This window comes from Ascaphus truei, chromosome 2, assembly GCF_040206685.1.
Source record: "Ascaphus truei isolate aAscTru1 chromosome 2, aAscTru1.hap1, whole genome shotgun sequence".
In the NCBI taxonomy this organism is placed as follows: Eukaryota; Metazoa; Chordata; class Amphibia; order Anura; family Ascaphidae; genus Ascaphus; species Ascaphus truei.
This window is the reverse complement of record NC_134484.1, coordinates 314,291,087-314,579,444: the sequence shown is the minus strand read 5'-3', so window position 1 is coordinate 314,579,444 and position 288,358 is coordinate 314,291,087. Positions and strand designations below refer to the sequence as shown.

Below are 288,358 nucleotides of genomic sequence, written 5' to 3'. Positions count from 1 at the left end.
ATTTACAAAACATTTGTAAAACATGGAGAAACATGAATTATGCACATGTATAAGATGTATACTGTAATGTATATATATATATATATAATATATATATATATATATATATATATATATATATATATACTGTATATATATTTATTTATATATATATATATATATATATATATATATATATATATATATACAGTATACATAGTAATATTATTTTTTCCGTCTTTATCTTGTTCCTCATTCCGTGTACAGTACAGTAGTTCATTGAGAGAGGAGAGGTTTTGTGTACATCAATACTGCTGTTTATATACTGTACATTTTACTGTACAAAACAGATTAGACTGGACACAAAACCCCACCTCCCCCCAGGCCACCCTTTTTTCCTGAAACGACAAGAAAACAAAAAATTAGTGCAGTTACAGTATGTGCGTACTGTATTATGGCATTGTGTGATGTGTAGTACTACTGTAGATGGCTGGTGCTGCTTTCTCTGGAAAGAAAAAAATTGAGCAGTTAGTAGGCAGTTACTGTAGTACTGTCAAACTATTCTATACTGAACTACTGTATACTCTGACTACTGTTAAATACTGTGTACTTTAACCTGATGGCTGGTGCTGCTCTCTCTGTAAAGAAAAAAACTGTAACTACTGTATACTCTGACTATTGGGAAAGAAAACATCTGTGCCATACTTACCTGTATCATACTGTACTTACAATACTACAGTACAGTACTACTTTCCTGATGCTTGCCCATTATGCGCGATGACAATGGGCAACACAGTGGCAATATGGTCTATATATTTATTGCAGCGTTCCACGGTGAGTACATCGTTCCAAAAACTCATTATGCCTTTCAACAACTCGTCCTTTTTGGAAGGTTTCGCCACTTTCCGGATATGGTCCTTCAGCTGATGCCAGACCATTTCGATCGGATTGAAGTCTGGCGATCTGTCATTGGAAAAAAAGGACATTTAGTTTAAGAGATACAGTACACAGTAAAAACAGAGGGGAAAAAATGAGACACGGTCTACTGCACTTACTCCGCTGGCGTCTTCACCCTGTTGATACCGCGATTAAGGATATGCGCTGTTGACGCGTGTGCTTCGGATCGTTGTCCTGGTAGAAGCGGTGACCATTGGGGAACTCGCGTGTGATATATTGCACTATCTCAGCTACAATGTTGTCTTGGAAGAAAGCTTTATTCATTATTCCTATAGCAAGAAAAGAAAAGTCCTCAAAAAACTGCACAATAGTACAGTACAGTGCGTACAGTAAGGTTAGACTAGTAAAGTACAGTGCATAAGGCTACATTATATTTGATATATTTTACCTTCAAAGATGACAATGCATCCTGGTCCACGCCTAGAGATGGCACCCCACACATGCAGCTTCACGGGGTGTTTTGGCCGCGGCTTCAAAGATATGCAGCCTTTTTTGTGGAATGCAAAGCTTGCAAATCTCTCCAGCGACACAGTAGACTCATCAGGGAAGATGCAATCCTGGAAAGTCTCCCCACTGTCGATCCATGCCTGGGCCTGGACCACTCTTTTGATTTTGTTTGTGTCCCGTATCATGGGTACGCTCTGTAATGACAAGGAATAAATAATTTTAGTAGTACAGTACAGTTTCCTAAACAACACTTTTACCTCCTGTACTGTCCAGTACTAACCTCACACGTCCATATTTCCATCCAATGCTGCGTCTCATCTTCTTTATGCTGCTCTCGGATACAGTCAGATTGTGCTTTTCCTGCAGTGTGTTTTTGACCCTTAATGCACTCTTCTCATCATTCCCCTCACTTATTTTGTCCACCAGAAGAGTTGTCTCCCTACAATGTAAAGAAAATATATTGTTTTATTAATATGCAGCAATATAAAATTTATATATAAATATACAAAATATATATACTGTTGTAATATAAATATAAATATAGAATATATATATACTGTTGTAATATAAATATACAAAATATATATACTGTACTGATATAAATATAAATATACAAAATATATACTGTTGTAATATAAATATAAATATAGAAAATATATATACTGTACTGATATAAATATAGAAAATATATATACTGTTGTAATATAAATATAAATATACAAAATATATATACTGTACTAATATAAATATACAAAATATATTTACTGTACTGATATAAATATAAATATACAAAATATATATACCTTACTGATATAAATATAAAAATACAAAATATATATACTGTTGTAATATAAATCAACAGAAATAACAAAAATATTACATTTAAATAAAAATTAATTTTATTTTTAAGTTGTATAAATATACTTACGCGTTAGTTACCCTTGGTGCCCTTTTGCGGTCTCTGTTTTTTCCGTGTGCATGATAGCTCACGGTGGTTGCTGGCACAACGATGCCAGAAGTAGCTAACCAGCGTTGGATAGCAGCAATTCGGTGTCCGCTCGTGTACATCTCCTTAATTCGCATGCTGAGCTCCTTGGAAATCTTTTTAACAGGCATTGCTGCGAGTAGAAAGAAATACAAACACAAGAATGTATATTCGATGTTTAGTCGATGTGTATTCAATGTGCAGTGAATCCACAAAATGGATGATGTATTTATACGGTAATGACTCACATTAGAGTACGCCCACTTTCAACAACTGTACCTGGTCGCCATGCATAAAAGGTTACACACTTTGCATAGCCCACCACTCGATGATCTTTATCTGAACTTGCCCTTGTCCAGATACTGCATTGTGCCACCTGCTTCAATGGAGCAACCCCGATTCTACGGACGCAGGAACCCACTCGCCTCTGCCGTGCCTGTCAAGCAGAAAAAGCGAAAGGCGGTTGCCGTTTCCACGCCAAGGCAAAAGCAACAGGCTAAGGCCAATAAAGAAAACCTTCTGCTGACCCCAAAGGCTAAGGGTTTTCATAGACGTCAGCCTTATTATGTCAAGAAGATATACGGTGATGTACTCTCGACGCAAAACGATTGGCAGCCAACCCATGAAACCCGCAGACCACTTCCTCACATACGCTTCGACGACTCTGCCGCCGCTGTCCCGGAAATCTTCAGCCCGTCTTCTCCACCCCTCGTCCTTGACGCTGCCGCCGCCCTCCCGGAAACCCACAGGCAATCTTCTCCAGTTCTATCCGACGACGCTGCCTCTGAAATCCACGTGTCACTTTCTCCTTTGCTCTGCTTCTCGCCCGGAAATCCAAAGTTCACTTTCTCTATACCTCTTCGACGACGCTGCCGCTTCTCCTCTACTGGATATCCACAGGTCACCTCCTCCACTCTTCTTCGACGTCGCTGCCGCTTCTCTCCATGGAACCCCCATCTCATCCTCCGTTGCACCCATCCACCCAGATGTTCACACGCCATGCACAAGAAGCAGCTCGTTAGATCGGATGCTGAATGGGATAAGTGTGGATCTCCCCGGGAACTCTATTGTGCTAGCAAAGATAGATCTGCTTCTGGAGACAATGCTAAATGTGGAGCAACGGATGCTACAAATGGATAAACGGATGATACATATGGATCAACGGATGCTAGATATGGATCAACGGATGCAACATATGGATCAACGGATGGATCGACGGAGGAGAAGATAGAGGCTGACATAGCGGGCATACATTATTTGCTCGGTGTTAATGCCCCTGTTTCCCCGACGCTGGAGCAGGCGGGTGACATGGATGTGATGAATGGGACCTTCGACCCCTTCCATCACCAAGCGCACCCCCTCCACCAGAAGATGTGGTGTACATGTATGCCGTTGAGGAGGACATGACAACCCCGTCAAGACCACGCCAGGAGACAACACGGCGACCATGACTGGAGGAAAGCTTCCTCCCAGACAACCTACCATCGCCCGTCGCCTCAAGCACACCCGCTCCCAAAAGACCTACAGTCGCTTGCATCGATACGGTGCCCGACATCACCCTGTGCGATCTGCCACCGGCGCTCTGGGAGAAGTATAGGGTGAAGAGTGCTGGTGCACCACACAAGTATGCCTTGTTACTTTTTAAGCACCATGTTCCCTACTCGTTGTACTGCGACTGGGCCTTCAAAGTGAACTACAACGGAAATCGCATAAAAAAGGCGATTCCTGCCAATTTAAGACGGAACATTCGGGATGAAATGCGGCGCTTTTATCCAATTACAGATCGTGTAATGAAAGGCGTTCGAGACTGCTTTAATGGCGTTTTTGCGCCATGCAAGGAATCGGCCATGGACGGACAATGCAGAGGACTTTCTGTAAGACCATACTGTTGTGCTGAACTGTATTGTACTCTACATGATTTGACCTGCTGTACTTAAATAAAGGAGATGTTGTTGTGTGTTTTTTTTACTTGTATTTATACAGAAATATTTTAACTTGCTGTCCACACACACTGGACATGCACAATTCCAGTCCCTGGGGGCCGCAAACAGGCACGGTTTTCAAAGGTTATCCTGAAAACCCGCCCTGTTTGCTGCCCTCAAGTACTGTACTGGTGCAGACTGTTTTGCACACCATCCCACTGTACAGTATACGTTTTGACTTGTCGTTCTTTAATAAAGGAGATGTTGCGTTTTGCTTATTTTATGAATAAAGAATTTGTTTTTAAAACATGTGACTGTAAACCATACTGACTGACATAAATGTTTTCACAAATGTAGCAGTAAACCATATACCTTTTGATGTTTTGAATTGCTGTGCACTTAAAATGTTTCTACATTGTACAGTATTTGTCAATAAATGTTTTTGTACTTACTCCACCAATAAAAGAACATGTCGATTTTTTTACATTGTTCCATTTGCTCCTTTGCTACTGTAACAAAATACAGTGTTTCTAGAATGTCGAGGCATACTGCACTGTATACTGTAGGCATGCTCAGTATAAGAGTATTAAAAAAAAATAGAAGACACAAACTGTACTGTATGTACTGGCACTGTACTGGTATACTGTAGAAGACATTAATGTATGTGATACATGTAGAATAAATGCATAGTTTTTATTTTTTCGGGTTTATTACACAGAATATTGTACTATATATAAAAAAGTATTGTACAGTATACTGTACGGCCGGAAAACATCAGCATACTGTTTCAGGTACAGTATTCTATCCTAATCAATAACAACGGCCACTAAACTGTAGACTCCGGTACGTGGGTTTTTAAATCCGATTCAGCAGGCATTGTTACACAAATCGATATTATCCATCGAAATCCCTCCATTAGCCGTTTTCTTTTCTGAGGAAAAACAAAAAAAAAGTTTTACTGTAATGGTCACCCCCTAAAGAAGTTCCCAGCCAGTCCCACCAATAATTTTCTCGGGGGGCGTCTCCTGTTTACATGCGCATGCGCCTACCGTCGATGTAATGACACGCATACTGTATGCGTTTCAAGAAGGATCCAATGCGCATGCGCCTAGCGATCCACCAATAGTTCAGTATCTGCAGTACAGTACTGTAGAAGCCGCTCAGCCAATAATATTGCTTACAGGAGAATCGCTTGACTTTTGAATCGCACCGATATTGATACTGTATTGTCAAAATAAAAAAAACACAGAAAATAATACGGCAACAATACTCACCATAGAATTTCCCATTCAGCTGGCGCCGGCGCCGGTCCACTGCCAGTCCAGCGTTCTTGATCATCCACGTCGATAATTTGCAGCGGGACTAGTCCACCTGTAGTCAGCTGATGAGGTTGGAAATTGCTTAGGTACATGCAAGCTTGATCGAAACTGCACGCGAAATCCGGCTCAGGCTCAGGGTTGTCACTGACGGCGGGACTGTCATTGGAAGCCGGTGCTGGTGCATTGCTTGGCAGTGACTGTCGTTTCTTAGTTGGTTTTAACACGACCCTTCGCCTTTTGCCGTCATCATGATCATAGATACAGGAAAAAGCCGGTGATACACACCAATACCCTCCAACAAATTGTGGCTCAATACGATAAAAACAGGGATCGCTACATAACCTTTTCCTTATTGCATGCTTCCACGTATGAGGAGTTGGCGGAAATTTGTAAAAGTCCTAGTTTTCGACAAAATACTGATACATTTGAACAACTGTTGCCATCTTATCCTCTGTTGCATTAATCGCGGCCCATATCAAATGCGCGTAACTTCTGTCGGGTTTTTGGAAAACGGGCTGCACTTGAACACTCATGGCGGGCGGGTCTCTGGAGAATACGGTAACCGAAACTGGTCTTTGTCTTTCTTTAATATGAAAAGCCTAAATTGATACATTTTTGCAACCTCTTCCTTCAGTCTCAAGGCCAAGTTACAATAGCACACTGTGGTATCTTTTTTAAACGAAACACCTGCAAGTCGACAAATTACTGAAGCGCATGCGCATTACAATTCATGAATATCTGCCATCTGGCAGACATGCGAAGAATTGCAACCTATTAAATCCGAACCATTCTCAATAAACGCATCAACCGCGCGTCAGCCGTGCATGACCCGTGGCTGGGAACGCAAAATGAACGCGGCATGCGCCAGGTGAAGAGCGTCGCATTCCAGGAAAAAGCCAGGGAAAAACCGGCGATTTGTTAGAATAAAAGCTGCCGCAGCAGTACATTACCTTTGCGGTAGTAACTGCTAAGGTATTGAAGGGGTTAAACCCTCCCGCATTCTTCACGTTAGGCCTAACCGCCTAGGCCTGGGGTAGTTAGGCCTAGGGCAACTACCCCATTCACCCACCCCCTCTACCCCCAACAAACCAGGTACTCTGATTTAACCCCTTCATTACCTTAGCGGCTACCTGCTAAGGCAATGAAGCTGCTTTCATTTTTTTTTTTTTAATAATCTGGGGCCTGTAATTTAGGAAGCAGGGAGTCCCCGAGGCTGAAATTAATGCGATTCATCTCCGGAGACCCCCTGCTTAAATACTTTGTTTAAAAAAAAAATAATTGTGCGAGGGCCTGTAAGAGGAAGATGCAGGAGGATCGCACGGGCAACATTTAGAAAAAGACACTGCTAATTTGATTTGCATGGCATTTTCCTACCAAACGATATCTAACCTGCAATAACTCTTTCTGAATACTGTGATAACACAAACGTCAGGCCATGAGGTAGGTCCTGCCAAACCTTTAGATATGGCAGTGATTTTATTGAAGCTACTTAATAGGCCCCTAAGACTTTTAGATAAAGGACTCTTTTGTCAAAACCTTTGTTATGACATTATCTTAGTCAAGAGATGTTTTTACATTTTTGTAGATCATTGAACATTAAATTGGGGTTTTTTCTCAACAGGCAGAAGGAAATTCGGAAACAGATAATGAGGCCAATACAATAAAATTAGATAAACTGGATAAGAAACTTAGAAAACCATCTATTCTATTACCATGTCTAATTTAAACCCTATAGTAAAAACATTTGAAAAATTGGTGAACAATAATTTAGAGGAATATTTCTATAAAGATAAGGGTTCAATAGAATCACATTATAAGTCGACCAAAAAAGTTTTAGCCTTAAAGAAATTATCATTAGATCAGCAAATTATTATTAACAAGTCAGATAAGGGTGGAGCTACAGTGATTCGCAACACTTGAGATTATAAAAATGAATTGCTTGACACAATTACAAAATAAGGACATTTATGTGGCTTTAAAATAAAATCTCACTGATAAAATGTTAATTTGTGGCAGAGGTTTAGATAACAAATGGTTAAATAAAAGAGAACATGATTTCTTAATTGTACATTGTACTGTTATACCAGTATTTTAATCAGTTCCTAAAATACAGAAAGAAAAGAACCCACCACGGACAGACCAATAGTCTCGGGAGTGGGTTCTTTTTTGGAACTTCTGTTGCAATATTTAGATCAGTTCTTGATCAAAAGAGTAGTGGAACTTACATTAGGGATTCAGGACGAGCTTAAGATAAAATACTAAATGCAGTTTTTTTTGGATTGGCTTGGCTCTGTAATTTAGATGTAGAGTTGCTATATACAAATGTCTCCCATGACAAAGCTTTAGATCATGCAACATACTGTATATGATCAGTCAGAGAAACAAATCCCCCTAACAGGAATTATTTTAGTTTTATTCTACCTTAATCATACAACTTTGCTGGTTTGAAATTTACTTTCAAGATCAGATTCCTTTTTTGGATATTAACAGTTTTCAATCAAACACATAGACATGACTACACATTTAATGCATTTAATGTGCCCCACACGGAGACTTAAAACTCAAATTGTAAGTCCATTCCCATTGGAGAATATAACATACTGTATTGTAATATAAAATGTTAGATTCACATGATACACTATTTTTTTTATGTTAATAGTAATCATTTTCCCCTGCACACATTGTTGAAGTGAATGTATTTAAAGAGAAACCCTAATTATAAATGAATCTTGTTAAATATAACTTACAGATCTGTACACAGCAAATGTTGTCATTTCCATAAGACCAAAGGCTATACAATTTGGTTAACACCATAACATAATCTTATTTATTATTGATTGGCTTCTCCCTTTGCAATCATTGGTAAACAAGTTTAACTTCTTTATTAATGACCTTGAGGTTGGCATAGAGAGAAAAGTCTCCATAAGAGCTTCAATCAGACTTAGAACTATGCAACTAATTTTGACAGATTTATTATAAATCATTCTTCCTGGTAATGTACAGGTTATTAAGAATGTATATTAGTGTTAGGACCCTTGAGACGTGGTCTGCCTTGGAGGGGCTCAAGGGCTTACGACACTTTGGCCAAAGAGTTAAACTAAAAGACCATTTTATTCAAAAGATATATATATATCTTTTTATATATATATATATATATATATATATATATATATATATATATATATATATATATATATATATATATATATATAGGCACTGTACCGTGTATTTGTGTCAATGGATGTAGCACTGAGCTCTGTCTGTGTTTCATGTTCTGTCTCTGGTTTTAAATATATATTGCCATGCTCAGTAGCACTCCTCTTTGACACTTATAAGCATATATATATATATATATATATATATATATATATATATATATATATATATATATTTAACCCCTTCATTACCTTAGCGGCTACCTGCTAAGGTAATGAAGCTGCTTTCATTTTTTTTTTAATAATCTGGGGCTTGTAATTTAGGAAGCAGGGAGTCCCCGAGGCTGAAATTAATGCGATTCATCTCCGGATACCCCCTGCTTAAATACTGTGTTTAAAAAAAAAAAAATTGTGCGAGGATATATATATATATGTTGTGGTTATTTTGGGGGTTCAATATGAGCTTATAGGGGTTCTGTATGTTTTCCATCAAGGTCTCCCTGAAGAGCCTGGAGGGACGTCCGGAGGACCTCCCTGGAGAGGGAGGAGTAATGTCAGGACTAGCCCTGACATAGTTTACTAGATCTCCCTCTCTCCAGTTCCTTTGTCTGCTCACCTGGTGTGCTGCTGTTTCTGTCTGCTCTGGGTTTTCCTCTTTCTGTCTCCTCTTAGGTACTCCTGTCTTCTGTCTCTGTCTGCCTTATAGTTTCCTATTTCCTGTTCCTCTTTGCCTTTGTTTTGTGATCCTGACGCCTTATGTTTCAGCCATGACTTGACCTGATCTGACCTGACCTGTTCCTTGTAGTCCTCATTTCATATTAAAGGCCCTTGCTATTGAACTAGTTTGCCCCTGTCTGTTTCCTGCTAGTGAGTAATTTAAAGGGGGGTTAAGCTGCACTCCACAAAATAAATTAAGTATACAGTTTACCGGTGCTGCTGGTTCAAGGAAGTACCTGCCAGGTATATTCCAAAGTGTACTCAGGAAAGAAGGATCCAGAGCTCCACGGTTTTCTAAATAAAGTAAATTTATTGTGCCACACAACGTTTCGACCAACAGGTCTTTCTCAAGTGACTAGGCATACACCAACTGAGGATAAACCCAGTATATATATCCTCAATCAAAGACAATACAACAGATGAAAACAAGTAAAAAATCCCCCCAGAATTTAGAATAGGAGGACCAATCCTGATGTGATGGCTGATGTCAGACCTGACCGGCACACAGAAGAAGATGGCGCTGGAACGCAAGCGCTGACGGCGCATGCGCTGAAGAGGAGTCCTATCAGGATTGAGGAAGGCGTCACTGAAACGCAACACCGGAAGGAGGCTCTCACGAACTGTTGTGGCACAGCATGATGACTGGACTGATCAGGGGAGATGGATTGGGGTCAGCTGGGATGATTTTTTAATTGTTTTCACCTGTTGTATTGTCTTTGATTGAAGATATATATACTGGTTTATCCTCAGTTGGTGTATGTCTAGTCACTTGAGAAAGACCTATTGGTCGAAACGTTGCGTGGCACAATAAATTTACTTTATTTAGAAAACCGTGGAGCGCTGGATCCTTCTTTCCTGCTAGTGAGTCCCAGTCCTATTCCCTAGTCCCAGTCCTATTCCCTAGTCCCAGTCCTGTTCCTTTGTCCCAGTCCTGTTCCTCAGTTCCAATCCTGTTCTTGCTTCCCTGCCCTGTTCCTGCCTTCCTGATGTCGACCTCTGCCTGTGACCCTGGCCACACAATCTGCTGCCTGCCTCCGACCTCTGCCTGTGACCCCTGACCACAATATCTGCCTTTGACCCTGACGAGTCTTGCCTGCTCCCCACTGTTCTGGCCGCAGAGGTCTTACCTGCTCATGAAGTCTTATTCGTGACACCATGGCTCTGACCCATGTCCTGGCAGATGTCCTATAGCGTGACCCTAGGTAGCACTATATGTGGGGACGTACTGCACGGGTAGGTGTGAGCTTCTTCCTCACTATGTGCTGTGTAGAGCTGCAGGCCTGAGAAACTGGGACAGCTGCTTTGCAGAATGCAGAGCTCTGCTAGTCTATGTAGCTGCAACTGCAGCTGCAGCCTGTGTATATGCAGGGGCTCTGATCTCTGAAGCTGTCTGCAGCTTTGATGCAGTGACTGACCTTTCAAAAGATGTTGTATTTCAGCTGATATCTCCTGTAGAGCAACTCAATTTACTATTTAGGCTTCATCCAAGTGCGGGATACGGCGCGAGCTACGTAGCTTGCGCGGAAAACAAATAGTAGGACGCCAATGCATAGTGCGCATGCGCTAGTCTGCGCGCTACAGGGAGAGCGGCACTTCGCAATACAACCAAGTTTTTTTTCAAGCGTGCCGCCGGGTCCCAGAGGAGCGTAGAAGCTGGCGCTTTCTACTATTGATGCGGCCTATGAAACGGGAGCTCTGCTTGTCTGTGTAGCTGCCCTGAAGCCTGTAGTGCAGTGAGTAAACTCTCAGAAAGCTGTGAAACTGTAGCTTGTGCCTCAGCAGTGGAGCTGTTTAGAGCTGCAATTTTAGCTCTCAATCTCCCAGTGGTAATGCTATTCATTTACTGTTCTGGCCCACCAGCCCCTTGTAGCAAAGTGGTAGGGTCAGGCAGGTTAACTCACTCCCTTAAGATGCACACTTAGTCCTTCTTTCTTTCTGTTCTTTAATTGCAAAACAAACAATAGTAACAGATGAGGGGAACTGTGGGTGAGTGGCATATGTGGGGAGAGGTAAATTAATAATGCCTTTAATGGGAGAGGCAGTGTACTCACAGACTGCTGGATCCAAAAGGAAGTGTGCTAGTCTGTACTACACAGGAACAAGCAAATGGGACATACTGATAAACAGCAAAAGGCAGTGGGAGAGGGCTAAACCAACTCAAGTTTTGGTAAGTGAGAGGTTGCAAAAGCAACTTGGAGAAGCTAATGGAAACTACAGGGAATAGCAACATTGTTGTGACTATAATGAGGAGCTGGCAGTCTCAGAGTAGGGAAACATGCAACTGGTTTCAGGACAATATTCAATATTAATAAGTGCACATACTCTAATAGTGTGCTGAACATGCGTCTCACTGTGGAGCCTTGTTAAAATGCATAAAGTATGCGTTTCACTGTATTTCTGCACATGCGTGTGACTATGGAACCTGGTTGAAACGCATATGCGCGTCATAGCATTTTTGCACATGCGTGTCACTATGGAACCTGACTGAAAATAAAATTCCTGTATGATACCGTAGTTGCATGAATTACAGTACTTTACATTACCCGAATATGGTATGTGTTATGCTTGTCATAGCATTTCTTTTTTTTCATTTACTGCCCATTCACTACCAATGTGGTTATCTGTGCCCCCCGGGTGCCTTACAGCATGTTACCACAGTGACACTGATTGGGTTTATTACCTATGGTGTATTGTAATGCACATTTTATTTTAATGGGTATTTATATTTTTTCAACACAAATGGGCATAAGCGCTATTAGCCATATTTGTACAATATGTCTGATGATGGTGGTAAAGGGGACAGAGGTACAGTAGTTGTCCTGGGGAGGATGCCCTTCATCCTGGCAGGGGTAAGTATAACATTTATTTTCTAGATTTATATATTTAAATGAGATATTTACAGTATATATATTTAAATGACATTAGTACTTTATGTACAGTACTACTGTAAGTGTATTTAATTTAAATGTAAAGAGTAAAAACATGAACGCACCAAAAAGTTTTTGAAAGAATGGAATGTTTTATTTCTACACGATAATCAAGTCAAAATTAATAATACAAAAATACAATGTTATTTCTTCTTCCAAAATTACAATCTTCTTTTATTTTTCTTGTTCGAACTGCCTGGCTCTTGGACGTCTTGGTCTTGGCCTCTAATTTAAGAGACAATATTAAATATATTAATAAGTTGAAAATTTGAACTGGCCAATGGGAACTGTGCCTAGAAGCAATGGCTTTCCCCTTGCCAGCCCCATATCTCCTGCTGGGTAGGCTCCACGGCGTCTCAGAGAATAAAGAGTCTCCCCCGCGGGGAGCCTTCTTTCTGGACCTGGTTCTCCGCCCTTTCCTGCTCAACCAAATGGCCCAACACCTCTCTACTCCCATAATCCCCTTTGATCCACCATCTCTATGCAGACATCCCGGCTAATCAAATTACCAGGGCTGCCTTCATAGAGATGAAAACACAGTTTAAAACACATTTCTTTCTCTAACTTGGGCTCAGGGCTTTTGATGATAAAACTTGGCTTTTGAGCAGCCAAGCTTTAATACCAAGTTTCAATAACTTGGTGGCAATATTACTAGGGAAACATAGCGGGATGCGGGATGCAGTGCATATATGTACCCGCAAATTAGCCATGATTTGCGGATATAATTACGGGACAACGGCCACTTTGTCCCGGAACATTTTATACATATTTTAATCTCTTTTGCTCCCCAATACCTATTAAAGTCTCGCTCATGCAGTCCCAGTTTTGTACCTAAAACACATAGAAGGTCAAAATACACATATTGTCCCCAGCTTATAGTGCTGATAAGCCACTGGGGAACCACGGTTTTAGGGGTAGCTAGCCGGGCTTCACCTTTATTATGAGGGCTGGCTACCCCCACCATCAAATCCATTTTATATTCTAACAGTTTCAAGGCTGCATATTCTTTTTTTTATTCAGATGAGGTCTAGACTTCACATCCTTAGTGGATAGTTACTGAAAATCATCTAACACTAGGCGATGAAAGGTCTGTAGCAAATTACCCCTGTTTTGATACAGGAAAAAAGTGGATTTATTTTGACAATTATTATGTTTAAACCCTTCTGACTCTGTTTGCACTGGGGTTCCAGTGTTATATTGGGGCTCCAAATTCCTTTAAAAAAAATATCTGTTTAAGGCTACATTTCTTAGGAATTTGTTAGCATCAACAAACAACTTGAAGTTATTGGGACTCACAGCAGGAGCAAACGAGTATTTTTTTCAAAATGGATAACTACTCTGGATTTAGTTCTTCATTGGTTAGATTACAAATGCCCTTTGAATCCTTCTCTGCATCTATCTTAATCTTTGGGGGTATTTTCCTCTAAGGGGGAGCACCTATTGGATGTATCCACCTGTTCTCTTTCTCCTGGATCATAGGCCTATTGGCTGAATAGATCCCAATCTCTAGAAAAGTAGATGGAGCATTCCTTTTGTTTCTAGAAGTGGGAGGAGTTTAATCCCTATTATAGAGATCAGTTGTAAAACTGTTAGATCTTTGACGATTACGTTAAATGAATGCATCATCTCTTTGATAATAATTTTTATGGACATTTGAGCGTCCAGTTCCTCTTTGGTGATTTATCCTATTTTGATGTCTATCTCTACTAACTTTTCTTACGGAATAATAACTTTTTTCCATCTGGAGCATTTTAAAAGACATTGTTAGTATTTTTACGATAAGGCCCTTTATTCCATTTTTTACTTTATTGTTTTCAGAATCTTCATGATCCCTTATAAATTTATTTTGTTTTGTTAGAATTACCTCTGTAAGGTCCCGCGCTGCGGGGACTCCTGCTCCCGGCATCCCCTTACCTTGCTCTTCTGCTGCCCCGAATCCCCGTCGGCGTTCCCCTTCCGTCGGCGTCACCCCCGCGGCTGCTCTCTTTCGGGTCACGCGCGTCATCCTTACAGGCGCGTGTGGACCCAAGCCTCTCTTACCTGGCGTCCTGAGCCTGGTCCCGCCTCCTCCTTGCGGGCATGTGCACTGGCACGCTCCCCAGCCCAACCAGGTCCATCCCTAGGCTTCTCTCTCCTATCGGGGTTAACCCCTGGACCGCACCTCTGCTCCTCCCTTTCCCCTGATAGGTCCCAGCCCACTATTTAGTCTAGTCTCCCCATTCTCTCAGTGCTCTGCATAGCTACTGTACCTTGGTGCTGTCTGCTTCTGCTTGGCTCTCTTATTTTTCAGTCCCTGTTCCTGTCCCTGGATTCTCTGCTGACCTCCCTGGATTTCGACCTTGGCTTTGGACTTTGACCACGCTGCTTTCTGGACCCCTCAGACTTGGCTATTGGACACTCTACCACGCTGTCTTCTATACCCCTTGGACTCGGCAAGCGGACCCTCAATGACACAGCTCTCTCCTCTCCTCGACCCAGGCTTACGGACACTCTACCACGCTCCCTTCTCTACTCCAGGACCATTGGCTTACGTACCCAACCCTTCTACGTCGGATTTGGCAAGTACCGAACTACTTCTATTTTTGTTCCCCGGATCAACTACGCTACTTCCACACTCCGGCTTCGCCCCCGTTTACTGTTAGGTGTGTGGTATTTGTCCTTTCCACCTCAGTCCCGGGGTCTTGTCTGGTTTGTGGGCTGAGCGTTACAACATCTTCTTCTATTTTGTCAATTCTTTCTTGAAGTATATTATCTTTAACTGCAAAACCTTAATTTTGTACATATGGCTCTAGACAATCTTTTTGTTCATTTTTTGTTTGTCTAGGGTTTCTAAAGTTCTTTTATAGTGTGAGACTAGTAATCTAATAAATTCAAAGGAACTTATCTGACCATGATCTAGAGAAAACCAGATCCTCCTGTTCAAATGTAGGTTCAATTATCCTAAGGCCTCTTGGAATTCTTTCAATATTTAAAATATTTCTCAAGAGTTACCGTACCTGTATCCCACCATTTCCTGACTTCTAAAATAAGTAGTGTTTCTACTTTAAAGAAATTCTGTTCTAATGAGTCAGGTTCCTGAGTGACTGGTATGCTTGCTTGATCAAAGATTTTATCTAAATCAATGCCGCGTTGCTTCCTCCTGGAAAACACAGTGGGACGGGTATTGTCTATTTTGTGTTAAATTAGTGTAATTAAGTGATTATAAAAATATGAATGAAAAATCTACACAGTGAATAGTGCTGCTAAAACATTGGAAAAGTGCACAGTGAAAGAAAAAGTGTTTCAGCACAAAACTTATTTCAAGCGTAAATGGTAATAGTGGCTTGATTTTAGTGATAAAAAATACAGAGGGGGAAGTAAAATACAACCCGTTTGATAAATGCGAGGTGATGCTCCAAAACCTTTCCAGGGTCAAAAACAGAACAGGAGCGCAGCTCTCGTGAAATATGTGAAAAGAGAGAAAAAGCACAAAATTGTGCAAAATAGTATGACAAAAATATATGGAAGGATCAATTAACCAGCGTCAAATGCCCTCACACTCCAGATTCTTTCAGCATTAGGAACCAATGGTGGGATATAAGGTCTGTGTATAGAAAAGAATCAGAGAGTGACTCCAGGATGTTTCAGGTATGAAAAAGATAAAATGCCATGCCAACTTAGTATAATTCTGCAAAACACTTTATATAAGCAGAGGAAATAAAATCAATGTACTCCCAAATTGCACATTGATAAAGAGCATTTTGAGCTCACAGGCTTCACCAGAAGCATAACCACAAATGGATGTACAGTAGATGGATGCCGGAAAGGGTCCACTTAGGCTCAATGATGCAAAAGACCGCACTACACGATTCACCGGGCAACCAGCTTCCTCGGCTCAATGTCCAAGTATAAAAAATGTATTTTTTTAAATAGCAGCTGGTACGTGCGCCGTCATGCAATATGTGACATCATCACACAATGTGAGAATCATGATGTCAATCGCATTGTGGACTGAATTATGCTAGCAGTGACAAGAAACACATCAGTTCTAAAATTGTTAGATATTTGACGAATTGGTTTAAGGAATGCATTTCTCTTTGATGATAATTATTGCCGACATTTGAGCATTCAGTTCTTCTTTGCGGATTTATCCTATTTTGATGTCTATCTCTATTAACTTTTCTTACTGGATAATTTTTTTTACAATTGGCGCGTTTATAAACATTGTTAGTATTTGTAAGATAAGGCCCTTTATTCCAGTTTCTTACTTTATCTTTTTCTTAATCTTCATGATCCCTTGCAAATTAATTTTGTTTTGTTAGAATTACTTCTTCTATTTTGTCAATTCTTCCTTGAAGTATATTATCTTTAACCTCAAAACCTTCACATATAGCTCTAGACAATCTTTCAGATCATTTATTTGTGTCTAGGGTTTCTAAAGTTCCTTTTCTTTTTTTTAAACTTTTTATTTAACATTTTCAGGAAAGTTTCACAACATATATCACATTTTAGAGAACAAAGAATGAGGCTTAAGTTATTTTTTGTTGTGTGACCAGTAATCTCGTAAATTCAAAGCAACAGTTATCTAAAACTTTGTTCCATGATCTAGAGAAAACCGGATTCTCCTGTTTTATTATCATAAGGCCTCTTGGAATTCTTTCAATATTTTAAATAGGTCTTAAGGGTAACCATTTCCCACCATTTTCTGACTTCTAAACTAAGTAGTTTTTCTAGTTTAAAGAAATTCTATTCTAATGAGTCAGGTTCTACTGGTATACTTGCTTGATCAAAGATTTTATCTAAATCAATACACGTTGCTTCCTCCTGGAAAACACAGTGGGACGGGCGTTGTCCATTTTGTGTTAAATTGGTATAATTAAGTCATTACAAAAATATAATGAGTCAAAAAAACTACACAGGAAAACAATGGAAAAGTGCACAGTAAAAGAAAAAGTGTTTCAGCGCAAAACTTATTTCAAGTGTAATTGGTAATAGTGGCTTGATTTTAATGATAAAATATACAGAGAGGAATAGTAAAATACAACCTGTTTGATAAATGCAAGGTGCTGCTCAGAGAGAAAAACGTTTCCAGGGTCAAAAACACAGAGTAGAGAACAAAAAAGGAGTGTAGATCTCCTGAAATATGTGAAAATAGAGAAAAAAACAAAAATATATGGAAGGATCAATTAACCAGCGTTAAATGAACTCACACACTCCAGATTATTTTCAGCATTAGAAACCAATGGTGGGATATAAGGTGATGGTCTGTGAATAGAAAAGGATCAGATAATGATTCCAGGATGTTTCAGGTATGCAAAAGATAAAATGCCAATCTAGCATAATTCTGTAAAATGCTTTATATAAGCAGAAAAAATTTAATCAATGTACTCGCAAATTGTACATTGATAAAGAGCGTTTTGCGTTCAGAGCCTCAACCAGCAGCATAAACACAAATGGTCACCCCACTCAGCAACTTTCAGCATAGAATAAGTCTGCCAGGTACTGGAGTAGTCCTCAGGGGATGTAGATGCATGCTGGACAGAATACTCTTAGGCCCAATGACGCAAAAGACCGCCCTATGCGATTCACAAGGCAACCAGCTTTCTCAGAGGCTCCAAGTGACACCGAATCCTGTAAGAAATAATCGAGATATAGTGACAGATTTGATGTGAGATCTGATCTCCGAGATTATACAGTCTTCTTAAATACACTAGGTGCTAATTTACTTTTCAATTAATGCTGAAATAAATGTGGTGCCATTTATCCATCCCACAATTCAATAGGGCTTCACATAAAATATAGAATGTTATTAAGAAGCATTAGAGTATTCTCCTTATTAGATAATTTATTGGCACAATTTTAACCAGAAAATCCCGGTGACATTTTTACTAAAGCACAACATTTTAAATGTAAATTGGCACCTAGTCAATTTAAGAAGACTGTTACCAACACAGCTTGCTCTTGGCTAGGTAGTAAACCAAAGGGGTTCTTTCCATGCTTTAAGTGTTAAACCTTTAGACGTGGTGTTTAAATGGCTAATTTTAAATCAGAGAAGACTGGCAAGTTTTTTAATATTAAGGAACTTATCAATTGTAAACCGGATTTTGTCATTTATCACCTATATTGCCTGTGTGGCAATGAATACATTGAGAAGACCACTAGGATGTTGTCACTTAACAGGGCCAGCCATAGCCATTTCGACGCCGGAAAAAATGTTGCGGAAAAAATGTTGCGGAAAAAATGTTGCGGAAAAAATGTTGGCGCCCTCCCCTCACTAGGCTGCTCCCTCTCTTTTTCACGTTGATAATGTTTTCAAGTAAGCAGGTTTTTTTTTTTTTTTCAAAGTTTTTTATTAGGCATTAGAACATGTCAGAGTGTTACAAATATATAAAATATGTTGGCCTAATACAGGATTTTCTCATTTTTGTTGGTGTTGGTGTTTGTTAGGGGAAAGCCTCAACGCTCCCCTAACCCTCCAGGGTCTGCAGGGGTGGCGTGAGTGTAGAAACAGAAAAAGGAAAAGAGGGGTAGGGGGTGGCAAGGGAGAGGGGTGGAGGGGGGGAGGGCCCATTGCCTCCCTTCTCCTCAGCCTCCATAAAAGGGGTACCTGTAGTATCTTGGCTCCTTTTCTATTATTATGAAGTGGTTCAGCGTTGGAGTGCCATATGGGTCAGCCATGAGTCCCATGTGTTATAGAAAGAGACAGTGGACCTTTTCAGGAAGGCTGACAGTCTCTCCATTTCCATCACGTCTTGTATCCTTTTTTTTACTGTTTGTTTAGAGGGGGGAGACACCTTCTTCCAGGCGGCAGCCACCGCACACCTAGCCGCAGTGAGAATGAAGGAGACTAATTTTCCTGTTGGTTGGTCCAATGTTTCTAAGGGCTTGACCAGCAGGTAGGTCAGCGGGTCAATGGGTATTGTGAGGTCTGTGACCTCTTTTATTAAATTGTGTATAGTTTCCCAGTATTTCTGAATTTCCGGACATGTCACCAGATATGGGCCATGTCCCCCTTCTGACCGCAGCCTCTCCAACATAGATCGGAAGCCAGGGGTAGATTTGATTTATTCTAACTGGGGTAAGATACCAGCGAAACAATATTTTGTATATATTTTCTTTGATTGTGGTACATATGGAAGTTCCTGAGGCTGTTTACCAAATACTTTCCCAATCCTCTTGGTCTGTTACTATATTCAGTTCTGCTGCCCAATGGAGCATATAGTCGTGCGTGGGGGCTTCTATGGCCTTCTCCAATTCTGCCCAAATTTGCGTTATGAGACCTTTCTGGTGGCCTGTCTCTCTACAGAGCCGCTCAAAACCAGTGAGAGGGGGAAATTCCAACGTTGGGGATAATGTTTGGATAAAGTGTCGAATTTGTAGGTATTTGAAGACGTTCAACCCTACTATTTCATATTTGGTTTGTATATTTTAGAAACTCAGGAACTGCCCAAAACTCAGGAGGTCGGCAACTACCTTGATGTTTTTTGTTTTGAATTGATCGAATTGTCTGGGATCACATCCAGGTGGGAATTTTGGATTTTTATGAATTGGTGTAAGTTGAGAATGAGGTACTGTGAGCTTAAATTTGAATTTGCATTTCGTCCAGGTCTCCCATGTGAGTCTCATCGGGCCTAATTTGAATTTACTATGCTGCATGTCTTCCCTGCTCAGGGACAAAGGCAAGCTGACAGTGAAGGCGTCCCGGCATAGTACGTTTCTATATCTAGCCAGCAGTATTGGTTTGGGTAAGAGTTCCAGACTACTACCTGTCGCAATTGGGCAGCTTGGTAATATCTTGTGATATCTGGGACTCCAAGTCCTCCTCTCCCCCTTGAGGCCAAAAGAACTGTTCTGGCAACTCTAGGTTTTTTATCCTGCCAAATAAAATGGAAAATTAGTTTTTGGATATTCTTCAATTCTGAGCCAGGGATGTGGACCAGGAGAGTCTGGAAGTAGTATTGTAATCTAGGGAGTATATTCATTTTTACCGAGATCATTCTCCCGATCCATGATATCTGATATCCTCCCCATTTATCTAGGTCTTGTTTGATTTTCCGAAACAGGGCCGGGTAATTATGTTGGTATAGGGATTGGTAGGTCCTCAATTTCTTAACTCCCAGATATTTGATACAAGAGGAGCTCCAATGGTAATTAAAGTTTGTTTGAGGAGTTTCACCTCTGGCTCTGGCAGGCTTAGATTCAGGGCTTCCGACTTGTCACTATTAATTTTGTACCCTGAGATTCTTCCGAAATCCCGGAGTTCTTTTTGGAGGTTAGGTAGGGAGGTTTGGGGTTTGGAGAGAGTTAAAATGACATCATCTGTGAATAGGGATATTTTATGCTGCCTGTGCCCAATTTCTATTCCTTGGATGTCTCTATTGGATCGTATTGCCGATGCCAGGGGTTCTATGGTTAGTGCAAAGAGGAGAGGGGATAGAGGGCATCCCTGCCGAGTTCCATTCGTGATCTCGAATCTCTGGTTACTGCCCCCTGGTAATTTTATTGTTGCTGACGGGTTTTGGTATAGTCTACGGACCCCCTCTAAATATGCGTCCGTGAAGCCAAATTTGCACATAGTGTGGTCCAGGAATAGCCAATCTATTCTATCGAACGCCTTCTCTGCGTCTAGGCTCAAAAGTAGTGCTTTGGTGCCTGTGAGGTGAACATGATCAATAATGTCGATTATCTTCCGAGTGTTGTCTGAGGCTTGCCTGCCCGCGACAAATCCTACTTGGTCAATGTATATTAATCTCGGTAAGATGGGGTTTAACCTGTTTGCAAGTATTTCACTATATAATTTGAGGTCACTGTTGAGAAGGGAGATTGGGCGATAGCTTCCACATTGCATCGGGTCCCTGCCTTCCTTATGTATAATGGCTAGGTTGGCAAGGGACATTGATGGGGGGATTTGGTTCCCTTCCATAAAATGATTGAATGTTTTTAAAAGATGCGTGGATAGTGTGGGCAAGAATAGTAGACATTGGTGAAGCCGTCAGGGCCAGGAGACTTAGTGATTTTTAGTGATTTGACCGCCTCTTCCAGTTCCTCTTTTGAATTCTCAGCATTGAGGACTGTGTTTTCTTCCTCCGTTAATGTAGGGAGTTGGCATTTATCTAAGTATTGCGTTATTAATTCAGTTGCTATCGGTTCAGGTCGGCCGTTTTTTGATCTTAAATTGTAGAGTTCTGTATAGTATTTTGTGAATTCTGCTGCGATTTTGCTATCACTATATTGTATCTCGCCAGACCTACTCTTGATCGCCGTTATTTGGGATCTTTTGTGTACCCCTCTTAGTTTACTGACCAAGAGTCTGTTGGCCTTGTTACCCTTGTCATAGTATTGTTGGTTGGTCCATTTGAGGGCATTGAGGGGGGAGGAGAGGGGGGAGAATGTTTGAGGAGGTATATATAGTTTTCAAGTACACAGTGATGCTTTCGCAATGACACAATATTTACTTGATCCCGGACAGTCATCATTTCAACAGACCAGCCTAACATGATTATGGGGGAGGCCTCGTTTAGGACGGGAGGGAAGGGGAATGTGGGTGTATAGGGGGGTGAGGGGGGGGGGGGAGGGTGAGAGTAGGGGGGGAGGGAGGGTGAGAGGGGGGGTTCCCATGACAGGGGAGCGGGTACAGAGTCTTAGGTCAATTAACCTGGAGGCATTCTTGAAGCTTGTGTTATAACGCATTTCAACATTTGACTATATAGCACTTATGTGCTTGCATTTGGCACCCAGCCACATCAGTATTCAACAGTTTTAACATATTTAAACATTTTGTGAACAAGTTGCTCCCACCCCCGGAACGGTGTTCGTTATCCTCGCGTGCTATAGGGGCTGTAGTGAAACTCAAGGGCCTTTAACTCTTGCTGCATTTGCGCTATCCATGGGTCATTTTGCTCGTATCAATGAGGGCATATCTGGGTGCAGCTTGGGGGGGGGAGAGGTGGGCCAGGGGATAACTATTATATTTGGGGTGAGGAAGATCGCATTGTCTGCTATGGAGCATATTGTAACCGGTACTGTCTATGTCTCTGGGGGGGGCTAGTACTCACGGTTACCGGCGTGTCCAACGTTCTACCGGGGGGGGGGGTCACGGAGTGTGGCCCCGGAAAGCGGACTTGGTTCCCGCAGTCCCCACGTCCGTGGGCCCTCTCTCCCCCCCGTCGATAGAGACAAAACTAGGGAGGGTAAGATGTATTCTCCCTTTTGCCTTGCTCAGATGGGACTTGATTCTTCCACTCCCCTTTTGCACTGGGTCAGGCCTTGGTATTGATTATTCCTGCGCATCAACGTTGGGGCCGCAGGGGTGGCTGATCCTTGTCGCGTAGGGGGCCAGCTGCTTGTGGTGTCACGGTAAGGTGTTGGGTGCCGTGTTAGGGTTGGTCTCTCTCTGCCTCCGATCCAGGTACTCCGTGCTTGAGCTCCAAGTGTGGAGGATGGTCTCTGCCGATGGATCTTGTCTTCGGATCCCTTGTACACAGGTGGGGCCATTGCTGCGCTGCGGGAAAGTCCGTCAGGGATTACAGCAGATGCGTTTAACTGGGTGCGAGGGTTAACTGGGGGTTAACTTGGGTGTCCGGCCTCTAGCCCTATCATTTGGCCCTTCCGTGCCTTTGACCGGCCAGTCTCTCGGATGCCCTAACCGGAGGGTCCATCATGTCCGGTCTTTGGGTTCTGGAGGGGTTCTCACTCCATTCTGCTGGCGGGTTCAGCCCTAGCGCCTTTGCAAATTGTGCCATATCTTCTGGGTGCCTTATAGTGTGGTATTTCCCGTTTCTTTGCACCAGTAGTTTAAATGGAAAGCCCCATTTATATTTTATCTCCTTTTCTCGGAGTAGGGCGGTGAGCGGCTTCATTTCCTTTCTCCTATAGACCGTGCGTTTGGATAGGTCATTATAAATTTGGAGTGGGTCGTCGTGGAATTTGACTGGCTCTTGGGCTCGGCAGGCCTCCATTATCTGCTCCTTAATTGAGTAATGATGAAGGCGTGCTATCACATCCCTCGCCTGGTTAGGGTCATCCGACCTTGGTCCTAGGGCGCGGTGTGCCCTGTCCATTTCCAGGTCTTTGTGGGAGAGGTCTTTGCACACCGACTGGAAGAAGTCTAGGAGGTATGGTCTGATCTGGTCTGGGATTCCGGTATGCTTCGGATTCTGACGTTTTGACGTCTATCTCGGTTCTCCTGGTCTTCCATATTATCCCTTAGGCTGCTCACTTCTACACCCAGCCGGTAGATCTCGTTTGCCGCCTCCTCTTGGGACTGCAGGGCGTCGGCCATCTTGGTTTCTAGTACCGCGGTGCGTTCCGTGAGGCCGGAGATCTCCTTTTTCAGCTCAGAGACCGCGGCTCTTAAGTCTGCCTGCAGCGAGGTGTGGAGCTTGTTTAGCATGGAGGCTATCATCTCCTGCATGTAGTCTCTTGTCAGACCTTCGTCCGGTGGTGGAGGCGTTTCCGTGCGGTCGCGTTCCGTGGCTGCCTGCTTAGTCCCTCGTGCGTGTGTGGAGCCGGCGCCATCTTGGCTCTTTGAGGCCGCCTCTGAGCTCCGTTGCGAGGGAGAAAAGAAACGGGTGACTCCTTGGGCCGGTGGGGCTTTCGGTCTGCCCGTCATTTCTATCGCTGACGGTGCCTGCCAGGTATGCTTTTGTCTCCGTTGTTTTTTTTGGGGGGAAAAGCGCTTATTTAGCTGTTGTTATTCTAGGGTCTGTGGAGCTCCTCTCCTACACGACCGTTCTCATCGGCGTCCTGGACACGCCCCCTTGTTTTATTTTTTTTAACGGACACGACACTCATAATAACTCTAATAAATAGATCCAGGTGATGCATAAACTTTAATAGAAAAAAGGTATAATAAAGAATGGAAAGATTGGTACTCACAAATGTACTCACAAACTTAATAAAAGTTACGTTTTCTCACTCTCTTGTCTGAAAAAGTTTTGACCAATTTGGAGAAATCCAGGATCTGAGCGATGCCATTTTCATGAGAGTAGCTAGAGAACTTAATCTTTCTTGGGACATGCTTAATCTTAGATAAGTCTCAATGAGTATAAAGTTTGGAAAAACTCCTCTCTCCACTGGTGATGGAAACAGGCATGGTTAACAAAAACCTTAAAGAAACCCATACTTTAAGGCAGGGGTGCATAAACTGGGGAGCATGCCCCCCAGGGAGTGTGCAAGATTTTTTTGGGGGGGCATAGCAGTTAAAGAGGTACCGCACTCTTCCCCAAAACATTTGAATTAAATGCGGGAGCCCCTTAACCTCACTTTCCTTGGCCTCTGTACCTCACTTTCCTTGGTATCGGGCGACGCGTCGTAATAGCATGTGATGTGATTACAGTGTGTGTACAAAAATAAGGGGGGGCGCAAGCAGTGGGGGAGAGCAGGAAGGGGGGAGCAGAACCAAATGTTTGCGCACCCCTGCATTAGGGTACATGTCTTCCATGTTGACCTTTTAAATGAAATTTAAAAAATGATGCGGTATGGGATTATCAAGATTTTTCACACATTTTTTTATGCTAATTCATTCATTACATAGAGGAGCTCCTTAGTTACTGCATCCGAATCCACAGTTAAAGCCAGCTGAAGATCTATATGGTGTTTCATAAGCTCTTCTTTCTTCGGTAATTTGTTAATATTATACTGAAACCCCAAGCTTTCATGTGTTGATGCAATTGCTTGAATTGTTCTGTAATTGACATCAAAGCTGTAGCAATTAAGGTGTAGAAAAATTTGATTTCAATTTTTTTTTCTGGTGCCATGATCAGCTCAGCATAGTCAAAATGCAGTTTCACGTATCGTATTCATTGCACACTTTGGAATTCAGGTTCAACTTTCAGCTGAAAAATGTTTAATGACTTTTTTTAGAATTATGGGCCTCATGGAGTAAGCGCCGAAAAGCCGTTTTTCGCCAATATTGCCTCTCCGATTCAGTAAGTATATATATATATATAACACCAACAACCCTTATACCCCCCTAACATACAGTACATATATGCACAGCAATGATACTATAGGCCGGCGGGGGTCCTCAGGTGTTACCCCCGGGCCTGCAGTACCAATTCTGTGCCCCCCCAAACTAATTTAAAAACACATACATACTTATAAAGAAATAAACCCTCCCCCCCTAACACATACAGTATAGTAATGGGCACAATTACTATTATCCACAAATGGATAATAGTGCATTTGCCCATTTAAAATACATAAAGAACAATAAATACATTAAATACATATTGCACTCAATCTTGTCCGGCTGCCACGATGAAGGCCATCCTCATCTTCATCACCGTCCATGCCCCCTCCGATGCTGCAAAACATAAACAAGAATAAAAACAGCCAATGTAATGTCCCCTAACCCCTTAATCACCATAGAGGTTATTAACCGCTACAGTCATTAAGGGGTTAACCCACCCTCACCAACCACTCGGGAGGTCTAAATACCCTCCCCCACTACCCACCCCACCCCATGAGGCCTAACCACCCTCACTCAATACCCAGCCAGGAGGCCTACCCACATACCCTTGGGGCCAATACCCCCTTCCCCCACCCTCAGTACCCACAATAAAAACAATACACAGCCTCACAATAAACATCATTATATTAAATATATAACCCACCCCCTGTGCCCCCCCATAAATACATGATTTATTATTTTACATACAGGGTTAAAATCCCCAGGCCCACGGGAGTCCCCGGTGGGCCTGACGGGTCACCTCACAGACCTCACAGTAGCCTAGCACCAGGTTTCAAACAGGGTCTGGAGGCCTACGGGTGGTCTCCGCCAGGTGCCGTGGTCCACCAGGTGGTCTCCGCGGGTCACCCTGGGCCACAATGGGGTCCCCATGGGTAGGCCCGTGGCTGTCTGGGGGGCCCCGGGTCAGACCCACAGGTGTCTGAAGGGCACAGGTGGTCGCTACGGGTCTGCGGTTCCCCCACAGATGTGGGGCTACCGGTTCTTCCCCGCAGGTTTCCCCCGTGGACCCGGCAGCCGTTTACCCGTGAGAAGTCCGAGGAGACCTCAGGTGGTTTCCATAGGTCCCCCGCAGACCTGAGGAAACAACCCTGTATGTAAAAAAAATAAACATGTCCTATACATTAAATACACCAATCCCCCCCCCCCCCAGATGAAAATGATTTTATTAGGAAATAGGATTTTGTTTTACTGTGGCTGATATGGAGAAGTGGTATTTTTATTTGTGCATGTTTTTGTTAACCCTTAAACATTTCTTTGTATATTGGTTCATCATGTGTGTATATATATATATATATATATATATATATATATATATATATATATATATATATATATATATATATATGTATATATATATATGTATATGTATATATATATATAATAAATATATATATATATATACACAGGTAAACCCCGTTATAACGCGGTCCTCGGGGTCCACCCCGAGACCACCACGTTAGTAACGGGGTCGCACTAATTTAAAAAAAAATGGCCGCCGCGCGCCTGTTCGGGAGGGAGGGAGTGAGGAGGGAAGGAAGGAAGAGGCCTGCACAACATGCGGCCCGTCTGGCCTCTCTGTGGGGCCCGCGATGACTCTGGCCTGGCGCAGTTAATTAAATAATTTTTTAAAAAAAAGTTTAAAAAAAACGGCGGCGATTCATCCATCCTCCCTCCCAGCCCCCTCCCTCTCCCTCCCTCTCCCTCCCAGCCCCCTCCCTCTCCCTCCCAGCTGCCGTGTGTTTTTTTTTTCTTCCGGAGAGGTCAGAGCATGAGGGGGCGGGGCTTAGGCTTAATACCGGGGAGAGAGGATGTGCTGAGCTGATCTAAGGTAGGGGGTGGTGTGTGTGTGTGTGTGTGTGTGTGTGTGTGTGTGTGTGTGTGTGTGTGTGTGTGTGTGTGTGTGTGTGTGTGTGTGTGTGTGTAAAACGGGCTGGTGGGGGGTGGGCTGCTGACATGTGAGGGGGGGGGTGGGCTGCTGACATGTGAGGGTGGGGTGGGCTGCTGACATGTGAGAGGGGGTGGGCTGCTGACATGTGAGGGGGGGGGGTGGGCTGCTGACATGTGAGGGTGGGGTGGGCTGCTGACATGTGAGGGGGGGGGGTGGGCTGCTGACATGTGAGGGTGGGGTGGGCTGCTGACATGTGAGAGGGGGTGAGCTGCTGACATGTGAGGGGGGGTGGGCTGCTGACATGTGAGGGGGTGGGCTGCTGACATGTGAGGGGGGGGTGGGCTGTGTGCAGTGAGAGTGTGTGCAGTGAGAGTGTGTGCAGTGAGAGTGTGTGCAGTGAGAGTGTGTGCAGTGAGTGTGTGTGCAGTGAGTGTGTGTGCAGTGAGTGCTGGGAGTGCCTGGTGTGTGCAGTGTGCAGTGTGTGCAGTGGGGGAGTGTGCAGTGGGGGAGTGTGCAGTGGGGGAGAGTGCAGTGGGGGTGTGCAGTGGGAGTGTGCAGTGGGAGTGTGCAGTGGGAGTGTGACTGTGTGCAGTGGGAGTGGGACTGTGTGCGTGCAGTGTAGAGTGTGCGTGCAGTGTAGAGTGTGTGCGTGCAGTGTAGAGTGTGTGCGTGCAGTGTAGAGTGTGTGTGTAGTGTAGAGTGTGTGTGTAGTGTAGAGTGTGTGCAGTGTGTGCAGTGTAGAGTGAGTGCTGGGAGTGTGTGCAGTGAGTGCTGGGAGTGTGTGCAGTGTGCTGTGAGCAGAGTGTGTGCAGTGAGAGTGTGTGCAGTGAGAGTGTGTGCAGCGAGAGTGTGTGCAGTGTGTGCAGTGAGCAGTGTGTGCAGTGTGTGCAGTGAGAGTGTGCAGTGTGTGCAGTGTGTGCAGTGTGCAAAAAAAAATATTTAATTTTTTTTTTAAATATATATATATTTTTTTTAAAAATGGGAGCCACGTGAAAACCGCGTTATAACCGATTCGCGTTATAACTGGTCGCGTTATAACGGGGTTTACCTGTATATATATAGTTGCATGATGAAGCCACTGTACAAATGAATGGGTGAAGGGTGGGTATCGGGCCAGGGTGGCTTAAGACCTTAATTACCTTTGCAGTTATTATCCGATAAGGTGATTAAGGGTTAATTGATATCAGAATGTAATTGCAATGTATTGGCTATGTATTTTGTTGGCAACGGAGGACACGGAATTTGCTGTCGAGGGGGATTCATATTTATGAGGTCAGTAGAACGTTATTTATTTTATTATGCTAGTTAATGTGTTTAATAATGGCCAAATAATCTATTATCCCTATCTGGATAATAGTTACTTTGCACATTATTGTACTGTATGTGTTGGGGGGGGGGGTTGATGTATTTAATGTATAGGACATGCTTATTTTTTTTTACATACAGGGATGTTTCCTCAGGTCTGCGGGGGACCTATGGAAACCACCTGAGGTCTCCTCGGACTTCTCACGGGTAAACGGCTGCCGGGTCCACGGGGGACACCTGCGGGGAAGAACCAGTGGCCCCACATCTCGGACTTCTCACGGGTAAACGGCTGCCGGGTCCACGGGGGACACCTGCGGGGAAGAACCAGTGGCCCCACATCTGTGGGGGCACCGTGGACCCGTAGCGACCACCAGAGGGCCCCCAGATCCCTGTGGGAACCACCCGAGGCCCTGCAGACACCAGTAGTTCTGACCCGGGGCCCCCAGACAGCAGCAGGCCTACTCGTGGGGACCCCATTGTGGCCCACGGTGACCCACGGAGACCACCTGGTGGACCACGGCACTTGGCGGGGACTACCCGTAGGCCTCCAGACCCTGTTTGAAACCTGGTGCTGGGCTACTGTGAGGTCTGTGAGGTGACCCGTCAGGCCCACCGGGGACTCCCGTGGGCCTGGGGTATTAACCCTGTATGTAAAATAATAAATTATGTATTTATGGGGGGGGAAAGGGGGTGGGTTATGTATTTAATAAATATAATGATGTTTATTGTGGGGCTGTGTATTGTTTTTATTGTGGGTACTGGGGGTGGGGGAAGGGGGTATTGGCCCCAAGGGTATGTGGGTAGGCCTCCCGGCTGGGTGGTGGGTGAGGGTGGTTAGGCCTCACGGGGTGGGGGGCGGGGTAGTGGGGGAGGGTGGGTGAGGGTGGGTTAACCCCTTAATGACTGTAGCGGTTAATAACCTCTATGGTGATTAAAAGGTTAGAGGACATTACATTGGCTGTTTTTATTCTTGTTTATGTTTTGCATGGACGGTGATGAAGATGAGGATGGCCTTCACCGTGGCAGCCGGACATGGGTGAGTGCAATATGTATTTAATGTATTTATTGTTCTTTATTTATTTTAAATGGGCAAATTCACTATTATCCATGTGTGGATAATAGTAATTTTGCACATTAATACACTGTATGTGTTAGGGGGGGTGTATATATTGTAAAGTATGTATGTGTTGTTTAATTTTTTGGGGGGGGCACAGAATTGGTACTGCAGGCTTGCGGGGAACACCCGAGGGCCACCGCCATCCTATAGTATCATTGCTGTGCATCCCAAAATTTTTATATATGTAATGGGGGTATAAGGGTTGTTGGGGACACAGGGGGTGTATGTTGTTTATTGCAATGTTTATTGGGGGCAATTGTCCCCAATAAACATGCTATTATGCCTTAACCCTTCATTGCCTTAGCGGCTATCTGCTATGGTAATGAAGCAGCATTAATGTATTTTAATAATATTGTGCGGGAGCAGGGGGTCCCCTGAGCTGAACCGCATTGATTTCTGGCTCAGGGACCCCCTTCTTCCTGAGTTACAGGCCCCGGTATGGGGCATCAGTGTCAACACCATCTTTATATCGGGCACGTCGCGTATGGGATGCTATAAAGATGGCGGCGACACTGGCACCCGATGACCGATACCGGGGCCTGTAACTCGGGAAGCAGGGAGTCCCTGATCCACAAATCAATGCAGTTCAGCTCAGGGGGCCCCCTGCTCCCGTACACTATTATTAAAAATACATTAATGCTGCTTCATTACCATAGCAGATAGCCGCAAAGGTAAGGAATGATTGTTTATTTATATGTGTGTTTTACTCATAGTGTAGATGTGCAGAGGGTCTCCGGAGCTGAACTGCTTTGGTTTTAGGTCCGGGGACCCCTGCTTCCCGAGATACAGGCCCCTTTATGGGTGCCGGTATCCCTCTGCTTTGTTTACATTCCGCGGTCACGTGATCGGGACTTTTAAATGCAGAGGGATACCAGCACCTCATAAAGGGGCCTGTATCTCGGGAAGCAGGGGGTCCCCGGACCTGAAACCGACCCCCTGCAAATGTACACTATGAATAAAATTTGATTTGAATTTTTTTTTGCGGATGTTGGCGCAGAGAGTGTCGCGGATCTCTCTCTGCTGCAGGCACATCTCGCCTGGTTATAGGCAGACAGATTGTCTCGCCACCGGCTACTCGGCGTGTTGCTTTTGCAGTGATTCGCCAGGGATTCGGCCCTTCCTGAATACTGCGAGGGTAACACGCCAAAATCATGCTGATATTGAACCCCTGCCGAGAGTGCTTTTTCGGTGCTTACTGCATCGAGCCCTATGTTTTTGTTGTTAGGTCTTGGAGTTTGAATTTCGAAAGCTATTGAACAGATCTTACATTTGGAAACAACTTTCAATAGAAAAGGTTTTTTTGTGGCTTGGTGGATTTAAATGTTATTACCTCTAAATGTACGTGGCAGCACTTTACAGGTGTGCTATTTTGGAAGTTAGTACTTCACAATCATGAATGGTGGCAATAAAAAGTGACATTATTTTTACTACTCAAACCAATTGTCATAGTTTAGAAGCCTAAGGCAAACTGACAGGAATCTAAGTGCATTTTTCTCCTGTACTTTTACCTGAGCACAATTTGCTTTTGTCCCAATGCTAAAAATGAAGTGCTGTAGCTGAGCATGGTTCACCAATGATATATGGAGTACTGTAAATTAATTTAATACTGCATTGTTTCTAATGCAGGGGAGCGCAATCTTTTTTCCCTGCGCCCCCCTGAGACAGTTCCCCTCTCTCTCTGTGTGTCCCCCCCTTACCTCGGCTCCGGCGTCATGATGCCATGGCAACGTGACTTCACATGACCTCGTGGCGTCATTTGACGCCGCGTTGCCATAGCGACGCATCTCCAGAAGCCGCTGGGTGCTAGGGTAAGTGCAGTTTACAGAGGCCTTCTCCGCTTCCCCGGCACTTCATTTATGTGTCTTCGGGAAGCGTGCAGGGCCTCTGTAAACCCCGCGCCCCCCCTCAGACAATCTTGCGCCCCCCCCCCAGTTTGCGCACCACTGATCAAATATATGTTACGTCTCTTCAGGTAATACTGTACTCGCTTTTACAGATTTATATTTTGGATATTAGTGTACAATACACTGACAAATAAAAGGAAATGTTCTAATCCAACATCTTTGAATCATTCCTTAGCGTATGAAAGCATGATGTGGGTATTTTATCCAAGGTTTTGCCAAACTAGGGTTATTCGTGGGTGCAAAAAAACAGCATCAGATTTCTAAAGAAACAAGTCCTGTGGGCAAGTGGTTTTTTTCTTTGATAAATCTGTTGGTGGAGGGGGGGGGGGGGGTGCACCAGATTACTGAAGCAGCCCTCCCTATAGAAAGAATAACACTATTATATAACAAGATTGAAGTGCAAACTGCAGGCAAATTGTGGAACGAAAGCCCTTTGGGATTGTGTTCCGGAGCAGCACTGTCCATCACCAGGGATCGGCATGAAGCATCCAATACAGTTACGCAGGGAGGCAACTACAGCTCACACCCCAAACACAGGTTAAGCAGGGGGGACACTTCAACTCACAACCCAAGAAACAGGTTAACCAGGGGGGTAAGTTCAGCTACAGTAACACTCCAAAAAACAGATTAAGCAGAGGGCCAACTTCAGCTCATACCCCAAGAAACAGGTTAAGCAGGGGGGCAACTTCAGCTAACACTACAAAAAACAGGTTAAGCAGAAGGCCAACATCAGGTCAAACCCAAAGTAAAGGTTAAGCAGGGGGGTAAAACCTCCTATGGCGCTGTAGGAAGAATGGACGCTGATTCTCTTGCAACAGATTTTCTTTGAGCTGAAAAACCTCAGAAAATGGAAGACAAAAACAAAAGCAAAAAACACCGCAATAGTGTATTACCCAGGGATAGGCTAGTGTATACAAATCAAGAGCAATTTATTAAAACATGACAATTGAGACATATAACATTTAGACAATTAATAGATTAATCTGATATAAAACTTCCAAGCGCTTGTGCTATGGAAGATGTGCTGCTCCGCCTTGGTAAAATTTAAATCCTACTCACCGAACATGAGTAGGACATGTGCAAGGGTTTAGGGTCTTTTCCTCCAGAAGACACCGCTCGCTGTGGGGTGCGTCCGTCTATTCATGCGGGGGGACCGGCTTCAATACTCGTGGGCTCGTTGATCACTTGCCGCCGCCCGAGTTCGCCCGATCGTCTCCTCCGATGACGTCACCGCCTGGAATCCAAAGCTACGGTGTCCCTGAGTTGCCAAAAACCACTCCTACGCGTTTCGAAACTCCTATTGATGGGTCTCTTCGTCCCATCAATAGGAGTTTCGAAACGCGTACGAGTGGTTTTTGGCAACTCAGGGACACCGTAGCTTTGGATTCCAGGCGGTGACGTCATCGGAGGAGACGATCGGGCAAACTCGGGCGGCGGCAAGTGATCAACGAGCCCACGAGTATTGAAGCCGGTCCCCCCGCATGAATAGACGGACGCACCCCACAGCGAGCGGTGTCTTCTGGAGGAAAAGACCCTAAACCCTTGCACATGTCCTACTCATGTTCGGTGAGTAGGATTTAAATTTTACCAAGGCGGAGCAGCACATCTTCCATAGCACAAGCGCTTGGAAGTTTTATATCAGATTAATCTATTAATTGTCTAAATGTTATATGTCTCAATTGTCATGTTTTAATAAATTGCTCTTGATTTGTATACACTAGCCTATCCCTGGGTAATACACTATTGCGGTGTTTTTTGCTTTTGTTTTTGTCTTCCATTTTCTGAGGTTTTTCAGCTCAAAGAAAATCTGTTGCAAGAGAATCAGCGTCCATTCTTCCTACAGCGCCATAGGAGGTTTCATCCACACAGACTTTATATCTGGTTGGGAGATACCAGGTCAACCTCTCAGGCTGCTCAAGGACTACCTTATCTACTCTGTATCACAGGTTCAAATATTGTATATTGCATATTGTTTACACTAGCGCTATTCACACTTTTTTCCATCACCTAAGCAGGGGGGTAACTACAGGTCACACACCAAGAAACGGGTTAAGTGGGAGTGGGAGGGGGGCAACTACAGCTTACTCACCCGGCAAGAGGGGTTCCCTGTAACTGCCTGAGAAGGCCAGACACACAGACACGCAGACAAAGGTTAGGAAGTGGCTTCTGTGCTGCAGGAAATGGGGACACTGCACTGCAGTCCTAACTGCCCCCACAAAACCCCTGACCAAGATAGGCTTCAGAGGAAAGTACCCAGCGGATGACAGGCAGCACTGTATCATGTGGCAGTCAGTGCTCACCGCGCAGCCCTGCGTTATGTGGCAGCCAGCGCCACTGCTGAGAAGCTGAGGGAATGCACAGGGGGTGCTCACCCCTGGTAATGCTACAGCTGGTGATCAAATGGTGCAGGTAAGCCTGTTCTGCCCCCTTCCCTTTGCTGCAGGATGCAGCAGCCATAGCCGCCTTTTTCTCAAGCTGCTTTCTGCAGGCTCGTCCACTTGCGGCTTTGATTGGCAGTCCTGAGAGCCAATAAGTGAGAGGAAAGTGTGAGTGACTGAGCAGGGGAGGGAGCCTTGTGCTGCTATTATACATTCGCTGGGTCCCTCCATAATGATGATGTAGTGACTTGGGTCTGTGAGGGGGAGTGGGAGGCTGCCCATAGCCATACTGTATATACATGTGATCACAGGTCTTTCCTCACAGTCTTGCTCCTGGGCTGGCTTTAGGGTGGATGGATAGGTGCGGTCCATCAGCACACCCCCAATTGATTGGAGCTCTGATCAATCGCACCTATCGATCTACCCTTAATCCCTGTGTTGCGTGTTAGGATCTTGGAAAATCTACGCAACATCACTATAGGGATAGAAAACGGCCTCCCTAGCCATAGGTGGGGGGCTTCATGACCAGGGGGGTCTGGCCTTCCCCTCGCTGGCCTGCCCCCACACCTCCCTCCCCAGCACAGGAGAGGAGTTCCCAGAAGGCCTACTTAAGGCCAGGTTGGCGGGCAGCACGTCCTCTTTTGCTGCCCGCCAGACGATGACGATCTGGGCCTCTCCCTTAACCGCACCATGTGAGTACAGTACGGCTTCTTCCCCTAGGGGTGGGGGCTACCTGCTCATGAATCGGAGCATTGTGGGGGTAGGGGCCCCCTCCATCTTACCCCCTGATCCCCGCGGCGGATGCCCGGTGGGGAGGGGCGGTCTCGGGGCAGAAGGGTACTGGTTGGTGCGGGGAAGGAGGGTCCGGTTGGCGCATGCGGCTCGCGCGAACGTGAAGAGCTCCGCCGCGTGTGGTCCATGCGAGCGGCAAAAAAGGGGGTCACGCAGAGGCGCGGCCTCCTGCCTTCCCGAGTGGTGTTCACGCGGCTGGCGGGCAGGTTTCCCCACTTCGCGGGCGGCGGCCGCGCGGTAGGCAGGTGCAGACCCCTTCCCCCATCCCTCACACATGCCTCAGTGCTGCCGACGTGGGGGTCTGGTGGCCGCTCGGGGGCTGAGGCGCGGCCTCCTGCGGTACCACGTGGTGTGGGCGCTCGGGGGCTGAGGCACGGCCCGTAGGGCATGGGCGCGGCCTCAGTCAGTTTCCCTCCCGGTCCCCGCGGCGTTTCCCGCAGCAAAGGGGCATGCGGCGCTTGCGCTCCTCCACCTGTTCTCACGGTGGAGTAAAGGCGCTTAGCGGTGGCCGGGGAGGGGGGGTGGAGCAGCTGCTCCCGCGGCCTCCCCTCCCACACCTGTGGATAAACCTAAAATAAATTAAAAAAAAAAAAAGGGGGGGGGGGGGGGGGCATACACGTGTGTGTGTGTGTGTATATATATCTTATACTATATAATTGAAAGCACTGTATGCCTGCCTGTCTGGATGTCCGGTGTCCCTAGGGGAAATCTCATTGGTCCCTTGGGCCGCCCCCGCACACCTCTCATTGGCCTGAGGCGGAGTGACGGGCCAAAGGAAACACAGTGTCACACACACACACACAGTGTCACACACACACAGTGTCACACACACACACACAGAGTGACACACACACACACACACACACACACACACACACACACACACACACACACACACACACACACACACACACACACACACACACACACACACACAATGTCACACACACACACACACAGTGTCACACACACACACACACACACACACACACACACACACACACACACACACACACACACACACACACACACACACACACACACACACACACACACACACACACACACACACAATGTCACACACACACACACACAGTGTCACACACACACACACACACACACACACACACACACACACACACACACGCACGCACACACTCACACACACCTCACCCCCACCCCAAGCTCATCCCCCCCCCCAAGCTCACCCCCCCCAAGCTCACACCCCGGTGCCGCTACAGTCAGGGGGGGAGCAGAGCGAGCGCCCGGGACACAGCGGGGGAGCGGCCACAACACGTAAATTAAAAAAAAAAAAAAAAGGGGGGGGGGGCATACACGTGTGTGTGTGTGTGTGTGTATATATATCTTATACTATATAATTGAAAGCACTGTATGCCTGCCTGTCTGGATGTCCGGTGTCCCTAGGGGAAATCTCATTGGTCCCTTGGGCCGCCCCCGCACACCTCTCATTGGCCTGAGGCGGAGTGACGGGCCAAAGGAAACACAGTGTCACACACACACACACAGTGTCACACACACACAGTGTCACACACACACACACACAGTGACACACACACACACACAGTGACACACACACACACACACACACACACACACACACACACACACACACACACACACACACACACACACACACACACACACACACACACACACACACACAGTGTCACACACACACACGCACGCACACACTCACACACACCTCACCCCCACCCCAAGCTCATCCCCCCCCAAGCTCACCCCCCCCCCAAGCTCACACCCCGGTGCCGCTACAGTCAGCGGGGGAGCAGAGCGAGCGCCCGGGACACAGCGGGGGAGTGGCCACAACACGTAAATTTAAAAAAAAAAAAAAGGGGGGGGGGGGGCATACACGTGTGTGTGTGTGTGTGTGTATATATCTTATACTATATAATTGAAAGCACTGTATGCCTGCCTGTCTGGATGTCCGGTGTCCCTAGGGGAAATCTCATTGGTCCCTTGGGCCGCCCCGGCACACCTCTCATTGGCCTGAGGCGGAGTGACGGGCCAAAGGACACACAGTGTCACACACACACACACACACAGTGTCACACACACACAGTGTCACACACACACACACACAGTGTCACACACACACACACAGTGTCACACACACACACACACACACACACACACACACACACACACACACACACACACACACACACACACACACACACACACACACACACACACACACACACACACACACACACACACACACAGTGTCACACACACACACACACACACACACACACACACACACACACACACACACACACACGCACGCACGCACGCACGCACACACTCACACACACCTCACCCCCACCCCAAGCTCATCCCCCCCCCAAGCTCACCCCCCCCAAGCTCACACCCCGGTGCCGCTACAGTCAGCGGGGGAGCGGAGCGAGCGCCCGGGACACAGCGGGGGAGCGGCCACAACACGCTGCCTCCCGCCTCACATCCACGTGGGAGCGGCCGGATGGGTGAGGCAGCGGCCGGATGGGTGAGGCAGCATACCCACGGGCCTCGCCGCACGCTCCTCGGCACCGCCTCACATCTCCCACCCCCCCTCACAGCAAAGCCCAGCCTACCCGGCGCCGCCTGCAACGCTCCTCTGCACCGCCTCACCTCGAGGCAGAGGCCAGCGGGGGGGCTCCCGCCAGCCTTGCAGGAGGGACCCCACACATGCCCCGTGCTGCTCACCCCCCCTCCACATGCCCCGTGCTGCTCACTCCCCCTCCACATGCCCCGTGCTGCTCTCCCCCCTCCCCCCTCCACATGCCCCGTGCTGCTCTCCCTGCAGCTTCCCCCCCTCCACATGCCCTCTGTCCGGCTCCCATCCGATCCCCGCCCCTCCGTACCAGATGACTGCAGGGTCCGTCTCCCGGCCTGCATGAGGAAGATGCTGCCGACTGCAAGGTAAGCAGCTCCCCCCCCCACACATTCCTTCATCTCCAGCCTGATCCCTCCGTACACACACACACACACACTATATATATCTCTATACATAAGACACACACACAGATGTAGACACACACATGTAGGCACACACACACACATAGACATACACACACACAAGTACACGTACACACACACGTACACAGACACACACACACACACACACACACAAACACGTAGACACACACACACCTATACAGACACCTATACAGACACACGTATACACACAGACACACGTATACACACAGCAGACACACGTATACACACAGACACACGTATACACACAGACAGACGTATACACACACACACACGTATACACACAGACACACGTATACACACAGACACACGTATACACACACACACTCATATACACACAGACACACGTATACACACAGACACACATATACACATGTATACACACACACGTATACACACACACATACACACGTATATACACACACGTATACACACGTACACACACGTATACACACGTACACACACACGTAGACACACGTATACACACGTATACACACACACATAGGCACACATATACACACACACGTAGGCACACGTATACACACACACACACGTAGACACACGTATACACACACACATGTACACACACACACGTAGATACACACACATACACACACGTGTACACACACGTATACACACACACACACGTATACACACACGTGTACACACACGTATACACACACACGTAGACACACGTATACACACAGGCACACGTTGACACACGTATACACGCAGACACACGTATACACGCAGGCACACATATACATGCAGGCACACGTAGACACGCAGGCACACGTAGACACGCAGGCACACGTAGACAAGCAGGCACACGTAGACACGCGTAGACACGCAGACACACGTAGACACGCAGACACACGTAGACACGCAAACACACGTAGACACGTAGACACGCAGACACACGTAGACACGCAGACACACGTAGACACGCAGACACACAGACACACGTAGACACGCAGACACACGTAGACACGCACACACACGTAGACACACACACGTACACACGCACACACGTAGACACGCACACACACGTAGACACGCACACACACACACACGTAGACACGCACACACTAGTAGACACGCACACACACGTGGACACACACACACGTAGACACACACACACGTAGACACACACACACGTAGACACACACACACACTCACGTAGACACACACACGCACGTAGACACACACACGTACACGTAGACACGTACACACACACATGTACACGTATACTCACACACATGTACACGTACACACACACACATGGAGTCATACACACACACATGTAGACATACACACACACACATATACACACACACACACACACGTCACATCATGTATACACACACACACACATGTATACACACACACATGTATACACACACATACATGTATACACACACACATGTATACACACACATGTATACACACACACAAATGTATACACACACACAATGTATCAACACACACACACATGTATACACACACACAAACATGTATACACAAACATGTATACACACAAACATGTATACACACAAACATGTATACACACACATGTATACACACACAAATGTACACACACACACACACACGTAGACATACACACACACGTAGACATACACACACACACGTACACACACATGTATATACACACACACACACATACACACACACACATACAATGTATACACACAAACATGTATACACACACACAAACATGTATACACACACACACGTGTGTATATACACACACGTGTGTATACACACACACACACGTATACACACACACACACACACACACACACTATCCCCAGCACCACCACATCAGCACACCGGTATCCCATGCCCCCCCAGCACACTGGCATTCTCGGCTCCCCACCATTCCCAGCCCCCATCAACACCATCAGCACCCACACATTGGCACCTTCGCACCTCCCCCATCGGCACACCCACATCCGCACCCCCACATCAGCAACAAACCCTCCCAAATCAGCACACCGATACAATCACCATCAGTACAGCCACAGCAGCACTACCACCGCACATGGGCCGCGTGGACCACTCCCCACCCAAATGCCACCCCCACACCACAAACATCCCGGGCAACGCCAGGGCTCTCAGCTAGTATATATATATATATATATATATATATATATATATATATATATATATATATATATATATATATATATATATGTATATGTATGTATGTGTGGGCATATATATATACATGTGGTCATATATATATACGTGTGGTGTGGATATATATGTGTGTGTGTGGGTATATATGTATGGGTGTTATGTGCAGGCATGTGTGTGCGTGTGTATATATATATATGTGTATACGGGTATGTATATATGTGTACATGGGTGTGTGTAAATCTGTACATACGTATGTGTATAGAGGCAGGTATACGTAGGTGGATATATTTATATGTATATATATTGTTGGGACACATAGGTGTTTGTGGGTTTACACACGTATATATGTATGTGTAGGTGTGTGTATATAGGCGTGTATACGTAGGTGGATATATATGCATGTATAGGCTAGTGCAGCCACTCTTAGTGGTTGCGGCCCTAGGCCGGGGGTAAGCGTGAAGGGGTGGGTGGCCAAGGTTGGCGCTTCACGGTCTGCCCCCGCAGTTAAAGTTTCGGCGCGGGGACACACGCTGATGCTCTCGGGACGATTTATGTGTAGGTATGTGTGTGCGGGTATATATATATGTATACGGGTACGTTTATATGTGTACATGGGTGCATGTAAATCTGTGCATACGTATGTGTATGTAGGCATGTATACTATAAGCTATATAAATATACTGTAGTAAATATTAGATGATAATTACTTGTTAATGGGAATCACAATGTTTAGCATTTATGTTTGGTTACTTCTATCTGAATTCCTCAAATAATTCATGTGGGTGCGTGCGGATGCGCGCGTGCGGATGCGCAAGTGTGGGTGAATAGGTGTATGGGCACATGTAGATGGATATATGTGAAGGCACATGGGGATGTATGTACTGCTGCGGCCGAGTTTATTCGAGCATTTGCCCTATCTCGGCCGCAGCAGTAACCTGGCGTGCGCCGGAGGGTGCCGGGCGCGCGCCGAAGCAGCGGAGGAGCGCCCTCCGATCGGGGCTTTCTTCCTCCCGCTGCCGGGTCCGCCGGGTCCCCCGGAACCCCCTGCCGCCGTCCCCCACATCGCGGGACACCAGGGCTCCCTCGGGGAGCCCTGGACGCGCGTGCAGGGGCGCAGGCACCCGATGACGCGTGACCGCGCATCGGTGACGCGCGGCACGCCGAGGGGATGCCACTAGCAAGCCGGGAAATCTCCCGGCTTGCGGAACTGGCCGCAGTGCAATAAAACATGTCGCCAGTGTAGGCACTTGTGGATGTATATGTGTGTATGGGCACACTTAGATGGGTACGTGTGTATATATGGGCACACTTAGATGGGTACGTGTGTATGTATGGGCACACTTAGAGGCACGCGTGTGTATGGGCCCACCTGGAGGCACGCGTGTGTATGGGCACACTTGGAGGCGTGCGTGGGTATGGGGCACACTTGGAGGCGTGCGTGGGTATGGGGCACACTTGGAGGCGCGCCTGGGTATGGGCACACTTGGAGGCGCGTGTGGGTATGGGCATACTTGGAGGCGCGCCTGGGTATAGGCACACTTGGAGGCGCGTGTGGGTATGGGCACACTTGGAGGCGTGCGTGGGTATGGGGCACACTTGGAGGCGCGCGTGGGTATGGGGCACACTTGGAGGCACGCGTGGGTATGGGCACGCATAGATGCACGCGTGTGTATGGGCACACGTAGATGCACGCGTGGGTATGGGCACACTTGGAGGCACGCATGTGTATGGGCACACTTGGAGGCGCGCCTGGGTATGGGCACACTTAGAGGCGCGCCTGGGTATGGGCACACGTAGATGCACGCGTGTGTATGGGCACACGTAGATGCACGCGTGTGTATGGGCACACGTAGATGCACGCGTGTGTATGGGCACACTTGGAGGCGCGCGTGGGTATGGGCACACTTGGAGGCACGCCTGGGTATGGGCACACTTGGAGGCGCGCGTGGGTATGGGCACAAGTAGATGCACGCGTGTGTATGGGCACACGTAGATGCACGCGTGTGTATGGGCACACTTAGATGCGCGCGTGTGTATGGGCACACTTAGATGCGCGCGTGTGTATGGGCACACTTAGATGCGCGCGTGTGTATGGGCACACGTAGATGTCAATAGAGCTCTTTATCTAGTGACATTATAAACTATATAAATATACTGTAGTTATTATTAGATGATAACTACTTGTTAATGGGAATCACAATGTTTAGCATTTATGCTTGGTTACTTTTATCTGAATTCCCCAATTAATTCATGTGGAAGGGGTGCAGGTGCGTATGGGTGCACGTGGATGCGCGCGGGTGTATGGGCGCACGTGGATGCGCGCGTGTATGCGCGCGAGTGTATGGGCGCACGTGGATGTGCTCGTGTGTATGGGCGCACGTGGATGCGCGCGTGTGTATGGGCACGCGTAGATGCGCATGTGCGTATGGGCGCGTGTATGCGCGCGAGTGTATGGGCGCACGTGGATGCGTGCGTGTGTATGGGTGCACGTAGATGCGTGCGTGTGTATAGGGGCACACGTAGATGCGCGCGTGTGGATCGGGGCACACGTAGATGCGCGCGTGTGGATAGGGGCACACGTAGATGCGCGCGTATGGATAGGGGCACACGTAGATGCGCGCATGTGTATAGGGGCACACGTAGATGCGCGCGTGTGGATAGGGGCACACGTAGATGCGCGAGTGTGGATAGGGGCACACGTAGATGCGCGAGTGTGGATAGGGGCACACGTAGATGCGCGAGTGTGGATAGGGGCACACGTAGATGCGCGAGTGTGGATAGGGGCACACGGAGATGCGCGAGCGTGGATAGGGGCACACGGAGATGCGCGCGCGTGTATATGGGCACACGGAGATGCGCGCGCGTTTGTATATGGGCACGCGGAGATGCGCGCGCGTGTGTTTATGGGCACGTGGATATGCGCGCAGGTGTATATGGGCACGCGGAGATGCGCGTGAGTATACGTGCGGGTGCGTGTGTTCGGGCACGTGGGGCTGTAGACATGTGCATGGGCACATGGGGATGCGCTGGGGCGCGTAGACATGTGCATGGGTACGTGGGGATGTAAGCAGGTGTGTAGGCTGGGCACATGTAGATGTATACAGGTGTATGGGCACGGGTAGAGGAATAAACTCTTAAGCCTGTCAGGTTTTAGATAAGTAAATGTTACTGCAGTTATAATAATGAGTAAGGGAATTGCATGGTGCTGCAGGGGCAATGGGGACAGAGGTACGGTTATAGTTGTGCCACATGTTGATGGCGAATCGGTTTGAACGGGGTAGAGGAAAGTTTATTGATTTTGAGCTGATCTTGTCTACCTCTGTCCAGCCAGGTGACATACTCTTTAAAATTGGTTTAGCAGCAATTTGCACTGCATTTCCGTTGAATAGTTCTTCAGGAGTTCTGTTAATGTGACCGTTTCGTTATTTAAGCTGTCTAATAGTGGATGCGGTTTTGATAGTTGATTCAGGTATTGGGTTAATGTTCTGGTTATGCGGCTTCTGTTTGAGGTGTGGTGCTGCCTTGAGAGCAAGGTTAAACAGCACAGATGGTGTGAGGTGCTGATGACTCTCCAGTTGTAATCCAGGGGGAGCATGGAGGGAAAATGAACAAAAAAACAAGAAAATAATCTAAGTGCAGACAATTAAAATTATGTGTTATAAATTCTGCGTTCTTTCTTGGCTCATATGTGATGCCTACTTACAAGATGTAAGTCAAAATCAAGCGGTTTTGACACACAATGGTCTCTGCTACAAAGATTTTTCCACCAGGTGATATGGTCTCCAGCTCTCAGCTCCGCAGCAAAGTGTATGTAAAAGAAATGATAACCATAGTGCAGACCAGTATAATATAAAAAAACTCGACTTTATGGGTTTTAAAAATGAACACTTACAATAAAAACAAGTATTTCAAGCATGTATCACAATCATTGTGATCAAGGAGAGAAGAATTTTTAAGCTTCAGGCTCACCCGCCTCCTCCGGTGTGACTTGGTGTGGACCACCACTCTCTGGGACTCTACACCTCCCGCGGAGGACGCGTTTAATCCAGGCCTCTCTCCCCTCGTGGGTTCCCTCTCATGTGGGCCGATCAGCTTCCAGTATCAGCTGCCCGCAGGCACTGTGAAGTTCTCCACTGGGATGCAGCCTCTCGGGTGGATGTTTCTGCCTCACTTGCACGCAGATGCGTCACTTCCGCTCTGTCCCGATACGTCACTTCCGGTCGCGGTTCTGTGAGTATCTGTCTGTAAATTTCTCCTCTCTCCTCTCAGAGTGGTAGCCGCCCAGAGAGGAGAGAGGAGAAATTTACAGACAGATACTCACAGAACCGCGACCGGAAGTGACGTATCGGGACAGAGCGGAAGTGACGCATCGGCATGCAAGTGAGGCAGAAACATCCACCCGAGAGGCTGCATCCCAGTGGAGAACTTCACAGTGCCTGCGGGCAGCTGATACTGGAAGCTGATCGGCCCACATGAGAGGGAACCCACGAGGGGAGAGAGGCCTGGATTAACACGTCCTCCGTGGGAGGTGTAGAGTCCCAGAGAGTGGTGGTCCACATCAAGTCACACCGGAGGAGGCGGGTGAGCCTGAAGCTTAAAAATTCTTCTCTCCTTGATCACAATGATTGTGATACATGCTTGAAATACTTGTTTTTATTGTAAGTGTTCATTTTTAAACCCCATAAAGTCGAGTTTTTTTATATTATACTGGTCTGCACTATGGTTATCATTTCTTTTACATACACTTTGCTGCGGAGCTGAGAGCTGGAGACCATATCACCTGGTGAAAAAATCTTTGTAGCAGAGACCATTGTGTGTCAAAACCGCTTGATTTTGACTTACATCTTGTAAGTAGGCATCACATATGAGCCAAGAAAGAACGCAGAATTTATAACACATAATTTTAATTGTCTGCACTTAGATTGTTTTCTTGTTTTTTTGTTCATTTTCCCTCCATGCTCCCCCTGGATTACAACTGGAGAGTGACGATTTGTGGGACTAGCGAAACCAGTCCCCACCAGCTGGGTTTGAGCAGGGGGTTTGAACTTTATAATAATACTTTCACGTTATATGAGCACATTATCACTGTTTAACAATCAATAGATTTGGTTAAAATATTCACTGTATATTACAAGTGCACACTAATAGAGCTAGCGCCGTTTTCTTTCACCTTCGCGTAGCACAGATGCTGGTGATTCACAGAACGGTGTACACACCTCAAGACACTTTGAGTCAATCAGAGGCATTACCTCATCCCATGATATGGTGAAAGGTGACCACCACCTATGTTATGGTCCCTTGGCCAGGTATGGTGGCAGGGGAGGCCGGTTTAAGGGTGCGCTTGAAGATTCTTGCTAGCGAAGGCCCGAGCAGAGGTGTGATCTGAAAGCGCGGAACAGGTCAGCGCTCTGTTGATGGCTGCATGGCTTATTTCAGCGGTGTTCTTTGTTTTCCCCTCTTGGAGTTATGACGGCTCTGGTAGTCAGCATAGTTGCGGGCAGGAGCCTAGCTTAGCGTTTAAACCAGTCTCAGAAAGCACACATCGCAGCGTAGTTGGATAGTTGAGGTCCGGGGCACGCGCAGTTCAGTGGGTATCTTCCGCGGCGATGCGATAACCTTAACGAGGCGTGGTTGGACCGGCGGCCGCATACATTGTTTCAAGCAGGCCGGCGCATGGTGGCAGACAAGGCCGTGGTGGCTTCTCCACAGGTTACGCGCTGGGCAGGAGTCAGGCGCCAGGGTCGCTCCCCGTGGGAAGAGGGTGTCACAGTGCAGGGTGCGGCAGCACAATGCGGGAGTTAGGAGCCACGCGCAGGGCGGCAGCCTTCGTCCACAGGCCACAAGGCAGGGCATCACAGTGGGTAGGTCGGGCCCTAGCTGTAAAAGGGAGGCCTACGGCCACTGACGCAGGGCGGCAGCCTTCAGCGGTGTCAAGGCACGTCAACGGCCGTCCGCTGCGGGCGGTGTCACTGTAAGGAGATCGCCTGCAGAATCGGCAGGGTTGAGACGACCAGGAAGGCCACCCGCAACCCCGAAGGACTGGTAAGGAACCTGCGGCGGTAAAGAAGGGGCAGTTGCACATCAGGATGAGCGCGTTTAGGAATTGGGTTGGCGGCAGAAATCCCAGGTGGCGGGGTAAGGCGGGCAACACCAGGGCCTGCACTGGCTCTATACTAGCGGCGTATGGCGCAGCAGGGAAGGCAATTTTGCACGGCAACATTGGTAGGCATGCTGAAAGCTTTGGAGCCTCAGGCGTTAGTATCCTTCGGTGCAGGGACGACGACAGGAGCATGGGAGGCAGACGCAGCGTTAGTTGCGGCAGCATGGGGGGCATATCGGTGGGGGACGACGGTGGCACCAGATCCCATTCTGGCAGCCTCCAGCCTGACCCTGGTGTCTCTTAACCACGGCCGGGGTCACTGGCGCAGTGGATCCCATCCCAGTACCAACAGCCATCAGCCTGACCCCGGTGTCTTTCAATTCTTCAGCCACGGCCGGGGTCATGGGCACGGTAGCTGACCCACCCGACAGCATCACGCACTGCACAGATGGTGGAACAGCCCCGGCGGGCGGTTGATGGGGACATGACGTGGAATGTATGGCATATGGCGTATCTGGTAATGGTAAGGAGTCGCGTTTAGGGCGGCATCGACGAGATAGGGCAAGGCGTCAAGGTTTGCAGGGTTCGACACAGAGCGAGCAAGGGAAGAGGCGTGGCCCAGTCCACTGCCAGGGTCGATTCCCCAGGGGTCGCTGAGGGCGGGTAAGAAGCCTGCAGCAGTAAAAAAGGCGAAATCCCAGATAGCGCTGGGCAGAGGCGGCCTGCGGCTCCAGAGGTGGTGTAGGTCCGGGACCGGGTGAGGGATAGTGCAGCGGAGAAAGTGATTCTCAGGGCATCTTTAAAAAGCATGGCAAGTTGAGTAACTACTGCTCCAGGCGCGATTGGCAGCCCCAGGTGGAATGGTAAGGACAGGCTGGGCTGGTAGAGGAGCATGGGTCCCGCTGCTAGGCATGCCAGGTGGGATAGACTTATTTAAGTTTGCGGGAGGGCTTTGAGAGGGTCTGGCAGGGTTGGCGGTATGGGCCTAGTTTAAGAAGGGTTAAATAGGCCCATTGGTGGCGGCTCTTGGGGGGTAGGTGCTTGTTCTTGCCAGACTGGGAGCTGGGCCGTTTGAGCCCGGGGGGAGTACGAGTGGGCAAGGTCAGTTATCCATGACCTCGAGAGCCCGCTCGCGTAGAGGACACGAGGTCAATGGTTCGAGGGCCGGCTGACCGTCCCCTCCCCCTCCTGACAAAGGAGCACACTCTGGCATGGAGTGCATTTACCCCATTAGGTTTTCTGTATAAATAAAAAGCCGCGGCCATTTTACCTCCAGCTCCCGTTTCCTGTCTTTATTTGTACGTTGCATGTGGGTACAAGGCGGGGGGAGAGGGGAACCGCCTGGAACCTCCCTGGTCATGCCATAGCATCCCACTTCATTATAAACAAGCACATAAATCTGATCCCACAGGGACTACATTTATTGTATTAAAACATGCTCCCCTGAATTGGAAAGTTATTGATAGAGTTAGAACTTTATCTCAAAGGGAAACCTTTTGGATATTTAACCTTGGGACTCTGCAACCTGTAGGTTTAAATGTTGATATTGCCATAAATTCTTTAATATTTTTAACTTAATTTATAGCCTATCCCCAGTCTTCACTGTGCTACTCTTTATGTTTATTATTTTGAGCTTTAGTTGGATATTATTCCCAATTTTTTTATTTTTTAATGATCTATTTTATGCTCTTGGAGTAGTTTCTTGTTTTTTTTTACTAGTTCATAGCTATTATAATATGTCTTACCTAGTGCAAGGGTAATCAACTTATGACTCCCGAGCCGCCTGCGGCTCTTTCCACATCTACTTGGGGCTCTCCTCCGCCTGCAGGTTGCCGCTCTCCAGCTGCTGTCTCTCTCCCTCACTGTCCTGCTGGTGACTGCAGGGGGGGGGGGTCTGACAAGTGCCAGGTCCAGCGCATCTCTCCATTTGTGGGCCGGCCTCTCTCCTGCACTGTCCCACGCCAGAATCTCTCATGCTGGTGCGCACCAGAAGTGCACGCCAGATGTGCGCGCCATAACTTCCAGCACGCACTAACATCACAGAGAGCTCAACGTGAGACTGTGCAGGAGATATAAAGGCCCACAGCTGGGGAGAAACCGGGCCCAGCGGCAACAAGAGGCCTGACACAAGTGCAACCGGCCAGTTCTCCCTGCAGCAACCGGCAGGACAGTGAGGAAGAGAGACAGCAGCATGAGTGAGAAGCAGGCAGACCCAATATAAGTGTATGTGTGTGTGTGTGTGTATATATATATAAAGAAAATGTAAGTCTGAAAGAAGAAAATTCAGATTTGTCTGACCAGGCTAGGGAAAGAAAGGAGAAGCTTCACCAAGCAGAAAATGTGACGGAACAATTGTCCCAGGAAAATTTAGAAGTACAGGCTGCACTGCAGAATGCAGAGAGAATGCTGGAAAAAGAATGCCTCTCCCTGGAGCAGCATACACAAGCAGATCATGCACTGCATTGCCAGCTGCAAGAGCTGTGTGTGCATCTACAGAAGGCCAAGGAGAAGTAGTGGGTCCTGCAGGGAGAAAGTAACCAAGCTGCTAACAAAGTAAAAGTTCTGTAGGAGCGTCTGAGTACCCAGTGTGTCCCCGCAGAACAGCATAAGCAACTGAAGGTCACGTTGAGCATCACAAGAGCATCACTGGAGGCGGAGCTTAGAGGCCAAGTGACTGTATGAGAAGGAGCACGAGAAGGTTCAGAAACTAGAGCAAGAGATGGAGAAGCAGAGAGGCTGCTCCATCCCCAAAATCAGTACACAGGAGAAAGAGGCGTAGCAGACAGAAGCAGCAGCGATCCTAGTGACAAAAACTGCAGAGCTCCAAAATATGAAGGAGGCTCTGATGTAAACCCAGAGCAAGCACCAGGAAGAGGTGAAGGACCTGAGAGGGAACTTGTAGTATCAAATTGAAGATCTGCAGATGCAGATTTGCTGAGTGCAAGATACAGCTCGCCGAGAGGGAGGAGGTGTCCGTCCATCAGGTGGCCTGCCTGACATTGCACTATGAAACCGAGATGGCCGATACCCACAAGATGCTGGATTACATGGCCAATGAAAGGGCCCGGCTGTAGCTGGAACTGAATAAGGTCTGGCAGGAGCACCGGCAGCTGCAGGTCAAGAATAGAGAAAAGAAAATAGAGTTAAACCTTGCTCTGAATCAGCAGATGTGGAATCACGACTCAACTCCAAAGAAGCTAAACTAGCAGCTGCACTGAACAGAAAAAGAAATACAGAAGGACAGCTTCGGGACATGAGGAAGGACCTGGGGTCTGAGCATGCTGGCTGCAAGATGGCAGAGAAACAGAAGCATGACTCGATGAGGAGCTCGAGGCTCTGAAGACTGAGCAGGACACTATGTTGGACTCTACTGCTGCTCAGCAGGAGGTTCCTAAGAGGAAGGTGGAGAAAAAGGTTACAAACCAAAGACAGACACTTGGGTCACAGAAGCATTACATAGAAAATATAGAGGTAGAGTGAAGACAAAAGGAAGCTATGCGGAACAGTAATGCACAAGTGTCTTCACAAAAAGTGAAAGGTATTGGCCCAGCCCAAGCGTCTGTATCCTACAGAAACTAATGCCCGGGAAGACAAGGATACAGTGAAAGCTAGGGACACCGCTCAACTGCAAAATGAGATTACAAAGTTTGAACTGCCTGAGCAAGTGATGCGCCCCGGTAAGCGTGACTGAAGTGCCCATGGGACCCAAAGTGGATTCCTTGCCATGAGGGCGGCCGCTGTGAAGAGACATTTCAGTAAGAGGAGCTTAGAAGATTCAAAGATTGGAAATCAGAGACGACGAAGGGCAACTCTGCGCTTGAATAGTCCCAGATCTCCCCACTCTTGACCACAGTGTGGAGCCAAGAAGAATCCAGTCCGGATGTCTCGTCAGAGGATGAAGAAACAGTCCAATCATGTGCAGGATGCAGCAGGCATTGAAATTAAGTCTGAGGATATAATGGACTGGAAGTCAAGAAAAAAAATGTGTGGGAACTGACCAATTTACGTTACATGTACGGACTATGTCACGGACAGCAATGGTAACAAGAAACCAGACTTCTTTGTGCCAGTGCTCAAGCTCCAAATGTAACATAGATTGATAAATCACTTATGTAAAGAAAGGACCATATGAGTCAAAGTGTATACCAATGTGTTGGTGTATAACTGAGCTCATACATAAGGAGTATATAGATACCAAGGGATGTAAACAAGGAAGTCTGTATATAAACAATCTCTCCTATCAGTTGCCCTGGAAAACTCCTTAGAGCTACACACAATGTATACACATGGCTTTCCAGGTCAAGAAACACTCGTTGACAAAGCGCTGTAGCGCGAAACGCGTCCGAGTATAACATCTTTTCTCCTGATGTTGTCAGAATAATAAAAGGTTTTTTTTAACCCATCCATGGTTCGTGGGCCCCCCTTCTGTTATTCACTTACTCTCACAGTTCTCCGCTATTTTTCCCACTTGGATCCTCTACTAGTACAGTATGTCACGGACAGTTTAGCATTATAACATTATTCGCTAGTGCAATTAAATTGTATATTATGCCTCTAGAGTATGCAGTGCAATAATATTGCAATATTGTATTTTCTCTTCTTTGTAAATATACAGGTAAGACCCCAAATTAGTATACAGGGTTGATGGCCCTTAATAAGATAACAAGATTTGTATCTTCTAAAAGTATTGGCAGCTTACATTATAGTACAAAAAGTTAGGCAGTGGCCTTTTTGTAAAAAAAATATCCATGGCCGCCCACCCCAGAAGGTGTAAGCTGGGGGGGGGGAGGGGAGAAGGATATGTACATAGTCCCAGGATAGTGGGCAGCTTTCTGTCTGATTTATAGAAGAAAGTGCAGACTTAGGGCCCTATGCAGAGAGCAGCGCTATAGTAAATATCGCCATTTTTTTGGAGAAATTTGCGTTGAAAACAGCAGAAAATGGCGGGTTACGAAAAACGCGCCATTTTTTTTTCTATTTGTAAATCTCGCCGCGCGGCTGGCGAGAACCTATATTTCTTCAGTCTTTTAAACCGCCGTATGCAGAAAGGCACGATCGCCATCTAGTGGCTGTTCGCGCCATTAAAATGGAGAGAAATTGTACAATTTGCTCCGCCAAAAAAAGTTGGCAGGAAGCTGGAGCTCACCGGCGAGAGGGAAAAGAAGAAAAAAAAACGCGTTTTTTTTCAAACATGTTTCAACAGCGCGCATCTCGCCGGTTGAAACTCTCCATAATCACACATGATTTTAAATGCAGTTTTCGGGTTCTTTCTGCATATGGAGATAAAATCACGCCATTACAGGTACAATTTATTAACATCTCCAATTTATTTTAGTGCTGCTCTCTGCATAGGGCCCTTAGTATGGAAGTGATCCGCTCCACAGATTCACAGTCACTAAGGCTGGTGAATAGGAAGACCATACCCGACTTTACAATGGTTCTGGTTTCCCTCACCTGCTCTCCTAATTAAGGAATGGGAATATATTGCAGTGAGGTTTGCTGCACCAGTCTCTCTCTTAGAGCCTGGAGGCTGGGAGGAAAATTGCTGCTCCCCAGGATCCAGTTTGGGGAAGATGGCCCCCCCACTTGTTGCAGCATCTGAGGATCTAATGGGACGCTGTCACCACTCACTGTCAAGGACTCGATGTTATTATACCTGTGTATTATTTAAAGTTGGTAACTGGCTTCGCCAGCCAATATTGCAGATAGGGATATGCATGTGAGTTAGACTCCAGACTCCTTTTATGATTTCTTTTATTCTTAAAATAACAGGGTTTAAAATGTTTAGTGTCACTAATGGAGAAAAAAACCTCTGAAGGTTGAGGGCTGAGTGCCCCTTGTGTATATACATGTGTTTGTCACCATTTTCTGCAAATTAAACTCTACAAGACTGTGTCGCGAAGAGCCTGGGCAAACGGCAACGCTACATAAAGGGAGCCGTTTGCCACAGTATGTATATGGTGGGGGGTTATGTGTATGTATGTATTTGCAGGGGTAGTGTGTATGTATATATTTGGGCAATAGTGTATGTGTATTCGGGTGTAGTGTGTATGTGTATTTGGGGGGGTAGTGTGTATGTGTGAATTGGCAGGGTAGTGTATGTATGTATGTATTTGGTGGGTAGTGTATGTGTATTTGGGGGGTAGTGTATGTGAGGGGGTAGTGTATGGGGGGGAGTGTATGTGTATTCGGGGGGTAGTGTGTATTAGTGCATTAGGGGGGTAGGGTGCATGTATGTATTTAGGGGATAGTGTGTATGTATGATTTTGGGGTTCAGTGTATTTATATATATATATATATATATATATATATATATATATATATATATATATATATATATATGTATGTATTTCAGAGGGGGTAGTGTATGTATTTGGGGGTATTGTATGGTTTTTGGAGGGTAGTGTATGTATGTATTTGGGGGGTAGTGTGTGTGTATGCATGCATGTATGTATGTATTTGGGGGGGTGGGGGGTAATGTGTGTATTAGTAGGGGGGAACATGGCCCAAATATTGTGATTATTCCCCAGAAAGTGAAGCCATGGTGCCCTCTCACATGTAAATAGCTCTCAGGGTTTGGACCACCCCCCACACACGCAAATAATTGAGTCTCTGCCGGGTTCGATCCCTATGATAGACTTTTTTTTACTCTATTTATTTATTTACTTATTTATATGTGAGGAGGGCAGAAGGGGTTATTGAGTGTGGGGGGTTAATTGAGTGTGTTGGGGGAGAGTAAGGGATGGGGAGTAAATAAACACACAAGATTAAGCATATTTTGATTTATTTTGCATTTTCTGCCCAAAGGTGGAAATGATAAATAACAAACTGTTTTACACAGAAAAACAATGGGGAAAATAAATAAATAAATATATAAAGGGACTTATTATTGTGAGATGCATTTATTCCCCTACATGTTTTTTCCTTTCCCTAATTCTGATTGAAGTATGTTTGTCGCATGTTAATGCTTACACAGTATATACCGATTAGTGTGTGTACTGTATGTGTTTGTGCAGGTGTAATATTCATATATGTGTTGTGGCTCTCTGAATATTTTGGACAAAGACATTTTTTATAAACTGGCTCTGCCTTGAAAGGTTGCAGACCCCTGGCCTAGTGTTTTCCCTTTCTATCTTTTTCTGTATCTAATTTCCCTTCTCATTAATACAGATTTCCCAAAGTCATTTCATATCTACTGTTCTTCACCTTTATTTTAATAAAGTTGTGTTTGTTATCACTGCTAGCATAATTCAGTCCATGATGCGATTGACATCATGACACTTGCATTGCGTGATGATGTCACGTATTGCATGACGGCGCACAAACTGGTTGCTATTTAAAAAATTCTTTTTTACACTTGGACATTGAACCGAGGAAGCGGATTGCCCGGTGAATCATGTTGTACGGTCTTTTGCATCATTGAGAGTCAGGTGTGCATCTACATCCATTTGTGGTTATGCTGCTGGTGGAGCCTGTGAGCTCAAAATGCTCTTTATCAATGTGCAATTTGGGAGTACATTGATTTTATTTCCTCTGCTTATATAAAGTGTTTTGCAGAATTATTAGGGTGACCAGATTTTTAAAATGATAAACTGGGACACTTAAAAAAATTATTTATAAAACAATGAACGTCACGCCCTCCGTTGCCATGACAACGAGACACCAACATCAGGCGGTGACATGTTGCCATGACAATGTGGCATCACGTGATGCCTCGTCACCATAATGCATCCCGTTGTCATGTCAACTTGTAAGTCGCTGGAAGTCACTTCAGTTTGATTTTTCCAGTGACCACAGCATGACGTCAGCACTATAAGCGCGGCCTTAGGCTGCGCTTATAGTGCTGGCGACGCGATGTCACAGCAAAACAAATGTATTGCCGCCATCACGTGCGCTTATAGTAAGCGCGACGCGACGTTGGTGGCACAAATTTCTGAGGCCAGCCAAATTTAATTTTTCAGAGGCTGTCGCCACATGTAACAGCCTCTAAACTAATCAAAGACATGGTCGCCCGCGACGTCGCCGGAAAGCGAATGACAACTTTCACTAGCGGCGACGGGTGACGTCATCCGTCGCGCGCACTATAAGCGCGGCCTTAGGTTAATTTCACACCTCATGAGCCCCCTCCATTTCCCATCCTGTACCCATGAATTTCTCTCTCCCCTCCGTCTCACTGACTCTCCCCCCCTCCCGCCTCGCATGTATTTAGGAAAGGAACCCTCTAGGGAGGAAAATGGAGCACAGCCCAGAGACAAAAAAAGCAGGAACCAGCAAACTAGAAGTTAAAAACTCCTTTAATGATCCAAAAGGGGGGAGACACCATAAAAATACACCAACCACCCACTCTGACGTGTTTCGGGCAAAGCCCTTTGTCAAAGAGTACCCCAATAGTGAAAAACAAACATTTATATACTTACACATTAATCACCCTGATTGACTGCATCCTCCGGTGCCGGTGACGTCAGCAACTCTCGCCGAGCATATCGCGAGATTCACTCTCTAGCCAGAACTCATAGGGACTAACCAACGAGAGTGTATAGCGCCATCTACCCCGGAGGACATGTCAATGCAGGAGCAAGGATAAAAAGTATCTCACGTGCGTCCGCAACCGGAAATGACGTCACGGAGATCAATCCAGGGTCTCGAGAGGAACCTAGACTCTATGGTGCCTCTAAGAGGCGGGGAGAGCCCCCACAGCGCCACCCCGCCCAGAGTACACAAGAACACACATAAGTGATGTGTGTCCAGTGTATCAATAGCAAGAAGTGACGTCACGGAGAACAGACCCAAGCCTCAAGAGGCACCCAGACTCACTGGTACCTACAAGAGGCACGGAGAGTCCACACAGCACCATCTAGCTGGGGAGGCACATCAACACACCCAAACTATAACATACATCCCCACAGTAAAAACCTCATTACCATAGAATTCATAATGCAATATAACAGTAAATGTCTAGATTGTAAAGATATAACAATCCATCTATGAATGATGATAAGAAAACAGACTAATACTACAATATAATAAAGATGGAAAAATGGAAAAATGAACATATAGATATAAGGCGAAATAATTAATACATGTATGCCATGACATCCTTATCACTTCTAAAAATGATAGCGACATGGGATAAACAAGTGGTTGGCGGAGAGGTATATACAGATTCACAATCTAATTAAAATATTTCATATTGCCAGTAATCTTGCTGGTCAAATAGAAAACCTCTCCATATAACTGACCAGGAGACCGATTATTTATACGTACTGTACAATGTTAAACTTACAATGTATATATGTATTAACCATCAGTAATCGTATACTGCTCACAATAGATACCATCATATTTAATGCATAGAATCTTCATGACCCAGAGCAAAATGGGGGTGACACTGAGCATAAAGTGATCATACCATAGAAAAACCGTGAATGAAAGCAATCAGGACAATGTAATGACTTGCATAATAATAATGATGCACTCGGCGAGGAATGAACACTCTGATCACTGGGATAGAAAATGCTTCAATTCCCAGTCCGTGTTCATTCCTCGTGGAGCCATAGATCCTAAAGAATGTATCCAGAACATCTCTCTGCGATTAAGAATATTTTCCCTATTACCACCTTTAATAGGTATCTTAACAAACTCTAAGGCAGAAAAAGAAAAATTATCAATACTGCCAGAGGGACACGCAGAGAAATGTCTGGATACAGGATACTTATCGTCTTTTTGTTTAATGGATCTCAGATGTTCAGATATCCTCTGTTTGGGAGGATGTATCGTCCTCCCCATGTATTTGCTGCCACAGCCACATTTGAGCATGTATATCACATAGTTGGTATTACATGTAATCAATGATTGGATCCTTAGATTTTCTCTAGTGTAGATATTTCTCAGACTTTTTATTGGTAGTGCATATCTGCACATCTTGCAGTTACCACATTTCACAAAGCCTTTAATCTTTAAACTAACGTTAATCTTAGCATTGGTCTGTAGTAGGCTTGGTGATAAGTGATGTCCTAGGGTCTTAGCCCTTCTAAAGACAAATTTTGGTGGTCTATCGACATACATCTTAAGTTGATCATCAAGCTTTAATACATTCCAATGCCTATTAATGATGTTACGTATTTGGCTGGACTGTTTACTGAATGTAGATATAAAAAGAGGTGCAGACTCCTTGGTATACTCAACTTTAGACTTTACATTCGGTTTTAGTAGAATATTTTGATCCATATTTAAAGCATTAATATAGGCAGAGTCTATGACAGATCTACTGTAGCCCCTTAATAGAAATCTGGTTCGAAGTTACTCAGATCTATCAATGAAGGATTTCTCTGTTGAACAAATCCTTCGTAGGAGTAGAAATTGTGCCTTGGGTATACCTTTAATGAGTGCAGTTGGATGTGCACTCCTAGCCTGGAGAAAGGAATTACGACAGTTAATTTTACGATAGAGGTCAGTTTGAACGTTACCATCCATATCGACATAAAAACAGACATCTAAGAAGTTAATACGCGCAGTTGTGTCAGTCTCCTACCTGGAGCTGTTTTAATGTAGTGTCTTAGTCTCCTGGCTCTATTTATGCAGACGACATTAGCCTGATAAATACAACAACAGACAGTGAGTCTGCCTGCTATATACAACACATGATATATATACAATCTGAGCCTTATGCTGGGTAACTCTATGTCAATGGCACTGTGAGTTCCAGCCTAACTATACTGAGGGTATTGTGGATTGATTGTGTCTGTGTCAGCGTCACTTCTCAAGCATATGCACTTAACACAACCATAGGTGTTCGCTGCTATATATATTATTGCAGGATTGCTGAGTCTTTGACCAGTTATAGGCTCACTGAGTAGGACACGGTTACCTACAGTCTGCATCTATACTCCAGAGGGGTTAACACCCTGACTTTCAGCATCCACTGTCCTGTCAAACCCAGGAATATTGCATTTGGGTTTGTACAATCATACATCTATTTGACAGAGTTGCACGCTATTGCATATTTAATTCATTTTTTAAAGACATATAGTACATTACGTTTGGTAATACATGTTTTAAGTAAATTTATTAAAAGTTAGATTTTATTATATGTAGGTGTGCAGTTAGTGAATTCTTTAGGGGACTCATTCATTTTGTGTTCCCCTTCCCCCTCTTTTTGCCTGATTCAAATCGTCGATGTAGCAACGGTAGAATATTATATTTGTACGATATGGATTGTTGTCCCCAAAAATAAATAAAGTCTCCCAGAAACCCATAAAAATATTTGCATAGGATGGGGCAAAGGATGTCCCCATCGCTGTGCCGCGTGTTTGAAGAAAGGAAGTGGTGTTGAAAAGAAAATAGTTGTGATGTAGTAAAAATTTAATAGCCTCCATAATAAAGACATTTTGTGCTTGTGAAAGTGATGATTTGTCAAGAAAAAATTGGGTAGCCTGAATACCTTGTGCGTGACTAATACTAGTGTATAGTGACGTGACATCTAAAGTAACCCAAATATATTGTGCACACCAAGTGAAAGTTGAAAGAGTGTTGATAAGGTCAATGGAATCCCTCAGATATGAAGGGAGTTTGTGCACAAGTGGCTGTAAGAAAGAATCCATGTACCTAGATAGACCATCTCCCAAAGATCCAATACTAGAGATGATCGGTCTACCTGGAGGATTCAACAGGGATTTATGGATCTTTGGGAGATGGTGAAAAATAGGTACAATGGGATGTGAAACATTAAGGAAGGAGAATTCATTATCGTTTAACACTCGCAATTCCTTTCCCAGGTCAATAAGAGTCAGATATTCTGCAAGAAATTTTTTTGTAGGGTTTGAACCAAGTTTCCGATAAGAAGTCTGATCACCTAATTGGCGCGTGGCTTCCAAAACATAATTATCAACATGCTGAATGACTATGGCACCGCCTTTGTCGGCTTTTTTGATGATTAGTTCCTTATTCCTCTTCAGATTCTCTAATTCAACTAGTTCTTTCTTGGACAGATTATTGAAACCCCTAGGTGAACAGGTGTAACCCCTTGCCAGAAGCTGCAGATCCCTCTCTACTAGCTTCTCAAAGCTTTGAAGATAAGGTCCCTTGTTGTAGGTGGGTTAGAATATATATTTGTTCTTAAACATTGAATGTTGTGTACCCACCAGAAATAGAGAGGGATCTACATCACCTGGGTCATCGGGGGTTTGTGACACCTGCTCCTGTAGTAGGTCTTCAAGATCTTGTATGACAACTTGTTCTGAAAAGGATAAAGGACTCAAAGGAGGATTAATGTCACATATAGGATTATCAATCAAAACAGTGGTATCTGTCAAAGGTAAAGGTGCATCAGATTTGTTACAAAAGAATTTTTTGAGAGATAATTTTCTCATAAACCTTTGTAGGTCTATGATAGTCTCAAACAATTCGAAGTTGTCACTAGGGACAAAATTTAATCCTCTATTTAGGAGAGTTATGGCATCTGTAGACAATGGAATGACTGAAATATTGATGACAATGTTGTTTTCAGGATCTAGCGAGTCTTCTTCCTTTTGGAAGGGGTGCCATTTCTTCTTCGATCGTCTAGTCCTTTTTCCCCGTTTTTTGGCGCATAATCATCTTCATAAGTGGATGAATGCGTGTAATTTTTCTTTTGTCGCTGCTGCTCCTTAAGCCTAAACATCTCATCTCCTGATGACTCTCCTTTATCACTCTCCTCTCTCCTAGAGAATGAGACGGTTTGGTATCTACCATCACTGTCTGATATATCAGAAATGCTGGAGATCTCTTGGTGTCTACTCTTCAAAATGGACTTGGATGGACCATGTTTATTGAACTGTCCACCTTTTTTGTTGTAACCTGACTGACTTTTATTTGAAGATTGGTTCTGTCTAGAGTAATTTTTTGGCATATTTGGCCTCTGCCAGACATAAATCTGTTTTTTCTCGTAGTCACCTCGGTCTCTATTAAATTTTATCTGCTTTTTCAGTATCAGATCCTTCTCTAGGTCATTCACATTCCTTGTCATTTTCTTATCAAGATCAGAGAAACCTTCCTCATCCTGGAGTTTATCAAGATTGGATTCTAAATTCTTAATTGTACTCTGTAGGGACTCTTTTTCTTGAACTTTTAATAGCACAATTAGTTCCATTAGTCTTACAACAATGGGAAAGGGGGAAAGGGGTAGAAACCTTGCATCAGCCTCTAATCAAAAAGAATTAACAACGGTGCAATAAGGGGAAGGAGCAGAATTGTAACAAATAAACAAAAGACACCCTGTGGGCAGCACTCGTTGTAAGCAAATATGAATTGGTGGTAGATTTAAAATAAAAATGCTTTAATCGTATAATTTAAAATAAATGTCAAAATTGTTGAAAGAGTGGACAACTGACTGTGGTGACAAAATACAAAAAACAGACAAAAATACATAAAATACTGTAACTGAGATCTAGGGGGAGAGGTGGAATATCCACCTAACTGCTAATTAGCAGAGATCAACAATCAAGGACTGAATAGTCAACCCCCTAGTTCAGCAATAACAGGGTTAAAAAGCCTGTAAAGTAGATACAGGTGACGGAGAACTACCCATGCAAAGGTGTATATCAATGTGCTATGCACAGTGGATAGCAATAGAGTGAAAGCTCACTGATAGTAATTTGATAGTCCACAATGAAATAAAGTTGCTGATAGTGAGGAGTACCCTCAATATAGGGTTAATGCAAACCTAGCTATAGAAAGGTGGATATGGTAGGCAATGTGTTAAATATTAGTGTGCACAAGAGCTCACAAAGTGTGGTGCTTAGCTCTGGGGCACGGATCTAGTCCGTATCCAGTTATAGCCCCCTAGTATAAATGTGCCACTTAAACTAGCTTAATAATACCTCACAAAATACATTGGTCATTCAGTAACTATCAGTAACTAAGTGCACAAGAGCTTACAAAATGTATTTTACAGCTCTGGGGCACGGATCTAGTCCGTATCCAGTTATGGCCCCCTAATTCAAATGTGCCACTATAGCAAATAGGTAAACAGACTGTGAAAAAATAATGAGCAAACACATGAATGAGCCGAGGGGAGAGGAAATACATGCACTGCAAAAGTAGTCAGCAGCAATTACAATTTACACGTGCTGGGTAAGGTAAGGTAATTAAATATGTACCGCATCTCTTTTGGTTGGATTAAGCCCTCGTCAGGGTTGATGCCGCGGAGTAGCGCTGGCATATGCAGTTTTACCTGCTCAAAATCCTGCTGCCAAAAGATGCCTTATAGCATACCTGGTGTCTCTGGTATATAGACCCAGTCTCCCTTCACACGCGTGTCGGCACTATACAGTGCCTCTCACCCTCTGCTCGGCATGAGGACGTCAATGCGTGATGACGTCAGTTCTGTAGCCGCCTCCCACCTATTTTGACGTACGTTTCGCTGGGGCGCTTTATCAAAGGTGGTGAAGTGAGGAACTACAAGCATAGTATATATAGTGTATTAAGTACCAGCTAATGCAGGGCAGCTGAGTCTAACCAATTCCTTCTATTACAGGAGGACGGTAGCTGTCGCGGTGCTGAGGAATTGATCAAAGAAGAGCCAATTGAAATAATAAAGTGTAGACTAAGTAAACAAACTGAGTGTGGTATTCATTTGTTCAAGAGCTGAGAGTAGTGGTATACCTAGAGACACATGATAGTAATACGCTGTGCTGTTGATGCCAAAACCTATTTAAAATGGATGTTTTAAGTCAATGATGTTCAGGAATGTGATGCTGACAGTCTATATGAAGGGAGAGAATTGGAAACCCTCATTTATCCCTCTGGGTGCCAAAGTACCCAGTACATAAATCCATTTGGATTCTTTTTGTAAGATTAAACGGTTCCAATCACCCCCTCTTGGGCTAGGGGGGACGCTCTCAATCCCTGTGAAGTGAAGGTTGGTAATGTCACCGCCATGTACCTGATGTATATGGTTGGCGAGGGGGGTATCTAAATGATTCCTTATAGCCCCCAGGTGTTCCAAAATACGCTGGCGGAATTCACGGATGGTCTTGCCAACATATTTTTTGGTGCATTGACAAGTGACCTGGTAGATGACTCCCTTTGTCCGGCAGTTAATAAACTGCCTGACTTTGAAACTTTTTGTATTGTTCCAATTGAAGAAGTTTTTAGAGAGGGACAGATGTGTACAGGCCTTGCATCCTTGGCATTTAAAGTTCCCCAATGATCTATTAGTTAGCCATGTTGATGTTGTTAATGGTCTCAGATGGCTATGGACCAACTGGTCTTTGAGATTGGGTGCCCGCCTGCTGACCAGAGTCGGTGTAGTTCGCAGGACATCATTAAGATCTGGGTCATTTAAAAGGACCGGCCAGTGTTTCTTTAATATGGCATTAATCTCTGACCATTGATTGTTGAACGTACCCACAAATCTTATAAGTTTAGAGTCAGCGACTGGGGAGCAGTGAGTACTCAATAAAGAGGTTCTGTCTGTAAACTTCGCTCTCCGATAAGCTTGTCTTATACATCGTTGGCTGTACCCCCTTTCCCTGAATCGTTCACTCATCTTTTTTGCTTCATGTTCAAAAGCTGTGATAGTGGAGCAGTTCCTGCGAATCCGCAGAAACTGCCCAACAGGGATACCCTCCTTGAGTCGCCTTGGATGATGGCTTTCATAACGCAAAAGGCTTTTGGTGGCTGTCTTTTTTCTGTGGATAGTAGTTTCCACTTTGTCACCAGCACCTCTGGAGATTTTAAGGTCAAGGAAAGTAACTTCCTGTGTATCAATTTCATACGTTAAGTGAAGGTTGAACTCGTTGTTGTTTAGTATGTTAATGAATTCAATAAATGACGCCCTGGTCCCCTGCCACAGGACCAGGACATCATAAATGAAGCGGACCCACAGCAGGATTTGGATCATATAGGCTTCATTGGCTTCATGGAAAACCACCTCCGCCTCCCACCAACCGAGATACAGGTTCGCATAGGTGGGGGCGCAGGTGGTCCCCATCGCCGTGCCTCTGAGTTGATGGTAAATGACACCATTGAAGGTGAAATAATTATGTGTCAATATGAATCTCAGTAGGTCGAGTACAAGTTGATTATGCTTCACAAATTCACAACTTCGACTTTTTAGGAAGTAGGATACTGCGTCTATACCCACTTGGTGTACAATAGAGGTATATAGTGATTCGACGTCGGGGCTAATCAGTAGTGTGTCTTTGTCGAGGACTATGTCATTTAGTCGATTGAGGGCGTCCTTGGTGTCTCTAAGGAACGATGGTAGGCTGTCAACAAACGGTCGTAGTATTTGGTCAACGTATTTACTACTTTGTTCCGTGAGATTAGATATACCGGACACAATGGGTCTCCCAGGGGGGGTAGGGTTCCCTTGTGAATCTTCGGTAAGCAATAAAAGGTGGATAGGACTGGTGCGGGGGTTAGGAGTTGTTCATACTCTTTTTTTGATATGACCTTAGATTCTAAAGCTATCGTTAGGATGGTTTTGAGGTCTTTCTTAAAAGTTTCTGTGGGGCTCGTTTTGAGTTTCTTGTAACAAGTGGAGTCTGAAAGGAGGCGTGTGCATTCTGTCACATAGTCGACAGTATTCATAATCACTGTGTTACCCCCTTTGTCCGAGGGTTTCACAGTGATTGTGGTATCATTTTGTAAGTCTTTAAGACCTTGTCGTTCGGATACAGAGAGGTTATCAGATCTATTATGCGGTTGCAAATCCTCCAGATCACTTATTACAAGTCTCATAAATACCTCCACATTTGGGCTGGTCACTAATGGAGGGGTAAATTTTGACCTAGGTTTGAGATCAGAGAACGGGCCTTCTCCTTCAGTTCTATTAGATTCTTCCAGGAGTGCTGTAAGGTCCCGCATATTGTCAATATGTAACTGGTCAAGATAGAGTAGGCCTTCATTCTTAAGTTGAAATGTTTCGCGTCGTTTAAAGAATTTGTGTAGGAGGAGTTTCCTCCCGAACAGGTTGGTATCTTTAACCCACTCAAAGATCTTAAAATTCTCAGACGGAGAGAATGACAGGCCTTTATTTAATGCTAGGATCTGATCTGATGTCAGGATTTTGTCAGACAGATTGATTACTTGGTTGGTATGCGATGTGTTAGTAATAATGGATTTTACCTCTGTCTCCTGTATCGTCTTCTCTGTCTGCCCCTGTAACCCCAAACACTTCTGTCTCTTAGACCATCCTTTTTGCCCTCTCCTTGTTTTCCCTTTTCGTAGAACAGGGGATAACTCGGGCCCTGCTCCAAAAAATGCATCCTATCTGAATCTGGTCTGTTGGCTGGTCTATCACTATTTTCTGCCTCATCATTTGAGGTATCCCAGTCAGTTGATGAATCGTTATGGTTGGGTCTAGATCTTTTTTCTGCAAAATGGTGTCTGTATATTTTACCCCCCTCATAATCTTTTATGTCCCTTTGGAATTTTTTAGCTTTACGTTCTTTCAGCTCTTTTATAAATTTGTCAATGTTAGTCTGTAGTTTGTTTTCTGATTGAATGAAATCAGTCTTATCTCTCCATTGGTCAATATTATCCAAATGTGTCCTTATATCTGCTTTTACGGTGATTAATTTCTCATTCTGATATTCAATTAATAGTTTCATAAGTGAAACTGAGCATTTACCCAAAATGTTGTCCCAGCTCTTAGTGAACCCCTCATCCTGGAACATATGAGAGGGAGCGATGTTAGCTCTCAAACCGCGTGGTATCCGTTCTGTTCTTAGATAATTCTCGAGACTGGTGACCTCCCACCACAGTCTCGCGCGTTGTTTGAATAAAAGTTCTAATTTTGTAAAGAATGAAATGAGGTCATCACCAGGAGCTGGGACATCAATATTATCACCTGAAAACAGATTTGTGGCCTCTTGCTGCCAGACTGCAAAGTCAAGTTGAGTGGATAAAAAACCAGACATGGTATCAGTATAATCTTAAATGGCGAGCTGAGAGTAGAAGTGAACACAAGTTCACACTATGTAGTAATACAACAATGGGAAAGGGGGAAAGGGGTAGAAACCCTCGCATCAGCCTCTAATCAAAAAGAATTAACAACGGTGCAATAAGGGGAAGGAGCAGAATTGTAACAAATAAACAAAAGACACCCTGTGGGCAGCACTCGTTGTAAGCAAATATGAATTGGTGGTAGATTTAAAATAAAAATGCTTTAATCGTATAATTTAAAATAAATGTCAAAATTGTTGAAAGAGTGGACAACTGACTGTGGTGACAAAATACAAAAAACAGACAAAAATACATAAAATACTGTAACTGATATCTAGGGGGAGAGGTGGAATATCCACCTAACTGCTAATTAGCAGAGATCAACAATCAAGGACTGAATAGTCAACCCCCTAGTTCAGCAATAACAAGGTTAAAAAGCCTGTAAAGTAGATACAGGTGACGGAGAACTACCCATGCAAAGGTGTATATCAATGTGCTATGCACAGTGGATAGCAATAGAGTGAAAGCTCACTGATAGTAATTTGATAGTCCACAATGAAATAAAGTTGCTGATAGTGAGGAGTACCCTCAATATAGGGTTAAAGCAAACCTAGCTATAGAAAGGTGGATATGGTAGGCAATGTGTTAAATATTAGTGTGCACAAGAGCTCACAAAGTGTGGTGCTTAGCTCTGGGGCACGGATCTAGTCCGTATCCAGTTATAGCCCCCTAGTATAAATGTGCCACTTAAACTAGCTTAATAATACCTCACAAAATACATTGGTCATTCAGTAACTATCAGTAACTAAGTGTATTTTGTGAGGTATTATTAAGCTAATTTAAGTGGCACATTTATACTAGGAGGCTATAACTGGATACGGACTAGATCCGTGCCCCAGAGCTAAGCACCACACTTTGTGAGCTCTTGTGCACACTAATATTTAACACATTGCCTACCATATCCACCTTTCTATAGCTAGGTTTGCTTTAACCCTATATTGAGGGTACTCCTCACTATCAGCAACTTTATTTCATTGTGGACTATCAAATTACTATCAGTGAGCTTTCACTCTATTGCTATCCACTGTGCATAGCACATTGATATATACCTTTGCATGGGTAGTTCTCCGTCACCTGTATCTACTTTACAGGCTTTTTAACCTTGTTATTGCTGAACTAGGGGGTTGACTATTCAGTCCTTGATTGTTGATCTCTGCTAATTAGCAGTTAGGTGGATATTCCACCTCTCCCCTAGATCTCAGTTACAGTATTTTATGTATTTTTGTCTGTTTTTTGTATTTTGTCACCACAGTCAGTTGTCCACTCTTTCAACAATTTTGACATTTATTTTAAATTATACGATTAAAGCATTTTTATTTTAAATCTACCACCAATTCATATTTGCTTACAACGAGTTCTGCCCACAGGGTGTCTTTTGTTTATTTGTTACAGTTCCATTAGTCTAAAAGAACTACCATAGAGGATTTTAATCCAGTTGTCCTGAAATTCTTTGGTTTGAAAGCCAAAGGATGGCATTTTCTTAATCCTAAGTCCTCGAGGAATTCTTTTAGCTAAAATATAGTTTTCTAGAGATATTATGTCCCATCCCAATCTTGTGTCCAGAGATAAGGTTTTCTCTAAGCGTGTGAAAAATATAGGTAAGTCTGTATAAGTCATCGGTCGGAATAAAATCTGCTCCCTCAAAAACCTGTGCTGCTTTTTTGCGTCTAAATTCATTGTTCGCACATTTGTGTGTATAATGTCTTTTTTTAGGCTGGGTTTCTTCGGGAGTCTCTAGGTCAGATTCCATGGTGGTGTCCCCCCTTAGTTAAAAAATCAATGTATTGAATGAAAAAACTATAACGAATTTTCAAACACTATGGCTGGTTATGCAAAAAATGTCTTTGTAAATCTTCATTAGTTTGTCTGGGGTTTTTCGTGCAACCAATGTATCAATAATCCACAAGAAACAGAACATAGTGAGTGGACTTTGATATTATACTTATTGCATTACCCATATTGTTCTGTGACTTTATCTGAGTGTGGTTGGGGAAAAGGGGATCCATAGCCTTTGGTTTTGTGTCCCCCTATTACCCAATAAATCCCACTTTAAGATTTAAGCCAAATTGGCAGTCACGTGCTTATGAACTCTTATTGGGATGACAACATTGTCAAGTGCTCTTAAGGAGTTATACATAAGTTTCAAACTAGGAATCCGATGTCCTTAATGTTATGAGATCTGCTACTGTATATCTCTGGATTTCTTCTGTTGCACCAATCTTGGACTATATGTTCTGTTTCTCGCATGTATTTATCTCCCCTCCGTCTCACTCACTCTCCCCCCCTCCCGCCTCGCATGTATTTATCTCCCCTGTGTCTTACTCTCCCTCTCACTTGCCCATACCTTCCATCAATTACCCACTCTGCTCACACAATCCCCCCACAAAATACATACCAAAAACCCCACCCCGCAACACATAATAAAAATACCTGCCCCGCCAATACATATTAAAAAGACCCTCGCAGCCCCAATACATTTTTAAAGACCCCCACCCCCCCATACATATTTTAAAAAATTGGCCCGCAAATTGGGCCGCATCATCATCATCATCCCAATATACCCACCCCCCCCGCATTTCCCATCTCTCTCTCTCCCCCCCGCATCTCCCATCTCTCTCTCTCTCCCTCCGCATCTCCCATCTCTCTCTTTCTCTCTCTCCCCCCCCGCATCTCCCATCTCTCTCTCTCTCCCCCCGCATCTTCCATCTCTCTCTCTCCCACCCAGCATCTCCCATCTCTCCCACCCAGCATCTTCCATCTCTCTCTCCCACCCAGCATCTCTCATCTCTCTCTCCCACCCAGCATCTCCCATCTCTCTCTCTCCCACCCAGCATCTCCCATCTCTCTCTCTCCCACCCAGCATCTCCCATCTCTCTCTCCCACCCAGCATCAGCATCTCCCATCTCTCTCTCTCCCACCCAGCATCTCCCATCTCTCTCTCTCTCTCTCTCTCTCTCTCTCTCTCTCTCTCTCTCTCTCTCTCTCTCTCTCTCTCTCTCTCTCTCTCTCTCTCTCTCTCCCACCCAGCATCTCCCATCTCTCTCTCTCTCTCTCTCTCTCTCCCAACTAGCATCTCCCATCTCTCTCTCTCCCACCCAGCATCTCCCATCTCTCTCTCTCCCACCCAGCATCTCCCATCTCTCTCTCTCCCACCCAGCATCTCCCATCTCTCTCTCTCCCACCCAGCATCTCCCATCTCTCTCTCTCTCCCACCCAGCATCTCCCATCTCTCTCTCCCACCCAGCATCTCCCATCTCTCTCTCTCCCACCCAGCATCTCCCATCTCTCTCTCTCCCACCCAGCATCTCCCATCTCTCTCTCCCACCCAGCATCTCCCATCTCTCTCTCCCACCCAGCATCTCCCATCTCTCTCTCTCTCTCTCTCTCTCTCTCCCACCCAGCATCTCCCATCTCTCTCTCTTCCACCCAGCATCTCCCATCTCTCTCTCCCACCCAGCATCTCCCAGCTCTCCCCCCACCCAGCATCTCCCATCTCTCTCTCTCTCCCCCTCCCAGCATCTCCCATCTCTCTCTCCCACCCAGCATCTCTCATCTCTCTCTCCCACCCAGCATCTCCCATCTCTCTCTCTCCCACCCAGCATCTCCCATCTCTCTCTCCCCCCTGCATCTCCCATGTCTCTCCCCCCCCTGCTGCATCTCCCATGTCTCTCCCCCCCTGCTGCATCTCCCATGTCTCCCCCCCCGCTGCATCTCCCATGTCTCTCCCCCCTCCTGCATCTCCCATGTCTCTCCCCCCCTGCTGCATCTCCCATGTCTCTCCTCCCCCTGCTGCATCTCCCATGTCTCTCCCCCCCCCTGCTGCATCTCCCATGTCTCTCCCCCCTCCTGCATCTCCCATGTCTCTCCCCCCCTGCTGCATCTCCCATGTCTCTCCTCCCCCTGCTGCATCTCCCATGTCTCCCCCCCCCCCCTGCTGCATCTCCCATGTCTCTCCCCCCCTGCATCTCCCATGTGTCCCCCCCCTGCATCTCCCATGCATCTCCCATGTCTCTCCCCCCTCCTGCATCTCCCATGTCTCTCCCCCCCTGCTGCATCTCCCATGTCTCTCCTCCCCCTGCTGCATCTCCCATGTCTCTCCCCCCCCCTGCTGCATCTCCCATGTCTCTCCCCCCTCCTGCATCTCCCATGTCTCTCCCCCCCTGCTGCATCTCCCATGTCTCCCCCCCCGCTGCATCTCCCATGTCTCTCCCCCCTCCTGCATCTCCCATGTCTCTCCCCCCCTGCTGCATCTCCCATGTCTCTCCTCCCCCTGCTGCATCTCCCATGTCTCTCCCCCCCCCTGCTGCATCTCCCATGTCTCTCCCCCCTCCTGCATCTCCCATGTCTCTCCCCCCCTGCTGCATCTCCCATGTCTCTCCTCCCCCTGCTGCATCTCCCATGTCTCCCCCCCCCCCTGCTGCATCTCCCATGTCTCTCCCCCCCTGCATCTCCCATGTGTCCCCCCCCTGCATCTCCCATGTGTCTCCCATGTCTCTCCCCCCCTGCATCTCCCCCCATATGCCTACCTCAGGCTGCTGGAGTTCGGCAGAGGTGGCTGCGGAGGCGGGTTCAGGTAGGAGGTGGCAAGCTCTGGCACGCGCTCACTAACAGTAGGCACCGGAGGTGTCGCACTGCTAGCGAGCGGCTGGGGTGCCGGTCCGGAAGGAGGGACAGCCAGGGGAGTGCCTGAGTGCTGGGGGGAGTGCCGGGACCGGAGGGAGAGCCGGGGACCGGGGGGGAGTGCCTGGACCCGAAGGAGGACCGAGGGGGAGGACCAGAGTGCTGGGGGGAGGGCCGAAGAGCCGGGGACCAGGGGGAGTGCCGGGACCGAAGGGAGAACCGAGGGCCGGAGTGCTGGGGGGGGCTGGAGTGCTGGGGGGAGGGAGAGCCGAGGAAGGGCCGAAGGGGCTGGAGCGCCAGGGGGGGGAGGGAGAGCCGGGGAGAGCAGGCAGTTAGGCGGTCGCCCCTGCGACTGCTTTTTTATTGCAAAGTCCCGCCCCCGCATCCTCTTACCTTCAGCCAATCCCCTGCAGCCCGGCATTCAAATCCCCGCCCCCGCATCCTCCATCCAATGCCCTGCGGCCCGGCGGCATTCTAAATCCCGCCCCCGGCATTCTCCTTCATGCAATCCCCCCGGCAGCATTCATTCATTCATACACTTACCGGCCGCCGCATCCTCCTCACCGCCACTGCCCCGCAATACCGGGACCAGGGACAAAAACCGGGACGGACATGAAACCGGGACAGGGCAGAAAAAAACGGGACTGTCCCGGCAAAACCGGGACAAATGGTCACCCTAAGAATTATGCTAAGTTGGTATTTTATCTTTTTAATACCTGAAACATCCCAGAGTCACTATCTGATTATTTTCTATACACAGATCTTATATCCCACTATTGGTTTTTAATGCTGAAAAGAATCTGGAGTGTGTGAGGGCATTTGACGCTGGTTATTGATCCTTCCATATATTTTTGTTATACCATTTTGCACTATTTTGTGCTTTTTCCTCTCTTTTCACATATTTCATGAGAGCTGCGCTCCTGTTTAACCCTGGAAAGGTTTTGGAGCATCACCTCGCATTTAGCAAACGGGTTGTATTTTACTTTCCCCCTCTGTATTTTTTTATCACTAAAATCAAGCAACTTTACGCTTGAAATAAGTTTTGTGCTGAAACACTTTTTCTTTCACTGTGCACTTTTCTATTGTTTAGCAACACTATTTCCTGTGTAGTTTTCCCTCGTTATATTTTTGTAATCCCTTAATTACACTAATTTAACACGAAATGTACAATGCCCGTCCCACTGTGTTTTTCAGGAGGAAGCAGTGTGGTATTCATTTAGATAAAATCTTTGAACAATCAAGTATACCAGTCAAACCTGAACTCAATAGAATACAATTTCTTTAAACTAGAAAAACTACTAAGTCAAGGTGGGAAAGGTTACCCTTAAGACATATTTAAAATATTGAAAGAATTCCAAAAGGCCTTAGGATAATGAATCAACCTACATTTGAACAAGAGGATCCGGTTTTCTGTAGATCCTGGAACAAAATTTTAGATATCCGCTCCTTTGAAGTTATGAGATTACTGTTCTCACACCATAAAAGAACTTTAGACACAAAAATAAATTAACTAAAAGATTGCCTAGAGCCCTATGTAGAAAGTGACGTTTTTGAGGTTAAGATATTAAATATAGTGCAAGGAAGAATTAACAAAATAAAAGAAGAAGTAATTCTAACTAAACAAAATAAATTTGCAAGGGATCATGAAGATTATGAAAAAGATAAAGTAAAAAGCTGGAAAAAGGGCCTTATCTTAAAAATACTAACAATGTCTATTAAAATGCTGCAGTGGAAGCACTGTATGCTAGGAGATAATGGTGAAAAGCAGGGTTGCTGACCTGTCTGAGATATGTGAATGTGCTCACAAGTGATATTTTAATTTGCTGGAGGTAGATTTTTGGCACTTTTTGTATGTATAGAAGATAATGCTGTAAAAAGGAAAACCTTTTTTTGGACTGTCAACAGCAATAACTTCATTTTAAATTCAACCTGTCCCAATAAAAAGTGGATTGAGAACCTAACCTATGGTCAATTAAGGGGGGCCGTTCTATACAGCATGCGGCCGTGCGGCCCTATGCGAAAGCACGTGCCGCATGCTTTTCGTGAGTATACTCTGTGAGTATACAGTGTTTATGTGTGTGTGTGTGTGTGTGTGTGTGTGTGTGTGTGTGTGTGTGTGTGTGTGTGTGTGTGTGTGTGTGTGTGTGTGTGTGTGTGTGTGTGTGTGTGTGTGTGTGTGTGTGTGTGTGTGTGTGTGTGTGTTTATGTTTAATTTATTATTTATTAAAAAAAAAAAACATTGTTAAAAATATTTTTTTTTATTAGATTAGCGCAGACACACAAATACATACACACATAGACACATATACATACATACACACACACACACACACACACACACACACACACACACACACACACACACACACACACATACATGCATAAATTTGAGCGCAGGCAGCGGCGCAAAAAGATGAATTTCTTCATCTTCACCGCTGTCTGTCGGCTCCCCTCTCCCTGCCGTGCGCGCGCGGCCCTTCTATAGAAAGGCTGACTGACATCAGCCAACTAAAAATCTGTGCGCGCGCACGGTGTAACACGCGCCCAGCACTATAGACCGTTGCTTAGACGTATACATAAAAACAGTATGGACATTAATGTATACAATGATCAGGCCACTAGACCGGAAAGGAAGTTTACTGAAATGAATTATTCTAAAGAAAATATCCAAATGGCATATGAAAAGGCAGGCCTTTTAGATGGAACATTATCCTAATGCTGAAATAAATGTTGTGCCATTTATCACACAATTCAATAGGGCTTCCCATAAAATAAAGAATGTTATTAAGAAGCATTGGAGTATTCTACTTAAAGATTATATATTGGCACAATTTTTACCAAAAACCCCTGTGTCATTTTTACCAAAGCACTAAACTTGAAAAGTAAGTTAGCACCTAGTGTATTTAAGAAGACTGTTAACAAAACAGCTAGCAAGTCCGCCAACAGAGGGGGAGAGCAGTGACTTCTGGGGCCCGGCCAGCACTGCAAGTTGGGACTGACATCTGGCCGGGCTCAACTGCTGGTCCTCTGGCCATTAGGCCCCTGGCTCCCCTAGCTATGGGCCTAACTCACTATAGGGTTAGAATGCCATAGCTTCCCACTCCATTATTAACAAGCACATAATTACAGAATTGATCTAAGAAAGATCAGAAAGATATCCCCTGTCTCAAGCACTCAATGCTGCATAGTGGTAAAGAGACATTAGTAGTCTCACAGATTATTGCTGTAAATCGGCCTGTTAACCCTTGGAGAACCAGGAAGATCAAATTATAAAAATAATAAAGTTTTATTTCATATTCTCTATAGAAATTAAATGTAAAGATAAAAACATATATGTACCGATAAAATCCCCATAATAAAGTGGTGTATAGTAGGCTGTTCCAAATAACTACAGGTAGTCCTCATTATCCAACGTTTCACTTTACAACGAATGGTATATCCAACGCTTTACAATGCAACCTTAAGGGCCTTTTTTTGATGCCTGAATGCGTTATCCAACGCTCACCGCCACTGATTAACATGGGACTCACTTTACAACGGTTTCACTTTCCAACGCTACTTCCAGAACGGATTCTGTTGGATAACCGAGGACTGCCTGTACACTTAATAGTGTTAGAATGTTATGCAGCCTAATCTATATTGACATCAAATCACACTATAATAGTTTCTGCTCAGGACTGGCGATCTACTGATAGCATCATGTGTCTGCAAACCAAAGTAGCAGAAGTAATCACACTGGTAAGTAATCACACTGGTAAGTATATTAGTGGTATCTCCCCAAATGTATATCTACGTCATAATGCAGCCCAAATCCAAGTGGCCCATTATAAGTGGCAAGACGACTGAACAACTGAAGTTTAAAAGGAAGGGCCCCTTACCCTAACAAAAATCATCTTCTCTCCTCAGGTAATATCCCATATCTGAATCCTGTCTGCTTCAACTCTTTGCTGTGTGTATTTCAGTATATGCAACTGAAACAATCTTAGGTAATATCCCATATCTGAATCCTGTCTGCTTCAACTCTTTGCTGTGTGTATTTCAGTATATGCAACTGAAACAATCTTAGGTAATATCCCATATCTGAATCCTGTCTGCTTCAACTCTTTGCTGTGTGTATTTCAGTATATGCAACTGAAACAATCTTAGGTAATATCCCATATCTGAATCCTGTCTGCTTCAACTCTTTGCTGTGTGTATTTCAGTATATGCAACTGAAACAATCTTAGGTAATATCCCATATCTGAATCCTGTCTGCTTCAACTCTTTGCTGTGTGTATTTCAGTATATGCAACTGAAACAATCTTAGGTGACTTTTTAGGCCTATATAAATCCAGTCAGAACAGCTAGTCTGCCTGCAGCCCATATCCAAGTGGCCCATTATAAGTGGCAAGACGACTGAACAACTGAAGTTTAAAAGGAAGTTCAAAAGAAGTAAGGAAGAAGTGGACACCCCACCTGGCCCTGATTCCTGCATGTGAACTACGCTGGAAAGGAGGATATCATCAATACCAGACTGCATCATTACTGCTGTGATGCTGCCTTTACCATTTATATTTGCTGTGACTTCACTTCTTCTCAAATTATGCACTTCTTTTTACCAGCCTCAGTATGTCTCTAACTCTATTCATATAACTCCATCTCTCCTTCCTTCCCCACTTCTCAGCTCACATGAACTCCTTTCTTACCTGCGTCCTCTGACACCACACAGCTATATCCCCTGCACTAAAACACACCCCTACAAATCATCCTCACACATCCTCTTCCTATCCATGCTTCTCCTCCTTGCTTCTGGGGATATCTCTCCCAATCCTGGTCCCTTCCTTATTTCTACTTGCTCTCGTCCTCGCCTGCCAAATGCAATCTCTACTCCTTCTGGTGTTAACCCCTCCAACCACATACCCATCCCCTGCCACCCTCCCTCCTCTCTCCCTTTCTCCTGTGCCCTTTGGAATGCTCGCTCCCTTTCTAACAAGTTCCTCTCTGTGCATGACTTCTTTCTCTCTCACTCCCTGCTTCTCTTTGCTATAACTGAGACCTGGCTCACTCAGTCTGACTCTGCTCTGGAAGCTGCCCTCTCCTACGGTGGCCTTTCCTTCTCCCACACTCCGCGCCCTGATGGCAGGGGTGGAGGCGTGGGGCTCCTGCTCTCCTCTCTCTGCCGTTACCGAACCCTTCCTATTCCCCCCTCTCTTGCTTTTCCCTCCTTTGAGGCTCACACTGTCCAGATCTTCTCTCCTCTCCCGGTCCATGTGGCGGTCATCTATCGCCCACCTACCTCTACTCATTCCCCTTCTGCCTTTCTCTCTCACTTTGAATCCTGGCTCTCTTTCTTTTTCTCCTCAGACTCCCCTGTTCTTCTCCTTGGGGACTTCAATTGCCACATTGATGACCCCTCTCTCCCTTGGGCTTCCCACTTTCTTTCTCTAACCTCTTCTTTTGGCCTTCAACAGTGGACTGCAGCCAGCACCCACAAGGATGGCCACTACTTAGACCTGGTTTTCACTAAAAACTTCTCTCTCTCTGATTTCTCCATTTCCCCTTTTCCTCTCTCTGACCATCACCTCATCTCATTCTCTCTATCTCGCTTCTCCCCTTCACCACCTCCATCTACCCCCCGGTTCTGCAGAAACCTGCGCTCTATTCACTTACCTGACTTTGAGTCCACTTTAAGCTCCACCCTCTCCTCTCTCAGCTCTGCTACAGACCCTGACAACCTGGTCAGGAACTACAACTCTGCCTTGTCCTCGTCTCTTGATCTACATGCCCCGCTTTCTCTCTGCCGCACTCGCCCTTCTAACCCTAGACCCTGGCTAAATTCCCACACGCGCATGCTGCGTTCCTCCACTCGTTCCTCTGAACGCCTCTGGAGGAAGTCTCACACTCTCGCAGACTTCCTTCACTACAAATTTATGCTATCCTGTTTCAACTCTGCCCTCTCGCAAGCTAAACAAGCCTATTTTTCTGCACTAATCAACATGCACAAGTCTAACCCACGCCGACTGTTCTCTGTCTTTGATACTCTACTCAAACCACCCTCGGCTGACTCTCCTTCCTCCATCTCCACTCAGGACTTTGCTGACTATTTTAAGGAAAAGGTGGAATCCATACGGCAGAACATCCCCTCTGTTTCTTCCTCCCATCCTACACCTCTTCCTAACTCTCCTCCTGCCTTCCTTGACTCTTTTTCCACTGTTTCAGAGGAGGATGTGTCGCTGTTGATCGCCTCCTCTCCCTCTACCACTTGCCCTCTTGACCCCATTCCCTCCCATCTCCTAAAACCTCTACTATAATCCCTACGCTCACACACATTTTTAACTCCTCCCTCTGCTCTGGAACCTTTCCATCCTCCTTCAAACATGCAACAGTCATACCATTACTCAAGAACAACAAGCTTGACCCTACCTGTCTTTCTAACTATCGACCTGTCTCCCTCCTGCCTTTTGCCTCTAAACTCCTTGAACGTCTTGTATTCTCTCGCTTGCTCCATTTTCTCAACACCTATTCTCTCCTAGACCCTCTACAATCTGGCTTCCGCTCTGCTCACTCCACCGAAACAGCCCTCACTAAAATAACTGACGACCTCCATGCTACCAAAGACAGAGGTCATTACACTCTGCTCATATTACTCGACCTCTCTGCAGCATTTGACACAGTGGACCACCCTCTTCTCCACCACATTCTCCATACTCTAGGTATTCGGAACAAAGCTCTATCCTGGATCTCATCCTACCTCTCCCATCGTACTTTCAGTGTCTCTTCTGCTAACACCTCCTCCTCCTCTATTGGTCTCTCTGTGGGGGTACCCCAGGGCTCTGTCCTGGGACCTCTTCTCTTTTCTCTGTACACACTCTCTCTAGGTGACCTAATAACATCTTTTGGGTTTAAATATCACCTCTATGCCGACGGCACACAAATATACTTTTCAACACCTGTCCTTACACCTGCTGTACAAACCAAAGTTTCTGAATGTCTCTCTGCTATATCATCCTGGATGGCCCTCCGCCGCCTTAAACTCAACATGGCTAAAACAGAGCTCCTTATACTTCCTCCCAAACCTGGCCCTACTACCTCCTTCCACATTACTGTTGGAACTACAATCATTCACCCAGTAGCCCAAGCACGCTGCCTAGGGGTCACACTCGACTCCTCTCTCACATTCGCCCCTCACATTCAAAACCTTTCTAAAACTTGTCGCTTTTTCCTCCGCAATATAACAAAGATACACCCTTTCCTCTGTTGCTCGACTGCTAAAACTCTGACTCAGGCCCTCATTCTCTCCCGTCTTGATTACTGTAACCTCCTGCTGTCCGGCCTTCCTGCCTCTCACCTGTCTCCCCTACAATCTATCCTAAACGCTGCTGCCAGAATCACTCTACTCTTTCCTAGATCTGTCTCAGCATCTCCCCTCATGAAAACCCTCTCCTGGCTTCCGATCAAATCCCGCATCTCACATTCCATTCTTCTCCTCACTTTTAAAGCTTTACACTCTTCTGCCCCTCCTTACATCTCATCCCTAATTTCTCGTTATGCACCATCCAGACTCTTGCGTTCTTCTCAAGAATGTCTTCTTTCTACCCCCTTTGTATCTAAAGCCCTCTCCCGCCTTAAACCTTTCTCACTTTCTGCCCCACACCTCTGGAATGCCCTTCCCCTCAGTACCCGACTAGCACCCTCTCTATCCACCTTTAAGACCCACCTTAAGACACACTTGCTTAAAGAAGCATATGAATAGCACTGTGGATATTCTGAACATGATACATAAAGCTTGGCCCCCTGCAGACGCACTTACCAGAACTCCCTCCTACTGTCTCTGTACGTTCTACCTACCAATTAGACTGTAAGCTCCTCGGGGCAGGGACTCCTCTTCCGAAATTTTACTTTTATGTCTAAAGCACTTATTCCCATGATCTGTTATTTATATTATCTGTTATTTATTTGATTACCCCATGTATTACTACTGTGAAGCGCTATGTACATTAATGGCGCTATATAAATAAAGACATACAATACAATACAATAATATAATATCACACACATAGTGACCCCTGTGTAGTACAGTAATACCTCAAAATAGCCTAATTCAAAAGTTGCATATCCAATGATATACCAATGACCAGATTGTTGTATTTAGGCAATATATATAATTAAGAGGTAAGTTTTAGTAACATACATATTATCAACACATTCTCTGTTCAGGATGGTAAGTAGTGAAGTGAAAAAATGCAGTACAAATAATATCTGATAGTCTATCTATGTGACCATTAGCAATCGCTTGCACAAAATAAATGGTTAGAATGGTGATAAGTGTTTTAGGAGTCCCCTGAAGAAGCATGGTGTACACGCGAAACGTGCATCGGGTTACGTAGGGCATCACGCATGTAACGTCAACTGAAGTGGCGACATCTTCCAGCTCAGGATATCCTACAGGCTTGTATCGGCGGCTGCCATTGCTCCCCACACATGACCCGCTGTGGTTACATTTATAACATACTTATCACCATTCTAACCATTTATTTTGTGCTAGTGATTGTTGTTTGGGTACTTCCTTCTCATTCATGTTGCTTTGGGTCCTTCATTCCGATCCGAGAGGGATTTTTGCATCTGTATGAAATTACGTAGTGACATCCTACAGTAATACTATGACAGGTTAATGGTCACATAGATAGACTATCAGATATTATTTGTATTGCATTTTTTCACTTCACTACTTACCATCCTGAACAGAGAATGTGTTGATAATATGTATGTTACTAAAATTTACCTCTTAAATATATATATATATTGCCTAAATACAACAATCTGGTCATTGGTATATCATTGGATATGCAACTTTTGAATTGGGCTATTTTGGGGTATTACTACACAGCGGTCTCTGTGTGATGTTATATTATGACATAGATATACATTTGGGGAGTGTCACGCTGTGCAGCCCGCAGACCAGACCAGTCCCTTGTACTGAGGTGGGATGTAGAGTATACGCACCAACAGCAGAGGGGGCGTGTCTGGGATGTGGCGTAGTAGCGTAGCCAAGCCTGGTTGTAGATAAAGAATGGTCAAGTACTTGCCGAGTCCGAGGAAACAGAAAGTTCCGTAGTCAAAATCTATAGCTGAATCCGAGGGTCTTAGAGGTAGGGTAGTCTGTATGAAAGCCGAGTTCAGGAGCCAGAGGGGGTATTAAGACGAGCCGGGTCAATAGCTGGAGGAAATAAACACAAAGAGAGCACGACACAGGTTCCAGGCAACACAGGTAGCAAGGAGCTATGCAGAGCAAGGAAGTGAAAGCAAACAGGATATTTAAATCGGCAGTGACCAATCCGGATGAGGGGCATGGCGGGGGCGTGTCGAGGAGCTGCTCGTGAGTGGCTGAGAGACCAGGAAGTAGTAGAGCACAGCTGAGAGTGCTGGAGACATGGTGAAGACTCCAACGCCGAGCGGGGGGCGTAGACAGGCATAATGGGTGCGCTATAAATCCTTGAAGGAAGCGCGCGCTCTGTAACACCAGCACCAGAATCCAAACTGGTGGCCACGGCGGAGTTCAAGGTATGCGCTGGGCGGCAGGGGCAGGGGCAGCAGCTGCTGCAGTACTGGTAGTGGGTAAGGAGGGGTCACGCCGCAAGGGACGTGGCCCCCAATTCCTTACAGTACCCCCCCTTCAGGATCGACCTCAGGACGATCCATCCAAGGCTTCTGTGGAAATTTCTTGTGGAAGCGATTGAGTAGGGCTGGAGCATGAATGTCCTCCCTTGATATCAAGGAACGCTCTTCTGGATCATAGCCCTTCCAATGTACAAGGAACTGTACTTTTCCCCTGGATATATGGGAATCCACGATGACTGTACCTCAAATTCTGAGTGTCCTTGGACCGTAACAGGGTTGGGTTTATGGGTTTTTGCAGGGAAGCGATTGCTCTGAACGAAAGGTTTGAGCAGGAACGCATTGGGAATGTTCATGGATGGAAGCAACTGTAAACGGAACATGACAGGATTGGTTTGTTCCTGAATCAAGAAAGGCCCCAAAAACCTAGGCGCCAATTTCGGGGTAGGAGTCTTCAGTCTGATATTCTTTGCTGAAAGCCAGACTCGGTCCCCTGGCTTGTAATTGGGAGCCTGTTGACGACTACGATCTGCTTGAGACTTGAACCTCTGAGCTGCACTAAGGAGTGCGGATTGGATCTTGATCCATGAGTTCTGTAGCGTGGTTACCCGTTAATCGGCTGCTGGCAGGAGGGAGTGTTGGAGATTTGAAGCCGACTTGGATGAAAGCCATAATTCCCGAAAAACAGAGATTCTTGCGTAGATTCATTATGGAGAGAATTGGAAGCAAATTCCGCAGATCAACCCAGATCAACAGATCAACCCAATTATCTTGGGTCTCAGAAATAAAGCATCGTAGATACTGTTCAAGGCTTTGGTTAAGTCTCTCAGTTTGCCCATTAGTTTGGGGATGATAGCCTGAAGAGAAGGATAAGGCCATACCAAGCCTCGTGGAGAAAGCACGCCACAACCTTGATATGAATTGCGATCCTCGGTCAGAAACTATGAACGTAGGGATCCCGTGGATACGAAACACTTCTTTGGTAAAAATATCTGCCAGGGTGAGAGAGGAGGGAAGACACTTGAGGGGAACAAAATGGGCCAGTTTTGAAAATCGGTCTACTATGAACAAAATGGTAGTCATACCTCTGGAGGGCGGAAGATCTACAATAAAATCCATTGAAATATGTGACCATGGACGATCAGGTACTGGAAGAGGCATGAGTAACCCGGAAGGCTTTTGATGAAGAGTCTTGTTCTGTGCACAAACTGGACAAGCACGTGAAAATTTGTGAATTAGTTTTGCCATATTAGGCCACCAAAAGGTGCGATTTATGAGATCCAAAGTTTTCTTGAAGCCGGGATGGCCGGCTGACCGGACGGAGTGACCCCATTCCAAAATCTTCTGACGAAACTTGGGGGCGGCATAAAGGGTTCCTTCCGGTACCTCTTGACCACTCGGAATCTGTGACTGGGCTTCTACGATCTTTTCAAGAATATCAAGAGAGTTGGCAAAGACTATGCATTTCGAAGGTACAATTGTTTCTGTGATTTCTTCAGATTTTTCCTCAGGGGAAAATTGTCTGGACAAGGCATCAGCTTTTATGTTCTTCGTGCCGGGGATGTACGATAGAGCTTGACGAGATCCTAGACGACGTGCACTTTCGATATAGAGAAGATTCTTATGATCTGTCAAAATAGCAATTGGTTCGCGAGGGAGCCTTCCAGGAGGTGTCGCCACTCCTGTAAAGCCATCTTGACAGCCAGGAGTTCTCTATTGCCGACATCATAGTTCTTTTCAGCAGGGGAGAACTTTTTTGAAAAAATCCACATGGGTGCAATTTATCTTGAGGGGAGAGTCTCTGGGAGAGAATGGCACCCGCACCACAATCAGAGGCGTCCACTTCTAACATAAACAGAAGACTAGTATCAGGATGACGCAGGATGGGTGCCGAAACAAAAGCTTGCTTCAAGGTTTCAAAGGCGGAGACGGCCTCTGTAGGCCACACAGATGGGTCGACTTCCTTCTTAGTAAGCGCAGTGATGGGAGCCACAGTGGTAGAAAAATTTCGGATGTATTTTCTATAGTAATTGGAAAAGCCCAAGAAACGCTGAATGGACTTAAGAGAATTGGACAGGGGCCAACGCAAAACAGCCTTAAGTTTTTCTGGATCCGTCGAAAATCCTTTATTCGAAATTATATATCCAAACGAAGGAGAGATGGAGCACAGCTGGAAACAAAAGGAACTACCATGATGCACCTTGAGAAAGAGCCACCGGCTCGAAACGCGTTGGTGGGGGCCTGAGGGCTCCGTTTTTTGTATTTTTGCAATGATCCAATAAACTAACCTTTTTTTTATCTGGGTCCCACTCTCCTAGTAGTTCATTTTGTTTCCAGCTGTGCTCCATCTCTCCTTCGTTTGGATGTCCGGTCTTGTGGAGTAACGGCAGCACGCACCCACGGAGGAATTCCCACAAAAGACCCTACAAATGTGAGTCACTCCAACCTGTTTATTTGTATACACCTATACTTACCCAACCGATATTTATGTCTGGTCACTAGCCAGTGAAGGTCCCACATCATTGCAGTGGGATCTTTTCCAGCTAATCGGTATCTAGTGGAAGTGGTTTATTGCAAGGGTTGGAGTATTTTGGTCTGGACTGTCTGGGACCTCCAGGGACACAATTTATATGCTTATAGTCTTGGGCTATTTAGCCAGTGGTTCATGTTGGAGCACCATACAGTTTCTTGTGACTGTTCGAAATTATATAGCCTAAGGAGGCGGTAGAAGACTGATGAAAAAGACATTTCTTGAGCTTTGCGTAGAGATTATTGACACGGAGACGAGAGAGGACAAGTCTATTAAGCTGGACATGATCTTGAAGATTCCCAGAAAAAATTAGAATATCATCAAGGTAAATAATTATGAAGGAATTGAGGACATCGAGGAAGACATCATTCATAAAATCATGAAAGACAGTAGGAGCATTGCATAAACCAAATGTCATCACGAGATACTCGTAGTGTCCGCTTCTTGTATTGAAGGCGGTTTTCCATTCATCGCCTTCTCGAATACGTATGAGGTTGTAGGCTCCTCAGAGGTCTAGCTTGGAAATTTTTTTGGCCCCTTGAAGTCTATCAAACAGTTCTGAAATCAGAGGCAGGGGATACCGGTTTTTGGAGAAGGAGAAAAACTGGAAGAGCACTACTGTAGGTATCAAAAAAGTAGAAAGGAGGGTACGTATCCCATAAAAGATTATTTATTGGTCATGGAAAAACAGGGCAATGGAGAGCCCTACCAACGTTTCACGCTTCACAGAGCGCTTTCTCAAGGTATACATATCACAACTTTATTAACATATATATATATATATATATATATATATATATATACACAAACTGACATAACCAGCCAATACTCACAGCTCACATGCGATCCACCCACTTTGATTGCTAATGGTCTTCTGATGTGTATACACCTAATCAGTATATTCAGACACAGAGACGACAGTATCCGTCCCCAACTACCAATCCGGAGACATGCGTGGTCTAGCAACCCCCAGTAGTACGCGCTTGTGCAGTAACCAACTGAGGGAGAGTCCTCAATGTCAATGGAGGCCGTGGGGCGTGGGGAGAGTGCGTCATCAAATGGCCCTGAGTGTATACCTCACTGGGGCTCTAAGTGCGCGCGCAACTGCGCTCTGCAAGACACTAGTCCCTCCCCGCAGTGGAAGCAGACACAGTGAGCTCCGGACCATCGACGGAGTGCGCTAGCGCAATACCAACCATCGCGTCAGAGGCTCACAGAATACCCCAAGTGCGGGGTGGGAGAATGAAAAGCCAGAGCGCAGAATTATGCGCAGCACAGAGGGTGAACACATTGTGTGCTGTGAAATACAAACACATAACATTATTAAAATCAATAAACTTAAAATATATATTAACAAAGAAAACATATTTGTAGAACCCCCCTGTCTTAATCTCTTCTAAATGATGTTAATCGACCAGAAGGGGTAAATAAAAACTATCACTTGACATATGTCCTGATTTGTTTAGGGAGCTGATGATGGTGAGTAAATAGAGTGGATATAGAATGACAAGCAAAGAACATGATATTGAATGGAGAAACCTAATGTAATAATAAGATGTTACTTATCTAGAAAGGTTCCCCCATACATATATGCCCATGGTTGCTTAGCACATATATCCAGTATATAACCTTAGCTAGTACATCCAGCTGTTGAAACATAACAAAGTGTATAACAGATATACATACAATTGACTGGAAAAAAATACTCTATCATAGCTTCCAAGATAATTTTGAAGCTTATTAAACAAACAAGTACAAAAAGATGTAAGAACAACCAGTTAAAGGGAGGAGAGCAACATATTGAGGAAACATTTTGAAAGAATGACATCCTCAAAAAAGCGCCATAATAGAAGGGCATCTTGTTAAAAAATAATAAATAAAAGAAAATAATGAAGACTGAAAAGAGAAGGCATAATCAAGACAATAATATTTACCATGCAATCATAAATCAGATTGTATTAAGTTACATGATTACATAATAGACCAACTCAAAGCAAAAAAAAAAAAGCAAAAAACTACTAAATCAAAAATAATGATCAAGAGCCAATTGAGATGCATGTTCAAATTGCGTTAAACATTCCATTCATCAAGTTATGTTAAGAATTATATTGAAAATTTTAATGTACAGGTGCAGTGCACATGCATAAGTACAATCCATGGGTGGCTCAATATTAAAGGGTGTTCACTATGGGATCATGATCCATATTCCGACAAAACCTACCCAAAAGATAAACGGTGGTCTAGTTATCCAGAAACGGACCCAGATCCCAATCGGTGTTAAGGCCAGAAGGAACCCTTGTTTTGATAGTAAATATCCAAAAGAGTTCTCGTCGATTCAGCACATTCAATTTGTCACCACCTCTGATGGAACAAGAGACTTATTCAATTCCCATAAAGGAAAAACCTGACAAGCCTCCCTGACTACAACATGAGAAGTGGTTAGATACAGGGTAAAGAAGATCACCTCTTTCAATTAGGCGCACATGTTCCATAATTCTAACCTTAAGGGCTCGAATGGTTCGCCCAATGTATTGTTTTACACAGCGGCAGGTCAGGAGGTAAACAACAAATTTTGTGTTGCAATTAATAAATGTCCTAGATTTATAACACTGACCTGTCGCTGTGAATGAGAAATCTGACCCTGTCTCCATGTATCTGCAGACTTTGCATTTGGAGCATCTAAAGGAACCAACCGGGAGAGGGTTTCTAATCAAATCAACAGGGGGTTGGAAAAGACTTGTGGACACCGAATTTGAAATAGTTTTAGCACGTCTAAAGACAAATTTAGGTACCTCATTGAAAATGTCCTTGAGGGTAGGATCTACAGATAGAACACTCCAATGTTTTCTAACTATCTGCTTAATCTGTTCGGATTGCACCCTGTATTGAGTAATAAACAGAGGTGTTTGTGTTTCTGTATTCTTTTTTGTCTTTATTGTCTCCTCCGTTTTATTTCTAAATAGAGAGGATCTCTCCATAAGGGCAACTTCCTCAAGTGTCTTTTCCAAGTCACCCCTATTGTAGCCTCTAGCTGTAAATCTTTCTAAAAGGTCCCTTGACTGTTTGTTGAAATCATCAAGTGTAGAACAATTCCGCTTTATGCGTATAAATTGTCCCTTGGGGATTCCTTTAATTAATGACCTGGGGTGGCAGCTGTCCGCTCTCAAAAATGTGTTGCAAGAATTAGTTTTTCTAAAGATATTGCTTTGTATGGTTTTGCTCTGATCAATAAACAAAAGCAAATCCAAAAAATGAATGTGGTGATATTCAAAATTGTGCGTGAAATATAAATTAAAATTATTATTATTCAAGTGATCAATAAATAATAACAGTGATTGTGCTCCCCCTTGCCAAATAAGAATAAGGTCATCTATATAACGTTTGTAAAATCTAATGTGGTGCCTACAAGGATTTCTATCTCCAAACACGTGGAACGACTCCCACCATCCTAAAAATAAATTGGCATTGGATGGGGCAAAGCTGGTACCCATAGCCGTTCCACGCGTCTGGAGATAGAAAGTGCCATCAAACAGAAAATAATTGTGAGTGAGTAAGTATTCAATTGAATACAAAAGAAAAGTGCATTGTGCCTGTGAGAGATCGGATTTATTCAAAAATAATTTTACAGCTGCCACCCCATATTGGTGTTCAATCACCGTATAAAGGGATGTGATGTCAAGTGTGACCCATAGAAAGTTAGTTTCCCATTTGATCAGTTCTAGATGTTTAAGGAGATCACCACTGTCTCTTATATAAGATGGTAAATGTTGCACAAAATCCTGCAAGTATGTATCCACATATCTGGAAACACCATCTCCCGAAGACCCAATGCTAGAGACCACTGGCCTCCCAGGAGGGGAGACCAGAGTCTTATGGATCTTCGGGAGATGGTGAAAAATAGGGATAACCGGGTGTTCCTTATATAGAAAATTAATTTCCCTTTGACCAAGTACACCCAAAATCTGCCCAAGCTCCAGTAGTAATTTTAATTCTCTCAAAAAAGATACAGTGGGGTCTCCTGTGAGTCTAATATATGAGGTGAGATCTTCCCAGTTGCCTGAGGGCCTTATCCCTATGAGTTGCTGTCTAGGATCACAATGGCCCTCCCTTTGTCCGCCCCCTTGATAACTATATTTTATTACTCTGTAGGGTACTGAGTGCTGTTTTCTCATCTTTAGTGAGATTGCTTGTGGGCAATTTCAATGGAGACATCTGAAAGGTATATCCTCTTGATAAAAGAGTGAGATCTCTTTCCACAAGTTTCTCAAACAAAATCAAGCTGTTACACTTACCCTTACATTGTGTGGGATAAAAATTTGATTTCCTCTTGAGGCCAGAGGGTTTCCGTCCTAGGAAGTTATCTGGATCAAACTCCTCCTCCTGTTCATCAAGGAGCTCATTCAAATCCTGCAAATTACAAAAATCCTCAAAAGTGGTAATAGTATCCTCAATAAGTGGGTTCACTATATGTTCACTGCTTGATTGCACAATATTTTCATTAAGGGACAAATTATCTGTACCGCTGGTGTGACTTGCAAAGAACTTTTTTAGTGTGAGTTTTCTAACATAACAATGCATATCAACAACCGTGTTATACAATCTAAAGTTCATACTTGGTGCATACTTAAGTCCCTTATTTAGAACCGATATTTCAGCATCTGTAAGAATCACATTTGAGAGATTGATAACTCCTGAATCTCCATTTAGGGATTCATATTTCTTTTCTTTGGATTTGTAGCGACGCCTTCCTTTTGCACCACTTCTCGTCCTCTTGGGGCCCGCTGGTTTTTTGAGGAACTCTGATTCCCGGAACTGCGTCCTTCATCATTTGATGCTTCATAAGAGCTCCTTGTCGCAATGTCCTGTGTAAAATTTCTCTGAGAAAAAAGACCATTATCAGAAGCATCTGAGTCTCCGCTTGTGGAATGTGAGAATGAAATGTTTTTCTTCAATATAGATTTATGTTGCTCTTGGGTTTGGCTCTTGTTGCCTTTATATGGAGTAGATGATTTGAGTTTCTTAAATGGAGTTTGCCTTTGCCAGATATATATCTGTTTCTTCTTATAATCTACCTTATCTCTCTTATACTTCGTTTGTTTTTTCAACATTATATCTTTTTCCATTTTAGAAATATTAATGGCCAGCACACTATGTGTTCACCCTCTGTGCTGCGCATAATTCTGCGCTCTGGCTTTTCATTCTCCCACCCCGCACTTGGGGTATTCTGTGAGCCTCTGACGCGACGGTTGGTATTGCGCAAGCGCACTCCGCCGATGGTCCGGAGCTCACTGTGTCTGCTCCCACTGCGGGGAGGGACCAGTGTCTTGCAGAGCGCAGTTGCGCGCGCACTTATAGCCTCAGTGAGGTATACACTCAGGGCCATTTGATGACGCACTTTCCCCACGCCCCACGGCCTCCATTGACATTGAGGACTCTCCCTCAGTTGGTTGCTGCGCAAGCGCGTACTACTGGGGGTTGCTAGACCACGCATGTCTCCGGATTGGTAGTTGGGAGCGGAGTTAGTCAGTGTCGTCTCTGTGTCTGAATATACTGATTAGGTGTATACACATCAGAAGACCATTAGCAATCAAAGTGGGTGGATCGCATGTGAGCTGTGAGTACCACCTCAAAAAAAAAATTCTGCGTCCCCGTTTATAACGCGGTGGTCGCGGGTGGCCCTCGAGGACCGCGCTATAACGGGGTTAAGCTGTAGTACAATAATTTAACTTAATTTTAATTTAAAAAAAAGACTGGGAGAGGGAAAAGGAAAAGACAAAAAAACGGTGTCATTCCTTTAGCAACAGTCGGTGTACCATAACAGTGATACTAACAGATCAGTAGATAGGCACATGTACCTTTGTGGACTATTGAGCACCGAATACCGTCCAGGCCCTCCTCCTCGTTGTAGACCGATACAAAACATATCACACCAAGGTTTCCTCAGGGGATAAGTGGTTCTTTTTTTTTCCTTTTTTTTCCCCTCTCCCCTTCATTCTTAACTCATGTGTTTTTAGGGCACTTCCATTATGTGTTTTTCAGATTTGGAGAGTTCCCCTAGCAATATATCTATGTCCTATATAAGTTCTCCAAGGTTCCCAGACTTCTAAGTATTTCTGTACTGTGTCATTTTGTATCCCTGTCAGTTTTTCCATAAGAGAGAGCCTCTATAATCTCGCTTTTACAGCGTGTATGACTGGCTGTTGTTCCTGTTTCCAGGCTTTAGCTATTTCGCATCTGGCAGCTGTATATATGTGTGTCTGTAGTTTGTCGTCAATTTTTTCCATGTTTTCAATTGGCCTGCATAGCAATACCTTCCAGGGGTTTAGGGGGAAGGTATACCCAAGAATTGTCTGTGCCATATCATGTGTGGCCCTCCATAGCTTTGTAACCTTCGGGCACGTCCACCACATATGTACAAACGATCCCTGCTGGCCACACACCCCTGTACACAGTGGAGACATGTTTCTGAAAAAATTGGACAATCATAGTGGGGTGTAGTACCATTGGTGGAGCATTTTATATGCATTTTCTTTTATTAATACACATGTGGAGCTCTTTGCTATTCCTTCAAATATGTTATCCCACTGCTCCTGATCTAATTGTTCTCCCAACTCCTCCTCCCACTTTGTCATCAATTTGGGTTTTATCTCCGGTTCTGTTTTACCCTCCGCGAGTATGCTGTATACTTTAGAGATCAGACCTTTTTTGTCCTCCCCTATGAGGCGCAAATCCTCAAATGCTGTGAAGTCACTATATGGGCCTGTCCTCTGTATGTGATCTCTCAATTGAAGATACCTAAAAAAAGGCCGAATCATGAAGGCCATTTTCTCTCTCTACTGTCTCGAACTTTTTAATATCTTTGTTTGCCCATAGGTCTTTTACCCTTGTGATTCCTGCCTTGCTCCAGTCCTTAAACGCTGTTGGTTCCGTGCCCGGGATAAAGCTAATATTGTCAAATAGTGGTGTCATCTGAGATTTGAGGTTGGATAGCCCATGTTTGAGTTTCAATGAATCCCACATGGTTAGTGAGTGTGTGATAGATTCCAGGGGCACCATCAGAGCTGGTCTTTCTTTCTTTGTTAACCACAGTATCATTTCTATAGATGACCCTGATATCACATCGGACTCAATTTCCACCCACTTTTTCCTCTGTTTATGTGCATGCTAATGAACCAGTTGGCTTACATGTGCCGCTTGATAATATTGCCACAAGTGTGGCAAGGCTAGCCCTCCTGACTGTTTGGATCTATAGAGTGTGGGCATCATTATTCTCGCTTTTTTGTTATTCCATATGAATTTTGTGATTTTTTTCTGTAACTTGTGTATGTCCCTAGCTCTGACCTGTACTGGAAGTGGGTGGAATAGGTACATGATTCTTGGTAGTAAGTTCTTTTTAATAGCGTTTACTCTGCCCATCCATGATATATGATACCTGGAGTATTCTTCTAAGTCTTTGTTCAGTGTTTTTATTAGTGCTGGGTAGTTTGTCTCATATATAGTGTCTGTTGTGTTAGTCAACCAGATTCCCAGGTATTTTATGGCCTGTGTGTTCCACGCGAAATCAACGTTTATTTTTATTAACTTTAGTTATTCCTGAGAGAGGTTTATATTTAGGGCTTCGTATTTGTCATTATTTATTTTAAACCCTGATAATTTCTGGAACTCTGACAGGATACTAAATAGGTTTGTGAGTGAGGTGAAGGGTTTTGAAATTGTTAACAATATATCATCGGCGAACAATGCAAGCTTATATTCTTTTTGTTTTACCTTAATCCCCCCGATATCTGCGTTCGCCCTAATTTGGGCTGCTAGCGGTTCTATCGCCAATGCGAACAATGAGGGTGACAGAGGGCAGCCTTGTCTTGTACCATTTCTGATGTGGATTTTCTCGGTCTGCATATTAATATAGGATACTATAGCTGTGGGTTCTCCATATAGTGATGTAATCTCCTTTCTACTTTTTTGATACCTACAGTAGTGCTCTTCCAGTTTTTCTCCTTCTTTACTAGCCTACCCCTTGGACGGAAGCACACCTGGGGACCCCTCATCTTTGGATCGCATGGACTGTGCAGCACTCAGAGTGAGTCAATCGCTTGCTACATGTTTTCCTGTTCAGGACTTTATTTAGACAATTGGTACGTTATAGGGTGTTATTATGCTCAATCTTCCTGGTGTTATTGTTAACAACAGCGTCACTTATTAGTGAGCTTACCATCCGGGACTGCAACTCAGTACCTGTCTTCTATCAAGTTTATGTTTAGGGGTCCCCCCTACAAGTATCTGGTTATTCATTCATTTATCCTACTGTGGGGGTCTTTAGCATTACGCAGTCACATGATACCGGTTTTTGACAGTAATGAGATTGAGGCCCCAGTAGTCAATGCATGGTCTCAGGAATCCATCCTTTTTCTTCACAAAAAAGAAACCGGCACTGGCGGGAAACGAAGAGTTGCGAATAAATCCCTTCCCAAGATTCTCTTTGATGTAGGTTGCCATGGCTTCAGACTCTGGGAGAGACAAGGGGTAGGACTTAGACTTTGGCAGGACGGCACCAGGGACCAGATCAATGGGACAATCATAGGATCTATGAGGAGGCAGGACCTCTGACTGAGACTTACTGAAAACATCAATGAAATCAGCATATACTTCGGGAAGAGTGGAGTTGCTATCAGAAGGCGTTTCCATTCCCGCGATAACTGTGGCAGGAGCTTTGACCGGCGAGGATAAGGCGTCTGTCTCTGGCTCCCATTGAATCAGTTTGCAGTCCCTCCAATCTATGTGGGTTGTGATGCTGTAACCAAGGTTACCCTAGGATAACTGAAACATCAGGATTTTAACCCCCAGCAATAACGAAGTCCCGGTGCAGAGTAATGTTCTTGGTTCTGATGGTGATAAGACTCTTTGCGTCCCAGGGTTGTTGCTGCTCCTATCCGCTGTTAGAAGCGTGATGGAAATCCGCTCACATTGTAGAATGGTAAATGAAAGACAACGGGGATAGCTTGGGCAGCATGTATATAGGGTTTGAGAGCCTATCTCCAACATGCCCACCCAATCCCCCTCGTGGGAATTTTATCATTCCCCAATCACTTACTTGCCCACAGTTTGGAGAGTGGGCACTCTAGGGATTTCCTGTTTACCTGGTGTCTCCCAGGCAAGGGTTTGGCCCCCAAGGTGTGAACTAGCCCAGGATTTCCCATGGAGCAACCATCCTGGCTATTTCACATTTTGCGGCTCTGAGGTATTTCAACTGCAAATCTTCCCCAGACCCATAGGCGTCACCTCAATGGGGGGTCTGTGAAGTTTGAGTAGGAAGTGCCCCCATCTCATGTACGTAAAAACATTTGGTCACTAGCTGCATTTCAAAGACAAATAGAAAAAATGCATCCTGCCTGTCCTTATAAATTTGCAACCAAAAATGCACTTTATTAAAAATATGTTTTCCCCTTATCCCACAGTTATAATTTTCATATGTGCATGCTTGGGATGTTACTCTGGGACTGCACACCAAATTTCAGGTTTTTAACCCTTTCCGTTCCCGAGTTATGGCTTCTTCTTGAAATGGCAATGCTGGGCTATGGGATTCTCACATCAATTCACTTGCGGTTACGGCTTTCTTACGTCAATTGACCGAGTTCCCACGCCAATTGCGAATTGCCTTTCAAGATGCGCCATTAACCGGGACGGCGATACATTGTATCCGAGAACCACTTGAGATTGGAAACTGCAAGCCTTTGATTCAATTGACTCTGCGGTTATGGCTTCCAGTCTCAGTAATGGATACCTATACCTTGCAATGGATCAAAGAGGCTGTGCCACGCTTAACCAATTAACTTATAGTTTAGCGCTCGCAGCGGCATCTTGTGTCCAAAGCCAAGAATGTCAGTTTACCATTGCATACACTACTGCAGGCACATATAATCCTGCAAAATGGGGACAACAAAGGACAGAGGGAAAAATAAAACATGTACAGTGCATGAAAATTAACCCCTTCATTACCAATGCAAAATAGGGGTAACCAGCCGAGCACACTGCCTTTATTAATGCGCTAATTACCCACAATTTCGTTACATTCACGCGCTGTCCCGCGCATCACGGAGGCCAGGGGGCATGTCTTGGAGCGCGCGTCACTCCCACACCGATTCTTGGGGCAAGAGGGAGTGGGCCCAATCGCGAGCTGACCCGTGCGTGTCATGGAGGTTGAGGGGCAGAGCCGAGAACGTGCGTCATTCCCACGGTGATCCTGACTTTCACCAGAGCGGAGGCGGGGCTTGACTCGCGCCCAGCAGGGAGGCTGGCCTTACGCACCCAACGTGTGTCAGAGATGGGGGCGGGAACCGAATCCGAGGGCGGGGGATCAGGACACATAAGGTCCGCGCGCACGTACTGGGACCATGAAACCACGCTTCCTGGTGTTCATCACCGAAGACTTGTTAGAGTGAGGAGACAATCTGCGACCGACAGGATGGCAAATCCTCACATCTTGGTATTCATAATAAAGCTCTATCCTGAATCTCCTCTTACCTGTCCCATCGTACTTTCAGTGTCTCTTTTTCTAACACCTCCTCCTCCTCTATCGACCTCTCTGTAGGGGTACCCAAGGGCTCTGTCCTGGAACCTCTTCTCTTTTCTCTTTACACACTCTCTCTAGGTGACCTAATCATATCTCTTGGGCTCAAATATCACTTCTATGCTGACACACAAATTTACTTTCCAACCCCTGACCTTACACCTGCTGTACAGACCAAAGTTTCTGAATGTCTCTCCACTATATCATCCTGGATGGCTCTCCGCCGACTTAAACTTAACATGGCAAAAACGGAGCTCCTCAAATTTCGCCCCAAACCTGGCCCTACTACCTCCTTTCACATTACTGTTGGAAGTACTATAATACACCCAGTAGCACAAGCACGCTGCCAAGGGGTCACACTCGACTCCTCTCTCACATTCAAAAGGTAGCTAAAACCTATCGTTTTTTCCTCCGCAATATTACAAAGATACACCCTTTCCTCTGTTGCTCGACTGCTACTACTCTGACATTCTCTCCCGTCTCAATTACTATAACCTCTTGTTGTCCAGTCTTCCTGCCTCTCACCTGTCTCCCTTACAATCGATCTTAAACACTGCTGCCAGAATCACTCTACTCTTTCCTAAATCTGTCTCAGCAACTCCCCTGCTGAAATCCCTCTCCTGGCTTCCTATCAAATCCTGTATAACACACTCAATTCTCCTCCTCACTTTTAAAGCTTTACACTCTTCTGCTCCTCCTTACATCTATGCCCTAATTTCTCGCTATACACCATCCTGACTCTTGCGTTCTGCTCAAGGATGTCTTCTCTTTACCCCATTTGTATCTAAAGCCCTCTCCTGCTTTAAACCTTTCTCACTGACTGCCCCACGCCTCTGGAATGCCCTTCCCCTCAATATCCGACTAGCACCCTCTCTATATACCTTTAAGACCCACCTTAAAACACACCTGCATGGACCGAAACGTTGGTGTGTCATGTACCACTTTCACTAATACACTTTTTTCTATAGTATTCTGCTGTGTGCAGTCTCTTGATTTCCAGATTACACAGTATCATATTACTATATATATAGCTATATATATATATATATTGGGGCAAATGGCTCCCTTTATGTAGCTGTGCCGATTGCCCAGGCTCTTTACGACACAGTCATCTAGGGCTTAATTTGTAGAAAAGGATGGACAAACATGTGTATACACCCAAGGGGCACTCAGCCCTCAACCTTCAGCGGTTTATTTCTCCATTAGTGACACTAAACATTTTAAACACCGTCACTTTAAGAACAAAATAAATCATAAAAGGAAACATCTACACCTGTCAGGAGTCTAACTTATATGCATATCCCTATCTGCAATATTGGCTGGCTAGGCCAGTTACCAACTTTAAATAACACACATGTATAATAACATTGAGTCTGTAACTGTGAGATGCGGACAGCGTCCCATTAGATCCTCAGATGCTGCAACATTGTGGGGCGGGGGGGCCGTTTACCCCGAACTGGAAGCTGGGGAGCAGCAGTTTTCCTCCCAGCCTCCAGGCTCTAAGAGAAAGAGTGAAGCAACAAACCTCACTGCAATATATTCCTGTTCCTTATTTAGGAAAGCAGGTGAGAGAAACCAGAACCATTGTAAAGTCTGGTATGGATTTCCTTTCCACCAGCCTTAGTGACTGTGAATCTGTGGAGTGGATCACTTCCATACTAAGTCTGCACTTTCTTCTATAAATCAGACATAAATAGTAGTGATGTTGTCTCTACTGTGGCAATCCTGGACATAAAGTGCTCCTTTGCCCTCTCAAGTCGGAAAAAGCCAACTCCCAATGTGTATATATATATATATATATATATATATATATATATATATATAAAAAAGAAGAGAAGAAAGCGCCCGATCCTAGTGTATTATGATAAGATACAATATTTAATGTTCCAATAAAACTCCAACAAATGCACACTCACAAACATAAAAAGTATTCAAGCATGTAATGAGTAATACTCATTCACCAGACGCTAGAAACTGCTGCTCCGCTCACACGTGTTGTATGGCACCTCTGAGCTAACGTCCAGCAGGAGCTCCAGAGAGTATGCAGCTACTCCGGTTTTCAGCCGGAAACAAACTGTAGTGAACAGAGGTTCCGGATAGGAGGAAGGGATATGGTAGGACCATGGGAACCAAATCGCCAGTGTGTCACCATAAGGTGGCGTCCCAAAGTCCCAGAACACAGCGCGTCAGCGCGGGGCAGCGTCACAGAGTCCCAGAGTCTGAATGAGAGTCCCAGATATAGAAAAGGTCTGGTGCAGTGACAGTCATTAGTTAGACTAGTATCCCTACGCGCTTCTTCACACTTAGGTGATTTCATCAGGGGATAAGTGACGGATGTATGTCATAGGTATTTATATTTACATCCACCAATCAGCAGAGATCATGGCTAGTTGAATATTTGCATAGATAAATACAATCAATTAATGGGTGTATATCCCGATAGACCCATACAATAATAACATTGTCAAATAGAATTAAATCATTGGAAATATACATAGTTATGACCACAAAAGGAAACATATATATAAATTCATGTATAAGTGTGTATATTTTTGTTTGCACCTTTAGTATGTACATGTGTATTAATCAGGCTATATGTTAATTGAGCAGTAATTAACAATTCAAAAAATTGTGAAAATGGGCCTGTATTAAATGCATCAATTTACATTGCAACTTCTTACAACATTAATGTATATATATGTGTATTAGTTATATTTTAAAATACACAGTGACAAAGTGAGAATATGACGTAAGGGGGGGGGGGGTCTGACATAACAGCACTGGGATCTATGCAACCATTTTAAGTCAGCATCCATCTTAGGTTTTGTCTGAGTGAACGGGTTATGAGATGGACGTTTTTGAATGAGGTTTTTGCTTTCAACTTTCAAGTGAGAATAAACCAAGCAGCTAACTGAAAAACCTTGAGCAAAGTGCCAATGTTATGAAAAAGGCCAGACTGATAGGGATGGTTTCCCATTCCGAAGGTGGGGGTTTTTGAGGTTCTGTATGTAGAGAAAAGGTCACCAGCTTAATAAAGTATTATTGCTGAATCATCTCATTTAGACATCCCATAATGTCATTAACTCAATGTATTCGTGTGCATAATTTGTTTACCTTTTACGCTCACGTAGTGACGACACGCAACCTTGTAGAGGGGGCGTGGGTTTAGTATTTTGTGTATAAATAAGGCCTGTATGCACCATGTCTTTGGGAGGGTTTTATTTTGAAACTCTCCTCTGCGTGTGCACCGCACAAGCAATAAACTTATTTGTCTATTCTGCAAAACATATCCTCAGACTTGTGTTGTTATTCACAGCTTTATCAGATGGCGCCCGAATAGGGACCCAAAAAACACCGGAAGCTGAGCACCTGAAAAAACCACTCCTCTGTCACTCAAATCTGAGCGCTCGTAAGAATCAAGGTAAAAGGCACCTTTTGAGGAAAGCCTGAGTTTAAAAGTTGTTTTGAGTGATGTGTAGAGAGATGTGTTTTGAAGGGTGTCTCAATCTGTGTTGACGGGTTAACCTAGCAGTGTCAAATAAGTTTATTTGTCTGTTCCTGTATCCATTTTAAAGTGTTAAATTTTAAGTTTTATTGGGATTAAGGGGAGAGTCCCGTTAAAATTTTTGGTGTTTTGGTGATGAAGGTGAGTGTTTGTATGCTTTAGGGATTGTTTTTCAGACTGTCCTGGGTTGTGATAAATATTTTTGTTGTCTGAGCAGGAAGGGTCTTGTCATTAACATACCATGTGAGTTTATTTATGGATATCTGTTTAGAAGGTCTTATCTGTATCCATGTTATAGAAGTATAAGGTTTATCAGGGCTGGGTTGGACCCGCTGAAGTAATTCAAGTGTTTCTTGGGTATAGTTATGGTGAAAAAATCAGAACAATAACATGCCAAAAGAGTTGTACGTAATCAGCTTGCGCTGATTATTGTATCAGGTGTATTGTACAGGTCAATTAAATTTGATTACTGTAACAGGAGAATAATGGGAAACCAAAGTTCTCAAAATTTGCCGTTAGAGGTTGTGTGTCTGCAGACAAAAATAATAAAGAATGGATACAGAGAACAAGAAAAGACAATATAAATATGTTTTGTTGGCCAATGAAAAACACATGCAAGTTCAAATGAAAATACACATGCAAGTCCCAGTGAAAAACATGCCACCCCAATGAAAAAAGTTTGTTTGCAATAAATTACTATGGAAGGAAGCGTGAAGCTATGAGCAGCCGCACCGGTTTTCTTATTCGTAAGAATGCAAACGCAAGGGCTCAAAGTGGAACCTTCTAACTTTCAGTAATCCCTGTGTGTCTGTGGTAGTATAAATCTTTGGATTTTATGAGGTTTTTGTGGCAAAAGTCAAGCATGGCATGCCCGGCTGGCGGACACTGCAGAAATCAGTTGTGAACGTATAAGCTTTTCCTTCCATTTCCCCACATGCAATAAGTGGTTATAAATCATTTCCTGATATAAACTCAAGTTTCGGTGCCGGCAAGTAAAATTGTTGCGCCCTTAATGGAGAGTGGTTTGATGGATTTGATACCCTAATGAATTTTTCCTGAATGATTACCTGTGTGAAAGATAAACCATGCTAAGTATCACGTGTGCACAAATCACCATACAAAAACTTGCAAGTACGTACGAAAACATGAATATTTTTTGCTCACAATGAAATCAAATGTCTGCAAGAAAGAGAATCAAAATCGCAGCAGCACAGAGCGTGCCCCCACTTTTTTCTCCAGCGCGAGGAATGTGCTAAGATACGAAAGTTAACTCAAAAAGCTCCGGAGCATCAGAGTAGTTTTAAAGTCAGGTTATTTATGAGAATAAAGAAAGAGAAGGGAACTTTTATTAATATAGTTGCAGGGTGAAATTGTGGGGTAATAGGGGAGAAATGTCTTTCTTTTATTTGTTTGTTATTTTTGTGATGTTGTGTGGCTGTGTATGAGAGAAGGTTTTTGTATTGTGTGTGTTCTGTATTGTGTTTAACGAGTAAAAACACATTTCAATTTTATTTCTATGGGATAAGGATATGTTTGGGAATATTTTGTGTTCAAAAATGTGGGTAAAAGATCATAAGCATTGTTTGAAGTATATATTGTATTGTATGTTTTCATGTATACTGCTGCGGCCAAGTTTATTCGAGCATTTGCCCGTTCTTGGCCGCAGCAGTAGCCTGGCGCGCGCCCGAGGGTGACGGGCGCGCGCCGAAGCAGCGGAAGAGCGCCCTCCGATCGGGGCGCTGTCCCTACCGCTGCCGGGTCCGCCGGGTCCGCCGGGTCCCCCGGAACCCCCTGCCGCCGTCCCGCGATCGCGGGACACCAGGGCTCCCTCGGGGAGCCCTGGACGCGCGTGCAGGGGGCGCAGGCTCCCGAAGACGCGTGACCGCGCGTCTATGACGCGCGGCACGCCGAGGGGCGGCCACTAGCAAGCCAGGAAATCTCCCGGCTTGCGGATCTGGCCGCAGTGTAATAAACTGTGTCGCCACTGTATAACGCCATTAATATGCACAGCGCTTCACAGGAGTGGTGCACGTCGTAATCATATAGTTAGCAAAGAGTAAAGGTAAGAGGTCATGAAATAAGTGATCCAGACATAAAAGTAACATTAAGGAAGAGAAGTCCCTGCTCTGAGGAGCTTACAATCTAATTGGTAGGTAGGGAGAGCATACAGAAACAGTAGGATTTGATTAGAAGCCAGGAGAGGAATTTCAGGAGGGGAAATGCAGAATCAGAGTTTAAAGAGTAGAGTGATTCTGGCAGCAGCATTTGGGGAGAGATAGTAGGGAAGACAGGTGAAAGTCAGGAAGCTGGGATAGCAGGGAATTACAGTAATCAAGAGGGGAGAGAATGAGGGTCTGTATCAGAGTTTTAACAGTTGAGCAACAGAGGAACAGGTGTATCTTTGTGATATTGTGGAGGAAAAAGCGACAGTTATAGAAATGTTTTGAATGAAAGAGGAGAATATGAGAGAGAAGTTGGGAGTGACCCCTAAGCAGTGTGCTTGAGCTACTGCATGGAAGATTCAAGAGTAATGTGAAACTAGATAATAGGGTCAGGTTTGGGAGGAAGTATGAGGAACTTTGTTTTTGCCATGTTAAATTTAAGGCAAAAGAGGGTCTTCCAGGATGAGATAACAGAAGGACATTCAGAAACTTAGGGTTGTATGGCAGGTGTAAGGTCAAGGGTTGAAAAGTAAATGAGGGTGTAGTCAGCATAGAGGTGATATTTAAACCTAAGAGATGTTATTAGGTCACCTAGAGAGAGTGTGTACAGAGAAAAGAGAAAAGTGTGGTCCACAGAGGCAAATGCTGCAGAGAGTAATAGGAGCAGAGTGTAATGACCTCTGTCGTGGGCAGCATATAGGTCATCAGTTATTGTAGTGAAAATTGTCTCCATGGAGGGAGCAGTGCAGAAGTAAGATTGTAGAGGGTTAAGGAGAGAATGGGTGTTGAGAAAATGGAGCAAGCAAGAGAATACAAGACAAGTTCAGTAGTTAGAAAGACAGGTAGGGTCAAGCTTGCTATTTTTGAGTCATGGTATAACTATTACATGTTTGAAGGAGAATGGAAATGTAGCAGATTAGAGGGAGAAGAGGAGATCAACAGTGATGTTGACACTCTTCTGATACAGTGGAAAAAGAGTCAAGGAAAGCAGGAAGAGAGTAGGAAGCGAAGTAGGATAGGAGGAAAAAGAGGGAATGTTCTGGTGTATGGATTCAACCTCTTGCTTAAAATAGTCAGCAAAGTCCTGAGGTGAGATGAAGGAAGAGTTAGTGTGGGGTTAGACTTGTGAGTGTTGACTAATGGAGAGAAATAGGTTTGTGTAGCTTGAGAAAGGACAGAATTGCAACAGGATAGCATAAATTTGTAGTGAATGAAGTCAGTGAAACTATGAAAGTTCAAACAGAAGGCATTAAAAAGAACTGAGTGGAGGAAGATAGCATGAGCGTGTGGAGTTATTTGTGTGTTAAGAAGTTATATAAACCTTAGCTATATAAAAGCCCGTGGGTTCATTTTTGAGAGGCCATAAAAAATGTAGTTCTTAGGGCTCTGGATAAAGCTCCATGTATTTAAACTTTAAGCAAAAGTTCCAATCCAATAATTATTATTTTTCAGGAAGAAGCCGTGGTGTACCGTTATCTTATCTTTCCAGGGTCAATTGGCGAAACGCCCAGAAACAAAATGGCTCTTTGCCCGGAAACAAGTCTTATAGAATTATTTTTTTCTTTAGTCATATGAATATGCAGAGTGTCTTTAAAATGATAAAGCTGACCGTGTGCTCAGCACTGTGCAAAGAGATTATGTAAAGTAAGACATTAGTGTGAAGTCTTATACAAAATCATTTGTCTATTAACTGAATGTGATGTATGTTATAACGAATTAACCATTTATTTTTTACCAAAGGTGTCCGTAAGCAGTGGTTATTGTAAAAGATTGCTGTGTAATCTAGAATGGGTTTACCAGGAAGGGGTGAATTTGGGAGTCACCTCTCATTTGTGGGTGTGTCGTGTGTATAGGGTTAAATACAGGGGATACATAGTTGCAAAAGCAGTTACATAAGTGAATAAGGTATGCATTATATACAAGGCATTTCAATTTTTTTAGCAGAATAGTTACAGTGGAGTGTTTGGGGTAAAAGCCAGATAGGGATTGGCTAGGAAATTTGTAGGGGTAAAAGCCAGATAGGGATTGGCTAGGAAATTTGTAGGGGTAAAATAATTGCTTAATTGGGAGTGAATATTTTTCCATAACAGGGGATAGTATTGGGAAAAGGGATATTGGCCTGTAGTTTGAGACAGGGTTTTTTGTCCCCACTTTTGAAGATTGGGACAAACTTTGGCAGTTTCCCAGGTCTTAGGGATATGGCCTGCAGACAGGATAGAATTAATTATGGAAGCAAGTGGTATGGCAACGGATGAGGCCCTAAAGTTTCAGGAACTTAGATTGTATCAAAGTCAGGTTTACATTGGCTACTTAGTTTTAATTTGAGGAACATTAATAGGGAATACCTCTGTCTATATGCGGATGCTAAGACAGGAGTAAACACATTGATACAAGAATTTATTCCTAGGTATAAATTATCTCCCTATGAGACACATATGGGATGACTTGTGACTATCAACAGTCCAAAGGAAAGAATTAAGGACCATGTTAGTGGTAATAAAACAGTACGTTGTATGCAACTAATACATTTTTTGAGTCTCTCTAGGCAAAGGTGAAAGTGCACCTACTCGAGATGGGGTTAATAGTCACATATTTCCTGCGCAAGCATGCTCTTCATCCAAGGTGAAAAGGCTTAAAGTAATCACCAATACAGCAATTAAAGCGGCAGAGTCATTTTCCTGGACCCACAGCACGTAAAGCTCGTTCCAGCGCCACCAAAGACCAAAGTCACCTAAAGCACAGCCGCATCAAGTTAACGTCTTGCCGAGTCAAAACTCTAACCGTTAACCAACGAGGAAAATAAGACACCAGGCTAAGGCCAGGTTTTATCAGAACATTTCATTTTTTCAGAGACTCAATATTTTTATTCTTTAGAGTGTGTTAAGTTAGAAATTGAAGGTGTATGTACAAGTGAGCCTTGATGGGAGGATTGGTTACCTGGAAGCGTGGCTTGTGAAAGCTCTTGTATGTGTTTTGGCAGTACTCATCACTCTCTATGTATGTGTCATGTGCAGCAAAACTTTGATCCAGAAGTGTGTTGCACCTCCACCGAAAGGAGGGGGTCACCCAGGAGCGTGTGTCAGCCACAAGGAAAGGATCATAAGTCAGCCATGTTGACCATCGCAGACATCGTCTGTTCTGATATTCTGAGTGAATGATGTATACAATGCGTGCAGGGTGAGGATCATGCATTAGCTTCCACAGATACCAAACCCCCTCAATTCTCAGTAATAGAATGTTGTGATGATTCTGAAAATATATGATGATAGAGATAGTTGCAATTTCTTTTATCTAGCAACTGCATACCCAAAGAAAGGTTGCTTGCATAAAATAAGGTTTTTAGTATTATGTGTATAATTTCTGTATTTTTCCAATTTTTTAAGGGAACCTCTTTAAAGGGTGTATCACACACTAGGAACAAGAATCAATTTATGGGTCAAGTATCTCCACCAACCAATGAAACCTGTGTAAAAATGTATGTTTAGTCAGATAACAATTTACAGGAAGGATGTGGCCTTAATTTTGCAGTTTTTAATTTCATCATTAAACCAAGAACAGGTTCAGATTAGGCTTATGGCCTTACAAAACAGAATTGCTTTAGACTATGTTTTAGCTTCAAAAGGAGGGGTATGTGTCCTAATTGAGGAACAATGTTGTGTTTTTATTCCAGATCAGTGTAGCAATGTGCAGCATGAACTAGATGAAATACAAGAGATTCAAAAGAGGGTTACAAAGGGAAGTGACAGATTATCACCCTTGGGGTTAGGTGAATGGCTTAGATCACTTGGAGCAAAAACTTTTGAATGCTTGGATGTGTGGGAGTGTTACTTGTTGTATGTGTGTGTCACGTGTTGCAAAGGTATGATCCACAGGTGTGCGACCCCCTCCCCCATTCGGATGCCACTCTTTACAGATGCCAGAAAACAGCAGTACCGTGAAGAAAGAAGATGCCGACCACAGTTATTCAATTCATCAAAATACATACTGCACCGACACACTTTATTCGAGCAAATACCCAGTATGTACCTGGCAGATACCTGGAATGCGCCGCTCCTCACCTCTGACAAGCCCCGGTGCGTTTGCCTTCCCAGCCTGGGTTCATGCCTGGCTGACGGGCGGCTGATCTGTTAAATGATAATGATTAGGATTTAATAGGCTGCAATGCTTCGCGTGTCTACCAGATGGCATAAATTCATGAATTGTAATGCAGTATATATATATATACTGTGCAGTATTGCAGCCAGCGGGAATAAAATGCTTCAATCCCTGCCTGGAAAATACCTCAATGCACTCGGGCAGAAAACAGTCACAAACCTCAATACACCCGGGTATACCCGAATTCGTGGGACTAGCCGAGCTCGAATAAAGTTTGTCGCCAGTGTATTGGCCGCAGCGCCTTACGAGACTATGACAGTGAAGGGAACGCACCCTTGTCCTCTGAGTTATCCCTGGACTATCATCATGAACTTAATTCTCAAAAGCTATGTTTTAAGAATAAAAAAGGAGGGAGTGACAAAGTGAGAATATGACGTAAGGGGGGGGGGGTCTGACATAACAGCACTGGGATCTATGCAACCATTTTAAGTCAGCATCCATCTTAGGTTTTGTCTGAGTGAACGGGTTATGAGATGGACGTTTTTGAATGAGGTTTTTGCTTTCAACTTTCAAGTGAGAATAAACCAAGCAGCTAACTGAAAAACCTTGAGCAAAGTGCCAATGTTATGAAAAAGGCCAGACTGATAGGGATGGTTTCCCATTCCGAAGGTGGGGGTTTTTGAGGTTCTGTATGTAGAGAAAAGGTCACCAGCTTAATAAAGTATTATTGCTGAATCATCTCATTTAGACATCCCATAATGTCATTAACTCAATGAATTCGTGTGCATAATTTGTTTACCTTTTACGCTCACGTAGTGACGACACGCAACCTTGTAGAGGGGGCGTGGGTTTAGTATTTTGTGTATAAATAAGGCCTGTATGCACCATGTCTTTGGGAGGATTTTATTTTGAAACTCTCCTCTGCGTGTGCACCGCACAAGCAATAAACTTATTTGTCTATTCTGCAAAACATATCCTCAGACTTGTGTTGTTATTCACAGCTTTATCAACAGGTACCAATGTAAACTTAATAGTAAATCCAAAATTTCAAAAGGAAAATGGAAGAGGAAAAACAATAAATGTATTATATTGATCAATCCAATCATTCAATCCTCCTATAAATTTGAGGTGGATGCTAGCCACTTGACAGTGATCTGCAACCTCCCAAATGGGCTACTAAAGGAGGATAAATGATTGAGATACATTTAAGGTGTACTTGAAAGGATAACATATTCGAAAGAACCCACTCATACATTGCTCCGATCGTTAATATTTTTCGGGGTGTCCGTGACCATGCAACAAAGTGTACGAGTGATAGATAGTATTACATGGATATTAATAATTGTAGTATTGCTATTTATATTAATAATAATAATAAGTACCCCAAGGTATATATTAACCCATAGTGTATTAAACCATATATTGTAATTTAATATGTATCTGAAATACTAATATGGATGTGTCTTTCAGATAAAAAGAAAAGAAACCTCAAGCAAACAGAAACTTTTTATCCGAGATCACAAATGTCGCAAACTGAAAAGAATGCACTGTACAGCAAAAATAAATAATTAATTCGCTGTCAGTTACGGAGGAAATCATGTTGTGTGTTCTAATCTGTGAAAATATATATATCTCTATCTAATAACATGTAAATAAATGTATTCCAATTTGTAGATGCAGAGTACATGAAATTACTGTATATTGTATATTTCTATATAAGGTGATATTAATATGTGTAAAACTAATATGAATATATATAATACATTTTTGATTTCTATAGTGAAGTGATTTATATTATTAAGTATCTTAAATCTCTAATAGCATGTAAATGTACATACTTCAATAAACAAAATACAATAATAAAGAGCATACAAATGTATACTACCAAACAATATTATATTTCTATATAAAGTAATATTAATGTGTGTGAAACTAACAATAAATATATTAAATCTTAATTTATATGGTGAAGTGATTAGTATTATTATATATTTTAATTCGTGAACTATCTAATAAACAGATTTGTGAGGAAGAGACTCATGAGACAGACACAGAGGGAACATGTCAAGCATGTTCAACCCAGACCTCTATATCATATCACCAAGGGAGAATTAACCTATCAAACTACAGTACTAATATCAAAGCAGTCGTTTAAACCAGATGGGCTAAGTGTGTTAAGAACATAAATCCAGTAGGTTTCTCTTAGATTTAATCGTTTATGTCTATCCCCGCTTATTAGAGTAGATTTGATACTTTCTATGCCCATCACTACTAATGTAGCTGGGTCTTTATTATGTTTCAACTGACAGTGACGAAATAAACTGTGTGTTTGTAGTCCATGTATTACGTTCCTACGGTGTTCTAAGAACCGTGTACTTAAAGGAAGTGCTTTCCTTCCAATGTATTGTATACAACCGGGGCACATAATAGCATAGGCTACAAAGCTGGATAAGCAATTTATATGTCCTTTAACCAAATGTGTAGTTCCACTGGAATGAGATGAGATACTATTTGAAGTTCTTAGGTGTTTACATGTTATACATCTTGGGCGCTTACAAAGAAAATTACCATCAACATCATTTGTATCCTTCATGTGCATGACCTCTGAATTTTTTAGTCTACTTGGTGCCAAGACAGATTTAATGTTCTTTGCCTTTTGAAATACAACTGGTGGTCTGGCCGATAGTTTGTTACCAATAATCTGGTCATTCAACAGGATATTCCAATGGGAGTTCAGTATCGATTTAATCTTGAAAAATGCATTATTATATTGTGTAACAAAAAAAGGTGAACTAGAATTATTACTCAACCCTCTATCACATTTCTTGATCTTTTGTTTTGATTTCTCCAAAATTTCACATCTATCCATTGAACCTACCTGTTTGAATGTATCTAGAATGATATCCTTATTATAGCCTTTGGCCACAAATTTCTTAACTAGAATATCCCCATGGGCCAAATAATCAGAGTCAAGAGAACAATTTCTCCTGACCCTTAAAAATTGGCCCCAGGAGATGTTCTCCAACCATTTTTTTATAATGGTTATTGGTACTGTGTATATATCCATTGGCAGCTACTTTTTTGAAAAAAGTTTTCGTAATAATTTTACCATCTTCATTGGCACTCAATTCCAAATCACGGAAAGTGATCCTTGATTTATCCACTTCTGATGTAAATTTTAGCCCCATATTATTGATGTTGAAGGAAGAAAAGATGTCTACCAGTTCCTTTTCGTATCAGTACCGTGTTAGCCGAGCTTCAATAAGCTCCAAGAGACACTGTTTTTAAGTATACCTTTTGCTTGCTTCATTCATTGTAACATCGCCGGAAGAAGAGATCAGTGTATCTCGAAAGCTCGCACAAATAAAAGCATTTCGTTAGCCACAGAACGGTATCATCTATTTATTTTTTGATTATATATATATATCTCCTACAGTATCTGTGACTTTAATACCAGGTCAGAAGTTATTATATTGTCACATTAAGTGCAGATTTTTATTACAATGTTAATGAAACCCTAAGCAGACAATCCCTTTTTGCTATCCTTTTATAATATTGCGGGTCTGGCTTGCTCCTCTGTTGACTGAGTTTTGCTCATAAAGGGTTGGTGGCAAATGATTGATAAGGTGTGAGGATTCGCCATCCTGATGGCCGGAACTCCCCTCCTCAGCTTTCTACATCTGTCACTCAAGAGTTGCGGTCCCACGGCAGTTTCACGACGCGCGATCAGCCTGCCTCTCCAGATCCGCCCCCGCTCTGAAGACGGACATGCGCAGTGTGCAAGTGGCGCACGATCGAGTCGCCACCCCTTGACGTAAGTGACGTGCGTAAGACAGGTTTCCAATGGACCCGCCTCCAGACTCCGTTACCTTTCGGATGACGGGCATGCACGGTGCGCGAACGGCACGCGATCGGACACCTCCTGACGTCAGTGACGTGCACGGGACAAAGCTCCACCCCCAGACCTAATCGGGCTGCATAATAAGGCACACCTGCATGACCCAGAAGCCTATCCGTGCGTACCATCTCGTCCCGCCCCACTTCCCATTGCAGGGAGGCTCCTTAAATACCAGCTCAGCCCAGACACTCATTGCTGAGCATAACCTAGTGTGTGACGCCGTGACTTGCTGCATTCTACCTCAATCCTGCTGTTCCCTGCCTCGTGCCCTGTCTGCCTTGTTCCTGACCTCTCTGCTGCCTGACCCTGCTTCATTCACTGGACTCCGCATCTCTCCAACTCTGATCCGGCTTACGTACGACCATCCTGATCTCTACAACCCTGACCTTGGCTATCCTCACAGCGACTACTCTCCACTCTAAAGACCTTGGCAAAGTACCCCAACGATCCGCTACTCTCCAAACCAGACCTGGCAAGTATAATGACTACTCTACCTTCCATACTCCTGACCCAGCTAGCAAGACTAATCTACATCCTAGGCGCGCCCGCGTAGCTGTGGGTTGGCATTTCTCAATTCCCTACTCAGCACCGCGGTCGCGCTTTGTTTGTGGTGAGCTACGCGTTACATAAGGTTTAGAGCAGGATGCCTTTGGGGTACCTTAAAAGACACCTGCTTAAGGAAGCATATGAGTAGCTCCATGGCTGACAATTAACACCTCATACATTAACCTTGGCCCTTTGCAGACGCACATACCAGAACTCCCTCCTACTGTCTCTGTACGTTCTTCCTACCTACCAATTAGATTATAAGCTCTTCAGAGTAGGGACTCCTTTTCCTAAATGTTACTTTTATGTCTGAAGCACTTCTTCCTTTTATGTGTTATTTCTATTATTTGTTACTTATATGATTGTCACATGTATTACAGTACTTCTGTGAAGTGGTATGTACATCAATGGCGCTATACTGTATAAATAAAGACATACATACATACGTATTGACAGTCAAAATAATTTCCTGTTCTATATAGTGACATACCCTGACTGAAAAAGATTAAGTAAAAGAGTGACAGAAAGACATCATAAGAATGAGGAATTCGTTTTTAATAGAATGAAGGATCTCCATCACTATGTAGATGAGTAGAAGCAACTAAAGGGACAGGAGGAGCATCACCTAGCATAAACCAAACCTCTCTATACTGTGGAGCACTTTAGGATGGTCCGGTGGTCAGATGCTCTGTGAGTATCGGTGTCTACAACCCCCCATGTACCACACCTCTAATAACAATTTGCCCACAGAACGCACAGTGCGCCAATGCCCTAAGCCATGCAATGTTTGTTCTATGGCACTGGACCTATCACACTCTAAAGCTTACTAGGTGTCTTTCTCACTCCCTGGCTATCTTGTCTATGGGGTGGCAATGGATGTGTGGGGAAAAGGAGGAGGTTCCACAAATGAGGAGATGGGTGGAGAAACAATAGATTCATTTCTCACAGCAGTGGATTATGTAACCCACCTGAGTCTTGTGTGCTGTGGAGAAGGAGGGGGTGACCAATGCCTCCTGTGATGTTTTGGGGGAACAACATACCCATTACTTATGTGGTCTGCTGTTTCCGTGAAATGTTGATTAAATAAACTCCTGTTCCAACAAGCTACTATAAAATGTTCAGTTAAACGTTATTATGTGTGTGATGTGTTGGAAAACATGTGACAGTGAGTCTTCTCTATAAATGCATACTAAATAGTGTAAGAAGTATACTAGACAAATATTTGATGTGTATTTTTGTATATTTTATATTATATAGATAGTCACCTGATAATAGTCACCTCATAATAATTTGAAATGTTATAAACAAAACACATACTTATTACTATCATGTAGGAAATACATGCGAGGTGGGGTGGGGGGGATTGAGTGAGAGTTGGGTAATTGATGGAGGGGGGAGAGTGAGAGAAAACTCCTGTGCTTATCTCATGCAATATGTTTTATATTTTTTCCTCCTTAAAGGTGCAAATCATGAAATATCCTACATTTGTGTGTTTTTATTCTTTTATTAATCAGTTCTGTAGTATCAGATAACACTTACAGTAGCGACATTGTTTATTGCAGCAAAAGCCGCCGGCTGCATGCGTCTGGGAAGCGGGTAGCCGCGGCGCGTGGCGGCGCACTGTGACGTCACAGTAACATGCGCGCCCGGCTTCCCCGTCTTCCTCGGCTTCCCCAGGCTTCCCCGACACCCCTGGAGATCAAATGAAGGTAAGCGGTGGTGCGTGGAAGCAGAGGGGCAGAGCAGGAGCCGGGTACGGGGTCGGGAAGGGGGGTAAATTGCGCGCAAAGTGGAGGGGGGGTGCGTGGGGGAAACGCGGCGGCGCGCGGTTGTTACTGGCGGCAGCTGGGGTAGATCTCGGCGTGCCGTCGTGATTTAGTGCAATAAACAATGTCGGTGCTGTACTACATTTTTTTTTATTCAACTCTTAAGGCCATTTAATATAGTGAGCATCCTTTGATTTCTATAGCAGGTTTTAGCACATCTCCCCAGCAGTGCAAGATTTTGCAACTCTTTGCTGTTTGTGATCATTTGTTGCCAATATTCCCAGCAGTTTGAGCTGCAAACTGTAACAATACGTAATGTTACCTTAGTATAAGTATTAGTATAGTTACCTTAATATAAGAGTACATTGTAGCTGCAGAGTTACACTGACTAAAGGATTTATTGAAACTGAAAGGCAGAAATTTAGTAAACTTCAGGAAGCAGGATATTTGCTGATCGATCACAGGAGAATGAAGCGATCGGCAACTTAGGTAATTCGTTTTCAATAAAGGTAATCAAAGGCTGCATATATTAAAAGAAATGTATATATAAAAAATGTAAGTACCGCTTTGATTGCCTCTTTAACGTTTCAGAAATTACAAGTACTGATTACTGTGTTAAACAATATTTTTTAGATGTATTCATATATAATGTCCACACTACAGTATATACAGTTTTATGTACAACGCAAAAGTGCAGTTGTGTTTAATCTCTGTCACTGGAAGTTTACAACCTAAACACTTGTTGCTTGTGGCACAGAGAGATGGAGTGGCTTAGGCACAGCTGCTTTCCTTCTGTCATATAACAAACCTCACACACATCAGACTATGAAACCAATGAATATAATATGAATTCACAGTACACGTGTACATTCCTTGTGATCCTTTTGTTGGATTTGTATTTGCTTGTGCAATATACCAGGGGCAGTAAATGGATCGCTCATCGCTGTGTTGGGAAGATGCTGCTGCTGATTGCTGAATGACAGGCAATGGGCTCTGATTGGCTGTGGGGGAGTGGACACTTTGGGTATATATTGTCAGCTGCTTAACCAGTACATCATATCTCTCAGAGGGGAGCTGTAGATGAGACAGGAGATTCACAAGAACTGTAAGTAACATTCTGCCTTAGCAGCTTTATGACTAGTTAATCCCAAGAAGATAAATAACTGGATTACTGCAACACTAACTCTGAGCTTTGGTGATCATGTATACACGCCTCACACATCATAACAACATATAGTTTAATAGTGGCTTTTTCACTTGTTGCAGTGTTTGTAGGTGACAATGATGTTTAAGTATACAACAACATGCTTGTATGGGCAATTCAATCTATGACCAAAAGCACTAAACACGGTGGTATGTTCAATGTAGGAGATCTAATCAAGTATAATACTTTCAATTATTTGTATGCGTGTAATATTTCCCTTAAACGATTTATTTGTCGTGTATATCTAATCGCTTTTGGTGATAAAACTGTGAATCTACTGGCAAATTCATTTCTTTTGTTTGTAAAATATTTATGTTCCCAATCGTCGGCAAAACTTCTACGTTTAAAGCAAGTATATGGAACACATGAATTTCAGTCAGGGGTCGAGGTGGTTTAAAAAACAAAGTGGTGGTAACTGCTGTGTTGTTAATGTATTTAGCATTCGGTAAAGGCTAATCGGATTGTATTTCAGCAAGATTTATACAATTTATATTTACAAAGTAGAACAGGAAAGAGTCTATCTAAAATAAATTGATTACTCTTTAAATAGAGGGTGGATTTACGCGTTCGTCAGTAAAAAAAAAAAAAAAATATATATATATATATTATTTTTTTTTACTGACGAACGCGTAAATCCACCCTCTATTTAAAGAGTAATCAATTTATTTTAGATAGACTCTTTCCTGTTCTACTTTGTAAATATAAATTGTATAAATCTTGCTGAAATACAATCAGCAGTTACCACCACTTTGTTTTTTAAACCACCTCGACCCCTGACTGAAATTCATGTCTTCCATATACTTGCTGTGCTTTAAACGTAGAAGTTTTGCCGACGATTGGGAACATAAATATTTTTATTTATTTATTTATCTACTAGGGAGTAGAGTACCATATTTTATATACAACTTTGCAGTACCAATATATATATATATATATATATTTTTTTTTTTATATACAACTTTGCAGTACCAATATATATATATATATATATATATATATATATATATATATATATATAGGTACTGCAAAGTTGTATATAAAAAAATATATATATATGCTTGTACTAGGGAGTAGAGTACCATTATATTTTTTATATACAACTTTGCAGTACCAATATATATATATATATATATATATATATATATATATATATATATATATATATATTTATATACAACTTTGCAGTACCAATATATATATATAAAAAAAAAAAAAATATATATATATATATATATATATATATATATATTGGTACTGCAAAGTTGTATATAAAAAATATAATGGTACTCTACTCCCTAGTACAAGCATACTTTGACCACTAGAGTCAATGAACTGAAGAGAAGGAAAACATGTTACTAGCCCTTCTGTTGCACCGTTTGCATTACGAAATGCAAAATGCAGGATGAGTACAGTTTTTTCTACAACTGCTTATTTAACACTGGTATTTCAGCTAATTGCAAGTTAATGGTAAGACGTCAGTCCTCGATGGCTGACTCATAGACCCTTATTCCATATGACGTGAGACTATCTCCCATACCAGAGAATATTTTACCCCCATTCCACACGGGGAAGCAGCTTCACAGCAGATATAGAGGCCGTACTGATTTTAGATGTGGTAACATTTGTTTCACGTGAAAAGCAAACAAAGGTTATTGTGTTTTTGTTTAAAGCTTTTGTGGCCTGAGGTTCCAGCAAGATAATGATTAGCAGTCTGTTGCTGGCCCCTCAGACAGCATAAGTGTTAACTAGTAGAAAAAACATAATGAATCGATTTAGCATATAGCAAACATTTTAAGTGGGCTTAATGAATGCAAATAATACGTGGGTTAGCACATGTTCTGTTTTTTTGTCTAAATAAAAGTAGTTAAAACATTTTAATTTTATTAAAAGTAAATATGTGTGTCATTTGCTATAGTCTAAAGAATTCAAGTAGGCAATATCTTTTAGAAATTATTTCACAATCTTTTCCAACAAAAATGTATCTAGTATTATTTTTACATTGGTGATGCTGCAATCGTAATTTGCATTGCATGTGTAATGAGACTGTATAATAAATGATTATAAACATATAGGGGATGGGATGTTCAGTTCCAGATATGAGACGTCTCTATTAATAATTTTCACCCAGTTATGCAGCCAGAAAACTTTTAAAGCTAGACTCTGCAGTCCGAAAGTCTTAAAACGGGGAAGAAAATGATTTATACTGTTGCAAAACTATCTATCATTTACAGCTATCTATCCATCAACGAATCTATATTTCCAACAATCATAGTTACATAGTAGATGAGCTTGAAAAAAGATTAGTCAATCGAGTTCAACCTACAGTATGTTACATTTAGACAACAAATATGTATCATATTTTTGTATTTACAGTACAGAATTTTGATCCAGAGGAAGGCAAACAAAACCCCCCAGTGATATATTTGTATATTAATTTGGTGGTTCTTCTCTGTTCTTTTCTAGTTCCACAATGTCTTTTCTATGGAGTGGTTGCCAAACTGTACTCCATATTTAAGGTGTGGTCTTACTTGGGCATTATAGATTGGCATAATTATGTTTACTTCCCTCCATATGCTGTTTAATGCAAGATAAGATCTTATTTGCCTTAGTAGCTACTGCCTGGTATTGGGCACTATTGCTAAGCTTGCTGTCTACACAGACTCCTAAATCCTTCTACTTCAAGGATTGACCTAATTTTGTCCCATTTAGTTTGTATATTGCCTGTTTATTCTTCATTCCCAAATGCATAACCTTACATTTATCTATTGAACCTCATCTGCATTTTACTTTCCCAAGTTTTCAGTCTATTCAAGTCCTTCTGGAGAGAAATTACATGCTGTTCTAAGTTTACTACCTTACACAATTTAGTGTCATCAGTGTCATTTAGTGTCATCTCACATCAACTATTACAGTGAGAATAATGCAAAGTATTACACATAAATTTGCGTAAATATCTGGAAGCTGTGCCATTTTCTTGAGGTTGCTTATATAACCTAAAAAAAACCTCTTGATTTAAGTCAGCAACTCTGTAGAATCTAGGGGGCCTATTTCACTAGCTCCGAAGTTTGACAAATCGCTTCTAATGTGCACTTAAGACTAAGGCCCCAGTATTTCCTGCGGCGTGTGCACAGGTGAAAGACGCGTTGTGCAGTCATGGGGGAGCGATGGGATTCATGGGGGGCGCGGACATGATTGTCAGCGCAGCACAAAGCACAGCACATTCCCTATTGGCCCGTTCGATCTGCCCAGCCATTGGCTGCTGCACACCAATTGATCGCGTCGCCGCAAGGGAAGACAAATTTTTTGTCTTCCCTGCTGGCGGACGTGTCATCGAGCTTTGTGCACCCGCACGCACATGCCCACTAGGGCCTGCCCCATAGAGGGCTGTACTGTGGTGTGTGACGTGCACGCCGGATATGCATGCTTTGCTATTCTGTAAGCCCTTATCGCATGTCCAAACCATGTCCTAATGTCTTTTTTTAGAAGCGGTGTCAGTCTTACTCTGACAATCCTATCAGTTAGTCAAAAAAAAGCCTAAAATTCAAATTTTTTGCCTACAATTGCTAGTAGCTCTGTCATGCAAACCGCTTCTAAAAACTCACATTTTCTTAACACCGAGATTGATATTGCGAGTTACATTCAGAACCTGAAATATGGGTTTGGCTGAGAGAGCAAACCCCATAAAGTAGACTGAGGATGAAGTTAGCACCTACTCAGGTCATTCCACTTCTAAAGCAAGTACAAACCGGGCGGATTGGCTGTTAAACCGTGCGGAATGTCACTTTTTTTTAGAAGTGGGTTAGAAGAAGTGTTTTGCACTAGAGAATAGGGTTTTTTCTCACATTTTATCCTGCTTCTTGTGAACATGCCACACTGGTTTGGCAATAACAGTTTCAGAGCTACTAGAATAAGCCCCTATGTCTCCATCAAGGTGTAAAGATACATCTTTGCATCCCTTTTCAATGTTATCATCTGAAATTTTAGCCAAAGATTTAACATCAAATATGAATCCTAACTTGACCGTAAATGGCACCATTTGGCTAAGCATATTGTCTAGTTTAGGATTTGTTTCACCAGATCATGGAGGATGGGTTCCGTAGGAGACAAGATCACATTCTATGGGGACAAATCTAATCATATATTCATATTTTCTCTAGTGCATTGTATCATATTCTATCACCATACGTTAAAAAAATCACTACTTACCTAGGTTATTTTGGAGATATGAATGCACCCAGAAACACAAACCTTTCCAAAAAAATGTTATAAAAGATTTTGTTAGGTGTAGTTAAAACCCATATTAACTTCTTCACCAAATAAAACATTTGCTAAATTCGAGGGCCCCATATAGTTTGCTTGGTTTGCCTTACCTAAGGACACTATTGGCTGTACGGTTATGAGATAAACACCAGCATGTAAAGAGTGGAAATGGTGAAGAGAGAAAAGCACCCAGTGAAAATATGAGTAGAAAAAAAAAAGTGTAAGGATGTGTGTTCAGTTGGTGTTTGACTCTGTTCAGTGAGAGGCCTGTGCAGTGTCTGCAACAGTGTTGCAGTGTGTTAGAGCAGAGTGAGACAGGCAGTGGCTGATGTAATAGCTGTGTGTCTGTGCAGATTAAGGCAGAGAGGCTCCATGGAGAAACTACAACTCCCATGAGCTCCTGGGCAGTCACCTGATGTAAAGAACCAATCAGAAGGACGGGAAATGAAAGGGAAGCATGGGGGAGAGACCACGCTAGTCAGAGGAGATCTGGACGGAGCTGAAGAAGGTAGTGTGAGTGCAGGGGGTCCGTGACCCGCCTGCATAGGCCAGCTATCCCTTCAGGCCCATAGGAGCATCCCCTGAGACACAGTAGGCTGCTGTACTGCAGGGACGCCCTGTAGTGGAAGTGATTGTCACCCTACTATACATTAGTTAGGGACAAAGCACAGAGTTGCGGCCGGTTGCAGTCATCTAGAACCAGACGGCTGGACACCGCGACATTTGGAGGTCAAGGGTCGGAGGCATCGGATCCTTTGTGAAGAGGTACCGGTCACCGCGTGACCGGAAGGTATATTGTAACAACAAGTGCACCAACACCGGTCATCAGGCGCTGATCCCGCCTTAGGCATAACTCTTTAGGGACACTAAGCGAGTGGCTAAAGAACTGAGCCTATACCAATACATTACCGTACACGGACACGGTGTGGAGCATGCGGTAGCGGGACTGAGACAGTACTCCGTAAGAGGGTGGCTAAGCCACTACCGTTATAAGGACGGTACCAGTTATTAGGATATGTGTTATTGCTAATTTGCATGTTAGAGTGATAAGGTTGCCATGCATTATCATATTACATAAAGTTGGTTGCATCACATGTGTGTGTATGTATTTCTTTCCCAGGGGAATCTCACATCACGGGGATCCTGGGTAAGTGGAGGCGCTGCGCTAAGTAAATGTATGAGTGTTACCCCAGGCTCCCAGCTAGCGGTGGCTCAGATCTCCTGGAGCCGCAGGTGTCGTACAGTGACCAGTAGTTCCTTTGGGAGGGTTCAGAAAAAGGGCTACATTTGGAGGCGCTGCTGAGATCTTAGACCTGGGGTGCCCCATATATTTTTCTCAATTGTGCAAAAAAATCATCATGTTTGTGCCCTCGCAGCCCGAGGTGCGCAAGTGGGCCCAGCGGCATGAAATTCCCCTGACACGTGCTTTTGGCCTTGGCCTTGGCCCTGCCCTTAGTACTATTGCTACCCGAGGCTCCCGGCATACACTGTCCAATAGTGCAAGTGGATTCCACCGAGCCACTGGCTGCGTCAACACCACAGAGGGGATATCCCGGCTCGTTAGGCGCCGTCGCTAGCAGCCCTGACCGCACCCCTGAGAACAGTTTGAACCCTCGATGGCCTGCTGCAATGGGCCTAGGCACTTCGTTCACCGAAAAAAAGCGCTACATAAGAAACACAACAACCCAAACCAGCATGGAAAAGATCTAAATACGCTTTGAAAAAGTCACAATGATATACTAAATGAGAGAAACATTTTTGGATAGTACATCTCCTAATAACAAAACATCCACCCAGTGGCGTAGCTATAGCCCGGGCAGCCCGGACAAAGCCCGGGGTCCCGCACTCGAGGGTAGCCCACTCTCTAGGGTGACCATATTTGTGGCCGACTGCGCATGCGCAAATCTGCATATGTGCGATCAGCACTTGCCGACCATGCATGCGCAATCGGAGTCTGCCGGTTGCTCATGCACATGGCCGCCGAACGAACGCCGATCGCGCATGCAGGTGCAGATTGCTCATGCGCACAAGTAGCAGCAAAATTTGTCCTGGGGGCCCGCAAATGTTCAGCTATGCCACCAATATCTTTAATTAGAGAGTTAGTCTGAAAATGTTTCTCTCTTATTTAGCATATAATTGTGATTTGATTATTTCCTTCATCAGTTGTTCAAAGTGTACTTACATTTTTTTGATACTGGTTTGGCTTGCTGCATTTTCTATTCTTTTTTACCCCACATATTTTCACTCTCAAAGATGGGGGCTTTTTTTGGTACTTTTTCTATAAGTGAAAGGGAAACTATAGCAGGGCTGTATAGAGATAGATAGCACAGACTGTATATATTTTACACACACATACACATATATGTATATACGGTATGTATTTGTGTGCATGTGTATACACACACTTTTTCTCCCCCTATGTGCCCTGGTCTGTCTCTCCCGTGCCCATTTGTCTGTCTCTCCTCCTCTGTGCCCACTTATGTTTGTCTCTTTCTCTCTGCTCCCTTATCTGTCTCTCTCCTTGTGCCCCCTATTCTCTTTCTCCCTGTTCCACTTTGTCTGTTTATCTCTCCTCTCTCTGTGCCCACTTGTCTGTCTTTTTTTTCTCTCTCTCTCGTGCCCGTCTCTCTTGCGCCCATCTCTCTCGTGCCCATCTCTCTTGCGCCCATCTCTCTCGTGCCCGTCTTTCTCGCGACCGTCTCCCTCGTGCCCTTCTATCTCTTGCGCCCGTCTCTCTTGCGTCCTTCTCTCTCGCGCCCGTCACTCTCGCACCCATCTCCCTCTGTGGCCATTTGTGCGTTTGTCTCCCTTGTCTGTCTCTCTCGGCCCCCTGGTCGGTTTGTCTCCCCTTAGTAATTGTAATTGTTTTAGACCTTGTTCTTGTCTCCTCTGTCCTGCCTTGCTCCTCTTCTGATTGGTCCTTACCTCCCTCTATGTCTCGCCAACTGTTCCGATTGATGCTCTCTTTTTATATTATTTTCCCTCCTCTGAGGGCGAAGTACTTGGTGTATAGGGAACAATAAATATGAAAATAAAACTTATTAAAATGTAATACATTATCCAAGCAGTGAAGAGCAAAAAAAATAAATAGTATCATCTAACAGACAAAATATCCTAATTGATCCAGATATTTAGATTAAAAGGCTCTGATAACTGTTGAAGTGCTGAGAACGTAACATCAAGCATATAGTCATGTGAAAGAGTCACTGTATGCTTCAATATGTATGTAGCACCCTGCTTTATTCCTTGCCCTTGCCTTGCATATCAGCCCTTGCAAAGCTGTAGGCAGTGCCAGGGTTAACTAGTCACCAGGCTAGGCAGGTGAAATAGTTTCCCTTTTGTTTCAATTATGTTACAGTTTAGGCACATCCAGACTGGGTTATGCTGGAGTCATATACAGGATGAGTGGCCTTGCTACAGGAAGATCTGCCCAATTACTGGGGCAAGGGGGGTTGGCTACTCCCCTGGTATAAATATGTGATTCCAGGATATTACAGTCAGTGTGTGTTCTACCCAGGGGGAAGTCCTACCACAGGGGCAGACCCCAGAGTGTGAGTCTGGGTTCCAGTTTTGACTATCCAGGGGGAGAGGGACCCCATAAGAGCTCCCTGTATAGGAGATCCTTCTATCATAGAGGAACCCCAGGGAATACACCCACAGCAGACAGATATTTCAGGCAGGAAGAAATGAAAACGCTGTCCTTTCTTGCTGTAACGGAAAGGGATGATTTTCGTGAAATGTAGGGTAAATGATTTGGGGACCAAGAGAGGCTTCTCTTGTGAGGGGGTGGTTAATCCAGTTCAATGAAAGGTGTGAGGACCCAATTCTACATTGACTACATGGAACTCCTGTCTGGAGGGGGATATGGCACTGTTCACTATAAAACTGTCCTGATTACTGCTGTATTGCTGTGCTACAGTTTTCCAACCTTAGGCTGAGGCCCCAGTACCTCCGCTGCACGCGCGCCCGCGAGACTGGTGGTGCGTGCTCCCGATTCCCCGGTCTGAAGTGAGCTGCAGTAAGAGAGACCGGGGGGGGGGGGGAGGAGGGCGTGGTGGGGGAGTGACAGGGGTGCGGCCATGACGTCACCTGGCAGGTTCGACCGCATTGGTTGAACCGCCGGGGGGCGTGGCTTAGCGCTCCGTCGCGAGTCCTGCTCTCAATTCTATTGAGAGAGGAGAAACTCTTGCCACAGCGCTGCGGCCCCCCCTCGCAGCGGGCCCGGCGCCATTGAGGGGAGGGCTCTCGTCCCTGCAGCGTCCACCACAGCGGGCGCTGCAGTAGCCAGCGGGGACCAGGCCTAAGCCTGGACCCACGAAGAAGAAGACCCTGAGATCCAAGATTAAACCACTGAGCAGGTCTAAACCCTGTCAGTACCATCAGAGACACTGTTATTCATGTACACCCTATCTCTGGCAGCCCGGTGGGATAGGGGTGTTACAGTACATGTAACAATGCAGACACATGGTATCTACAAAGTTTAACCTATCTCAAATATTCTGTTAATGTGCTTCAAGAAGGACACAATTCAAAAAATGTAAGTGAAGGTTTGCTATCAAGTAACAGAATCAAAAGAGAAGGAGCACCAGTCTGTATCACTCACTCCATTGTAAGCACTACCACTGCTTGTTCATTAACCCTTATATAGATATATTGGTGCCAACTATCTCATATGCTTGAAGCTGTTGTAATCCACAGCAGAGGAATCAGTATTGCTGCTATTCTACTGGTGCCAATATAGACTAGTGATCAGTGACTACAGTCAGGGCTGCCAACAGAAATCATGGGGCCCGGGACAGATGAAAGGAGCAGGCCCCCCCCAAACCCATAGCACACCCCCCCCCCCAAACTCATAGCGCAACTACCATGAAAAAATATCTTTTAGCGCGCAACTTTTACTTAACTGTTTTCTTATTGTGATACAGAAAAAAACATTACAATGCAACCTGTTTATTTTTATATTTTCAACAAAAGACATGTCACTGCCTGCCTGGGTGGGTGAGTAGGTGGTTGAGTGGGTGGGTGAATGACAGTGACTGGGTGGGTGAATGACAGTGACTGGGCAGGCGAATGACAGTAGAATGACAGTTGGGTGAATGACAGTGGATGAATGACAGTGGGTGGGTGAATGAATGACAGTGGGTGTGTGGGTGGTTGAATGAATGACAGTGGGTGGGTGAATGAATGAATGAATGAATGACAGTGGGTGGGTGGGTGAATGAATGAATGAATGACAGTGGGTGGGTGGGTGAATGAATGACGGTGGGTGGGTGAATGAATGACAGTGGGTTGGTGGGTGAATGAATGACGGTGGGTGGGTGAATGAATGACAGTGGGTGGGTGGGTGAATGACAGTGGGTGGGTGAATGAATGACAGTGGGTGGGTGAATGAATGACGGTGGGTGGGTGAATGAATGACGGTGGGTGGGTGAATGAATGACGGTGGGTGGGTGAATGAATGACGGTGGGTGGGTGGGTGAATGAATGACGGTGGGTGAATGAATGACGGTGGGTGGGTGAATGAATGACGGTGGGTGAATGAATGACGGTTGAATGAATGACCGTGGGTGGGCTCAGGGGGCGCGTGGGAGGTGAACTTGGGGGGGCACGTGGGAAGCTGGCCACGGGGGGGGGGGGGAAAGCAGGTCGCAGGAGGATCAGGTACTTCCCCTCCGTCCCACGTTGGGAGCGAAGGGGGAGCGGGCCGCAGAAGAGGAGCTGGTACTTCCCACTCCGTCCCACGGGGCCCGGGAAGCCAGTGCTCTTTGTCCCCTGCTGTTGGCGGCCCTGACTATAGTATATGCATCAAACATCACTGCATGGTCCATACAATCCGACCGTTATTTGTCATACTGTAAATAATAACGATATTCATCTATGACTTTGGGAAGAACATCATTATAAAAAGACGGTGGAGAAGAAGCACAATTATGTTTCATTCAATATGTTGTAGCCAATACCACTGTTTCTTCATAAACCCGAATACAGATATTACCTATGATCTCATAAGCTAGGAAAATAAAATTAATGGTAAAGCATATGGGTATAGAGTTGTTTTTTGTCTTTTATAGTGTCTCACGTCACGGAGGGAGTGGAGTACCAGTAAGCTGATCAGGACAATACCAGTAATAAGTCGTATTAAACATAACATAGCCATCATATTAAAAGTCACATTATAAAGAGTATGGGGGTCATGCAGTAAGCGGCGGAAAATTGCATTCGCCAGGGGTTTGAATTCACCATGTTTTTGGCGTGTTGCCCTCGCTGTATGCAGGAAGGGCCAAATCCCTGGCGAATCACAGCGAGAGCAACATTGCCAAACATGGCGAGTAACCGGTGGCGAGACAGTCTGCCTGGCGAGAAGCTGCCGAGAAGCCGTCCCCTGCCGAGATGTGTCTGCAGCAGAGAGAGATCCGCCACTCTCTCTGCGCATACATCGGCACATTAAAAAATCTTTTAGACATTTGAATCTGGTCTGTAACTGTTACACTCTGTCTGTGTGTATGTCCCCCCGGTGCCGGAACATGTCCCCGGCCCCCCATCCCCTCCCCGCTGGTGGCACATGTCCCCTCGCTGCCAGCACATCTCCCCCCCCCCCCTGTTGGTACCTCTCCCCTTGCTGGAGAAACATTTTCATGACCCCCTTACCCCCGTTGGTACATCTCCCCCCGCTAGCTGGCACATCTCCCCCCGCTAGCTGGCACATCTACCCCCCCCCTCTGGCACATATTCCCCCCTCCCCCCCGCTGGCATATCTCCCCCCCTCCGACACATCTCCCCCCTCTGGCACATCTCCCCCCCCCCGCTGGCACATCTCCCCCCCCCCCTGCTGGCACATCTCTTCCCCCGCTCGCACATCCCCCCCCCCCCCCGCTGGCACATCTCCCCCCCCCTCCCGCTGGCACATCTCCCCCTCCCTCCCGCTGGCACATCTCCCCCCCGCTGGCACATCTCCCCCCCCCCCCCCGCTGGCACATCTCCCCCCCCCCCCCCGCTGGCACATCTCCCCCGCACATCTTACATCACACACAGAGACACAGAGACACACAGCCCCGATCCAGGAAGGACACGCCCCTTCCCTTAGTAGCCACATCCATCTGTCCCAGCCAGATTTTCTGGACAGCCGAGGGAAACTTAGAATCTCCATAATTTGGGAGGTGAGTCACATTGGAAGCTCAAAATAGTTGCGTTACCTACAAATCCGCAGCAGAATGTACAGTGAAAGTTTTGTTGTGCTACGTGAGATTTCGATGCTTCGGGCATACTGCTGCGGCCGAGTTTATTCGAGCATTTGCCCGTTCTCGGCCGCAGCAGTTACCTGGCGCGCGCCGGAGGGTGCCGGGTGCGCGCCGAAGCAGCGGAGGAGAGGCCCGCCGATCGCGGCTTCCCCCTCTCCTCTCCGGGTCCGCCGGGTCCCCCGGAACCCCCTGCCGCCGTCCCCCACATCGCGGGACACCAGGGCTCCCTCGGGGAGCCCTGGACACGCGTGCAGGGGGCGCAGGCACCCGATGACGCGTGACCACGCATCGGTGACGCGCGGCACGCCGAGGGGATGCCACTTGCAAGCCGGGAAATCTCCCGGCTTGCGGAACTGGCCACACTTCAATAAAGTGTGTCGCCAGTGTACAAACAAACAAACAGACGGAATAAAATTTAGAATTATAGTATAGATACCCTGTTCACTTATGTAACTGTATTTGTAACCATGTATTGTATGTCATCTTAACTCTATGCCCAGGACATACTTGAAAATGAAAGGTAACTCTCAATGTATATTACTTCCTGGTAAAACATTTTATAAATAAATACATGAGAATATACTTGGAATCACTAGACCACCATATAACCCTTATGCCATTCACTGTTATTTATTTGCGTCTAAGACTAATCAAAACGAAGGGGCTTATTTTACAGCAGGGATCTTGGGCCATATTAGAAAACATTTAGGAGTAGACGGACCACAAGCTTATTATAATGTAACTGTAGACACATTTAAAACCTTAAAATGATCATATTTAAATATTTGTGAAAAAACAATGCAACAGAGTTTCCCAAGTGAGATACCAAGTAGAACCCTATGTATGTGTTCATATGCACTTTACACTGGTAACAGAATACATGCTGTGAAGTAGGCTGCATTAAACTAGGTGGTGAGACCATTTAACCCCTCCCCCACTTAAAGATACATCCAGTACTCTATATACTGTTGTTGCCGATAGTCCCTGCACACTCACCATGAGTTTGTTTATTGGCACTCTATTCATGCATGTACAATATGCCAGTTAGGCTGTAATCACCCACAGGTAACCTCTACTGTAGATGTACATTTGTATACTTCCCATACTATTTGATTGAATATACCTTATGACCAGCCATTCCCTTTGCTTAAGGGTTCAGCAGGGACTATAGAGATTTGTCTCTTAATTACTCACCTGTTTACATCCAGATCTAACCTCATTAGTATACCAGTGACCCTTACTATTTTTACTATTTTATTGTACCAGTTATTAAACTACCCCTTTTTAAACCACAGTAATTAGTACTTTTCACTGATGACTTGTATATAGCATAGATATCACTGTGGTCAATCACCTGAAGTGATTGTTTCATGTTTTGTATCTATAGGTATACATCTCAGTTTAATGTGCCGTGGGTATGCCCACATAGTAGAGGGTGACATATAGATAGATAGATAGATAGATAGATAGATAGATAGATAGATAGATAGATAGATAGATAGATAGATAGATAGATAGATAGATAGATGCATATATACACCAGAAGAATGACCTAGGTGCAAAAGATAGGGAGAAAAAGAGAAAACATAGGGTAGTATGTTCTGACTGGTTGAAATTATTAGACTGTAAGATATGCACTCAGTTATTTATACAAACTAATGCCTTTATCCACATAGGGATCAGGAACTTTGCACTATATTTCAGCCCACACTGGACCCTTTGGGATGTTAATCACTGCTCCACACACTCCAAACAGGTTAGTCACGGGATCCCCTCAGGTTAGATTGCAAACAAGCTTCCTCCGTCACATGGGTTTACCATAGACATGTAAAGCAAGGTAAGGGACACAATATAGTGTAACACTGTTTAATAAGCAATTAATTAAAGTACCATAGTAAGTAAAAAACTCACACTTTGAGTCATAAAAAAGCAGTTGAGAGTATTAACTGAGTATCTCACACTCGTTGCTAGTGGAATACCGGTGTCCGCATACACTCACAGCCGTTTCCGCGTCACGTGATCGCGTCTCAGTATCGCGAGATTCCAGCTCTGCTCCGCTGTTGACGCTATGGATGCCGGTCACCGCATACGGTCTGCATACCTGTCTCCTCACACATGTACACTCCTGTGCACTGGCCAACACGCCATCCATAATGTCAACAGCGGAGCAGAGCTGGAATCTCGCGAGACTGAGACGCGATCATGCAGAGTTCCTGATCCCTATGTGGATAAAGGCATTAATTTGTCTAAATAACTGTGAGTGCATATCTTACCAGTCTAAGAATTTCAACCAGTCAGAACATACTACCCTATGTTTTCTCTCTTTCTCCCTATCTTTTGCGCCTAGGTCATTCTTCTGGTGTATACTTTTTACAGCTATTGTGGAGCTGTGGACCTAAATTGGCAGCAGGCTGAATGGGGGTTGAAAGATTGTAAGGGTTATTATCTCCCATTATATGTGTATGTGTTACAAGTAAAAGGTATATTTTATTGATAATTGTTCAAGGTTGTGCTGTTTGTTTCTTTTCTTAATATATATACTGATGCAGCGGCCGTTATTCGAACACTTCACGCGTCATGTACATCGGAATCCCGATTTGAAACCGCGGGATCAATTCCAGCCTCCCCGCACTAAGATGCGAGCGCGGCGAGTGCAGAAAAATGAATTTCAGTGTTCTAGCTATTAAAAACATGAAATTGACACAGTAGCACAGTAGCACAGTACCGTACACATTACAATGATCTATTTTATTGCAAACGAAGAAACAGAATTCATGAAATTCAAACAAAACATCCGCGATAAGCGCGGGTGCCTGGGGCAATTGGCCGCGTTCATGCTGCGTGGGGAACAGCAGAGAACTCAAAATCGGCGCCGAGATGTGTTCGAATAACGGCCGCTGCATCAGAATATATGTGTCAAGGAGGCTTGCAAAACCTTGACAAAGGTCACTCTGGCGGACCGAAACGTTGGTTCTGTGTCTTTGTTTCACAATATACTCTTTTTTGACTTAACAATTGAGTGCTGCCCGTGTGATTTCGTCTAAACAACGGTATCATTATATATATATATATATATATATATATATGTTCAAATAACGGGGGAAAAACAGGGGGGAGGGATATGGAAGGAAAACCTCGCATCTACTTGTACAGTATTTGTGCCACCATAGGCCAAAGTAATATCCTGTTCGATTTACATAAGTAAGGTATGGCGGTGCTCACGGGTTGTGAGTAATATAAATGAAAAGAGAAAAAAGTAACCCGTATAGGAGCACTCAGGTATGCAAAAGATTAATATATTTATTTATTTGACACAATGCAAAAAGAATTGAATAAACAGTACATGATTAAAAACACTTAAAAAAGAGGCATGGACCCCTGTCACGATTGCTACCCTAAAACACTAATGAGCAACACTAGGGAATGACATACATTGTCAACCCTATACATGGATAGGATAGTGACTCAAACAACACTGGGGTAAATCAAAATAGATCACAATAGGTTATTGGGTTCAAAAGGCACCTATACAAAGCTAATGATGATTCACACTCCACACCAAAAGGTGGACTGATCAAAGTATATATGACAGTCACCAGGCATCACACATCTGCATGACCATACAATGATTTGACCAATACCTTCAACATAAATCCTATGTAGGAAAGGTAGTGAGATGGAATAAAGTCCCTAGGTGTGTAGAGTAGTAGGATGGGTGAAATAGCATATATAGGAAAATACCTAATGGACGCCTATTACATAACCTTGTGTTAATAGTCAGTGCCCCTAATGCAAGAAATGAAGGTCACAGTCCAGAAAAATAGAGTGCATAAGTGCTGGGTAGCATAGTTACGTGAGCCAATGGGTCAGGGGTCTTGCCTAGCACCCCCACTCCGACGCGTTTCGTCCAGAGAATTTGACTAGGAGTGGTGAGGGAACTAAAGCTGAATGCTGTTTATGTAGGGGTATTTTTCGCGCCAAAAACGGATGAGGGCGGCAGCAGCTGCAGGTGCTTAAAATAGATTACTGCTGTGTTCCGTATCTGCGTGTCAGACTGGCACGCGAGTAGTGTGCGCATGCGCAGCTTGTAGGTATTGGTTTCTATATATGTGTCCACTGCGCATGTGCTGAGTGCAGCGTCCCAGTATTTACGCCTGTATAATGATATACAAGGCGTCGCTGTACCTTTTAGTGCATGTCAGCTTGGACCGCACACCGCGCATGCGCGCTAAGTGTGTCTATTGGTCCATGTACTGGCGGTCACAAGAATAGCAGGAAAAGTAGTGATGATTGCCCAAAGTCACTTATCACATACTATAAAGGGGATTGATGTGACTAATGTCCACTAATATTTAGAAGAGCAGCAGATATAGTTTAAAACAAATCTAAGTAGTACCACAGAGAGAGGCATGTGTATAGAAGCTGCAACAGCGCACCCTAATGGAGCGGAGGTATATTGAGTGCATGTTTTTAAAGCACAATGAGCTATGTATCTTCAAAATTTGTGTCAATTAGTATAACACATCCAAAATTGTGCAATACAAAGAGGGATTGAAAAACATTTGCAACATGTATCAATGTCCAATGGATAGTTAATGAATCCATAATGTCCAAATTATTAATCCCATAAGTCCAGAAATGTGCCTGTTATGTTTGGTCCAGGTATATCCATAGTCGAAGTTTTATGGCATCTGCGGTTACGCCATCTCCATGATGCACCGTTCTGCGGATGCGGTCCACCGCTCCGTGGTGCACGGACCATACAGAGACCCTCCTGCACAAGCAATGGGAATCAGGACGATGCACTCCAAATATCATGGCCGATCTGGCCCCTGGTCAGGAAAGTCTCCAGCTTGAGCCTTGCACGTGCATGCAGTATCTAAAAGATTAGACAAAATACATGCAATAAGTGCACTCATCAGAATAGTTATAGATTATTTGGCTGTAAACAGACAAAGTTAGTGCAGTTGTATATTACAGGAACATGGCATAGCCAATGTAGTCATTCAGACCTTTCGGAATCATTGAGTTGATTTGTGTAATCCACCTGGTCTCTTTTTTTAGGAGAGCTTTTTCCAGGTCGCCTCCACGTATGCCAAGGGAGACTTTGTCAAGCGCAAAGGCCCTAAGTAACGTAGTGTCCGCCGCATGTTTGTTCATAAAATGCCTGGCGACACTTGTGATTTTTTTGAAGCCATCAAGGTCCCTTTGCGCATTTTTGATGTTCCTGACATGTTCCAAGACCCGAAATCTGAGTTCTCGTGTAGTCATACCTACATATGGTAAATCACAGGGGCAAAGTATACAGTAGATCACCCCTTTAGATTTACAATTAAGTGTGGAACGAATTGTGTAGACATGGGTCTTTTGACTATTTGTGAATGTTAGTCTGTTTTCCATGTGTTTGCAGGCTGAGCATTTGGAGCATTTGGTAAATCCTATGCGTGGGGTAACGGACAAAAATGTTTTGTCGACATGAGGGATGTAATGACTATTGACCAAGGTATCTTTAAAATTAGGTGCCCGACGGCTTGTCATGGTGACTTGTTTGCCCAGGGCTTGTACCAGGTCAGGGTCTGTCATCAACACCCCCCAATGTCGCTGTAACGCCCCGCGTAGTAATGGCCATTGCTGATTGTAAGACCCCACAAAGCGGATCGCTTTTTTATCTCTTGTCTTTAACTTGGGTCGTAAAAGGGAAGTGCGGGTTTTGCTCAGGCTGTTACGGTACCCTCTCTCTACCATAGTCTTGCTATAGCCTCTTTGTAAAAATCTTGATTTCATTTCCCTTGATCTTAAGTCAAAGTCATGACTTGACGAGACATTTCTCTTCAGTCTCAGAAATTCGCTTGTGGGGATACCTTTCACTTGGTGGTGGGGATGGAAGCTTTTGGCATGCAAGATCGAATTTGTGGCGGTATGTTTCCGAAAAATGTCAGTACATAACACTCCACCCTCACCAATGCTGATTGTCAAGTCCAGAAACTCAATTTTCGTTGGACTCGACTGAAATGTCAGTCTAATGTTTAGATCGTTGTGGTTGAGGGCACCGATAAACGCACTAAATCCACTAGCATTACCTCGCCAGAGGACAAGCACGTCATCGATGTACCTCAACCACAGCAAAACGTGCTGTGTATGCACTTGGTTCTCATCAGTAAAAACCACCTCTCTCTCCCACCAGCCCAGGAAGAGGTTGGCATAGGAGGGTGCACAGGTCGCGCCCATAGCAGTGCCTCTTTTCTGCAAATAGTATTTGTGTTTAAAGATGAAATAGTTGTGGGACAATATAAAGTAAAGTAAGTTAATGATCAGCTCAATCAGGTCACCTGTAAGATTTTACATTGATAGGTAAAACTTGGCTGCTTTTAAACCGTCTTTATGATGGATGCATGTGTAGAGAGATTCTACATCACAGGTCGCGAGGAGAACGCCTTCATCGACCGTGATGTTCTCCAATTTAGACAATACATCCATGGTGTCCCTTAAAAAAGATGGTAAAGTTTCAACAGACAGTTGCAGAAAGAGGTCAATAAATCTACATATGGGCTCACTCAAACCCCCTATGCCTGATACTATAGGTCTACCCGGGGGGTGGGAGAGGTTCTTGTGTATTTTTGGTAATATATAGAAGGTGGGTACAACTGGACATTTTGTCACCAGAGCATCCATGTTGTGCTGAGTGATTATCCCATCTAAGACGGCAGCTCGGAGTAAACTCTCAAGCTCCTCCTTAAACTGAATAGTGGGGTCCCTACTCAGCTCAACATAGCACCGGGTGTCTCTAAGTTGTTTAAAAACTTCTCGCTCATACATCACCTTCGGCCATATGATCACATTTCCCCCTTTATCGCTTGGTTTGATCTCCACCTCTTTAAGGTCGCGTAGCTCTGCAATTGCTCGTCTTTCAGCTTTGGATAAATTCTGTTCACCTTTCTTGATGTTGATTTTATTGAAATCCTCCGTAACTAATTTTGCATAGATTTCTACCTGTGGGCACACTTGCCATGGTGGGCAAAAGCTGGATTTGGGTTTAAGTTTGGATAGTAACATGTTCTGGTCTACTTGAACAACACCCTGTTCAGAATGTAGTGTGTCAAGGTCTCCTATCGCCAATGTTTCCTGTTCGTTCCATTCCATAAATAAAGGCATATCTTGATCTGGGTCATGTGGTTTGTTGAAGTACTTATATAGAAGCAATTTTCTACAAAATAGCTGCAGGTCTTTTGACCATTCAAAGAGATCCATTGACATGGTGGGGCTGAAAGAGAGGCCCTTCTGCAAAACACTGAGTTGGTCTGCACTTAAAACAATGTCTGACAGGTTTATTACTGTAAGGGTTTCAGTAGGCTCTGAGGACTTGGGCAAGGGATCAGGCAGTCCAGTTAGTTTCTTTTTCTTAGTTGCCTTTTTCCCTCTTCTTGTCCTCCTTTTTGTAATGTGCTCCTTGCCCCTTTGTCTAAAAAAGCCTTTTCCCTGTATGTGCTAGTGTTAGGACCCCCCTCTAGGTCGGACGACTCTATATCTGAAGCTGTTATTTCAGAGGAAGTGGATGCCGCAGTGGCTCTCTGTTGGTTTTTGTGTTTTTTGTTAAATCTTTTCCCTTTTTGCCACTTGTATACTTTGTTGTTCTTATAATCGTCTTGATCTCTTTCAAATTTTTTCTTTTTAAATTATATTAAGTCTTTCTCAAATTTTTCAAGATCTAATTCTATTTTTGCAAAGGATTGTGTTTCCGCTTCTGAGAGTCCTGATTTAATTGACTCTATTTGATCGGATACCTCCACCACTACTGCTTTATCGTGCTCAATCAAGATTTGTATTAGTTGAAATGAGCATGTTGACAGTGCTTCCTCCCATCTTTGTTTATATGTGGTGTCTGTAAAATCAAAGGAGGGGAAGGTTTGGAGACGAAGACCCCTAGGAATAAATTTGTATTCTGTATACTTTTCAAGTGCTGTCTTCGTCCACCAAACCCGCAACCTCCTCTGTGATAAATGTTTTAAATCTCTCAATTTATCTGTGCTTCCATTGCTCTGTGCTGTTTGTGGCTGCGTATTGGCTGATGGATCTATATTGAAAGCTGCATCTGCAGTAGCTTTCCTATTCACCTCATTTGCGAAAAAATCCATGAAAACAGTGTGTCAAATAAATATAAGTGAGCCAAGGTTAATTGAAATCCAACAAAGCGGATATAAGGAATATATTCAAATAACGGGGGAAAAACAGGGGGGAGGGAATGGGAAGGAAAACCTTGCATCTACTTGTACAGTATTTGTGCCACCATAGGCCAAAGTAATATCCTGTTCGATTTACATAAGTAAGGTATGGCGGTGCTCACGGGTTGTGAGTAATATAAATGAAAAGAGAAAAAAGTAACCCGTATAGGAGCACTCAGGTATGCAAAAGATTAATATATTTATTTATTTGACACAATGCAAAAAGAATTGAATAAACAGTACATGATTAAAAACACTTAAAAAAGAGGCATGGACCCGTGTCACGATTGCTACCCTAAAACACTAATGAGCAACACTAGGGAATGATATACATTGTCAACCCTATACGTGGATAGGATAGTGACTCAAACAACACTGGGGTAAATCAAAATAGATCACAATAGGTTATTGGGTTCAAAAGGCACCTATACAAAGCTAATGATGATTCACACTCCACACCAAAAGGTGGACTGATCAAAGTATATATGACAGTCACCAGGCATCACACATCTGCATGACTATACAATGATTTGACCAATACCTTCAACATAAATCCTATGTAGGAAAGGTAGTGAGATGGAATAAAGTCCCTAGGTGTGTAGAGTAGTAGGATGGGTGAAATAGCATATATAGGAAAATACCTAATGGACGCCTATTACATAACCTTGTGTTAATAGTCAGTGCCCCTAATGCAAGAAATGAAGGTCACAGTCCAGAAAAATAGAGTGCATAAGTGCTGGGTAGCATAGTTACGTGAGCCAATGGGTCAGGGGTCCTGCCTAGCACCCCCACTCCGACGCGTTTCGTCCAGAGAATTTGACTAGGAGTGGTGAGGGAACTAAAGCTGAATGCTGTTTATGTAGGGGTATTTTTCGCGCCAAAAACGGATGAGGGCGGCAGCAGCTGCAGGTGCTTAAAATAGATTACTGCTGTGTTCCGTATCTGCGTGTCAGACTGGCACGCGAGTAGTGTGCGCATGCGCAGCTTGTAGGTATTGGTTTCTATATATGTGTCCACTGCGCATGTGCTGAGTGCAGCGTCCCAGTATTTACGCCTGTATAATGATATACAAGGCGTCGCTGTACCTTTTAGTGCGTGTCAGCTTGGACCGCACACCGCGCATGCGCGCTAAGTGTGTCTATTGGTCCATGTACTGGCGGTCACAAGAATAGCAGGAAAAGTAGTGATGATTGCCCAAAGTCACTTATCACATACTATAAAGGGGATTGATGTGACTAATGTCCACTAATATTTAGAAGAGCAGCAGATATAGTTTAAAACAAATCTAAGTAGTACCACAGAGAGAGGCATGTGTATAGAAGCTGCAACAGCGCACCCTAATGGAGCGGAGGTATATTGAGTGCATGTTTTTAAAGCACAATGAGCTATGTATCTTCAAAATTTGTGTCAATTAGTATAACACATCCAAAATTGTGCAATACAAAGAGGGATTGAAAAACATTTGCAACATGTATCAATGTCCAATGGATAGTTAATGAATCCATAATGTCCAAATTATTAATCCCATAAGTCCAGAAATGTGCCTGTTATGTTTGGTCCAGGTATATCCATAGTCGAAGTTTTATGGCATCTGCGGTTACGCCATCTCCATGATGCACCGTTCTGCGGATGCGGTCCACCGCTCCGTGGTGCACGGACCATACAGAGACCCTCCTGCACAAGCAATGGGAATCAGGACGATGCACTCCAAATATCATGGCCGATCTGGCCCCTGGTCAGGAAAGTCTCCAGCTTGAGCCTTGCACGTGCATGCAGTATCTAAAAGATTAGACAAAATACATGCAATAAGTGCACTCATCAGAATAGTTATAGATTATTTGGCTGTAAACAGACAAAGTTAGTGCAGTTGTATATTACAGGAACATGGCATAGCCAATGTAGTCATTCAGACCTTTCGGAATCATTGAGTTGATTTGTGTAATCCACCTGGTCTCTTTTTTTAGGAGAGCTTTTTCCAGGTCGCCTCCACGTACTGTATGCCAAGGGAGACTTTGTCAAGCGCAAAGGCCCTAAGTAACGTAGTGTCCGCCGCATGTTTGTTCATAAAATGCCTGGCGACACTTGTGATTTTTTTGAAGCCATCAAGGTCCCTTTGCGCATTTTTGATGTTCCTGACATGTTCCAAGACCCGAAATCTGAGTTCTCGTGTAGTCATACCTACATATGGTAAATCACAGGGGCAAAGTATTCAGTAGATCACCCCTTTAGATTTACAATTAAGTGTGGAATGAATTGTGTAGACATGGGTCTTTTGACTATTTGTGAATGTTAGTCTGTTTTCCATGTGTTTGCAGGCTGAGCATTTGGAGCATTTGGTAAATCCTATGCGTGGGGTAACGGACAAAAATGTTTTGTCGACATGAGGGATGTAATGACTATTGACCAAGGTATCTTTAAAATTAGGTGCCCGACGGCTTGTCATGGTGACTTGTTTGCCCAGGGCTTGTACCAGGTCAGGGTCTGTCATCAACACCCCCCAATGTCGCTGTAACGCCCCGCGTAGTAATGGCCATTGCTGATTGTAAGACCCCACAAAGCGGATCGCTTTTTTATCTCGTCTTTAACTTTGGTCGTAAAAGGGAAGTGCGGGTTTTGCTCAGGCTGTTACGGTACCCTCTCTCTACCATAGTCTTGCTATAGCCTCTTTGTAAAAATCTTGATTTCATTTCCCTTGATCTTAAGTCAAAGTCATGACTTGACGAGACATTTCTCTTCAGTCTCAGAAATTCGCTTGTGGGGATACCTTTCACTTGGTGGTGGGGATGGAAGCTTTTGGCATGCAAGATCGAATTTGTGGCGGTATGTTTCCGAAAAATGTCAGTACATAACACTCCACCCTCACCAATGCTGATTGTCAAGTCCAGAAACTCAATTTTCGTTGGACTCGACTGAAATGTCAGTCTAATGTTTAGATCGTTGTGGTTGAGGGCACCGATAAACGCACTAAATCCACTAGCATTACCTCGCCAGAGGACAAGCACGTCATCGATGTACCTCAACCACAGCAAAACGTGCTGTGTATGCACTTGGTTCTCATCAGTAAAAACCACCTCTCTCTCCCACCAGCCCAGGAAGAGGTTGGCATAGGAGGGTGCACAGGTCGCGCCCATAGCAGTGCCTCTTTTCTGCAAATAGTATCTGTGTTGTTTGAGTCACTATCCTATCCACGTATAGGGTTGACAATGTATGTCATTCCCTAGTGTTGCTCATTAGTGTTTTAGGGTAGCAATCGTGACAGGGGTCCATGCCTCTTTTTTAAGTGTTTTTAATCATGTACTGTTTATTCAATTCTTTTTGCATTGTGTCAAATAAATAAATATATTAATCTTTTGCATACCTGAGTGCTCCTATACGGGTTACTTTTTTCTCTTTTCATTTATATATATATATGTATATATATATATATATATATATATGTAACGGGTATTCCCTCTATCCCAATCACAGATACCGTGTGTGTGGGTGGAAACCTATGTGTTACCAGGTGTGGTGCGTTACCTGTTAGGCTCACAGGAGGGCTGAGCTTCCGCCACGGGGAACCTGGGGCAATTATATTAGGAGTAACCCTGTACTCGGTGCAGCACCTCTACCTGCAATGGTTCCCAGCAGAGCGGGAATTGTTCCTCGCAGGGCACATACAAATACTCAGCACACCGTATGTGTAATAACCAATAATGCTTTTACTCGGGCATAGGAAACATACTTGGGCATATAACATCAACAGGAAAAGAAATATGTATCTAAAGGCGCCTGGAATGACAATGAGTATATAAAAGGATATATAAAAACCAAGCCTGTTGGATGGTCGAACGTAGCTCCTCACGGTGTGCTTAAAAAGAAGAAAGCACAACACATAGCATAATACTGTTGGTTTTTATATATCCTTTTATATACTAATTGTCATTCCATTCGCCTTTAGATACATATTTCTTTTCCATGCACTTGTTCTGACCAGGGGGTCAGTTTTTTGTATCACCAGGCAGCCCCCTATGTGTGATTGATTGTCAATACATAGGGTGTTACATATTGTGTTATTATCATCATATATTGGTTAGCGCTACCTTTTGCTGTTGTTTATATAACATCAACAGAACAATAATCAACAGGTGTCCCTCTCTAGAGGAGACACTGAGTACTGAGTCTCGCAGGACGCTCCCCCCTACACCGGGTGATCCCACCCCATGTCCAATAATCCCCACACAATGTCCCGCACTTGTACAGAGAGAGGATATGTGTGACTGCGCAGTCACTAGTGAAACTAATAGGATCGTTGGTGCACTTGTAGATAAGAGTTACCTGGCGAACACTCCAGTGCTCGGGCCTGCAACTGGCTTCACAAAGGATCCGATGAGAGAAAAACACTGGAACCACCATCCAGGACGATCCCACGCGGAAAGCCTTTGCAACGGCAGCGGAGGTCTGAGCCCAAACCTCTGGATGGAACCGCAGCGTCCGCTGTGTCCCTAACTGACTCGGTGAACTAAGGTGATGCTCGCTGCTACTATAGGCCGTCCCTACAGTACAGCAACCTATAGTGTCTTCAGGGGAAACTCCTAGGGGCCTACGGGATGCCTGTCCTATGCAGGTGGGTCACTGACCCCCTGCACCCACACTACATCTCCCGTACCACCCGTGTCCCCTTTGACTACTTCTACCTACTACTCAACACCTGCAGCAACGTACTGCAACCTGCTTGGTGCCTGCAGCGAACGCACTGCACACACACACGATGCCATCTTGTCAGCACTCACAGCACTGACAGCCGTGACACTGACAAGACGCACACACACGAACCTAAGGGCAGGGTCACTAACCTGGGGCCGTCCCTTATTAATTACCCACTAACCTGGTGGGGAGTTGGGGCCTGTCTGGGACCTGGGAAACCTTACCTGGTGCAGGAGCTTCACTCGCTCCCTACACCCTTCCTTCCCCTTCTCCTCCCCAGCTCCAACTGACAAAAACCCTGTCTGCACACAACATTGTTGCAACTCTGCAGCATGAGAATCTGCCAGCTCTATTGGCTTCAATGCTGCCTGTGACCAGGGTGAAAGTGCAGTCCCCAGAGGCTGCTGGGAATTGTAGTTCTTGGTACAGCTCTTTCCTATGGGGACCGCGTGCGCGATCTTTACTGCGCATGGGCGAAGCTCGCGCCACAATCAAGATGGCGGTGCCCGCCGGAAGAAGTCGCCGTCCGCTTCCCCCACTGCCACAGGGGTAAGGCAGGGGGCAAAGGAAGATCAGGGGAACCGGGGGTGACCCCCTTACACTCTCCCCCTGGTGAAAATACCAACGTCCCCACTTGGAGAACAGCATCACATTACAGAAAGTTACACAATAAAAATGCATTGCATAAACGGTACAACGCAACATATTGACTGTAACATCACTGATACATGGCATATCACACACAGTTATACCCGAGGCCAGCTGAGTGTTAGCTGTTTGCTGAGACCAATTGTGGGGTGCCCCTAACTGATAATGTGGGGGTACCTCAATTTGACTTTTGTGAGCCTCCGCCTGGGTAATCTCTTGGAGATCATGCTCTGGGGTAACAGTCACTGGTTCCATACTACTTCCTCCCCCTGGTGGAAGGAATAGCACAGTGTCTCTTGGCCAGACCTTTACCCGGCCATCCGCGGCAGGGATGCGCTAGGCCAGGAGATCTTGACCTTTTCCTCGGTCCACCACATGGCGGACAGAGCGCTCCTTGTTGCGCTTAGAGGAGGCAAATTTCAATGGGGCATTCACAACACAGTCCTTGTCCCCAAGCACTTGGGAGGCTTCCACTGGGAAGCGAGCGCTTAGCAAGGTCTCTGTACTCAAAGTCTTCGTTTCATCCTGCAGGGGGTAAAAGGTTGATACCTTACCACTGCGGTGATTCATGGTGGCCAACACGTCCTCGGAGACGCTGTCAGTTCCCACCTCGGCTATCTGGGGACCTGTCCCCGGCACTTCTGGGGCAGTACACTCACTGTCTCGAAACTCGGGAGCGTTGGATCCCAGTCCTGGGATGATTTGGGTTGGAGAGCATGGGCTTCCACTCAGATCAGGAGCCAGTGGGGAGTAAGGAGGTTCCTCATCACTCCGCTGGCATGCAAAGGGTTCCTCTTCATCTGGAACACTGTCAGGTACCATCTGTGTTTCACTGGACATAACGATGGGGCTGACTTTTCTCTTCGCCTGGACGATAGGCGGTAGGTACTGGTCCATTCGCATCACTGGACAGCTATCTTCTAAGGGGGACACCTCCGCCAGGATGCGATACCGAGTGGAGCCAATCGCCCTGGTGGCCAGACTTCGTTAGGTACTGATCCCAAGCCTGATGGTACCACTGTAGTAGGCCGGATGGCAAGATGGTGGTGCCCGCCGGAAGAAGTCGCCATCCCCTTCCCCCACTGCCACAGGGGTAAGGCAGGGGGCAATGGAAGATCAGGGGAACCGGGGGTGACCCCCTTACACACATATATATATATATATATATATATATATATATATATATATATATAATGTATATGCGCTGCTCTTGTTCAAAGGTTTTCTTTCCCTCTCAACCTGTATGATCAAGGCTTAGTTGTCTACAGTTTTTTTTTTTTTAAATACACAAAATAACACGTGCACGTGCACACACACACTTCTATAAGGCAGAAAAATACTGCAGGGCACCACAGTGAAATATTATCAGGATAAAGATGATAAAGTAATATGTACCATTTATGGACAGAAAATGTAAAAGGCAGTCCCATGTAGTAACTTACATACTAACATTCTCTGCCATTGTAATGGTTATTTTATAATCTGTATGGGGCAATTCCTTATAGAACCAAACTGAATTAATAGCAGTAACATGCATAAGAGGTTAAATCCAGGAGTGTCCCATTGGTAGGGTCAGGAGTGGCAGCCTCCCCCTCTAAAAACTTTGCTGCCCTCCTCCACCCTCCACCCGTCCCCCCATATGAGGTCATCATGGTTGGACTAGTCCACCGCTATATGGGTGAAATTATGCAGTCAGTGCTGCATCTCAGTACATTTTTGAGCTTTGCGCACAATGATATCGGCCTCCAAGGACCGAAGTCTGTATTTGTGTGTATAAGTGTAATGTCTATTTACACATATGTGAATTTACACATGTGTTTTTACAGAATGTGTGTGTATATCAGTAAACACGTCCACACAAGCACAATCCACACAGGAAGAATGGAAATATAAGTGATTTTAATAGTGAAAAATACACTCACAATAAAATGTATTTAAATAAACTGATATTTTGTGATTATGCAAACACGGTGATTCAGTGAATAAAGATAAAGGTATTTACTGTAAAGAGTATACAAAGAGTGCACCAGAAGAATTGCTGCAAAAATGAACTTCAACTCATGTAATAGGTCAATAATATGCATTGTGAGCAGGCTCGCCATCAGGGGGGGTCTTCCGGAGTTGGCGTCCCGGGTCCCATGAGTCAGGGGGCCGACTGTCTGGGCCCCCTGCACGGCCGTGCCCATTTTAATAAAAAAACAATAATCGGAAGAAAAAAAATGCCGCCTGTCCCCGTGCGCATGCGCAGGGAAGCAGGGTGTCCGGCCTGCTGCCTATGGGCCCGCTTCCCCCCCGCTCTCAACGTGGGACAGAGGAGAAGCGCCATGGCAAGCCCGCTCCTGCCAACCCAGCTTCCCCCCGTCCGCCTCCTTCCCTGGGCAGCAGTCGTGGAATTAGCTTGTCAGTCTCGCCCCTCCCCCCCACCAACCCACCCAGGCAGGCAGTCACCTACCTGTCTTTTGTTGAAAATATAAAAATAAACAGATTGCATTGTAATGTTTTTTTCCATATTACAATAAAAAGAAAACAGTTAAGTAAATGTTGAGCGCTAAAAAATATTTTTTCATGGTAGGTGTGCTATGGGTTTGGGGGTGGGAGGGGGCCTGCTCCTTTCATTTGTCCTGGGCCCCATGATTTCTGATGGCGGCCCTGATTGTGATTGATAATTATATGCGTAATCTTTCTCATGTTAGAAACATTTTCGAATCATATATTAGGAAAAAGAGAAAAAAAAATACTATCTAGTGCAATATCAGCACATACTGTATGTTATATTTAAATGTGAAGTTAACCCTTTACATTTCATATGTAAAAAACAAACATGTATTCCTATGCAATGATCAGTAACAACAACCCCTGGGATGTAAGAACAGCAGCATTCAGAGCTCAATCGCACAAAGTTTCGGCATTCTTCATCACTTCTGCTGGGTTTGGATGTCGCTTTCAGTCCTCTTCAGTAAGCCCCATATCACCAGTGCCAGCACTCAACGCATTTCTACTGCTAAGGTAAAGAAGGGGTTAACCCCTCCTGATACCCACCAGGTAGGCTTAAACACCACCCTTTGTAAGTACGGCCTTCATCCACCCCCCTATACCCCAATCTATATATATAAGTCTCAAATAATGTTTGTGTGTGTATGTCTGCTGGACAGCTCATTGGCCTGCGGGCCAGGCAGGGAGGAGCCAGGCAGGGAGAAGAGACACACACGCACACTCTCCTCACATCGTGACCACGTGCGCCTCTGACCAACACCACACACACACCCCTCTCCCGGTGCCAGTCACTCTCCCCCGTCAGCCGGACCGCAGCTCACCTTCCACACACACACACCCCCCCTCTCCCGGGGCCCCTCACTCTCCCCCTCAGCTGGACCGCAGCTCACCTTCCCCCCTCCTGGTGGCTGTCACTCTCCCCCCTCAGCCGGACAGGCCCCGCACCTTCCCTGCTGCAAGCTTCCCGGTGGCTCTGCAATAAAATTTTCCGCCTCACCATGTCGCAACATCCCCAGCCGCACCATCACACGCACATGCGCCACCCAGCACCGGCTCCCGGACAGTGGGGAAGCGCGGTGCGGCTCTCCTGCCCCAGCCGCAAACTCCAGGCTCCTCCCCCCTCGCTCCAAACGAGGAACGGAAGGGAAGCGTGGCACGGGTCTCCTGCCACTCTTGCCCCCCGCCAACTTCCCGAACCCACCTCCTGCCCCAGCCAGATGCCATGTGGATATCAGTGCCAGGAGGGGAACCGTCTGCCGCCAGGAATCACCACCCACTCAAGGTAAGTCACCCACCATCTCCCACCCACGCACTGTCACCCAGTTACCCACCATCTCCCACCCACCCACTGTCACCCAGTCAAAGTCAACCACACACCCACCCAGTCACCCACACACCCACCCAGTCACCCACACACCTACCCAGTCACCCAGTGGGTACCCAGTCACATACCCACCCAGTCACTCACCCAGTCACTCACCCACCCACCCAGTCACTCACCCACCCAGTCACTCACCCACCCACCCAGTCACTCACCCACCCAGTCACTCACCCACCCAGTAACTCACCCACCCAGTCACTCACTCACCCACTTTCACCCACTCACCCACCCACTCACTCAGTCACCCACTCACTCAGTCACCCACTCACTCAGTCACCCACTCACTCAGTCACCCACTCACTCAGTCACCCACTCACTCATTCACCCTCTCACTCAGTCACCCACTCACTCAGTCAACCTACTCACCCACAGTCAGTCACCCACCCAGACAGTCACCCATCCACCCAGTCACCCACACACCCAGTCAGTCACCCACTCATTCAGTCACCCACTCACCCACCCAGTCAGTCACCCAAAACCACCCACCCATTCAGTCAGTCACCCAAAACCACCCACCCATTCAGTCAGTCACCGACCCCACCCACCCACTCACCGACCCCACCCACCCACTCACCGACCAAAACCCATTCACTTACCCACCCACCCACTCACCCACCCAACCAAGTCACTGACCCACCCACCCAGTCACCAAACCCAGTCACTGACCCAGAAAAAGTCACGACCCAGTCACTGAACCAAAAAAAGTCACCCAGTCACCGACCCACCCACCAACCCAAAGTCACCCACCCAGTAACCGACCCACCCACCCACTCAGTCAAGTGTCACCACCCACTCAGTCACCCACACACTCAGTCATCTCAGTCACCCACCTAGCTGTCAAGGGGGGGGAAGCCCAACCCTGTCGCCGCCCCCCCAAAATTACATCCCGGGCAACGCCGGGTATATCAGCTAGTAAACATTAAAATACAATACAACAACCAATACACCCATTGATTGCCAGTGTGGTTACATATGCCCTCAATGGGAGCAAAGATAACCCCAATGACAATGAATAGGCACACTGCTACACACACCCTCTACCCCCAACCCTCCCCCAACACATACAGTACAATAATGAGCAAAATCCCTATTATTTGTACATACAAGGTAGATAAGGAAATCATCCAGAAAGAATCCCTATTAGTGTGCAATCATGAGGTAAAAGTGAGCTGGAAAAGTTTTAATCCAGGGGTATAAATAACTCCTCATTAGGCCATCCCAGTGGATAGAGAAAATACAGAATAAAATTATGTTTATTTAAGCAAGAAAATATGTTTAATAAATATGAGCGGTATATATACAGTGAAACATAAAAATATGGTGGTGAGGGAGCTGCTCAAATGAGTTAGGGAGTGGATAGTGTGTATCATAAGGTTCCCCTGTAACAAAGACCAGAACACCCCTAGGGGGGTAAATAAATGCTGAAACCGTGTATAGTGGCTAAGGTACAGGACCAACAAGTAATGGAGCTGCTGCTATATTATCAGTAATGTCACCTGCAATATAAACAGCCAATTCTAAGGTACTGTGTCTCTGCAGAGGGAGAAGGATACAATGTTGTTTACTTTGTAATGTAATATAATGAGACTCCTCCACCCCTGAAGAAGTGTGTTTATCACGCGAAGCGAACGTCCGGCGGTTTTTAAATTATGTCATGATGGTGACACTGGTAGTGACGTCGTGTAGCTGGCAGCTGCACAGCAGAAATGGGTTGTATGGCGATTGTTTTTGTACCCTAACTAACTCTGACCCATATCCTGTACATGCCATAAGTGCTGAAGGTATTTACAGAATCTTTACATTTCCGGACACTTGTTCCTTCGCACTTGCGTTTAGCGTTTTGATGTAAAGATATTTCTAGCAACAGGGAAACAATATAGCTATATCTGGATACGCCCCCTAATACTTGTGTAGCCCTCTTACCCCCACCCTAAATGAGATTTAGGTGGGTAGGTGTATCTGACTACTGATCAGTGTGGTGCTGTACCTGTTTTGTAACCAGGAGGGCTGAGCTTCCGCCACGGGGAACCTGGGGCAATACGATACTATGGATAACCACTTACAATAGGTGCAGCGCCTCCACCTGCGATGGCTCCCACCAGAGGGGGAGTGATTCCTCACAGGACATTCAATAACCACGTACAACGGAATTGATAATGACTAATACTTTTACTACTATGCATAGCATTAATACAACATCAACACATAACAACAGGTGTCCCACACTCTATGCGTCGCGGCGGACGCTACCACCTTAGGCGCCTCGGCAGACGCTAACACATAGGCGTTACGGCGGACGCTAACCTTATGCGTCACGGCGGACGCTAACCTTATGCGTCACGGCGGACGCTAACCTTCCAAAGAGTGATCCCACCCTGTGTCCAGTAACCCCAACCCAATGTCTCGCACTCCCAAGTCATATACCAATGTGTGTGTGTGACTGCGCAGCCACTATGTCTGGTGATGGCCTTGTTGGTGCACGTGAGTTTGTGGGTTACCTGCCCGGGCTCCAGCCATGGGTGCCGCTATACAACTGGGGTCGGATCCGCCGGGATATCCTCCTACGCGTGGGGTGAATTCCAGCGTGGATAATATCACCGCAGCTCCGCACCGTCTCTACTTTGGCTAGGGTCTGTCTGCTGCCAGCAGGCCGCAGTCACTGCTAGCTTGGTCTCCGTGGAGATAGTCCAGCTCCCTCTTAGCAACCGATAAATGTCCGTGGTACACTACTAGCCAATAGATAATGGGGCAGGTTCCCTAACCTAGGGCCTGTCCCTACAATACTCAGCTAGGATGACTCAGGGCTATCTGGGGCCTAGGGGATTGCTGGCCCAAGTGCAGAGAGTCACTGACCCCTGCACCCTACCTCCTTCCCCTAGCTGCTCCAGTCACCAACTCCCGTGTGCAAAACTCCGCGAAATGTATCTATATCCCTCCTGGGGAGATCTGCAGCCCTATTGGCTCCCTGGAGTCATGTGGCTCTGCCCCTGTGCACCCTGGGGGCTGTGCGTCCTGCCTTGCGCATGTGCGAGCTGTTTTGGGGCCTCTCGCGTTAGCGGGCATCCTGCGCATGCGCAACAGCACTATGCATGGCTGCGCCCTGCTTCCCGAGCCGCCGGGACCCTCGCGACGCGACCGCGGCCTTAGCAACGGCCCGATCGCGTCCCCGGCAACCGGCCGCAACTCCCAGGAAACCCGCTGCTCGCGCACCTGCCCCCTCACTCCCTCACGCGCGCTCTGGAAGAAGGGGGGGGGGTCAACTAGAACAAGGGGGACCTGGCTACACTTGGAATTAACCATTTAGTATTATAACATTATATTAAGCTGGGAATAACACTGCAACTGATTGGTTTCTGCAGAAACATAGTACCGTATGATTGGTTGTATATATTGTAGGTGATATTACTGCTAACATCAGACAGTGTGGCCACTAGAAGAATTTTCTTTGCACCTTAGTTGCTATATGTGGCTCACACAATAATAGGGGTGGTACTACCTTTTGCAGCAGAGGAGTCCTATGATACACACCATCTATTTGCTTGTACAGTTTACATTGATGCTAAGATGTACTTAAGTCATTTAATAGTGATTTACATACTTATAAGTGATTTAAAAAACAAACATGTAGGATATTACTTGAACTGCAACTTTTAAGTGAGCATACTGTAGGTGGGGGAAACCAAGAACTGTTAGATGATAGGGAAGAAGAGAAATATGACGGTGCTGAAACCGCTTTGAAGAATAAACTTGGTTCAAAATGCTTTCTACTTCATCACACTACATATGTATAGACGTATTGACACACGACATTCAAAAGGTTCACTGTGACTGTCCTCAGCTGCGCTCTGCTTCCAATTTAGTGAGAAACATCTGGTTTTTATTTCTCTATTTATGAAAGACATAACAGGTTCATTGCTTAACCCACATGGGGTTTTAAACATCCTCTTAAGTTTTAAACAAAAATGAGTAAATATTTGTCAATATAAAATGACAAGCCTGTCCTGTTGGAGAGCGACTAAGGTAGAGTGTTGTATATTTGCTTTTCTATGTTATTTAATTTTGCACTGCTCTTTCAAAAGGGCACAGAGACCAAAGTGTACTAATTGCAATGACATGTTTAAGGATTAAATTTGGGTAATTGATGTCTACAAGTATTTAAAAAAATTGTGCTTTGAGTTAATTTGTGAAAATAGTGAGCTGTGATATAGAAGGTTTGATTTTCTCTAGTTGCTTTCTCTTTTGTTTGTCACCCGGTGTTCAACAAGGGTTTGCACAGGCAAAGGCTCGGTCTCTCCTTTTCCCCCACCTCTATTGGCTCTCTGATAAAGACAGGGAGTAATTAGGGTAGAGAAACTGCTTAATTTACAAACACTGCTCCATTCAGAGACCCCAAAGAAGAGGGATTTGTGCTCACCTTCCATAGAAACAAAAGCTACCAAATGTTTGCTCTAGAAAGCGTTTATGCCCTTATACAGTGAAATCCTAGAAACTGTGTTTGTTTGATGTTCAGAGTGAAAACACTAACAGTTCCACACTGTCTTTATGTATTCATTTACCACAAAACAAGAACATGAGAACCTCTTGTGCATCCATGAGAGACATGTTTGCAACTCCTTGGAGAGTCTCCACCATGTTCCAGCCTCCCCACGTGTTGTATAGAGGATGGTACGTCAATCACTGGCTAATATAATCTCCTGAAAAATATGCAAATTTGTGTAATGTATTGACCATTTGTAAGGAAATAATTTATTATCCTGTATGAAAGTGAAACAGCCATCAGCACAACAGTGCGCAGGACATCAAATGAAACAAGAGGCAAAGAAAATAATTTTAAATAACTATATTGTGCATGGGAAAACTCTTCGGCCTCTTATGGAACTGTCATAGGATTAAGGGACCGAAATGTTGGTCCAAATTTCTATGCAAAATTTAGAGGGGGGGGGGGGGGGGGGGTGGGTGGAGGAGGTTAAATTAGTTCCTCTTTTGTTTAATTTGTTCAAACTTCTTAGGGCAATTTATTCCATGAACTTGTATTTAAAGAGGCAATCCAAGCAGCACTTTCAAACATATATAAACATTTTTTTTGTTTTAATATATTTGATTACCTTTATTGGAAACAAATTACCTAAGCTGCCAATCAATGTGTTCTCCTGTGATCGATCAGCAAAGAACTTGCTTCCCATAGTTGACTAAATTGCGGCCTTTCACTTCCAATCCTTCAGGCAGTGTAACTATTGTTACAGTTTGTAGCTCAAACTGCTGGGAATATTGGGAACAAATTACCACAAACAGGAAAGTGTTGCAAAGATCTTTCTTGCACTGCTGGGAGGCACTGCTTTCTTGCACTTGCACTGCTGCCCTTCTATAGAAATCATAAAATGTTCATTATATTTAAACGCATTAAAAATGGCATTAAGATTTGAATAAAAAGAAATGTAGTAAGTATAATCTAATAGTACAGAACTGATTTTTTTATTTAAAAAAACACATGTAGGATATTGCATAAATTGCTCCTTTAAAGTACTTACCCAAGGGAATGCAGAATGGACAACACCTGGAAAGAATGATATTCAAACGTATTTAATGAATTGGACTGTTTACTACAATCCTCATCTGAATCCAAAAGCCTCACATTTGTTTTTGGGGAGTTTGAGAATTACCTGAAAGCAAAAATAATTAAACACACCGTAACACCTCATTATCACCCACAAGCAAATGGTGGTGTGGAACATTTCAACCAGACACTGAATAATTGACTCATGAAACAGTTAGTAGCAGGCACCCTTTAACAGAACTTTGATCACAGTGTTGTGTTACTACATTTCTGTGCCTGTAACAAAGAAAGAACACAGTAACAATAAAAAATTGTGATGATCAGGGCTTCGTTGTATATAGGTTTTTAAAAAACTGACGCAAAATATTATATATATATATATAATATTTTGCGTCAGTTTTTTAAAAACCTATATACAACGAAGCCCTGATCATCACAATTTTTTATTGTTACTGTGTTCTTTCTTTGTTACATATATATATATAACGGCATGCATTGGCTTGAGGATTTGCTTGTGTAATACGAGCTTGAGACAAAAGGTGGCACTGAGTTCTCATTTGCATGTCATTTCCCAGAATCCCTTGCTGCAGTGGAAGTGCTGTGTGCTGGGCGATAATGGTGAAAGACAGGGTTGCAGACCTGTCTAAGACATGCAAATGAACATACAGTAATATTTACAGTTGCTATATATATATATACATGTAGAGGTATCAGTACCATGTTAGCCGAGCTTCAATAATCAAAAAATAAATAGACGATACCGTTCTGTGGCTAACGAAATGCTTTTATTTGTGAGAGCTTTCGAGATACACTGATCTCTTCCGGCGATGTTACAATGAATGAAGCAAGCAAAGGGTATACTTTAAAACAGTGTCTCTTGGATACCTCTACATGAAAATATGGAAGATACCACATTGTACAGCACTCAAATGAAGCTAAAGGATTTACTGAAAAAACAGGCACAACTAGACAGCGATATCATCTTCCTCAGCAAATGCAAAAAGGAGCATCTGATCCCGAAAGGACTCGTCCTCCAAAACCCACTTGCCAACACATACAACACAAAATTCTCCCAACAACTGTGCACCAGGAACTCAGAAAGATTATGCGATCTGTAGGGAGCCAGGAGCCGGAGCGGAAGGGGGGCGGGAGTGGGAGGGGGGCGGGAGTGGGAGGAGGGGGGCGTGGTTTGAGCTCAGGGACCCGCTACTCCCCCACCTCCCTCCACAGGCTCGGGCTCCCGGGCTGCAGGAGAGAGCTGCAGCGTGCTGCTGGAAGGTAAGCATCTCCCGCTCCCTCCCCCTCCCCCACAAATGCCCTCCTCACACATGCTGACACACACACACACTACCTTGTGTAGGAAGCTGTCTGACAGCTCCCGCTCCCACCCCGCCGCTGATAGGCTCATCAGCGCACCACGTGATGCATCACCGCTCGGGATCACAATTTTCTTGCATCCCCTGGCAGCGTAACAGCGCGTAGTGAGCCGTGCAGCGAGGGGGGACTGGGACCGGCTCAGAAGGATTCCCCTGCTGGTGGGGAACGCTCACACGGCCGCCCGTGCTGCCGGGCGCAGCGGGTCCCAGCCGTAAGAATGAGATACTTTGCAGCAGCCAGAACAACAACAAATAATACAAACATTGACAGTCACCAATAGCAGGACTGCACTCTTAACCTCTCAGACTACACACCTAATCAAGCAGAGTCCTCAGTATTATCAAAGGGTCTCACATTCTGCCCTACCAAGCATATGGATAAGATTGAGCTGTGTAGTGACCTGGAAGAATTCTTCAGAAGGCTGCGTCTTAAGGAGTTCTTCCATGACAGACACAACCAAGATTATGCCAACACTGCAGAAGGAGAGCCATTGCACATGAGCAGGGAGAAGCAAAAATACAACTGGATCCCACAAACTGGGCGCAACCCCACAATGGACCGGTACATTTAAAGCTTCAGACACAGAGCCAAAAACACCATCCTGGACAAAGTAAGGAAACAAACATATAATCTGACACTGATGGAGAGGAGAGCCATAGAATCGCTAAAGGCCAACCACAACATAACAATCAAACCTGCGGACAAGGGAGGAGCAGTGGTCATAATGAACACCGCAGACTACCTGCGGGAAGCGCACAGGCAACTCTCTGATTCAAAGTATTACACCCAACTGCAGGAGGATCCAACTAAAAAATACATGAGAGAACTCAACAGGATCATTAAAACATTCCCGATCCACACAAGAGAACAAATTCTGGACCTGATACCAGCTAACCCAAAACCTGGCACATTCTATATGCTCCCTAAAATTCACAAAGAGGGTAACCCTGGGCGCCCTATTATCTCTGGATCTGGCACACTTACTGAGAATATTTCTGGCTGGGTGGAGGGCATTCTAAAACCAATTGTCAGGAACACACCCTGCTATATCCAGGACACCACCGACCTGCTAAACAAACTGAATGCCATTGGCCCCTCCCAACAGAAACACTACTAGCAACCATGGATGTAGAGTCACTTTATACAAACATCCACCACGAGGATGGGATTTCAGCCTGCAGATACTTTCTGGGACCGCAGGAGCCACTCACAAAGACAGTGACTAAATGCATCGAATTTATTCTAATCCATAACTACTTCACATTTGGAAATGACACATACCTCCAGACAACCGGGACCGCTATGGGTACTCGGATGGCGCCACAGTATGCCAATCTGTTCTGCGCAAAACTGGAAAGGGACTTTCTTTCCACCTGTCACTTGAAACCCCTTACATACCTTCGCTACATCGATGACATCCTCCGGATTTGGACCACTGACGAACAGGACCTCCTACAGTTCTATGACAACTTCAATACGTTCCACCCGACCATCAACCTCAAACTCACCCATTCCCCGGACGAAGTACATTTATTTATAAAATATTTTACCAGGAAGTAATACATTGAGAGTTACCTCTCATTTTCAAGTATGTCCTGGGCACAGAGTTAAGACAAATAATACATGGTTACAAATACAGTTACATAAATGAACAGGGTATACATTATATACAAGACATTGCATGCACAGTTAAAGAAAATATATATTATGGGCGAATGAAACAGTTACAGACCAGATTAAAATGTGAGACAGCCTTAGATTTGAAAGAGCTTAAACTGGTGGTGGATGTGAGAGTCTCTGGTAGGTTGTTCCAGTTTTGGGGTGCACGGTAAGAGAAGGAGGAACGGCTGGATACTTTGTTGAGCCTTGGGACCATGGACAGTCTTTTGGAGTCTGATCTCAGGTGATAAGTGCTGCATGTGGTAGGGGTGAGGAGCTTGTTAAGATAGCTGGGTTGCTTGCCTATAAAGAATTTAAAGGCAAGACAGGAAAGTTGAACTTTGCACGTAGACTCTAGTGATGACCAATCTAGTTCTTTGAGCATTTCGCAGTGATGTGTTTTGTAGTTGCATTGGAGAACAAAATGACAAATTGAATTGTAGAGGGTGTCAAGTTTGCTAAGGTGGGTTTGAGGTGCCGTGCCATATACTATGTCTCCATAGTCAATAATTGGCATTAGCATCTGCTGTGCGATACGCTTTCTGACAGGAGACTTAGGGAGGATTTGTTCCTGTAAAGTACCCCTAGTTTGGCATAGGTCTTGGTTGTCAAGGTATCAATGTGCATCCCGAATGTTAAGTGGGAGTCAAATCATAAGCCCGGGTATTTTAAACTAGTGACAGGGGTTAGGGTAGTGTTAGCATTGGTTCTAATCTGGAGCTCAGTCGCTGGAAGCTTTAAAAATGTAGTCTTGGTCCCAAATACCATTGTTACAGTCTTGTCAGTGTTTAAAAACAGTTTGTTTTGGGAAATCCAGTTTTCGAGTCTCAAAAAGTCAGACTGAAATATGTGTTGAAGGTCAGAGAGGCTATGGCTGTGTGCATATAGGATTGTGTCATCTGCATACATGTGTATTGAGGCTTCCTTACAAGCTATGGGAAGATCATTAATGAACACTGAGAAGAGTATGGGCCCCAGAACAGAGCCTTGCGGGACACCACAGGTGATATCGAGGGGGTTGGAGTTAGAGCCTGAGATGGACACATGTTGGGATCTTCCTGATAGGTAGGACTGAAACCAGTTTAAAGCATGCTTCCCTATTCCAGAGCTCTGGAGTTTGTTAAGCAGGATAGCATGATCAACTGTATCAAAAGCCTTTGCAAAATCTAGGAATACTGCACCAGTGAGTTGTCCCCGTTCCATTCCACAATGGATTTCAATGCAAACTTTTAGCAGGGTAGTTACGGTGGAGTGTTTGGGACGAAAGCCAGATTGGAATTGGCTAGGGAAATTTGTCTTGGTATAGTAATCGCTTAATTGGGAGTGGACACATTTTTCCATGACTTTGGATAGAATTGGGAGAAGTGAGATTGGTCTGTAGTTTGAGACAGTGTTTTTGTCCCCACTTTTGAAGATTCGGACAACTCTGGTAGTTTTCCAGGTCTTAGGGATATGGCCTGCAGACAGGATAGAGTTGACTATGGAAGTAATTGGTTTGGCAATGGCTGGGGCACCAAGTCGTAGGAACCTAGATTGTAATAAGTCAGGTCCGCATTGGCTGCTTAGTTTTAGTTTGAGGAGCGCTTGTGTAATCTCCTCTTCAGATACTGGGCCAAATTGAAAATTGTGGGCAGTGTTGGGAGGGGGTGGGGCTATGTGGGCACTCCGAGGATGAGATTCAGGTTTGTGGTTTGGGTTGCGTTTCGCTAATAAGTTAGTGGCACACCCCACAAAGTAATTATTGAATGCATTTGCAATGTCAGTGGGGGTTGTCAGATTAATATCCCCCTTAGTGATATTACTTGGTTGTTGATTGTTAGGAGGCTGGAATATATTGTTGATAACCTTCCAGAAGTTAGCTGGGTTTGATGTATTTTGGTGGAGATTGTCAGAGTAATATTGTGCTTTTGCGTGCCTTGTTTGCCTTGTGCAAATTTTCCGCAGGCATCTGTAGTGATTGAGTTCCTTGGTAGTGCCATTTACTTTGTAGCTTTTCCACAAGGTATCCCTGAGCTGGTAGAGTGCAATAAGGTCAGTTGTAACCCATTACATTTGTACATTTGTACATTTCCTAGACACCACCATCACCATAAAGAGCAACCAACTACAGACTTCTGTATACCGCAAATCTACAGCAATGGTATAGTGATAAAGTGAACACAGGCACAAACAAATAAAAAGAAAACACTAATATGTGACTTGGTATATACTTAAATAAGTGAATAAATAGTAATAGTTGTACAATACAGTTTTACCCCCTGCTCAAAACCCTCTGGAAGGGGTAGTCTTCACTCTTCCCCCACAGTAACAGCAGTGAACACAAAATCCAGGGAGCATGGGGAAGAAACAGAAATAAATTTAAGTGCAGCAGAATAGCAATGTGGAAAAAATGTTTCCAAACAACTTGGCTCTTATAGAATGACTACTTACAGGATGTAAGAGTCAAAACAGCAGGGTTGACTCACACAGACAGTGGTTAAAAAGTGGTAAAGTTGTCATCTGGGTGGATCAGGTTCTCAGGAGGATATGGCCCAATAACAAGAGAAAGAAACTGGCATAGCGCAGATCAACCAAGGTATAAAAATTTAATCACAATAAAAGTAATGTACTCACAATATAACAATAAAAAACGGGCATGTCACACTGCAATAGTGTAAATGGGGATATCTGCAGCCAGCTGGCTCACCGTCCCGCAACTCTCCCCACTCGTCTGTCTCTGCCTCCGGTCAGCTGTAACACTGCTCAGCCCAGCGTATGATGTCAGATCTGGGTCCGTCGCTGGGTAAGGTCTGTACCTTCTGGGACTCCTCTTCTGATAGCTCCGCTCAGGTAAGACTCCCACTCTACACGTTTCGCCACGTGTTAGCGTCGGCTTCGTCAGGAAGCGGACGCTAACACGTGACGAAACACATAGAGTGGGAATCTTACCTGAGCGGAGCTATCAGAAGAGGAGTCCCAGAAGGTCCAGCCCTTACCCAACGACGGACCCAGATCTGACGTCAGACGCCGGGCTGAGCAGTGTTACCGCTGACCGGAGGCAGAGACAGACGAGTGGGGAGAGTTGCGGGACGGTGAGCCAGCTGGCTGCAGATATCCCCATTTACAATATTGCAGTGTGACATGCCCGTTTTTTATTGTTATATTGTGAGTACATTACTTTTATTGTGATTAAATTTTTATACCTTGGTTGATCTGCGCTATGCCAGTTTCTTTCTCTTGTTATTGGGCCATATCCTCCTGAGAACCTGATCCACCCAGATGACAACTTTACCACTTTTTAACCACTGTCTGTGTGAGTCAACCCTGCTGTTTTGACTCTTACATCCTGTAAGTAGTCATTCTATAAGAGCCAAGTCGTTTGGAAACATTTTTTCCACATTGCTATTCTGCTGCACTTAAATTTATTTCTGTTTCTTCCCCATGCTACCCCTGGATTTTGTGTTCACAACCGCAAATCTACAGACCGAGCCAGCTATTTGAGGGACAACAGCTTCCACCCGACATACACAAAACATGCAACCATCTACAGTCAAGCCATACGATAAAACCGGATATGCTCCGACACAGCAGACAGAGACCAGCGGATTAAAGCCTTGAGATCAGATTTTATAAACCGTGGATATAACCACAGAATTGTAGACCAGCAAATTCACAAAGCCACCAGAATACCAAGAAGTGATCTCCTTGAATATAAACAGAAAGAGACAAGCGACAGGGTACCTTTGGTGGTCACATATAACCCACACCTAGGAGCCCTACGCAAGATCGCCAGGGAACTACAACCCATCTTCCAGGAAGATACAAGACGGCAACAGGTCTTACCTGAAGCACCCTTATTATCATACAGGCAACCTCATAATCTCAAGAATATTATGGTGAGGAGTAAAGTATTCAGTAGTACAATTGAATGTGGGACGAAACCATGCCAGGACCCAAGATGCAAAACCTGCGCAATGCTCTACACAGCGGACACAATACAAATACCACACAGGAATCGGGAATACAAAATCAGAGGAAGGTTCACCTGTTCCTCCAGCAATGTCGTGTACTTCATCATGTGCATGAAATGCCCAGGGGGCTGCTAGTACATAGGTGAGACGGGGCAGGGGCTAAACAAGAGAATGAACCTGCATCGCCACAGCATTACACGAGGAACAAGAGACAGTCCTGTTGGCGAACATTTCTCTGACTCTGGCCATAAGATGAATGATCTGAGGGTTGCCATACTCAAAGGTAATCTTAAAACACCGAAAGAGAGACGTTGCATGAATACAAATTTATGCAACTGTTCGGGACACTTAGCGGTGGCCTAAACAGAGATTGAAATTTTATGAGTCATTACTGACACAAGTGAACTCTCGTCCCATGAGCGCTATAGGCCATGTCTGTACATACAGTGCTATATGTATGCAAACACAGCTGTCTCTTACACATACAAATACTCCTTGTTTTTCCATCCCTATACACCAATAGGGACCACATAGTATCTACACACACCTTTAGTTATGCAACAATCTCTCACATATCCACACCTACCCACACCATTAATATTAACTTCCACTCCACACCTTTTGTTAAGCACTGTATACACTGTGGGCTCTCCATTCATTTAAATTCACACATATACACACACACACACACTCTTACATCACTAACTTTCAGGAACCATTTAACACCTCTAGCCATAAATCACATCCACATGGGGGAGGGACAAGCACAGATAACATTCCAAGAGACACTGTTTTAAAGTATACCTTTTGCTTGCTTCATTCATTGTAACATCGCCGGAAGAAGAGATCAGTGTATCTCGAAAGCTCGCACAAATAAAAGCATTTTGTTAGCCACAGAACGGTATCGTCTATTTATTTTTTTATTTTATATATATATATATATATATATATACATGTAGAGGTATCAGAGGTATAAATATTCCAAGAGACACTGTTTTTAAGTTATCCTTGCTTCATTCATTGTAACATCGCCGGAAGAAGAGATCAGTGTATCTCGAAAGCTCGCACAAATAAAAGCATTTCGTTAGCCACAGAACGGTATCATCTATTTATTTTTTGATTATATATATATATATATATATATATATATATATATATATATATATATATATATATATATATATTGTGATAGAGTCCCAGGATACTTGGTACTTTTCTATTTTATTTAGTCCATAAAATGCAGCCACAGGGTAAATGTGCTCCATCCCACAGTTTTAGAGTTGCTGAAACTGGTGGTTGGGAAATCCAAGCCAGAGTTGGGTGTTGTTCTAGGTTTCTCTCGCCTGCCATGCTAATTGGGAAAGCATGTATTTAAGGCTGCTTTCCTGTTGCCTTTCTCCTAGAGTAGTGGTTTCCAACCTTTTTTTTTTGTTAAGGAACCCTAAGTGAAATTCTGAGGGACCCCAAACACTCTCTAATAGTGCGTCTGTGATCAGATGCATTGTAAATTCTTCTGTATTTGATACCATTTTCAAATAATCATAAAATTGCAGGGATGCCCGGAGAACCCAAGGGTTCCTAGGAACCCTGGTTGAAAAACCCTGTCTTAGAGGCTTGGCTGTGGTCAGAAAACAGAAAGGGGAGAAACTTCCCACTGTAAGGTAAAAACCTTCCTTCTTAAATGCTTCTTTTGAATTCTGTGTGTTATGTATTTGAAAAGCGGATAAGCCACCCAACCATAGTAAAGGAAATGCTATATTTAGTCAGTGCTCAGTTGAGCAGGGATTTATTTTGTATCTCAGTTAAAGTGTTGCAGTCCCACTGCTGGAATTAATAAAGCAAGCAGAAGCCTGTGAAAATCAATATTGTGGTACTTGTTCTCTATTTGGTTACCCTAAAAGACTGTGTCATAGAGAGCCCGGACAGATGGCAGAGCAACCTGAGGGAGCCGTTTGTCACATATGGTTGAGAATGCAGGCAGACACACAAGGTTTGGGGGTATGAGAATAAACACGGGGGTCTAAAATGACTGCCCAGCAGAAGTGAAGTACCATCTCTGCGAGTAAAGTCTGCCCACTGTGTATGACTACCTGCTGTGCTCACAGCATACACAGGGAAAAGTGTGATAAGTATTGATGCAAAAGCATCCCCAAGGTCAGTATGAGAATGGAGGATAGAATGTGTTTATTGTGTATGGAGCGTGGCCACATGAGACGTTGTACCTGTAGGAATGAACATTCCTACATGGCCCCGGAAAAGGAGCAGTTCCAGTTGTGTTTATGGTGTAAAGTGCCCGGTCACCCAAAACAGTGTCCATTCAGCACTTATGATGATGAGGAGGAGGAGGATACCTCCTATGTGGCCCTGAGAAAAGCATGTGGCCCTGAGATGTAGCATCAGCAGCAAGAGGACTTTTTTTTTGTGTGCCAGTGACCCAAGCAACTGCAGCAGCAAGCAACGTGCTGTGGACACAAGAAAAATGCAGAAGTGTTTTCAGCATGTATGCTCAGTACCACTGATTCATCAGAGTCTTCCAATGTAATGTGGAATAAAGAAGACAAGAAAAAAAATTCTCAACCTACACAGGAAGTTTCAGAAACTGTTAAAGAAGATCCTGGGATGCCAGGAAAGCTCGTGTTAGAAAGAAGCCGAGATGTACTGCAGCCCAGATTGACTGGCAGATTAATCAGGGGATGGTAGGATTCCTTGAGACGTATTGAAAAGGCACTGCAAAGTGCCAGGAATCACTGTTGTCTTCTCCATGAATTAGATGTTGTCAAGAAGCCAAGTCTGAGCTACAGAGGGGCCTTTCAGCAGTGGTCACTAAGTGTGTATCTATTGAGAAGACAAAAAGTTTTGTGCAGAGTGAGTTGGAGGATGTGACAACTAGTCTGGAGAAGGCAGATGCTGTTGTTGCCACCATGGATGAGAAGCAGAGAAAGTCTGACTAAATGATTGCTGACTGGAAGCAGTATGATATCTCTCAGAAAGAGGTTTGCAATCTCATCACATAGCTGGAACGCTAATGCCATGAGGTCCGTGCTCTCTGCCCAGAGGTGTGTAAATTGAAGGATGCTGATGGAAAGATCCTGATTAATTTAGAGACTGGAAAAAGAGTATAGAATACAAGTTTGAAAAAGGAAGTTTCAGATTTGGCTGACCAAGTCAGTGAAAAGAAAGAGAAGCTTCATGAGCTACCAAAAAGTAATGAAATTGTTTGAACAAGAAAAGTCAAGGATGCAGGTAACACTGGAAGAAGCAGAGGGTGCTTTGGAGCTATAAAGAAGCAAGTCCCCTATGTTTCCAGTTAGAACTTTCTAAAATATTCTAATAATTCAGAACTACTATAGATGTCTTATCCAAGTGTAGCCCTCTTTCCTATAGTGTGAAGAGTCTACTGGTGCTGGCATTACCTGTTGACTCACGGGAGTCCCAAACCTCTGCCACGAGGAGCCCGGGGGGCTATAGTACAACAATCTCGGTGCAACGCCTCCACCGGGGAGGGATCGCAGCTTAGTGGGAGGAGCCCCTCACAGGAACCACAATATGAACACACACACAGCATATGATAACCATAAACTTTTACTAAGCACACATATAGATATATACCCTAACCACTCTATAATGTATAAGAGGTACAATTACCCACGCACCATGCCCGGCTGTAGTAACCCACCACCTTGTTACCCCACACTGTGTCCACACTACTGTCCGAGGCCCTTGACCACTCTACCATGTAAGTGTCCCCAAGTAGAACCCCCACCCTTAGGCGTGATCAGCGCCGTACTGTACAGTGTATTGGTGCACTTTAAAACGATACCTGCATGGGGCTCCTGGACCCGGGTTTTGCAGAATATAAGAGGGAATCCGACCGGCCCGAAGTCGTCATCTGCCACCACTTTGGGTGAATTCCGCCGTGGATAATATCACCGTACGGATAGTCTCTGTGTCCTTTGTGGTGCTCTGATCCCAGAACTCACCTTGCAGGGCTGCGCAGCCTGGCAGCTGTGTCCGTGACTATACAAATGCTAATGGGGCAGAGTTCCTATTAAAGGGCCTGTCCCTAAAGCAGCACAAGCTTTACAAGTGAATCGGGGCCTAGTTGGGGCCTAGGGGACAAGGTCTGGCCTAATCCAGAGGAGCGCTGCTCCCTGGACACTACCTGATCCTTTGCAGTCCCTCTTCCGACTGGCGTTGTTCATAGCGCGGCAAGGGAATTCTAACCACCCATTGGCCGGCGTGGGCCAGGTGACTAACAGCCCCTGGGGCTGCTGGGGATTGTAGTTCCCCATGCGGAGCCTATCAGCAATTGCCGCCACTCGGGTGCATGCGCAAAATCCCTAACTGGCCTGCAGCACTGCTACACCTTCTGAGCATGCATGCGCACTAACAATGACAGCCCCCACTAACCGGATGTGCCGCGGAGCCTCTGGAGCACCCCCTGCTCTTGCCCCCACCTTTCTGTAGGTGCGCGCACCCGACGCCTACACTCGCACCCCCCCACAACAGCTGCCACTTCTCCCGACCCCAGCGGAGGTAGGGGACTGACAGGGGAACCCAGGCCACACATGGAAGGAACAAGAGAAAAAGTTATCTGCACAAACGCTCTGCAACTGTCCTCATATAGGCTGCCTGGAGAGGGATAAAAGCTTGCCAGTTTTACCGGCAGAATAAAGCAGCCTGCATTCTTCAGTCAGTTTGGAGGATGCAATGACAAAGAAAGCAGTATGGACATTTGAAGCAATGTCTGATTGCACTCCAGTCATGCTACCGTGCCCACATGGTTCCAAATGGATTCCTTACTATGAAAGCAGCCACTATAATGATTCAGTCTCTGACTAGAATGAGACAGAAAAGTATCTGCAATTCCAACCTGAGGAAGGCGTCTGTGGTTATCCATCGGTGCTTTTATCTGAATAAATGTATGCATAAAGAGAGAGGCCCAAGACTACAAGTCTGCCGATTGCAAAGGAGAGACATCACGGGGTACAGTCAGAGTTGAGGAGAACTCAGTCAAGATTAATGGTGCTGAGGCAGACGCAAATGGTCACTCTAGTGACAGGGAAGAGGAGGTTGCATGACACGTTGGAAGAACTCATTGCCAAGTGAGTAAAAGAGGAGTTAGAGAAATGGAAGGATAAATTTTAGCAAGAAGTCCTCTTCAACAATGACTACATATCATCACCGTGAACTGACATGGGATAAGGATAAAGGATAAGATAAACTATAATTAATACAGAAAATGTTGGAGCTCCCAGTCTATGTTCATTCCAAAAGGACTGAGAATATCTAGGGAGAAGATCCAAGACATTTCTTTTTGGTTAAGTAACTTCAACCTATCTCCTCCCCTTGTAAAAGGTTTAACCTGTTCAATTCCCATAAATTGAAAAAGTCTCAGCCCTCCCCTTCCTTTTGGAAGGAAGTGTGGGTATTTTAAGGTGTTCTGTTTTCCTTTACTTGTACTCTTTGATAAAGCGCGGATCGCCGCGCGAAACGTGTAAGAGTTAGTCTCTTGCTACTATGTGCCAATAAAACTTTTTTGTATCCAGTTAAGAAGTCCCGGTCTGCATATTCTTTCTCAAGGCAGTTGCACTGCCTCATCCATCCACATTTTCTGCATCTACCTCGGTTGGAGCACGCCGATGTCCAGGAACCCACGCACACAAAACAGTGAGTTTATTCATTTACTACGGGCTTACCTCATATAAGATATACCTCGGGACAGAGGCTATTGGGCAGACGTAACCACTGTGTGATAGCGTGCAACGAGGGACAATATTCCTTACATGGGACAGTCATTGTGATTGAACTTGAAACATTTATACCTTCATGTGAACTCTTTATTTGCTGGATTTCTTTGAAGTAACGCCGCTAGGGGGCATTGGGCTCCCATTTCTCTTTCTATTTGGCAACAGTGTGAAAGACACTGAAAGATTTGAAGCAAAGTTTGAAGATTTAATGGACTGGAAATCAAAGAAAAAGGGGAAAACACTGGAGACCAACTCACGCCTTGTTGAGTGATATTACTACATTTAGACTATGTACTTCAGATTTTCTTTGGCCTTTCCACGCAATGTGACTAACCATTCAGGTTTACACGTGAGGACTATCGTGGGGTAGCTTAGCCTTAGCCGTGTTTTGCTAGTATAACTATAATTGTATTTTGTATCTCGGTTAAAGTTTTGCAGTCCCACTGCTGGGATTAATAAAGCAGCCTGATTAAATCAATATTGTGGTACGTGTTCCCTATTTGGTTACTTTGAAAGACAGTGTCATAGTGAGCCCGGACAGATGGCAAAGCAACCTGATGGAGCCGTTTGTCACTATAGTAGAGGAAGCTATTAATAAAACTTTTGCTTTCAAAAATACGAAAGATCTAATTTCCCCCTTCTAAATCTGTGATAAATAGAGAGTGAATATGGTAGATACTGTACAATTCCCTTTGTCTCAATATAATCATGCATCTGATAAAGAAGAGAGTATCAAATCACTGGCACTTACTAAAGGATGAAATACTTAAATAATTTGTTACAGAAAAACCAGCAGTTCTTTTCACCAGAGCTCCAAATCTGAAGAATAAGATGGCTCCCAGTTTATTAATCCCAAAAGAGATTGATTCAGATAGCAATATATGACATGGGAAAACTACGGGCTTTTATTAATGTTTCAGCTGTGCAGAGTATAAATTTGGCAGTGAGAATACATTTAACTTCAAATCTGGAACCTGTGGTGAGTTCAAGTTATGTGGTTTACCTACTGTACTAGATTGCCCCTGTGGTTTACAATATGTGGGTAAAACCATAAAACTGTTACGAGGAAGGATATTGGAATATCTTGGAAACATTAATAAACAATAAGTGACACGCATTTAAATATGTACCACAAGGAGAATCTGCTAGGAATGATATTTCCAGAATAGAATGTGTCCAAGGTTACTCGAGAGGATAGAAATGAGAGGTTGATTTGTCAGGAGACCTGGATACACAAGTTGGTCACTATGTACACAGGAGTTCCTAGTGTTGATATTGGTTTTGGTGCTTTTATAGTGTAGCCTTTCATAAGTATGTTTTTTATCAGTCTGTGTTTATCATGTATTTATCATGTGTGCTGAGTCACTTTTAGCATACAATTTTTAATTTTATATAATAAAAACTGATTTTAAATATTCCTTAATATTCTCTTTTTAATTACATTTTTAACCACAATTTAAATGACATATTCCATAGTTTTGGTTATTAAATAGTTATTTTATATATGGTTATCTAATTCAATAAAAAATATTATTATTATTATGTGATTCTTAGTAGACTCCACATACTGTCAGCACCTATTGCTAGTACTTTTATTATTATGTAGCCCTGGTTACATTTGGGCTTTGATTCTTTCTCCTCCTGTGCAGTAATCCCTGGTAAAGGCAGGTTTGCTAGGAGTCATTATGGGTTTTCCCCACACACTGCAGTTCAGTGAGTCAGAGAAGGTAGTACTCAGGCCTTGTGTTACTCAGGGGGCACAGGGGTGGATCTAGCGGATCTGTGCTTAATGAATAGCACATCCTGAATTTAGCAGTTGTCTGTACTCTTGAGAGAGACTGGTCCACCCTATCTGGACTGTGCAGGGCTCTGCCAGTCTGAGGCCCTCCCTTAGGGGAGCGGAGGGGAATTGTTCCTCTTATCTCGCATGAGATAAGAGAAGAGCACGGACAGCTTCTAGGACCCTGACTAGGAGTGATTGTCCAGGGACATCCTTCAGGGGACAACCTACTGATGTGCGGCTGAAGCACCCTGCTGTGAGATGGGCAGTCTGCCATACATTGGTCAAATAAATTATTCTTATGATTCAACATACTTCTCGCCTGAGATTGGAATCTATTAGGGAGAAGTTGAGAGAGATTCTCCTGCAGAGGTTCCTCCCTACCAGTCTGGGGATCTGCAAGAGATGGAGGCACTGTACCAGTGAGAATTACTCAGCTCTACCTCAAAAGACTGTCCTGATATCCCCTATACCATAGCGGGAGACTCAGGGCCCCGTGTTGCCAGCAGGTTTGCACCCCCTTAGACACAGTAACCAGCACACCATTTCCCTTAATGAACCCTACATGAGATTGGGGGGATGGGGGGAGTGAGGGTTACAATTATATATTGTAGTTACTATTTCAATGAATTATTTCCTTTTATCTTTACCTATCTGAGGTGCTCCTATATCAACTCAGAATAATTTATAATTTCTGTAGATGTATCTATTCATTTATTGCATAGTTACTGTATCTTAGTCCAGGCTGTAGGTCAAGGCTAGACTGCATATCATTTTGATTACAAAAATTCAGTTTAATACTAAAACAATTACTATAGTTGTTATAAACTTTTAGTTATATTATGTTATTAATGTACTATTTGTTACACTGTTTTATTATTATTGTTTTTATTATCGCTTTTTTTATAGTGCTCTATCATAGTTCATAGCGCAGCAATATGTCCAATCTATAAGGAAGGGTATGTAAAAACATAGAGTACATGGGGATTAGCAGGTTGGTATGTTATAGATTGTACAGAGCAGCTGTAACATCAGCACAAAGGCAACAAACGGCTGACACCCATAGCAGAGGTGCATGGGGAGAGGTGCTGATGAACTGCAGGTCTTTACAATTGTCTGTCTTTTCCTAATAATGTTACCCTGTTCCAGGCTTAGTGGACAGGGGCAGCATAGTGGGGAGACTAGTGTATGCATATTGAGTTAAGCACATGCATTAGGGAATAGCAGCGTCAACTGTGCCCCTTAAGAATACTAATTGCATCGTAATTTGTTAGATTTATTAAGGAAGCCAATAGGACAGTTGAATTATTTACAAAACGTTGATCCCCTTGATGTGATTACACCTTCAAGGTAAAACGAGGAAACTGCTATATTTTATACCACGTTGTGGGGTGAGCGATTAATCCTAATAGAACAAATATTCATAACACGGAATGAAACATAGGCAAAAAAAATTGAAATGCCATCAATTTTTGGATTTTGTCATGAAATTGTCCTAGTATTCTCGAGCTTCACTAAAACACAGTGATGTCTGGCCAATTTAATTCTCACACTATTGTGTGCTTTAATACGAACCTATAAATAAGTCTAGTTACCATTGACAGTTAATGCACTGGCCACAAATTTGTACAGAATAGTGGCTATTGTCTGTCACAATGATCAAGCACTGTCTTGATGTGAAACAAAATATAACTTCTGAACACCAATTCAACTCTTACATTATTACAACTTGAAAATAAATATGTTGAGTTTAATATCACAAACTGAATAACACTTCCATGTAACAATGACAATCTCATTTGCAATAAACTATCCGAAAGTTGAAAAACAAAAAACGCACACAAACCTCATTCTCAGGAAGGCCATGATGAATGAATAGTTATACTGATATTGTGCAGTTATTAATGATCACTGCCACCTAGGTGCCAAAGTAGAGCTACAGCGTGTTCTTTTTTTTTAGTGTTTGTTTACGTGATTACCAATTTATTTTCATTTGAAATATTTAATTTCTCTGCAATGGTTAAAGCAAATTGTCTGAATATTTAGCACAAGTTGCAAAAGAATACATCTTATGTTTTGTATAAAGAATCCGGTTGATAAGATGTACTGTGTCATTACTATTTTTTTTTTATCACTTCAAAGCACACATTTTTTTTATTCCAAGCTGTGGGCTTCCCTGATTTATTCGAAACTTCTGGAAGATCAAAGTTAGGATAGCAGAAAGGTACCCTGCAAATTTAAACAAAAGACAAAAAGGCCTAGTGCTACATATAACTTGACATTATATACTTAAATACTTATCTGTTTATAAGCAAGGGTCATTTAGTTAAATTCTTTGGACAAAGTATTTTAAGCCTACAACCATATCACGGTATGGCCCAACTGTACGTCCTAACACTGCTGCACCTGCAAAACGTTATCGCAATCAGTCAAGGCATTAGGCTTGTGGACAAAAATTGCATGGCAAAAATAACATACCAAAAAAAACACATCCCAAAAGTGGTCACAAAGTCACTAGCTGTCGTAGCTTCGCTCACTCACTCATCCAATTATTCACTTTGCACATTTAAGCCTGAAAGCCTAGGGCCGCACGTATAGTGCCCGCGACGGGCGACTGGACGAGTGACGTCACCCGTCGCCGCTAGCAAAAGTTATATTTCGCTTTGTGGCAGCGGCGTGGGCTTTCTGGCATTTGATTGGTTCAGGGACTGTCACATGAGGCGACAGCCCTTGAAAAATCAAATATTGCCAGCTTCCAAATTTGGCGACGTGACGTCGCATTGTCGCTGTCGCGCTTACTGGAAGTGCACGCGGCGGCGGCAATGTATTTGTTTTTGGGTGAAGTCACCCGTTGCGGGCCCTATACTCACGGCCTAACTGTGCAAAGCTACATGGCAAATATCTGTATATGTAATGCATGCTGCCTTTGTTAAGCTGATCCTTGTTTTTTTTATTGAGGGAAGATTGAAGGTAAAATTCCTAACATGCACTGAGTTTTCACATTGTTTTTAGAAAATAACAATACTTGTCATCTTCAACTTTATGCATGAGGTGAATAAAAAGTAGCAACTGTACTCTGTCTGAATGATTGTATTGTATTGTATGTCTTTATTTATATAGCGCCATTAATGTACATAGCGCTTCACAGTAGTAATACATGGGGTAATCAAATAAATAACAGATAATATAAATAACAGATCGTGGGAATAAGTGCTTTAGACATAAAAGTAACATTTCGGAAGAGGAGTCCCTGCCCCGAGGAGCTTACAGTCTAATTGGTAGGTAGGTAGAACGTACAGAGACAGTAGGAGGGAGTTCTGGTAAGTGCGTCTGCAGGGGGCCAAGCTTTATGTATCGTGTTCAGAATATCCACAGTGCTATTCATATGCTTCTTTAAGCAAGTGTGTCTTAAGGTGGGTCTTAAAGGTGGATAGAGAGGGTGCTAGTCGGGTACTGAGGGGAAGGGCATTCCAGAGGTGTGGGGCAGAAAGTGAGAAAGGTTTAAGGCGGGAGAGGGCTTTAGATACAAAGGGGGTAGAAAGAAGACATCCTTGAGAAGAACGCAAGAGTCTAGATGGTGCATAACGAGAAATTAGGGATGAGATGTAAGGAGGGGCAGAAGAGTGTAAAGCTTTAAAAGTGAGGAGAAGAATGGAATGTGAGATGCGGGATTTGATCGGAAGCCAGGAGAGGGATTTCATGAGGGGAGATGCTGAGACAGATCTAGGAAAGAGTAGAGTGATTCTGGCAGCAGCGTTTAGGATAGATTGTAGGGGAGACAGGTGAGAGGCAGGAAGGCCGGACAGCAGGAGGTTACAGTAATCAAGACGGGAGAGAATGAGGGCCTGAGTCAGAGTTTTAGCAGTCGAGCAACAGAGGAAAGGGCGTATCTTTGTTATATTGCGGAGGAAAAAGCGACAAGTTTTAGAAATGTTTTGAATGTGAGGGGCAAATGTGAGAGAGGAGTCGAGTGTGACCCCTAGGCAGCGTGCTTGGGCTACTGGGTGAATGATTGTAGTTCCAACAGTATGTGGAAGGAGGTAGTAGGGCCAGGTTTGGGAGGAAGTATGAGGAGCTCTGTTTTAGCCATGTTGAGTTTAAGGCGTCGGAGAGCCATCCAGGATGATATAGCAGAGAGACATTCAGAAACTTTGGTTTGTACAGCAGGTGTAAGGTCAGGTGTTGAAAAGTATATTTGTGTGTCGTCGGCATAGAGGTGATAATTAAACCCAAAAGATGTTATTAGGTCACCTAGAGAGAGTGTGTACAGAGAAAAGAGAAGAGGTCCCAGGACAGAGCCCTGGGGTACCCCCACAGAGAGATCAATAGAGGAGGAGGAGGTGTTAGCAGAAGAGACACTGAAAGTACGATGGGAGAGGTAGGATGAGATCCAGGATAGAGCTTTGTTCCGAATACCTAGAGTATGGAGAATGTGAAGGAGAAGAGGGTGGTCCACTGTGTCAAATGCTGCAGAGAGGTCGAGTAATATGAGCAGAGTGTAATGACCTCTGTCTTTGGCAGCATGGAGGTCGTCAGTTATTTTAGTGAGGGCTGTTTCGGGGAAGTGAGCAGAGCGGAAGCCAGATTGTAGAGGGTCTAGGAGAGAATAGGTGTTGAGAAAATGGAGCAAGCGAGAGAATACAAGACGTTCAAGGAGTTTAGAGGCAAAAGGCAGGAGGGAGACAGGTCGATAGTTAGAAAGACAGGTAGGGTCAAGCTTGTTGTTCTTGAGTAATGGTATGACTGTTGCATGTTTGAAGGAGGATGGAAAGGTTCCAGAGCAGAGGGAGGAGTTAAAAATGATTGGCTCAGTGAGTAAAGGCACTGACTCTGGAAACAATTATATTGATGTTTGAAGCACATGACTGTTTTACATTCTGTTGTCAGTGCTCTGTGACCTTGAATAAGTCATATTATCTCCCTGTGCCTTTTGAATCAAAAATGTGATTGTAAGTATAACATTCCCTGCCCAGCTCTTGGCTGGGACTAGGGTGACACTGAGCGGGTGTGCACACTCGTGCTCCCCGCGATGAAGCACATTGCTACAATGTGTGTGGCCAGCGTGAGCAAGGCGCTCAGCTGCTTGCAGAAAAGTAAATTTGTTTCTGTTGCCCGCTGGCGCGTCACATGAGCAGTTCGCCAGATGAGGGCAAACCAGCTTTATTCATTCAAAACAGCAGTTTATTAGCTAGCATGTACAGTCTCACATGAAATATCTCTAGGTACTTGGCATATGCTGTTTGTATGGCTTCCCTAGCTGCCCCACCTCTGCCTGCTAGGAAGGTGCGGAGGCTTTGTATGGCGTGGTATGTTAGTAGAATCCCTCTGCTCTATATCCCTAGCATTACCCTAGCATTGCTCCATATCGATGGAGCCCCTGGCAGGCCTAGTACTACTCCCTCTGGGATCGGCCCCCTCTCTTCAGGGTGGCTTTCCACTGCGTGGCCTTCTAGGTGAGAGCCGGTTGGGGACCCGCCTGTGGGGTGCACCCCACTGTACCTTGGGACTGTGGCTTGGGAAGCTCCCTCTGGGAGCCTGTCTATCATACATCTTGAGAGTACTGCCAGATCTTAGTGGGACTCTAACTACACAGGGTACTGATAACAATAAAAGGGATGGGGAACCTATCTTGTACTTAGGGGCTTACATAGCTATTCACAATGAGATCCCTTTTCTTCTGCTCCTCCTGGGATCTGGCCTTCCAGAACTTTCCCCCTCTACTTATTGCCCAGCATAATGTCACGGTATCCTGGCAGGAAGGGGACAGGACTTGATTTCTGCTGAAATCACCACAGAGAAGGAGCGTTACCCATGTGAGCCCACACCGTTAACCCCTTAAGGCCCTAGTAATCCCAAAGGGGGGTTACATAGGCTTTATGGGGCAGGTTCTCATCGTATTTGCAAAATTCTAGATATAACGCTATATATGCTGTTAGCACTCTGTAAGAAAAATACAGTATATCCTTTTTATTAGGATATAACTTTTAAAGAACATCTGTGATACTGATGGCTACTTTGATAAATATTGAAGTGCTATTTCTTCAGCTAATAAAGTGACACAAAGATTATATACAAGCCTTTTCATATATAATGGCAATCCTTTGTATAAACAATTTATCATGACATCTACTGACCCTAAAGAAGTAAATATTTTACAGAAACTGAAATGCTGCAGTTGCCCTTTAGACCTAGCCAATGAACTTCCTCTAAGATTCTAAGAAACAAGGTGATTCTGGCGCAACAGCCAAAAGTGGGTCCCAAATGAGTAGTATTAAAAATATTCCTTTATTGATCCATCTAAAAAAGTGGAGGAACTCACCCTCCTATGCGTTTCGTGTTACAAAAACACTAAGATTCTAGGTTGCTAAAGGTAAACCTGGAACTTAAGTTATTTTGCCTCCTGGGAATAGAATGAAAAACAAACATGCATATTAGACACTGAGAAAATTCCATGACATAGTTCACATTTACTGTACGTCAGAACATGTAGTGGCAGTCACTGTCATTTAAAAATTGTAGCTGCAACACATACATTTTGAAGCTACACACTCTCTGAAAATAAAGGTAGGTTTTACCTGTACTATACATAATAAGATAAAAATGGCTGGACTTTAATCAAAATATATATGCTACTATTTCAGTATAAAATATACGGTATACAGTATGTGATTAATGTAACAGTATTTGATTCCTTTTGGAGGGTTATGCTTTGATATTCTAAACCATTGAATCTTCTGGAACTGTAATAGTCTGCTTAATAATTAAATATTGCGTTTTCTGCTGGAACAATGAAGCTTGCTACAACTGTAATCATATACATATTCATAGACAAATACATGGGCACATAGCGTATAATAAGTATAAAACATATGCAAAATATTGTATCAATAGTTCTTACCTTTGTTTTGAATTGTGATGTGCCTAGATTAATTTTTAAATACACGTAACAGCCGTACACCTTTAATGCCATATGTCAGAGCTAGAGATGGCTAAAAATTTCAAATACCGATCCGTGGATTTTCTGCACATGGAAATCTACAGTATAGGCAGATTGAGCACTAAAGAAGAAAAAATAGTCCAGATACATCCACATCCCTTCCACCCATATTCGGTGATATCCACCATCGGATTTGAACTTAAATCCAATTTGAGAGAGAGAGCATACAGTATCTCCCAGGTATCTAATGTGTGTTCCTTTTTGAGCCCAGTTGTCTCTCCACATGTTATTTGGAGGGAGTTTTAGGGGAAATGAATTCGCATATTCACAGCAGATTCAAATTTTGGCAAAAATATTGCCTATCTCTAGTCAGACGTACAGTATGTTAACAAATCATTTTTATTTGTGTTATCACAGCCATTGAATTCTATGGAAAATTGTTGCTATTCTGTGTTATGCTACAATATTGTGTGTTATCAGTGGGTGAAATAACCTTTGCTACATCTGTATACTGTATCTTTTTAAATTCTTATAGTACAAAGGTATAAAATGTATCTCTAGTTTTTACATTTTTAGGTTGCTCAGTGTATATGGTCCACATCGTATATGAAAATGAAAATAGAAAGAATATAGTGCAACAATGTATGACCTAATAGTCAAGCTAAATGAAGATAGATACTGAGCACTCACAACGTTTTAGATACAAGAAAGCACTTCTCTCTCCAACTGGAGTGGTGCTGCGTGGAGTTTGTAATCTATTAAGTTGTATTTCTTCAATCTGTGTGTTTCGTGATGTCATCCGCTTAGTATCGCATGTGGATAAAAAGAATAATACAACATAGTATAGTAACGTCTGGTCTCTGATGGAAATGTAAGGTAAGTTTCACAATTTTACACTCACATTTAGGAGGACATAACAGGGCAGTATAGAGACACTTATCTCTCTATTAGGAGCAGAACTGCTTCAGAATGTAAGGTAACACTCCCACTGTGGCCAGCTCAATCAGGGATGTGTGCCCCGCCGATGTAAAAAGAAAAAGCTCACAATGGTATAGTATATCAAAATATCTATTGCTATTAACAAGAAAGCAATTTCATGTTCACTCACATTTCAAAGTACAATACCTGGCATGGTCCGAAAATAATGCAGAGCAGGATCCCCAGCGTTTTGGATAACCGGCGTGGGTCAGCCGTCCCGAACTCCTACGTCACTACCGGTGACGACTCGTCTGTGGGTGGAGCCGAGCGGGGACACACTATTGCCGTAGCGCTGATCTTACTGCTGCAATCAGGAATCAGATCGGGAACCAGATTCTACGCATTTCGCAAGAGATGCTTCTTCAGGAATCTGTTTCCGATTGGTGTACTCTGGGTATATATAGGCAATATCCTCTTTCATTATCTAAATTGGCTCTAATGCATTAAAGGTGATACTCACACATAGTACCACCTCCAAAAGCCTAGTGCAATTGCTTACCTAGCAACATATACAAACATAATGACCTAATACAAATATATTTGAAGAAAAATACTAGCATGTATAAAAATATAAAAAGTATATACTGATTGTAAAAAATATTATAAAAAGACGCAAATGAATTCTGCAAGAGAGAAAGTGTATAGAAACATATCATTAAGACACAATTAAGAAAATTTTACAAAAGCAGAAAGGGTACAATTAAACGAGGATATTCATACAATAAATGCTCCTATATCAATATCCTTGTTTAAGCCTTTGGGCACTAAAGTGTTCATTCTGTGTATCCAAAATGTTTCACGTTTGGCTAGCGTATTCAACCTGTCACCACCCCTCCAATGTGTGGGGATATATTCAATACCTTTATATGTACATTTAGGATCTGACTGATGTTTAATCTTATAGTGTAACGATACTTGATGGGTAAGTAAACCTTTTTGTAATATTTCCCAAATGTTCTATCACTCTAACTCTGAGTGGACGTGAAGTTCTACCTATGTACTGAAGTCCGCACGAATATTTGAGTAGGTAAATTACATATGCTGATTTGCAATTAATGTAGGGTTCAATATTAAAAATTTCACCAGTGTGGTTGGACTTGAATGTCAACTTCTCAACATGTTTATGCATACAGGCTTTACATATATAGCAGCCATAGAATCCCTTTGGCTTTTCTAACTATGTCTTGCCATCAGATACCTTCTTTCTTTTTAATGTTGTAGGTGCAAGTTTTCCCTTTAGGTTCGGGGCTCTGCTAAAAATTACTTTAGGTTTCTCGGTGTAACAGGGGACTTATCCCTGTTCAGAAAACTTGACTCTAATCCAGCAGTGTGCTGGTTAATTGACCAGCACCTGGCTGATTGGAGGTTTGTTAGAGAAAAGGCTCCTCCTGAGACAGGAAGGAGAGACTCCTGAGCCACACGTGGGCTGAACCAGGAAGGGACAGAGAGGTCTTGAGCAGCTGTATTCTGACAGCCAGACAACAAGACAACAAGGGGGAGAACACTTCTAAAACCTGAAAGCTGAAAATGCCTTAGGACAAAAAGGCTACACCAGGAGAGCAGAGAAGGATTCCCCCCTACAGCTACCAGAGAGACAGATAAAACTTTACTTTCTAACACTGTTGTATATCTGCACATATCAAAATATATGTTTTGGGGCTGGGAAACATGCTAATCTAAAGGGAGTTGTGGACTGCATATGTTTAACTAGAAATACTCCCAGATGGAGCAGAAGCTTTGTTTGACCCCTTATTTGCATACGTTTGATGATTTTCTTGTGTTAAAGAAGCAGGCGCAATAAAAGCCTTATTTAATTTCACCCTAAAACCCGTCTCTATTGCGTACCTCTGCACGTCTCTTACACTCGGGTATGTTGTTTTTTTAGTATTGGATCATTCAGAAGAATATGCCAATTCTTCTGAATGATTTTCCTAATACTATTGGCTTCTCTATTATATTCTGTAATAAAGGAAATGCCATAATTCTGGTCTTTTATAGGTGTCTTTTTTGTTGTACTAATCAACTCTTTATGACTCAATTTATCTACTTTTTCTTTTGCTGTAGTAATAGTACTCTGTCTATAATTTTGATCCTTACATTTTTTTACCAAAATATCTGATTGTTCTTCATATATGTTATTATCTGTACAGTTACGTTTGATTCTCCTTAGCTGGCCATACGGGATATTTTTGATCCAATTAGGATCATGGCAGCTTGATTCTAGTATGAAATTATTGGAATCTACAGGTTTGAAATAAGTTTTTGTTTTGAGACTGCAGTTTTCAACATATATAATGATATCCAAGAATTCTATCTCAACTGGACTGGTCTTACTTGTAAACTTTAAATTAAAATCATTCAAATTAAATGAAGTCAAAAACATATCCAATGATACCTGATCACCCCAAGATGATCACAATATCATCTATGAAACAGTTCTAGGGCACTTACCAGTATGTATTAAATGGAACTGTTTTATCTCTTTGAGTATGTAACATTTGTGAATCCATTCCACATGAATCCAGCAATATATCCTATTAAAATAAATTATAAGCAGTGCGGTACACATTCAACATCTGTGAATTTATGTCAAGTTAACCCAACATCGTAAATGGAGGCCTGCTTGGCATTCTTGGTGTTTAGATCAGTTACATGAAAATTACATGATTTTAGCAATGTTTGTCAAATATTAGCATTATAAATATGCTAATTAGATTTTGAACAACATTATGGGGACTCCTTTATTAAGCTCCTGAAAAATGCGTATTGACACAAATTAAAGTTGTTCTGTTTTTCCCTGTATTACAAATATTCATACATGTGGCCATGGTGTGCTAAATTTACTTAAATCTTGTAGATATATTTTTTGATGTTAAAAAGATGGCGAAAAATACCATTACTATAAGCAGAAATTGTTACAATACTTATGTTTTGTATAATGTCTCGCTAACGGCTGTTATTGTAAAACACAACTATTCAACATAGATGTAGCCTAAATTACTGTACCCGAAGCCATGTGAAGAAAAGCATAACAGTAGGACATAAAAATAGGACGGCTATGATTAATCCCTGTGTGCTAAAAAAGTTTAATACTTTGAAACATTAATTTTTTTCTCTACTTTTGTTTTTATTTCTTGTTGAATATACAGTAATTACTTCCAATAAAATCCTTTCAGCAGTTTGTATGGTATATCTATCTCATTGGAGTAATGTTTGCTTTTCCTTCTCTTACTGATACTCTGGGATTGGGAGGTGTTTCCTTGTGGCCACTCCGAGCACACACTCACAAATAACTCATGTTACTTTAATATTTTCCTTAAATTACTTTCAAACACATAGGGGCCTATGCACTAAGCTTTTATAAGCCACTTATCGAGCACTTATCACCTAAAATGCCTACTCCGATTTTGTAAGTGTCGATAAGATGGCGATAAAATAATGAGTCCCCAAAAATGTCAGCGTTCACAAAAAAATCGCAGATTGAGTGGCGATAAGCCACTTATCGGCAGGTTCTGAAACGCGTGCAATTCTAGTAGCAGAGATTAGGTTATCGAGGCTAATCATGGCTCTAGAATGGCGAGTTTCTCACAAAATCCTCACGCCAAGAAAAGTTGGCGTGGTGGTGAGAACCTGCTGGGAAGCGGCGAGACGGGACATAGAAAAAAAATGCCTTTTTCCTGCATCAGATTGATGCCGGGGGTCTCTGGAGCTATTACACATTAATATCAGCCACGGAGACCCCGCATGAATCCCATGCAATAAAAATGCATTTACAGTCAACTTCATTACCTTAGCGGCTAACCGCTAAGGTGATGAAGGGGTTAACCCCTACCGCTACCCAACAGGGGCCAAATCCCCCTTCGTGTCCGGGGGTCCTCAGTTGGTCACCGCAAGTGTCTCTGGGCCTCCAGGTGGTCCCCGGGTGGTCCCTGCGGGTGTCTGGTTGTCCTTGGGTGGTCCCTGCAGGTGTCTGAGGGCCCTCAGGTGGTTCCCACAGGTGTCTGGGGGCCCTCGGGTGGTTCCCACAGGTGCCTGGGGGCCTCTGGTGGTTCCCATGGGTGTCTGGGAGCCATTGAATGATTCCTGCAGGCATCTGGTGGCCCTTGGGTTGTCCTGGGAGTCCTCAAGTGACCCCTGTGGTGTCTTGGGGTCCTCGGGTGGTCACCGCTGGCCTGTGGTACCAATCCTGTTGCAAAAAAATATAGATATGGATAATAGCTCATTTGCCCATTATTAAATAAAACAGTAGCCAACCAGCAAAAATAAAGTAAATAAACCTTTCTACTTACAGATGCAGCCACCAGTATTAGAACTCTTGCCTGGGAAATTCTGGGGCAGTCTCACAGTAAATGCCTCAACATTGACACAACATTGCCTCAGTTTGAATGGGACTGCAGGGACCCCCGGCTGTGTTAATTCGATGGGCCAGTAAGAAAATCACAGAAATGTTGAGGCATTTATTGTGAGACTGCCCCAGAATTTCCCAGGTAAGTGTTCTAATATTGGTGGCTGCTTCTATACCCCTGCCATCATGAAGGACATCCTCATCAGCATACTGCAGGGCCATGTCCTCTGTTACTAGAAAGAATACAATAAATAATACAATCTAATGGCCCCTAACCCCTTAATCACCTTAGTGGTTAATAACCGCTATAGTAATTAAGGCTATTATCCACCCTCCCCCGCTACCTACCCTAGAGGCATAACCACCCACCCTGGGCCCACTATACCCACCCTGTACCCATTGATTGGCATAGTGGTACATCATACCCATATAATATGGGCATGATAAACCACTATAGCAGTCAATGGTCACCCTAATCAAAAAGCCTCAAGGCCAAAAATACACAATATTCAAACATACTGTATACACAAGCACCTAAACTCAACAATTCAAGAAATAAAACCATTAGCCAACCAATTAAATAAATACAAGCACTAGACTACTAATCAGTTAAATAATTTAAAGCACTAACCAACAAATCAATTAATTAAACCACTAGCCAACACATCAATTAAAACCAGTAGCCAACAGCATAAATAGTTAATTAAAAATGCTAAACCAATGAAAAATTACATAAAAACAAGCCATCTAAATTACAAATGATGTAAGCCAAACAATAAACAGAAAAATAAAGCAATCAATAGAAAAAAAAGCATTTGCCAAAAAATGCATTGGCTATCATTGTATTGATCTGTACCCTAAACGGGGACAGATTAATACATTAGCACTCAATAGGCAATAAAAAACATGAAAATACAAAAATACCTGTATTTTTTTTTATATACATTCAATATTTTACTTACCTTTAGAAGTGTTGGCCATCCGAATCCAGGGGTATAAGGAAGCTCTTATAACGCGACGTCATCAAAGACAATCCAAAGCCATCCATCTTGAAGATCCGGAACAGGTAACAAAATTCTTCTTTCTTTTATCTTCTATCACCTTCTTCTTTCTTCATCTGTCATTATTTCTTTGTTTTCTGTAATCTTCTTTCTTCATCTGTTAATCCACAAAATCCCATGCTAAATCCACAACATGAAGTTGTCACGTCGGCTTCTTGAGATTAAATCAGGCGTCAGGACCTTAAATATGGCCAGTGATGTCACATTTGTAGGTCGGATAGTACAGGTCCAGTCTGATTGGACGCTGTATCATGTCCCCGCCTCTTTATTTATTTATTTTTTGGGTGAAGAATGTGACGTCATCTCCAAGGGAGGTACGTCACATCCTTCAAACCACATGTCCATATCACATGGTATTAGAGCCAATGGGATTCTCTTCCATTCCATTGGTTGCTGTACCATGTGATAGGTTACATTAGTTCAAAAGGATGTGACGTCACTTTAAGGGATGATGTCACAACCTTTTGAAGTAAAGTAACCTATCATATGGTACAGCAACCAATGGGATTGAAGACAATCCCATTGGCTCTAATACCATGTGATATGGCCATGTAGTTTGAAGGATATAACGTACCTCCCTTGGAGATGACGTCACATCCCTCACCAAAAAAATAAGAGGCGGCACATGATACAGCATCCAATCAGATTGGAGCTGTAGCATCGGACATAAAAATGTTATGACACAGGCCATATTTAAGGTCTTGACGCCTCATTTTACCTCAAGAAGCCGACGTGACATTGTGTTCTGGATATACTATGGGGCTTTGTGGATTAACAGATGAATAAAGAAGATTACAGAAAACAAAGAAATAATGATGGATGAAGAAAGAGAAGAATTTTGTTACCTGATCCGGATCGTCAAGGTGGATGGCGTTGGATTGTCTTTGGCGTTGCGGTATGAGAGTTTCCAGATACTGCTGGATTCGGAGGGCCAATGCTTCTAAAGGTAAGTAAAATATTGAATGTATGTAATTTGTTTTCCAATTTTTTTGTATTTTCTTGTTTTTTATTGCCCATTGACTGCTAATGTATTAATCTGTGCCAGTTTAGGGTACAGATCAATACAGTGATAGCTAATGCATTTTTTGGCAAATTCTTTTTTTCTGTTTAGTGTTATTTTTTTCTATTTCTCTTGGTTGTTTGGATTAATTAGTTTGTAATTTGGATGGCTTGTTTGTTTGTATTTTTTCAATTGATTTCGAGTTTTTAATTAATTCTTTTGTTGGCTCCTTGTTTGAATTGATGTGTTGGCTAGTGGTTTAAGTAATTAATTGCTTTGTTGGTTTCTAGTCAAAATGAGTTAATTGTTTTGTTAATTAGTGCTTTTATTAATTGAATTTGTTGGCTAGTGCCTTTATTTATTGAATTGTGGTGTTTAGGATCTTGTGTATGTTTTATTATTGTGTATTTTGGGCATTCATGTATTTTTATTAGGGTTTCCATTGACTGCTATGGTGGCTTATCATGCCCATATTATGAGTATGATTAACCACTATGCTAATCAGTGGGTACAGGGTGGGTATAGCTGTTCTGGGGTGGGTGGTTATGGCCTCCCGGGTGGTTAGCGGGGGAGGGTGGGTTAACCCCTTAATTACTATAGGGATTATTAACTGCTAAAATAATTAAAGGGTTAGGGGCCATTAGATTGTATTCTTGCTGCCAACAGAGGACATGGTCCTTGAGTATGCTGATGAAGACGCCCTTCATGATGGCAGGGGTAAATAGAAAGGTTAATTTACTTTATTTCTGCTGCCTGGTGTCACGGTAAACCAGGTCTTACCAACAAATTAATACTGGGATTCTAGACTGAGCAGTACAAGGCGGATAAAATAAATTGTAATTTATTTCCTTTTAAGACAAACAAACAATATTTCTCAATTACACTCAATAAACACTTACTGGGATGGGAAACGAAATAAAATGTCCACGGAACGAAACAAAGTCTCTGGACACCCATGCACGCATGCAAGTGGGTGCGCGATGTGAGCCATGTGACAGTCCTTGGCTAGGGGCACAACTTGCCACCTCTATATCTCTGCAGAAAGGAAAGATTTCATAATGTCCTTACTGGATTCGTTCGGGAATCCTTAGCTCAAACAAATTCTGGAAGAGGGGCACGATCCTTGGTTACGATGTTGTTAACCCATCACAGTCCGGAACCTCTGACGCTAGAGCTTGAACATTTCTTGGTAAAATCTCAGATGAATCTGACTGGGATTGCGCTGCAGGCATCTTTATAGGGGTAAGGGTCCTATTCCTAACATACACACCCAATCTTCTTGTGGGAACAACTTTTCCCACCTATCCCCGACTTGCCAGGAGTTCATAGAACGGGCAGAAGTTGCTTCCCGGTCTGCTAAGACCATGCGTTAACCTCACACCTGAGCTGCTTAGCATACCAGGCCCAACATTTTACCTGGCGACAGTAAGTCTGGGGTTTGGCTACAAGTGTGAAGCGCCTATACTTCACAACGATATCTGGTACTTGGGAATAATCCGGCCACCCTAACACCTAGGGTCTCTGAGGCTTTTCAACTCCGGACTTCTCTAGACACTGGGGCACCGACTTAGCAGGGTGCCCTTTGAAGTACGGAGAGGAAAAATCCCTCATGTTATTCATCCATAACTTTATGGGCATGTTAATGGATTCATTGCCGGACCTGCAGGAAAGGGTTTCCTGCCTTTGCATTTAAAACACCATTGGAATACAGTTTATTTATATATGTATGTTCTGTAGGTGCAACAAATATAAAACCAATATGTATTTTCATGGTACATTTTTAACTAACTGCACTCCAAAAATTAGAGTGGTAGCTCTTTCCTAGAGCAAGTTATCCACTTAATTGAAGGGGCTCTGTGATGTGGGTTGCGGTTTGACCTATAATCGGTCTGGGTTACAAGCCGGCATACAATGTATCCGTGCTGGATTTGATCGGTAACCGCAGATGCGCACCTTCAATTCACCTTAAGTGTATAACGAGATGGCAGGATACCATGTATCAAGAAGGCACTTCAGCTAAACCGCAGACCACTTATTCAATTGACTTTGCGGTTTAGAGATCTGCGGCTTAAAAAGTGATACCCATCTTCAAAGCAGTCACTTACTCGCAGGCACGCTTCTTTAATCAGCGCTTGGCACAGCGCTAGAAGCTCCCCCTTGTGTCACGAATACAGTTAGCACATCTCTCATTCATTCATTTAACTGCAGCTAGCTTCTGAGCTGCAAAACAGGGACAATAAAGGCAGTGTAGGGGAAAACATGGTATTATGGTGACAATACATTTTAACCTCTTCCGTCCCAACACGGTTTAGGGTTAACCAGCCGGGCAGAATACCTTTATTATTGGCCTGGTTAACCCTTTCACCGCCACACCTGGCTAATGCTTGATTTAATAATGGGTAAATGAGCTGTTATCCATATCTGGATAATAGTTATTTGACCCATTACTGTACTGTATGTGTTGGAGGGGGGGAATGGGGGGAGAGGTGTATTTATTGCAATGTATTCCAAATATTATTTTTTGATACAGGATTGGTACCACGGGGACCACCTGAGTGCCCCAAGACACCCGCGGGACAAACAGAGGACACCCAAGGGGACCACCCGAAAGCCCACGGGAACCACCTGAGGACGCCCGGACACCTGTGGGGAACACCTGTAGGAATCACCCGAGGGTCCCCAGACACCCATGGAGACCACTGAGGGTCCCCAGACACCCGTGGGGACCACCCAAGGGCTCCCAGACACACGCGGGGACCACCTGGAGGCCCACGGACACTCACTGGGACCACCCGGCGACCCCCGCCAGCCTCTTGTATCAATCATGTGTATAAAAATATAAAATCTGGTTTTATGTGGGGTCACAGGGAGTGGCTTTGTGTATTGGTGTTTAGTATATATTGTAATGTTTATTGTGGGCAGAGGGGGTGAGTGAAGGGACAAGTACCCACTTCACTCACATCCTCTACCCTGTAATAAAGATGCTATTGTGCCTTAACCCCTTCATTACCTTAGGAGCTATCCGCTAAGGTAATGAAGCTGCTTTAATGTAATTTTTATTATTAGTGTGCGGGAGCAGGGGGTCTCCTGAGCTGAAATGCATTGATTTCAGCCTCGGGGACCCCCTGCTTCCCGAGTTACAGGCCCAAATATGTGCAGATATCTCCTTCACTATTTAAATTGGGAATAATATTTAACTCGGGAAGCAGGGGGTCCCCGAGGCTGTAATCAATGCGATTCTGCTCTGTAGACCCCCTGCTCCTCTACACTAGTAATAAAATTAAAATGAAAAAATATAAATTTCGGGCGAGATTTGCACAGGCAGCTCTCTCTGCAGAAGAATGGAATCGCCGGGTAAGGCCTTACCAGAGAGGCAATCTTCACGGCGCTGGCTACAGGCCCATTTTGTGAATTTTGCGATCACAGGTAATGGAGGCTTTCTGATACCGTGCTAGCAACGCTCACAAAAATGGTGTTTTAAATGGCCCCGCGATTTTTTTTATGAACGCTTAGTGCATGGGCCCCATAGACCCAGTTCCACAGAGGTCTATTTCTGATTTGTTGAGCGTTAACGCTGCATAATTGAGCTTTGAAGCTATAAATTAAGTACAGTTTTCAGCCACAATGGAGGGGAGTAACACCACCTTTTAGGTACGAGGTGCTTCACGCCATGTTATTTGAACTTAACGTTAAGCCTATGGTAATGAGATTAATAAAGGCAGTTGTTCTGGCTTTGTGGATATGCATTAACCTCAGGGAAAATACCAGCTGTTACTGATTTTGATAATGGCCGCTCATAAACTGAGTTAACAGACCACTGTGGATCTGGGCTATAGTCAATTTTAGATGTAAATCTATCCGAAATGCAGTTGCAACATTTTTTGCATTTTGTTCCCCAAATTTGGTTCCTTGTGAAACATTTTACCAAGACTCAAAAGGCTAATAATGTTGCCAAATTAGTAAGTTAACATCAAAATATAGCATTGCGGGTGAAACGTGACGGCATTAATTGGATCTCGGCATTTTAAAGAATTTTGGAAGATAATCTACAGATTTTAGAGACGTTAATATATTCATCAAAATTGAAATGCGTGTTGACTTAATGCTCGGCAAATAAAACATTTATAATAGATGAAAGGGAAATTATGCATGTTTTGTGACCCTGGGCAAATGTTTTGTACATCTCTAGTCATTTTAACATTGACCGATAGACCCCCAAAGTGCGTTTATGATGATATACGTTAAGACAGTAATGAGTAAAGTGAAGTCTGGGTCACAGGCCAGGATCAAAGCTGAGGCCAAGCCCTAGATAAGGGCGCTATATAAATGTTATAATTAAATAAGACTAACTTTTTTTTTCTTCTTTGGCTCACAGGTTTTGTTCTGCAAATTTGGCCTTAGAACTCCTAAAATGGAGGTTGCTGAATTCAGAAAGAGGGGCAAGGAAATGGTGGACTACATTGCTGATTACCTTGAACAGATTGAAAGCAGACAAGTGTATCCTGATGTAGAACCTGGGTATCTCAGACCTCTCATTCCAGATTCTGCACCGCAGGAAGGAGAGACATTTGAAGATGTCTTGAAAGATGTTGAGAGAGTGATCATGCCTGGGGTAAGTCTGTGAACGCACAAAATCTTTAAGGCTACTATCAACCAGTTGCAATCTTGTGATCTAAAATGAATGGATACTATAATCTGAAAAATGCTGTCCCTCAAAAAAAATTTTTTATTTGAAATGTCCAAGCATATGTGATACTTGCAAAAGTAGTCATACAGTATATCAGAGTATCTTATGGTGCCCTTAAAACAGTCACAATATAAATCTATATATTTCACAAAAAAGAGGGTGGATGCACACCAAGTGCAAACGTTAATTTAGATCATTTATTAGTATTTGACAAGAGACAACGTGCACAACTTTTCGGGTACAGAAGTCTCTTCAGGTAAAATTGTATATTAAAAACCATACAGTAATTGCAGGCCTAATTTCTACTACTTCTATGAAAGAATCTTCTCTTGCATGTAGGGAGCATATATATATGTAAACATATATATATATATATATATATATATATATATATATATATATATATATATATATATATATATATATAGAATAAATGAGTTCTTCAGTATTAGGTGATACCTTTTTTATTGGACTAACAATTTATGTCATAGGACAAGCTTTCGAGAGTTCTCCTTGTATTGTTTGACCTGAGGAAGAGAGGAGAACTCTCGAAAGCTTGTCCTATGACATAAATTGTTAGTCCAATAAAAAAGGTATCACCTAATACTGAAGAACTCCTTTATTCTGCACTATCGCAACTGGACTAACACGGCTATTTTCTGCTTTATATATATATGTGTGTGTGTGTGTGTGTGTGTGTGTGTGTGTGTGTGTGTGTGTGTGTGTGTGTGTGTGTGTGTGTGTGTGTGTGTGTGTGTGTGTGTGTGTGTATGTGTATACACTGTATATAATATGTCTATCACCATAGATTTTGTGAAAAAGGACAAAGAAAAGCACTTGCATAAAGCATACTCCAAGGACAACAAATCTAAGACTGCATATAAAAATAAATATATATAACAAGTAAATACATAAGAGTATGCAACTATGGAATCAAAGGAAGAGTTCCTCTCGTTATAGCAGAGCAAGAAGGTAAAATGTAGAAAGACAAAAAGATACAATGAGTACACAATTGGTTGGATCACTGACAACTTCTTGATGGTGTCTGATTTTCTAAAATTTCTGGTGTTGGTTTCCACTTTCTGGTGAAGGTGCACGTATTTTGAAAATCAGACACCATCAATAAGTTATCACTGATCCAACCAAGTGTGTACTAATTGTATCTTTTTGTCTTTCTACATTTTACTTGTTGCTCTGTTGCTCTAATGAGAGGAACTCTTCCCTAGATTTCATATTTGCATACTCTTATGTATTTTTTTTAAAATATATATTCATTTTTATAGATGGTTAGTGTAGTTTTTAATTTATTTAAATGAGATTGTCTATTTAGGATTGTTTATGGATGTATGTATAATATTTGGATTTTTTTTTTATAAAGATAGTGTAAGTCAAGTAGTTTTGTATATCTTAAGTTGTATTAAAAAGTTATGTTGTAAAAAAAATATATGTATCCACAAGAGTTATACACCATCTGTGTAAAGAGGCTCATCTCAGGACCAGACGTGGACCCGCAGGGCTGAGGTAGGATATTTAATCACCGACCTGAACAGAGAGAGAGAGTCCTGAAATTAGTATCCCGGAGTCAGGGTCACAGGCCAGGATCAAGGCAGGTTGGCAAAGGTTCAGAGTCGGTGTTACGGGCTGAGGTCAAAGCTAGTGGCTGATAATCGGTCGGGTCACAGTTTGAGGCCACAGCAGGATACAGGCAAACAGGGTCTGACAGGAACCCACAGTAAACTATACTCTGGCTAACTTTCTGAAAGAAGTCCAACCTCTATCTATATAAGCAGGTTGATGGTAGCATTGAAGCAGGGGATCTCCGGGGCTGAACCCCAATCATTTCAGGTCCGGAGATACTCTGATTCCGGAGGTAATTACCTTCATAGTGGGTGCCGGTAGCCACTTAAGGCTTCACTATATGTCTGCTTTTCAAAGCTCCCGGGCACTGCGGGCCAATAGGAAGCTGTGATGTCAAAAGGTTTGGCTTCCTATTGGCCTATGTGACGAGGAAACTGAAAACTGCAGACATTGTCACCTCCTTTGGAAGTATCTCTGGAAGCAGGGGGTCCCTGCATCTTAAATGAATGGGGTTCAGCTCTGTAGACCCCTTCTTTCACCCTGTATTTAAAAAAAAATAAGAAAACAAAACAAACTGGCTTGATTGCGCCTTCAAATTCTTTATTGGGCTTAATGGATCTGGATATAAAAAGCTCCTCGGGAAGCCTAAATGGCAAAATGCGTTGTCACTTTGAGCATGCAGTGACGTTGAGGTGATCGGCCGACAGAGGTATCTGTCTATTGGAATGTCTGGAACTCATGTTAGATGCCGGGGAGAGCTGGTCTGTCGAGGCTTTAACGGAGAAGTGGCTGGTTCGGCTGCAGATCCGCCACATTGTTACAAAACCTTGTTTTAAACTTAATAAATGTGAGTTAAATACCTTGTAATGTGGCTATAATTTTTTTGCTGCTACAATACTGCTGCGGCACAGTTTATTCGAGCATTTGCCCGTTCTGTGCCGCAGCAGTAGCCTGGCGCGCGCCCGAGTGTGACGGGCGCGCGCCGAAGCAGCGGAAGAGCGCCCTCCGATCGGGGCGCTCTCCCTCCCGCTGCCGGGTCCGCCGGGTCCCCCGGAACCCCCTGCCGCTGTCCCGCGATCGCGGGACACCAGGGCTCCCTCGGGGAGCCCCTGGACGTGCGTGCAGGGGGCGCACGCTCCCGAAGACGCGTGACCGCGCGTCTATGACGCGCGGCACGCCGAGGGGCGGCCACTAGCAAGCCGGGAAATCTCCCGGCTTGCGGATCTGGCCGCAGTGCAATTAAATGTGTCGCCAGTGTACATACTACACCAGGATATGCTTTTTTTGTCTTATTCCTGATTCAATGTCTGAAAATTCTGTGAAGAATATAAAAAAATAGTTCTAGCCATAGGAATATACAAAATTCATTTGCTTCATGTGAATGCTATTCTTAGTCCTTTTTCACAAAATTGATAGTGAGAGACATACATATTTTTCGTGATTTTATGGAGGTTTTGAATTATCTGCGGTCCCTACATTCAAGAGAAGATCCTTACATAGAGGGCTGAAACACAGTCTCTTAAAGTTCAAAGCTGCAATTGTTATCACAAGAAAATTCCACAATCTATAGTGATGGTTTATCACATTGCACAAAGTTATGTACTTTTCAATTTATGCACTAATTATTAAGATTGAATTGTGTCACTTTAATTGTAATTTACACTGAAAGTAGCACCCTTAATTTTGGGGGTTATGATTGTATGAAACGAGCAGCCATTTTGAAAGTGGTAAAAAGACGAGAAACAAAACATTTTTGAGGGATTCAGTAAACAACTAAAGTAAAGTATATGTAGCCATGTGTAAAATTGGTGTACATATCTCTCTCTTTCTGGCAGTAATCCCTGGTAAAAAGGCAGGGTTGCCAGTAGTCATCATGGAGGTTTGCCCTCAAACCCTGTAATGTGTCATATGTAGCAAAGGAAGTGACAGCATGCTCTGTGTCCACTGTTAGTGACACAGAGGTGGGTCTTTCTGGAGCCTATATATTGCACAGCACTTCCTGAAGTTAGTGAGTCAAGTCAAGGCTGTGTGTTATGTCTGAGTGAAGTGTCTGCAGCAGTTCAAGTCTATCTGTCAGGGAGGCACGTGGCAAAGTGACAAGCTGAGTACACACTGTGTCCAGGGCTCTGGCACAGCTGGTGGTCTCCCTTAGGGGAGAGGTGGAAAGACAACTTGATTAGAGAACAGAAGGAACCTTCCTGGAGATGGGCAACATGATAATGTGCGGCTAAGTGTCGGCCGCTATGATGGGCAGTCTGCCATGTCTGATTTAATTAAAGATGCCCTTGTTCAAGAGACCCTTCTTGTCTGAGACTGGAGTTATTCAGCAAGAAAATGCACCCAGGAGTTCTCTTCCAGAAACTCCTCCCTGCTATCGTGGGGATCTGGAAGGGATGGAGGTGCTGTACCAATTGTGAGTAGAACTCAGCACTACCTCATACGCCTGTCATGGTGAAATCCCCACTACCAACGAGTGGGAAACTTAGGAGTCCTGTGAGCCAGCAGGTGCACCACACTACACTGACATGTAACTGGGGGCAGTTTCTCACATAGTAGTTAGGATACACATAGGGGTGAGGGAAACACCATTACAATTGGAGGCGCTGCTGAGATAATCAGGACAGGCTTTTGCTGGGCTAACTGGGAAACAGGAGATGTATGCTGCCAGGAAGTGCTGTGGAGTGGACGGGACCTAGGGGTAGTCAGGAGCGTGACGGCCTGCTCGCAAAGTACACCCTAGGGCCTTGAATGGAGTAAAGTGGGTCTGGAGACAGGGCTATAGCTGTTCTAGTCACCTTGAGGCAGCTAGTCGTAGGATGCCTGAGGGGATAGCCTGGTTAACATGGGTCAGGAATTCCTGAGAGGGTCTGTGCTAGGTGTAGCCAAGAGTAGGTGGACGCCCTAGTACTGCATGGGAGAAGCCAGAGTACTCTAGCCAGTACCCAGACTACTTACCACAGTGAACATACTGGAGGATCGTGACAGCATACAGTGAGAGAGTTAGCCTAGCCTGAGGTAGTGCATACATGAGTAAGACACACATGAGATACATGTAGAGGAGAGGTGCACTGGCATTCTTTATTGCATCGAAATGGCGGCTGCCCAGCAGAGAGGAGCACCATGTGCGATCGCAATCAAAGTATAAAAATGGCGACTGCAAGTGATGATCCGCGCGGTGCAGAGAGTCCAAGATGGCGGCTCGCGCCTGATGGAGAGAGCGCACGTGGAGTGTGTACCACGGAGGTACCACATACAGAAGGGACTTTTGCTAGTCTACTATGGAGTGGCGCTAAAGCAGTGGCTGCGCTGTTTTTGTCCTGCCTAGGAGCCTGGGGTGCCACCCTGGGGGAAAGTGTTGAGGACATTGCTATAGTGTGTGAAAATAATGGAGTATCTGATTGCCAGACGGTGATCACCAAACAAGTAACCCCTGCTACTAATGTGGATTTCAGCTTGATCCAAAAGGTCGGCTCCCGCTTCCCTGGGAGACCGCGTGGGCTGTATGAAGAAGAACATTTTGCAAACAGTGCTGTTGCAAGAACTTGGCCGGGAGAGGCGTGAAAGAGAGAACCCCACCCTGCTGGGGAAAGTGGCGTGAAAGCTGTGGCCGCGCCCTCCTGGACTGGGACAGGCTCAGAGCCGACTCTGAGTCAACATGTGAATCTGTGGGACCTTCCTCTAATATCTACCAGGGGGAGGGGTCCGTGCATCTGCCAATGGCAAACGGAGCTCACTGAGGGAGGAGCTATAGGTGCGCTTCCTGCCCCTCAGTTGCGAGGAGCTGGTGAACAAGAGAAACTGCTGTGCCGTGTGTCTCCCTTGCCAAACACTACTACCAAGAGTGAAATGGACATTGCTGTACACCCCTACCTATTGCCAAGAGGCTTCCTGGTAGTACAGGCGGGTGGAAAAGAAACCTTGCGGTGCCTGTGCATGCAATGCAGGTTACCCGACGGAGAAGCCAACACCACTGCAAGATGCCCGCAGTGTGGCATACATTATCTGTGGGCCGTGGAGTCGTTTGTGCCTGGGCACGCCACGGAGGCGGGAGGAGAGACAGCCAAGCTGACGTCTGGAGCCTCGCCAAAAGTGAAGCAGGAGAAGGCCGATCCAAGAGAATGGGGTTCCCTGCTGATGGTGGCGCCTGGAAAGAGTGAGACTGAGGCCTGCTACCGCAGCGAGAACCCGGAACCTCGCTGTTGGTCCCCTGCGGAGGTACCCTTGCCAGCATCCGAGTCTGCTTCGTTGGATGATGAGCAAGCAAGCCCGACATCGGTGGTGATGCACCTACCAGCGGTCCACTACAGCGGTGCTGAAAAGCAAGTGAAGCCACTTACCTGTGATGTGGAGCGGGTGAGCCCAGATGTACTGCGACAACCTGCGCTGATGCCGCCGGAGCAGCCAATGAGTCCCACGGCCGTGGCGACTCCCATCGTGAAAGGAGAAGAGGACCTCATCGCAAGCCAGCGGAGTGGTGAGATACCCTCTTACCTCCCACAGGCTCCGATGGAGGCGGCGGAGAAGACAGGCCCGACAAAGGCCCAAGCGGAGCTGCGGAGCGAACCATCACATCCGGTGCTGGACGTCAAACTGAAGGAAGAAGTTCCGGTGGGGGACCCCACCCAAGATGGCGCCTCGTCCCACGAGATCGATGACGTCACTTCCGGCGGACACAGCGGAGCCGGCTGGAAGCAACCAGCATCCCCGCGACCACCGGGCAGCACCGGGCTGTCAGAAGAAGAGGTGGGCAGGTACCGGCAGACCCTGCGGAGTCTGGGAAAGCAGATGGGTGAGCCTAATCTGCCCAGCGCTGGCACCGGCCGGGGCATTGCCAAATTGCGGATCGTAGTACCGCATTGCCAGCTCACTTCCCTCTTTGTCCTGCCCCTGGCCACTGCCCAAACCCCTGCCCCTGTCACGTCGTCATCTGGGTCCCTATCTAGCCAAGGGTGGTCTGGGGAGTCCCGGGACACATCTGAGGAACAGACTGGGTCAGCTCTGGACTGGGGGGAATTTTTTACCTCTGATGAGGGATCGGGGAGGGAAATGATCCCGTCTGGGATGTCTTCAAGAATGAGTTCTACTGATTGTAATACTAATGTGAGGGGTAGGCCTAAACGTATTGGGTCAGGCTCTAGATCCACGGGAACATCAGGTGTTTCTCCTGGGGGAGAACCCGGAGGGAAGTGAAATAACTGTGTCAGTAAGGGAACAGGTTGTAGAGCAGAGTACCAAGTGGTGGGCTCCCATGTTTGAGGGGTATGAAGCCTGGTTGGATTGTACTCGATTCATATTGATGAGGAGATGTGGTTGATCACTGGTGGGGTGTGGGCGAATACTCTGAGGAGGAACGCCATGAAGAAGTAGTTAGACGGTGGCATGAAATTCAGAGGGGCCTAGTCACTCCAAGGGGGTCCTATATTTTGTATGATGTGATTGCACCTGAAGAGCCCCTGTCTTGGGTACTGCCAGGCAGGGCAGGAAATAAAAAGCTAATCAGAATCAGCAGGGCTGAAAGGGCCATAGTTGCACGCTACAAACGGTCCCATGCTTTAGAATATCCTTATGTACCAGAACCTCTTATGCAGGAGATAGAGGCTAATAGGGATACTTGGTTGCGAGAGTCTATAGAGGACTACATTAAGTCTAAGTCGAGCCATGTGGAGCATAGGACAGAGGAAAGAATCTGCTACCTTATGAGGGTATGGAGTGTTGGGCGCACCATATACATGCACAAAATGGAGTAAAGGCCAGAGAATGGGCAGCCTAGATGTTACAGTATATCAGTGCAGGATGCTAATGGGAGGGAGGTTAGAAACTTGATCCCAGGCATTACTATTGAGGCTTCAAATTCTCCTACGGAATAGTTCAAGTGTACTGCTGTATGCCACATTGGTCTAATATGGTTATGTTCGTATTGGAAGATGTATTCCTGTAATGATGTGTATTAATGTATATTGTCTATGTTTTGCAGTTGCTTCTGAAGGAAGGTTCCGCAAATTTAGGTCCCAAGCGGGAACGTTGGATTCCACCAGGAGGAGATTGTAGCCGTGTATAAAATTGGTGTACATATTGTATCTCTCTCTTTCTGGCTGTAATACCTGGTAAGAAGGCAGGGTTGCCAGTCATCATGGAGGTTTGCTCTCAAACCCTGTGATGTGTCATGGGTAGCAAAGGAAGTGACAGCATGCTCTGTGTCCACTGTTAGTGACACAGAGGTGGGTCTTTCTGGAGCCTATATATTGCACAGCACTTCCTAAAGTTAGTGAGTCAAGTCAAGGCTTTGTGTTATGTCTGAGTGAAGTGTCTGCAGCAGTTCAAGTCTATCTGTCAGGGAGGCACGTGGCAAAGTGACAAGCTGAGTACACACTGTGTCCAGGGCTCTGGCACAGCTGGTGGTCTCCCTTAGGGGAGAGGTGGAAAGACAACTTGATTAGAGAACAGAAGGAACCTTCCTGGAGATGGGCAACATGATAATGTGCGGCTAAGTGTCGGCCGCTATGATGGGCAGTCTGCCATGTCTGATACAATTAAAGATGCCCTTGTTCAAGAGACCCTTCTTGTCTGAGACTGGAGTTATTCAGCAAGAAGATGCTCCCAGGAGTTCTCTTCCAGAAACTCCTCCCTGCTATCGTGGGGATCTGGAAGGGATGGAGGCGCTGTACCAACTGTGAGTAGAACGCAGCACTACCTCAAACGCCTGTCATGGTGAAATCCCCACTACCAACGAGCGGGAGACTTAGGAGTCCTGTGAGCCAGCAGGTGCACCACACTACACTGACATGCAACTGGGGGCAGTTTCTCACATAGGGGTCAGGATCAGAAGGGCCCTGAGGCAAACACTGTTACATATACAATAGTTGCAGAAAGTAGAAAAGGCTTATTAAAAGGCTATTTCACCCACAAATGTGTATTTTAAATAGAGACGTGTCAAACTCCGCAGGTTTTTTATTGTTTGTTCTAAGTTTGAGCAAATTTAGAAAGCAAAATTAAGTAAATATCCAATAACCATTTACTTTCTTTTAGCAATGTCATTGTGAACTTTTGAAATTAAGCCCATTTTTTTGGAAACTAAAAAGGGTGGAATTCGCCAAGTACTCTTAAGCCTGAAAACAAATTACCTGGCTCTAATTTTCAAACTGCAATGGATTGGAGCCTAAGTCCAAAGCTGCTCTTCCTTAAAACGGAGCATAGGAAATTGCATTTTTGAAATGCTCCGCTTGTACTCTGTACTATATTAAATTGTGGGCATCTCTGGCATCAACAGAATAGAACTACCACTTGTGTTGAAATGGCCATAAAACGAAAGGACAGTCGCCATTAAACGAATTATCCTTCATTAGACTATCATTGTTTTAATGTTAATGTATGTTTAGTTTACAGTAAAAGATTATGTGCATAAATGTAGATAACTGTAATTATCAAAATGATGCATCATTATAGATGTACAGGACACCTGCAAGCTCATATTGAACCCCCAAAATAACCACAACATATATATAAGCATATAGGTGTCACAGAGGAGTGCTACTGAGCATGGCGATATATATTTAATACCAGAATCAAAACATGAAACACCGACAGAGCTCAGTGCACATCCAGTGAAAACTATACACGGTACAGTGCCTAATTATATATAAAAAAATATATATATAAATAAATATATCCATTAAATAAAATGGTCTTTTAGTTTAACATTTTGGCCAAAGTGTTGTAAGCCCCTGAGCCACTACACGGCAGACCACATCTCAAGGGTCCCTAACACTAATATAAATTCTTAATAACCTGTGCATTACCAGGGAGAATGATTTATAATAAATCTGTCAAAATTAGTTGCATAGTTCTAAGTCTGATTGAAGCTTTTATTAACCTGTACTTTACCAGGAAAAGCACTCTGTAATAGATTTGCCACAATCATACTGCAAGCAAGCAAGTTCCCCTGAGAGTGGGAGATGCTATGGAGTGGGCTTTTAACCATTTAAATGTGCGAGGGGGTGAGCTACAACAAGATAGGAAGATCCACCTTCCAATCAGCTAAGACCAGCTGAACAAGATTTGTAAAACATACAGGACACCTGCAAGCTCATATTGAACCCCTTAAAACTGAGTACAGGAAATGCTCCGCTTGTACTCTGTACTATATTAAATTGTGGGCATCTCTGGCATTAACAGAATAGAACTACACTTGTGTTGAAATGGCCATAAAAAGAAAGGACAGTCACCATTAAACTAATTATCCTTCATTAGACAATCATTGTTTTAATATTAATGTATGTTTAGTTTACAGTAAAAGATTATGTGCATAAATGTAGATAACTGTAATTATCAAAATGATGCATCATTATAGATGTACAGGACACCTGCAAGCTCATATTGAACCCCCAAAATAACCACAACATATATATAAGCATATAGGTGTCACAGAGGAGTGCTGCTGAGCATGGCGATATATATTTAATACCAGAATCAAAACATGAAACACCGACAGAGCTCAGTGCACATCCAGTGAAAACTATACACGGTACAGTGCCTAATTATATATAAAAAAATATATATATAAATAAATATATCCATTAAATAAAATGGTCTTTTAGTTTAACATTTTGGCCAAAGTGTTGTAAGCCCCTGAGCCACTACACGGCAGACCACATCTCAAGGGTCCCTAACACTAATATAAATTCTTAATAACCTGTGCATTACCAGGGAGAATGATTTATAATAAATCTGTCAAAATTAGTTGCATAGTTCTAAGTCTGATTGAAGCTTTTATTAACCTGTACTTTACCAGGAAAAGCACTCTGTAATAGATTTGCCACAATCATACTGCAAGCAAGCAAGTTCCCCTGAGAGTGGGAGATGCTATGGAGTGGGCTTTTAACCATTTAAATGTGCGAGGGGGTGAGCTACAACAAGATAGGAAGATCCACCTTCCAATCAGCTAAGACCAGCTGAACAAGATTTGTAAAACATACAGGACACCTGCAAGCTCATATTGAACCCCTTAAAACTGAGTACAGGAAATGCTCCGCTTGTACTCTGTACTATATTAAATTGTGGGCATCTCTGGCATTAACAGAATAGAACTACACTTGTGTTGAAATGGCCATAAAAAGAAAGGACAGCCACCATTAAACTAATTATCCTTCATTAGACAATCATTGTTTTAATATTAATGTATGTTTAGTTTACAGTAAAAAATTATGTGCATAAATGTAGATTACTGTAATTATCAAAATGATGCATCATTATAGATGTAAAGCAAGAAATACATCCATTAATCTGGGGTGGATAACAGCATGGAAAAAGCATAAACAAATGCTAAAATGAAAAAGGAAGAGAACACATCTTTTAAATCTTCAATAAGAACACTTACCCAAGTTTGAAACATGTTGGAAGTGTATAGTATGTATGTATGTATATCTTTATTTATATAGCGCCATTAATGTACATACAGAAGCGCTTCACAGCAGTAATACACGTGACCATCATATAAATAACAAATAATACAAATAACACATGATGGGAAGAAGTGCTTCAGACATAAAAGCGACATTTAGGAAAAGGAGTCCTTGTCCCGTAGAGCTTACAATCTTAGTCATTTATTTATTTATTTTAATCAAGATTAAATAAAATGTATATTTATTGTGTAACTTATATACTGGCATCCTGAGCATTGGTATTTGAGAGTCTGCTGAGCATCACTATTTTTTTCTTCATGCTGGATCAGAGATTCCAGTTTTACCATACTAGTTTAGGTTGGCAAAGGGGATATATTGTTTCTTGAGTTCAATAAATCAGAGTGCTATTTATTGTAATGTAATTGAAGTATTATAGATCTTTCTTTGTGACTGTGGGTATTACTTTACCTCCCTATGCCTCAGGCACCAAAATTAGATTGTAAGATTTATGGGGACAGGCACTCGTGGTGCCTGCACATTTCTATGTGTCAGTCAAACATAAGACATCATTTTATCAATATTCGTTTGGTATAAACCATTTCCTATCCACTGAAATATAAACCCTTTCCTCCATTTGGTAACCTCCTCTCAAGTCTCCTCCAAACTGTTCAATATCTTATTTGTTTACACTGTTGATTGACATAACTAACAGAGATGTAACTATATCTACGATAGACACAATGGTAATGGACAGAGAATAGAAATGTGACTCTGTGATTCACACCTAAAAAATATAAGAGGTAGCATTTTGTAGTTAGATTTATGATTTATCTTTCTTATTTGCAGGTGACCCACTGGCACAGTCCTTATTTCTTTGCCTACTTTCCCACCGCCGGTTCCTACCCAGCGTTTCTGGCTGATATGTTATGTGGAGCTATTGGATGCATTGGTTTTTCCTGGGTAAGTCTCACTGATCATGCTAACAATATTGTGGTATGTTCTGCTTTACTATATGTGTAAGAGAAACTAATGATTTAAATCACAATTTCTCAATAGCCTGCTTTAGCACAACAACAATGTTACAATTATCTATGCTGATAAATCCATTAAGTACATTGTATCTTTCTATGACCTATGCAGAGCTGAATGTTATATCGATGATACCTAAAGCTAGAGATGTGCGAAAGTCTCATTCCGTGAACATTTTTACAAACATTTTTTTTAAAATTAGGATATTCATGAAAGTGTTTGGAAAGATATTAAGTAAAGAATATTTGTCACAAAGTTTGGCAATTTTAGCCAAATGTATGCAATCGTGAGCATATATATGATGCCAGAGGCAGTGTAATTCCTGTTTGCGTGGGGAACCTGATGGTTCTCACGGGCAATGTATTCCCAGTTTGCAGGAATCTATGATCAGCAAACTTCCTTTGTTCTAGGGAAAATGATTGCCACCTAGCAGCAGCTGGTGGCATAACCAAACCTCCAGAAGACAGTTGTAGCAGGTAAACAACCTGCACTAGTTGCGGTAGTCTGTCACTTGACCGGGGGCGCACACATGACTTGCATGCGCCCTCGGTAGCAGATTTTTTGGAAAGCTTGATATGAAGCCAGTCTTTAGTGTCACCCTAATGATGCCAAGTAAAAACTGATCTTATTATCTACTTAGCCTATAAGAAGATACATTCCATTTGAAATGCTGCTAACTCTTTCATGAGCATAACAAGGAACTTGTTATGAATAGGAGGATTAACCCCTCAACTCCAGATTGAGATCCTTGAGTTTTTTTGGTCTTCTATCCGGGTCTTGATAGGACTTAGGATGCCCTATAACATTCCAATATTGTGTGTTGCACCGCTCATTTGGGACTTTACCTATGAACCACAGGATGATCCTTTCTGGGCCCTGATTGAAACCTAGCAATAACTCTCAATGTAGTACTTCCTGGTAAAACATTTTATAAATAAAATAAATAGTCAATAATTGGCATTAGCATCTGCTGTGTGATATGCTTCCTGATCAGCAGACTTAGGGGGATTTGTTCCTGTAAAGTACACCTAGTTTGGCATAGGTTTTGGATGTCAGGGTATCAATGTGCATCCCGAATGTTAAATGGGTGTCAAACCATATGCCCCAGTATTTAAAACTAGTAACAAGAGTTAGGGTGGTTTTAGCGTTGGTTCTGATCTGGAGCTCAGTCATTGAAAGATTAAAAAATTTAGACTGGGTCCCAAATACCATTGTTACAGTCTTGTCAGTGTTTAAAAATAGTTTGTTTTGGAAAATCCAATTTTCAAGTCTGAAAAAGTCAGATTGAAGTATGTGTTCAAGGTCGGAGAGGCTAGGGCTATGTGCATATAAGATTGTGTCATCTGCATACAGTACATGTGTATTGAATCTCCCTTACAAGCTGTAGGAAGATCATTGAGAAGAGTAGGAGGCTTTGTCACCAGGGCCGTAGACTACTTTACTGGGGCCCAGCACTACAGTTTCCACTGGGCCCCCAACCCACACACCCTCACACCCCACCTACCTCCAGTGTCGACGGCCTTGCAAGACTCCCCCTCTATCTCTCACACCCATCTCTCCCCTCTACCACCCATCCCCATTGTCGGCGGCCTTGCACGACCCCCCTCTATTTCTCCCACCTACCTCTCTCTCCCCTCTCTCCCACACCCCTCTCTCACCCCTCTCTCCCTCAACACACACTGCTCTCCCATACACAAAATAACCCCTCCTTAACATCACACACATAATACCCTCTCCTCAACATAAAAACATAATCCCCTCTCCTCCACATCACACACACCCCCCCCTGCCTATCACACATCACCTCGCTGAACATCACAGATGCACCTTTGGTGCTGCACCGTCCAGCTGCCGAACTTCCGGCGAGGGGGCAGGGCCTACACATGAGGCCACAACAGCAGCAGAAAGAGGCCTGCTGCAGGGGGGGGTGAAGCTTGGGCCCAGCAGCTGGATGCAGAGCTGGCGGCCCCAGGGCAGTTGCAGCCCGGCCAGAGGTCAGGCCAACTGCCAGCACCAGTCAGGCCCCCCGCAGCCTCCATGCCTGGATGCCTGGATGCCTAGGACAATTGTCCTGGCTCTCCCCACCTGTCGGCAGCCCTGTTTGTCACCTAGCTACAGCTGGAGGTAGAATATCCCTTACCTGCAGGTTGCTCTAGCAAATTGGACTCTTTCTGATTTGTAAGGTATCCAGTAATGATTTACAAAAGTGTGAGCAGTCACAGCCCCTCTATAAGAATGCTTTTTAACTTGTGAGATATCTATGCCAGATCGGTTAATCGTAGAGAGTATCCAACTTCGAATGGTAATTTTTGCTGGTCTAAAAGGTATTCTGGAAGTTATCAGCAAATGGGTAGTGTCTTGCCTAAGAGGGGAGGTCCTGTCAAGGTACAGTAGGCTGATACACACCTGACAATGAAAAGGAAAGGATCTTTTGTGTCCCTAACAAAGTCTAATTCTACTGGGAATTTGTCCATAGTACATGTTTTTCTTCTTCAGTTAAGTATAATGTGAAATCTCACTTGAGTCTGTACCAGCTGCCCCCTCCCCCAACCTGAAAGAGACGTGTCTATTGTTATAACAATGTCTGTAAGTGATTCCAGAAGAGTATGCAGAGGGAACAGGGAATAAAAAGACCATTGAAGAAGTTCTATCCTTGAGAGCTGGGCTAAAGACACTAGGGCTGACCAGGGTAACCCTTGGCATACATGCTATGCCAGAACAAATTGTAATGTCTACACAGGAGAGGAGTTTGGAACAAGCCTGGGCCCAGGATCTTACTAGTGCCTAAAAGAAAGAAAATTGTCTCCCCTTCCCCTTGAAGTGAGGTGGGGTGAGGGGACAAGAAAATTGTATAAAATCATTCCTGTTTACCTTCCAAAAATCAAGTACCGAAACAATATAAAATAAATGATGAATGCCAGAGTGAGATAAATAAAAAGTGAGATCAAAAATACAAATCTAATTTATTAAATACAATAACCACCTAGCCAAAACTATTAATACAAAATTAAAAACATACTCAATGTACTGACTAGAATCTAAAAAAAAAGAGATGGCAGATAAGCATGGTACTGACCAGTCCTGACAAATATTAGACATATCTAATAAAACAAACCTCACAGGGAAATACCCAATTAGTCATATAACCATAAATTCCCAATGTCCTCAATCATATTAGGAGCCAAATGTAATTTATATGATGCAATTTCAGCCATGAATTGGAGCTTTTAATATGTAATTGACAAAATGACAATGCACAATACAAAGTCTGGAACTCACTAAGATGCAATACGAGGTATTGCACCTCAATCCAGGATGAATTGCCATTGACTTTAAATGCAGTTAACTCGGATCGGGATGTGGTTCCCCCTCATCGTGGCTTAGTAAATCCTGGCCAAAGTTTGATGCACCCTAATATATTATATATGGGAATTGACTGCTTTCTGTCTCTTGCTGGCACTTCTCAAAATGCAGGATGTAGTAGGTAACTCTATCATCATGAGATTTTAATCCAGTCCATATTTTCTAACTGTAGTCAGCATTCTGGTTCTATGGAAAATGGTAACTTTGAAAACCAGGAGTGGACTATAATCTCATGATACAGAGACAGGCTATCAATACTGACACTGTTACAGGTACACACAGAGCAAATTAAGATAGCTTGATGCATTGATGCTATGTAGCCTAAACTGTCTAACATACAGCTGTAGCAAAGTTATTATATACACTGGGATATTATGTGTTATCAATGCCATTGAATCCTATGGAAAACCTGTCATATTCCATATAATGCAATATTTTGTGGATGCAATAACCTTGACCACGTCTGTATAGCAGCAATCGCTCGTACTGATATTTATTTATAGCTGTTAATCATGTCATAATTATAAACCTTCTGTATTTTTTTCATTTCTGTTAAATTGACCAATGTTTTTTTCTTTATTTATTTGATTCAAGGCTGCAAGCCCCGCCTGCACAGAGCTAGAGACTGTAATGTTGGACTGGCTGGGGAAAATGATAGGTTTGCCAGAGCAGTTTTTAGCTGGCATTAAAGGAGAAGGTGGAGGAGTTATTCAGGTAAGAGGGAATTTACATAAAAGCATAAGGCTAAGTCCCCGGTGGTGGCTGCTGTACGCGCGCCTGGCGTCCTGGGGACATGTGCACAGCTTAAAACCGTGATCTGTGGTCTGTAGGGACCTATGGGAGGCATCGGGGGCGTGGCCAAAATGGATGGGGGTAGGAAACGGCCATGACGTCAGGCACAACACAAAGCACAGCCCAGCAGCTGAAAACACTGCAGTCCCATTGGTCCAAGCGTATCTGCCCTGCTATTGGCTCCCAGCGCACCGCGTCGCCGCACGGGGACACAATGATGTTGTCTCACCTGCTGGCTGACGTAGCACCACACTGCGTGACCAAACACGCGAGAAGACACTGGGGCCTGCGTTATTGAGGTTAGTGAGTGGTGTGCGGCACGTGCCACCGTCACCACCGGGGACTTAGCCTAAGTGATTTATCTCCTTCACTCCTGGAAGTAAAGGAACATCAGGTGCCATTTGTTATTCTAGGTTTTAATAATTGAAATCCTGTGAAGGGTGTACTCACATATTACTCATTCTTTATAAGCATGGGCCAAAATAGTGGCAATATGGTATCTTTGTGCGTCCTCAGGAGTCCTGAGGAAACCGGTACTTCCGGTGAAACGCGTTGAGTGGCACCTGACCCATGAGTGCAGGACGCTGAACGCCACACTACCTACACACTTGCCCAAGACCTTCCTGGGAGATTGCATGAGGGAGTGCAGGACGGGAGCGAGAAACACGAGTGTAGCAGAGGAAGGCAGAGAGAACACCGATATAACCTGACTGGCCGTGCTCCTTTGATTACTTATCATGCGATTTTACATCTGACACCATGAAGGTGACCAGACACTATGGGCTAAAGATGCCGCAGAGACAGACTACACAAAGACACCTTATTGCCACTATTTTGGCCCACATTTATAAAGAATGAGGAATATGTGAGTACACACTTCACAGGATTTCAAGATTCACAGATTACAATATTGTGTTTGAACGTATTGCACTATATTTTGTATGTTTTTCTATTTTGCATACACCTGCGCTCCCCAATTTTTCAGACAACTTGTTTTAATTGATGTCTATAGACATTTTAAGATGTAACTATAGTCTATATTAGGAATTATAGGTTAAAGCTGTGTACCGCATTTTCCCTCACCCCCTGGGAGATAAGGCTGCTACGGTGTATGTGCTATTTTACCTGCAGCTCACAGAAGGCCTGAGCCTCTGCTGCTGTGAGCCTGGGGTGTACCTGAATTGACAATCTGTAGCGCCTCCACCTGTACGGGATCCTACTATGTGGGATAACCCTGTTACAGGAACCCCCATACAATAAAACACACGCTAGTACGTATAACAGTTTTACTGCAGGCAAAATAATACTGAACAAGTATATACACAGTTCCACCCACCTGGTCACGCATGACTGTGCCCTCCAACATACACCAACCCTGTGTCCACACACTGGCAATACAGTCCCCAAAGTACCTAGGGGCCCTTGAGCAACCAACCACCCTGGTTTCCACAAGTAGCCACCCACCCAAGTGTGTGAGACAGCGCTGCCCCACTAGCGTGTGTACAGTTGGTGCACTTGTTGGTACCTGCCGGGTGTTCCGACATCCGATAAAGCCGACAATGGACGAATGGAATCCACTGATCCAGCGGCGATAAGTCCGCCTCCATGTTGGGTGGTGTCCAGCTGGATGGTCCCACACTGAAGATAGTCTCTCATAGGTAGCAGGTAGTCTGGCCCCAGACCACCGGAGGCCAGGTTGCAGCTGCATCCTGGCTGTGTCCCTCACAATGAAACTACAGGGGCAGTGTCCCTAACTGATGGGCCTGTCCTTGCAGCAACCACAAGCTGCGATTGAGTCGGGGGCCTAGCTGGGGGCCTAAGGGGGTCTCTGGCTTGGTGCAGGGGCCACGGACACCCTGCACATGCACACCCTACCTTTCTGATGTCCCAGCTCCGACTGGCGTGGCTGCAGCACGCAAAAAGTATCAATATCCCCCTGCAGGGAATCTACAGCCCTATTGACTGTTGCGCAACATGTGGTATACCTCCCTGGGCATTCTGGGGGCTGTAGTCCCCTGCGGATCTGTCCTCCTATTGGCCGCTGCTACCAGGGACCTCTCTGCGCATGCGCGATCCCTTATAATGGCCGCCGCACTGCTGCTGGTTTTACGCATGTGCATCTGCGTGCATGATAGCGACGCCCTTTTCCGGGATTGCGATTGCCTCACCAGCGGCCACGTGCCCCTTCCAATGCCTAACCATCCTCTCCCTAGCCTATCCGGCGGGTCCTCCACTAACTCCGTCAGCGCCCACATTCCCCCGCTGCAGTGGATGTAAGGAGAAGCCTGTGGGAGGGGGCCAAGGGGATGCACGGAGGGGAGATCTGGCCACAGCTGTTAAATTCCAGGCATTATTTAAATCCCTGCTCTCTGATTGGTTAAAATTCCTCAGTAATGACCTTGAATTTTTGGTACTCTGTCAAGATTTTCAGCCAATCGGCTTTCCGTTCTCATTGACAAAGAGTGAGATCAGCTCTCAGACAGGGGAGGTGATTGGACAGGAGGCACCAGGAAGGCACTGACTCCTCCCCCACCCTGCCTGCAGAGAGCTTCGCACAGGAGAATGAGGGGAAAGGTTTGTGTGTCTGTTGTGTATTTTGTGGGTGTAAAGGGGCCAGCAGAGTGTTTTATTAGTGTATGTGTCTTCTGTTGGTGTGTTTTTGTGGGTGTAGAGGGGGCAGCAGTCTGTTTTGTTGATGTGTGTCTGCTGTGCGAGTTTTGTGGGTGTAGAGGGGGGGGCTTGCAGTGTGTGTGTGTCTTCAGTGTGTTTTTTGTTGGTGGAGGAGGGATGAAGATTGTTTTTTGGTGTGTGTATCTGCAGTGTGTTGGTATACAGGGGGCTGCAGTGGGTGTATAGGGGGGTGCTGGTGTGTGTTTTGTGGATGTAGAGGGGGCGGCAGCGTTTTGTTTGTGTGTGTGTCTGCAGTGTGTTTTGTGGTTGTAGAGGGGGGCTGCAGTGTGTGTCAGTGGGTGTAGAGGGTGGGCTGCTGTGTGTGTGTGTTGTGTGTGCCTTTTGTGAGTGTAGAGGGTGGAGGAGGGCTGCAGTGTGTTTTGTGTGTAGACGAGGGGGGATGCCATGTGTAGGGGGGACTGCAGAGTGTTTGTGTGTGTATATATAGAGAGGGGGCTGTGTATGTACAATTTCCTTTTAATAAACTTGCAGTAAAAGCAAAAGAATGTAGACAATCATGCTGATAAAAATCAATATCTTTTTTATGAATTTTTGTTAAAAAGCAAGCCCACATTTAGCCTATAATAGTAATAATCCCTTCAGAACAGGGCATTACTGGCAAGTAATGCCCTGTTCTTCGGGGATTATTTCTTAAATATAGCATTTCATATGTGGCTGTTGTTCATTTGTTGCACAAGTCATGTAGATTTTAATATTCTTGTATGGTAGCTTAGATCTGTTTTATCATGGGTACATTTCCTCAACCATGTAGAGCAACAAACACTAATATGACCCCATTCAAGGTAATCATGTTATTGATCTGGTTTGAGTATTTCTCAAGATAACAGATCAAACTAGTAACTGCTTGTCAGGAATCCACTCCTGGGTTTGGCTGGAGCCCATCCATCCGGAGCTTTGCAGGTTCCAGACAAACTATTCCCTGTTTCTGCAATCACCTGCCTCTTGCTGCCTCCTGTGCAGCTCTGGCCGGATTGACCTCCTGTGCTATTTAGTTCCTGCCCCGCCATCAGGAAGTTGCTGGACATAGACTTTGCAAATCCAAGTTGCAAGTAACTGTGCTTGTCACAGACTCTCTGTTTGGCCTGCTAGGCCTCTTGGTGCCTTGTATCCTGCCCTAGGCCCCTGCTGCCTAGGGCTTCTTGCATAACCTGCTTCCTTGTTCCTGGCAGACTTCGCCTTCGCCGCGCTGAAGCGGCTACGCTGGTTTCACCAGCGTTTCCTGTGGCGTGTCTGCACCTCTGGTTCCTGCTTCCTCCAAGTGGAGTTTACTCCTGGCCTTTTCCTGATGCACTGCAGCACCTTCGCTGAAGCATCTCCGCTGCAGTGGCTTCTCTCAAGGTTCTAGCCTCCTATGCTGAAGTACCTTCACCCAAGATTTCCTGTTGATGACCTCGGCTTGTTTCCTCGACCACCGCTCCTGTGCCGCCTGCCTTGACCACTGCCTGGATAATGTTAACCCTACTTTCCCCAATCCTGACCTGGCTATGTCTGACTATGGAATCCGCACTCCGGACCTGACTCTGTGGCCTAAGGTCGGTGCCTATACATCCCCACCTCAGCCCCGTGGTCCGGTACCAGTTTGTGGCAAGCACGTATGTTACACTGCTATTTAGAAGTAGCCAGTGTTAACACAGCCTCTCCTAGCAATTTTAAAGAACTTCCCATCCAAAGCTAGAAATTTTAGAGATTTTTGCAAATTAGCATATTACATTAAATTGCACTGCACATTTACCTAATACAGTACTTGGCAAAGCGCTTGCTATCTCTGACTTGGAGGTATCTTTTTTTCCCCGACTCTAAGAAGGCAAATTCTGCGGGGGCTCGCGACCTCATTCAAAAATGCCACACCTCTATTCCTGAGAGAGAAGAGACATCTTCGCTACATTAGGTTGAATTCATGTGACGTAGGCTGTTATTCATAAGACTTAGTAAACGTTGTTTAACAGGTTTTACTCCTGTAAAAAACGCTCGGTGTTAATTTTAATGGACATTATTCCAAAGGACATGCATAAAATAGCTCATTGCAGCCTACATTGTGTTCCATAAGCTCTAATAATGTCACCACAGAATAATACGCTATGTTATTTAGATCATACCTATGTAGACAGGTATCCAACAGGCTACTAATTTCCTGCCTAAAACGTAAGGCCTGGTACCAGCGCAGGCAGTGTTAGGGTTAAATCTACGTCCATCTGCAGTAAACAGCTCCCTTGAGTGACAGGGGAGGTGCCTAAGGCCTAGGTACTTCCCACACTGGGGCTAAGACCTGGGACCCTGGTAAAAAAAGGGGTTGCAGCTCCAAATTTAGTGTGTGTTAGAAGTGTGGAGCCAGGGCTCTGGTTCACCTTCTTTCCCCTCCTTCAGGGGAGTGGGAGTATATACCTCATACTCCATCAGGGAGCATGGAAGACAGGGAGAGACTCTTTGGGCCTCAAGCCCTTTGGGTTGACTGCAGGGACACAGAGAAGAACGTTTATGCTGTGTGTGGTGATGTGTTCTCTATAAAGACCAAGTTATGTTTTTACTCCTGCCTGAGGCTGCAGTGTTTCGGGGGGAGGATAAGAGGTTTCTGGCAGGGACTGCACCTATCTCTGATAGGCCCTGTAGGAATGGAGGCACTGCACCGAAGAAGATGAGAGCTACAAATCCCAAAAGCCTGTACTGTTCATCCCCAACTAACACCGGCAGAAGCTCTGGCCCTTCGAATACCTGCAGGTGAGCACCACAACACCACGTAGCAGTAAATCTCCCTTAGGGTGAGGGAACACCTGTTACATTTGGAGGCGCTGCAGGGATCTAAAATCTGAGAAGTAGGAAGGCAGAAGGAATCTTCATATGCCAAACTGAGAAGTGCCTGAAAAACACTCTATCAGAGCCATTGCAAGAGGAATTATGGATAGTGTGTCCTGGGGGCTATTGGGAATCTGAGGGACCAGAACCCCCTGTAAAGGGAAACGGTCACATGAATTTCATACTTATGCCAGGCTGATAGATGCTTGATAACCACCGTATCAGGGCCATATCAGAAGGATTATGTGTAGGGTACCTGGGATTGCTGGGGCTCAAGGGGACCAGAATCACCTGAAAGGGACTACAACATGACTATCCACAAATAGTGCTCAACAGTATGTGCGGGTAGCATCCCAGGGGTAGCTCTTGAAATTTGGAAGGCCAGAACCTCCATTTAAAGGAGCTACAGCAATGCAATAGTGGTTCCCGCCAAAACGGGAGAACGGCGTGGTAAGCTTTGCAGGATGCAAGCGCTTTCTGTTGCAAAACATCTGAGTTCGGCACGAAAACGAAGCCCCGTCCATAGCTAGTGCTTGAGTCAGCGCGAAAGCTGGAGCCGCGCCCACCTGTTAGTGTCTGAGGCCTGAATCCACCAGGGGGAGGAGGCAAGGAGTGAATTGATAATTGCTTGTCACCACTAGGGGCGTAGCCGGATGCAAGCTACCGCAACCTTAGATACACGTGGTGATTCCAAAGAAACAGACCTATACGGGACTGCTCCTCATATTATTGCTGCTATGGCTGAGAAACCCCTCGTACAATATTCGCTACCAGGAGGCCTCCTATTAGTGCAGATCAATTGAGGGGACTTTCTCCAGTGTATTTGTTCGAGCTGTGACTACCCCGGCGGGTAAGAGACCATTAAGTCCTGTTGCAAGAGGTTCAGAACGCCCCACCTTCAGACAAAAGTGCTACCACACCAGTGCCTGACCAGACAGAAGTACAGGCTTTCTACACAATAATCTGTGAGCTACAAAGGATCATGGGGCAAGCTTCCCCCAGGGAGGAGCAGAGTTGCCTGATGGCCATTTATAATTTATGCCACTCAGAACGGAGAGTTGTGAATGCGAGCTATCTTCAAACCTATGCTGACTGGACCCAAGAATCCAGGGTGAATGCTTTGAGGGAACCGTGTGTCCCTGATCAGGACTTTAAAAGTGACTTACCTGGTGAGATGACCACCTGGAAGGAGGCTGGGTCACTTCCGCTGGTGGTGCAGGAGCGGGACCGGTTTTTGCAAGCCGCTGCCAGCGTTGCCAAGTGTTCCAGTCATCCTCTTCAGCCAAGGTGTACGACGCTGTGTTGGAGGAAGTCAAGGCATCGGAGGTGCCTGCTCCCGGATGGGAGGACCACGCAGATGTAGGGGACCAGCGGAGCGGTGAGGATGCGTTCAATTCCCAGGTTCCTGCGCTAACTACATCCCCGTGGATCGGCGAGGGTGCTTTGGCTAAGCCAGCTTCCACCGAGGAATCCATCGGGAAGGTTCCGGCTGGTACTTCTTTTTCTCCCGCAGATGTCACCATCCTTCCAGTGCCTCCGGAAGTCGTCATCACAGATGCGGTCACCGGGGTGGATGCGGAAGTCAGGACCCCCGCTCCGGTGGGTAAGATTGAGGTCGAACAATTTTTCCATAAGAGCCGTGCTTGTGGGAAGGCCAAGGAGCGTAAGGGTACTAAGGACTCCTCTGCCCATCAGGTTCTTGGGGCTGTGGGCCAAGGTAGGAGTGAGGGCACTGACACCTCTGGACATATTTCTGCGCTTAAGCGCTCACCAGATATCTCTCAGAACACTGATCGTGTATTCAAATTCTCCCAGGACTGTAGGGTTTGGGCTGGGTTTGATGACGATGTTGCTGGGGGTGGAATGTCTGAATACTGTATGTTTCATTCTCGAGAGAATTGTAGCTGCAACTCAAGCTTTCAACTGAAGAGGAAATTTCAAGCGGCAGCCGAGTCACGTGTTCTTCGCCAGTCAATCACAAACACACACACTTTTTTTTTTAAAGTTACGCCCCCAATCGCGTCATTCTGTCTGCTGGGGATGTTCACACATCGCCAAGCAGACAGAGGCTCGCAAACATTCCCGCGTCACTGTAGCAGCCTATTTGATCGAGGCCTAATGAGGAGAAAGTGTCCTACCTCATAAGAGTATGGAAAGTGGGAAGAAATACTTGTTAGTAGTTTGGAGCCAGTGTTCTAGTTCACCTTCTATCCCCTACCTCAGGGAAGTGGAAGCATATATTCCATACTCCATCAGGGAGAAAGGGAGAGACTCCTTGGGCCTCAAGCCCTTGGGTTGACTCCAGGGACACAGAGAAGAATGTGTATGCTGTGTGCTGTGATGTGTTCTCAATAAAGACCAAGTTATGTTTTTACTCCTGCCTGAGGCTGCAGTCTTACAGGGGGAGGGAAAGAGGTTTCTGGCAGGGACTGCACCTATCTCTGATAGGCCCTGTTGGAATGGAGGCGCTGCACCGAAGAAGATGAGAGCTACAGATCCCAAAAGCCTGTCCTGTTCATCTCCAACTAACACCGGCGGAAGCTCGGGCCCTCCTGTATACCTGCAGGTGAGCACCACAACACCAGGTAGCAGTAAATCTCCCTTAGGGTGGGGAAAAACCTGTTACACCTAAAATACCAGAGATTTCGCCAGATTGACATGAAACAAACGTTGATCTGTAATCCCCTAAAAGGAAGCAAATAAACTTGCATAATAAATCAGAAGCAGGGGTCTTTAACTTTATGATCACATTGGTCATTATTCTAAGAATTATCCTTTCCATTTCAGAAAAAAAGAGACTAGTTTTTTAAAAACTATTCAGAAGTATTTATGTTTTTGGAACTTCCCAGAGCAAAACCTCTGTGCTTTTATTAACCAGTGTGCAAGTGTACTTGAAAGGAGTGGCATAATACATCAGCCTGACTGCTGGGACACAGCATTGATTTGCTGTTGCAATGTTCAGCCTATGTGTTAGTTGGCAAGCATGATACGGGGGGACCACATGTCTTTAGGGGTGCCACAGAGATAGGGCCCATATTTACGAAGTGATACTATGGCTTAAAAACCTTTAGGTGCCAAAGTTGTCTTATGGGTCATTCACTTCAATATGGGACAAGATCTTCCTTAAGGCAATACCCAATACTAGCGGGAGTATGGCTAATTTTAAAAGAGAAAAGCCTGTTTAACTGTGGATATTATTTTTATTTCATGAGTCAATTACAGTACAGCATGTTTTCCAGTTAAAAAAAAACAAACAAAAAAAAAAACATTACACATTTATTCAGTTATAACTACAATGTAGAATCAGTACAGAGACAAAAAAAATCTATTCTTTCTTCTAGCACTCCAAAGCAACTGTTGCTCGTCATAGCAGAGGTGCTGATTGCCTATAATTTCCTGAGACACCAAAATCATTGATATTTAGAGAAACAAGTGTGCCTTCAACGTGATGTTATTTCTTATAAGGCATTTTGCACTATTGATTTTTCTTTCGCCTCTGCTCTTTCAATAAGGCCAAAAACAAATACCCTGCAAGTGAAAAAGACTAAAAACCCTTGAGACGGAAAGGCATTACTGAACCCAACCGTAATTGCACTGTTGGTAAGCCATGCCTGCGAAAATTGGCCTGTAATTGCATTTGAAAACCTGCATCTTTTTGAAGTGTCATTATCAGTTGCTGTGTCTGAGGCGGCACTAGAAATAAACCAGAGATGAAAGAAAACACTTGTGGATATGAACATTGGCCTCTCCCACTGATTTTACTTGTCTTTCTATGTGACCCACCATGGCAACCATTATTAACCCATTCCCTTCTCTGCCATGTGTTTAAAGGCCTCTCTGGCGGTTAAGTTCCACTTGGTCCAAAATGAACCAGCAGCAGTGACCTGTTTAAGGCGTTAAATCTGAGGGATTGATACTTTTTTTTTTTTTCAACTTCAAATTTTATTGGGTTTTTCTTCATAAAGCATAGAAGAGAGTCATTCATTTTGACACACGAGTTCTCTTAAGTAAATGTCTTAACCAAACCTCATGACACGAAAAACACACAAAACGTCATCACTGGTAGGGAGGGGAGGCGGGGAGGCGAGCCATCAAGTTTTTGGATCGTAGGGGACTCAGTTCTTTGCTTTTTCCCAATTTCCATCCGGCAGATCCTAGTTTCCTTTTTTAACAAAATCCTTGTAAAATAATTTTTTTAAATCTGAGGCATGATGTCCAAAAGAAAGCTGAAATGGGATTTGTTGTGGGTTTCCTCTTGGCCTGCGCTTTGGCAGTCATTATGCTTCCTCTGGAAGAGAACAGAAAACCAGTAGCTAAAACGGTAAGTATTTGGGAAACTTGGAGATCCCGGGACTTAAAATAGTGATTCACCTCTGGAGGACTCTGGCTCACATCCTGTACATACATTTCCGCCAAAATAAACGAGGAGCCAATATTGCCGGCGTGCCTGTCTTGCGTCCTGGTGGCGCGTGCACGGCACTTCACCGCGATCTGCGGTCTGAAGGGAGCTTTTTTGGCGTGGGGGGCGTGGGGGCATGGCCAAGATGGGTTGGGTGGGCATGGCCATGATGGAAGGGGCGGGGCCATCACTGCTGGGAGACATAGGGCTTACTGTGCTTCCAGACCACTCTGCTCCCCCTGCCTCCCCCGTTACCAGCATTGTCCAACGGACACCTCGGCAGAGGCTTCTAGTCTGGCTGAGGAAGCGGAGCTGTGCTCCCTGCCACAAGACGCACCGATCACACATAGCGCTTATCTAGGATTCCAGGGGGGGAGGGGAAATTACAGTAATACAAAGTGACCACAACATAATCCTAACATGACACCCGACGCTGGCAGCGAGGCAGTTACCCTGGCAGCTTCTATTCCCCTAGTCAGGGCTGTTTACCTCTGAGAACCAAAAATAGCAACCAGATACAAAGCAGCCGGTGCAGCTCACCTCTGTGTGCAAACAGCCATCTCCAGCCAAGAGCAAGGAGAGAAGCACCTATAGTCCTATACTATCCCACGGGGGAGAGCAGCCCCTATACGGGGGGGAGAGCAGCCCCTATACTACCCTACAGGGGGGGAGGGAGGGCTGCACGACTGGTTCCAGGAAGTCCCGCAAACCAAGCACTCATCCGTTTCTGTGCTCCCATTGGCTAGCACTATCTGGCATATCATTGGATGATGGAATCCAGTCTGTGATTGGCTCCCTGGCACACCACGTGACGCATCACCGCACGGAATTAGAAACCTGTTGTAGCCCCTTCTGGCTGACGCGTCACAGCACGCAATAATCTTGGGAGCGCGGAGGGACCGGGGTCAGCCAGGAAGAGGTAAGGAGCAGGTGGGAGGCACACGCGCAGCTGCGTGCCGCCGGCTGCACCGGGGACCTGGCCTTAGGGTAGTGAGCGCTGCACAGAAGGGGGGCATCCCCAGTGGTGGGACCAGGTACTGTAAAAAAAAAATCGATTCTAGGGGTCCCTGCTTGAGGGGAAAACAAGTTGATAGATCAGAAGTGCCTTGAGAAGGGGAAAACATGGGGTTAAGAAAAAGGGGAGGGAGAAGTGTGAAACAAAATTGAGAAATTAAATGTGAGGAGGTGAAATATTTTAGTATTCCTGGATTTGAGCAGATGGTAACAACCTCCCACCCATCTATCAATTTTTGAATGCGTAAGCCAAAGTCCCCAAAAAATGATTAAGGCCAATACGTGTTAAATTGCATTGCATTTATCAATGAAAGCTGAAGATTTGCAGTGTTATCAATCACTTTCTTAATATACTAACATAATTTCTGCTGCATCTGTCACCCTTGTTCGTTTAATCTCGTAAGCAGGTTTGTTTTTAACAATGTCATGTTCTCTATGTTTTGCAAGTATCTATTCTAAGTTATCTCCATGTGCCTGGCAAGCAATGTAAATAGATTTCTTTCACGTATATTGATCCGTAAACACACAGATATAACAAAAGCTTTTATTCGGGACTGATGTTTTCAGAATTGGTTTGTTTGCACGGTATCAACTAGCACAGTAAAATGATTGCTCCCTATTTTGTCTCAGAAGTGCTGGAAAAAGGGAATAAAGATAATACTCTTTCAGTGAATATCCCAAATCCTCTGATGCTGTCGTCACAGAATGTTAGATTACCATGTGGTTGATGTCAGTGGTGGATAAAGCTTGCTTGTTACGAGTAGCAGTTCTTTCCACTTTGCATTCCCACTGCATAATGGGATTGCTGACCATGTTATTCTTCTGTTCTTGGCCGAACAAGTCAGGTTGACAATTTAGGGGAAGAATAATGTTGAAGTACTGTAACAAGCATATAGTTAGTGGTAATCCCTCCTAGGACCCAACTAGTCGCAGGGGCACCTTAAGAGATAAGAGTGTTGTTTAAAAGTCTTTTAGCTGCAAAACGAGACCAAAAAAAACAGTCAAAGAATAGTAACCCCATTGAAAGCAATTGTAGTTTTATCTTCGATACATCTGGTGCAATTCTTTTCTACTGGACTTGCACTAGTTTTGCAGTCTTTAGTAAATAATCCCCTATATCTGGTTGGACACATTTTTAAAAGGTTTTAGACATGTAGTTTGCTTTTAAGCATCCCTAATGAAAAATAAAACTTTCTTAATTCACAAAAAATTGACCTATAGCCATACATTTTCAAATTGTGATCACATTTGCTTTTGCTTTTTTTTTAATATATAGAACCTATATTGGAACATTTGAGTAAATTAACCATTGAGGAAAAAGTAATTTTCCTGTTTCCTACTCAGAGTACTGCCAGTGAAGCTACATTAATGGCTCTCCTTGCTGCGAGGACCAAGGTAACCAGACGACTCCAGTCAGAAAATCCAAATCTAACTGAAGCAGAGATCATAAGCCGAATGGTGGCTTACGCTTCAGATCAGGTTTGTTTCAACCCTGTTTTTCTGTTCAGTGGGGTATGAAAGGCCTAGACAGGTGTAATGCAACATGTATACATGTATCTCTATTAGGGCCCTTATTCAATAAGGGAAAACATGGGATAGTAATCCCATAGCCAGTGCTCAAGGGCTGCTTGCACAATAGAATGTAGAATCCTTATTTAAAATGAGGGTATATAACCAATCAAACAAAAAATGGCACATCATAAGTACTCGGTCTATAAGCAAAGCGGACCAGTATGCAGGCTAGGGGGAGGGGTGATAATTGGGGTATAACCAGGAGCCGCCAACTGCCCCAATAAAGAGCAATCTGGCCCACTCCAAAGTGAACCGTGAGCCCACTACCCCCACAATACCTGCTGTCACGCTGAGACTGAGAATCAGTGTGCTTGTATGCTCCTTTCTTTAGACTGTCCCTGTACAATAGACTGGGAGTACATCAAGAAGGGTTTATTGCATAATTCCTCATCTATGTGAAGGTGTATAGTATACTTAATTTGCATCATATTCAAGCTGTGATACAGTTGCCCCCATAGACTTTAACATGGTCACCATCCTAAAGGTCAGGGTGGCCCACCTTTACAAATGGAGAGTTCGTATTAAAGTAACAATTTTATTTTTCATTTTTCATTTTTTATGTTTTTTTATGGTGCAGTCTTACAATGTATGACCTTATAGCTCCATATTACAGAGATATTTCTTTAAACAAAAACATGGATAATGAATAACGTCTTGCAAAGTTGCCTGTTTTACAATGTCCAAATGTATTAAACAAATAATGGTACTTTATGAGTGCAAAGACAAGGTAAACACTGGAGTATTTGTTAAAGCAATTCATAAGGGTTCTGCTCAGTGGGCTTTTAAAATATATAATTTTATTATCTAAAATGTAAACTTTTATATTAGAGATATGTTGTCATTTATCCAGTGCAGTCACATTTTAACTGTGCAGAACATAAATCGTACCAACATTTTCTGTGCAGCCGGATCTTAATGTTATTCAGTATCTGTAAAACAAATAAAAAATATATATTATTGCAGACAACGATCTTTGCATATTATTTCAGAAAGAGATTTTGGTTTGTATGCTGTAAATGTTAATCAAATTTTAGCAGTTCTTATCATCACACTGTGCCATTTAGCATGGTTAAGTGTTATATTTATATACGTGTTTTAAAATGTCAGCAGTTTATTAAAGTGTAATCTTTTTTTATGCTAGTAAAATATTAAACTTGTAATAGGGTAAGGTACAATATCTTTGGTTCTATACCGTTTCTGTGTAACACGTAGGATTCGGTTGGGTGTGCTTAGACTGTGTGCTTTAGGCTAAACATGGCTTGAGTGATTGCTTTAGTTTTATTTCCTGAAAGGGCAGCTATTGTTCGTCTTCCCTTTGCTTCTCAGCTGCAGGGCCCTTCCTGTGCAGATTAAGAGGAGGGAGCTGGTCTTTGTGCTGAAGTTCTGATAAGAGATGGGAAATGACAGCTCACTCCCTGACTGTAGAAGGTCAGGGGGATTTTCAGCTGGCCTACTGACTCACATTAAGATTTTGCTAACCTTTTAGGGAAAACAGCCACTGGGCCTACCTTTCCTCCGGTGAGAAGTACAGATCTAAGAGAATGAGTCATGTTTGTCATTTAACTTGCACATTCAGATTGTTAATGTAATTCGGATAATAAAATATGTGCTGTGTCCTACTGTACCTATACAGTATGTACTTTACAAAACCAGTATATAAACTGACAGCCCTATATTCAACATGACTGTATACCCAGAAATGCTGCATATTGAATTACATATATGAATTATGACAAACCAGTACCATCAACAATCCCGCCACCCAAATTTTTTATATTTATTTTCTTGTCCCCTGAACGCTCTCAGATACCGAGATATTTGTATTTCTTGTGCCAGCTTGAGACACAAAATAACCACAAACATAGTCACAGGCTCACCAATAGAAAACCACAACGTCATCTCCCAATGACTTGCCTTATTCTATTTGCTGCTGAAGTGAGGCTGACCCTGTGACTATTTTTTTTCCTTTTGAGTGGTTAAACCCACAAATCTCTCGGGACTCCGACGGTTATAGGAAGTCAGGAGACTTCAGACACCAAAAAAGTGCAGAACTGCTGAAGACTGCTGGCACCAGGAACATCTCCAACTACTACTTGGGGAAGCAATCTCACAGTCACAACCGGTGCCGCAGTGATGTGAACAGAACAAAAGTGGAGCCCTTTCAACTTCTGATCATGTGAAGCGGTGAACACGATCTCCCCCTATAAATCAAGCAATAATGATATGAAACTCGCTGTACCTCGAGTGCTGGCCCTCGTGGTATACCGCCCTCAAAAGGTTAATTATTGGACTCTACCCCATAGATTTTATCGAAATCTCAGAATGACCAAATGAAAGCATTTTAGGAATACATACTCAAGCTATTTTTTTTTATAATTCTCTTATTTTTCTCAGTATACAGTATTACAACCTACACTATCAGGAGACAAATAATAATTGTTGAAGATCACGTGCAAAAAAAAAAAAAAACTTTGATGACAATATATTTATATAAGATTTCTTTAATAAAAATGTGCCTAAATATGCCTTAGCCCTTTTATTGCTCCAGTTTTACCTGTATGCTTATATGTGTATTATACATTTCTATCCCATTGCTTTAACTAACTGGGTAGGTACATGAGTTTTATACCTACTGTATGTACTGTGCTCTCTCCTTCTCTCCTCACTTTCTACATTTATGCTACAGTATTAGGCAGTGAAAATCATATTGTAGTGTTTTGCTCCGCACCATACACATCTAAGTACGTATTTCCTAAGCGGTGCTGCTGTTCCATAAGACACCTTCGCATGCCTGAAAACACCTAACGGCTCTTTCACTTCTCATTTCATTCAATTTTTGGGGGTCGATCATACCAAACTTTTTTCATTATTGAGGTTGAGGTAGTGCCTTAATGCCTTTTGTATGTGGAAAAAATTTGAGGCGCAGTCGCTCCAAAACCTTTGGTAGTGGACTCTACAGAGGCAACAATTATTGTCCACTCCCCATTAGAATATTCTAATAAACCCTAAGCTGTGCGAATGAAAAAACAATGTTCATGACAAGTATAATTGGTGACCATATCCTTATAAACCGTGAGGACAAATGAGCAACATTTGCAATGTGTTTCTAAAAGGTATTTCATTGCAGGCTCACTCATCAGTAGAGCGGGCTGGACTGATCAGTGGAGTGCGGATGAAGAAGATCCAGTCGGATGAAAAGTTTGAAGCACGTGGACCGGCTCTTAAAAAGACTTTAGAAGAAGACAAAGCAGAGGGTCTTATACCAATCTTTGTAAGTCCACCCATCATATTACCAGGGGATGATGCATCCTTACTAGTTAGCCTTAACAATAGCGATCACAAACATCTATGACTATTATATAAATAACCCCCTGTATATTTTGTCATGAAAATTAGACTAACATAGTAATTTTAGAATATGCTTCAATGATCATTGGATTTGCTTTTGTTCTTGTACAGACAGTGATATGGAGGATGTTATATGGAGCAATAGGACAACATGTTCCATGTTATCAGAATTTACAGATTTTACCAGATAAATTAAGTTTCAAAGAGAAATTACGATTTTACTGATTTACACCCATTTATCAATCAATTCAATAATTCTGGGTATTTATTTCTGGAAAACACTGATGCCTTACGCAATTGTGTCATGCAGCTCTGAGATTGAAGCAGTTCCTGTAACACACAAAACAGACGAACGATCGAGGTCTACAAATCAAAGTAATATCCCGCTATGATTAACTCCCGCCACAATCTTGTTGTTGCAGTACAAATAAGCATAGAATCAATTACTTAATTTATAAGCAGTGAACAATGTTAAGTTTATACGAATATGATCATGTACAGTATTGTAGTAATATGTATGGGGCAGCGGGGGGCGGGGGGGAATTCCAGATGCATTTATTTTTTAATCCAAATTCATCTAAGTTTTCATATTGGAAAAAAACGCAGAAAAATTCCGAAATATATTTTTTACAAATAAAACCTGAAAACGTGGAAATTACTTAAACATGAATGGTAATTGAATGTAAAATGGGTCCGTGCAAAATTATGGATATCTGGTACCATGCTGTGACTCCTTTTTGACTGCTTAGCCCATTTCCAGATCAGTCTTGAAATTAGGTCAAACCCCAAGATGGTTTAACTCTACCTGTACATGATATATCCATGAGCCCAAATGCATGAGTCCATGCTTTTGAAGACATGACAAGATCACACCAGCTTTCCCACCTCCATGCTCTGAATGTCTACTGTAGGGATCAATGATGCATTTCTGAACTTGAATGTTCACTTCATAGCCTGAATACATGGGGGTTACATTTTTTTTATGTATTTTTAATTTAAAGAATGGTTCACAAATGATGACATGTTCTACTTAGATGAGTGCTTTTTCTGAATAATTAAGTTAACATCTAATCAGAAATTTTTATATTAAAATAAAAAAATCATCTATACAGTACATACTGTACTGTATGTGAAAGTTTATCCTACATTTACATAACATCTGTATGTTGTAATTTTTATAAATGCCTACCATCTGCTAGGGGTAAGTGATAGTCGCAACAAAGCATTACACCAATGTTCATCAAAATACTATATATCCCAAATTCTCTGAAAACCTTTGGACCCTGCATGTAAAAAATTATTTCATTGTATTAATTAATACAATGCTTTGAGCAACCTCTATAATAGTTAAACTGTTCTCTGAGAACAACAAAAGAAAGGGTTCTTTACCGTTAGGACAGTCACAATGTGGAATTTACTACCCATATAAACTGTGATGGTAGATACAGCAGATCTCTATACCAAAAAAAAAAGTTGGATATATACAGAGCCGTCACAGGACGTGACGTAGGCAGATGTGACGTATGCGGAAGCTCTCCATTGACTTAACACACCAGCGCCCACCACGAGCCACCAGCAGTTCTCTCCATCGAATTGTCTCTAATGCCAAAATGTGAGTGCATTATCCATATGCTATTTGTGTGCAATATATACCCTTATCATACCACACTATTGTGCGCTCTCTCCTTTCTTTCTTCACATTCCTTGGGAGGTATACTGAGTACTTCATGATCCCATCACATGTCAAGCTTACCAGATCAACAGTTATAAGGCTTCCATCACTAGAGGGCTTCCAATAAAGGGCTCCCATCAGAGAGAGATGGATCTCTGATACGTCTGATATATCTGAATAATTTGTGAGTAACACCAACACAGACACTATTTATATTTCACTTATTGATACCATCTGCACTTTTATACTATTTTTATTTTTCACATATCATCTTGAGAACCACAGTGCACCTCCTACCTGGAAGACAACGCAACTCTGATTTGTGATCTGCCTCTCTCAGTGGGGAGAGGCACTACTAAATTTGAGCGGCAATCTCCCTTAAGTACAACCAGGAGGAGGGCACCAGGCCTGATCCAGGATTGGATATACTCAGGCCTAGTTCCACCTCCTCCCCCAGTCACTTAAGGGTACTGCAGGGAGTGGGGAAAACCCATGATTACTACTGGCAGGCCTGCTCTTACCAGGGCTTACTGCCAGTGAGGGAAGACTGGTAGCCAGAAACCAGTCCTGGCTACACTCTCCCTCTGGTGGACTCTCATTTGTGGATACCATCCTTCAGATGCATAACCTAACAGAACAGGAGAAATTAATGCAGTATGTCAGTCATAACAGATGATACATACTTGCTGTAATTACAATGGAAGAACATAATTAGAGCAGCAATCCATAGTAAACCCATGTCCCTCCCAACATGGAAAACCTATTATTCAATAATAAGGCTCAGGGTCTGGTTTGCTGACTAGTGCCCCAGTACTGTCAGGCAATGTTACTGAAAACACCCTCTTAGGATGTCGCTGGGACACATATTCCACCCTGTCCATGTAGATGGATTTCACTACCTTCCACATGTCTACTAGGTAAGCCACACTTTCTTCCACGTGGTGAAATGTACTCCTGCTATGAGCACAAATGTAGGCCCTGATCACCTCAATCAACCACTTTTCGCGATTCTCATTGATTTCCTGCATGATAGGCTCTCGTACATATGTGTACTCGAATCCGTGAGACTGCCTGTAACGCTGCACTGTGTCTTTCTGCTCTGCTTATTTTTGTTAGTCTGCAACCTTCAGCCTGACCTGGCAGGATCTAGTATAAAGGCACCTGTACGGATGGTTCGCAGTACATAAGGATTACCCCCTTGGGCTGTACTATCCCCATCCTGATTTCATACTCCCTGTACCTAATAGCTTCAGCTGTCTCATCGGGGCTGAACTCTCCTTCCTCCCACCAATGATCCACCACATCACCTGCTTCCAGTAAAAATTGGGTGCGGTGCATATATGGCACATACCCCTGAAATCTAGCGTGCCACCAAGGCAATGATTTAACAGATGCCGCTTTAACAGATCATGCCCCAGAGGTGGGTTGGGACGAAAAACTTGAAGTATCAGAAGTTACAGACATATCATAGTGACTATCCCCAGAAGTAAGACTACATGTCATATCACCATCCTCATCATCAATAGGACATTTATCCCACAGTCCCAATCTTTACAGTCAATGGCAGGCTTCAGAGTCTGTGAGGCCCGCAGAGCCCTCTTTTTAGAATAATAATCCGTAGAAGCTCTTTCTTCTTCTCCTTGTGGAACACCAGCTTTACGACGGCCAGAAGGTACATTCTTTACAGTAGAACTCACAGAAGGGGTGGCACTAGTCGATGGGTATGGGGCCTTAAAGTCCTTAAAGTCTCGGTCAGAGTCCTTTACATTAAGCCCACCCTGACTTGACCACAGCGCCACGCTGACTACGTGAGGTTCTTTTACGATCATGGGCATAGGCCTATGAGCCATAAATATTCCTGGTACTGGGCCAGAAATGCGGGAGTAGGGACATCAGGGCACACCAGAGGCTTAGCTTTCTTGCGGGCTAACCGTTCTTGAAGAGAGTTCATAAATGCTACCCCTTTTATGGGAGTTGGAGTGGTACTCACAGGAGTGGGAATCGGCTGTTCCTTGTCAACACCAGCAGTCATTCTCGTAGTGTTGTCATCACTGGCTGGTATCTCAAGACCCTGGTACAGCTCCAGCTCCCGCACCGGAAATGAGTCGACATCCGGTCTTTGAACGGGCGTGCCCTCGTCGTCATCATCGTCTGTATCCGCGTGAGCCTCGGCACCATAAGGTACCTCCACGCTAGAAGTTTCCATGGGCGCCGTACAATCCCTGGTTAGGCCACTGTGCACCTCCACGAACAGAATGCTCTTCCGCTTCTCAGGTCTCATGGTCGCCGTCATCAGGGTCGGACTCCATCTTCTGTCAGAGCTGCTTAGAAGGGTCAGTTCAGCCAGGGCATCTGGCATCGGCCTAAACACCATGGACGACCGACGGCTTCTGGTACTAGACAAAGGTAGGGACACTTCCGCAGGGGAGAGGTACCGGATAATTTCCGCATCATCAGCGGCAACCAGCAGGGCCTGTTCCGGCTCCTGCGCCTCTGGCAATAGCAGTTCCTTATCACCTCAGGCAGTCACTGTACCCGTTTGGTCTGGTGTTGGTTCCGGTTCGCTGACCATCTCTTGTTCCTCTGCGGGGACCGGGTCTGGAACCGTCTCAGCCCGTTCTGTGATCATTGGGGTACTCTAACCCCCTGGAGCATCCTCTTGGACACACGGCCCGCAGGAACCTCCATAGTTGAGGTAGATAATGTAGCAGCAGTCGACCACCCAGTTATTGGGGTTGGTCGCATCTTTGTCTGCGAAAACCGTAGGCCACAGCAGCGTGGGCTTGAGAAATTTGGCTCCGCATCGGCACACTTGGCACCACATACCAAGGCGTATATAATTTAGTACTGTAAGGTTCAAACTTTGTCTAAATTATTTATTTTCTTTTGAATTCTTTATAGAATTGGTTTTAGCAAATTGTATATATACAGACAGGTATGTAAGTGTTGGTTTATATTTTGTTCACTGCTAGTGTATTTCATTAGTAGTGGTATTTTTTATGACACACCAGGTGTTTCTATACACAAGTATCTTGTCTTTGATTACACAACGTTTTCCTGCACAGTGTGAGTCTTGAGGCATACTCCCTGCTATTTTACATACGATCATCTGGCTGGTGCTTAATTACTCACCGGATTGGTCATGTTTGGATTGATTTCAAGGTAGGTGCTATATCAAAGAACACACTGTGATCACTTGTTACTCTTTGATAAAGCACCCTGCATGTGAAACGCATAAGAGTGTTTGTGCCAGTACTTTGTGTTTTGTTTTTAAACAAATACATTTTTGGGTCATTTGGTCATTATGACCCAGCATTTCCTTTTTTGAGAAAGCAGTGCACCGGCATTTTTTCCATTATCTGGAATTTCTTCTACTCTACTTCAACGTCGTTGCCAGGGAGCATGCAAAGCAGGAAATGGTCCAGCGGTTCCGTGAGTTTTACACAGCTATCAACATTATTGTGCTTTAAGTTTAGCCAGTTGCTGCTGTTATTTTGATTACTTGAGACTTATATGCAGGGTGTCGGAGACGTGTCAGATCGCGGTGCTACGGGACTTCACGCACCCCTCTTTCACCCAGACGTGAGTAACTCAAACATTGGGAGTTCTGTATACACTGAGACCGCTTATATATGGACTGTATTATGTTTCTACATTCCTCGTACTGATATCTCCAGAGGAATTTCATTACTATTGCTGTGATATGAATACTTTTCACATACACAGGGAGTTCTCTAGAGCACCGGATTGGGAGCTTCTAATTGGTCGATTTTTTTTTCCATACCAGGTCGCCGCCTGGAAAATGGGCCATTAGCCTCTGCAGAAATGTCACTGAAATGTACCCAGCATGTACCTGGCTAGTTTAAGGCAAGTTTTGAATACTCGTTGGCTCGTCTGTAGGTGGGAGATTTTCAGCTCCTTCATCCAGGATCCAACCTTCATATAGGTTTAAAACCCTTTGCTGAACAGAAGCCAGCAACACATTGCTTTGGCAGCAAAAGAGTTAAAGCCCCTCCCTCCCCTCATTTGATGGTGGCCCACCCACCAAACTGGAACTCTATCTTTGGGTTTGTTACTCCATTTAGCAGAATTCCTAGTTGCTTATGCAATGCTATGGGGAAAAGTGATTGAGAACTGAATAAGACCTAAATACCTAAATAATAAAATGAATAAGAATAAATACCTGTTAGGCCAAATGAGCCATCAAGCCTCTTCACAGGAGCAAGCAATGAAAGCTTTTGGGAATACATTGAGAACAGTGAAGCTATGGGGCATAGGTAGGGTTGCCAGACAGCTTCTCTAAAAATACTGCACACAATGGCAAAAGGTGTGACGCAATTGAGAAACACACACACCCCTGTCACCTCTCACCACCCCATGCTGTTTCCTGCTCTCCTTGTCCCAACCTCCAGGCTCCTGACACCTCCTGATTGGCTGCTGCTGGGTAATGCAGCCGATCAGGATGGTGGAAGCTGCCCAGCCCCCTAGCAAAAGCTCTGCTCTGAACCTGTTCAGGGAAATCCTGCGTTCCCCCAAGCCGGTCAGTTCACTATGTCCAGAGAGCTTATAGCGGTATACACATACATGTCCAGTGTTAACTCTAATTTTTTACTGGACACAGTGTCCAAATACAGGACATTCTGGTTCAATACTGGGTACCTGGCAACCCTAATGCCATAGACAATTATCACCTGTACATTTACAGACATGTAAAAACTCTGCACTGTGGTATAAAATACAGGAGAATAAATATACTATGGGTGAATACCAAAATAAAAGTGAAGATGGGACAAATTGAATCTCTGTTCCAAATAGCTTGCAATCTAAGGGATTTTGGCTATATTTGCTAAGCAGTCATCTGCCACAAGGTACCTTCCAGCACTGAAAGTCTTCTTCTATCCCATTCATGTCAATGGGTTGTTAGGTGTTTTCCAGTGCCGGGCCACTGTCTGTGGCATCAGGGCCTCAGACAGATTTCTAGGTGCCCAGGACTAGAGTGATGTCCGCCCCCCTCCCTCCCTCCCTGTGTCGGCGGTTTTGTGGTCTTGCAATCCTTCCTCCCCCAATTTCCCACCTCAGGAAGCCCCTCTATTTCCCCCCTCTTCCCATGTATTTCTCTCTCCTCTGTCTCACTCCCTCTCTTCCTCACTAACCCCCTCTCACTCTCTCCCTTCAATTACCCACATCTCACTCAATCCCACTCCCCCCCGCCTCACATGTATTTCTCTCCCCTGTGTCTCACTCATACTCCCTCTTTTCCTCCCTCACCCCCCACTCTCTCACCTCACTCTCCCCCACCCTCTGTCAATTACCCCACTCTCACTCAATCCCCCCTCCTCTCATACAATCCCCCCCACAAAATATATAATAAAAAACCCCACCCCCCCATAATACATACAAACCCCCCCACACCCCAAATACATACAAAAAAACCACTACCCTCCAAATACATACAAACCCCCGCACACCCCAAATACATACAAAAAAAACTACCCCTAAAATACATACAAACCCCTCACCCCAAATATATACCAAAAAAACCCTCCACCCCCAAATAAATACCAAACTTCCCTCACCCTCCAAATACACATAAAAAAACTCCACTCCCCAAATACATATAAATAAAAATTACATCCACACCCAAATATATATATAAACCTCCCACCCCCAAAAAATAAACCCATCCAAATACATATAAAAAATACAACCGGTGCTACAGGTGCTTCCAGCAAAGAAGTGACAATGTTGTAGTCCCAAGGAATGATCAGCGGCGCACAGCAGCAAGAAAAAGGGTAGAGCTCAGCACATCAGAAAAAATAAAAACTATTTATTGTGAAGGTGACATCAGGTATAGGTGGGCAACAATAACTCTGACGCGTTTCACATGTGTTAGGTGCTATGCCCGCAGCTGGGGGAAAGCCGGGCCCGGGACACTTGTCCTGCCTTCATCCCCCTCCCCCCCCAAGTCCCCCTGCCGGCAGCCATGTCTGGCATATGTGCTTAATGCTTTTGTTGTTACTTAACCATTTAGCAATTTTGTGCTCTGAAACCATAATGTATCCTGTGTTCTAACTTGGGTGTCTTCAGGTATACTCTTTCAGTACTGTATAAATATAATATAGAGTTGTTTCAAGGGTAAATGAATCAGGATCTTATGAAATCAGGCACAACTACCAGTACAGCTACTTTGTAATAGTAATTCAACCAATAACTTTAACAAGATAATAGCATTACATCTTAAATCAATGTAAAAACAGAGTTACAGTTTATCTTAGCCAGAACTGAAGTGAAAACAAATCACAAAAACATGTTTTCACTGCTGGCTCTGTATAATGTTCAGTGTGTGCTCCAGGCTATGAAACTACTGTACCATGTGTTCAACCTTATCTAATAATACAGCTTGAACCAAAGTGTTCCATGTATTTGTGTAAGTAAAAAGTGTCATCTTGGATTAAGGTAGACTTCTTTATCCTATCCTTGACTTTTTAAATGGATAAGATAGGTCTAGGCCCATGAAAATCAGCTAATACTGTACGTGCAATACAAATGTTTGCTCAGTGATAGAAATCAGGCAGAATGAACATGAAAATGTCTGCAGTGATACCAATACAGTATATTGTATATGCCAGATTTTAAGGCTTAAGCAAATGAGCAGACTATACTGGACCTTCTCTGTCTCCGGTGTCTCTTTCTGTTTCATTAAATGACTAGGCACTGTAGTCCAAGTTACATTGTAAGCTACCAGTGTGCTCCAAATCAACATCTGTTGCAAGTTTATGGTGACTTTTAGTGAACCAATTGGAAACTTCAACTAGTGTTATTATATGTGAGCTTTCAGTATATTGATGAAGAAGAAGAAGAAAGGGGTCATTCATATTTTTATTGTGTTTGATGTGTTTTCAAGGTGTCTACTATTCTGCAGTAAAATTGTAAGGATTCTGCTCGATCCATGCCGGGTTTTCCCTATGGTCCAGGTTTTCTGTCTCTCCTGCCCTTTCTGCTCACTGTGACCATTTTGGGTACTGGCAGTCTGCTTTATAAGGCTGCAGTTCCTGGTGGGAGTCGCCGAGCAAAGTTCTGTTTGCTGCAGTTTTGTTTGACCTTCGCTGTCACACATTACCCTGTCGCCTATTTGGAATTCCTGTTGCTGACCCCGGACTGTGACCCCGACCTTGCTGCCTTCAGCCTGCCCTGACCTTTGCCTGTTGCCTGGACTCTGCACCTCTGCCACCTGCCCTGATCTTTTGTTTTTTGCCTGGACTCTGCACCACTACCGCCAGCCCTGACCCCTGCCTGCTTACCAACTACGAATACTCTTACAGGACTCTGTCCCTGGGCTCTGGTAAGTTATTCTGCAATCCTACCTCAGCCCGGCGGGTCCACCTCCTGATTCAAGATGAGCACCGTCACAAAAATACAATAGTAGAGAAAGGGGAGTGACGTACAAGCAACAGCTTTATATGGGTTGGGTGAGTGCTAAGTAGTGGTTGAAGCGGTAATATATTCTTTAGTTATCAATAAAAAATGGTGACTGGTCAAATGCATTAAACTTCTGTCTTTCATTCGGGAGCAGAATGTGGAACACCAAAGCACGGTGAACTAGAATTACACCTACTGTATATTGAATTCAACTTTTTTGTAATGACTGACAACATTGGGCTTTGGATAAAGGAATAACAAAATCACTGATTTGGGCCATTGCTGTTTAAAATGTTTTGCAGCTAGCGGGGCTTAGTTTGTCACGCTTGGAGCAAAGAAGTAAAAACAGGCCTCAGATTATTCTGGACTTGCTCTATGTAGCCTTAGCATGTGAGCTTAGAGCAGTGATGGGCAAAATGATATATTAACCTTTCAAAAGGGTCACACATTTCCCTTAACATTCCCTGAGGCTGTATAACAACTGAGGAGAGAGGGGGATATATGTGGTAGAAGTGATAAGTGAGAGAGTGACGTGGGGCAGTGGTTGATATGGGAGGCAAATGGTAATGTGGTGGGAGTAGTGGGTGATGTGGAGGGTGAAGGGGGGGGGGGAGAAGGGGACATTCGGGGGAGTGGGTGACCCTTTGACCTATGGGGCTTACCTTCGCCAGTGAGAGGGGTGCAGAGTGTTTGTAGGGTAGTTAGAACAGAATGTAGCTAAAATATGGTGGTGGTATGGTGAGGGTCTACCCTTCAAAATTCATCAATGAATCCTGACTCGTATATTAAGGTGGCTTCCTTGCTCCAAATTACTTATACAGGCCCAGCCAAGCAGTTGATTTTTGTTTTTACTGCAATTAGAGGTAAATCTCGTTGAAAAGCTCTACACAATGTCTATGGAATCCTCCTTCATAGTTAAGCAAGCCCTCAGACAAGTTTCAGAATTTAAAGAAACTGTATATGTCTCCAAGTTAGATGACAACATGGCAACATGAAGATACTTACTCTTTACTAGTCATAACTACATTTACTGGGCAGATATCACTGTTCTGTCTCAACAGGAAGGATAATATTATGTTTAGAGTTGAAGCACTGAAACACCTACAGCCTTTCAGATTTCTGACTTATCAGATTCAGCCTCTTGCTGTCTCCCATCTAATAATGTGATTAAACTTGTAAACTGGGTCACATATTAGGTTAGACCTTTTGTTCACTATTGTTGCAGTATGATGAACTGATTGAATAGAACAGGTGTTTAACACCCCTATTCAATATGCTACTAATTAATCTTCCCTTTGTTCAGAAAAATGTAAGCCCTTTTCCAATGGATGAAGTTTAAATCTTGCTAAGGAAGGCGAAGACGGCATTTTCAATAGGGGCGTTCAAGCTGCTCAATAGTTGAAAGGGATATTAACATTATTTTGTTATTGGGTTTACAAAATCCCTTGTAAAATCCCCCATGTCACTGATTTACCTTTTAAGCTCTGCTTATTACCCACCACACTTCACTTCAGTGATGGGCGGTCTGTAGGGGAGTGATGGGATGCGGGAGAGGGGGGGCATGATGGGGGGAACAGCCATGGCGGGGCAAATCTGCCCTTCCATTGGCTGCCTGCCGAGCATGTGACCGCGTCGCGGCATGGGAAGACCAAATTCTTTTCTTCCCTGCCAGCGTACACATCACAGCGCTTTGCGCGCCCACATACACACGGCTACTGCGGCCTTTTCCATAGAGGGCTGTGGTGTGTGCCGCGCACGCCATAGCATGCACCGCAGCAGCCACTGGCGACCTGGCCTAACACTCAACTGTCTGAAGAAACCCCAGGGCAGATTTTCTTCAGATCATATGCTATTATAACAGCATTGCTAACAAGTCAGCAAATGGGAATACAACATCGGAACTGGATCATTCATTGTTGTCCTAGAGTTAGTTGGCAGATACCCTACATTCATTGAAGTTTCAATAAACTGCAATCACTTACCATAGAACTATTTACTTTACTTTTATTAACACGTCTTCATTTCATACGCTTTTTTACATTTAGGACCAAAAAACTCAAACTAAATAAACCAATAATAAATATCACAAATATTATATACTGCAGACCGACAGAATGGTATCCCTGGGTTTATCTTTGTTCTGTTTGCATGGTACTGTATTTTTATTTATATACTGCAGTGCCAACTATGTTCACATTGCTTTACAGAGATACTAGGGCTCTTATTCCACACCCCCCAAAGCGGCTGTTTCGAAAAAAATCCATATTGACAGCAATGGGGATTTTGTCCAAAAACAGCATGCACTGCTGCTTCAATGGATATAAGATTACTCCCTAAGGAGGTTATTCATTAAACTCATAAATCTGCCCTGCAGAAACTGCTGTTGATTTCAATAGGAGTGTCTGCAACACTGCCCTGGTCATCACTAAAGCAGTTTAAACCCCCTAAATGCAACATAATACATGAAGAATGGAATAAGTAGGGGAAAGTGCATAATACATCAAAGTAAATGTTGGAGTAGAAATCCCTGCCCCACAGAGCTTATGATCTAACAGTCTAATCAAATGCATGACAAAAAACCCATAAATGCTTTATTGTTCCTCTTGATCCTCTTTGTTCTATAAATAGAAGATCACATTATTTGCTTTTATCTTTCACAGTTATGTGCAACTCTTGGAACAACGGCATCCTGCGCATTTGACAACCTGATGGAACTGGGACCTATTTGTAAGTCCATGAATAGCAAGTCTACTTAGGAGTCTATTTTAAATCATAATCAAACAAAAGTCAATAGTAAAGGTATTTTCAAACTTATTTTATTTTATTTTACTTTGAACCTTTCCAAACAATTGGGAAACAAATGCTTTGGAGGGTTTACCATTTTTATCTTTTGGTTATAAAGAAGTTTGCAGTTCTCAAAGCCAGATTTAAATTGTTGTTAAAGCTTTGTTATTTGTTTGCAAATGAATTATCATTCATGGAACAGAAAAACAAAAGTAGCTGATATTCTTGACTCAAATGTTCTCCAAGGAATGCAAAATCTATTAAGTTTTTTTTTTTAGAATATATATATATATATCTCATCATCTGTTTGTGACGCTTGATTAGACATACTACCCTATGTTTTCTTTCCTCCCTCTCCCTTGTTCTTTCATTTGCGCCTAGGTCATTCTTTTTTATATAAAAGAATGACCTAGGCGCTAATGAAAGAACAAGGGAGAGGGAGGAAAGAAAACATAGGGTAGTATGTCTAATCAAGCGTTACAAACAGATGATGAGAGATACTGATGCAGCGGCCGTTATTTGAACACTTCACGCGTCATGTACATCGGAATCCCGATTTGAAACCGCGAGATGAATTCCAGCCTTCCCGCACTAAAATGCGAGCACGGCGAGTGCAGAAAAACGAATTTTAGTGTTCTGGCTTTTAAAAACATGAAATTGACACAGTAGCACAGTACTGTACACATTACAATTCATCCATTTTATTGCAAACGAAGAAACAGAATCCATGACATTCAAACAAAACATCCACGATAAGCGCGGGTGCCTGGGGCGATTGGTCACGTTCATGCTGCGTGGGGAACAGCAGAGAACTCAAAATCGGCGCCGTGATGTATTCGAATAACGGCCGCTGCATCAGTACATTCACCCGTGGGTGGTTAATATAAGCCTTTATCCAAACAATTGGGATCTGGAACTTTGGAGGTAACTCTAGCAGAGATGTCAGTTGCCTTCTTTCTTGTGAAAATATAAGTGCAATATAGCGCTCGTGTGACAAGATCAAATTAATACATGTGACAATAGAAAAACCTGTGATACAAAGTCCAAGAGATAGTCCTGGAGCTGCCCAAAAGGTTGTTCTGGTTTCTCCCAACCAGATGTAGATATATGGATAGAAAAAACCTCCTGTGGCGCTGAGGCAAGGGTAAGGATATGGTCTTGGATAAAGTTCTTCTCTTAGGCAATTACCTCAAGAAAGGAGAAGAACTTTATCCACGACCATATCCTTACCCATGCCTCAGCGCCACAGGAGGTTTTTTCCATCCATATGCCTTCTTTCTTGATTGAATTTTGATCTCAGATGAATACCATATCATGAGGATAGAGAGGGAACATATATAGAAGACTCAAATAAGTAAAACCATTACTGTATGTTAAAGGTGCAATCCCACATTGTTGGCTAGTTGAACGTCTTAGGATCCTCTCATTGGGGAGTATTTGCCTATCAGATTTGCATAAAAAAGGCATCAATTACCCATAACTATGTCATTGGATTAGTTAACATTGGTCCAAGGAGGGATTGCCCCTTTATGCCAGATGTCCCAGAAATGGAGACCTTTTATAAAATGCAACAAAAACATTTGTATTTTCCTAACAGGTAATGCAGAGAATATGTGGATGCATGTTGATTCGCCACAGGAGGTTTTTTCCATCCATATGCCTTCTTTCTTGATTGAATTTTGATCTCAGATGAATACCATATCATGAGGATAGAGAGGGAACATATATAGAAGACTCAAATAAGTAAAACCATTACTGTATGTTAAAGGTGCAATCCCACATTGTTGGCTAGTTGAACGTCTTAGGATCCTCTCATTGGGGAGTATTTGCCTATCAGATTTGCATAAAAAAGGCATCAATTACCCATAACTATGTCATTGGATTAGTTAACATTGGTCCAAGGAGGGATTGCCCCTTTATGCCAGATGTCCCAGAAATGGAGACCTTTTATAAAATGCAACAAAAACATTTGTATTTTCCTAACAGGTAATGCAGAGAATATGTGGATGCATGTTGATTCGGCATACGCAGGGAGTGCCTTTATTTGCCCAGAGTTCAGATATCTAATGAAAGGCATAGAGGTGAGTCGTGGTGTGATATCCATAACATGCCATTAACATAATGTTATAATTGCAGCTTTACACATACAGATTGATGCAACAGTTGTCGAGTAAAGATACTGTCAGTATTGCTGACCTGAGGAAGAGAGGAAAACTCTCGAAAGCTTGTCCTATGACATAAATTGTTAGTTCAAATAAAAAGGGTATCACCTAATACTGAAGAATATATACATATATATATATATATATATATATATATATATATATATATATATATATATATATATATATATATATGTAGCCCTTTTTCTGACGCCTCCCAAAGGGACTACTGGTCACTGTACACAACCTGTGTCTCCAGGAGATCTGAGCCTCCGCTAGCTGGGAGCCTGGGGTAACTATTCTAGCGCAGCGCCTCCACTTACCCAGGATCCCCGTTATGCAAGATTCCCCTGGGCAAGAAACATACCACCACAGTGCGTGCAACCAAGTTTTACTATGCAATCATACCTTATACTCTATATGACATCACACATAACATTTTCTTATACTATAATGCTAGTCTTGGCAGCAATACCTAACACCGTTATAACTGCCGTTATAACTGCTATAACTGCTACGGTCCTTATACTATAGTGGCCACACCTCTAGGGAATATTGTCCTGTACAATAGTGGCTCAGCCACCCTCTTATAGAGTATTGTCCTTCTATTGTATTACGTGGTATAGGCTCAGTCCTCTAGCCACTCGCTAGTGTCCCTAAAGAGTTTAGCCTAAGGCGGGATCAGCGCCTGATGACCGGTGTTGGTGCACTTGTTGTTACAATATACCTTCCGGTCACGGCGGTGACCGGTACCTCTTCACAAAGGATCCGATGCCTCCGACCCCTGACCTCCAGATGTCGCGGTGTCCAGCCGTCTGGTTCCAGATGACTGCAACCGGCCGCAACTCTGTGCTTTGTCCCTAACTAATGTATAGTAGGGTGACAATCACTTCCACTACAGGGCGTCCCTGCAGTACAGCAGCCTACTGTGACTCAGGGGATGCTCCTATGGGCCTGAGGGGATAGCTGGAAGAAGGGGGTAAGATGGTCCGTGGTTCACAGCAACTTCAGCAGCCAACGCATGGATGTCTAAAAAAACTTTATTGATCGCTAGCAGCAAACATCAGGCAACCACTCTAACATGTTTCGTCCAGGCTATGAGGGGATAGCTGGCCTATGCAGGCGGGTCACGGACCCCCTGCACTCACACTACCTCCTTCAGCTCCGTCCAGATCTCCTCTGACTAGCGTGGTCTCTCTCCCACGCTTCCCTTTCCTGCTCCCATCATCCTAGCCTTCTGATTGGTTCTTTACATCAGGTGACTGCCCAGGAGCTCATGGGAGTTGTAGTTTCTCCACGGAGCCTCTCTGCCTTAATCTGCACAGACACACAGCTATTGCATCAGCCACTGGCTGTGACTCTGCTCTGACACACTGCAACACTGTTGCAGACACTCCACAGGCCTCTCACTGAACAGAGTCAAACACCAACTGAACACACATATGAGGTTCCTACCACATCCTTACATATAAATAAAAAGATCACTTGTGAGCACATTCACATGTCCTAGGCAGGTCTGCAACCTTGCCTTTCACCATTATCACCCAGCATGCAGTGTTTTCACTGCAGCAAGGGATTCTGGGAAAGGACATGCAAATGAGCACACAATGTTTCACCTTTTGTCTGAAAAACCATTGTTACATAGAGCCCATATAAGCTAACGCTCGCTGTTAACACAGCTTTAAAGCACAGCATGGGAATCAGATGCAAAACCAGAGAAACCATTCACAGACATGTTTCAACCTTAATGGTTGACATCAGTGTGAAGTTGGTTGTACTGCTGGCTTTGCAATTTTCAAGACTGTAGGGTTTACCATCACGTTTTAAGTTATGGTGGGTGAAAAAGGTAACAAGAAACGTCCACCGTATTGCATATAGCAAATAAAAAGTTAACTTGTGAGCACATTCACATGTCCTAGGCAGGTCTGCAATCCTGCCTTTCACCATTATCACACAGCATACACTGCAGCAAGTGATCTTTTTATTTGCTATATGCAATACAGTGGAGGTTTCTTGTTGCCTTTTTCATCCACCATAACTTAAAACGTATATGTACGTACATATACGTTTTAACTTATGGTGGGTGAAAAAGGTAACAAGAAACCTCCACCGTATTGCATATAGCAAATAAAAAGATCACTTGTGAGCACATTCACGTACGTACACACACACTAGCTGTACCTGACGTACCATATGCCCATCTAGCAACTTTGACAGGTTATTAATTAAACATTATTCTTTGTTACCCTCCCTGTAATGCCTTGCTGTTTCTTTTCCCCTCTTCCCAACCTTACTATATTCCATCATGCCCTGCTCCTCTTTGCACTCTCTTCTCCCCTCTATCACTCAATTTCTTACTGTTTACTCCTCTCTGTGCACAGTACACGCCCTCCTCTCCTACTCATCTCATCTGTCTCCTCTCCTTGCTGTCTCTCCTCCCCTCTCTTTGCACACCCTCCTGCCCATGTGCAAAATGCTCTCCATTCCCTCCTCTTTGTCATCCATCTGTCTCCTCCCCCCTTGCTGTCTCTCCTCCTCCCTTCCTTGCTGTCTCTCGTCCCCCCTTGCTGTCTCTCCTCCCCTGTTGCTGTCTCTCCTCCCCCCTTGCTGTCTCTCCTCCCCTCTTGCTGTTTATCCCCCCCCCTTGCTGTCTCTCCTCCACCCTTGCTGTCTCTCCTCTCCCCTTGCTGTTTCTCCTCCCCCTTGCTGTCTCCCCTCCCCCTTGCTGTCTCTCCTCTCCCCTTGCTGTCTCTCCTCCCCCTTGCTGTCTCCCCTCCCCCATTGCTGTCTCTCCTCCCCCCATTGCTGTCTCTCCTCCCCCCACTGCTGTCTCTCCTCCCCCTTTGCTGTCTCTTTCGCTGTCTCTTCCCCTCCTTACTATCTATCCTCCCATCCTTAGTGTCTCCCTCACTGTCTCTCGTCCCCTCCTTGCTGTCTCCTCTGTCTCTCCTCCCCTCCTCGCCATCTTTCCTCCCCTCTCTCGCTGTCTCTCTTGCTATCTCCGCTCCCCTCCTTGAGGAGGCATTCGTTTGTTTATTGTTGCTTAGCAACCCTGTAGCAGCTGAATATTTGTACTGAAACATACCTAAGCCTTTTATTAATATATAGATAGTGCTCATTTCATGTTGTTTTTCTTTTTGCAAAACAAATAACAGTGACATTTTAAAGAAAGTGCAGCTTTGGAAAAAAAATACATTAACAGTAATAAAAAAAAATAATACAACAAATACAGACTCCCATTTAAGTAATATATTATGCTATTAATCAACAGGTAGCACAACTATTCTTATGAGTAGGCAGTTATTTTGTAATCTCTTGCAAAAAAAAGCAAATACACATTACATGTCTATAGTAATACAGAATACAAATAGAAGATAAAATCCTGTAAAAAAAAATAAATACAAGTCTTGTTAAGAGGAAAATAAAAATGTTTTTTTTTATTGAATATGATGCATTACACAACCTTCAGAATATTACAGAAGATGTTATATAGTTGAGCATTTCATCTCTGTTGCATCTTTATTTTGCAATATTGTTGAGCATTTCATTTCTGTTGCATCTTTATTTTGCTAACTGGTATTGCATTTTTAGACAGAGTTGTTTTCCACTTAATGATGAATCGAACCATTGTATATATGGTTTAAAAACAAGTTTTATTAGTATAAAACTGTTCTTCATGAATTTTGGTATCAGTAATTAAAAAAAAAAAAGACTTAAAATAGTAATAGGATTAATATCTGTGTGTTTGGTAGTCTGGGTTATGGGGCTTTCATTTCCTGAGGTATCCTTTGGCTGCCAGATAAGGCTCGGCCTCTCACGTCAATAAAGAGAAATATCACTACAATCAAATCAGAGGCAGTCAATCACTGACAATCTTGTAGGTGGAAATTCATTAAAAAAAAAAAACCTAATCTAATGAAAAGGGAATTACACTTTATAGTCCTGTTGTAATTTCCTGTCCTTTTTGGCTTTTAATTATTTGTATTGGTCGCAGAAGGAAATGAATGACTGCTGACGTTACACCCAGGTCATCTGTCATCATAGCAGCAATTGAATAGTTTTCCAGTCATGTATACCTTTTTTATTATTTCCGAGTAGTTATGTTTCCCCCTCCCCCACAATGGCCCTTAGGCTGAGTCCCCTGTGCCGCTGACCACGCTGACCGCGCTGTGCTTGAAGAGGTTGCTTCTGGCTATTTATATATTTAAATCCCTACTCATGCGTGCATGTATGCTCTCCCAAGCTTGCTGCTTGGGGAATGGGGAGACAGCTCCGTTTGAGTTCTGAGAGCAGAGCAGGGTCACATGACCCTGCTCTGACCAATGGGAAGAGAGAGGGCGTGTTTTAATGTGCTGTCACTTTCAAAGCAAACACAACATGGAATTTAGCGGAGGGGGAGCGGAGAGAAGTGGAAGGGGTAGGGAATGGAGTCAGGTGGGGGGAAACGGAGTGAGGTGGGGGAACGGAGTGAGGTGGAGGAGGGGAAGGAGAGAAAGGAGAGAAGGGGGGGAGAGAGAAGGGAAGGGAGAGTGAGAGGGGAGAGAGAGGGAGAGGGGGAAGGGAGATGGGGGAAGCGAGACAGAGAGGGTGGGAAGGGAGAGCGCAGGGTGGGTGGGAGAGTCAGGGGCGCGGGGAGAGAGGGCGCAGGGGGGGAGTGAGAGAGCAATGGAGGAGAGAGAGGCGGGAGAGAGGAGGGAAGGGGGAGAGAGAGGAGGGTACGGCGGAGAGAGGGATGGGAAGGGTAGGGAGAGGGGGTAGAGAGAAAATGGAGACATAGACAGAGAGACATAGACACAGAGAGACACACAGAGAGAGACGCACAGACACACAGACACACACAGAGACACACAAACACACACACACACACACACACAGAGACACACACACAGAGACACACACACACAGAGACACAGAGACACACACACAGAGACACACACACAGAGAAAGAGACACACAGAAACACACACACACACACAGAGACACACACACACACACACAGAGACACACACACACAAAGACACACAAACACAGAGACACACACACACAGAGACACACACACAAAGAGACACACACACACACAGAGACATGCACACACATACAGACACAGAGACAGCCCCGATCCAGCCAATGATACGCCCCCCATAATAGCCACGTCCCTCCCGTAATAGCCACGTCCCCTGCTCCTGCTCTAAAAATGTTGCAGGACAGCGATCGCTCATGCTTAGAGAGCTTGTGATGTCACCGCTCTCCAAGCATGAGCACGGTTAGCGGCACAGGGGACCCAGCTTTATTCAATATGCTGTTAAGTGGCTTTCTCTTGCTGGAGAAGGTTTTAGTCCCATTCATTTGAATGGAGTTGATCTCTTCTCCGGCGCTGGGAAGCCACTTCACCGTGTATTGAAAGAAGGCACAAAGCTCAGGAAGTTGTATGGAGCAAAGCTGATCATAAAAAACTATGTGGACTTATAAGTGGCCTAGAAGGCATTGTTAAGCCTGTAATAGAAAAAACTGTAATATTATATATATATATATATATATATATATATATATATATATATATATATATATATATATATATATATATATATATATATACCTCAACAACAAAAAAGAATCCCTAATGGGAGCACACAGGTGTACCAAATACAGTATGTAACAAAGTTTATTAAGTAATAAAAACAGGGGAGAAAGATATAAAATTGGAGGGGGACTCCAGACTATTCCTCGAGGGAAAGTGGAAAGTGCAGATGATAGACTTAGAATAATATCTTAGAAGAAGTGTTATCATGACCATGGAATCAGGTCTATGATAGAAAATGTAGCAAAGACTGATGATGATAATCAAGCTACAAATGTTGTTAAAGGTGCACAAGCATGTGGCTAAACCTGTTGTATGGATTGGCCAGCATGAATGGAGTAGATACAATTCAAGCATCCAAAAAAAGCAGCATAAATAGCTGCAAATGAAAGAGCTGCTTGTATAAAGAGATAACAAATACGAAAACGAATTGCTGTATCCTAATGATACATATTTCTCCAGAAAAAAATGCAATTCCTGGTCAATTTAAAGTCCATGTATATCACACGGTCCAATACATCACCAAATTCGAATATGTGGTGAATCTTGTAAGCAGTCCCTGATACCAGAGGATAGAGAGGGGTCCCCCGAACTAAGCTCCCACTCTTGGAGGTATTCAAGGAACTTATTCAACTTCTATCAAGTTTGGTTATGTCTGGCTCTATTCATGGGAATAAATATATATATATATTCCCATGAATAGAGCCAGACATATATATATATATATATATATATATATATATATATATATATATATATATATATATATATATATATATATATCCCATGAATAGAGCCAGACATAACCAAGCTTGATAGAAGTTGAATAAGTTCCTTGAATTCACTTGACCACTAATTTCTCACTGAACACTCAGATTTAGTAGATGCCACACCAGGGGCTTTTATACTCCAAGTAGGATTTAAGGTTATTGGGGGAAGAGATAGCCTATGAAGCCACTATAGCCTGTTCACTACCACACTTATGGGAGGTAGTACTTAAAGTATGAGACATGTTGATAGTAGATCACAGTAAAACATGAACATAACTCCACAATTGGATAATACTCACTGGATAGTTGATCTTCTGGGCACCAGGACGTGCATCCAGCAGTAGAAACGATAGTAATGTAGTCCAAAGGTGGAAAAATGGTGCACAAAGTGGAAGGAAAAAATGGAGTAGAGCACATCAAGGTATAAAGTTAAAAACCTATTTATTGGGGGAATACATGGGGAACATAAAGGAGAATGAGTATAGAGTCTACTGGAGTAGACTCCCTTGATGTTCCTCATATATTCCCCCAATAAATAGGTTTTTAACGTTATACCTTGATGTGCTCGACTCCATTTTTTCCTTCCACGTTGTGCACCATTTTTCCACCTTTGGACTACATTACTAAGCCTGTAATACTTTATTTCAGTCATACGGTACCAAATAGGAATGATCATGTTATCTTTAACAATAGAGATGTAGCAAACTTATTTTCTCACACTAATAGAACAACATCTTCCTTTATAATGCAAAATACCACAGAGTTTCCACGAGATTCAATGGCCTTAATAACGCAGAACATTCATCCACACCGCTCAGCTGTGGCAATAATCGTTGCTACATCTGTATTGGGTCATGTTTACTAAGAGCACCAAAAGACACATTTTGGCCAATTCAAATTAATAAGTTGTGAGGTGTCTTCTGGCGCTTGAAGATGCTTTATGAAATAGCAACACGTAGTAAATATGGACCATTGTGTTATTGTACAGTGACTACTTGTTACCTTCTTGTCAGTGCAGTAACACAGGAGATATAGTGTATGATTTTAGTTTTTTTGTGTTTTTGGGGGGATCATGGTTTTGTAGCATGATACCTAAAGTGATATAAGAGATTAACAAAATTAAAAGAAAAGTACTATTTGAAGCACTTTTGAATACATTATATAATGAATCTGCGTATTCCATCTCCAATTCAAGATGTACCTTTGTTTGCCTTGTTTGCAAAGACTTGTGATTTATTCTGCAATGTATTGGCAACAATCTCAAATTCATGTATAAATTATACAAGCCCTCAAACATTGAGGACATGAAAATAAGTACAGTACACTTTAGTTCCTCTGTCAATGTGAGACACACAAGCTTACAAGCATGTGAGCACCTCTTATAAAGTCACCTTATCACTTTATTTAATGCAATGATCAGTTTATCAATAAAATATTTCTAACTACTAATATAGACTTAACATTTATGAAAACTTTCTTATAACATGCTGATCATTCATTAAACTAGTCACTGATATGTAACCTGCTGACTGTACCTGAAGAACATTGACCAGTAAGAGACAGGAAGTGGAGCTCTCACACCCAGGCAGAAATAGGTGCACCTGGTTTTTTATTAGGTTCAGGACTTTGAAAAATAGTTCCATTACTTGCTAAATATGTGTTGTTGGAGGGTATGCTTAGAGTACTAAAAGGTCTGTTGTTTTTTATATTCTAAGCAGGAATTAGTCAAAGGTGAAATTAGTATACAGAGCTCTCAAGACCTCTCAATTCTTTCTTCATCTAGCAAAGTTGAAAGGATGTGTTTCTTAGCAACGGGATAGGATTGAGAAAAGATAAACTCTGCAGGGAGTCTCTTGAATTGCCAATTATAAACACTAAAGGGGTTATTCATCAAGCTCTGTTATGGGTTGTAGCACCAGATCAGGCGTTAATTCTCATTCAAATTAGTGGGAGTTCCTGTTTTTGCTTGATGAAACTCAGGGTAACTTCTTTTGAATCACATTTACCTTCTTCCACAGCTTGCTGCAATGAGAGAAAACAGACCTGAGAACTTAAAGGTGCACTCTCGCGCAGTCACACCAAAAAACAACCCTTAGTAAAGAATGAAACAATCTTATTGGCTTCCTTCCTGAAATCTACCTGTGCTATTCCTGTCCTTCTTAGAAAGACAATAAAGGGGTGAGAAGGAGGCTTTACCTGTGCAATCTCTTGGAGGAAATTGAACCCCACGTAGCTTGAACTTACCAGGTTTATAAATGTAGGGCCTTATTCTGTATACACTGAAGTGGCAGATGAGGCTGTTATCCAACTACGGGATATATTCTACATAGTTGAAAGCAGCTGTTCAAGTATTAGGCCTGTTTTTAGTTTTTAGACTTCAATGGGGATTTTAGGCTTAAAATGGGCCGAAAGGCCACTTCAGTGTATATAGAACTACCCCCTAACTCCCCAAATTATTTAAAAATACTTAGGATTTTGGTTAAAAAAAGAGCATAAATTACTAGATGTACCCTTTAAACATTTCACCACCATTAAAATGCTTTTGATCCTAGGAGGAACCATCCCTATGAAAAAAAGACTATATCATAATTAGGATCAACTTGAATCTGACTGTTTTTATGTAAGATAATCGATATGTTAAATTAGAGATTTGTGAAACATTTATACATTTGCAAAGCTGGTAAATTTTGGATATTGGCAACCCAACACATAAAACAAGTGCCAATGTATGAAAAACTGCAGATAAATGCCATGAGTCAGTGTCTTACCTAGAGTAAAATTTGCCAGCGAAGTTTGAGAAAATTGCAGGGCTATTGTGGTTGCTATTGCAAAGCTTAGCAGTGTTCATTGTCTCTATTGACAAAGTTTAAATTATCTGTATATCTTTATTCTTAGCTAGAGATGGGCAAATCTTTTTATACAGATTTTAATCCACCTCGGTTTGGGCAGTTCCTTGAGCCGCATCAGTCTCAAAAAGGCAAATTAGCCTTTAAAAAAAATGTATATCACTGACAATCCGAGCAGCGGGATTCAAATCCACGGGTGATGGAGAGTGATGCTTTGCACAGGCATTAGCAGATCTCCCAGGGTACCTCAGGTGTGCTCCTTTTTCAGCACTGGCTTGTTTCCCTAATTTATTTGGAGGAGGATTAAGCAGGCAAGGACATTTGGCCGCGGCCAACTGACCACTGGCACTTTGCCACGACTCACCCTACTGGCAGGGCCTGTCGCTGCTGGCAGCTTCACCAATGAGATAAGTGCCTAAACACCCTACACTACCCTAAAACACCCTACACTTTCACCCTACCTAACCATTAAAACCCATTAAATTAACCCCCTGCCCTAACCAGTTAACTTGAAAATGTTGGGGCTTCCAGCTGCGGACTGGTTGCGGCGGAGGGCCTGTCTGTGACCAAACACCGGCAGTCATTTAGCCGCGACCAAATGTCCCATTCTGAGGGGATATAAATACAGTACAACTGGAGACACTATTACATTGAAAGTCTCTCTCTATCATGGAATCCGAGTTCAGATTCTTAAAAATCCGTCCAGATTGTATCTAACGGCGAAATTTGATCCGCTCGTTTTTTTAGCACCCAACCACAGATGAATGTTGGTGGGACGGACGGATTTGGTCTAAAAAATCTGCGACAATCTGGGGAATGGATTTTGACCAGTTCGCTTATCTCTATTCTTAACACAAGTTGCGGTTTATTGGAATTGACACACATCAATTTGTCAACTAACAGGACACAAAATCCGGGAGTCTATGGCCTCATTCTACAAAGTGCGACAGCGCCATTTCTGCGTTACAGAAAGCCCCATTGATTTCAACAGAGCTTTCTGTACACTAGTGCCGGATCTGCGCTCACGCACTTTATGGAATAAGGACCCCTTTATCGAGCCTTTTTTTTTTTTTTTTACATTAAAATTACACTACAAGGATCTCTTGGGGTCCATTTATGCAGTTACTTTGGGCTATATTGGCTAAGTGTTGCCACCTCCAGTGCCAGAAAGATACCTTATAGCCCATTGAAAGGTTTAATTGAATATCACACAGTAATTGCGGCCCTTTATATTTACTATGCCATGGGCTTCATTTGTGATTTGGGTAGTGTCATTAGGATTAGTACGGGAGAAGTTAAGAGACACACTTTTTATAAGAGAATGTATAAAATGCTGCATTTGTGTACCATTTTGTTCTCCCATATTTTTATTTGTGAAAAACTCCATGAGGTGGTGGTAAACCTCAATGGATAACAATATATTAGTATGTTTACTAATTGTTCTTTCTTTATTTAAAAATGTTAATGAAAAAGGAAAGAAAACACTTTGGTTTCTCTTATCCTTGCCCTGCTCGACAAAGCTTATTTAAATGACAACAGGATGTTGACCTAACTTCATTGGCACACAGTCTCTCGCTCTCTCTCCCCCCCCCTCTTTCCCCCCCTCTCTCCCCCCGCTCTCTGTACTCCAAAATATTAGTCTCTCTCTCCCTCCACTCTCTCTCCCCTCCCACTCTCTCTCTCCCTCCACTCTCTCTTCCCCCTCTCTCTCTCCCCCCACTCTCTCTCCCCCCTCTCTCTCTCCCCCCACTCTCTCTTTCCCCCCCTCAATCTCTCTTCCCCACTCTCTCTCCCCCCCTCTCTCCCTCGCTCTTTCCCACCGCTCCCCGCTCTCTGTACTCCAAAATATTAGTCTCTCTCTGTCCCCCCACTCTCTCTGTCCACCCCACTCTCTCTCCCCCCACTTTCTCTCTTCCCACCGCTCTCTCTCTCCCCTCACTTTCTCTCTCCCCACCACTCTCTCTCTCCCCTCCACTCTCTCTCCCCCACTCTCTCCCCTCTCCTCACTCCCTCTACCACCACTCCCCCGTTCTCTGCACTCCAAAATATTAGTCTCTCTCTCCTCCACTCTCTCTCCCCCCACTCTCTCTCACCCCACTCTCTCTCTCCCCCCACTCTCTCTCTCCCCCACTCTCTCTCTCCCACACTCTCTCTCCCCCACACTCTATCTCCCCACACTCTCTCCAACCCCCCCTTCCCCCCACTCTCTATACTTGAAAATATTAGTCTCTTTCTCCCCCTTGTTACTCTCCATCTCCTTCTCTCTCCGCCCCGTTCCCGGCCGTCGTTCTCCCTCTCTCTGATTCCCTCACGCAACATGATATTTTGCCTATGCTTATAAGAGTATGGCAGTTGTTTTTGCATATACAGTAATTGGCTTTGACGATATACATTAATCTCAGTTAAAATAACGTCTGTTACTGTTTTAGATCACGTTATGAGCCCTTAACAGACATAGGCCTACAGTAAGTCATGTCTTTTGTATTGGCTTTCTGTGTATTAATACAGATGGGGCAAATTTAAAGTAGACGAATTGCAGCTGGTTACACTGCCAAGCTTTGCTATCACAAACCACGTTTAACATCTCCATTTGTAAGTTTAGGTATTGTTCAATGCCTGGGTAATGCTGCTGGGTAATGATGCAATGTAACAAATGATGTAATAAACAAATGAAGGGGGGAAAAACAAACATGATCCTGCATGCATTTTATTGAATATACATATGAATATGTATTATTTAGCTATACAATGGTCTGGCTGGGGAGTCCCAGAGAGGTTTGACTGTATTAGATTGTTGGAATTACTAAGTCAAACTAAGTGAGGCTATGTACAGTTACACATCTATTTTCAGAAGGTGTCCTCAATATGCAGATCTGTTTAAGAACAGGATAGAGCAAATTGGTCCTTTTTATTGGCTGGTAACCTAGCTCCGGGTTACAAATAAAATCAAGATCAGTGCATTGCTTACCACTGAATATGTTCAATGGGCATGTCTGTAAATGGAGATGTGATGCAGGTGATATACCAATATAATGATTTGTGTAAATATGCAGCTGTTCTGTTCGTTTTGATGCATTGCCTGCTTTCTTTGCAAATCTGATTTTAAGAGTTTCCTAAATTTGACCCGTGTTGGCAGTCATAGAAGGTGATGCCAATCAATGCATGTTAGATTTAGTTTGATGCGTGTAAAAGATGAAAATACGATGCATGATGCATTCTATTATAATATGTGCATCATGTAACTCCTCCTATTGGTACCCTGCCATATTGCTACTTGAAGCAGATGGAGCAAAACTGGAGAAACGGGCTTTAATATAAACACGTTAACGCAACACGATGGTGCCTCTATTTGCGTCAATATTGATACATCAAACCATTCTATCTTTGTATGTGCTTAGACATATTCTGGTTACATTTGTATAACATCCATTACAATTCTTCTTATTGTGGTTATTTACATTACCAGTTATAATTTTTGTGACACTGTTATCAACATGTATTTTAGTTACAATAATAAGAATAATAAGCCGCGGTACAGTTTCTTTACTTTTTATTTATTTTTCTTGAATAACTTAAGATATGTTAATTAGGTGTTTCTCAGTTTAGCTGTTCTGTTTAATGCTAAACTTGGAAAGATCCCACCCAATACATTGTGCTATTCTTACGCAATGCTCGCCACAAACTAGACGAGACCCCTGTGCTGAGATGGGAATAGTAGCCACCAGCCACAGACACGGGGACCCCATCCGGAATGTAGGATGGTCTTGCTGGCCGAGTCTGGGACAGGAGAAATCAGAGCAAATGTATACTTGCTGGGTCCGATGCGGGAGAGGTCCAGAGCATGTGAGGTACTATTGCCAAGGTCGGAACTGGAGAGGAGCGGATGGTCGGAGTCCAGAGCCAGGGGTCAGGGCAGGAGAGATACGATGGTCAAAGTTCAAGCCAGGGTCGGGGTTCCAGAGAGCGAGGGTTCCAAAGGCAGGCAGAGTTGGTACACGGGTAAGCAGAACTAGGACAAAGTAACAAGACAAGGAAGGCAGAGGCAAACACCAGGTAACGTGAGTCTATGCTCAGCCGAAGTGCTAGTGGCACAGCTGAGCATAAGAAGCAGGCAAGGACCAATCACCCCAGGGGGTGGAGCGGAGGCGTCACCCCTGCGGGGGCCAGGGATAGGCTGGGAGGGAAGAGACAGCTGGCAGTGCTGGAACTAATGAGTTCCTCTTGACTCGTCGCTCAAGGGCGTTGCGCGTGCGTCGCACGCGTACGTCACACGCACACGCACTCGCCTCTGCCCTCCAATCCAGCAAGGACTGACGCTCCCGTGGGGAGTGCTCTGCGCGTGCGGGGAGAGGCGCGTGATGGAGGAGGACAGCGCGGAAGGTTGCCAGCAGGTGTCTGGATGGAACGGAGGTAAGTGCGGGCACGTGGAGTCTGCGCGGGGACGCGCGAGGGATCGCGAGTCATGACAGCTAGTTAGGGACTCATATCTAATGCAAGAAATAAGTAAAAGGCGAGTGAACAATGAATGTGATACTGAGATGGTAGCATTATCAAGAGCATTAATCTTAATCAAATCTGCCTGCCCGGAGGGTCATACTGTGATTGACTGACTTATACAAACCAAGTAAACTATTATTTGTATGGTAACAGTAAATGACAACAGCAAAGTGTAATTGTCTCTACCACTGGAGACTAATAGACAATCTCTGCGTTGCCAATCCCATCGGTGCCACTTTTTCTTTTTATTGGTGGATGAATTCAATAGAAACTTTTGGAAACATTTTGGATGTTGATTCTTCTAGGAAACCTGCCTGCAACATCTTCCTAATATTTTCAGTTTTCTCCTGTCGCTACCGTAGCATTTACAGGCTTGTCTCTTGCCAAGAAAACGTGACACGTCACAGCTGCACAGCAAATAGCCTTTAATTAGCATGGCCATGGGCTTCAGAAACGCCAGCACACCGAGGTCCCTGTTGATGTCCTAAGAGCACCATGAGGCTAAGACTAGATTGTGTTCACCGCTCCAGAGAAGCAGTGAACTAAATTGGAATGGCGGAAGATGCTTTACTTTTTTTCTTTTCTCATTTCAGTTTGCAGACTCGTTTAACTTTAACCCACATAAGTGGTTGCTGGTGAACTTTGACTGCTCTGCTTTTTGGTAAGTTTAGCAAAGTAATGTAATATGGGGTCAAAATGTTTAGGTATTTAGGTAAGAATGGATATTTCTAATTAGACAAAAAAAAGAGAGAGATAGAGACACTTTATTTCTATACATACAGTACATATATACATGTATATGTGTGTACACAGTAAAAAAAGCATGGAGTTTTTACTTAACACCCTGTAGTATAGATAGACAAACTTACACGTAAACAAAATTGCTTGATTAAAGTATCTTTAAGCTTGACATAGAAGAGCTTTAAACTGTATTTTATTTTTTTACCATCAACAGAAATTATTTGTTATAAATACTACATCAAAACATGATGGATTTGCACACATTACTATAGTCCCTTTGGTGAAAGGCACAGCCACAATAAAATAATACTGAACCTTTTCACAGTTTCTTTCATGATGGTGCAGCTCAAGGACATAACCCTCACCTGCCGTTTCTACACTATTTCTAAATAAACAACACACATGTGTTCCCTCAGCTAAAAGAAACCAATGTGTTATCACTCATCTATGCCCTTTATACCTAGTGTGGAAACGCTTAATGAAAAAAGCATATTGACTCATTAGGACAATCATATTAAATGAACTTGTTTGAGGAGCACATAAAGGTTGTTAACACTATCAAGTTTTGTTTGCTTATAATTGTATATATATATATATATATATATATATATATATATATATATATATATATATATACACACACACGCATACAAATTATGATAGGATGGTGACGACATTATTTACAACATTTTACACAAAGTGAGTCCTGAACACTCAGACGTACAAGCAGGGAAAGTTATGTATTTATGTCCCTACTTTTATGGAGTTTAGGCAAAGAATGTACAAGCATCTTCTTTTCCTGTAGACAAAAACTCTACACAAGTTTTTATGTGTACGAACCACAGCCTTTTGCATGGAAAAACTTGCATAGACTTTCAAGAATGGACAAGGATGAAAAATAATTATATGTAATGGATACATAAAGTTTCATTTATTTTTTTAACTTTCCCTTCTTGTACTGATATTTGTTAGAAATTTATCATGAACATAAAGATAATACATCTTCACCAGTCTGCGTACAATAAAAGTGAATACAAATTGGGGTATATAACTGTTCATTTGTGTGTGTGTGTGTGTGTGTGTGTGTGTGTGTGTGTGTGTGTGTGTGTGTGTGTGTGTGTGTGTGTGTGTGTGTGTGTGTGTGTGTGTGTGTGTGTGTGTGTGTGTGTGTGTGTGTGTGTGTGTGTGTGTGTGTATATATGTGTGTGTGTGTGTGTGTGTGTGTGTGTATGTGTGTATATATGTGTGTGTGTGATGGTAGAGGGTAACCAGACTATACAATAAAGGTTAATCCCTTCTTGTTACCCCTGAAACCGTGGGGTCCCTCGCAGCTACTGTACATAGCACCATAAGCCAGGGGCCAGGTAACATAACATGCAAAAGTTACAGTGTCCCCTGCTTGTCACTTTTCATGTTCCCTTTGCCACAGACTCATGAAAATGTCTGTGTGTAAGTTTTAGGTGGGATATTTGTGTCGAAATGCAGTTGTTGTGTTTGCAGGAGTTCGGGGTCCAAACCTACCGGTAGTCCCGGGAGTCCTAATTCTCCCCGGTGTGCAGGCATGATTTGCTGGTATGCAGGTTGAATTACACCGGGGCTGCCCAGTGTCCCCCAGACTCCTGGTTTTCGAGCCCAGATATCCCAGCCCTATGCCCCACATAGATATGGGTCTCCCCAAGTTATAACATGTATTAAAATATGTTTTATAATGTTTGGTGCTTTTACTATAAATGTCTATTCAGTCAGCCCGGGCATCCATACAAGTGCCGGGAAGTCTGGATAGACATCGTAGATCAAAGGGGAGACGGGATGTTGAGAGGTGTCGGGGTACTAAGTGGCTGGGGCAGGGCGGAGTACTGGGTCCGGAGAACAGAGACCCCCTTTGGGGAGTACACTCTGGTTTGCCAGTCTCAGTGGAGCCTGCCAAGCAGGTGGCAATGGGTTGACTGTGGGAAGCGGCAGAATGTCGGCGCGTTTCCCATTGGTCGTCATATATCCCGCCCACAGGGCATCCCGAGCCACCTTGGCACGCCCCCTCCTCTGACGTCAGCCAAAGGACGAGCCCCTATTCCTATTGGCTGGCGAGGAGGAATTCCCATGCTCTGATTGGTCGCTCCTCCTACTTCCATGCTGAACATAGAACAGCGGAAAATATGTAAGGAGAAGCCCCAGGCAGAGAACCAGACGGTCCTGTGACTTGGGCCGGTGATGCAAAGGTGGGCTTTTCAAAGTTGTTTTGTTACGAACAGCAGGGCAACCGGCTTCATTTTTGGAGCTAAGAAAGCCTGCCTAGCTGAGTCTAAGTCAGACACGATGTAACGCTCGTGCTGCCTGCAAACCTGACAAGACCCCGGTACTGAGGTGGGGAAGGGGAACACCACACACCCACAGCACCGGGGGCGTGCCCGGATTGTGGTATTGAGCGTAGCCGGAACTTGGGTTGTAGAGAAGGGTTAGTCGGGTACTTGCCGGATCCTGGGTTGTAGAAGGTAGCGTGGTCGAGTCCATAAGCCAATGGTCTGGGAGTAGAGAGAGCCGCGTAGTGATTGTTTGTTTGCCGAGTCCAAGGATTAGAGAAGAAGCGTAGTTGAGTCCATAAGCCAATGTCAAGATCCAGAGGGGGTAATCAGACAGACCGGGTCAGGAACGAGGTAACTGGAATACAAGAAGGAGCCAAGCACAAGGCTACAGAGGATTATGCTGAGCACTGACTGACCATGGAGTTAAGTACCCAGCAGGCACCAATAGGGGAGGGGGAGGAGCGAAGGTGCGTCTGCAGGGAGAACAGGGATAGGATCAGAGCTAGGAGCGCCGCTCAGGAGCGTGGCGCGGCATCCCATGGTAGCCAGGGGCGGAGCTGGCTGTTGGAGAGAGCGCATATGATGCGCGGGTCCGCACGCGCCCTGTAATGTGGACGGGCTTGTGCGCGCGACCCAGGAGGGAGCCGGAAGTCGGGAAAGAGGCGGAGGCAACGGTGGGTGTAGCCGTACGTGCCGTGGGGGAGGAGAAGCTGAGGTAGTGGCGACCGCAGCCGCGGTGTGAGTTAGAAGGGGGCACGCCGCATAGAACGTGCCTCCCGGTTCCTTACACACGAAGTCCAAGTTCTGATTTTAGAACGTAGCGATCATAGCTAGAGCTTCTAGCCTAAAAGAGGACCAGGAAGCCCGGTCAGGGTAAGCCTTCCGGAGCAGGTGCCCTGCACCTATTTTAGCCTAGTTTTCTCCCCCAGAGCCCCATTAAGTGTGTTTTTGTCTGTATTTTGTGTATTCATTGTGTGTAAGTGGGTTTACCCGAATAAACTACATTTTATTCCACTACTGTGTTTGCCTAGTGAATGATACCGGTATAAAAGTGTTAAAAGTCCTCGTCTCCCGTGACAATATGTGTGTATTATATTATATTCCTTCAAATACATCAATGGTTTTAATAATGTTCAGGAGAGAAGCATATTTCAGAGGAAGAATAGTGCTGGAGCAAGAACTCGGGCTGGAGGGTGGGAGGCCCAGGGAATATGCGAGGAAGTGCTTCTTCATGGAATGAGTAGTAGATTCATGGAATAAACCTCACAACAGAGAAATATATATGAGAATTCAAAAATGATTGGGAAAGATACAAGACTACCCTATATATGAAAATAGGATCTAATGAAATAAAAGGTTTTACAGGGGATATGCTATATATATCATATATATATATGCAAATATAACTGTATGCTCATCTGCATGTCTTAGGCAGGTCTGCAACCCCGCCTTTCCCCATTATCACCCAGCATACAGCACTTCCACTGCAGCAAGGGATTCTGGGAAATGACATGCAAATGAGCACACAGTGTCACTTTTTGCCTCAATAACCATTTTTAACATGGTACCCTATAGGCTTAAGCTTGCTGCATGGTCACAGCTTTGAGCACAGCCAGGGTTAAGGTGCATACCCAGAAAACCACCCACAGACAGCCGTTTCGACCTTGATGGGTCTCATCAGTGTGGGGTTGATTTTACTGGGAATGCAAGAGAGGCTATGGGATAGGCTAAACCATAATACTGAGTTAAGTTATGGTGAGTAAAAAAAGTGACAAAAACCCTCCACAGGAAAGCAAATATGCAAATATAACTGTATGCTCATCTGCATGTCTTAGGCAGGTCTGCAACCCCGCCTTTCCCCATTATCACCCAGCATACAGCACTTCCACTGCCTAAGACATGCAGATGAGCATACAGTTATATTTGCATATTTGCTTTCCTGTGGAGGGTTTTTGTCACTTTTTTTACTCACCATAACTTAACTCAGTATTATGGTTTTTTATGTGCGTGCGTGCGTGCGTGCGTGTGTGTATATATATATATATGTGATGGATTTGGGGGTACTGAGTTTGCTGGGATTGTGGATTTAATACCTTCCTTGAAAAGCCTTAGGCCGAGCTCACACTACCTGCTACGGCCACGCACGCCTCCGCCGCGCGCTCCTGCAGCCCAGCGATCTCTGCTAAAGCTGCAGGAGTTGGGTCGCGGCGGGAAGGCGTGAAAAAATTAAACTTTAGCCTTCAGACCGGGGGGGGGGGGGGCGGGTGTGCATCGGGGACCGGGTGTTTGCGCAGCGGGGACCGGGGGGTGTGCAGTGGGGACCAGGGGGGGTGCGCCAGCAGCCCTCAGCAAACACTAGGCTGGTCAGAAGTAGGGGGAAAAGGGCGAGCAGAAATGCAGCTTTTAAGGAGCCCTTTTAAAACCATGATACTCTGCAATAACTTTTTATTTATGTTTTGTCCCTCCGTCCACAACGTCCCTCCCGTTCCCCCTTCCCTTCGGTTTCACTGCCGAGTCTCAATTTCACAGCCAATCAATGTAAACGCCTGGACATTGATTGGCTGCTGAAATTGATGTCACGACCGGAACAGGCATGCTGCAGACAGGAATCACAGATTGAAGAGACTCCCGCGACTGGAGCAGCATCGACACCGCACTTTGCAGCCAATGGTAGCTTCAATACTGAACACTAACATTGGCCGCCAGGCATCTGAGACGAGCGCGCTCACGTCGTGTAGCGTGCTGTGTGAGCGGGGCCTTAAACTGGAATTTCAGACTCTAGTAACCGGTTTGTTTGTCTATACTAAATACACTAAGCAACCGAATCTTTCATTTCTTTTATGCACAGGGTAAAGAAGAGATCAGACTTAATTGGTGCCTTCAAAATAGACCCGGTTTACCTCCAGTATGACCAGCAAAATTCAGGTAAGTGTACATTTGATTGCACAGATAATAGACGTGGGCAGGTTTCAAGCGTATAAAATCTGGGAACACACACCTTAAGGATGGGCTGGCTTGCAGGATTCAAATCCAAACCTGAAAGTTTTTATCAATCGTCAATCGGCTGCATTTATTTCGTAAGTTAAAGAAAAAGTAAGCTAAAATGTTTAATAATTGTTTAATTAGAGTTGAATATAATTATATAATCACTGCATTATTTAGTTGTGGTTTGGCAGGGATACATGGATGTAGTATCTTTTAGCAGTATATATTACATTTATTACTACATACATTGAATATATTGAACCTGCTCAGGCATCTGACACTTTCTAGATCGTTTATTAAACATATTTTATAAAGTTTATATTTTAGGAATAAAATTGACGCAAAAAAAACGTTTCCTCCGAGTATGCTGTATACACTGCTTTTATTACATGCCAGTGAATATGTAATACTTATGGGGCCTATTCACTAAACTTCAATAAGTTCAGTGCGTTACAGATCGGCTTTGCATGTTCTTATAGCATGCTAGGAAATTTGTGTCAAAACAGTATTCACTAAGAAAAATCTCAAGTTTTTTTTATAGTGTGCTAAAAAAATGCCCAATCGCACTAATTTGGGTTTGCTTGATGAAAGAAATGTCGCTCCAGCTGTCTGGAAGAGCTGAACAGAGAGAGCTGCTACTCCCTGCACAGCTCTTACAGGCGATCGCACAGTTTTAATTTTATTAACATGGTATTGAAGCAGGGGGTCTCCGGAGCTGAATACATTAATTTCAGCCTCGAGGACCCCCTGTCTCCCGATTTACAGGCCCCGGTATGGGGTGCCAGTATCTCCGGCATGTTTAAATCTATTGCATCTTGTGACCGGGACATTTAAACAATGCAGGGAGATACCAGTACCCCATACCGGGGCCTGTAAATCGGGAAGCCAGGGGTCCCCATGACTGGAATTAATGCGATTCAGCTCCGGAGACCCCCTGCTTCAATACTGTGCTATTAAAATTAACATTAAAACAGCTTAATTACCTTAGAGGCTAGCCACTAAGGCAATGAAGGCGTTAAGCCAGAGTATCTGGTTGGTTGGGGGTTGAAGGTGGGGGTGAAGGAGGTAGTTACTCCAGGGTGGGAGGTTAGGACAACCAGGAAGGTTGCAGAAGGAGTTATCCCCTTCAAAACCATAGTGAAAAATAATGGACAAACTTCCCATTATCCAGCCAGCATAAAGTATATTAAAGTTGTTCTTAACCCGGCCAGGGTGAAGGCCATCCTTGTCTTCCTCTGCGTCATCAGCGTCATTCGTGGGCAGCAACATTAAAATAAAAAACCTAACTACTGGCCACTAACGCTTTAATCACCTTAGCGGTTAGTAACCGCTATGGTAATTAAGGGGTTAACCCCCCTCCCCCGATACCCACCCGGCTGGCCTAACCACACTCACTGGAGCAACTACCTCCACTCCCAATCCCCTCTACCCATTGATTGTCACTGTTGCAAACCATGCCCATTATATGAAAAAATACACAATTAAATAAAATCCAATCAATGTGTTTCTTACCTTTTCTGGGATGAACATTCACCCTCCTCATCCTGTGGCACCAACTCTTGCCCCACGAAGCCCATGATCCTCAGTTGATTGCAGAGGAGTCTCCAGTACATTCTTTATTCTTTTCTTCCTTCTTTTCTACTTTCTTCTTTTCTTTGTAATCCAACGGGTCAGGTCCAGGACACTAGATGTTGATCCGTTGGCTTCTTGAGGTCAAATGAGATGTGAAAGGCCTTATAGAAGGCCTGTAATGTCATATTGACTGACAAAGGTTACACCCATCAATCCGATTGGTGGATATACCATGTGAAGTCTTCCATTTTTTTTTAATGATGTGGCATCTTAAAAGGAGGGAAGCCAGCCAATCAAGTAGAGTATGCTTCCCTCCCTTTAAGATGTCACTTCTACATAAAAAAATGGAAGCCATCACATGACCAATTGCATTGGTGGATATACCATGTGATGTTTCCTTTTTTGGAGTGATGTGACATCAAAAAGGGAGGGAGGCATGCTACCTGATTGGCTATCGTCCCTCCCTTTTTGATATCATCACACCACTCCAAAAAAGGAAAAGTATCACATGGTGTATCTACCAATCTGATTAATTGGTGTATCGTGATGGCTTCCATTTTGTTTTTGCTGAAGTTATATCATCTTAAAGGGAGGGAAGATATGCTACCTGATTGGCTGGCTTCCCTCTCTTTAAGATTACTTCACATTTAAAAAAAATGGAAGCCATCACATTCTCCAATCAAATTGGAGGTGTACCATTTGTCAGTCGTTAGTGACTTCACAGGCCTTATATAAGGCCTATCATGTCACGCTTAAGCCGAAGCAGCAGTCGGATCAACATCTCAGGGACCAATTCGATTACAAAGGACAGAAGAAAGAAGAAAACAAGAACGAAAAGAAAGAACTCACCGGGACTACTCTGCAATCACCTGGGGATCATGGCTGTATTGCTGATGAGGATCATTGCGTCATGGGTCATAAGTTGGTGTTGCAGCTGGACGAGGAAGGGTGAATGTTCATCCCGGCAAAGGTAAGAAACACATTGATTGGATTTTATTTAATTGTGTATTTTATTTTTAGTCTATTTAGTCTAGTGACCAGCAATGCATTTTTTGGCAAATGTTTGTTTTTATTTAATTCTAGTGTATTTTGTTTGTATGTTTTTTTTTTTTTTTTTTAAAGTTGCCCACTCATTTTCATTGTGGCAATCCATGCCCATGGTTTACCACAGTGACAATCAATGGGTAGAGGGGGAGGGTGTGGAGGTAGTATCCACGGGTGGGTGGTTAGGCCACCCGGGTGGGTAGTGGGGGAGGGGGTTAACCCCTTAATTACTATAGCGTTTACTAACTGCTAAGTTGATTAAGGCCTGTAGCTAGTTTTTATTTTATTTTAATGTTTCTGCACACGGAAGATGCAGATGATGCACAGGAAGATGAGGAAGGCCTTCATCCTGGCAGGAGTAGTTGAACTTTTATTTACTTTATGCTGACTGGGTAATGTTTTATTTTTAATGGGAAAATGTGCTATTATCCAGATATGGATAATAGGAAATTTGTCCATTACAGTGTGTGTTGGGGGCGGGGCAGTAGATTAGGGGTTGTATTTTTTTTTTTAATTGTATTGCATTGTAATGGTGTTTTGAAAGGGGGAAAGCACTATTAGTCATCTTTGGCTAATAGCTCCTTTGCCCATTCCTGTGTAGTGTTGATGATTGAGGGGGTGAGTGAAGGGGGTAGTTGCCTTGGGTGGGTTTGCGGGAGGGGTTAACCCTTTCATTACCTTAGTGGTTGTAACCGCGGAGGTAATGAAGAGAAAACTCCTACTGCAACCCTCCCGAGAGACGTAAACACCATTTAACCCTTTCATTACCTTATCGGTTAGCCGCTAAGGTAATGAAGCTGGGTGTTTTTTTATTTTTATTACCTTACCTAGGATTGAATCCGGGAGTCTCTGGTGCTGAAATGAATGTACACTGGAGACCCCCAGATTCAATCCTATGCAGTAAAAATGAAATAAACTCTGTGGTATGCAAATGAAAATTCCAATCTCGCCACCCTCTGGCTGGCGAGACTAGAATGCAAGTGTTCAAGCCGCAATTTGCATATTGAAGCTTCGTGAATAGGAGTTGCTGGCAAAAAATGCAATTTTGGCCAGTTTTTCAGCTACCACCCGTGTTGTAACAGGAAGCGCCTTAACGCTCGTCAAAAAAAAACTTGAAGTGATTTTGTCATGTTATCAGAGCTTTGTGAATAGCTCATGCAATAGAACATGCAAAGTCGCTCAAAGTGCACTTACCAAGCGTTAAGGCACTTATTAACGTTTAGTGAATTGGCCCCTTAAAGTAGAAAGATGATTCAGTGATGTCAAAAGTTGAAACTATAAGTATTAGGCATTCACTGGCATATAATAAAACAGCATACTCATAGGAAACAGTTTTTGCGTCAATTGTATTACTAAAATATAAGGCACATAAATAGCGTGGGGGCAATCTTATTGTAAACCTGGCCAAGGACTTCTTTGGATTTCTTTGAAAATTAAATGATAAGAACACACTGGGATGCGTAGGTAGATTGCACCCTCTCCCCTTCTTTTTTTAACCACATACAGAAGGTCTGTATGTATTTGTCTACTGAAAAATACTCTTGTCAGCTTGGATTTACCAAGTAACTTGGGGATTTTAAAAATCATTATTGTGGAAATACATGTGATCATTGGTTTCCCTAAGGTGTATTGGAAGAAAAGAAAATACATGTATGGTACAAATAGTCATATAGCATCAAGTGATAACACCCTTCTGTGAGGAGCACATAAAACACATTCTTTGTTTAATGGGACAAGGTGTAGAATAAACAATAAACATCAGACCTGACATCACCTTAAAAGAAAGGTTTGTTCTACAATCTGAAAATTGCAATTCTGCCTAGCTGGTCAACAAAATATGTTCACCCTGATACACTATTTGATTGCATGATACCAAAAAACCTTTGGGGGTAATTTATTAAAGTCTCCCTGTTGTTGACAAAAACGGGCAAAATGTGTCCAAAAACACTACAGCATTCTTAATTGACAACAAAAAAACATGTGTATTGTTTGTTTGTACATTCTGTTAATACAATTGTTATGGTTTTTTTTAATTTGGCATAGCGGTCTACATTTCAAATGTAATAAAGACATTTCGAATAGTTCTGGAAGTGTTGCATGACTTACTACTTTCACTATTGAAGCAATATGTTGCTAGTCAGGCCTGCCTTTCCCTCACCTACAGTAGCAGTACATTGTAATGCTTGTTTCACAGTGAATGTCCTGTTTATATTATGCAGTACAGTATACAGGCACCCTCTGCCATTGATAACAAAGTAAGCAGAGATCGCAAAAATGTGTGTATGCCTGTGTGTGTATAAATACATATAAGCAAAACAATAAGAGGAAAGATCCCATTAGTATTGCACTCAAACTCCGTTATTAACTGGAAATATAATCTTAAAAGGGATGGAAATCCATCTCCACTAATTTTAAATAAATGTTTACTAGTTAAGTAGAAACAAAAGAAATATCAATTAAAACCTATCATAAATAGCACATGTATATTACTGATATCTGTATTTAGGGCTGGGATAATTCACTAATTTCCCTTTTCTTGCTCCAAGAATGAACAGTATAGTGTAAAGGAAGCCAAGGTTGGTCTTCTTATGTGGATAATATATCAATAGCCTATTAGGGCAATAAACTGAAAGTGCCTAACGTTAAAAAAGTTATTCCCGCTATCACGTAACGAGGGACATTTAAATGCATAGGAGATACCGACACCCCATAACAGGGCCTGTATCTTGGGAAGCAGGGGGTCCCCTGACCTCAGATGAATGAGGTTCTGCTCCGGAGACCCCCTACTACAATACACTAGTATTAAAACCCAACTAAAAAATGGAACTAATTTGTTACCATAGCGGCTATCTGCTATGGTAATGAAGCTGCTTAAATGTCATTTTTATCATTAATGTGCGGGAGCAGGGGGTCTCCTGAGATAATCCGCATTGATTTCAGCCTCGGGACCTCCTGCTTCCCAAGTTACAGGCCCTAGTATGGGGTGCTGGTATGTCCTCCATTATTTAAATCCCGCGGTCACGTGACGCAGATGATTTAAAAATGGTGGCGATACCAGCTCCCAAAGCCCCATACCAGGGCCTGTAACTCTGGAATCAGGGGGTCCCTGAGGCAGAAATCAAAGCGGTTCATCTCAGGAGACCCCCTGCTCCTGCACACTATTAATAAAAATGACATTAAAGCGGCTTCATTACCTTAGCGGATAGACACTAAGGCAATGAAGGGGGTACTTGGCCCTTCTCTCACACCCTCTGCCCAAATAAACTTTACAATATGTACTAACCACCAATACACAACCCATCCCCTGTGCCCCCACATAAAAACATTTTTATTTTTTTCTGCACAGGATTTATGCCAAAGGCCCGTGGTGGTCCGCAGGTGGTCCTCCTGAGTGTCGTGGGCCTCCAGGTGGTCCCCGGGGGTGGTCCCTGCAGGTGGTCATCATGGGTGGTCCCTGCGGATGTATGGGGGCCTCCAGGGGGGCCCCGCGGGTGTCCGGGTGTCATCGGGAGGTTCCCGTGGGTGTCTGGGGGTCCCCGCTGGCCTGCGATACCAATCCTGTGCCTAAAAAAAAAAATATATGCATACATTCAAATAAATACATCCCCCCCCCAATATACACAGTACAATAATGGGCAAAATTACTATTATCAGATATGGATTATAGCTCATTTGCCCATTATAAAATAAAAAATTAGCCAGCCAGCATAAATAAAGTAAATAAACCTTTCTACTTACCCCTGCCATCAGGAAGGGCATCCTCATCAGCATACTACAGGTCCATGTCCTCCGATGCCAGCAAGAATGCATGGAAAAATACAATCTATTGGCCCCTTAGTCACCTTAGCAGTTAATAACTGCTATAGTAATTAAGTGGTTAACCCACCCTTCCCCCTTCCCACCCGGGAGGCCTAACCACCTACCCCGGAATCACTATACCCACCCTGTACCCATTGATTGACACAGTGGTAAATCATACCCATATAATGTGGGCATGATAAGCCACTAAGTCACTCAATGGTCATCCTAATAAAAAAGCATGAAGGCCAAAAATACACAATAATTAAAGATATACACCTATCCCAGCGGGCACATGATACCGCGTCCAATCAGATTGGAGCTGTACCATCTGACCTGAAAATGTAATGTATATGGAAACACACTAGATGGCGCTCTAAAACTCTCTAAACCTCTAAGCAGTGCAAATGAATAACAAAGGTAAAGTGACAAACCAATATATTAATCAAATAACGTGCAGTGAAGAGATAAAAGGGGAAAAAACACTCAAACCCTTGGAGGACTGTTTCAAGGTCCAAACGGATAAATGCAAAGAAAGACCAGGGGAGCAATGATACCTTAGGAAAAATAAATAAAATTACATAGTGCAATATTATTAAAACAAAACACAGTATAGTGGAAGAACTCTCAACATGGCACTAGCAATATACTAAATGGTATCAGCAAGAGCTAATGGCAAGTAAGAGCAAAAATTGGAGGTAGTAGCAATCTCAGAAGAGAAAGACACAGAGCCCAGATAAAAAGTAACAAAAACGATTTATCCAACACCAATAAAATTGGAGGCTTACAGGATTCCAATAGGATATCAGCATAGGAGGTGGGGTACAGATGGTAGCCGAGTAGCGATCTCAGAGTCCCATCACACCGCCGCTGCCGCCACAAGTCTCCATTCTGCGTCTCTGCCAGGGGCCGATACGTCACTTCCGGTATCTCAGCCAATTGAAGTTGACGTCACGGGATTCCCAGCAGGCTTTCTCCCTCTAGATCATACGTTGAGGACCACGCTCTACGCGTTTCACCTATATAAGGCCTGGTCACCTCATTTAACAGGAAGAAGACGATGAGAGAACATCCTGTTCTGGATTTACTATTGGGTTTTGGATTGACAGATGAAGACAGAAGAATAAAGAAAAGAAAGAAATAATGACAGATAAAGAAAGAAGACGGTGATAGAAGATAAGAGAGAAGAATTTGGATTCAAGCGGTACAAGAGCTTGCAGGATCGCTGGGATTCGGAGGGCCAACGCTTCTAAAGGTAAGAAAAATATTGAATATATGTAATTTTATTTTTACAGGTTTAAAAAAAAAAAATTATTGTTATGTTTTTCATTGCCCATTGACTGATAATGTATTAAACTGTGCCCATTTACGGTACAGATAAATACAGTGACAGACAATACATTTTTTGGCAAATGCTTGTTTTCTGTTGATTATTATTTTTTCAAATTCTGTTTATTGTTTGGATTAAATTGTTTTGAATTTGGATGGCTTGTTTAAAGTACATTTTAGGATTGGTAAGCGTTTTTAATTATTTATTTGTTTTGTTTGGCTACTGGTTTTAATGAAATAATTGTTTTGTTGGCTAGTATTGTAAATTAATTAATTGTTTTGTTGGCTTGTGGTTTTATTTGTTTAATAGTTTGCTTGGATAGTTGTTTATTTAATTGTTTTGGAATAACATAATTGTAATAATTTAGCTATTTTGGTGATAGATAATTATTTGTGATGTGTACTATTAGGCTATTTAGTTATTTTATTGTTGGGGTGTTTAGGTGCTTCTGTATTTATGTGATTATTGTGTATTTTTGGTCTTAATTATTTTTATTAGGTTGACCATTGAGTGATATATTGGGTATCATGCCCATATTATATTGGTATGATACATCACTGTGCCAATCAAGGGGTACAGGGTGGGTATAGTAGGCCTGCCGGGTGGGTAGCGTGGGATGGGGTTTAACCCCTTAATTTCTATAGCGGTTATTAACCGCTATGGTGATTAAGGGGTTAGGGGCCGTTAGATTGTATTCTTGCTGGCATCGGAGGACATGGACCTGAAGTGTGCTGACACGGGAACCACTCAAGGACCCCCGGACACCCATGGGGACCACCCGAGGGCCTCTGGACACCCTTGGGAACAACCTGAGGACCCCCAGACACCAACGGGGACCACCTGAGGGCCCCCAGACACCAATGGTGACCACACGAGGGACCCCAGACACCCGTGAGGACCACATGGAGGCCCACGGACACTCGCAGGGACAACACGGGTACCCTCGTCGGCCTCTGGTATCAATCCTGTGTATAATAAAATAAAAAAATATTTTATGTGGGGGCACAGGGGTGAGTTGTGTATTGGTGGTTAGTATATATTGTAATGTTTATTGTGGGCAGAGTACCCGCTTAATTTACCTCCTCTTCCCCCAATAAAGCTGCTGTTGTTCCTTAACCCCTTCATTGCCTTAGCGGTTAGTCCCTAAGGTAATGAAGGTGTCTTTAAATGCATTTTTTTGTGTGGGATTCATGCCGGGGGCTTCAGGTGCTGATATTAATGGGTATCAGCTCTGGAAACTCCCGGCATCAATCAGATGCAGGAAAAATGCATTTTTTTTCTACTTCCCCTCTCGCCACTTCTCGGCAGCTTCTCACCACCTTCCTACCAACTTTTCCTGGCGGGAGGATTTTGAGAGGACATCTCTCTTTCTAGAGTCGCGATTATCCTCGATAAGGTAATCGGGGCTACTAGAACTGCACACGTTTGAAAACCTGATGAAAAGTGGCTTCTCGACACTCGTTTGGCGATTATTTTTTCTCAGAATTTTTTTTTAATGAAAAATGTTTTTATCGGCGACTTATCGAGGCTTACTGTATAGCAGTAGGCTTTTTTTGGCGAAAAGGCCTCGGTAAGTGGCTTATCGGTGCTTAGTGCATAGGCCCCATAATATGACAAGAGCAGCAACCTTTTTTTCTAGAGACAGGGGGGCTTATTCAGTACAGTCGATGGGGCTTTTAGTGGGGTTTTGCTGAATCAGCACCATTGCATTTTATAGAATAAGTCCCAGAGAGTGTGATGGACTGACATTTGTGAAATTATATATAAATATGTACTGTCATACTAATAGAAGTGAAAATAACACGTTCTAATTTGATCCATTAGTACAAGGGAAACAGCATGTGGTTAAAAATCTATACATAAGCAGCACACTTTATACACAAGGCCAAAGGTTGAATCCTAATGACAGGGTTGGAAAGCGTAACCTTGTTCTCTATTGTGAATATCACGAACACTGTGCTCGTTCAGTTCCCAATGGCCAAATACAGCTGGAGAAGTACTGTACAGGTTATAATCACTAGAATAAATAAGTATCAGAATTAGAGCTCCATTATGCCTCACACTTTGCCAGAATAAAAAGGATACGAGAACAGAACGATCATTAGTGGCTAATCATTTGCATCAACGTTCAATTAGAAACCCATCACGAGCCCCAAATCTGTACTCTTTTGGACGTGCTGTATTATTAAGATGGTTAGTGGAAAGAGGGCTAAAAAGGGATGTTGTATTCAATTAACTTTTCTCATTTGCCCTATGACATGAAAACGCCAAACAAGAAATACTTCTAACTCCCACAAACAGTTACTATTTGACTGAGCTAAGGTACTGCAACTGAAGCACGCGTAATAGAAATGACCTATTTGCCCTATTTCTTCATTTAAAACCTTCAGTTACACTTTTTGGAGATTCCTCTTTCTGCAATACGTTGCAGTGGAGAGTTATTTTTGTTGAAGATATGTCATGGCCCACATTGAGTCTTAGAATACCTTAGGGCCCATTCAAATACATGCTCCTTGTAGGAGCACTAAGGCTTAGCACAGTTGAATTAATTAGGGCTTTACCGGGGATACTCTTTTTAAAGAAAATTATGATTTGCCACCGTTTTATAAGCTAAATACAAAATATTAATATTAAATACCCACTCTGATTGTTTTTTCATCTGGGCAGTTTGCGTTTATTGCCTGAAATGTTAAAGGGGCGGGCCGTAGCAATCCAGGAGATGTAGGAGAGAGCCCTCTATATCAAGCCCCACAGAAGGGGAGGGAGGAGAGATATGCGGCAGGTGGGATCTAGGGCAAGTGTCAGTGATATGATGCTGCTGGGCGTCCAAGTGCCTGACATGTTGAGGAGAGGGGGGTAGGTATGGGGGTTTGCTGCCAGGCTTGCGCGCCAGGCCCCACCCGCTCACCAGGTCTGCCTAGCTTGTTCAACAGGGGAGGTTCCTATTACTAATGGCAATTGAGAAAAAAAAACACATTTAGCCTATAATAGTAATAATCTGGTAACTACAGGGCATTACTGACCATTAATGTTCTGCTCTGAGAGGATTATTACTTCATTATTACTTTTTTTAATGCATTTAAAAAGAGGCTTCTGTTTAATAACTCAAGATATATAAAATATCATGTGGCATGAAGTGTTTGCTTTACCAAAATAAATAACATTCTGCTCTGCTTCTTGCAGGTCTAGTAACAGATTATAGGGTAAGTAATGTGAATCTTTATTATGAACTTGTGTAAATAGGTGAACAAAAAGGCGCGAACAGCTATATATGAAGTGAATAAATAATAATGGTGTAAATGATAAAATTGAATATAAGTGATGACCAAAAAAACCCCAGCTCAAACCTCACTGGTGGGACCTGTTTCACGGGTTCCAAAGTTTAGAAGTATCTCAGAACATCCAGGGGGAGCATATAATGGGTTGAGAAAACAAAACAAGATACACAAATATAAGTGCAGACGTAATGCAATCAGTGAATAAATGTGGCAGTGTCTTGGCTCATATAGCTGTACTACTCACAGGACTAAAGTGTATATATAAGCAGTTGGCAAATAGGGTTGCCACCCTTGATGGTATGAAGGCACCGGATCCCCTATCGAAACTCCGTCAGCATAAACCGCATGTATAAAGAGAGAGAAAACTACATAGTGCGATCAATAATATAAACTTTATAAAAAATGAATGGGTAAAAAATGCGCACTTACAATGTGCTAATATAATAAAAGCATTGGTCACAAATTGTGAGTAGGAGTTGTCCCGAGCAGCTCACCGCCTCCCTGGGTCATCAGGCTGAATGCCACGGCACTGTATCCACGATCGGAGCCTCCCTCTGTGCGCCCGTCTGATCCTCTGACGTCACGGCTGCAGGTTAGGTTCAGCTACGGGTCGCCTCCAAGACCAAAATAGGTCTGCTGGTTTCCTCTACGCGTTTCGCCCAGCACCAGAAACTGTTCACGGCTTCGTCAGGAGAATAATGAATAGCATGCTGGTGGCTGTTTAAATACCCTTTGGGAATGCTAATTTAGCTAAAACATTCAATAAATCAATTAAGATTGCACCTGGAGTTGTTTTGTTTTCTCAACCCATTATATGCTCCCCCTGGATGTTCTGAGAATCTTTATTATGAACCCATTGTGTAGTAGTAATATTGTATGTGTAATATTGTAACACATTTTCAGAGCAGTTTGATCCAATCCAAGGTTTTTAAACTTGCTTCGCTTAGCATTCATAGCCATTGTAAATCAATGGCAAACATTAATTTTAGTTAGAAAGAGGTGCAAATCGATGGATCAATAAATAAAAAATATCAATATACAATGTGTCATAGGAAGGTGTCCAAGGTGATAACAAAGTCCCAATTTCTTTGATCCTAAAGAGAATGAAAAAAGGGTCGCAATAGTGAAGTACAGTACTAAAAGGCAACTTTATAAGCAGGTCGAAAATTGGCTAACAAGGTTTGAATACCAGGTGTATGAGTAGTTCATTTAGCCATAAGGTACAGGTAAGCAATCGCTCCCAGCACTGTGAGAGGGCAATTGCCACTAAAAGCCATGTGGCAAAAATAATTAATTATTTAATATATAATCAAGATAACACACAACATATAACGCATGCTCTAAACTAACTTAAAAACAATTAAAATGTAAATGTAATTAAAATATGCATATTACAATGCTCCGATCTGTATAACCTTACACTACAGCCTGCAATTACCAATGTACCATCTAGAAGTGAGACTAGCTTAGTATTATGCTAATCCATCAGTGATTTTGATTGTGTCTCATTCTTAACAACCCACTCACTTGCTGAGGGATCTAACTTAAGATTAAGTTGGTATTTGTCCCTGATTACTACGCATTTGACTGTCACCCGTTACATTTACATTTTAATTGTTTTTAAGTTAGTTTAGAGTATGCGTTATATGTTGTGTGTTATCTTGATTATATATTAAATGATTTATTATTTTTGCCACATGGCTTTTAGTGGCAATTACCCTCTCACAGTGCTGGGAGCGATTGCTTACCTGTACCTTATGGCTAAATGAACTACTCATACACCTGGTATTCAAACCTTGTTATTTATTCCTAGCTTTGTGTGCAGCTAATGAGGATCTTTTAGGAGGACTCTTTGCCTCCTTATGTATGTTCATACCTACAATGTAGCTGAAAATATCAGGCAGTGTGGGTGTATGTCACCACACAGACAATCTGCATACAGACCAGCAGTTTGGAATGCTCCGTCTTGGAAGTTGATCTTCCTATAGTGTGGTGTCATGTCTCTCAGCCGGGTATGCTGTGCTAGAAAGTAAACTTGAATGTGCTCTCACACTAGTCACCAGCGTTGCTGCTATGGTAGTGTAATCCCAAGATCAATGTCAATACCAGGAACAGTCCATTGTTAAACTCCAAAGAGCAAACAGTCCCAAGATATTTAAACAGTACAACAAAAGACAGGGGTGCCCAATACTCCGTCCAATTGACAAAACATATATGGTAAATAGTATAAAGTTTAAATACTTCAATAATAATAATAACTTGGTTATTTAGTTTAATCCTTTGGCCAAAGCGTCGTAAGCCTGCATACCAAACGTCAAGGTATAACCAAAAATGCAGGTCCTACCTCCTCACCTTTTTAACTTGGGAAGTCTTTCACTTTGCTGCAAGAACAGGACTTACTATGGTTCTTTCCCCTCATACAGAGGTAAAGGGTTCACAGTGTAGTGTAGGACCTGCATTTTTGGTTATACCTTGACGTTTGGTATGCAGGCTTACGACGGTTTGGCCAAAGGGTTAAACTAAATAATCAAGTTATTATTATTATTGAAGTATTTAAACTTTATACTATTTACCATATATGTGTTGTCAATTGGACGGAGCATTGGGCACCCCTGTCTTTTGTTGTATACATTTGCCACGCCCAGTAGCACTCTTTTTGACATAAATATATATTCATGATGTGGTGGGTGTAGAAGTTTGAGCTAGCTGGGAATGTGAGTTAACCAAGATATTTAAGCCAGATGGGTAACAGATTATTAAAGAGTGGACGTCGCTGTATTAAATGCACAAGAATAAAATCCTACGCGTTTCGTTCATAGCGTGGGAACTTCTTCAGAGGTAATGATGGCTATCAGTGCACGCATAATATATATATATATATATATATATATATATATATATATATATATATATACACACACACACATAACCACATTGCTATTGGTTGATTGAACTAAAGAAACCTGAAAATCACAGGTTTATTCTAATGTCCAATCAACCACATAAAGTGATTGCTTAGAAAATGTATTTCAAACAAGCATACAGATATAATAATATACTTATACTAAGAAGCATAACAATTTAATACATATTCTAATACTTGAACAAAAAACAAATAATACAAATAAAAATACTTTTAAATAAAATACAAAGGATCAAGATCTGAATAAAAATATAAATAATTGCCAAAGGGAAAAGCGCAACATATTTATGTATATAACAGCTGGGGGGAAAAAAACTAAATCGAAGGGAAACACTAAACCTAAATCAATTGTAATAACAACCTAGGACAGGAATGAATATTACTACAGTATATGGAGAAACCATAAAGAGCAAGTTAGATCATATTAATCGATTAGAGCACCCAGGTCTATTTCGGCATTAAGTCCAAAAGAGACAAGGGTTTTCATAGTGTGTATCCATTTGGTTTCTAATCTTGAGATCTCATTAATATTATCTTCTCCTCTCCAATTTGGAGCAATTATTTCAATTCCTATATATAGTATTCCCATACGATTTTGGTCATGGCATTCTTCAAAATGTATAGAAAAACTGTGCTGAAGCAGTCCTTTATGAGCATTAGTGATACAGTATGTTGAGCAAATTTTAGTTTTAAATTTCTAGTTGTTCTACCGATATATTGTTTATTGCAAGGACTGGATTAAATAAACAACATTAATAGAATTGCAACTGATAAAGCACTTAATATTACATTGAGCATTTGTTTTAGTTGAAGAAAAACTTTTGACTTGTTTATTCTAATGAAGGTTAATTTTACAAATCTTACACCTTAAACATTCATGAAATCCTTTAACATCAAGAAAAGTGTGAGCTCCCACAGTGTTCTTTCTATCTTTAAGACAGCTACGGGCCACTTTGTTTCAAATTGTCTGCCTTTGTAAAAATATATATATACTTGATACACAATATATATATATATATATATATATATATATATGCAAATACAACTGTATGCTCATCTGCATGTCTTAGGCAGGTCTGCAACCCCGCCTTTCCCCATTATCAAAGGCGGGGTTGCAGACCTGCCTAAGACATGCAGATGAGCATACAGTTGTATTTGCATATTTGCTTTCCTGTGGAGGGTTTTTGTCACTTTTTTTTACTCACCATAACTTAACTCAGTATTATGGTATACACACACACACACACACACACACACACACACACACACACACACACACACACACACACACACACACACACACACACACACACACACACACACACACACACACACACACACACACACACACACACACACACACACACACACACACACACACACACACACACACACACACACACACACACACACACACACACACACACACACACACACACACACACAATAAAAAATGCTACTCGCCAGACAAAGAAGGGACCCGCCAACACTACATTTTTTTTAATTCCTATGTACGATTGAGCATACACATAAATATATATAATACACACACTGAATTATATATATATATATATATATATATATATATATATATATATATATATATAATGCAATTATGTATATTTTATATAAATATATATATATATATATATATATATATATATTATATTACTCCCCAGCACATCACACACATCACCCCCTGCACATCTCATCTCCCCCCCTTGCACATCACATCTCCTCCCACCCCATACAGCCCAGCTGATCTCCTCTCTCACCTCCCCTCGCCCTGCACAACACATCTCCTCTCTCCCCCTCCCTCCCCCCCCCCCCCCCACACATCACATCTCCTCTAACCAAAACCTGCACATCACATCTCCTCTCCACTGGATATCACATATCTACCCTGCACATTTCCCCCCTGCACATTACATCTTTCCTCTGCGCATCTCCCCCTCCCCACACATCTCCCCCCATGAACTTTACATCTCCCCATGCACATGTCCCCCCCAGCACATTACATCTCTTCCCAGCACATCTCCCCCCCTGCACATTACATCTCTCCCCAGCACATCTCCCCCTCTGCACATCATATCTCTCTCCTGCACAGCTCCTCCCAGTACATTACATCTCTCACCTGTACATCGCCCCCCCCATGCACATTACATCTCTCCCCAGCACATCTCCTCCCCTGCACATCATATCTCTCTCCTGCACAGCTCCTCCCAGTACATTACATTACATCTCTCACCTGTACATCGCCCCCCCCCCATGCACATTACACCTCTCCCAGCACATTACATCTCTCCCCTGCACATCTCCTCCCCTCCACCCACTGATTGGGCGAGCCATGCCGACGTCACCACTGGGTGTGGGACTGTTAGCGACAGGGCTCTGTGATTGGGTGGAGGTTCGGGCAGCCTGCTGCAGCAATACAAGAACTGAGGGGAGGTCGCCTCGCCAGCTCCCAAAATCCACTCGCCTGGCTTGCCGAGCCCTGTATGTGTATGTGTATATATATATAATAGAAAAATGTGAAAACTAGGCTCACCTCCGCATGTACAGCAATTGCAATATTTTGCCATGTGCATGCATGGAAATCAATACAAATATAAATCACCCAGAGCAGCTACCGTGACCTAAAATCTCAGTCGCCAAGATTTGCTAGTCACGGTAGCTACTCTGGGTGATGTATATTTATATAAATATATATGTATATTTATATAAATATATATATATATATATATATATTTATATATGTATTTATATAAATATATATATATTTATATAAATATATATATATATATATATATGTATTTATATGAATATATATGTATATTTATATAAATATATATATATATAATGCAATAAATATCAGTGGTTGATTTGGCGAGGGTGTCCAATTTTCGATAGTTATATTAACCTATGTGAAGCAATAAATCGCCCTTCATTTGGAAGTTCAAAATGCTTCAGTAAACTTTAGTCCGCGGCAATTAACTTAATTGGGAACTAGGTGAATATACTGTACAGTAGAATCATCATTTCACCTCACTTGGTAGAGTTTGTGTTTGCTATGCTTCTATTTCATTGCTGATCTTCATTCCTTCTGTTGTCAGCACTGGCAGATCCCATTGGGCAGAAGATTCCGCTCTTTGAAAATGTGGTTTGTTTTCAGAATGTACGGTGTGAAAGGACTTCAGGAATATATCCGGAAGGTAAATCCATTCATTTGTCTTTGGCAATGTGCATGCCTAAATTAGATAGATTGCTACATTAATATACTATGCTATCTTCCACAGAAGCTTATACAGTATGACGTTAACTCATAACGTTCGTGTCTTGCCTGTTCATTGACATATTGTTAAGTATCATACAGCTGCATTTATGTCTTTGTACCAGCATGGATCTGAATCTTGACAGCTTGGCTGAGTTCTGTCTTTTTGAAATTTAGAGAACCAAATATTTCTGCTTTAATCGTGAAACTTTTTGCAAAAAATGACAAATTTGTCAAATTCAGGTAAAATTGGTTTATGGCGATTATTTTAGATGCTGTGCTTTTCATACTGACACCTACAGAACTGAGATACGGATGTTTAACATCTGAAGAATACACTTTAAAGCAGCAATAAATTTATTGTTTTTGTTGTTTTTTTTTTTTTTTAAGGATTGAAGCGGGGGTCTCTGGAGCTGAACCAGATTAATTTCAGCTCCGGGACCCCCTGCTTACAAAGATGCTTACCTCCGTATGGGTGCAGGTACCTCTGTGCAGCTTATACAGTATTTCCAGGTCACACAGAGCACACCTCTCCCTGCCTGCATAGATGCCTGCACCACAAGAGAGGTAAGTATCTCTGGAAGAAGGGGTCCCCAGAGCTGAAAGGAATATTGTATAGGCGAGATTTCTGATTTAAAAGTATGTAGCTAGCGCTTAGCCATTGATATATGCTAAATGATATATACCTGGAAAATGCCTTACAGACTTTAATGGGGTTTAAGATGTCTTCCGGTGACAAAGATGTCTTATGGCAGAATACTGCTTAGTAAATATATCCCTATGTGTACAATGCTTTTCAGGTGCCATATTTTCTTAATTTTTTTCAAGCCGCCTATGAACTTCTTCCTCAGTTAACCAATTGTTCATTAATATGGAGGTTGTGGCTTATTCCTGCGGCACTACAATTGAAATTGTTTCTCCATTGGTAAAAACAGAGGCAAAGAATTTGTTTAATACCTCTGCTTTTTCCTTATCTCCAATAATCTGCCTACCCATCTCACACTGAAAGGGTCCTATATTTTCTTTTCTCTTTTTTTGTTATTAAGGTACAAAAAGAACTTTTTAGGGTTGAACTTACTTTCGATTGCAATCCTTTTTTCATTATCCATTTTTTCTAATGTGATTGCCCTTTTGCATTTTTTGTTACATTCCTTATCATTCTGATACGGAAAAAAAAATAGCAAGCCGAAAATAGATAAATTCCTACATGTCTAATTAGAATATAGATGCTCTACATTAGGGCCCTCTTGTGTTTTTGCTGAGAACTGCATTTTACTCTCAAGAGATACTACAGGCTGTTTTTGCATATTCATTAAACTGCTTAACCCGTTCAGCTTGGGCTGAGAACCAAATGAATAAATTTTTATGTATGTATACAGTAATGCATATTTGTATGCTTTTTCTTTTTCTAATTTCAAAACATCTCACTCCAAGTTGAATAGACCAAGTAGTTTTGTGGTATGTTAGCAGATTATCTCAAAATCGTGTTTCTGTATATACAGTATAATTGTTTGCAAAGAGTTCATCAAATAAAAATCTATTTTCTTTTTTTGTGCGAAAGAGATGACTCCAATCTCTTTCCCTATTTCCGAAAGTTTTAGGTGTAGCGTATTTGGGCAAGTTTACAGAAGTCCTCATTTTTATCATCTCCTGTTTTTGAAAGATTTTGCATTGGAAATCTAGCAGGTTAATAAATAGGCCCCTGTGAATTAAAGTTTGGGACTTAAAACCCTACTTCAAAAAGTACATACAAAATGTAGTGCTTTGATTAAAACCCTGTAAGGGGTTTGGGACTAACAGAGGGAAAAAAGGAAGCGGTGGCAGTTCCAAAGGGCCAAGTTATAAAGCAGTAACAATTTAGGAGGACCTGCAATATTTTGTGTTCCAACATAAAAAAAAATATTCAAGATTTTAGAGTGAAACATTTTTTAGGATAAATGTGGGACTGGGAATTCATAGGACTAATCCTTCCCAAGACTGGCCAGCTCTCCCAAATGATTATAAGACTCCAGAAATGATGGCAGTCTCTCAGCCTTTCGGCTGGTTGGCCAATATCCCACAATTACACTAGGAAGGAGAGGGACAAAAAGAGAGAACTCTCCCTCAGGAACAACATTTTGGGTCTATGACAAATTAAAGTAGCAGCCCTTCCCTCTGCCTTTTAACCCATCCCTTCAGCACCCGGTGCACTGGGATTCCTGAAGGGGGAGAAGGAGACTTGGGTGGGGGCTGTGGGGGGTGGGTGAGGGGGTGGAGAAGGAGAGATGAGCCAGGGGGAGAGAAGGGGATATGATTTGAGGTGATATATATATATATATATATATATATGTAGCCAGGTCCCCTCCGGTCCCCCCGCTCTCCCGTTTTCCCCCCTTACCCTCTCTTATGTGGGGATGTTGCTGGCAGGACAACGGAGTCCAAAAAAGAGAGATAACCTGGGTCAATCCCTCCAAATACAATGATACTACAATAATACAAAATCACGATGGACCATACTAGCCCAAGCAAGATAGTTTTGATTGCTGCCCCAACCCCTGACTGAGGATCTTCCTGCGATCCTCGTGCTATGGATATGTGGAAAAAAGAGAATAGGGGGGCGCAATACTTGTTACAGGGAATCGGAAGATGGCCCTAATACACAATACACAACACACAATAAAGGTGATGGTGAAGGGATTAAATATAATATATCACAGTGTACTCACACGGCCAAGTGTGGTACCAGACAGGGGTAATGGTGTCTTTTCACAGCTGCCAGCTACCATCCAAACTCTTTCTGTTATGGAGCTCAGCAGTCTGATGTCATCTGTGTCCTACCATGAATCTTCATCAGCTCACACAGTCGTTTATGTGTGTGTAAAGGTGACACCACACATAACGTTGTAAAAAGTGTAGTTTATTAGTAAAAAGTGAGCAACAGTACACTCACATGTAGGACCGCTTCGGTACACGCAGTCGGCTCCCGCGTCGCGCTGCAGTGTCTTCCGTTGCCCCGCGTCCGGTGCTCTGGACTCCAGCAGGGCGCTCAAAACTGCCTACGGTGGCCGATAGCGGTCAGATGATGCAAATGATGTAGATGATGCAAACGTACAGGGCCCCACATGAACTACGCGTTTCGCAACGTATTGCTTCATCAGGTTCATCGTATCACTGTGATATATTATATTTAATCCCTTCACCCTCACTTTTACTGTGTGTTGTGTATTGTGTATTGGGGATATCTTCCGATTCCCTGTAGCTAGTATTGCGCCCCCCTATTCTCTTTTTTTCACAGGGCGACGGAGTCGCTGGCGGCTCCCTCCGCAGGGCGCTGCTATATTGTGTATGCGCAAAGGTTTGCGCATGTGCAGAAGTGGCGGATGGATAGACAGGGGCCTTATTGGTTGCGCATTCGCAGGGCACACTAGCGGCGGCCATTAGAGTCGCACATACGCAGTGTCCTATGCGCTCGCAGCCCCAATGTTAATTAAGCAGCAGAGAGACAACAACTCCCATGATGCTTAGGAAGAAGCTGCCTGGTGACGCACGATAACCAATGTGATGGTTGGATTGCTCCTGAAGGGAGGAAAGTGTACTGCATGCTGGGACAGCAAATGGAGAGTCAAGACCTGGACCCTGAAGGTGCAGGTAGTGTCCACGGAGCTGTGCTCCAGGGACTAGGCCAGAGGTAACCCCCAAGGGCCCAGTTAGTCCCCGAGCCACAGTAGAAGTATTCTCCTGCCTGCTTCCGCCACCGCCCGCTGTCTTAATGCCAGTCCTCTGCTGACATGATCTTCTTCTTAGGCCGCCAGCTGTTTTCCTCCGGTGCCGCTCCTGTGGTCTGCAGTGCTCCTCTTCTGCTGTCGATAAGCAAAAAGGGCGGGGGGGGGGGATAATACTTTCCATATTATCCATCATTTTCAGTTATCCACCATGATATTGGTCCTGTTTAAGTTGGATAACCGAGACTCTACTGTACTGTAAAGGGAGGCAGCTAACTTTTTACCAGACACTCTATTTCAGCACCTTGTAGCTCGAACTCCAAATAATCCACTGGTTTCCCTGATTTCAAACTAATTCTTATTTGGGGTCTATTCATAAAAGTAACTATGCAGCAAATCCGCTGGGGGGAGCGGGGAGGGAGTCTGCAATATATTTTTCAAAGGAAAACTCGTAATTGCATTTTTAATAAATTGACTCCCGTTTCTTTAAATCTAACTTTAAGTAGGAGCTCTGCTACAAAAAGAAGAACCATGTGGCACTATTTCACTTGAGGGGTCCGTTTACTTGGAGTTTCACATCTGCAAAACCTATTGCCAGCAGGGCGTAGTGACCTGAAAAATACGCCTTCCCCTGATGCACTTCACGAATAAGTCACTTCTTCAGATGGGATCACTGAAGCTTCTCCTCTGAAGAAGTAACACAAAATGTTTTTTTAAGTCCTCATGTATTGCCGGCTATAGGTTTTGAAGATGTGAAGCTTGAACGAGTGACCTCATGTAGTCCCTCCTTTTGTATTAAATTGTATAATTGAGCAGCAGCCTACATCAGAGAGAGCAGTAAAACAAAAAGTTCTGTTTAATAAAGGCTCTGCGGCTTGTCAGTGGATCTCTCCCTTAATCACTCCTTAAACCTTGTGTGATGTCTTCCAGGAACAGTTTAAAGTATACCTTTTTGATTTATCGCAAATTGTGTGTGCGCGAGCATGCGCGAAGGTTCGCGCATGCGCAGAAGCGGCGGATGGATAGACAGGGGCCTTAGTGGTTGCGCATGCGCAGGGCACCCTGGCGGCGACCATTAGAGTCGCTCATACGCACTCGCGGCCCCAATGTTAATTAAGCAGCAGAGAGACTACAACTCCCATGATGCTTAGGGAGAAGCTGCCAGGGGACGCACGATAACCAATGGGATGGTTGGATTGCTCCTGAAGGGAGGAAAGAGTACTGATGCTGGGACAGGAAACGGAGAGTCAAGACCTGGACCCTGAAGGTGCAGGTAGTATCCACGAAGCTGTGCTCCAGGGACTAGGCCAGAGGTAACCCCCAAGGGCCCAGTTAGTCCCCTGAGCCACAGTAGAAGTATTCTTTGTGTATGATATAGGGAAAGGCCTTAAGATAGGGACTCTTTCCACTATAGCAATAGAGAGAGAGATATGCTGCAGGACATTGCCTGAAGGACAGTGCAGCTTGATAGCAGAAAGAGGATCTGGACTCCATAGTAGAGACTGCTCCAAAAGGATCATCCAGCTGGGGGTCCCTCCCCAGAGGAGTCAGACAGTGGAGTCATCCAAGTAAGGAGCAGCGCACCATGCAGCAGGACCCCATTGCGGAGCTGCTGATTATCCTGGTTTGGCCTAAGACCAGCAAGGTATTATAAGTGCACCACCGGGCCCCAACACAGGGAAGCGCTATCCCTCACACTCACATTATTGCTTGTGGACATTCAGGGGTTAAGTTCCCAGGCACATTGCTATTGAAAGGACAAAGGGTGATGCAATGATTGACATGTGGGGTGATGCAAATATTGACATGTGGGGTGATGCAATGAGTTACATGTGGGGTGATACAATGAGACGTATGTAAAGAAGTTATATTCTATGCTTAGTAAATTCTGTTCTTATTCAATTGTGTGTATTTACTGTGTATGTTGGTTCCGGTGAGGGAACACTCCCCCACGCTGGGATCCCTCATCGATGAAGGCGCAGCACCGTGTATAAGTATACCCCAGGCTCCCAGTGGCGGCGGTTCAGGCCTCCAGTTAGCCACACAGGTGACAGCAGCACGCGTAGTTGTAGTACCCCGGGGGTACAAGGGCTACATATAGCACTTGGGACTCTAGTAAAATAGTGCTCTCTCTCATTAAGCCAATAACAGAGCTTTGTTCATGTGAACCTTACTGCTGTTTCAAGATTGAGGAAGGCCTTGTATCTATTATCAGTTTTATTATGTACTTGTAGTTTTTGCCATAATGTAGAAAATGCAACAATACAAGAGAGTGATGTTTCTGCGTTTTAATCATTCATGATTAGTACATGCTATATCTACTTCAATCACTCTGTCAATTTCTATTGCCCTCTCTTCTGTTCATGTATTCCTGTACTAAAATAAGTGCAGTTGTTTATATGATGCCCTTTAGTGTGTATTTACCAATTTCTTGAAGTTCTAAAAATACCACTTGTGAGCACAGTCGCATGTCTCAGACAGGTCTGCAATCCTGCCTTTCCCAATAATCTCTTAGCATACAGTGCTTCCACTGCAGCCAGGAATTCTGGGTAATGACATGCAAATGAGCACACTGTGTCACCTTTAAGCAAAAGGCAGGGTTTCAGACCTGTCTGAGACATGTGACTATGCTCACAAGGGGTATTTGTATTTGCTATATATTGTACGGTGGATGTTTTTTGTCACTTTTTAACTACACCTTCCCCTGATGCACTTCACGAACAAGTCACTTCTTCAGACGGGATCACTGAAGCTTCTCCTCTGAAGATGTAACTTGGTCACAAAATGTTTTTTTTAAGTCCTCATGTATTGCCGCTATAGGTTTTGAAGATGTGAAGCTTGAACGAGTGACCTCACGTGGTCCCTCCTTTTGTGTTAAATTGTATAACTGAGCAGCGGCCTACATCAGAGAGAGCAGTAAAACAAAAAGCTCTGTTTAATAAAGGCTCTGCGGCTTGTCAGTGGATCTCTCCCTTAATCACTCCTTAAACCTTGTGTGATCTCTTCCAGGAACAGTTTAAAGTATACCTTTTTGATTTATCGCAAATTGTAAACGTTTACTAGAGTAATTTATGCAAAGAAATGAAATAATTTAAAATTAGAACATCTCATTCTGGGAATGATTTGTGATGGATGTACCTACATGATTAAAAAAAAAAAAAAACTATTTCCACTGTATTTTTTAGTGCCCTGCAACTAAAGCAATTAAAAATCTGCATGTTTGTTCTTAATTTAATAATGCCCTTTCTTTCTGTGTCATTTCAGCATGTAAGACTGGCACGCGAATTTAAGACTTTAGTAAGGCAGGATGAGCGTTTTGAAATCTGTGCCAAGGTCGTTCTTGGACTTGTGTGCTTCCGTTTAAAGGTAAGATTGCAAGTTATGTTCAGACTTAAACCTTTGATATACATTATGCGCAGTGACAAATAAAAACATTTCTAGAGTCAATTTGCACTAGCATAAAACCTAAGATAGGTACATTGTTTATATTGCTATCCGAGCTTAATGCCACACAGACCTGGCTGATTTATTAATGCATTTTTAAGGGCCACTATTTTCATTGTAAAGGCATTTATCCCATTTTAATATCCCACCAAGGAACTTGGAGATCTGTGTATCAAGGCAAACATAAATTAGTTGGAAAAACTGCAGCAGATGCAAAGAAAAAAATCCTATTACTTTCAATGGGTTTTGATTCTTTGGGACGGTACATATAGTGTGGTTATTTCGCCACATAATTGCTCCAATCTTGCCTTGATACAGAAAGGCCCTGTGGCTTTAGTCTTTTTCTAAAGTGACTTTCCAAATTGCTCACTTACACATGTGGCGGCGAAATCAATTCAATGTACTTTCATATAATGTGCAATATGCAACTGACTCTCGTAGCATCAACATACACTGTAATGGCAAAATATGCATCTTAATACATAGTTCGTTATTCATTCAACTGCGACAGAGCCCATAAATGGGCATTTCTGTGTCCGGGCATAAAGTGCCTCAATCGGCACAATTGCAGTTTAATTAATAATCCCCATAGTCTCCATTATGTTACAACACAATTGTATGAAAGTACTGTATGTATGTGTAGCCATGTATCAAATGGTATACAGTTCTTTCTCATGCTGGCAGTAAAACCTGGTAAGTATGCAGGATTGCCAGCATCAATCATGCAGGTTTGCCCTCACACCCTGGTGAGGTGTCATATGTACACAAGGGGAGTGGTAACACGCTCTGTGTCCACTATTAGTGACACAAGAGATGTGGCTATTTCCTAAGTTATATAAGACACAGAACTGCCCAAAGTTAGTTGGTTATCTGTATGGTTCAAGAGTTATGATTCAGCTGTCAGACCTAGTCAATAGTATCTGCACTGTGATCAGGGACCTGACACAGGTGGTGATCTCCCTGCGGGGAGAGGTGAACCAACTCCATTAGGAGGGAAGAAATTTCTAAAGGGATGAACTGTAATATAATGAGCGGCTGAGTACGACCACTGCGAGGGGCAGTCTGCTATGATGACAATAAAGATGCCCTAGTTCACCAAACCCTTGCTGTGTGGGAGTGAAGTTCTTGCACAGGAGGAGGCACCACAGAGGAGGTCCTCATCAGTTACATCTTCCTGCGGACGCAGAGATCCTGATGAGGTGGAGGCGCTGCACTGGATATAGGTAGGACTCTAAGCACACTACTTCAGATGCCTGTCATGCTGATATCCCCATACCATCCAAGCGGGAGACTCAGGAGTCCTGTATGCCAGCAGGTGCACCACAACATACATGGATGTAATGGGGACCAGTTAGACCACAGGGGCCAATCTGAGATTGGGTGGGTCCAGAAAAAACGTTACATTTATGGAGGAGCTGCTGAGATACCTATCAACAGGACAGGCTTTTGCTAGGCACACTAGGAAACAGGGAGAGTGTTTGCTGCCAGTCAGTGCTGTGTATGGGACGGAGCCTAGGGGTAGTCAGGGGCCTGATGGATTTGTCAGCTAGCAAAGGACAACCTAGGATCCTGAGAGTGGTACAGTGGTTCTGGAGACAGGGCTATAGCTGTCCTAGTCACCTTGAGGCAGCTAGTTGGTTGGATGCCTAAAGGAATAGCCTGTTAACGTGGTCAGGAATTCTGGAGAGGGTCTGCACTAGGCTGGCCAACAGTAGGTAGACGCCCTAGTAATGCATGGGAGACGCCAGAGTACTCTAGCCAGGAGCCAGAACACTTACCATAGAGCACAAGAGATCAAAGAGTAAACTCCGAGAAACCGATACTCCAAATCGTGCACATATAATATCCACAATGTATCCAATGATGAATGTACACATAAATCCTTTTAAAGCACTCATGATCAGTGTCCCAATAATAGCATATAAAGGTAAAGGAGTGAGTGAATCTGTGTACCCAAGACTGACCAACGAGAAGGGGCTAGAATGTGGTAAGGAGAAAAAGTCCCATTGGTGGACGAAACGCGTCAGAGTTTTTCTCTGTAGCAGAAGGATTCATGTGTATGCACTTAATAAACAACCTTTTATTTTGATTGCGCTTGGATACCAGTTTTTGTACCCCTACGGTAGCTGTGAACCGCCTGAAACTTTCCTTCTACTTACCATAGAGCAGAGCCTGGAGGGAGGTGGACATAGCATACACAGAGAGAGTGAGCCTAGCCTGAGGTAGTACAACATGAGTCAGATTTACATTGGGTACACGTAGGTGGTGCATCGTGGCATTCTTTATTGCATCGGAATGGCAGCTGCCCCGCAGAGAGGAGCTCCATGTGCGATAAACAAAAGTACAGTGTAAAGATGGCGACCGCAAGGATGGAAGATCCGCGCGGTGCGGATAGTCCAAGATGGCGGTCCGCGGCTGATGGAGGGAGCGCACGTGGTGTGCATGCTACTGAAGAGCAAGCTGCAGAAGGAACTTTTGCCAGCATGCTGTGGAGTGGCGCTAAGGCAGTGGCCACGCCGTTTTGGTCCTGCTTAGGATCAATGGGTGCTACCCTGGAGGACAGTGTTGAGGACATTGTGACTGTGTGCGGAGAAAACGGAGAGTCTGCTTGTCAGACGGTGACCTACAACCAAAAATCTACCTCAGTTGCTTATGTGAGTGGCCGGGCAAACCAAGATGGTGGCTCCCGCTTCCCTGGGAGACCGCGTGGGCCGAGTGCAGAAAATTCTGCAAAAGCAAAAGTTGCAAGGAGTTGGCCGGGATTGGCGCCAAGCAAAGAACCCCACCCTGCTGGGGGGTATGGCGCGAAAGCTGTGGCCACGCCCTCCTGGACTGTGACAGGCTCAGAGCTAATTATGGGTCACCCCGTGAATCTATGGGACCCTCCCCAAATATTCAACAGGGGGAGGGGTCTTTATCTCTGCCAAGCGAGACCCGAGTTGTCTGAGGGAGTAGCTAGATGTGAGCTTCCTGTCCCTCAGTTGCGAGGAGCTGGTGAACAGGCAAGACCACTACATAAAGTGTCCCCTGTAATCTGCATGGCCAGCAAAGCCGAGGAAGAGATGGACATCTCCGCTCACCCCTACTCAGCACCAGGAGGCTTCCTGGTGCTCACGGCGGGTGGCAAAGAAATAATCAAGTGCTTGTGTATGCAGTGCCGGCTGCCGGGTGGTGTAGTCAGCACAACGGCTAGGTGCCCCCAATGTGGCATCCACTACCTATGGGCCGTGCAGTCCTTCGTGCCAAGACAGACCGTGGAGGCGGGAGCGGACACAGCTAAGCTGACCGCTGAAGCTTTGCCCTTAGTCAAAACGGAACCTGTCGATCCTGGAAAATGGGGATCGCTCCTAATGATCTCGACGGAGCCGGGAGAGAAAGGGGCCTACAACCGAGGTGAGAACCGGGAACCTCACCATTGGTCCCCTATGTGAGTGCCACTCCCTGAGTCGGAGTTTGGCTCCTCGGATGAGGAACAAGCGACCCCGACAACGGTGGTGATGCGCCTACCGGCGGACTACTACAGCGGTGCTGTGAACGAAGCAGGCCTTACCTGTGTCACAGCGGGGCGGAGCCTCGAGGTGCCGAGATCGCCTGTGCGGAGGCAGCTGGAGCGGCGGAATCCCACGGCCGTGGTGGCTGGTGGAGCAGACGGAGGAGAAGATCCCATCCCGAGCCAAAGGAGCGGTGAGGCATACTCTTACCCTCCACAGGCGTCGGTGGTGGTAACGGCGGAGAAAGGCCTAGCCCAGGCCCGAGGGGAGCGGAGAGCAGGACCTTCACTTCCGGCGGCGGATGTCGTTGTGGAGGAAGAGGTTCCGGTGGGGAGCCCAGCCCAAGATGGTGGCGGTGAGTCCCGCGAGATCGACGACGTCACATCCGGCGGACACAGCGGAGCCGGGTGGAAGATGGCCACGTAATTGTGACCACAGAGCTGCACCAGGTCGCCTGGGTACGGGAAGAGCTGGCAGGCCCTGCAGAAGCCTGGGAACAAGGGAGCGGGTGAACCGGAAGGCCAGTCCGATGGCATCGGGCAACATAGCGAGAAGTTGCGGGTCGTCCCCTATGCCCAACCCCCGGCCCTAGTTAAGACACCTGCCCCTGTCACTTCCTCACCTGGGTCCCGGTCTAGCCAAGGGTTGTCTGGGGAGTCCCGAGTCACTTCTGAAGAACGGACTGGGGAAAATCTGGACTGGGGTGATTGTTTCACATCTGATGATGGGTTGGGAGGGGGAAGGTACACGAGGACAGTATCCTCATGTCATAGTGAATGTTCTAATATAGTGAGTGTCAACAGCCGGCCTAAGAGGTTGGGGTCGAATTCCAGATCCACTGGTACATCTGGGATATCTTCTGGGGTAGAGCCCGAGGACAGTGAGGGTCCAGTGGCGGTACCAGAGAGCTGCAGGGAGAGAGAGACCAGGTGGTGGGCACCCTTGTTTGAGGGGTATGAGGCCTGGCTGGACCGCACACGATTTATTTTGACGAGAGAAGGGATTGTAGACTATTGGTGGGGAGTAGGGGAGTTCACGGAGGAGGAGCAGTTGGAAGAATTTCGCCTGCGATGGCATGATATTCATTCCAGAGTAGTAGACCCCAAGGGGACAGCCATATTCAGGGACCCTGTAGAGCTGGATGAGCCATTGTCGTGGGTACTGCCATAAAATGCTGATTAGGACCAGCAGGGCTGAGAGGGCCATTGTTACTAAATACAAAAAGTCTCATGGGTTGGAGTACCCTTATGTACCAGAGCCCCTAATGCAGGAAATTGAGGATGGAAGAAATGCCTGGCTGAGGGAAACCATCGAGGAATATATTATGAATAAATCTGGTGGATACGCGGGTTTCAAAACCGAGGAGAGGATTACTCAGTTGATGAGGGTGTGGAGCGTTGGTCGCAATGTCTTTATGCACCGGGTGGAATATAGGCCAGAAAATGGGTTACCCAGAGAACATAGTGTAACTGTTAAGGACATTACCGGTAGGGAAGTGCAGAAGCCAGACCCTAGGCACTACTATTAGGTAGTAGAGGGGGATTCTCCACAGGAGCAGTGCAGTCTGCTGGTCAGCAGGCACTGTGGTGATATGTATCTTGATGGAAAGATTACTGTATAATGTATTTTTATATATATAATGTGTGTTGGTTATGTTTTGCAGTGCTGCCTGGAGGAAGGTTCTGCAAATTTAGATCCCAGCTGGGTCGTTGGGGTTCATCAGGGGGAGAATGTAGCCATGTATAAAAAAGGTATACAGTTCTTTCTCATGCTGGCAGTAAAACCTGGTAAGTATGCAGGATTGCCAGCATCAATCATGGAGGTTTGCCCTCACACCCTGGTGAGGTGTCATATGTACACAAGGGGAGTGGTAACATGCTCTGTGTCCACTATTAGTGACACAAGAGGTGTGGCTATTTCCTAAGTTATATAAGACACAGCACTGCCCAAAATTAGTTGGTTATCTGTATGGTTCAAGAGTTATGATTCGGTTCTGGAGGTCTACAGCAAACAAGGCTGTCAGACCTAGTTAATAGTATCTGCACTGGGATCAGGGACCTGACACAGGTGGTGATCTCCCTGCGGGGAGAGGTGATCCAACTCCATTAGGAGGGAAGAACTTTCTAAAGGGATGCACTGTAATATAATGAGCGGCTGAGTACGACCACTGCGAAGGGCAGTCTGCTATGATGACAATAAAGATGCCCAAGTTCACCAAACCCTTGCTGTGTGGGAGTGAAGTTCTTGCACAGGAGGAGGCACCACAGAGGAGGTCCTCATCAGTTACATCTTCCTGCAGACGCAGAGATCCTGATGAGGTGGAGGCTCTGCACTGGATATAGGTAGGACTGTAAGCACACTACTTCAGATGCCTGTCATGCTGATATCCCCATACAATCCAAGCGGGAGACTCAGGAGTCCTGTATGCCAGCAGGTGCACCACAACATACATGCATGTAATGGGGACCAGTTAGACCACAGGGACCAATCTGAGATTGGGTGGGTCCAGAAAAACCGTTAGATATGTATGTATGTATGTATGTATGTATGTATGTATGCATGTATGCATGTATGTATGTCATTAATGTACATAGTGCTTCACAGTAGTAATACACGTGACAATCATAGAAATAACAAATAATACAAATAACAGATCATGGAAATAAGTGCTTCAGACATAATATAAATGTAATATTCCGGAAGAGGACTCCCTGCTCCGAAGGGCTTAAATCTAATTGGTAGGTAGGAAGAACGTATAGAGACAATAGGAGGGAATTCAGGTAAGTGCGTCTGCAAGGGGCCAAGCTTTATGTATCATGTGTATAGTATTAGCCATGGTGCTACTCATATGATTCTTTAAGCAAGTGTGACTTAAGGTGGGTCTTAAAGGTGGATAGAGAGGGTGCAGTTGGGTATTGAGGGGAAGGGCATTCCAGAGAAGTGGGGCAGTCTGTGAGAAAGGTTTAAGGCGGGAGAGGGCTTTAAATTCAAAGGGGGTAGAGAGAAGTCATCCTTGAGCAGAACGCAAAAGTCAGGATGGTGCATAGCGAGAAATTGAGGCTGAGATGTAAGGAGGGGCAGAAGAGTGTAAAGCTTTAAAAGTGAGGAGGAGAATTAAGTGCAAGATGCGGATTTGATAGGAAGCCAGGAGAGTGATTTCAGCAGGGGAGACGCTGAGACAAATTTAGGAAAGAGTAGAGTGATTCTGGCAGCAGTGTTTACGATAGATTGTAGGGGAGACAGGTGAGAAGTAGGAAGGCCAGACAGCAGGAGGTTACAGTAATCGAGATGGGAGAGAATGAGGGCCAGAGTCAGAGTTTTAGCAGTCGAGCAACAGAGGAAAGGGCGTGTCTTTGTATTATTGCAGAGGAAAAAGCGACACGTTTTAGATATGTTTTGAATGTGAGACGAGAATGTGAGAGAGGAGTCGAATGTGACACCTATATTATACTTCCAACAGTAATGTGGAAGGAGGTAGTAGGGCCATGTTTGGGAGGAAGTATGAGGAGCTCTGTTTTTGCCATGTTAATTTTAAGTCAGCGGAGGGCCATCCAGGATGATATCGCAGAGAGACATTCAGAATCTTTGGTATGTACAGGAGGTGTATGGTCAGGGGTTGAAAAGTAAATTTGTGTGTCATCAGCATAGAGGTGATATATAAACCCAAGTGTTGTGATTAGATCACCTAGAGAAAGTGTGGGTACCCCCACAGAGAGATCGATGGAGGAGGATGTGTTAGCAGAAGAGTAATTGAAAGTATAATGGGAGAGGTGAGAGGAGATCAAGGATAGAGCTTTGTTATGAATACCAAGAGTATGGAGAATGTGAAGGAGAAGAGGGAGGTCCACGGTGTCAAATGCTGCAGAGAGGTCAAGTAATATGAGCAGAGTATAATGACCTCTGTCTTTGGCAGCATGGAGGTTATTAGTTATTTTAGTGAGGGCTGCTTCAGTGGAGTGAGCAGTGCGGAATTCAGATTGCAGAGGGTCTAGGAGAGAATAGGTGTAGAGAAAGTGGAGCAAGCGAGAGAATACAAGACGTTCATGTAGTTTAGGGGCAAAAGGCAGGAGGGAGACAGGTCGATAGTTAGAAAGACAGGTAGGGTCAAGCTTGCTGTTTTTGAGTAATGATATAACTGTTGCATGTTTGAAGGAGGACAGGAAAGTACCAGAGTAGAGGGAGGTGTTAAAAATGTGCGTGAGCATAGGGATTATAGTAGGAGCAAGAGGTTTTAGGAGATGGGAGGGAATGGGGTCAAGAGGGCAAGTGGTAGAGAGAGAAGAGGAGATCAGCAGTGACACATCCTCCTCTGAGACAGCTGAAAAAGAGTCAAGGAAGGCAGGAGGAGAGTTAGGAAGCAGTGTAGGATGGAGGGAGGAAACAGAGGGGATGTTCTGACGTATGGATTCCACCTTTTCCTTTAAAAAAAATTTGAGTTAAGCATTGCAGGCTACTCAACTCAGAGGGGTTTGAGGCTATATTAGAGAGTACAGGTGGACAACACATCTGTTCTTTTTTACTTTTCAAACTGTATCGAAATTGTTCTTTAAAAATGTTTACTAATTATGGTCTCTTCCTCTCATTGCATATAAAAAAAATGTGATTTGATTCCAAACTTACTTCCTACAGTATGTTGAAAGGACTGATCTGGAGACCAGTTTGAATAGGAATTTTACACCACATCCAAAACTCTAATGTATGATGGTGGTAATTTTTGGGATCATTTTTCTGGTTGTAAACAAATAATATTTTACATATCCATGAATAATGGTTTAGGTCCTTTTTCTATATCGTCTGATATGGCTGTTTGGAATGATTTCAGGTAAAAAATCTCCATTGAGGTTGGGCTACATAGGCTCTTCCCCCTTAGGGGCTTTTTCTATATCCGCCGAGGTCAATGGTGAATTTCAGGCAAGATCATCCACTTCAGAGGATATAGAATAAGCCCCTTAGTCTTCATGTGTCAAATCAGTCAACCTTTTAAAAGACATGCCATTTCTCATTACCATATCTATCACTGCTGGAGACAAATAAGTAAATATTCTGATAATGGATATTTATTGTGTGCTTTTCATGTTACATTTTAAAAAAATCTAACTTTGAGGGGCATTTATTATTTTGAATCATTAAGCAAGTTAATCTTTTCAGCACTAGAGGGACCCATGATGAGAGAGTTAGGAACAATAACAGCAACTCCCAATACAAACGCAATTATCTCCTTCCTACCTTTGAAGTTCATAAATCTGCGTGCGATCCTGTTTATTTGTTTCTTATTTTGATCGTCTCCCAGAGTCTGTCCCCTCTCGCTCAATTTGATGCCCCAGTATTTGTGTTTGTGATTTTGCCAGTTGATGTTGGCAGTGACATGTCCAGTATGAAGGGTTACACGGGATGCTGCTGTGTTAAATGAACAGAGACTGTGTTGCTTTGTGTTTGTGCCATGAATCAGATAGATATCCCGCAGGGTGGAAAACTACTGTAGCAAGCTCTACAGAACTGATTCTTCATTCCTAAATGGTTAAAGCATAGCACACTACAAATAGCAGAGTTGCTATCAGATAACCCCACTAACTAGGTGTTTTAAAATATACAATCAATAAAATCTATATTTTTTAAGCAGCATTAAATATTCTGGGGAAATATTTTTTCCCACTTCTCTCTTCCAGATATTTTTGAGTAACAATACCCTGATATTTCATAAAGACTACGGGACCTGCAGTATGGATCAAAGAAATGTTAGCTTTCGTGCAGAGCAATATTTGTCACAGGGGCCATTTTTTTGGCACTAGAAAAAGGGAAAACATGATGGAGAGAGACATGGAATGTGATATTTATATTATATAATATTACTTTCCTTATCTGCTCTCTACATTTTCTACTAAGTAGAGATGGGCGAATTTGTCCCCACAGTTCAAATCCACTGAGAAAATGGTGTGTGCTTCACACGTTCGACATTTCTCAGTTCAAAAAAATCGCCTTTATTTAACATTTGATTAAGTGACAAAGGGAAGCAAACTTAAAGTAAATAAACCTTGCAGTAAAAAAACCCAGAAAACAGTGAAATAGAGACTAAGGCCGTGCTTATAGTGCTGGCGACGTGACCAATGACGTCACCCGTCGCCGTCGCCACTGGCGAAAGTTGTAATTTGATTTTTAGCGACGTTGCTGGCGACAAGGCCAGTGACGTCACTAAAACGGACGGGCCGCGCAATTTGATTGGTTTAGAGACAGTCACATTTGTCTCTAAAAAATCAAATTTACCCGGCTTCAAAATTTTTGGTCGCGCTTACTATAAGCACTTGCGACGGAGTCAATGTATTTATTTCTGAGCGACGTTGCGTCGCCATCGCAAGGCACTATAAACGCAGCCTTAAGCTGTATTGAATGCTTTCATGCGGTTTTTGAATAAATTTTTTTATGTTCAAACACACTTTTGCGTGTGTGCAAAGAAATAAGAATGTTCATCCGCAAGTTTGCAGGCTGAACTTTGATACATTCGCTATTACACTATTACTAACATTCTTCAAGTGGCAAGCTGACAAAATTGATGCAAATTACAGAACTTCCATGCCTGTCCATACAGGATGCAATCATGAAAATACCTTTTCAAATCAATAAAACAGAAAAAGAAAAAAGAAAAACATTTGGGTCTACTTTAAGTATAGACCATAAATGTTTTGTTGTGGTTCATGCTCCAGGTAGCTGCACTGATGCCCCTAAAGTGCATTGCAACTTTCAGCTATTAATTAGATTATTGAACGATTCCATTTTGGATAGTTAAATGTAACACTGTTTTTCGTTCTAATTTTTATTTATTTTTTCCTTATAGGGCTCTAATCAATTGAACAAGGATCTCCTCAGAGCGATAAATAACATAAAAAAGATTCATCTAGTGCCAAGCTGCTTGGGGGACACATTTGTCTTACGCTTTGCTATTTGTGCTCGAACTGTGGAGTCCCACCACGTTAAGTTTGCCTGGAAGCACATTGCAGCAATAGCCACTGAACTCCTAAAACCGAAGGAGAGCAACAATAACGAGATCTAAATGGTAAGACTTCCATGTTCCCTAAAGTCTCCACTAGTGAAACTACATTTAGAGTTAACATTCTATGAGGTCCACATTTTCACATGTGTAAGGGGCAGGCGCAACAGGTTCTCTCTCATGGGGAGGGGGGCGAGAAACAAGGGGGGGGCGAGAAACAAGGGGGGGCGAGAAACAAGGGGGGGGGCAAGAAACAAGGAGGGGGGCGAGAAACAAGGGGGGGGCAAGAAACAAGGGGGGGGCGAGAAACAAGGGGGGAAAGAGAAACAAGGGGGGGGAGAGAAACAAGGGGATGGAAAGAGAAACAAGGGGCGGGGGAAGAGAAACAAGGAGGGGGAAGAGGGAGAGAGACGGGGGAAGAGGGAGAGAGACAGGGGGACGAGGGAGAGATGGGGGGGAAGAGGGAGAGATGGGGGGGAAGAGGGAGAGATGGGGGGAAGAGGGAGAGACGGGGGGAAGAGGGAGAGAGACGGAGGCGGGAGAGAGATGGAGGGGGGAAGAGAGATGGAGGGGGGAAGAGAGATGGAGGGGGGAGAGAGAGGGAGACCATACCGCCCTTTTATAGTGAAAAATGAAAACGAAAAATATTTGATTGAAATAAATTATGTATTTGCCTTTGTTAAAATATTTCCATATCGCTACGATTGTCATTATACTGTTTCTTTTGTCCAGAGCAGAGAGAGACCAGGGGGGAGCAGAGAGAGACCAGGGGGGGCAGAGAGAGACCAGGGGGGGCAGAGAGAGTCAGGGTGGGGGGGCAGAGAGAGACCAGGGGGGGGGGGCAGAGAGAGACCAGGGGAGAGCAGAGAGAGAGACCAGGGGGGGGAAGAGAGAGACCAGGGGGGGGGGGCAGAGAGAGACCGGGGGGCGGGCAGAGAGAGACCAGGGGGAGGGCAGAGAGAGACCAGGGGGAGGGCAGAGAGAGACCAGGGGGGGGCCTAGAGAGACCAGGGGGGGGCAGAGACCGGGGGGGAAGAGAGAGACCAGGGGGGGGCAGAGAGAGACCAGGGGGGGGCAGAGAGAGACCAGGGGGAAGGGGCAGAGAGAGACCAGGGGGGAGGGGCAGAGAGAGACCAGGGGGGCCGAGAGAGACCAGGGGGGGGCAGAGAGACCAGGGGGGGCAGAGAGGGGGGGCAGAGAGAGATCGGGGAGGGCAGAGAGAGACATGAGGGGGCAGAGAGAGAGACCAGGGGGGGGGCAGAGAGACCAGAGGGACCCAGTTCCAGCAGTCCCAGCATAATGAAATGTCCAAAAGTGCTTGCAGTGCAATTGTTAGTTCTGAAAGTTAATTTTTTTTCTGCCTGCTATGTGTGTGTGGGGGGGGGGGCTGCTTCACTTACCTTGTAGTCAGAAACACAATGGAGCAGCAGCAGGCGGGTTTTCTCCTTCTTCAAGGCTTGATGGAGTGACGCCAGGGTTCCACAGCTTGTGCATGCTCTGGGCTTCCATACCCACCCCCTTCACCCCCCCCTCTTCTGACCTGGTGCCGTGAAGATGCCGGAAGTGTAAGGCTGCGGTCCCAGTCATCACTGTGACACGCGCGCCTGGCGGGGTGGTCGGCGCGTGCACCGCGCTAACCGCGATCTGCGGTCTTTTTAGGAGAGAGGGAGCTTGCGACGGGTGACTACTGGGCCCAGCCCCATTGAGAGGCGGTGCTTACATGCACAGTGCATGCCGCACCGTGCGCTGTGGCAGTTACTGGGACTGCAGCCTTAGAGGCAGAGCTACGGCTGATTGCTTCTCCACATGGGGTCCTGCACAGCTTAGCACAGCAGCAGGACACAGTGCGGAGTTCTGTGGGGGAAAGTAGGGCTGATCGCACTGGTTCTAGGAACTAAGAAAATTTTAGGTACCGGTTCTCCCGAACCGGTGCAAACCGGCAGAATCCCACCACTGGCGCAGGCGGGAATACAGAGAGCAAAAAGGGGAAGGTAAGTATTCATATCCACAATGTGCAGATGTAAGGTTTCTACTGTATGGGCAAATCACACATCTGAATGTCACTCATTAACTCTTATGAAGACTCAGCAACTGACTAAAGTCCGATGCTGGGTATTGCACCCCGACTGGCTATTAACTTGAGTGTCAGTAAACACCACAAGAGGGTGCGATACCCTGCATTGGACCTTAGTGAATCAGGCACTAGAAGTCAAGCAGATTCAGGTAAATTATTTGTATTAGCTGGCGGACTGATTTCATGTCTAAAAATAAATAAATCTATACGACTGATGGGGACACATGTTGTCTCCTTGAGTGGTTAGGTGCAGTTGCAGGATGGCCATCATTGTTCTGTTTCTTTAACGGTGTAGTATCTAACAGGGCTAAAATGAACCAATGGCAGTGACATGGTTGGGGGGTTAAATCTGTGAGATGGATGAGATTCTTATGAAAAATCAGACTTCCTTCATTGAGTTTGATAAATAATTTTAGGAAGAAAAAGGCAATTGATTTGCTTATTCTACTCCCTTTCTCTTCTCTGAACTTGTATCCTCTCATCCAACACATGGACCCATATTTACTTGGCGTGGCAATGCCATGATGCACCTTCCAGCCCTGAAAGACACCTCTACGGGTTATTCACATGAATGGGCCATAAAGTGTCTTTGGAAAGGTGTCTTGGGCATATCACCGCTTCGTAAATATGGGCCTATGTGTTTAGTATAGCAATTCTAAGCAGCATCTTGAATTGCTAATGCTATTGTCTGTTTTTCTACTTCACTGATGCATTATATGTCTTTTGAATTGAAGAGGTTACACTATGATAGCCAGTTATCCTCTCATTATTACATTACTCGTTTGAACAGTGTTTCTGAAATACTGGTCCTTGGAACGCGGCTTGCATGACTGTGACGAATGCCTTGAATAATGCCTATACTCATCTTATTACTTGGCAGCATGGTATTCTGGGAGTTGTACTCCACTTCAAGATAAAAGGATCCAAATCTCTGGTTGTGTGTGTTTAGGAGAACATATGGGTTTTGTACAATGCGTTTTTACTGTTGCTTGTACAGCTTCTTGCTATCATAAAAATTGCATAAAAACTGATGCAAAACAGCACTAAATCTATAAACACAAAAAAAATTCATTGCTCTCAATTAGGTTTTCTTTAACAAATCTGGTGATCTTATTTTTCCCAAAGATTGTAGTATTTTTTCAGCTGAAAAAACATTAATAAATAACCCACTCGCCATAGAGTTTCACCTAGTCCCTTAAAAAGAAAGTTGGTCACCACTGCGCTAGATCACTACATGTAATAGTTAACAAATACAAATCAGTCCACATCATTTTTCTCTGATTTATAAAGACAGGTACATCTTACACAGCGGAGCAAAACATTATAGCCACCGCTCTCCATAATCACCTGTACTGTAGTGTATGCAAAAGTGTAACCTTGATGCTTCACTTGCTTAAGTTAAATGGATATTATCCTGTGTTTTTTTTTAAATAAAGTATTGTGTGTGTGTGTGTGTGTGTGTGTGTGTGTGTGTGTGTGTGTGTGTGTGTGTGTGTGTGTGTGTGTGTGTGTGTGTGTGTGTGTGTGTGTGTGTGTGTATAATTCTGATCAGACTTGAATACAATGGAAACTATAGCTAGAACATGTCAGAAGTATTTTAAAATTACATTTTTGTGGAATGTGAACATTTTTAAATGGAGACATAGTTCCCTTGTCCTACAGTAAGTACTTTGGTGGCTTAACTGCATTTTACTGATGAACCAGTTCTCACAAGATCATGCGTTACGACAGCCGCAAGACTGTGGGATTTGCTGCATCTCTATTTGTTACATTGCAAGGCTTATCACATCCCGTCATTTAGTGTCTTACCACATGATAGAGGATGGAATAACGTCTATTGAATCTGTATGTGATTTCAGTACCCCATTCCCTCTCCTTGTTGGTTCTCTGGCAGGGAGGGGACATACATTACTATAGAAAGAAACCAGAAAACAATAACCCCCATTCAAGTAATCCTACTGGTTAGCCACGTAGTTTAAGCACAGGAAACCATTACCTTACACTAGTTCACTTACTCCTGCAGCACGTGGGACTGCACATCTGCCCAGATGCAGTGTTTATCAGTTCTTGGCTACAAAACAATACATAATTTATGCTCCCCAAGTCTACAGAGCTTGGCTAACCCAAAGTGGTTCTACCAATGAGTAAAAGGCTTTCCAACCAAGTGCCGACGCAAAACTAAAAAATGCATATGTGTTTTTGGGGGGGTTCTGTTTTTTGGAGGTTAACGTTGTTGACAATTTCATTTTTTTTTCTCTAGGGGAAGAAAACTCAACAGACCAAGAGGAAGAGAAAAGATCATATTTACTTTGCGCATACTGTATTTTGTTGGAAGTGTATTTATTTGGACCAAAAGCAATGTAATACTGCCATGATAATAATGTGAAGTAAATGCAAGGATGTAGTATATTTTTTTTTACCTTTGTCTGCATCATAAAGAATTGCAATAAGTATGTGCTGCCAGTAATTTTAATGTTAACCGTTCACTGAAATATGCTCCCCTCCTGTTCCGTGTTGAAACCCTGTATTTGAAGGTTTCGATCATATACCCCCTCTCCCTTATCTCCTCTAAGCTGAAAGGGTGGCCTTCTTTAGTATTTTCTGGTACATTTTATGATGCAGACCGTGTACCATTTTTGTAGCGCTTCTTTATATGACCTCTATTTTGTATGTCCTTCTGGAGATACCCATGATCTATAAAGTGGCATTAATATATCTCTCTTCCTGCTGCTACTACAGTATGTAGACACAAACCTACATACAATATTCATTCGCATTTGACTTTATTTGTGTCTAAAAAAAATTACTGATATAAAAATGATTATCATATACAGAAATGGCAATTTCCACGCACCCAGGCCAGTGAGCCACTTTAATAAAAAAAATGTATCGTCTGAAATGAGTGAGACTCACTGAAATCTATGAGACCACTGATGCGAAAAACAAGTGAGAGTAGCATAACTTGGCAGAATTGTCAAGTATCACTGAATTAGAGTGTAAAGGGGTGATACAATTTACTCCTTAGAGACCGATCGAATTTGGAGAATACTAAATTGGCCCCTACAGTATGTGGGACATTGCCTTTTAATATATTTCAATACTGAGTGTTTAGAAAGATGTAATTGCCTGAGAAAGTCGGGCCAGGATGGACTCCTCCACATATGTAAACATTATAAAGATTATACTGTCGCTTTAGACTTGCTTACAAACTTTTAACAAATTTCATCAAGATCAGTGTCAGGAAATAGCCCTGACATATATTTTCCTAAATCTCCCTCTCTCTCAGTTCCTTTCTCTGTCCACCGGCTGTGCTGCTGTTTTCTGTCTGCTCCGGGGTTCCTCTGTCTGTCTGTCTCCTCTTATTGCTCCTGTCCTCTGTCCTTATAGTTTCCTGTTTCCTGTTCCTCCCTTGCCTTTGCTTTGTGTTTCCTGGACTTCTCTGCCACAGCCTGTTCCTCTACTTGTCCTTGCAATTAAAGGCCTTTGCTATTGAACTAGAAACAGTCTGTTTCCTGCTAGCAAGTCCCAGTCCAGTTCCTGCTCCCTAGTCTCAGTTCCTGCTCCCCTGCCCTGCTCCTGCCTTCCTGTTACCGACCCTGCCTTTGACCATGACGATCCTGCTTGCTGCCTGCCACCGAACCCTGCTTGTGACGACGATGATCCTACTTGCTGCCTGCCACCACCAGTCTTTGCCTGCTCCCGCTGTTCCAGCCACCGAAGTCCTACCAGAAGTCTCCTCTTGACAATCAGACGTTAACCTGCATGCATCAAAAAACAGTCCATGGGCACAGTAGACTTCTAAAGGAACCTTGACCTTTTGAATGCACTTATAATGTAACTGGTACAGCATGGGCACTTGCTCATTTTCTATGGACAGATCTGGCAGACGGAGCATCTGGGCACCAGTCGTATCACTTTATCACAATACAGACCGTAAGAGATCTCTTCTTGCCTGTAAATACTGTTTCTATTTTTTCAATACGATGCTCTGTTCAGGCGACATAAGCGTTTGAAACATTAAGTGTAGGGGAGGTTAAAATGGATCTCTCCCCAAAGCCCCTCGTAACCTCAAAAGCAAAAGATTACGATGATCAAGAATTTTAATACTACATTTTAATATATATTTTAAAAAAAGCAGAACAGGGGCAAGATACTAACATTATAAACTCATATAAACTTGAGAGATGGGTAGGCAGATTATTGGAGATAAGGAAAAAGCAGAGGAATTAAACAAATTATTTGCCTCTGTGTTTACCAGGGAAGAATGAAGTTCAAAAGTAGTGCCGCAGGAGGAAGCCACAACCTCCATATTAATGAACAATTGGTTAACTGAGGAAGAAGTTCATAAGCAACTTGAAAAAATTAAAGTTAATAAGGCACCTGGCCCCGATGGCATACATCCAAGAGTTCTCAAGGAGTTAAGCTCAGTAATAGCAAAACCATTATATTTAATATTCAAGGACTCAATTTCCACAGGCTCAGTACAACAAGATTGGCGTAAAGCAGATGTGGTGCCTCTATTTAAAAAGATCACAACCGGGGAATTACAGACCTATAAGCCTGACTTCAATAGTGGAGCAACTACTTGATGGTTTAATACGGGATAATATTCAGGAATACCTAATGGAAAACAAAATTATTAGTAATAGTCAGCATGGATTTATGAAGGATAGATCATGCCAAACTAACCTTATTTGTTTCTTTGAGGATGTAAGTAGGAATTTAGACCAGGGTAATGCAGTTGATGTGGTCTGCTTAGATTTTGCAAAGGCTTTTGATCCGATTTCATACAAGAGTTTGGTGTACAAAATAAAGCAAATTGGACTCAGTTAAAATATATGCACCTGATTGAAAACTGGTGAAGGACAGACACAGAGGGTTGTCATAAACCAAACTTTTTCAAGTTTGGCTAAGGTCGTGAGTGGAGTACCTTAGTGATTGGTACAGGGACCCCTGCTTTTTAACTTGTTTATTATTGACCTTGAGGTTGGCATCAAGAGCAAAGTCCCCATCTTTGCTGATGATACTAAATTGTGTAAGGTAATAGAATCAGAGCAGGATGTAATTTCTCTTCAGAAGGACTTGGAGAGACTGGAAATGTGGCCAGGTAAATGGCAGATGAGGTTTAATACAGATAAATGTAAGGTTATGCATTTGGGATGCAAGAATAAAAAGGCGACTTACAAATTAAATGGGGATAAATTGGGGGAATCCTTGATGGAGAAGGATTTAGGAGTGCTTGTAGACAGCAGGCTTAGCAATAGTGCCCAAAGTCAGGAGGTAGCTGCCAAGGCAAACAAGATTGTATCTTGCATCAAGCGGGCAATGGATGGAAGGGAAGAAAACATAATTATGTACCTTTACAAAGCATTAGTAAGACCACACCTTGAATATGGAGTACAATTTTGGGCACCAATCCTAAGAAAATACATTATGGAACTAGAGAGAGTGCATAGAAGAGCCACCAAATTAATAAAAGGGATGGATAACTAACTCATGAGGAGAGACTAGCTAAATTAGATTTATTTACATTAGAAAAGAGGCGTCTAAGAGGGGATATGATAACCATATACAAATATATACGGGGACAATACAAGGAGCTTTCAAAAGAACTATTCATCCCAAGGGCAGTACTAAGGACTCAGGGCCATCCCTTAAGGTTGGAGGAAAGGAGATTTCACCAGCAACCAAGGAAAGTGTTTTTTTACAGTAAGGGCAGTTAAAATGTGGAGTTCATTACCCATGGAGACTGTGATGGCAGATACAATAGATTTGTTCAAAAAAGTTTGGACATCTTTTACTGCACCGACACACTTTATTCGAGCAAATACCCGGTATGTACCTGGCAGATACCTGGAATGCGCCGCTCCTCACCTCTGACAAGCCCCGTTGCGTTTGCCTTCCCAGCCTGGGTTCATGCCTGGCTGATGGGCGGCTGATTTGTTAAATGATAATGATTAGGATTTAATAGGCTGCAATGCTTCGCGTGTCTACCAGATGGCATAAATTCATGAATTGTAATGCAGTATATATATATATACTGTGCAGTATTGCAGCCAGCGGGAATAAAATGCTTCAATCCCTGCCTAGAAAATAACCCAATATACTCGGGCAGAAAACAGTCACAAACCTCAATACACCCGGGTATACCCGAATTCGTGGGACTAGCCGAGCTCGAATAAAGTGTGTCGCCAGTGTAGATAGGAAAGGTATACAGGGATATACCAAATAAGTATACATGGGAAGGATGTTGATCCAGGGATTGATCCGATTGCCAATTCTTGGAGTCAGGAAGGAATTTATTTTTCCCCTTATGAGATAGCATTGGATGATATGACACTGGGGTTTTTTGTTTGCCTTCCTCTGGATCAATAAGTAAGTATAGATATAGGATAAAGTATCTGTTGTCTAAATTTAGCATAGGTTGAACTTGATGGACGTACGTCTTTTTTCAACCTCATCTATGTAACTATGATTTCTGCTTTGAAGACTATGAACACACTGTATAATGTAAACAACAACAACAAGGACTTAATTTGGAAACTTTTTCAAATATTTAGGGAGAAAGGGGAAGTATACCAAACGATTTACCATTTTTAAACAACCTATTCCTAACATTTTGTTCTGGGCATGTTCTATATATGTGCATGAAAAAACATGCAGAATGTCAAACAATATGTTTGATAACATTGACATCTTAATTGCTATTATTCTTTTGTCTCATACTGAATTTACTTCAAGAGTTCTTGTGCAGGAATTCTGCACACCAAAATGAAGAAGGTTGGTGCTATGCGCATGGATGCTCTATCCAGCCTCCAAACAATACAAAGGAAAGGAGATTTCACCAGCAACAAAGGAAAGTTCTTTACAGTAAGGTTAGTTACAATGTGAAATTCCTTACCCGTGGAGACTGTGGTGGCAGTCAATAGAGATCTTGGGGAAAAAAAGTTTGGATGTCTTTTTAGAAAGGAATGCAGGGATATACCAAATAAGTAAATATGGGAAGGATGTTGTTCTGGTTAGTAGCCATTGTGTATTTTGAAAAAAAAAAAAAAAAAACGCAACAAATATAAATGGTGAACGTGAAAAAATTCAAATGCTGCTTAAAACACCTGCAGTATCCCAAACCGCTATTATACTAAACAACCAAGTGTTCATGGCACAAAAGAAAATAAACCGTGCAATAATATGTGCAAATAACCCAGTGAATAGATAAACACTGATATCACATATGCTGCAGCTCCATTGAACGGGATCCTCTGAAGTAGATGCTTCTTAATTACCTCATATGGAGAAGGTAACACAAAAGCATATAGTAAAGTGCATTAATGTTTTACTATGTACAACAAACAATACAAGGGGGAAAGGGACAACAAACCCTCTCCCCGCTGGTAAAAAGCAGAGTGACTTTGGGCGCACGCCAACCCTACTCCAAACTCAGCTGCTCTTCGTGAGCGTGCACACCTTCCCCGATCTGCGCCTCTCACTCGCGTCTTCGGTTGCCTCGCATCTGTTGCATGTCAGCCAATCAGAATTCGTGTGGCGTGGGTACGGTGGCCTCAGAAATCCATAGAGCCCAACGCGTTTCGTCTGTATGTCGACTTGTTCTGGGGTCATATCGTATGCTCTCTGTAGCCTGTCTCTATACTCTACCCCATCACAACCTAAATTAATTCAGCTGACTAGTCATAGCAACTGGTCCAATAGTAATTAATCTAATGCAATGGCTATGCTAAGCTCTCAGAATGATCTCTCATTGAATGGTGCACAGACACTATATACATTTTCAAAGTTTTATACATTGATGCTAAAATAAGTCTATAATAAAACAATCAAAAGTTTACAACTATATTTAATATAAAAAATATACAACAGATTTATACATCAAATTTAAAATACTAAAATGGATCCATACATATGCAATCCTATTTCTATGTGTATAAATGACAGCATTTAAAACTCCTGCAAAAAGGCAAAAAAAGAGAAAGACCGTTTTAATTCAGATCCATGGAATACAACAAATCACTTTGACTCCTAATAATTTAATGATAATTCAATGATAAAATTGAACCTTTTAAATGTAGAAAAAAATATTAAAAATATAAATATTATAAAATTAAAAGATAAAAGGGCCAGATAGATTTAGAAATCTTCATAGTAAACTAAAAAATGTGTTAAAAAACTTTTAAAAATGTATCTTAAAAAATATATTTTTAAAAATTAGAAAATTCCAGATTATAAATAGAAAAAAGGGACAGAGGTATCTTTAAAATAATTGAAAATCATGTGAGAGGCATTAATATCAAAGTCTACATTCATTCCTATAGGTCTCAAAGTTTTAAGTTTATGAATCCATAGGCTTTCCTTTTGGCAAATAGATTGTACTCTGTCCTGTCCCGTCCCCCACTTCCCCCAGCCCGCCACTGTCATGAATATAATCTATTCCATTAAATTTGAGACCTCCTGGGTCTGATTCATGACAGTTCTTAAAATGAAATGAAACATTGTGACTTTAAGCCCTTTTTTATATTTCTCACATGTTCTAAAATCCTTATTTTCAATTTTTTTTTGTGTGGCCCACATATTGTAGGCCGCACGGACACTTTAAAAGATACACTACGAAATCAGTGTTGCAATTGATTAAACTTGAAATTGCAAAACTTCACCTGTTTGTTTTGAGGTGAAGTTTTTGCATTTGTTGATGCCAAATTTGCAGGCCACACATTCTACACGTGAAAATCCCTTAGGGTTGTTCTCAAGCCATGTGCCCCTTTTAGTTTGATCACTCGGATTGAAGGTTCCTTGTTTTCTTCTTAAGGCACTTGGAGCCAATTTATCCTTCAAATTAGGGGCTTTGGTAAAAACAATTTGCGGTTTGTCAAGTAAAAGTTCTTTGAGAATTTGATCTTGTTTTAAAATAGGCCAATGTTTTTCAATTATTCTCCTAATCTTAATCAGTAGTTATTTTGCCATTCCATTTGATCCAATAAATTGATCACCTGTGTATTATCACGTATATAGGAAGGCAAATTAACCACATACTTTTGGAGATATAAATCAATATATTCCGATAAATTCTGGGAAAGAGAATTAATCCCTGAAATAATAGGTCCCCCTGGCAGATTTTCTAAACATTTATGAATTTTAGAGGTAAAATAGAAAAGGGTAACTTAGGAAATCTATTAAAAAGATAATTAAACTAAA

At 43.7% G+C, this 288,358-nt stretch overlaps 1 protein-coding gene across 1 annotated transcript; it reads left to right on the top strand.

The window, feature by feature from the left end:
• Positions 1 to 108,327: 108,327 nt before the first annotated feature.
• DDC (dopa decarboxylase) lies at positions 108,328 to 283,309 on the top strand. Its single transcript, XM_075586479.1, has 15 exons — positions 108,328 to 108,416; positions 176,207 to 176,443; positions 188,341 to 188,454; positions 192,481 to 192,600; positions 204,917 to 205,051; positions 208,272 to 208,415; positions 220,244 to 220,310; positions 222,354 to 222,448; positions 236,814 to 236,881; positions 242,110 to 242,186; positions 253,174 to 253,193; positions 259,305 to 259,403; positions 266,428 to 266,529; positions 276,928 to 277,146; positions 281,415 to 283,309. The coding sequence occupies exons 2-14, from the start codon at positions 176,243 to 176,245 to the stop codon at positions 277,141 to 277,143; spliced, it is 1,458 nt and encodes a 485-aa protein (XP_075442594.1). The 5' UTR covers positions 108,328 to 108,416; positions 176,207 to 176,242; the 3' UTR covers positions 277,144 to 277,146; positions 281,415 to 283,309.
• The last annotated feature ends 5,049 nt before the right edge of the window (positions 283,310 to 288,358 follow it).

Excerpts from the sequence above, each read along its gene's own strand:
- DDC (XM_075586479.1), top strand. The coding sequence starts at position 176,243 with ATGGAGGTTGCTGAATTCAGAAAGAGGGGCAAGGAAATGGTGGACTAC. Across the intron at positions 208,416-220,243 it reads AGGGTCTTATACCAATCTTT|TTATGTGCAACTCTTGGAAC; the intron begins GTAAGTCCACCC and ends TATCTTTCACAG. Across the intron at positions 242,187-253,173 it reads GTATGACCAGCAAAATTCAG|GTCTAGTAACAGATTATAGG; the intron begins GTAAGTGTACAT and ends TGCTTCTTGCAG.